The sequence below is a fragment of the Myotis daubentonii genome, chromosome 6 (genome assembly GCF_963259705.1).
Source record: "Myotis daubentonii chromosome 6, mMyoDau2.1, whole genome shotgun sequence".
NCBI lineage: Eukaryota > Metazoa > Chordata > Mammalia > Chiroptera > Vespertilionidae > Myotis > Myotis daubentonii.
The window spans coordinates 87679204-87960261 of NC_081845.1; the positions used below are offsets into that span (position 1 = coordinate 87679204).

A 281058-nucleotide genomic window follows, 5' to 3' on the forward strand; every position below is an offset into this window, starting at 1 on the left:
CACGGCCTCCCCACTATCAGCATCCTAGTCCACGCACACAGTCACCCATGGATGCACTTCACCGTTTGTCTGGTTTTATGGAATTTATTTTTTTCCACCTCCATCCCTCAGCTGCACTTCCTACCCGATGCCCCATAGGTATCCTCTTAATATAGTTAATGCATATGTCCTTTCACTCTACTTTCCATACATGTATTTACATTTGTGTGGGTCCTAGAAAACACATAGAAGTGAGTCATGTGCTTTATTTTATACACATTTCCCTCTGAGCTTCTGGGAATGACTCTCAAAGCCACACTTTTCCATAAAAATGTGCACTCTCAGGGAAAACTGTATCGTTTCTAACACATTCTTCCTGGTTCTTTGATTCTGATTCAATGAGAACTATTTTATAACCAGAGGCTCAGTGCATGAAATTCATGCACAGGAGGCGAGGGGTCCCTCAGCCTGAACTGCTCCTCTCTCAATCCGGGACCCCATGGGGGATGTCAGGCCTAAACTGGCAGTTAGACATCCCTCTTGCAATCTGGGACGCTGCATCCACCAGTGACCATACTTTTCATACAGGTGAAAGGCATCTTGCTGTTGTATGGGCAGCTACATTTTTTTTGCCATGATTATAAAAAGCAGTACATAACATGATCCTTCTGAGGCAGTAGTGCCATTTTCCCCATCTTATGGGTGGAAAACTGGAGCAGAGAGAAGTTAAGTAATTGGCTTTGTCACACAGTTATAAGTGTCGGAATCAGGGCTGACCACAAAATGTGCAAGCCAGAGTCCATGCATGTCATCACTGCATCAACCTGTTTGTTCAGTGTTAGAGTAGCCTTGCCAGGTTTGAATTTTTAAATCTAAGAGACAGTTCCCAATATACAGGGTAAGGTCCCTAGGCCTGGTCAGCAATCAGGGCCATCTGTGGGGCGACAAATGTGTGGGGTGATAGGGAGGCCCCCCCACTGGCACCCACCTAGACTGGTGGCCTGGGCTGCCCACTGGCCAGCACAGCCCCCTGATTGCTGCTGCAGGTCACCTCCCTCACAGCGGGCATGCGCATCATAGCAACCAGTCATTCTTCTGGTCGTTCCACTGTTCGGTTGATTTGCATATTAGGGTTTTATTATATAGGATTCTGCAAATCATAGGTAATTGATAGACATACAAATTCTGTGTTTCTTCCTCTATTGTTGGAGGGATGAAAACCCCACTCCTGAGGAGAGAACCAAGATGGCCTCATAGGTTAACGCCGGAGATTGCTGCTTCGAACAACCAATTCAAATTACGCCTGAAACACTGAACGGACATCATCCAGAACCACAGGAGGGCTGGCTAAGAGGAAATTCTACAACTAGGAGGAAAGAGAATATCATACCCAGACTCAGAGGAGGTGCAGTGCTGAAGTGAAATTCTCAGGTGCGGAGTGCACGTGGAGCAGGCTGGCGGCAGAGGGCGTGGTTGTTTTTTACAATCGGGAGGGAGCTTCAGACTCTGAGCTCCAGATCCGGGCGAGTCTCTAAGGACACAGACTCAAACGGGAGAAGCGGGACTGTCTGGCTTGGGTCGGAACTCGAGGGCAGCTTTCTCTCCGAGGTTTGCAGCGGTTGCTGGGACTCTGTGAGGCAGAGTCCCTAGGGACGGAACTGAGAGCAGCCATAACTGCTCGCTCCGTCCCTCCCCTGTAGATCCCCAGGGACCCGCCCCGCCCAAGCCCTGCACAGAGCCATTTGCCGGATAGCCTCAGGCAAATGCTAGATTAGCACCGCCCTAGAGATCCAGCACAGAAGTTCTCCCACTGCAGACACAGCTGATTCTCAGTGCCAATTGGCCGGGAGGTCAATTCCTCCCAGTGATCCTACAGCAACCAAGGCATAGCTACAACAAGACTGTGCACAAAGCCCACAAGGGGGTGCACCAAGAGTGTCCACCTCAGGTAACTGGGGAGGTTGAGCCACTGGGCCCTACAGGACACCTAGCACACAAAGCCTCTCTATCAACACAGGGAAGCAGCCAAAATGCGGAGACAAAGAAACAGGTCACAAATGGCAGAAATGGAGGGAAGCAAACGACTGGATATAGAGTTCAAGGCCACGTTTATAAGGTTTTTCAAGAATTTTATCGAAACTGCAGATAAATTTAATGAGTCCCTCAATAAGTATAGTGAGACCATGGAGGACATGAAAAAGGACCAACTAGAAATTAAGCATACACTGACTGAAATAAAGAATAATTTACAGAGATCCAACAGCAGACAAGAGGATCCCAAGAATCAAGTCAAAGATTTGAAATACAAAGAAACAAAAAATATCCAACCGAAAAAGAAAAAAGAAAAGAGATTCCAAAAATATGAATATAGTATAGTGTAAGGAGCCTCTGGGACAACTTCAAGTGTACCAACTTCAGAATTATAGGGGTACCAGAAGAAGAGAGAGGGCAAGATATTGAAAACCTATTTGAAGAAATAATGACAGAAAACTTCCCCTACCTGGTGAAAGAAATAGACTTACAAGTCCAGGAAGCGCAGAGAACCCCAAACAAAAGGAATCCAAAGAGGACCACACCAAGACACATCATAATTAAAATGCCAAAGAGCAAAAGACAAAGAGAAAATCTTAAAAGCAGCAAGAGAAAGACAGTCAGTTACCTACAAGGGAGTACCCATACTACTGTCAGCTGATTTCTCAACAGAAACCATGCAGGCCAGAAGAGAGTGGCAAGAAATATTCAAAGTGATGAATAGCAAGAACCTGCAACCAAGATTACTTTATCCAGCAAAGCTATCATTCAGAATAGAAGGTCAGATAAAGAGCTTCACGGATAAGAAAAAGCTAAAGGAGTTCATCACCACCAAACCAGCATTATATGAAATGCTGAAAGGTATTCTTTAAGAAGAGGAAGAAGAAAAAGGAACTCTTACCATTTGCCACAGCATGGATGGAACTGGAGAGTGGATAAATACCACATGATCTCACTCATTTGTGGAATATAATGAACAACATAAACTGATGAACAAGGACTGATCCAGAGACGGAGAGGCATTGATTGGACTGTCAGGCCTTGGAGGGAAGGTAGGGGAGGGTGGGGATAAGGGGGAAAGATCAACCAAAGGACTTACATGCAGGCATATAGGCCTAACCAATGGACACGGACAACGGGGCGTGGGGGGGAGGGTGAGGGCATGAGGGGGGGGGGTGGAGGGTGATGTGGGGACAGGGACACATATGTAATATCTTAATCAATAAAAAATATATTTAAAAAATGGGCAAAGGACCTTTCAAAAGAGGACATTCAGAAAGCCAAGAGACATATGAAAACATGCTCAGTCACTAATCATCCGAGAGATGCAAATCAAAACAACAATGAGGTACCATCTCACACCTGTCAGACTGGCTATCATCAACAAATCAACAAACGACAAGTGCTGGAGAGGATGTGGAGGAAAAGGAACACTTGTGCACTGCTGGTGGGAATGCAGACTGGTGCAGCCACTATGGAAGACAGTATGGAGTTTCCTCAAAAAACTGAAAATGGAACTCCCATTTGACCCTGTGATCCCACTTCTAGGAATATATCCCAAGAAACCAGAAACACCAATCAGAAAGGATATATGCACCCCTATGTTCATAGCAGCACAATTCACCATAGCTAAGATCTGGAAACAGCCTAAGTGCCCATCAGTAGATGAATGGATCAGAAAACTGCGGTACATCTACACGATGGAATACTATGCTGCTGTAAAAAGGAAGGAACTCTTACCATTTGCAACGGCATGGATGGAACTGGAGAGCATTATGCTAAGTGAAATAAGCCAGTCAATATAGGAAAAATACCACATGATCTCACTCATTCATGGATAATAGAGACCATTAAAAACTTTTGGACAATAATAGATACAGAGGCAGAGCTGCCTCAAACAGATTGTCAAACTGCAGCGGGAAGGCCGGGGAGGGTTGGGGGGCAGGAGGGAGGGGGGTAAGAGATCAACCAAAGGACTTGTATGCATGCATATAAGCATAACCAATGGACATAAGACACTGGGGGATAGGGGAGGCTAGGGGACTGTGAAGGGAGGGGGGGAAATGGACACATATGTAATACCCTTTGTAATACTTTAAGCAATAAAAATAAATAAATAAATAAAAGAAAACCCCACACTGGTGAGTCTCCCCATGCAAATCATGTCAACATTTCTTTGCTGCATATGAGAAGTTTTCATGTCTGTTCTTAAGAGGGCTAAATGCTCAGCCGTCCAGCTGAGGGGAGCGGGACGTCCAGCTGCCCTCTGTCCACCAGGACCCTGTGTCCTTAGCTTCCCTCTGCTCCCCCCCCCAGCTTCCCCATGAACGTGGGGAAGTCCCAGAAGCAATGGGGTCGCAGCGGCCGCAATGGAGGAGGGGGAGAAAGTGACTAAGAGCTGGGGGTCCCAGAGGCATCGGCAGCAGGGGCCCCAGAGCTGTCCAGCCCGCCCTGCGGCCATGTACCCTCTAACCGACCTCCCATGTGCCCTGGCCATGCTGCTGGTCCCTCATGTCCTGGGAGCCAGAGGAGCCGACCCTCTCACTGCTGCCACCTGCTGGCCAGCCTCTCCTGGGACAGGTGTGAGGGGCAGCTGAGAGCCCCCCTCAGCAGAAGGACCAGCCTGACCCCAGACTGGGGTGCAGAGGCTGAACTCAGGACTGTCTCCCCCATCCTACCTGGGCTCCAGATCTGAGCCTTTAGTGCAGTGGTTCTCAACCTTCTGGCCCTTTAAATGCGGTTCCTCATGTTGTGACCCAACCATTAAATTATTTTCGTTGCTACTTCATAACTGTAATGTTGCTACTGTTATGAATCGTCATGCAAATATCTGATCTGCAGGATGGTCTTAGCCGACCCCTGTGAAAGGGTCGTTCAACGCCAAAGTGGTCGCGACCCACAGGTTGAGAACCACTGCCTTGGAGGGAACTGAAGGCTCTTATGAGTCCCCTGAATTGGGGGGGGGGGGGCCCGGGGGGGAGGACAGCTCAGTGAGGGGGGATTACCATCCCCCATAGCCACCCTCCCTGAGTGTCCTCCCCTGGGGAGAGAGGAGCCACTGTGACACAGGGAGACAGATCAGGGCTCCCACAGCCCAGGACTGTCTGGTGGGAGTGGGTGGGGCCAATGGGGCGGATGCAGCCCAGGAGTTGGCCTGTGTGGCCTGGCCCCTCCTGCAGGGAAGGCTGGACAATCAGGGCTGCATTTGTCCCCTGAAGAGGGGTCTACAGCCTGGACGGGCTGGAGAACACGTGGGCCTAGATGCGGCACCTCTACTCGGCCCTGGGACAGGGACCTCCCAGGCGGGAGAGCAAAGGTCATGGTCAGGAGACCAACACAGCCAGGGCCTTGGTGGGGCCACTCCAAGATGGATATGGGGAGAGAAGGGGGCTGGGGTAATCCTATGGGACCATAGGGAGGAGGCACCTCTTCACTGTGTCCAGGAGAGGGCGCCAGAGGGGAGACTCAACTTGAACTGGCTGGCCTGGTGCTCACACACACACACACACACACACACACACACACACACTGACATCTGTCCTCCCCACCAAGAAGGTGTGGCTGCCACCTGCTATGCAACTTGGAGGGAGTTGAACTCGCCTGGGGAAAACGGGTCCCCAGCAGCTCCCCTCCATGGACCCTGACAGCAGCCAGACTGCCCTGTCTCCTTGGAGGGCAGGCTGTCCCGTGGAGAGCGCTGCACAGGACTCAGGCCCGTGACCAGGGACCAGGGCTGCCACCTGTCCCGTGTGACCCTGTGCAGGTCACTAGCCCTCCTGGGCCTCAGGTTTCCTCTCCTGTGAAGGGGACACTCATTCCTACCTCAAGACTTTTCAGAATAAAAGGAAACAACATGAACTTTATGCAACTGAGCACGTGCATTGTGGTTGCTGGCCCTCAAGTTCTTTTCAAGTTATAATATTGTGTGTCATATTCTGTGCTTTCAAAGACTGCTGGGCCCCACTTCTCTGTTTTGTCCTCGATTGTAAAGGGAAAGGGAGGGCGGAGAGGGACATGGTCACCAGGTGGCGGGTGCAGGACCCAGGCAGAGGCCAGGGAGTACCCTAGTGTCAGGCAGGGTGGCCACTGTCCCTGCTTGCCCAGGTGTTGGGGTCCAGCCCCAGCAGGTCCAGGGGTTCCCAAAGGTGTGGACGGAGTCGGTGAAGAAGGAATGACACGGAGGCAGCGTTCAGTTGATCAGCATAGCCAGGTTCTGCAACCAGGTTCTCTAGCCAGGTTGTCCCCTCAGGTTCTCCTGCCAGGTTCTCTCTTTTATTACATCTGTATTTATACCATTTGATTTTAATCCTATCCATTCTATTCCAAAGGTTAGGGCGTTTGTTATCTCCATTCCAAGGTCCCTACTCTACTGTTCTGTTAAGCTACAAGAAGTAACTGAAGGAGATTATCCTAAATAAAGATTATGTAACGGAAGCGTGATTGTTTGTAGTTAAGGTGATTAACTACACGCTTGGCACTTAGTTAAGGGGTTTTACTGATTCATTCCCTTCCTTAGTCCTGTTAATCCCTAACTTCAGGGAAAAATCCCCACCTGGGGAAACAAGCTTTCTCAGAGAGGTGACCCTGGTTAGAACACATAGTGCTAAGAAGGGGAGCAAACATATTAAGAACAGTATGCCATATACGCCAGGTCCCTTGAAACATATGCCGTGCAGATGTTCCTTCCCTGCAGCGACTGTGTCAAGCAGCAAGGATGGACCGGCTTCCGGCACCCAGGATCAGGGCTCCTGGACCAGGCTGCCCGTGCACGCTGCCCATCCGTAGAGCCTGCTCCCACAGGACCCCGTGGCAAGGAAGGACAGAGCTCCTATACTCGGAGGCTCAAACTGGCCCTGGGTCCTTGGCTGCCAGGGGCCTGGTGGCCTCTTTGGAGCTCCAGGCCCCTGGGACATCCTCCCCCAGGTCCCAGCATCTCCTTCCCATCTGCTGCTCCCACCCTGTCCCCGAGCTCCAGGGGACCAGGTCCCAGCATCTCATCCCCATCTGCCACTCCCACCCTGTCCCCGAGCTCCAGGGAACCAGGTCCCAGCATCTCATTCCCATCTGCTGCTCCCAACCTGTCCCCGAGCTCCAGGGAACCAGGTCCCAGCATCTCCTTCCCATCTGCTGCTCCCACCCTGTCCCCGAGCTCCAGGGGACCAGGTCCCAGCATCTCATCCCCATCTGCCGCTCCCACCCTGTCCCCAAGCTCCAGGGGACCAGGTCCCAGCATCTCATTCCCATCTGCCAAATCCCACCCTGTCCCTGAGCTCCAGTGGACCAGGTCCCAGCATCTCATCCCCATCTGCCGTTCCCACCCTGTCCCCGAGCTCCAGGGAACCAGGTCCCAGCATCTCCTTCCCATCTGCTGCTCCCACCCTGTCCCCGAGCTCCAGGGAACCAGGTCCCAGCATCTCCTTCCCATCTGCCGCTCCCACCCTGTCCCCGAGCTCCAGGGGACCAGGTCCCAGCATCTCCTTCCCATCTGCCGCTCCCACCCTGTCCCCGAGCTCCAGGGCACAGGGTCCCTGCATCTCATTCCCATCTGCTGCTCCCACCCTGTCCCCGAGCTCCAGGGGACCAGGTCCCAGCATCTCTTTCCCATCTGCCGCTCCCACCCTGTCCCCGAGCTCCAGGGAACCAGGTCCCAGCATCTCATTCCCATCTGCCGCTCCCACCCTGTCCCCGAGCTCCAGGGGACCAGGTCCCAGCATCTCTTTCCCATCTGCCGCTCCCACCCTGTCCCCGAGCTCCAGGGAACCAGGTCCCAGCATCTCATTCCCATCTGCCGCTCCCACCCTGTCCCCGAGCTCCAGGGGACCAGGTCCCAGCATCTCCTTCCCATCTGCTGCTCCTACCCTGTCCCCGAGCTCCAGGGGACCAGGTCCCAGCATCTCATTCCCATCTGCCACTTCCACCCTGTCCCCGAGCTCCAGGGAACCAGGTCCCAGCAGATCCAGGGCAGGGGTGCAGTCAGGGGCGGGTGTCAGGCAGCCCCAGGCCTCAGCAGCCTCAGGCGGTGAGAACCGAGCTTCCTGAGCAGGGGCTGAGACCGGGTGCCCTGCGGGGGTGACCTGTGGTGGCCAGGGGAAGGATGGACACGGAGTCCCGGGCACCCCAGGCACGTTCGGATGTTTGAACCGAGGAGCCGGCGGGCGGGCCTGCCACCTTCCACTCTGAGGCAGGCTGGCAAGCCCCAGGCTCCCAGCTCTTGCAAATACTGCACACCCTGGGTCAGGCAGTGGGTGGGGGTTCAGCCACCCCACCCCTCCTGCAGGGCTGATGGACTCGCCCCAGTGCTGGGAGCAGGGAGGGTGGGAGGCCCTCCCCAGGGGACCCCTCCCAGGGCAGCCCACCCCCCGGAGTGGGAAGCAGGGAACCAAGGTCCTGATGGGCAGCCTGACCTCAGAGGGTGGTCCGAGGTTCCTGGTGGCCAAGGGCTGCTCCCGCCCTTGCCTGGTCCCCGAACTGTGCCCCCCCCCTCCGCCCCCGTGCCAGTCTCCGCCTCAGGAGTCTGCCCCTGCCAGCCCCACAGGCCGCACTGGTCATGTGCAGGGCTCTCTGACTTGGTTGTCTGTCTAATGACTGTAAGCAGCTGTGACAATTGTGTTTCTGCAGATCCTCTAATGACAGACTCTTTTCTTTAATATTTTAATTTTTATTTTTCAGTTCCAGTTTGCATTCCGCGTGATTTTGTGCTGCTTTCAGGTGTACAGCATAGAGGGGGACAGTCACATACGTTACAAAGTGGTCCCCGAGCACATCAGTGCCCCCTGGGACCACACCCAGTGACTGCAATCTTGTTGGAGATATTGGTGCCCTGTTCGTCACCGGGATGTAAAGTACAAATTATTTTCTAAAAGCGCTTGGTCAGTATGGTCTTTCAGCAAAGGCTCAAGGAGTGGTGACAGTGGCGGCTGGGAGCTGGGGACACGGAGGGCGGAGACCCCCTCCTCCCCTCCTCCCGCATGCATCCGACCCCCAGGTCTGCTTTGCTCTCCCACTCTTGCCAGGACCTTCCCTGCACCTCCTCCCTGGAATGACTCCCCACCTCCTCCTGCCCTCCAGTCCCCACAGGACACCCCAATTCCCAGCAGCCTGGGCAGGAGGCCTCTGAGCACTGGGGCCTCCAGAAGGTCCCTGCCTCCATCACTCACCCTCAGCCCTGCTTCTCTGGGTGGCCAGGAGAAAGGTGAGGCGAGGACAGAGAGAAAGAGGGAGGAGGAATGGCTTCTTATTTCACCACCATTTCCTCTGGGGCTTTCACCCATTTCCCCACGCCGCAGGGGAGGGAGCAGCAGGCAGGCTTGGCCCAGAGAGCCCCCAGCCAGGCCCAGAGGCAGCAGGACAGGGGCGGGTCCTGCATAGGCCCAGGCCACCCCTCCTCCCTGCCCCCTCCCCACCTGCAGTCTTTGCCTTCCTCAGCTCTTCTTCCCAGACAGGCTGGGCGGCTGCTGACCCCGGCAGCTCTGGCACCCTCTCCTCAGGGCAGCAGCTGCCACCCCAGCTCAGACAGAGGGCCATGGCCTGGGAGGCCCCATACCTGCTGCCCCTTGTCCTGCTGGTGCTCCTGGCCTCAGGTGAGGGCGGAGGCGAGAGGAAGAGGAGGAGGGATGGATGCTAGTGAGGTGGCCTGAGGGGTGTGCAAAGGAGGGGCGAGGCAGTGGTAGGCAGGTGAGCAGGGGGCAGGGGTGGGGGGGGGGAGGGGGGGGGCGGAGGTGGGAGGGCTGAGCTCTGAGTGTAGCAGAGAGGATTTCCTGAGGGCGGGGCCCCTCTTAGCTCAGTGGCAGCCAGTGGGGCTCCCTGACCTGAGGGTTTATTCTCAGGCTCCTGGGAACAGCAGCCACTGCTGCTGCAGAAACTGGAAGGGGAAGAAGTCTTCGTAAGGTGCGATTATCCACCCCAGAATAGTTCAAAGATGAAAACCTGGTGCAGAGTAACATCAGCAGCAACTTGTACCTTATTAGTCAACCAACCCAGGCTTGACGAGGAGCCTGAAAACCCACGATACTTCATCAGGGATTACCCCGGACAGGGGTACTTCACCGTCAACATGACTGCGCTGGCAGAGCAGGACTCGGGTTTGTATTGGTGTGGACTCCATGAATCTTCCCGGATCAACATTCTCAGAACTGTCAGTCTGGCGGTCTCTCAGGGTGAGTCCTTCCCTCTGTGGGTGCTTCTCAGGGTCCCTGAGCCACAGGAAGCTGATGCTGGAAAGGACCTAATGAGGTCCCCCAGCCCCCATGGCTGAACCCCAGGCCCCTTCCTGAGGTCGCCTCTGGTTACAGGCAGAACCAGCGCCAGAACTCAGACTGCAGGCTCCGGTGGCTTCTCCCTTCCCCAGCGCACACAGTTCTCCGAACACTTGTTGTTGCTCACAGGGCTCCCCACTGACTCGTACCCATCACCGAGCTGCCTCCGGCTTGGGCAAGCCTGGCTTATGGGTCCATTCCGGGCACCCCTCCCCTGACCCTAATCCCACCTTCTCTCCAAGGGCTGGGCTTGAGGCGGGTCACAGGTCACTGTGAGGGCTCAGGGACTGCGGACAGGCAGGGGGCACACACAGTGAGCAGACATGGGATTCGGGGTGAGGCTGGGAGCTGTGGGGACAAAGAGCACCCGCCCCTGATACATGAGCGATCTTCAGCCTCAGCATGGGAAGCTTGAGGCTCCTCCTAACCCTGGGCCCCTCCCCCATATGCCTGTGAAAGCTTCAGAGGTGCAAAGCCCCCCTGCATTTCCCGGTGATGGTCAAGGGTTAAACAGAACCTTCGAAGACCCCCGCCCGGCTGCCGAGCCTGCCCAGCTGTTCGGTCATCCGGGTACCAGGCGCACACACATCAGCTGCTCAGTCATTCTCGGAACCGGCCTGGGCTCATTGCCCACTGCATGTCGGGCACGGGGCGAGGCCCTGGAAGGGGAATGGAACCCTGAGACATAAATAAAAGGCTATGATGCAGGGTGTGGGTGGCATAATGGAGGCATGTTGGATGGAGGCCCAGAGGAGGGAGGGGGCCAGGTTGCTGGTGAGGCCAGGAGTATGGACTTGCCTGCAGGACTCCCCACAGGAGGTGACACCACGGCCCGGCGGTTGGGGTGGGGGCGGCAGTTGGGGGCGAGCAGGTCGGCAGGGTGGGCAGTTGGGGGCGAGCAGGTCGGCAGGGTGGGCAGTTGGGGGCGAGCAGGTCGGCAGGGTGGGCAGTTGCTGGGGCGAGCATGCCCGCGGGGGGAAGTTCAGGTCTATTTCTCTTCTGAAGCCCTCACAAAGCCTTGAATGTGACTGCCTCAAAGCAGCACAATTCCCATCAACCAGCCACAGAGGAAAGGAGCTGTGGGCAGGATCTAAGCAGAAGGGAGATATCAGGGGCTGGAGACCAGGTAGATCCCTTTGCAGTGGTTCTCAACCTTCTGGCCCTTTAAACACAGTTCCTCATGTTGTGCTGACCCCCAACCATAACATTATTTTTGTTGCTACTTCATAACTGCCATTATTGTTTGTTATGAATTATAACATAAATATCTGATATGCAGGATGGTCTTAGGCGACCCCTGTGAAAGGGTCGTTGGACCTCCAAAGGGGTGGCGACCCACAGGTTGAGAACCTCTGCTTTAGGGTGAGAGCCAGCACAGAGGATTATGGGAAAGTAAGGCCCAGCCTCAAAGTCCCTGCTTGGCTGCTGTGGTGGCCAGGAGGCAGGGAGCAGGCTGAGCTTCGGAGCAGGTCATCCGGGGACACCCACCCTCTCGGGCTCAGGAGGGTCAAACCTAGGACTCCAACGCTGTGCTTGACCTTCCAGGCCTGCCGCCTGCCCTGGCCTTTTCCGAGCTGCAGGTGATGGTTATTGTTCTGACTTGCGGATTCATCCTGAACAAGGGCCTGGTGTTCTCAGTCCTGTTTGTCCTTCTCCGGAAAGACAGGGCCTCAGGTGAGTGGGGGCCGAGGCCTGGCTTGGGGTGGAAATGAATGAGGGGACCCAGATGGTAGCTGCAGACAAGAGCTCAGAGGGGCCATGTCTCAGGGGTTCCCCAGAGTTTGCCCCCTGACTTTGCCCACTTCTTTGCCCAGGAGGCAGGCCCAGCCCCGGGAACCCTGTGAATGGCGCTGGGCTGGGCTCACCAGGACAGGGAGACCTGGGGGTGGGAGCGGCCAGCATGGTTTTGGCTGCTCTGCAATCCAGTCTTTTCTTCAGAGGAGGGAGGGAGGCTGAAGCCGGGACTGGCATGGATGGATCACCTGCAAATGCTGTCTATTCCTCTCACTCCTCAGGCGAGCCAAACCCAGGGGAGCAGCAAAGTCACCCTTCCAGGAGCTGACTGGCATGCCTTCCTCCCCTAGCAAACATCACATCCTCTCTCTGTTCCCCAAACGAACAAACAAATAAACTGATCTCTCAGGGGAGTAAAAGGCTTCCTAAAATTCTTTAGTGAGGTCTCTGCCCTGCCCCTTTCTTATTGAGAGAAACGTACTGAGCGGAAAGTGTGGGGAGCTTTGAGGAAGGAGACCCACTGAACTAATCAGAGGCCCAAGAAAATGGCAAACTATCTTTTATAAAAAATAAAAGCATAAGATGCTAATTAGACTGGACAGCCAAACAACCTTCTGGACGTCATTCCGGACATCTTCCTGGACGAAACCATGGAGTCAGGGACAGAGGCAGAGGCAGTTAGGGGTGATCAGACAGGCAGACAGGCAGGAAAGTGGTTAGGAGCTAGCGGTCCCAAATTGTGAGAGAGATGTCCCGGATTGTGAGAGGGTGCTGGCCAGGCTGAACGACTCCCCCCAGACCCCCACCCTAAACCCCGTGCACTAATTTCCTGCACCGGGTCTCTAGGCTTTTATAAAAATTAAATACAACAACTGGGACTCAAAGAATCATCCAAATGAACCTGTGCTTGTTCCCTTGATGCTGTTCAGACCCGCTCTGCTGGGGCGTGTCTGGCCCTCCGGTGAAACCTATGGTAGACCCATCACTCTCCTGGTCATTTTAAATGCATTTTATTTTTAAATTAAATTTATTGGGGTGACTTTGGTTAATAAAATTATAAAGGTTTCATCTTCTGGTCATTTAAAAAAATAGACTATTTTTAGAGCAGTTTTAGGTTCCCAGCAAAATTAAAGACACAGTACAGTGCCCATATGGCCCTGTCCCACACATGCACAGCCTCCCTGCTATCAGCATCAGAATCGATGCACACAGTCACCCATGGACACACTTCCCCGTTCGTCTGGTTTTATGGAATTTATTTTTTTCCACCTCCATCCCCCAGCTGCACTTCCTACCCGTTGCCCACAGGTATCCTGTTAATATAGTTAATGCATATGTCCTTTCACTCTACTTTCCATACATGTATTTACATTTGTGCGGGTCCTAGAAAACACATAGAAGTGAGTCATGTGCTTTATTTTATTCGCATTTCCCTCTGAGCTTCTGGGAATGACTCTCAAAGCCACACTTTTCCATTAGAAAATGTGCACTCCCATGGAAAACTGCCTTGTCTCTAGCACATTCGTCCTAGTGCTCTGATTCTGAGTCAATGAGAAGTATTTATAACTAGAGGCCCAGTGCGTGAAATTCGTGCACAGGAGGCAAGGGGTCCCTCAGCCCAGCCTATGTCCTCTCTCAATCCGGGACCCCTTGGGGGATGTTGGGCCTAAACTGGCAGTCGGACATCCCTCTTACAATCTGGGACTCTGCATACACCAGTGACCATACTTTTCATACAGGTGAAAGGTGTCTTGCTGTTGTATGGGCAGCTACATTTTTTTGTGCTGAGTATAAAAAGCAGTACATAAGATGATGCTTCTGAAGCAATAATACCATTTTCCCCATCTTATGGGTGGAAAAACTTAGGCAGAGATAAGTTAAGTAATTGGCTTTGTCACATAGTTATAAGTGTCAGAATCAGGGCTGACCACAGAATGTGCAAGCCAGAGTCCATGCATCTCATAACTGTATCATCCTGTTTCTTCAGTGTTAGAGTAGCCTTGCCAGGTTTGAATTTCTAAATCTAAGAGATAGTTCCCAATATAGAGGGTCCCTAGGCCTGGCCGACGATCAGGGCCATCTGTGTGGTGACTGATGAGTGGGGTGATAGGGAGGCCCCCCGCTGGCACCCGCCTTGTCTGGTGGTCTGGCGCCACCCACTGGCCAGCCCAGCCCTCTGATTGCTGCTGCAGGTCACCTCCCTCTCAGGGGGCAGTGAGCATCATAGCAACCAGTCATTCTGCCGGTGGTTCCACAGTTCGGTTGATTTGCATATTAGGGTTTTATTATAAAGGATTCTGCAAATCATAGGTAATTGATAGACATACAAATTCTGTGCTTCTTCCTCTATTGTGGGAGGGATGAAAACCCCACACTGGTGAGTCTCCCCACACAATTCATGGCAACAATTCTTTACTCCATATAAGAAGTTTTCATGTGTGTTCTTAAGACGGCTAAATGCTCAGCCGTCCAGCTGAGGGGGGCGGGGCGGGGTGGACAGCTGCCCTCTCCCCACCAGGACCCTCTGCTCCCCTCCAGCTTCCCATGAACGTGGGGAAGAAAGGCCCAGAGGCAGCAGGTCCCATGGGCCTCCCAATAGGAGGTGGAGGAAGTGACTAAGAGCTGGGGGTCCCAGAGGCATCGGCAGCAGGGGCCCCAGAGCTGTCCAGCCTGGCCCTGCAGCTATGTACCCTCCGAGTGACCTCCCATGTGCCCTGGCCAGGCTGCTGGTCCCTCATGTCCTGGGAGCCAGCAGAGCCCACCCTCTCACTGCTGCCACCTGCTGGCCAGCCCCTCCTGGGACTGGTGTGAGGGGCAGCTGAGAGCCCCCCTCAGCAGCAGGACCAGCCTGACCCCAGACTGGGGTGCAGAGGTTTAACTCAAGACTGTCTCCCCCATCCTACCTGGGCTCCAGATCTGAGCCCTTAGAGCAGTGGTTCTCAATCTTCTGGCCCTTTAAATACAGTTCCTCATGTTGTGACCCAACCATTAAATTATTTTCGTTGCTACTTCATAACTGTAATGTTGCTACTGTTATGGATCGTAATGTAAATATCTGAAATGCAGGATGGTGTTAGGGGACCCCTGTGAAAGGGTCGTTCGACCGTCAAAGGGATTGCGACCCACAGGTTGAGAACCACTGCCTTGGAGGGAACTGAAGGCCCTTCAGAGTTCCCTGAATGTGTGTGTGTGTGTGGGACAGCTCAGTGAGGGGGCATTACCACCCACTACTGCCCCCCTCCCTGAGTGTCCTGCCCTGGGGAGAGAGGAGCCACTGTGACACAGGGAGCCAGATCAGGGCTCCCACAGCCCAGGACTGTCTGGTGGGGGTGGGCGGGGCCAATGGGGCGGATGCAGCCCAGGAATTGGCCTGGGTGGTCTGGCCCCTCCTGCAGGGAAGGCTGGACAATCAGGGCTGCATTTGTCCCCTGAAGAGGGGTCTGCAGCCTGGACGGGCTGGAGAACACGTGGGTCTAGATGCGGTATCTCTACTTGGCCCTGGGACAGGGACCTCCCAGGCGGGAGAGCAAAGGTCATGGTCAGGAGACTGACACAGCGAGGGACTCAGTGGGGCCACTCCAAGATGGATATGGGGAGAGAAGGGGGACTGGGGGAATCCTATGGGACCATAGGGAGGAGGCACCTCTTCCCTGTGTCCAGGAGAGGGCGCCAGAGGGGAGACTCAACTTGAACTGGCTGGCCTGGTGCTCTCTCTCTCTCTCACACACACACACACACACACACACACACACACACACACACACACACTGACATCTGTCCAGGAAGGTGTGGCTGCCACCTGCTATGCAACTTGGAGGGAGTTGAACTCCTCTGGGGAAAATGGGTCCCCCGCAGCTCCCCTCCATGGACCCTGACAGCAGCAGGACTGCCCTGTATCCTTGGAGGGCAGGCTGTCCCGGGAAGAGCGCTGCACAGGGCTCAGGACCAGGACCAGGGACCAGGGCTGCCACCTGTCCCGTGTGACCCTGTGCAGGTCACTAGCCCTCCCAGCCTCAGGTTTCCTCTCCTGGGAAAGGGGACACTCATTCCTACCTCAAGACTTTTCAGAATAAAATGAAATAACACGAACTTTATGCAACTGAGCACGTGCATTGTGGTTGCTGGTCCTCAAGTTCTTTTCAAGTTATAATATTGTGTGTCATATTCTATGTTTTCAAAGACTGCTGGGCCCCACTTCTCTGTTTTGTCCTCGATTGTAAAGGGAAAGGGAGGGCAGAGTTGGACATGGTCCCCAGGTGGCGGGTGCAGGACCGAGGCAGAGGCCAGGGTGTGCCCTAGTGTCAGGCAGGGTGGCCACCGTCCCTGCTTGCCCACGATCAAGGCTCCTGGGCCAGGCAGACCCGTGCACGCTGCCCATCCATAGAGTCTGTTCCCACATGACCCCGTGGCAAGGAAGGACCCAGCACCTAGAGGAGGTCACACCTCCTGGCCCGGCTCCCTGGCTGCAAGGAGCCTGGTGGCCTCGTTGGAGCTCCAGGCTCTGGGACATCCACCCCCAGGTTCCAGCATCTCACTTCCATCTCCCTCTCCCACCCTTGTTCCCGAGCTCCAGGGGACCAGGTCCCAGCAGACTCAGGGCAGGGGTGCAGGGAGGGCCGGGTGTCAGGCAGCCCAAAGCCATGGCTGCCTCAGGCGGTGAGAACCGAGCTTCCTGAGCAGGGGCTGAGACGGGATGCCCTGCGGGGGTGACCTGTGGTGGCCAGGGGAAGGATGGACACGGAGTCCCCGGCACCCCAGGACGTTCCGATGATTGAACTGAGGAGAAGGCAGGTGGGTTTGCTACTTTCCACTGTGAGGTCAGCAGGCCGGCGAGGCTCCCAGCTCTTGCAAATGCGGCACACCCTGGGTCAGGCAGTCGGTGGGGGTTCAGCCACCCACCCTCCTCCTGCAGGGCTGATGGACTTGCCCCAGTGCTGGGAGCAGGGAGGGTGGGAGGCCCTCCCCAGGGGACCCCTCCCAGGGCAGCCCACCCCCCCGAGTGGGAAGCAGGGAACCAAGGTCCTGAGGGGCAGCCTGTCCTCAGAGGGTGGTCCGAGCTTCCTGGTGGCCGAGGGCTGCTCCCGCCCTTGCCTGGTCCCGGCACTGTGCCCCCTCCCTTACCCCATGCCAGTCTCTGCCTCAGGAGTCTGCCCCTGCCAGCCCCACCGGCCACACTGGCCATGTGCAGGGCTCTCTGAACTGGTTGTCTGACTAAGCAGCTGTGACAATGTTTCCCTGTAGCTCCTCTAATGACAGATTCTTTTCTTTAATATTTTAATTTTTATTTTTCAGTTCCAGTTTGCATTCCGTGTGATTTTGTGATGCTTTCAGGTGTACAGCATAGAGGGGGACAGTCACATACTTTACAAAGTGGTCCCCCAGCACGTCAGTGCCCCCTGGCACCACACCCAGTGACTGCAATATTATTGGCGAGGTGCCCTGTTCGTCACAGGGATGTAAAGTACAAATTATTTTCTAAAAGCGCTTGGTTAGTATGGTCTTTAAGCAAAGGCTTAAGGAGTGGTGATAGTGGCGGCTGGGAGCTGGGGATACAGAGGGTAGAGACGCCCTTTCTGCCCCCTCATCCCCTCCTCCTGCACCCATCTCCTGCCCCCTCCCCCTCAAGGTCTGCTTTGCTCTCCCACCCTTGCCAGGGACCTGCCCTGCACCTCCTCCCCTGGAAATGACTCCCCACCTCCTCCTGCCCTCCAGTCCCCACAGGATGACCTAATTCCCAGCAGCCTGGGCAGGAGGCCTATGAGCACTGGGGCCTCCAGAGGGTCCCCTGCATCTGTCACTCACCCTCAGCCCTTCTTTTCTTTTCTTTTCTTTTCTTTTCTTTTCTTTTCTTTTCTTTTCTTTTCTTTTCTTTTCTTTTCTTTTCTTTTCTTTTCTTTTCTTTTCTTTTCTCTTCTCTTCTCTTCTCTTCTCTTCTCTTCTCTTCTCTTCTTTCTTTTTTTTTGGCGGGGGGGGGCACAGGCTCAGTGTAGTTTAATTAGGAAACTAAACAAGCTGGGTGGAGTGGGATGATCAGACAGCTGGCATGGAACCCTTGGGGGACTGGCAGTCTTGGTGGTATGGGCCCGGGCAGGGGGCAAGGCACGGCTATTTGGCAAGGAGAGGTGAGCGGTGGAATCCCACTGCCCAAGGACGTGCTCTGGGAGGCCAGCTGACATGCATGCAGCGTGGGTTCATTCAGGCAGCTTGAACCATGAGGCTAGGCATCGGCGAAGGTTGAGGGCTCAGGCAGTTCGCAAAGGCTTGTGGTTCACCTGGGAGATGCTGACGCCCGTGAGTCTCTCCACGCTCTCCGGCAGGCGGCCCAGGATGTCCAGTACTTTCCCCGTCACTTTGGCCGCTCCCACGGCCCCACTTCCACTCGACACCAGTGTGATCTCTTTTGGTCGAGGTCAAGGGTCCACTGATCTCCTCTGCCACCTGGGGCAGCTTCTCCAGCAGCATGTCCAGCTGAGCAGCCTCCTGGTACAGCTGGAACGCTTCTGCCTTCTTGGCCATCTGTTCGGCCACAGCCCGGGCTCGGGCCCCAATGGCGAAGGCGTCGGTCCTCCCCCTTCCCCCCGCATCCTCTCAGACTCTGCTTCGGCCTCCGCCTGCATGATCTGCTGGGACTTCTCAGCCTCCGCTAGGCGCTCCAGCTGGTAGCGCTGGGCTTCCGGCTTCCGCACTCGGATCTCCAGCTCCTTCTCACGGCTGACAATCTCCTGCTCCTGCACTGCCACCTGCTGGGCCCGCTCCACCACCTGCACCCGCTGCTCCTTGATCTGCTGCTTCGTTTTGGCCACCGGGAGCTGGCAGGCCATGTCGGCCTGCGCGACGCATGTTGACGTCAGTGTCATAGGTGGCCTCCTTCAGCTCATAGTCCCTCAGGGCCTCGGCCATCTCGATCTCACCCAGGCCCTGAGCAGACACTTTCTCCTGCTTGGCTTTGGCCTCCCGGATCCCAGCATCTCGCTTGGCCTCCGCTTCTCCAATCCGAGCATCTTTTTGGACTTGAGCGGTCTGAGCCTTCCCCAAGGAGTGCAAGTAGTCCTGGTCATCATGAATGTCCTTCAGGGTGTAGCTGACCACACTGCTGCCCATGTTCACCAGGTCTGAGGAGGCCACTTTGGAAACCTGCTCTGAGAACTTCTGCCGGTCCTTATAGATTTCCTCCAGTCCTGTGGGCCATGATGGCCCTCTGGTGGCCCTCCAGCGTCTCCAGGGCGATGTGGGCGATCTCAGCCTCCATCTTCCCCAGGAACATCTGGCAGGCGGCCGCCAGCATCTCTTTGTTCCGCCCCTGGATTTTCACCCGGGTGATGCCGGTGACGGAGATGGGGACCCCATGGCTCGTGTAAACCTTCTCACTCTTGACATTTAGGGTCAATGTGTTGAGAGAGATCCTCTGGATCTGCTGGATGCAGGGCAGGACAAAGACACGGCCGCCGGCCACCATGACTGGGGGGGGGGGGTGCTCCAGCAGAAACCGGAGACCACCATGGCCTCCTTGGGGCCGCAGGTGAAGAACATGGCTCCGAGGGAGCTGGGAGCCGAGCCACGGCCGCTGCGCACCACCTTCCTGCAAGCCCACCCCATGGCCTTCACCTGCTTGCACCCTCAGCCCTGCTTTTCTCGGTGGCGACGAGAAAGGTGAGGTGGGGAAGGAAGTGGTGGGACAGAGAGTACTAGGGAGGAGGAATGGCTTCTTATTTCACCATAGTTTCCTCTGGGGCTTTCACCCATTTCCCCACGCCCGCCCCGGGGAGGGAGCAGCGGGCAGCCTTGGCTCAGAGAGCCCCCAGCCAGGCCCAGAGGCAGCGGGACAGGGGTGGGTCCTGCATAGGCCCAGGCCTCACCTCCGCCCTGACCCCTCCCCACCTGCAGTCTTTGCCTTCCTCAGCTCTTCTTCCCAGACATGCTGGGCTGCTGCTGACCCCGCCAGCTCTGGCACCCTCTCCTCAGGGTGGCCGCTGCCACCCCAGCTCAGACAGAGGGCCATGGCCTGGGAGGCCCCATACCTGCTGCCCCTTGTCCTGCTGCTGCTCCTGGCCTCAGGTGAGGGCGGAGGCAAGCGGAAGAGGAGGAGGGATGGATGCTAGTGAGGTGGCCTGAGGGGCGTGCAAAGGAGGGGCGAGGTGGGGGGAGGTGGGTGAGCTGGGGACGGGGTGGGGTGGGTGGGCACTGAGTGTAGCAGAGAGGACTTCCTAAGGTGGGGGCCCCTCTCAGCTCTGAGACAGGCAGTGGGGCTCCCTGACCTGAGGGTTTATTCTCAGGCTCCTGGGAACAGCAGCCACTGCTGCTGCAGAAACTGGAAGGGGAAGAAGTCTTCGTAAGGTGCGATTATCCACCCCAGAATAGTTCAAAGACGAAAACCTGGTGCAGAGTAACATCAGCAGCAACTTGTACCTTATTAGTCAACCAACCCAGGCTTGGCAAGGAGCCTGAAAACCCACGATACGTCACCAGTGATTACCCCGGACAGGGGTACTTCACCGTCAACATGACTGCTCTGGCAGAGAAGGACTCGGGCTTGTATTCGTGTGGACTCCATGAATCTTCCCGGATCAACATTCTCAGAACCGTCAGTCTGGCGGTCTCTCGGGGTGAGTCCTTCCCTCTGTGGGTGCTTCTCAGGGTCCCTGAGCCACAGGAAGCTGATGCTGGAAAGGACCTAATGAGGTCCCCCAGCCCCCATGGCTGAACCCCAGGCCCCTTCCAGAGGTTGCCGCTGGTTACAGGCAGAACCAGCGCCAGAACTCAGACTGCAGGCTCCGGTGGCTTCTCCCTTCCCCAGCGCACACACTTCTCCAAACACTTGTTGCTCACAGGGCTCCCTGCTGACACGTACCCATCACCAAGCTGCCTCCGGCTTGGGCAAGCCTGGCTATGGGTCCATTCCGGGCACCCCTCCCCGTGACCCTAATCCCACCTTCTCTCCAAGGGCTGTGCTTGAGGCGGGTCACAGGTCACTGTGAGGGCTCAGGGACTGCGGACAGGCAGGGGGCACACACAGTGAGCAGACGTGGGATTTGGCGTGAGGCTGGGAGCAGCAGGGGCCAAGGCTCAGAAGGCCTGGGTCCCACCCTGCACCGCCCCTGATACATGAGCGATCTTCAGCCTCAGCGTGGGAAGCTTGAGGCTCCTCTTAACCCTGGGCCCCTCCCCCATATGCCTGTGAAAGCTTCAGAGGTGCACAGCCCCCCTACATTTCCCCGTGATGGTCAAGGGTTAAACAGTACCTTCGAAGACCCCCGCCTGGCTGCCGAGCCTGCCCAGCTGTTCGGTCAGCTGGGGGCCTGGCACACACAGATCAGCTACTGGGTCATTCTCTGCCCAAGCCTGCGCTCATTGCCCACTGCATGTCGGGCACGGGGCGAAGCCCTGGAAGGGGAATGGAACCCTGAGACATAAATAAAAGGCTATGATGCAGGGTGTGGGTGGCATAATGGAGGCCTGTTGGATGGAGGCCCAGAGGAGGGAGGGGGCCAGGTTGCTGGTGAGGCCGGGAGTATGGACTTGCCTGCAGGACTCCCCACAGGAGGTGACACCACAGCCCAGCCGTTGGGGAGGGGGTGGCAGTAGGGGGCGGGCAGGTCGGCAGGGTGGGCAGGTGGGCGGTCAGCAGGTCGGCAGGGAGGGGCAGTTGCTGGGGCGAGCAGGCCCCCCGGGGGGAAGTTCGGGTCTATTTCTCTTCTGAAGCCCTCACAAAGCCTTGAATGTGACTGCCTCAAGGCAGCACAAGGCCCATCAACCAGCCACAGAGGAAAGGAGCTGGGGGTGGGGAGCTATGATAACAAAGGTGTTTCTACCCCTGATGACAGAGCATCACCTAGAAAACGTGGCCCAGGGGCCAATGGGTTTGAGCAAACTTCCTTGGACTTAGAGGAAGGGGATGGACAGAAATCCTCTGCACAGAGCTGCTGGGCCATGGGCCCGGGGGGTGTAGAGAGCACCACCTGGAGGAGGAGAAGCTGTGGAGGTAGCAGAGGAGTAACACCTGCAGAAGGGGGGTGGCCGCCACCAGGAGCAGGTGGGGACATGCACTCACCGAGTGTCAGCGACACATGGAGACAGTGGGGCTGAGTGGAGAGGAGATGGTGAGGCTAAAGCAGGGCCGGCGGTGGATTCAGACTGCGAGAGCCTTGGGTGCCTGCAGCCTGTGCACTTTGTTCTGTAGGCAATGGGAGCACAAAGGGCTTTCCCTGGCGCTTTGAGTGGAGAGGGAGGCTCAGTGCAGAGTGATTGATGCAGGAGCTGTGGGCAGGAGCTATGCAGAAGGGAGATATCAGGGGCTGGAGACCAGGTAGATCCCTTTGCAGTGGTTCTCAAACCTCTGGCCCTTTAAATACAGCTCCTCATGTTATGGTGACCCCCAACCATAAAATTATTTTTATTGCTACTTCATAACTGCCATTATTATTTGTTATGAATTATAACATAAATATCTGATATGCAGGATGGTCTTAGGTGACCCCTCTGAAAGGGTCGTTGGACCTCCAAAGGGGCGGCGACCCACAGGGTGAGAACCGCTGCTTTAGGGTGAGAGCCAGCACAGAGGATTATGGGAAAGTAAGGCCCAGCCTCAAAGTCCCTGCTTGGCTGCTGTGGTGGCCAGGAGGCAGGGAGCAGGCTGAGCTTCGGGGCAGATCATCCGGGGGCACCACCCTCTTGGGCTCAGGAGGGTCAAACCTAGGACTCCAACGCTGTGCTTGACCTTCCAGGCCTGCCGCCTGCCCTGGCCCTTTCCGAGCTGCAGGTGATGGTTATTGTTCTGACTTGCGGATTCGTCCTGAACAAAAGCCTGTTGATATCAGTCCTGTTTGTCCTTCTCCGGAAAGCCAGGGCCTCAGGTGAGTGGGGGCCGAGGCCTGGCTTGGGGTGGAAATGAGTGAGGGGACCCAGATGGTAGCTGCAGACAAGAGCTCAGAGGTTCCCCAGAGCTTGCCCCCTGAGTTTGCCCACTTCTTTGCCCAGGAGGCAGGCCCAGCCCCGGGAACCCTGTGAATGGCACTGGGCTGGGCTCACCAGGACAGGGAGACCTGGGGGTGGGAGCGGCCAGCATGGTTTTGGCTGCTCTGCAATCCAGTCTTTTCTTCAGAGGAGGGAGGGAGGCTGAAGCCGGGACTGGCATGGATGGATCACGTGCAAATGCTGTCTATTTCTCTCACTCCTCAGGCGAGCCAAACCCAGGGGAGCAGCAAAGTCACCCTTCCAGGAGCTGACGGGCATGCCTTCCTCCCCTAGCAAACATCACATCCTCTCTCTGTTCCCCAAACGAACAAATAAACTGATCTCTCAGGGAAGAAAAAGGCTTCAGTAACTTCTTTTGTGAGGTCTCTGCCCAGCCCCTTTCTTACTGAGAGAAACGTACTGAGCGGAAAGTGTGGGGAGCTGGGAGGAAGGAGACCCACTGAACTAATCAGAGGCCAAGAAAATGGCAAACTATCTTTTATAAAAATGAAATACAACACCTGGGGCTCAGAGGATCATCCAAATGAACCTGTGCTTGTTCCCGTGCTGCTGTTCAGACCCTCTCTGCTGGGGCGTGTCTGGCCCTCCGGTGAAGCCTCTGGCAAGACCCATCACTCTTCTGGTCATTTTTTAAAAACATTTTATTTTTAAATTAAATTTACTGGGGTGACATTGGTTAATAAAATTATAAAGGTTTCATCTTCTTGTCATTTAAAAAATAGACTTTTTTTTAGAGCAGTTTTAGGTTCCCAGCAAAATTAAGGACACTGTACAGTTCCCATATGGCCCTGTCCCCACAGGTGCACGGCCTCCCCACTATCAGCATCCTAGTCCACGCACACAGTCACCCATGGATGCACTTCACCGTTTGTCTGGTTTTATGGAATTTATTTTTTTCCACCTCCATCCTTCAGCTGCACTTCCTACCCGATGCCCCATAGGTATCCTCTTAATATAGTTAATGCATATGTCCTTTCACTCTACTTTCCATACATGTATTTACATTTGTGTGGGTCCTAGAAAACACATAGAAGTGAGTCATGTGCTTTATTTTATACACATTTCCCTCTGAGCTTCTGGGAATGACTCTCAAAGCCACACTTTTCCATAAAAATGTGCACTCTCAGGGAAAACTGTATCGTTTCTAACACATTCTTCCTGGTTCTTTGATTCTGATTCAATGAGAACTATTTTATAACCAGAGGCTCAGTGCATGAAATTCATGCACAGGAGGCGAGGGGTCCCTCAGCCTGAACTGCTCCTCTCTCAATCCGGGACCCCATGGGGGATGTCAGGCCTAAACTGGCAGTCGGACATCCCTCTTGCAATCTGGGACGCTGCATCCACCAGTGACCATACTTTTCATACAGGTGAAAGGCGTCTTGCTGTTGTATGGGCAGCTACATTTTTTTTGCCATGATTATAAAAAGCAGTACATAACATGATCCTTCTGAGGCAGTAGTGCCATTTTCCCCATCTTATGGGTGGAAAACTGGAGCAGAGAGAAGTTAAGTAATTAGCTTTGTCACACAGTTATAAGTGTCGGAATCAGGGCTGACCACAAAATGTGCAAGCCAGAGTCCATGCATGTCATCACTGCATCAACCTGTTTGTTCAGTGTTAGAGTAGCCTTGCCAGGTTTGAATTTTTAAATCTAAGAGACAGTTCCCAATATACAGGGTAAGGTCCCTAGGCCTGGTCAGCAATCAGGGCCATCTGTGGGGCGACAAATGTGTGGGGTGATAGGGAGGCCCCCCCACTGGCACCCACCTAGACTGGTGGCCTGGGCTGCCCACTGGCCAGCACAGCCCCCTGATTGCTGCTGCAGGTCACCTCCCTCACAGCGGGCATGCGCATCATAGCAACCAGTCATTCTTCTGGTCGTTCCACTGTTCGGTTGATTTGCATATTAGGGTTTTATTATATAGGATTCTGCAAATCATAGGTAATTGATAGACATACAAATTCTGTGTTTCTTCCTCTATTGTTGGAGGGATGAAAACCCCACACCTGAGGAGAGAACCAAGATGGCCTCATAGGTTAACGCCGGAGATTGCTGCTTCGAACAACCAATTCAAATTACGCCTGAAACACCGAACGGACATCATCCAGAACCACAGGAGGGCTGGCTAAGAGGAAATTCTACAACTAGGAGGAAAGAGAATATCATACCCAGACTCAGAGGAGGCGCAGTGCTGAAGTGAAATTCTCAGGTGCGGAGTGCACGTGGAGCAGGCTGGCGGCAGAGGGCGTGGTTGTTTTTTACAATCGGGAGGGAGCTTCAGACTCTGAGCTCCAGATCCGGGCGAGTCTCTAGGGACACAGACTCAAACGGGAGAAGCGGGACTGTCTGGCTTGGGTCGGAACTCGAGGGCAGCTTTCTCTCCGAGGTTTGCAGCGGTTGCTGGGACTCTGTGAGGCAGAGTCCCTAGGGACGGAACTGAGAGCAGCCATAACTGCTGGCTCCGTCCCTCCCCTGTAGATCCCCAGGGACCCGCCCCGCCCAAGCCCTGCACAGAGCCATTTGCCGGATAGCCTCAGGCAAATGCTAGATTAGCACCGCCCTAGAGATCCAGCACAGAAGTTCTCCCACTGCAGACACAGCTGATTCTCAGTGCCAATTGGCCGGGAGGTCAATTCCTCCCAGTGATCCTACAGCAACCAAGGCATAGCTACAACAAGACTGTGCACAAAGCCCACAAGGGGGTGCACCAAGAGTGTCCACCTCAGGTAACTGGGGAGGTTGAGCCACTGGGCCCTACAGGACACCTAGCACACAAAGCCTCTCTATCAACACAGGGAAGCAGCCAAAATGCGGAGACAAAGAAACAGGTCACAAATGGCAGAAATGGAGGGAAGCAAACGACTGGATATAGAGTTCAAAGCCACGTTTATAAGGTTTTTCAAGAATTTTATCGAAACTGCAGATAAATTTAATGAGTCCCTCAATAAGTATAGTGAGACCATGGAGGACATGAAAAAGGACCAACTAGAAATTAAGCATACACTGACTGAAATAAAGAATAATTTACAGAGATCCAACAGCAGACAAGAGGATCCCAAGAATCAAGTCAAAGATTTGAAATACAAAGAAACAAAAAATATCCAACCGAAAAAGAAAAAAGAAAAGAGATTCCAAAAATATGAATATAGTGTAAGGAGCCTCTGGGACAACTTCAAGTGTACCAACATCAGAATTATAGGGGTACCAGAAGAAGAGAGAGGGCAAGATATTGAAAACCTATTTGAAGAAATAATGACAGAAAACTTCCCCTACCTGGTGAAAGAAATAGACTTACAAGTCCAGGAAGCGCAGAGAACCCCAAACAAAAGGAATCCAAAGAGGACCACACCAAGACACATCATAATTAAAATGCCAAAGAGCAAAAGACAAAGAGAAAATCTTAAAAGCAGCAAGAGAAAGACAGTCAGTTACCTACAAGGGAGTACCCATACTACTGTCAGCTGATTTCTCAACAGAAACCATGCAGGCCAGAAGAGAGTGGCAAGAAATATTCAAAGTGATGAATAGCAAGAACCTGCAACCAAGATTACTTTATCCAGCAAAGCTATCATTCAGAATAGAAGGTCAGATAAAGAGCTTCACGGATAAGAAAAAGCTAAAGGAGTTCATCACCACCAAACCAGCATTATATGAAATGCTGAAAGGTATTCTTTAAGAAGAGGAAGAAGAAAAAGGAACTCTTACCATTTGCCACAGCATGGATGGAACTGGAGAGTGGATAAATACCACATGATCTCACTCATTTGTGGAATATAATGAACAACATAAACTGATGAACAAGGACTGATCCAGAGACGGAGAGGCATTGATTGGACTGTCAGGCCTTGGAGGGAAGGTAGGGGAGGGTGGGGATAAGGGGGAAAGATCAACCAAAGGACTTACATGCAGGCATATAGGCCTAACCAATGGACACGGACAACGGGGGGTGGGGGGGAGGGTGAGGGCATGAGGGGGGGGGGTGGAGGGTGACGTGGGGACAGGGACACATATGTAATATCTTAATCAATAAAAAATATATTTAAAAAATGGGCAAAGGACCTAAATAGACACCTTTCAAAAGAGGACATTCAGAAAGCCAAGAGACATATGAAAACATGCTCAAAGTCACTAATCATCCGAGAGATGCAAATCAAAACAACAATGAGGTACCATCTCACACCTGTCAGACTGGCTATCATCAACAAATCAACAAACGACAAGTGCTGGAGAGGATGTGGAGGAAAAGGAACACTTGTGCACTGCTGGTGGGAATGCAGACTGGTGCAGCCACTATGGAAGACAGTATGGAGTTTCCTCAAAAAACTGAAAATGGAACTCCCATTTGACCCTGTGATCCCACTTCTAGGAATATATCCCAAGAAACCAGAAACACCAATCAGAAAGGATATATGCACCCCTATGTTCATAGCAGCACAATTCACCATAGCTAAGATCTGGAAACAGCCTAAGTGCCCATCAGTAGATGAATGGATCAGAAAACTGCGGTACATGTACATGATGGAATACTATGCTGCTCTAAAAAGGAAGGAACTCTTACCATTTGCAATGGCATGGATGGAACTGGAGAGCATTATGCTAAGTGAAATAAGCCAGTCAATATAGGAAAAATACCACATGATCTCACTCATTCATGGATAATAGAGACCATTAAAAACTTTTGGACAATAATAGATACAGAGGCAGAGCTGCCTCAAACAGATTGTCAAACTGCAGCGGGAAGGCCGGGGAGGGTTGGGGGGCAGGAGGGAGGGGGGTAAGAGATCAACCAAAGGACTTGTATGCATGCATATAAGCATAACCAATGGACATAAGACACTGGGGGATAGGGGAGGCTAGGGGACTGTGAAGGGAGGGGGGGAAATGGACACATATGTAATACCCTTTGTAATACTTTAAGCAATAAAAATAAATAAATAAATAAAAGAAAACCCCACACTGGTGAGTCTCCCCATGCAAATCATGTCAACATTTCTTTGCTGCATATGAGAAGTTTTCATGTCTGTTCTTAAGAGGGCTAAATGCTCAGCCGTCCAGCTGAGGGGAGCGGGACGTCCAGCTGCCCTCTGTCCACCAGGACCCTGTGTCCTTAGCTTCCCTCTGCTCCCCCCCCCCCCAGCTTCCCCATGAACGTGGGGAAGTCCCAGAAGCAATGGGGTCACAGCGGCCGCAATGGAGGAGGGGGAGAAAGTGACTAAGAGCTGGGCGTCCCAGAGGCATCGGCAGCAGGGGCCCCAGAGCTGTCCACTCCGGCCCTGCGGCCATGTCCCCTCTAACCGACCTCCCATGTGCCCTGGCCATGCTGCTGGTCCCTCATGTCCTGGGAGCCAGAGGAGCCGACCCTCTCACTGCTGCCACCTGCTGGCCAGCCTCTCCTGGGACAGGTGTGAGGGGCAGCTGAGAGCCCCCCTCAGCAGAAGGACCAGCCTGACCCCAGACTGGGGTGCAGAGGCTGAACTCAGGACTGTCTCCCCCATCCTACCTGGGCTCCAGATCTGAGCCTTTAGTGCAGTGGTTCTCAACCTTCTGGCCCTTTAAATGCGGTTCCTCATGTTGTGACCCAACCATTAAATTATTTTCGTTGCTACTTCATAACTGTAATGTTGCTACTGTTATGAATCGTCATGCAAATATCTGATATGCAGGATGGTCTTAGCCGACCCCTGTGAAAGGGTCGTTCAACGCCAAAGTGGTCGCGACCCACAGGTTGAGAACCACTGCCTTGGAGGGAACTGAAGGCTCTTATGAGTCCCCTGAATCGGGAGTGGGGGGGGCGGGGGGGGAGGACAGCTCAGTGAGGGGGAATTACCATCCCCCATAGCCACCCTCCCTGAGTGTCCTCCCCTGGGGAGAGAGGAGCCACTGTGACACAGGGAGACAGATCAGGGCTCCCACAGCCCAGGACTGTCTGGTGGGAGTGGGTGGGGCCAATGGGGCGGATGCAGCCCAGGAGTTGGCCTGTGTGGCCTGGCCCCTCCTGCAGGGAAGGCTGGACAATCAGGGCTGCATTTGTCCCCTGAAGAGGGGTCTGCAGCCTGGACGGGCTGGAGAACACGTGGGCCTAGATGCGGCACCTCTACTCGGCCCTGGGACAGGGACCTCCCAGGCGGGAGAGCAAAGGTCATGGTCAGGAGACCGACACAGCGAGGGACTCAGTGGGGCCACTCCAAGATGGATATGGGGAGAGAAGGGGGCTGGGGTAATCCTATGGGACAATAGGGAGGAGGCACCTCTTCACTGTGTCCAGGAGAGGGCGCCGGAGGAGAGACTCAACTTGACTAGCTGGCCTGGTGCTCACACACACACACACACACACACACACACTGGCATCTGTCCTCCCCACCAAGAAGGTGTGGCTGCCACCTGCTATGCAACTTGGAGGGAGTTGAACTCCCCTGGGGAAAACGGGTCCCCAGCAGCTCCCCTCCATGGACCCTGACAGCAGCCAGACTGCCCTGTCTCCTTGGAGCGCAGGCTGTCCCGTGGAGAGCGCTGCACAGGGCTCAGGACCGGGACCAGGGACCAGGGCTGCCACCTGTCCCGTGTGACCCTGTGCAGGTCACTAACCCTCCCGGCCTCAGGTTTCCTCTCCTGTGAAGGGGACACTCATTCCTACCTCAAGACTTTTCAGAATAAAAGGAAACAACACGAACTTTATGTAACTGAGCACGTGCATTGTGGTTGCTGGCCCTCAAGTTCTTTTCAAGTTATAATATTGTGTGTCATATTCTGTGCTTTCAAAGACTGCTGGGCCCCACTTCTCTGTTTTGTCCTCGATTGTAAAGGGAAAGGGAGGGCGGAGAGGGACATGGTCACCAGGTGGCGGGTGCAGGACCCAGGCAGAGGCCAGGGAGTACCCTAGTGTCAGGCAGGGTGGCCACCGTCCCTGCTTGCCCAGGTGTTGGGGTCCAGCCCCAGCAGGTCCAGGGGTTCCCAAAGGTGTGGACGGAGTCGGTGAAGAAGGAATGACACGGAGGCAGCGTTCAGTTGATCAGCATAGCCAGGTTCTGCAACCAGGTTCTCTAGCCAGGTTGTCCCCTCAGGTTCTCCTGCCAGGTTCTCTCTTTTATTACATCTGTATTTATACCATTTGATTTTAATCCTATCCATTCTATTCCAAAGGTTAGGGCGTTTGTTATCTCCATTCCAAGGTCCCTACTCTACTGTTCTGTTAAGCTACAAGAAGTAACTGAAGGAGATTATCCTAAATAAAGATTATGTAACGGAAGCGTGATTGTTTGTAGTTAAGGTGATTAACTACACGCTTGGCACTTAGTTAAGGGGTTTTACTGATTCATTCCCTTCCTTAGTCCTGTTAATCCCTAACTTCAGGGAAAAATCCCCACCTGGGGAAACAAGCTTTCTCAGAGAGGTGACCCTGGTTAGAACACATAGTGCTAAGAAGGGGAGCAAACATATTAAGAACAGTATGCCATATACGCCAGGTCCCTTGAAACATATGCCGTGCAGATGTTCCTTCCCTGCAGCGACTGTGTCAAGCAGCAAGGATGGACCGGCTTCCGGCACCCAGGATCAGGGCTCCTGGACCAGGCTGCCCGTGCACGCTGCCCATCTGTAGAGCCTGCTCCCACACGACCCCGTGGCAAGGAAGGACACAGCTCCTATACTCGGAGGCTCACACCGGCCCTGGGTCCTTGGCTGCCAGGGGCCTGGTGGCCTCTTTGGAGCTCCAGGCCCCTGGGACATCCTCCCCCAGGTCCCAGCATCTCCTTCCCATCTGCCGCTCCCACCCTGTCCCCGAGCTCCAGGGGACCAGGTCCCAGCATCTCCTTCCCATCTGCCGCTCCCACCCTGTCCCCGAGCTCCAGGGCACCAGGTCCCAGCATCTCCTTCCCATCTGCCGCTCCCAACCTGTCCCCGAGCTCCAGGGGACCAGGTCCCAGCATCTCATCCCCATCTGCTGCTCCCACCCTGTCCCCGAGCTCCAGGGGACCAGGTCCCAGCATCTCATCCCCATCTGCCGCTCCCACCCTGTCCCCGAGCTCCAGGGGACCAGGTCCCAGCATCTCATTCCCATCTGCCGCTCCCACCCTGTCCCCGAGCTCCAGGGGACCAGGTCCCAGCATCTCATCCCCATCTGCCGTTCCCACCCTGTCCCCGAGCTCCAGGGAACCAGGTCCCAGCATCTCATCCCCATCTGCCACTCCCACCCTGTCCCCGAGCTCCAGGGAACCAGGTCCCAGCAGATCCAGGGCAGGGGTGCAGTCAGGGGCGGGTGTCAGGCAGCCCCAGGCCTCAGCAGCCTCAGGCGGTGAGAACTGAGCTTCCTGAGCAGGGGCTGAGACCGGGTGCCCTGCGGGGGTGACCTGTGGTGGCCAGGGGAAGGATGGACACGAGTCCCGGGCACCCCAGGCACGTTCGGATGTTTGAACTTTGGAGCCGGCAGACGGGCCTGCCACCTTCCACTCTGAGGCAGGCTGGCAAGCCCGAGGCTCCCAGCTCTTGCAAATACTGCACACCCTGGGTCAGGCAGTTGGTGGGGGTTCAGCCACCCCACCCCTCCTGCAGGGCTGATGGACTCGCCCCAGTGCTGGGAGCAGGGAGGGTGGGAGGCCCTCCCCAGGTGACCCCTCCCAGGGCAGCCCACCCCCCGGAGTGGGAAGCAGGGAACCAAGCTCCTGAGGGGCAGCCTGACCTCAGAGGGTGGTCCGAGGTTCCTGGTGGCCGAGGGCTGCTCCCGCCCTTGCCTGGTCCCCGAACTGTGCCCCCCCCTCCGCCCCCGTGCCAGTCTCCGCCTCAGGAGTCTGCCCCTGCCAGCCCCACAGGCCGCACTGGTCATGTGCAGGGCTCTCTGACTTGGTTGTCTGTCTAATGACTGTAAGCAGCTGTGACAATTGTGTTTCTGCAGATCCTCTAATGACAGACTCTTTTCTTTAATATTTTAATTTTTATTTTTCAGTTCCAGTTTGCATTCCGCGTGATTTTGTGCTGCTTTCAGGTGTACAGCATAGAGGGGGACAGTCACATACGTTACAAAGTGGTCCCGGAGCACATCAGTGCCCCCTGGCACCACACCCAGTGACTGCAATATTGTTGGAGATATTGGTGCCCTGTTCGTCACCAAGCGTTTCTAAAAGCGCTTGGTCAGTATGGTCTTTCAGCAAAGGCTCAAGGAGTGGTGACAGTGGCGGCTGGGAGCTGGGGACACGGAGGGCGGAGACCCCCTCCTCCCCTCCTCCCGCATGCATCCGACCCCCAGGTCTGCTTTGCTCTCCCACCCTTGCCAGGACCTTCCCTGCACCTCCTCCCTGGAATGACTCCCCACCTCCTCCTGCCCCTCCAGTCCCCACAGGACACCCCAATTCCCAGCAGCCTGGGCAGGAGGCCTCTGAGCACTGGGGCCTCCAGAGGGTCCCCTGCCTCCATCACTCACCCTCAGCCCTGCTTCTCTGGGTGGCCAGGAGAAAGGTGAGGCGAGGACAGAGAGAAAGAGGGAGGAGGAATGGCTTCTTATTTCACCACCATTTCCTCTGGGGCTTTCACCCATTTCCCCACGCCCCAGGGGAGGGAGCAGTGGGCCTGCTTGGCCCAGAGAGCCCCCAGCCAGGCCCAGAGGCAGCGGGACAGGGGCGGGTCCTGCATAGGCCCAGGCCTCCCTCCTCCCTGCCCCCTCCCCCCCTGCAGTCTTTGCCTTCCTCAGCTCTTCTTCCCAGACAGGCTGGGCGGCTGCTGACCCCGGCAGCTCTGGCACCCTCTCCTCAGGGCGGCAGCTGCCACCCAGCTCAGACAGAGGGCCATGGCCTGGGAGGCCCCATACCTGCCGCCCCTTGTCCTGCTGGTGCTCCTGGCCTCAGGTGAGGGCGGAGGCGAGAGGAAGAGGAGGAGGGATGGATGCTAGTGAGGTGGCCTGAGGGGTGTGCAAAGTAGGGGCGAGGCAGTGGTAGGCAGGTGAGCAGGGGGCAGGGGTGGTGGGGGGAGGGGGGGTGGCGGAGGTGGGAGGGCTGAGCTCTGAGTGTAGCAGAGAGGATTTCCTGAGGACGGGGCCCCTCTTAGCTCAGTGGCAGCCAGTGGGGCTCCCTGACCTGAGGGTTTATTCTCAGGCTCCTGGGAACAGCAGCCACTGCTGCTGCAGAAACTGGAAGGGGAAGAAGTCTTCGTAAGGTGCGATTATCCACCCCAGAATAGTTCAAAGATGAAAACCTGGTGCAGAGTAACATCAGCAGCAACTTCTACCTTATTAGTCAACCAACCCAGGCTTGACGAGGAGCCTGAAAACCCACGATACGTCATCAGTGATTACCCCGGACAGGGGTACTTCACCGTCAACATGACTGCGCTGGCAGAGCAGGACTCGGGTTTGTATTGGTGTGGACTCCACGAATCTTCCCGGATCAACATTCTCAGAACTGTCAGTCTGGCGGTCTCTCAGGGTGAGTCCTTCCCTCTGTGGGTGCTTCTCAGGGTCCCTGAGCCACAGGAAGCTGATGCTGGAAAGGACCTAATGAGGTCCCCCAGCCCCCATGGCTGAACCCCAGGCCCCTTCCAGAGGTTGCCGCTGGTTACAGGCAGAACCAGCGCCAGAACTCAGACTGCAGGCTCCGGTGGCTTCTCCCTTCCCCAGCGCACACACTTCTCCGAACACTTGTTGTTGCTCACAGGGCTCCCCGCTGACTCGTACCCATCACCGAGCTGCCTCCGGCTTGGGCAAGCCTGGCTTATGGGTCCATTCCGGGCACCCCTCCCCTGACCCTAATCCCACCTTCTCTCCAAGGGCTGTGCTTGAGGCGGGTCACAGGTCACTGTGAGGGCTCAGGGACTGCGGACAGGCAGGGGGCACACACAGTGAGCAGACATGGGATTCGGGGTGAGGCTGGGAGCTGTGGGGACAAAGAGCACCCGCCCCTGATACATGAGCGATCTTCAGCCTCAGCATGGGAAGCTTGAGGCTCCTCCTAACCCTGGGCCCCTCCCCCATATGCCTGTGAAAGCTTCAGAGGTGCAAAGCCCCCCTGCATTTCCCGGTGATGGTCAAGCGTTAAACAGTACCTTCAAAGACCCCCGCCCGGCTGCCGAGCCTGCCCAGCTGTTCGGTCATCCGGGTACCAGGCGCACACACATCAGCTGCTCAGTCATTCTCTGAACCGGCCTGGGCTCATTGCCCACTGCATGTCGGGCACGGGGCTAGGCCCTGGAAGGGGAATGGAACCCTGAGACATAAATAAAAGGCTATGATGCAGGGTGTGGGTGGCATAATGGAGGCCTGTTGGATGGAGGCCCAGAGGAGGGAGGGGGCCAGGTTGCTGGTGAGGCCAGGAGTATGGACTTGCCTGCAGGACTCCCCACAGGAGGTGACACCACGGCCCGGCGGTTGGGGTGGGGGCGGCAGTTGGGGGCGAGCAGGTCGGCAGGGTGGGCAGGTGGGCGGTGAGCAGGTCGGCAGGGTGGGCAGTTGGCGGCGAGCAGGTCGGCAGGGAGGGGCAGTTGCTGGGGCGAGCATGCCCGCGGGGGGAAGTTCGGCTCTATTTCTCTTCTGAAGCCCTCACACAAGCCTTGAATGTGACTGCCTCAAGGCAGCACAAGGCCCATCAACCAGCCACAGAGGAAAGGAGCTGGGGGCAGGATCTAAGCAGAAGGGAGATATCAGGGGCTGGAGACCAGGTAGATCCCTTTGCAGTGGTTCTCAACCTTCTGGCCCTTTAAACACAGTTCCTCATGTTGTGCTGACCCCCAACCATAAAATTATTTTTGTTGCTACTTCATAACTGCCATTATTGTTTGTTATGAATTATAACATAAATATCTGATATGCAGGATGGTCTTAGGCGACCCCTCTGAAAGGGTCATTGGACCTCCAAAGGGGTTGCGACCCACAGGTTGAGAACCTCTGCTTTAGGGTGAGAGCCAGCACAGAGGATTATGGGAAAGTAAGGCCCAGCCTCAAAGTCCCTGCTTGGCTGCTGTGGTGGCCAGGAGGCAGGGAGCAGGCTGAGCTTCGGAGCAGGTCATCCGGGGACACCCACCCTCTCGGGCTCAGGAGGGTCAAACCTAGGACTCCAACGCTGTGCTTGACCTTCCAGGACTGCCGCCTGCCCTGGCCCTTTCCGAGCTGCAGGTGATGGCTATTGTTCTGACTTGCGGATTCGTCCTGAACAAGGGCCTGGTGTTCTCAGTCCTGTTTGTCCTTCTCCGGAAAGACAGGGCCTCAGGTGAGTGGGGGCCGAGGCCGGGCTTGGGGTGGAAATGAATGAGGGGACCCAGATGGTAGCTGCAGACAAGAGCTCAGAGGGGCCATGTCCCAGGGGTTCCCCAGAGTTTGCCCCCTGACTTTGCCCACTTCTTTGCCCAGGAGGCAGGCCCAGCCCCCGGAACCCTGTGAATGGCACTGGGCTGGGCTCACCAGGACAGGGAGACCTGGGGGTGGGAGCGGCCAGCATGGTTTTGGCTGCTCTGCAATCCAGTCTTTTCTTCAGAGGAGGGAGGGAGGCTGAAGCCGGGACTGGCATGGATGGATCACCTGCAAATGCTGTCTATTTCTCTCACTCCTCAGGCGAGCCAAACCCAGGGGAGCAGCAAAGTCACCCTTCCAGGAGCTGACGGACATGCCTTCCTCCCCTAGCAAACATCACATCCTCTGTCTGTTCCCCAAACGAACAAACAAATAAACTGATCTCTCAGGGAAGAAAAAGGCTTCAGTAACTTCTTTTGTGAGGTCTCTGCCCAGCCCAGGGATGGGCAAACTTTTTGACTCGAGGGTCATAATGGGTTCTTAAACTGGACAGGAGGGCCAGAACAAAAGCATGGATGGAGTGTTTGTGTGAACTAATATAAATTCAAAGTAAACATCATCACATAAAAGGGTACGGTCTTTTTTTTTCAATAGTTTTATTCATTTCAAACGGGCTGGATCTGGCTCGCGGGCTGTAGTTTGCTCACGGCTGGCCCTGCCCCTTTCTTATTGAGAGAAACGTACTGAGCTGAAAGTGTGGGGAGCTTTGAGGAAGGAGACCCACTGAACTAATCAGAGGCCCAAGAAAATGGCAAACTATCTTTTATAAAAAAATAAAAGCATAATATGCTAATTAGACCGGACAGCCTTACAACCTTCTGGACGTCATTCCGGACATCCTTCTGGACCAAGCCATGGCAGCAGGGTCCGAGGCAGAGGCAGTTAGGGGTGATCAGACAGGCAGGCAGAGTGGTTAGGGGGATCAGGCAGGCAAGTGGTTAGAAGCCAGCGGTCCTGATTGTGAGAGAGGGTACAGGCCAGGCTGAATGACTCCCCCCCAAACCCCGCTCCTCCACCACAACCCCGTGCACGAATTTCATGCACCGGGTCTCTAGGCTTTTATAAAAATTAAATAAAACAACTGGGACACAACGAGTCATCCAAATGAACCTGTGCTTGTTCCCTTGCTGCTGTTCAGACCCGCTCTGCTGGGGCGTGTCTGGCCCTCCAGTGAAGCCTCTGGCAGACCCATCACTCTCATGGTCATTTTAAATACATTTTATTTTTAAATTAAATTTATTGTGGTGACTTTGGTTAATAAAATTATATAGGTTTCATTTTCTGGGTCATTTAAAAATATTGACTATTTTTTAGAGCAGTTTTATGTTCCCAGCAAAATTAAAGACACAGTACAGTGCCCATATGTCCCTGTCCCCACAGGTGCACGGCCTCCCCACTATCAACATCCTAGTCCACGCACACAGTCACCCATGGACGCACTTCACCGTTCGTCTGGTTTTATGGAATTTATTTTTGACCACCTCCATCCCCTCGCTGCACTTCCTACCCAATGCCCCATAGGTATCCTCTTAATATAGTTAATGCATATGTCCTTTCACTCTACTTTCCATACATGTATTTACATTTGTGCGGGTCCTAGAAAACACATAGAAGTGATTCATGTGCTGTATTTTATAGGTATTTCCCTCTGAGCTTCTGGGAATGACTCTCAAAGCTACACTTTTCCATAAAAATGTGCACTAACATAGAAAACTGTATCATCTCTAGCACATTTTTCCTGGTTCTTTGATTTTGATTCAATGACAAGTATTTTATAACCAGAGGCCCAGTGCATGAAATTCATGCACAGGAGGCAAGGGGTCCCTCAGCCCAACCTGCTCCTCTATCAATCTGGGACCCCATGGGGGATGTTGGGCCTAAACCGGCAGTCGGACATCCCTCTTGCAATCTGGGACGTTGCATGCACCAGTGACCATACTTTTCATACAGTTGAAAGGCATCTTGCTGTTGCATGGGCAGCAAAATTTTTTGCCCTGATTATAAAAAGCAGTACATAACATGATCCTTCTGAGGCAGTAGTGTCATTTTCCCCATCTTATGGGTGGAAAAACTGAAGCAGAGATAAGTTAAGTAATTGGCTTTGTCACACAGTTATAAGTGTCAGAATCAGGGCTGACCACAGAATGTGCAAGCCAGAGTCCATGCATGTCATCACTGCATCATCCTGTTTGTTCAGTGTTAGCCTTGCCAGGTTTGAATTTTTAAATCTAAGAGACTGTTCCCAATATATAGGGTAGGGTCCCTAGGTCTGGCCAGCAATCAGGGCCATCTGTGGGGCGACCAGTGGGAAGGGTAATCAGGGGGCCCCACTGGCACCACCTTGGCTTGGGGCCTGGCACCGCCCACTGGCTGTCCCCACCCCCTGATTGCTGCTGTAGGTCACCTTCCTCTGGGGGGGGGGGGGGGCGGTCAGTATGCATCATAGCAACCAGTCCTCCTGGCTGTCATTCCACCATTCAGTTGACTTGCATATGAGGGTTTTATTATATAGGATTCTGTGAATGATAGGTTATTGATAGACATGCAAATTCTGTGTTTCTTCCTCTATTGTGGGAGGGATGAAAACCCCACACTGGTGAGTCTCCCCATGCAATTCATGTCAACATTTCTTTACTCCATATAAGAAGTTTTCATCGGTATTCTAAGAAGCTAAATTTATAACAAGGAACTGAAAGCTGTGCTAGCCCACCAGCTGTGTTGAAACAACAAGCTAGAAAGCAGGGCCCTCAGACAGAACTTCCTGGGATGACAGAAATGTCCTGCGTCGTCCCGTCCAACACAGCAGCCACCCGCCACGAGAGGCCGTGAGTATCTGGCACGTGGCCAGTGCGACCGAGGACCTGAATCTTTCTCAGGGAATTTAATAGACTCTAATGTAAATAGGCACGTCCTTAATGGCTAACCTATCAGATGACGCAGGTCTGGATGACTGAGGTGAACTTTCACAAAACCCCGCCCTCTCAGAGGGCAAAGATTTCTGTGTTGTGGTTGTGAATGTCAAAACTGTATCTTTGTCCATTGTCTAAAGTACAATATTCAAAACATGATTGTGCTTCAGATTGGGAAGGACACTTTATTTTATTATTTTTTTTATTATTGCTTAAAGTATTACAAAGGGTATTACATATGTATCCATTTTATCCCCCCGCCCTAGACAGTCCCCTAGCCTCCCCTATCACCCAGTGTCTTATGTCCATTGGTTATGCTTATATGCATGCATACAAGTCCTTTAGTTGATCTCTTACCCCCCTACCTCCTGCCCCCCAACCCTCCCCGGCCTTCCCGCTGCAGTTTGACAATCTGTTTGAGGCAGCTCTGCCTCTGTATCTATTATTGTTCAAAAGTTTATAATGGTCTCTATTGTCCATGAATGAGTGAGATCAGGGAAGGACACTTTAAAAACATCCCAGAACATAAGTCGTAAAGGGAACATGGATGGGCTTACCTACATTGTCTAACGCTGGCTTCCCAACTATCAGAAACAGAGCTTTCTCCTAGCAACAGGTTGTGTTGGGAAGCCAGCGTTCGACAGTCCTATTTTGAATATTGTCCTTTAGCCAATGTACAGAGATATATATTCTCATGCATTATCTGGTCAGCTGGCAAAGCTTTCAGTTCCTGGTTATAAACTTAGATTCTCAACGCCGATGAAAACTTTTTAGAGCACATGGTACTTTTACACCTGGGTAGTTTGTCTTATAGTTCCCATTTAATTTAAGCAGGTTTTCCTCTTAAAGAGAGAATCACACTTCTGATTTTTAAATACAGTGGGGCCTTGACTTACGAGTGTCCCGACTAACGAGTTTTTTGAGATACCAGCTGTCTCTCCTCCGATTTTTTTAAAAAAATATATTTTATTGATTTTTTACAGAGAAGAAGGGAGAGGGATAGAGAGTTAGAAACATCGATGAGAGAGAAACATCGATTAGCTGCCTCCTGCACGCCCCCCACTGGGGATGTGCCCGCAACCAAGGTACATGCCCTTAACCGGAATCGAACCTGGGACCCTTGAGTCCGCAGGCCGACGCTCTATTCACTGAGCCAAACCGGTTCGGCTCTCCTCCGATTTTTTGCATTGAGTTGATAGAGTAATTCGAGTTAACGAGCTCCTTAACGCGCTCCTTAACGAGCTCAGTCTCGGAACGAATTAAACTCTTAAGTCAAGGCCCCACTGTATTCCTTTCTCAAAGAAAGGGCCCATGCCTGGCCGGTGTGGCTCAGTGGTCAACCTGTGAACCTGGATGTCACCGTTTGATTCCTGGTCAGGGTACATGCACGGTTTGTGGGCTTGATTCCCAGTATGAGGTGTGCATGAGGCAGCCGATCAATGATTCTCTCTCATCATTGATGTTTCTCTCTCTCTCCCTTTCCCTTCCTCTCTGAAATCAATAAAAATATATTTTAAAAAAAGAAGAAAAGAAAGAGAGAGAGAAAGAAAGAAAGAAAGAAAGGAAGAAAGGGCTCAGTTATTTTGGTGCCTCAGTCCTTTTGCCTTTTTTCTGGAATCTCCTCTGCTGCCGCCTTGTCCTTGGGCCTCGGCAAGGGCAAGTTCGGCCCATAGGGATGGATGATGGGGACACGGAGGGAGCTGGGGTGGCTGGGAGCTGCTCCGCGGTGGGCAAAGCCTGGAGGTGTGTTGAAGGCAGAATTCAAATGCTCACCTCAGCTATGACATCTCTGTGAGACCCCGGACCAGGCCCCGGTCTTCAATGCAGCTCAGCCTCCACAAGGAGAAACGCTAGAGCTGGAGATGCGCTCTGGGCCCCCGCCCCATCAGACCAAGGAGCATGTGCAGACAGCGCCCCGGGTGGAGGGTAGACAAGGCAGGGCTCAAACACTGTCTATCCGGAGAGGAACAGCGTGTCCACAATAGGGCAGTGACAAAACAGCGCCAGATCAGGGCCTTAGAGTGCAGCCAGGCGCTGCGCACCCATGACGGGGCGGTGGTGGTGGTTGTGCGGGGAAGGTGGGGGGGCGGGGGGGCTACACACTCCAGTCCTCTGCACCAGCTTCTAGAGGAGCCCCCTTGTGGCTCCACACCCTGAGACTCGCTGGGGAGCGGGCCCTGGAGGCATTTCAGGGGCTGGGGAAGGGACACGCTCCAGCACAGTCTGAGGCGGAACCACAGTGGCAGTCAGGGGTGGAGCCATGTGGGGACTCACTGGGTGGGTACAGATGGAGGGGTCTGGACTCAGGCCGGGGCCTCTGACGGAGCCAAGACATCCGGGTAGGTCAGGGTAGCGGAGCACTGGCCTGAGCTCCATGGCCAGGACACAGGGTCACCGACAGGCAGCAGCTGCAGACCCCTCCCCATACCCCTCTAACCCGGCAGCGTCCTGGTGCCTAGTGACAGCTTGGGCTCCAGACCTTCTGGTCATTGGCCTCAGAAACTCCAGCTCTCTCCCTCCTCCCTCCTCCCTGGGGCTCCCAGGGCCCAGGTGCAGGGCAGGACCAGGGCAGGGAGGTTCAGGGACAGACGGGGTCCTGAGCAGAGGGGAGTGTCCGTTCATTTAGAAGGTGAAGCAATCCCTCCCGAACAGGACGCTCTGAAGACTGATCCCGAGGAAGGAGAGCGAGGTTCCAACCAGCTGGGAAGCCAGCGGCTGAATCCCACCCCCGCAGGGCTACCCCTGTCGTCTGTGCGCAGCGCAGCCAGCCGGCCTTCGCTAACCAGGCACTTACACGGCGGCAGTCACGTTCTTGTTTTTGTTTTGTTGTTAATCTTCACCCGAGGATATTTTTTTTTCATTGATTTCTAGAGGGAATGGAAGAGAGGGAGGAGGGTAGGAGATAGAGAGAAGGAAACACCATTGCCTCCTGCATGCGCAGACCAGGGCTGGGGAGCCTGTAACCGAGGTTTGGGCCTTTGACGGGGAATCGAACCTGTGACCCTTAGGTAGGCAGGCTGATGCTCCAACCAGTGAGCCAAACTGGCCAGGGCTGCGATCAGTATTCTTTATGCCCAACCAAACTACGTTCTTAAACATTACTTTCCTTTTTGTTGTTAGTTATTGAGTATTTACAAACAGGTTTTGTACAAATAGTCTGTCTACATTTTTTAAAATTTTAGAATAGGTTTAGATTTCAGAAAAGTAACGACGTTATTAAAGGGAGTTTCCAGATACCCAGTTTCCACTCTTAGTAATATCTGACATGAACATGGCATATTGTCACAATCAATCAATCAATCAATTATGACATATACCTCGTTCAGATTTCCTTAACTTTTACCTAATGTCCTTTTTTTGTCCCAGGATCCCATCCAGGATACCTGGTGACATTTTGTCATCATCTCTCTTTAGGGGGCCCTTGGCTATACCAGTTTCTCAGAATTTCCTTTTTATTTATTTATTTATTTTAATTTCAGAGAGAGGAAGGGAGAGGGATAGAAACATCAATGATGACAAAGAATCATGGATCAGCTGCCTCCTGCACGCCCCCTACTGGGGGTTGAGCCCACAACCCATGCATGTGCCCTGACCTGGAATCGAACTTTGACCCCCTGGTTCCTGGTTTGATGCTCAGCCACGGAGCCACACCAGCTAGGCGAATTTCCTTATTTTTGATGACTTTGATAGTTCTGAGGAGTACCGGTCAGGTATTTTGTAATGCACCTCATTTGAGAGTTGTTTGATTTTTTTTTCTCTTAGGCTGAGGGGTTTGGGAGAGGAAGATCAGAGTAAAGTGCCATTCTCATCACATCCTAGCAAGGGTACATGCTATCAACACAATAATCACTGTTGGTCTTACCCTTGATCACCAGGCTGAACTGGTGCCAGGTTTTTCCACTGTAAGCTACTCTTACCCCACTTCCATTCCGTGTTCTTTGGAGGGAAGTCACTAAGGACAGCCCATACTTAAGGGAGGGGGAGTTACGCTGCCCCTCTTTAAGGACCGAGTGTCAACATAAATTATTGGGATTCTTTTGCATGGGAGATTTGTCTATTCTCCCCACTTATTTATTCAATCATTTACTTATATTAGTACAAACTCATGGGTATTTATTTTATATTTTAGGTTATAATTCAGAGCCACTTTATTTTGTTGTTCAGGCTGTTCCAACTTTGGCCATTTTTTCCCCTCCATACATTTTTACACACACATTATTATTATCTTTTAAGTAATGGCTGTGTATTTTTTATTTTTTTAAAATATATTTTATTGATTTTTTACAGAGAGGAAGGGAGAGGGATAGAGAGTTAGAAACATCGATGAGAGCGAAACATCGATCAGCTGCCTCTTGCACACCCCCTACTGGGGATGTGCCCGTAACAAAGGTACATGCCCTTGACTGGAATCAAACCTGGAACCCTTCAGTCCGCAGGCCGATGCTCTATCCACTGAGCCAAACCAGTTAGGGTTACACACACATTATTAAAACGAAGAGATGTTTCCTCTTTTCCCACACTCACAAATGCCTTTAATCAACACCAATTGATTGAGCACCATTAGGGAGTGAGAGCTGAAGGTATGGACATGACGTGGAGCCCCCTTCCCTGCCTTCTCCTCCCACAACCCAACTGACCCACTGCCTCCTGCCCTCCCCTCTGAGAATCCCCCCATTCAGGGTTCCCTTTCCTCCCTCCCACCTCCCCTGGACCCCACCTTTCCCAGGGACCATCCTTACAGTCCCTGGAATTGAAACTCTGCCCTCCCCAACCTCCTAGAGTAAAAGCACATTACTGACCTACCTTGCCTGGGAGTGGGGGCCCTGTCTTACCCTGGGTACCAGAGGAATTCATGACTGCGGTCAGGCACCAAGGGCCCCCAACCTTTCATAGGCTGCACAGAGAGACAAAAAAGAGGAACCGTTTCTTTGCACCATGGTTTCTTCTTGGACATTCGCAGAGGTTCCACCAGCAACAACAAAGGAGTGTGCTAGGTGGACGGCGTGGAGCGATAAAGATGGGGAGAAGTTAGGCAAAAAGAAGCAACTGAGTCAGAGCTGAGGGCTCCAGGCCAGCGACAGACCCTCAGCTAGTGGCCCCCCACCCAGGCCTGGCTGCTCCTCCCTCCCCTCGCCCACAGAGCCTGCCTCTTGGGCCAACCACTTCCCCAGTCAAGGTGTTGGGCTTTCTCAATTCTCCCATTTCAGAGACGCTGGGACGCTGGGGCAGAATTAGGTCCAGCGTCCGGTTCCCTCGCCCCCGAGGCCTCCCCTTTCCTTCTGTCCGCCGCCGTCAGAAACAGGTTGGGGGTGGCATGGCCTGGGGAGCCCCATGCCTCCTTCTGCCACCTGTCCTGCTGGTGTTCCTGGCCTCAGGTGAGATGCAGGAAGTAAGGGAGAGAGCGGGGACTGGGAGCAGGGTGGCTCTGTGACCAGGGGGCTGGCTTTGGGGACCATTTTCTGGGTGTGGGCATCAGACGTTGGTCCTTCTCTCCTTCCACACCCTGTGACGGGGGTGGCTGGGTCCAGCCAGGGCCCTGACGTGAGGCCTTGTTCTCCAGGTTCCCAGGGACAGCAAGTTGTGCCTGAGGAGCTCCGTGACGTGGCGGGGCAGACACTCTCGGTGCGATGCCAGTACTCTCCCGCGGGAGGACCCTACAGGCAGAAAACCTGGTGTCGGCAGATATCTCCAAATCGCTGTACCATGTTAGTCACCAGCTCTGAGCCCCGAACAGCAGTAACTCAGGATTCTCGCTACACGATCTGGGACGTGCCAGATGCTGGTTTCTTCAACATCAGCATGGCTCAGCTGACTGAGAGGGACTCCGGGTTCTACTGGTGTGGACCCTACAACTCTTCTGAAAACATCGTCACTGTTCTCAGAAACATCAGCCTGCTGGTGTCTCCAGGTAAGCTCCTTTCTAGGAAATGGCCCCTCCCTCCCAGGGCCTGGGCCAAACACCGCTCCAGATGTCCAAGGGGGTTGAGCCCCCTGTCTCCGGAGAAGGGCTGTCGCCTTTGTTCCTCTCTGCCCATTCCGGCTCCCGCTGGTGGGAAGAGAGGCTTAGGACTCACTGGCCAGGAGTCTCTCTATGACTCTCTTTTTCTTACACACACACACACACCAACACCTCTGGTGTACAGACCTTAGTCACAAGTCACCCCTGGCCCAAGGGACCCCAAGGGACTATCTCTGGGTCGTCTACTTCCTCTCACAGCTTTGGGACCAGACCCCATTCTGTCTTCTGGCCCCAGAAAGTCATTGCCTACTTTCTTTTCTCTCTAGCCCCGACCCCTTCTCCGATGGGGACCACCACCTGGCCCTTGGAAAGGACAGGTAGGTCAAAGTCTCAGTGCAAGGAGAGGACAAGGGTGGCCAGTAGCCTGGGAAGCTCAGACTCAGGGAAGGGGGCACCATGGAAGCCTGCTGCTGGGGCCTGAGCCCCTGGGCCGGGGCTGGTGGAAGCTGGATTCAGGGCTTAAGACCCAGGGAGGAAAATGTGCCCCATGTGATCTGACCAGGAAGACAGCCGTGGATGGGCGGGGTGTCCCAAGAGGCAAGTCTATCCTAAAAGACCCTGTACCTGCATGTCCCAGCTCCGCCCCTTGCTTACCACCAGCTCGGGGAGAAACTCCTCTCTTTGGGCCAGTGCCAGCCTGGCTTCAGTTGGTTGTAATGATCCCGAGCCCCAGTTACCCCTGGCCTACCGGGCCCTGAGGTGCTGTCTCCTCTATACATCCTTCCAAGGGTTTGGAGGTTAATCCCATGCTGGATTCTGGTCTCCTGAGCAGCCATTGTTTTTTTTATGTCTTTCTCAGTTCTGATCACTTCTCCAGAGGGGACCTCTGGTCCCCCTTCCCTCAATGGATCTGAGCTCAGGTAGGTCAGGAGTCTCACCAGGAGGGAGGGTCCTGAAGGGATGGCCAGGTAGCTCGTGCAGCCTCAGAATCATGAAGAGGAAACACAAGATTCTTCCAAGATGATTGAGGCCAAGGGTGCTGCAGAGAAGCCCCAGGGGCTCAGATGCCAAGTTGGGGAGAGAGAAATGGGGAGGACGATACAGGTCATGAAGTCTGGAGGAACTATAGAAAGGGTAGACATGGATTTCTGGAATGAGACCAAATGGAACCAAAACACTGTGGGAGCTGGAGGCTGTGTCGGTGTGTGTCGAATGGTGGGCATGTCTGGGGCAAACAGTGGCTGGAGCCATAGCCAGAAACAGGTGAGAGGACACTTTTGATTTCTGCTCTTGACTCTTGCAGTCATGCACCTTGAGACTGTCATGGCCTCTCCTTCGCCACAGAAATAGGCTGCAGCAGCCCAGGTCACAGGTCCGCCAGGGGGCCAGGAGGCGCAGCAAAAGCAGTGGAGCACTGATGGAAATAGATGGCCAACTGCCCATGGATATTTGCTCCATAATTCCTTTCTTCTCTAAACTCCAAGCCAGGTGGATTATAATAAGTACTGATAAGAGGCACACCTCAATAAGAAAATAGATCCATCATAAATATATGTACCTACATGTATGGCCATAAAATATACCAAGCCGCACTCTCAGAACTGCAAGGAAAAGTAAATAATTGTAGTTGCAGAGTCACATCCCTCTCAAAAGAGTATATAGATCAATGACGCAAAAAAGTAAACAGGAACTGAAGTTCTAAACCAGAAGATTAATAAATTTCAGGTATCATACATATTTATATAACACAAATGTTATATTTATTATAACATATATTTATAATCTATACTAATAAAAGGGTAATATGCTAATTAGACCAGACATCTTCCGGACATCCATCCGGATGTCCTTCCAGACAAAGCCACAGTGCTGGAGGCAGAGGCAGAGGCAGTTAGGGGCAATCAGGCTGGCAGGGGAGGGCAGTTAGGGGGATCAGGCAGGCAGGCAAAGAGGTTTGGGGAGATCAGGCAGCCAGATAGGTGAGCGGTTAGGAGCCAGCTGTCCCGGATTGCGAGAGGTCCCAGATTGGAGAGGGTGCGGGCCAGGCTAAGGGACACCCCCCCCAGCATAGATTTCGTGCACTGGGCCTCTACTATATAACAAACTATATCTTAAAATAAATGCTATTTTGAAATATAGAAAATATCTATTTAAAATTTTAAAATGTTTTCAACTTATAAATGTATTATGAGTATTTAATAAAATACATTATTTATAAATATACATGTGCACACGCATATATAAAACACTCTGTAAATAAAAACAAATAATATACATTTTTTTAATACACAGAGACCACTTACAAAAGTAGACCTTGTATGAGGAAATAAAGAAGCTTGAATAAATTCCAAAGAATCAATATGATATGGAATAAATTCTCTAAACATAATGCAATAAAATTGCGAATTCATAGAACTGAAGCTAAAATAGCATGTTTTGAAACAAAATAATAGTTATTGATATATTATATATAAATAATTAAGTATATAATAATATATCATGAAAGTATAAACATTACATATAAAAAATTATGAGACAGAGCTAAATATATAAATAAAACATCAAATTGAAGAAAAAGAAGAAAATAGCCACACATTCTACAAAGATTTTTAAATAAATCTATCCTGAATGAATACTCTTTGAAATCCCAGGAGTGGACAAATTCTAAAACAATAGAAAATGCTGGTCGACTGGGCACTTAGCATATTAGGCTTTTATTATATAGGACTAGAGGCCCGGTGCACAAAAATTTGTGCACTCGGGGGGGAGGGGGGGTCCCTCAGCCTGGCCTGTGCCCTCTCGCAGTCTGGGACCCCTCGGGAGATAACGACCTGCTGGCTTAGGCCTGCTCCTGGGTGGCAGAGGGCAGGCCCAATCCCTAGGTGCAGCCCCTGGTCAGGCTCAGAGCAGGGCCAATTGGGGAGTTGGGGCGCCGCCCCCTGTCATGCACAGAGCAGGGCAGATTGGGAGGTTGTGATTCCACCCTCAGTCACGCTCAGGGTAGGGCCGATTGGGGGGTTGGGGCACCGCCCCCTGTCACACTCAAGGCAGGGTCAATGGGGAGGTTGCAGCGCCACCCCGTCACGCACAGAGCAGGGCCAATCAGGGGGTTGGGGCGCTGCCCCCTGTCACGCACACAGTAGGGCCCATCAGGGGGTTTGGGGCTCCATACCCTGTCACACACAGAGCAGGGCCCACTAGGGGGTTGGGGAGCTCCCCCCTGTCATGCACAGAGTAGGGCCGATAGGGGAGTTGGGGCACCATCCCCTGTCACACACAGAGCAGGGCGGATCAGCGGGTTGGGGCGCCACCCTCTATCACCCACAGAGCAGGGCCAATCAGGGAGTTGGGGCGCCACCCTCTATCACCCACAGAGCAGGGCCGATGGGGAGGTTATGGCTCTACCCCATCACACACAGAGCAGGGCCCGTGGGGGGTTGGGGTGCCACACCCTGTCACACAGAGAGTAGGGCCGATCAGGGGGTTTGGGTGCTGCCCCCTGTCACGCTGATCCCAGTGCCGGGAGGCCTCGCAGCTCTGCTGATCCCGGTGCTGGGAGGCATATTACCCTTTTACTATATAGGGTAGAGGCCTGGTGCACAGGTGGGGGCCAGCTTGTTTGCCCTGAAGGGTGTCCTGGATTAGGGTGGGGGTCCCCACTGGGGTGCCTGGCCAGCCTGGGTGAGGGGATGATGGCTGTTTGCAGCTGGTCACACACCCTTCAGGGTGGGGGTCCCCACTGGGGTGCCTGGCCAGTCTGGGTGTGGGGCTGAGGGCTGTTTTCAGACTGGGGGTGACTGAAGCTCCCAACCGCTCCTTTTTTCCTTTTTTTTTTTTAATTCTGGGCCAGCTTTAGCTTGAGGCTTGGCTCCAGCTCTTAGGCCTCCGCTGCTGAAAGTAGGTTTCTGGCCTTTGCTTACAACGTTGCGACCCTACTGGCTGAAGTCCAGGGGGATTTGTTACAATGTTTGAAACTGCAGGCTCAGAGGCCTGCAGCTGCAGGCGGGGAATGTTGGTTTCCTCCGTCACTGAGGCAAGCAAGCCTCATGTTAGTTTCAAGCTGCCTGGCTGCCGGCCGCCATCTTGGCTGACAGTTCATTTGCATATCTCACTGATTAGCCAATGAAAAGGGTAGTGGTCGTACGCCAATTACCATGTTTCTCTTTTATTAGTGTAGATTACAAGCCAATAAGTCATGTACATATGGCATGAAGTTTCATTTTACACAGTATCTCTTAAGGAAAATAGTGAGATCATCAACATGCAATTAAATAATAAGTGTGGCATCCAAGTCATATGTTCTGGGTACGTAACAAACATTTCTTCAGAATATGTCCCAATATCACAAGAAAAAATTTCCGCAGGACCAGAGGTGCAGTTAAGGGACGCGGCCTGATTGGGCATCACTGCGTCTGACGCACTGACTCACCCTGCTGCCTTCAGACTCTGGGGATGGAGCTTTCTCAGATTTGGGTTCACATTTTCTGGAATTTAACTGATTATTGACATCCAGCAATCACTTTTCCAACTCCTGTTTTTTCCTGGGAATGAAGTTCTTGGACATCATTATTTCCTTATCACAAGGTTTCGTGGTCTTTTTCTCAGACACACAGCAACCTACTCTCCAGTTTTCTCAGCGTCGTGTTCAGGGTCTCAGAGCCTGTCTCTACCTCATCCGGGTTGGAAGGTCTCAGTGAAGGCTCTCTTGATGGTATTATATGAACGACTTTCCCAAGCTTATCTCCAGGGCGTTTGTTTATATCCAGACTTAACTGCCTTTCCTCACCATAGCTCATAGCTCAGTATCATCTTCATCAGATTTCGGCGCCAACACTGGCTGTTTTCTCTTTGGCTCATTGCTTTTCCTTAAATTTCATTTGCTTACACTTTTTCCCTTGGATTTTCATCTCTGCCTATTAGCCTTTTCCCTTCCAGGCGTCTCATTCCATTTCTTCAGCGTCTGGAAAGGAACTTGGGGCAGAACCTGTACTTGTTGATGAACAGCGCTAAGCTGCTCCTGGAGCTTCGCCAGGCGCTGACCTCAGGCATCTTCAGACGTTACACCGCCTTCCCACCAGGGGGTTTTGTGGTGTCTGTTTTGATGTTTCATACAGGCATGCTCTCCACAGGTTCATCTGGGGTCTTCGCAAAATTCCTTTCAGAAGCCCTCTGCAGCACTCTTGCCATTGTCACTGCTTCCGCGATTCATAAACAATAACCTGGCATCTGCAGCAAATTCACATGCATCTTACATACTTGTTGTCCATTTTTCTCTTGATACTTCCAAGAGCCGTTGGATTTTGCACAATATCATGGTAGTTCTGGAGTCCCAATGCATGAACACCAAGGGCCAGGCATGTGAAAAGTGCTTCTTTGCAGGCACTTCTGTAAGATCTCACCGCAGTGCCTTAATTGTTCGGTTACTTTAACACTCTTTACAACTTAATTTGTTGCTGAGAATCTGGTAACACATTCCTCAGCAGTTTCTTTTATAGGAGGTTGTTCTGGGCTCCTCCCCCCCCCCCCCCCAATAAGTGCTGGGGAAGATTCACCACTTGCTTTAACTACTGAAGCTGTAGGAGTTGTACCTGATTTCCTCTGCACGCCGCCTGTAGCCCCAGCCACCGTGTGAGGAAGCATTGGGCAGGGCACCTTGTGCCATAGTTAAAGGAGAAACAGATGTTTCAGGAAATCCAGAGGGACTCACTTGCTGCTTAAATGCCTTTTCTAACGCTTTGGGAGACGTTTTCTTTAACAGAAGAAACTGCTGCCTTGTGCTGAGTGCCTTTCTTTATTCTTTCCTTACAACCCATAACTTGCTCTTCTCGTGGCATCTGTGATATTTCTGTGTGAACAACCCCTCTAGGGCTTGTGTCATAAGAACACTGTCATCTCCTGGCTTGTTGTATAGATAACAATTTGAGAACGACGTATTGAAGTGTTCTTGCTATACTTTCTGAAGCGCCTCTTAATTGCACTTAAATCCACTGGGCTTCTCACGATGGTATAATACCCAGGCAGCTGTAGGTCCACGGCATCCGCAGGCTGCTGAAAGGCCAGGAAAAACGATGCTTCCACTAAGACTTCGAGACAGCCTGTGGTAGACACTGAGTTGATTGGCCAATGCCTGTTTCTCTTAGTATTTATATGCTCTGTTGGCGGAGGGTTAGCAGTAGGAGCTCTTTGTCTACTTGGCAGAAACAGTCTTAACCGCCTCAAATCCCGATTTCCAATGTCTGCAAGATCACGTCCTTGTCCTATATAATACTAAAAGTTGTTTCATTATGTGTGCCCTAGTTTACTTCAGTCTCTCACAGTATTTCTGCTTTTTAAAACCCAGATTGAGGTCTTAGCAGGGAAAGTCTGTAAGTTCGTTTCAAGGTTTATTGTAAAGGATGCACTGAGGATAGGCCTAGGGAAGCCAGGCACAGGGAGACATGGGCAGCGGGAGGGCTCAGCGTCCACGCCCTCTCCTGGCGACACCACCTCGGCACCTCCGTGTTCACCAGCCAGCACGCTCCCATGTGGTTCATGCGTTATACGAGATGTTGCAGAAAATAACAAAGAAGAAAAAGCTGCCCGGCTCATTTTAATTGGCTAATGTCCTCTTAGCCTCAAAACCACTGAAGGAGAAGAAAAGAAAATTAAATTATGGGTTAATTTATCTGATTAGCATGGCGTAAAAGATGAAAATAAGTATCAGCTACTGAAATCAAGAGTGTGTTTAAAAAGGACGTATTATGATCCTGGGGGTTTGTCCCAGGGCCAAAAGGATTCTTCCACTTCAGAAAATCTACCTATGAAAGAACCAAATTAATCAACTACAAGAAAAAAGTCAATGGATGCCGAAGTAGCATTTGGAAAAGTTTAACACACTTATCATCATAAGAAAAAACCCTTAATAAACTAAAAATAATAAGAAATAACTTGGTAAAGATTGTATAGCCATGACTACTGTAAATATTACGTAGTGGAAAAAGTATAAATTCAAATAATGGATTTTCACAGTCACCATTAGTGCTTAAGATAGTATTAGAGCTGCAGGCTATTGCTATAGGAAAAGGAAACGGATAAGGGGAAAGAAGATTAAACAGGAAAAGTGTCATCTACCTAAAAAAAATAAACAGGATCCATAAACCATCGATCTCACGAGAGAGTTCAGCAAGGCTTCTAAATACAAGATCAAATGACATAAATCAAAAGTAATGTATCTACACTAGAAATAATCACTTAGAAAATCTAATCAAAATCAGGTATGATTGCCTGGCTGGTGTTGCTCAGTGGTTACAGAGTGAGCTTGCACACTAAAGGCCGGGGGTTCAATTCCTGGGCAAGGGCATGTACCTGTGGCAGGTTTGATCCCCGGCCTCGATTGGGGGCACATGTGGGAGGCAACCAATTGATGTGTCTCTATCACATCAATGTTTCTCTCTCTCTTTCTCCCCTTCCCTCCATTCCTCCCTTCCACTCTCTCTAAAAATCAATGGAAAACATATACTTGAGTGAGGATTAAAAAAAATGTTTTTAAAGTACGATTCAGGAGAACCAAGATGGCGGCATAGGTTAACGCCGGAGTTTGCTGCTTTGAACAACTACTTCAAAAGTGAAACCAAAAAACGGAAGGGACATCACCCAGAACCACAGGAACGCTGGCTGAGTGGAAGTCCTACAACTAGGAGGAAAGAGAAACGCATACAGACACTCAGAGGAGGCGCAGTGCTGAAGTCAAATTCTGAGGTGCGGAGTGCGCGGAGCGGGCTGGCGGTGGAGGGCGCGGTTGTTGTTTTCAATCGGGAGGGAGTCGCAGACTCTGAGCACCAGATCCGGGCGAGTCTTTAGGGACCCAGACTCAAACGGGAGAAGCAGGACTGTCTGGCTTCGGTCAGAACGAGTGCAGCTTTCTCTCTGAGCTTTGCAGGGGGTGCTGGGACTCAGGCAGAGCCCCTGGGGACAGGACTGAGAGCCGCCATAACTGCTCTCTCCGGCCCACCCTGTTGATCCTGTGCGACCCGCCCCGCCCAAGCCCAGCGCAGAACCATTTGCCGGATAGCCTCAGGCAAAGGCTAGATTAGCACCTCCCTAGAGGACAGAAGTTCTCTCACTGCTGACACAGCTGATTCTCATAGCCACTTGGCCTGGAGGTCAAACCCTCCCTGGAATTAGCTACAACAATCAAGATTTATCTATAAGACTTCGAACAAAGGCCACTAGGGGGTGCACCAAGGAAGCATAACAAAATGCGGAGACAAAGAAACAGGACAAAATTGTCAATGGAAGAAATAGAGTTCAGAACCACACTTTTAAGGTCTCTCAAGAACTGTTTAGAAGCTGCCGATAAACTTAATGAGATCTACACGAAAACTAATAAGACCCTCGATCTTATATTGGGGAACCAACTAGAAATTAAGCACACACAGACTGAAATAACGAATATTATACAGACGCCCGACAGCAGACCAGAGGAGTGCAAGAATCAAGTCAATGATTTGAAATGCGAGGAAGCAAAAAACATCCAACCGGAAAAGCAAAATGAAAAAAGAATCCAAAAATGCGAGGATAGTGTAAGGAGCCTCTGGGACAGCTTCAAGCGTACCAACATCAGAATTATAGGGGTGCCAGAAGATGAGAGAGAGCAAGATATTGAAAACCTATTTGAAGAAATAATGACAGAAAACTTCCCCCACCTGGTGAAAGAAATGGACTTACAGGTCCAAGAAGCGCGGAGAACCCCAAACAAAAGGAATCCAAAGAGGACCACACCAAGACACATCATCATTAAAATGCCAAGAGCAAAAGATAAAGAGAGAATCTTAAAAACAGCAAGAGAAAGTAACTCAGTTACCTACAAGGGAATACCCATACGACTGTCAGCTGATTTCTCAACAGAAACTTTGCAGGCCAGAAGGGAGTGGCAAGAAATATTCAAAGTGATGAATACCAAGAACCTACAACCAAGATTACTTTATCCAGCAAAGCTATCATTCAGAATTAAAGGTCAGATAAAGAGCTTCACAGATAAGGAAAAGCTAAAGGAGTTCATCACCACCAAACCAGGATTATATGAAATGCTGAAAGGTATCCTTTAAGAAGAGGAAGAGGAAGAAAAAGGTAAAGATACAAATTATGAACAACAAATATGCATCTATCAACAAGTGAATCTAAGAATCAAGTGAATAAATAATCTGATGAACAGAATGAACTGTTGATTATAATAGAATCAGGGACATAGAAAGGGAATGGACTGACTATTCTTGGGGGGGAAAGGGGTGTGGGAGATGCGGGAAGAGACTGGACAAAAATCGTGCACCTATGGATGAGGACAGTGGGTGGGGAGTGAGGGCGGAGGGTAGGGCGGGAACTGGGAGGAGGGGAGTTATGGGGGGGAAAAAAAAAGGAACAAATGTAATAATCTGAACAATAAAGATTTAATTAAAAAAAAAATAAAGTACGATTCATATTAACAATAAAATCTATGTCGTATCTAGAAAGAATTAATTTAACCAAGAGCTCTATAGAGAAAAATTTGAATGCCACTTAAGGACATAGGTAAGTAATCTCAATAAATAGAAATAATTTATGATATTGGATGAGACAATAATATTCTAAAGATGTCAGTTTCCCCAAAATGAAAAGTCTCTAAATGGAATCCCAAACACAATTTCAGTTTAATTATCATTTGAATAACTTGATAAACTTACTAAACAATTATATGGAAAAATAAAGATGCATGAATAGCTATGTCAACCATGAAAATATAAAAATAAGAAGAGAGGACTTGTCCTACCAAATATTAAGATGTACCAATAAGTAATACGAATGCTGAGTGGTGCTGCTGCAAGAACTGACGACTGAACAAGGGGACAGATAAAGAGTTCCCGACAGACGCCCAGTCATACAGGAACATACTTCATGAGGAGGAAGCACCACGAACCAGCGGGCAAAGTGCCCAGTTTGGTAGACGCCCTCGAGAAAACTGACAGAGCATATTAAAAATTATAACAATTTGCCCTAACCGGTTTGGCTCAGTGGATAGAGCTTTGGCCTGTGGATTGAAAGGTCCCAGGTTCAATCCCGGTCAAGGGCATGTACCTTGGTTGCGGGCACATCCCCAGTAGGAGGTGTGCAAGAGGCAGCTGATCGATGTTTCTCTCATCGATGTTTCTAACTCTCTCTCCCTCTCCCTTCCTCTCTGTAAAAAATCAATAAAATATATTAGAAAGAAAATTAAAACAATCGCCCTGGCCAGTGTTGCTCAGTGGCTGGAGCATCATCCTATGTTCCTAAGGGTTTAGGGCCATGATGGCAAACCTATGACACGCGTGTCAGAGGTGACATGCGAACTCATTTTTTTGGTTGATTTTTCTTTGTTAAATTACATTTAAATATATAAAATAAATGTGAAAAATATAAACCTTTTTTATATATATTTTTTATTGATTAAGATATTGCATATGTGTCCTTATCCCCACGTTACCCCCTACTCCGCCCCCCCCGCCCCCGCCCCCCCCCCTGCTCATGCCCTCACCCCCCTGTTGTCCGTGTCCATTGGTTAGGCCTATATGCTTGCATATAAGTCCTTTGGTTGATCTTTCCCCCTTACCCCCACCCTCCCCTACCTTCCCTCCAAGGCCTGACAGTCCAATCAATGCCTCTCCGTCTCTGGATCAGTCCTTGTTCATCAGTTTATGTTGTTCATTATATTCCACAAATGGGTAAGATCATGTGGTGTTTATCTTTCTCTGACTGGCTAATTTCACTTAGCATAATGCTCTCCAGTTCCATCCATGCTGTGGTAAATGGTAAGAGTTCCTTTTTCTTCTTCCTCTTCTTAAAGAATACCTTTCAGCATTTCATATAATGCTGGTTTGGTGGTGATGAACTCCTTTAGCTTTTTCTTATCTGTGAAGCTCTTTATCTGACCTTCAATTCTGAATGATAGCTTTGCTGGATAAAGTAATCTTGGTTGTAGGTTCTTGCTGTTCATCACTTTGAATATTTCTTGCCACTCTCTTCTGGCCTGCATGGTTTCTGTTGAGAAATCAGCTGACAGTCATATGGGTACTCCCTTGTAGGTAACTGACTGTCTTTCTCTTGCTGCTTTTAAGATTCTCTCTTTGTCTTTTGCTCTTGGCATTTTAATTATGATGTGTCTTGGTGTGGTCCTCTTTAGATTCCTTTTGTTTGGGGTTCTCTGCGCTTCCTGGACTTGTAAGTCTATTTCTTTCACCAGGTGGGGGAAGTTTTCTGTCAATATTTCTTCAAATAGGTTTTCAATATCTTGCCCTCTCTCTTCTTCTGGTACCCCTATAATTCTGATGTTGATACGCTTGAAGTTGTCCCAGAGGCTCCTTACACTATCTTCATATTTTTGGATTCTTTTTTTCTTTTTCAGTTGGGTATTTTTTGTTTCTTTGTATTTCAAATCTTTGACTTGATTCTTGGGATCCTCTTGTCTGCTGTTGGATCTCTGTATATTTTTCTTTATTTCAGTCAGTGTATGCTTAATTTCTAGTTGGTCTTTTTTCATATCCTCCAGGGTCTCACTAAATTTATCGGCGGTTTCCATAAAATTCTTGAAAAACCTTATAAACGTGGCCTTGAACTCTATATCCAGTCATTTGCTTTCCTCCATTTCTGTCATTTGTGACCTGTTTCTTTGTCTCCACATTTTTTATGCTTCCCTGTGTTGGTAGAGTGGCTTTGTGTGCTAGGTGTCCTATAGGGCCCAGTGGCTCAGCCTCCCCAGTTACCTGAGGTGGACACTCTTAGTGCACCCCCTTGTGGGCTTTGTGCACAGTCTTGTTGTAGCTATGCCTTGATTGTTGTAGGATCACTGGGAGGAATTGACCTCCAGGCAATTGGCAGTGAGAATCTGCTGTGTCTGCAGTGGGAGAACTTCTGTACTGGAGACACCCTTCTGGGGCAAGACTTGCTTCAGTGGGGCTTTGGTGCTCACTGAGTCTGCCCCGTGAGTGTGTCCCTTATGGATCTGAGGAATTGTAATCTGGGTGGTCCCACTCTGAACACTGGGTACACTGGCTCTTGGATCTAAGGAGGTGCTAATTTAGCCTCTGCCTGAGGTTACCCAGCAGGAGCTAAGAAGAGAACTGCAGATTCCCCTTCCTTTTTTGGAGTTTGGAGGTGCCTAGATGAGGCCCAGCTGTGGGCGGGCCACAGTCCTTCCTCCCTCCCGGGCAGCCCCACAGAGTGAGGAGGGGGCACTTAGCATTCCCAAAGCATCTCAGGGACCATCTAAGACATCACAGGGCGGGTGAGGCCCAGAGGTTGCAGGAGCCGGTTGGTCCCAAACTGTCCCCCAGCGGCTCAGGAACCAGACCCAGGCTCCCAACTGCTGGAACCCGAGAGTCCTCCCTGGAGCCCTCTGTGTGGCTCCCACACCTGGTCTGCCTCACTCTGATTCTGGAATCTTCTCCCACACCCCATACCCCCCAAATCTGCCTTTCTTTTCTGGCCTCAGTAGCCTCCTGCTGATGGTTCAGCCTCACAGCCCAGTTCCTTCCTTCCTTCCTTCCTTCCTTCCTTCCTTCCTTCCTTCCTTCCTTCCTTCCTTCCTTCCTTCTTCCTTCCTTTCTCTCTCTCTCTCTCTCTCTCTCTCTCTCTCTCTCTCTCTCTCTCTTTCTTTCTAAATATATTTTTATTGGTTTCAGAGAGAGGAATGGAGAGGGAGAGATAGAAACATGAATCATGAGAGAGAATCATGGATTGGCTGCCTCCTGCATGCCCCCCACTGGGAATTGAGCCCACAACCCAGGCATGTGATCTGATGGGGAATTGAACCTTGACTTCCTGGTTCATAGGTCGACGCTCATTCACTGAGCCATGCTGGCCAGGCCAGCCCTGTCCTTTCTGAGCTGGTAGGTTTCTTCCTACTCCCCTGGTTCTATCCTTCTCACCCCACTGAGCTCAGATCCCTATCTCTGCCTGGAGCCAGGCTTTTCCTCCATTCAAGACTCCCAGGTTCCCTATGACCAGTCTCCCCACAGGCCCAGAGACACCCCTGGAACCCTGTCCCCATCTCCTGGGTGCATTGCCCCTGCACAGTCCGTTCAGGGTGTCCTTATACAAGCCACTCCAGACACAAGGACCTGGCTCAGGGACGCTGTAGGAGCAGCTGACCTCCCAGCCCAGGCCCATCCTCCCTTTCCCCTCCCACCAGGAAATCAAGTTCCCCCCTGGCCCCTGGTTGGGCTGCCTGCAGCGTGCTGGGGGCTGTGCTGTGTGGACTCTTCGTGGCCAAGGGCCTGGTGCTGTCCGTCCTGTTTGTCCTCCTGAGCTACAGGCGCTGGGCGCAGGGTGAGTGGGCGGGGTTTGACTGGGGTGCGGGGCAAGGAGCTGGGACAGCTTCTGTCTCAGGAAAGATGGCCAGGAACCAGAGGACACGAAGGTGGGAAAATCTATAACTGTGGCTAATCTAAACATTCATCATTTCTCACAATTTTGGCCTCACTGCTCCCATTCAAAAGGAATGGACCTTGGAGACAGATGCATTCCCTGAGCCCCCATCGCAGGCTCTGCCTCATTCTCCATCCTGAGGCGAAGGAGGGCAGGAGGAGAAAGCAGAGAGAAGGGGAGAAGGGTTAGGGGACGAAGGGGCGTGGCTGGAAGTCGGTGCAAGGGCCGGCAAGATGGTGGGGAAAGGATTCACTTCCATTTGTTAACTTCCTCCTTTTCCTCCCTCCTCAGGGTCACGAGGACACGGTGGGGGCAGCAGTGACGGAGGGTTCTGACTGCGCCGCCCAGCCCGGGCCCAGGTCCCTTGGGTGCATTTGGCCTCACCCATGGATCCAGAAGGCACCCTCTTTCTCCTCCCCCTGCCCAGTGACCAAGAGATGCCCTAACCATGGAGCCCGCAGCCTTGTGCAGCCCAAGGCTGTTGGAGACGACTGCAGCTCCTAGGTCACCGTGGTGACCCTTCATCCAGGGACTGAGTACCTGAGATCTGCTCCCCCGGCCCTGACCTTCCCACAAACCCACACCCACGGCAGGGTTACCTGCATCTGCTCAACACCTTCACGCTGTGGGCCAAAGCCCTGCTCAGCACCTTCCCGCTCCTCTGCCCCAGCTCCTCTAAGGTTTCCCGGGCTCTCTCACCCCATCTCAGCTGCACACCTCGATTTCTCCTGGTTTCCGCTTCTCGCCTCTGCACTGCCTATGACTTCCTATGCATTTCCTCTTGTGCCCAAATCCAAGCCCTTGAACTGAAATGTGTTAGGGAAACTGAGCAGGATGGCCTATGAGTCCCGGCCTGCCTCCTCCCACCCTGGACATCTTAAAGTGAGATCAAAATGACTTAAAATAAACCCTAAAATAGAAAATAAGAAAGGCTATAACCAGCAGACCAGACACTGAGGAATTCCTAGAAGTTGGGGAAAAATCAGATGCAATTAAAATGGCAAGAACAGATGACTCAGCAGCTCAAAACATGAGCAGAAGACAATTACCCCCAAATTTTTTGTCCACAAAGAAGATGGGACCTGGATGGACCTGGAGAGCACCAGGCTAAGGGAAATAAGCCAGTCAGAGAAAGACAAGCACCACATGATTTCACTCATGTGTGGAATCTAATGAACAAAATAAACTAGAAAACAAAATAGAAGCAGACCCACAGATGCAGAGAACAGATGGACAGCTGTCAGAGAGGAGGTGAGCTTCAGGGCTGGGTGAAAAGGGGAAAGAATTAAGCAAAATCAAAAAACAAAAAACCTCATAGACACAAACAACAGCAAGGTGATTACCAGAGGGAATTACAGAGGGAAAGGGGGGTGGGGGAGGTAGAAGAAGGGGGATCAATGGTGACTTAACTTGGGGCGATGAACACACAATAAAATATGCAAATGAGGTATTATAGAGTTGTACACCTGAAACCTATGAAATTTTATTAACCTATCTCGCCCCAATAAACTCAATTTAAAAAAGACGGAACAACGAGCATCCATTCTGCTTGCTGCTCTACATGTGAGGAAATTCATAGCCTAAAAGAGAAGAGCGAGTTGGACAAACAGAATAATTGACTGCGAGTGAAAGATAAATGCTTTAGGGAACAGAAGAGGAACTCACAGCCATGAAATAAGGAAAGGCCAGTGTCATATTCTGGACATTTAACATCCAGCAAGGCCTGGCATTGCCCACTCAGAATCGGCGCCCCCCATGGACCTCTGACGTGGTGGTCCCAGGGCAGACCGCTGAGCACCAGCCGGGAGGAAAGCCACCGCGCAGAGAGCACGGAGCTGTGGTCATCCCGTGTTCCGTGCCTTTCAGCTCAGCCACGTGGCCATCACCTGTCCGTGTGAGGCACCACTTTTGCTTCATTTCTTCGCTTTATTTTTATTGCCTGTTCCTCTCCCCACTTGCCCATGGCTCTGAGGCAACCGCTCTAATGCATTTGACATTTAACCTTGAATTTGAATGTAACCTTGTAAAACCTCTGGCATTGTATCTGCGATTGTGTTTTTCATTTTCGTAAAAGAAATTGTGATATGCTTTTCTCCTGCGCTGGCTTCACGCGTTGCTGGGTGCACACACCCAGCCACTGCTTCCCAGTGCGGCAGCGTGTTCCAGTACGCGCGCCCCCTGCCGCGCCCTTTGCTTTGGAGGTTAGTGAACCTCTATAAATTCTACTGTTTAAGGCAGCCTCAGAAGTGACTAGAGATAACGGGTTACCAGAAACAATCCAAGTGTGTAGATACCACATTTCGTATCTCACAAAGAGCCACCCACATCAGTGCGTTTATTGCTTTGGCTTTGTTAATCCTCACCTGCGGATATTTTCCCATTGATTTTTAGGGAGCTTGTAAGAGAGAACGAAACATTTGTGTGAGAGAAACACATCAATTGGTTGCCTCCTGCACGAGCCCCAACTAGGGGCCAGGTCGGGGAGGAGCCTGCAACCAAGGTATGTGCTCTTGACCGGAATCAAACCCGGGACCCTTTGGACTGCAGGCCAATGCTCTATCACTGAGCCAAACCAGCTAAGGCCACATTAGTGTGTTCATTTAACAAATGGAATTGGAGCATATTTAAGTATTTGGAAAAAATATATTTTACCTTCTCTTCACACTGTAATCTAAAATGAATTCTAAATGGATTACAGAGATAAATATTAAACAAGAACATATGAAAGAACGAAAAGAACTGTGTAAAATAAATATGAGGCTATCCAGATTTTAAATTTCTTTTGTGTTAGTTTTGGTAAGTTGTATGTTTCAATTAATTGGTCCATTTCATTTAAGTTGTTAAATTAATTGGCACAAAGAACTTCATACCATTACATTCTTTTAATAGCTGTAGGGATCTGTAGAAATGTCCCTTTATCATTTTTGTTTCTTTCTTTTTTCTTAGTCTAGCTAAAGTTTAATTAAAGTATTACTTTTTCAAAGACCTTTAGCTTGTTAGTTTTCTCTATTACTTATATTCTATTTCATTGATTTCCACTCATTTTTTACTTCCTTTTTTATATACTTTTATTTAAAATTTGTTATGCTTTTCAAGAGTCTTAATGTGAAAGCTTTGAGCATTGATTTTAATCCTTTCTATTCTCCTTTCCCCCGGCTTTATTGAGATATACTTAGCATATAACATGGTGTAGGTTTAAGGTGTACAACGTGCTGATTTCATACACTTAAACATTGCAATATGATTACCATCACAGCATTAACTAGCCCTTCATCCCACCATGTACAACCATTTCTTTTTTGCAGGGAGAACATTTAAGATGTATGCTCTTAGCAACGTTCATTTACGACACAGTATTACCAGTATTAGCTATAGTAAGCATGCTGTATATTATATCCTCAGAACTTGTTAATCTTATAACTGAAAGTTTGTACCTTTTGGCCAGTATCTCCCCATTCCCCTCCACCCCCTGGTAACCGCCACTCTCTGCTTCTCTGAGTTTGGCTTTTAAAAAATTTCATATATAAGTGATAGCATACTGTATTTGTCTTTCTCTTTCTGACTTATTTCACTTAGCATACTACCCAAAAGAATACCTTTCTGTTTTTCTAATATAAGCATTTAAACCTCATGTTTCTGTAGGACAGCTTTATCTAGATCCTGACAATTTTTATATAGTGTTTTTTTAAGTTCAAAATACATCCTAGTTGCTCCCATGATTTCTTCTTTAACCCTTGAGTTTATTTGGAAATAAATGTGTTGATTAATTCCCAGTGATTTAAGTATTTAGATATTGTATCGCTTTTTATTTGTAATTTAATTCCAGTATGATCATGGAACACACTCCATATAACTTCAATATTTTTCAATTCATTGAATTGTATAGTGTGGTCCAGCATATGTTATAAAATATGTACTTGAAAAGAATGTGTATTTTTCAGTTATTAACTGTATAAATGTCAATGAAGTCAAGTTGATTGATGGTTTTGCTCAAATTTTGTATATCTCTACTGATTTTTTTTGGTTTATATGTTTTGCCCATTATCAATAAAGGAGTGTTAAATAATTCCAGTTATGCTTGGGAATTTGTTATTCCAGCAGGAAGAGACTGTAAACTAAGGATTATATGGCTAAAAATTGTTCGTGAAATTAAAAGAGAGCTGAGGGAATTCTGTTCCAGCAGACTTGCCCTTAAGAAATACTAAAGGGAATCAACTGGGCTGAAATGAAAGGACAGTAACTCAAATCCATATGAAGAAATAAGGGACACTAGAAAGGTAACCACACAGGCAGATATAATAGACACTCTAAATATACTATTTGTTTATAACTCCTCTCCCATTTGATTAAAAGCAATAACTATAAAACTGTGTGGGCTTATAATGTTTAACGATGCAACTTACATGTCAATAATAGCAAAAATAAGCAGGGGAAGGAAATGAAGCTATAGTGGAACATAGACGAAATCCTCAAGACAACCATTAAAAATTGGTTTTTTGTTTTGTTTTTATTTGTTTTGTTAATCTTCACTTGAGGATATTTTTCAATTGATTTTTAAAGAGAGTGAAAGGGAGAGGGAGAGACAGAAACATCAATGTGAGAGAGACACATTGATTGGTTGCCTCCTCAACAGGCCCCAACTGAGGTACGTGCCCTAGGTCGGAATCGAACTTAGGACTCTGCAGTCCATGGGCCAATGCTCTATCTAATGAGTCAAACCAGCTAGGGCTAAAAAATGGTTTTTAATACCCTAGCCAGTTTTTCTCAATGGATAGAGCTTCCACCTGCGGACTGAGGGTCCCAGATTCTATTTGGGTCAAGGTTTCATACCTCAATCCCTGGCCCTGGTTGGGACAGGAGGCAACCAGTTGATGTGTCTCTCTCACATCAACATTTCTCTCTCTCTCTCTCTGTTTCTTCCCCTCCCTTCCACTGTCTCTAAAAATCAATGGAAAAATATCATTGGGTGAGGAGTAACAAAAATATAAAAATAAAAAATACTTGTTTTTAATAATGGGATAAAAACAATAAGGGCATCAACATAGTACACAATAAGTGGCTATTTAACACAGGAGAAGACCGTAATGGAAGAACACAGGAACAAACATTACATAAGACAGGGAGAAAAGAAATGGCAAAATGGAAGACATAGAGCCTAATTTATCAGTAATTACATTAAATGTAAGTGTATTGAGCAGTCCAAAAAGTAGAGATTGGACGAATGGAAAAAAGGACATGAACCAACTCTATCCTGTTTACAAGAGACACATTTTAGATTCAAAGATGTGTACAGTGCTCCAAAAATACATGAAGTAAAAACTAACAAAAATGAAAGGGGACATAGACAAACAATATTGATTGGAGAATTAATACCTCACTTTTAATAACTGATAGAACACCTCCTAGACAGAAGATCAACAATGAGATAGAAGACTTTAACAACACGATAAGCCAACTAGACCACTTACAGTTTACATTCAATATGATTCTATATTAGTTTCAGATGTGGAGCAAAGTGGTTAGAAAATCACGCACTGTACAGAGTGGTCCCCGCTATGCTTCAAGTACCTTACCTGGCCCCAACCAAAGTTATCACCATATTATTGACTATATTCCCTATGCTGTAATTATATCTCTCTGACTCTGTAACTACCAATTTGTACTGCTTAATCCCTTCACCTTTTCCACCCAAGCTCCTCAACTCCCCCTCCCCCAAAACTGTCAGTCTATTCTCTGTATCTATGCACCTGTTTCTATTTTGTTTATTTTGTTCTTTAGATTCCACTCTAGTGAAATAAACAATGGGTCTTTGTAGCCCGGCTGGTGTTGAGTGGTAGAGCACTGGCCAGGAGGTCACATGCCCAGGTTGCAGGCTGGATCCCTATAGGGGGCATGCAGGAGGCAGCCAATCAATGATTCTTTCTCATCATTGATGTTTCTATCTCTCTCTCTCCCTTTCCCTTCCTCTCTGAAATCAATAAAAAAAAATTTAAAAAATTCATTTTGTAGTAAAATCAATAAAACATATTTTTTAAAAAAGGGTCTTTGCAGATGAGACTAAGTTAAGGATTTTGAGATGGGGAGATTAACTTGGTTTGTGAGCCTGGGCACGAATGCAATCACATGTGCCCTTATAAGACAAAGGCTGAGGGGATTGAATGCACAGAGGAGACGGTGATCTGAAGATGGAGCAGAGAGAGTTTGGAGATGTTGCCTTGAAGGTTGGAGTGACAAAGCCACAAGCCAAGGAATGCTGCCCCCTCTGTGAGCTAGAAGAGGCAAAGGGTGGGTTCTTCCCTAGAGCCTCCAGAGGAACCACAGCCCCGATAACGCTTTGATGCTGGCCCAGTGATACTATTTCAAACATCTGGCCTCAAAATTGTGAAAAAATGAATGCATGTTGTTTTAAGCCCCCAAGTGTGCAGTAATGGGAAACTAATATAGGGTGCAACTGCTACTGGATATGGAGTTTCATTTTGGTGGTGAAAATGTTGTAAATTTGTTTTTTTAAAAATATAGTTTTATTTATTTCAGAAAGGAAGGGAGAGGGAGAAAGAGATAGAAACATCAACGATGAGATAGAATCATTGATTGGCTGCACTGGGATTGAGCCTGCAATCTGGGCATGTGTCCTGACCAGGAATTGAACCATGACCTCCTGGTTCATAGGTCAATGCTCAACCACTGAGCCACGCCAGCTGGGCAAAATGTTCTAAATTTGGATTATGGTGGTAGTTGTGCAACTCAGTGACTATACTAAAAACGACTGAATTGTACACTTTAAATGAATCAATTTTATGTTATGCTATTTACATCTTAGTAAGGCTGTTAAATAAATATTTATGACCTTGGGTTAAGCAAAGATTTATTAGATACTAGAGGCTCGGTGCACAAATTCGTGCAGAGTGGAGGAAGGAACCTTGGGAGGTTGGCCGCCCATCCCAAAGAGGGAGCCAGCCCTTGGCCCCCTGGGAAAGGGGCTGAGTCCACTGCCACCCACCCCCAGTTCCCTGTCCCAGCCCAGGCCCGAAGGCCCTGGTGGGGTGGGGAGAGGAAGCAAGGGTCGCCAGGCTAGAAGCGGCAGGAACCACCTCCACCTTTCCTCCTTCCCTCGCTGCAGTGTCACCACTGCAGCGGGCGGGCGGCCCCTGGGGAAGGGAGAGGAAAGGAGTGAGACAAACCCTTGTGTCACAGGCTGACTTTCAATAGATCACAGTGAGGGAGCTGCTCCACTATGTATGAAACCCCGACCCAGAAGCAGGTCTCTACAAATGGTTAACTCCAGGGGCCAATGGGTGCTGCTGGCTGGGGGAGGGGCCATGGGAGGTTGGCTGTGGGAGTGCACTGACCACCAGGGGAAAGCTCCTGCCTTGAGCGTCTGCCCCCTGGTGGTCAGTGTGCATCATAGCGACTGGTCGACCGGTCACTCAGTCATTCTGGTAGTTCTGGTTGTAATGGTCTCTTAGGCTTTTATATATATATATATATATATATATATATATATATACACACACACATTAGAGGCCTATTGCATGAAAAGATTAGTGCAATAGAAGCCTTCCCTTCCCCTGGCTGCCAGCACTGGTTTTCCTCTGGCACCCGGGACCCAGGCCTTTGCTCTGGCCAGAGCCGCCTTCAGTCTTCACTGCTCCGGCTGGAGCCACCTTCAAGACTTCACTCTGCAGCTTCGCGCCTACATATGCAAATTAACCGCCATCTTTGTTGGCGGTTAATTTGCATATCTTGCTGATTAGCCAATGGGAGGCGTAGCGAATGCACGATCAATTAGCACGTTTGTCTATTATTAGATAGGAGATATATATATGTATATATATATATATATGTATATATATGACATGAAAAGTATGAGTCAAAAAATGATCTATTGAACTTCATTAAAATTAAAAGCCTTTGCTCCTGAAGTATACTAAGTATAATAAAAAAATAAAAAGATAAACAATAAATTTGGAAAAATATTTGCAAAAAACATATTCAATTAAAGAATACATCAGAATATACAAAGAGCACTCAAACTTTAATAATAAGAACGTAATCTTGCCATACAACCCAATAATTCCACTCTAGCTATTTACCCAAGTGAAATGTAAATCTATGTAGACCTGTCTACAAATATTTATAGTGGTTTAACCTGGAATAACCCAGAGCTAGACATCAACCTGAATGTCCCTCAACTGGGGTATGGATAAACATATTGTGGCACATCCATCCAATGGGATCCTATTTCATAATATAAGGAACCAACTACTAAAACACCCAACGCACATCTCAAATGCATTATACTAAGTGAAAGAAGCCATATGGTATCATTCCTTTTTTTAAAAAAAAATTAATCCTCACTCGAAGAGTTAGGATATTTTTTCCATTGATATTAGAGAGAGTGGAAGGGAGGGGAGAGGGAGAGGAAGGTGGGGGGAGAGAGATGATAGATAGATGATAGATAGATAGATAGATAGATAGATAGATAGATAGATAGTCACCGATGTGACAGAGGCACATTGACTGGTTGCTTCCCACTCACACCCCTGCTGGGGGCAGGGATTGGACCTGCAACCCAGGCACTTGCCTTTGCCCATGCCCTTGATGGAGATTCGAATCCCCCACCCTCCAGTATGCAGGGCAATGATCTAACCATGAGCATTGCCGTCCAGAGCATTCCTTCTTTTAAAGTCCTCACCTGAAGATGTGCTTTTATTGATTTTAGAGAGGAGAGGGAGAGGGAGGGAGGGAGGGAGGGAGGGAGGGAAGGAGGGAGAGAGAGAGAGAGAGAGAGAGAGAGAGAGAAACATTGGTGTGAGAGAGATACATCATTGCTTGCCTCTTGTACATGCCCCAACCTAAGGGGATGGAACCTGCACACTAGGTATGTGTCCTGACTGGGAACAGAACCTACAAACTTTTAGGGCCTGGGATGACACTCCCACCAACTGGGCAGGGCTGGTATCACCCATTCTTATAACATTCTGAAAAGGGAAAACTATAGAGGGGACGAAAAGCAAAGCAGGCCAATGTTTGCTAGGAACCGAGGGTGGGGTGAGGGGAGGACTACCAAGGGACCGGAAGCTTTAGGGGTGAAGAATGTTTCTATATCTTGATTATGGTGGTGGTTACACATCCCTGCAGATATGCCAACCTCCCAGCACTTCCAACTGAAAGAGTGAATTTTACTCTATGTAAATGAGACCTTTTTTAAAATGGAAATACAGGGTGGGGCAAAAGTAGGTTTACAGCTGTTAGTATGGAAAACAATACAATAATTAATACATCTATAATAATAAAAGTATAATATGCTAATTAGACCGGGGGTCCTTCCAGATGAAGCCGAGGCTGCAAGGGAAGCCTGGGTCCCGGGTGCTGGATAGAAGCCGGTGCTGGCAGCCAGGGAAGGAAGGGAAGGAAAATTCTTGCATGAATTTTGTGCATCAGGCCTCTAGCAATAATATAAGAATAAACACTGTGTATTATGTACTCACAACTGTAAACCTACTTTTGCCCCACCTTGTAGAAAGAAACAGGAAAATATCATGCTGTACTAAATTATTTTGTATGACCAGCTGGTGTGGCTCAGTGGTTGAGCATCAACTATGAACCAGGAGGTCACGGTTGGAGTCCAGGTCAGGGCACATGCCCTGGTTGCAGGATTGATCCCCAGTTGGAGGCAGCCAATCAATGCTTCTCTCTCTCTGTTGTTTCTATCTCTCTCTCCCTCTCCCTTCCTCTCTGAAATTAATTAAAAAAAATTTAAAAATTTTATTTTGTAGTAAAAGCCTGAATGAAGTATACACATTTTTAGAGATTTTGATAAATTCTTCCGAATTTCCCTCAAAGAACATATAATCCAGTTTACACCAGCTCTGTCAGAGGAATGAGAGGGTCTGGGTTCTTACACCCTCCTCAACCCTGCTATGTTGGCACTTCTCACAGTGCCTCACTGTGGGCGGGCACACGGCAGGGGTCTAGTAGCAATGCCACCTGCAGGCCGAGGTTCCCAGCAGGGATAAATGAGATCCCACCACTGAGGTGTTCACTGTGCTGATGGGAGGAAGGAAGGAAGGAAGGAAGAAAGGAAGGAAGGAAGGGAGGGAGGGAGGGAGGGAGGGAGGGAGGGAGGGAGGAAGGAAGGAAGGAAGGAAGCGGGGAAGGGAGGGAGACAGCATGTGTGTTGGAGGCTTCCCAGTGGGGATCCGGGGATCCGAGGCTTGGGGTAGAATGTTGAAAGGAAGGGCGGCTCAGGGAAGCATGACAGGTCTTCTGGGAGCGGAGAGGTCTGAAGTGGCAACGGGGTCTCCTTCCTCTACCCCACGCCTGGCACCACCATTGCACGTAAGGCTGTAAGAACAGACAAATGAAGGGATGAACCCACGAGTAAGTTAAGAGACTGAAAGTTTGGGGTCAGCAAAGATAAGAAATTCCTTGGTTTGGGACTTGGAGGCTCAAACTCAGTTCCAGACTGTGGCTGGCCATGCAACCCGGAGGCTTCTTGCTCTGATCCCTTCAAGGGGGAAGGAAGCCGGCACAGGTGAGTGGGGGAGCACGCATCGTCTTGGGCTCACACCCGAAGGAGCAGATGACACAGCGCCTGGCTGTCGTAGTGTGGCCTTTGATTCTCAGCCCTGGGGACTAGGTGAAGGGCGGGGTCTTGGCCAAATGCTGGGTCATTATAGCTGGAGCTGGTGGCTGTACCGGTGAGATAGGGTTGAGCGGAGGAAGTGGATCGGGCTTGCCTGTGTGCTGGCTGGGGCCAGAGCTGGGGGAGAAGGGGCTGGGGGTGTGGCTTCTGGGGAGGCGGTGGGGGAGGGTAGCTTTAGGAGGCCTGCAGGAGGGAGCAGGGGTCTCCTGAGAGCTGGTGGGTGAGTAGGCGGGTGGGGGGGGGGAGCAGGACAGGTAGAGAGAAGGGCAGGGCTAGGGAGACATGTAGCGAAAAGGAAAGGCAGCTTGATTGTGTGCTCGTGTTGTGTGTGTGAGACTGTGTATATGTGAGTGTGTGTATGGTTGTGAGTGTGTGTATGTGTGAATGTGTGTATGTGTGTGTGTGCACGCACATGTGCCCCCACGTGTGAGAGCACAGAGGCCCCTCCCTGAAACTAAAGCTTTGTCTCTGAGTTTTAGAATTTTTTTCCTGTCACTCTGTGACAAAAATAAGACTGCATTTGAGCATGAAGGTTATTTGTAAGTGTAAGCGGGAGTGACAGTTCTGATCTGACCAGTCAGGGGGAGAGAGAGAGAGAGAGAGAGAGAGAGAGAGAGAGAGAGAGAGAGAGAGATCCGGAATGAATGCATCCAGCAGGGATGAATGAATGAATGAATGTCAGTTTAGAAGAACCTCCTTTGAATGTGTGTTTGTGAAAAAAGCAATGTCCAAGATGCCTGGCCCTGGCCACATGACCCCTACCCCCGGTGTTAGCCCAGAGCATTCCAGAGAAGTCTGTACCTGAGGTTCTAGAACTTCACACCAGCCTCTAGTCTCAGAACAGGAAGCACGACTATTGGACCCGTTTCCAGGAGGGAATGCAGAGAGCATGAGCCCTCCCTGGGCTGGGGGCCCAGACTGGGTGGTGCAGCCACAGCTGCCTGAAGTTTCGAGGAAGAGGGCGGAAACAGCCGCGGCACCGCCCTCCCAGGCGCTGCGGGCTCCTGGGGCTCCTGCGGTCGGCTGGTCACAGCGGTCCCGTGACTTCCTCACTTCCCTAAATGGGCAACTTCACTTTGAGAAGCCCAGGTTCTCCCCTGGCTGACCCCAGGGGTCCATCCTGCACCGGCCGGGGGCCCTGACCTTGGGCCCCAGGTGTCGGCCCCTCTGGCCTGTGACTGTCCGCAGCTGGATGGAGCCATGGCTCCCACGCTGCTCCTGCTGCTGCTGCTGCTGTGGCTCCAGGGCTGTGTCTCAGGTGAGAAGGTGGGGGCGCCGGGGGTGGGGGGGGGGGGACCGCCTTTTGCTGGACCCTCCCACCTGGCTGTTTCTTGTCCAATGACCTTGTCTCATATTCTGTGGAGTTGGAGGAGGCGAGGGGGAGGTTGGGCTGCTAGCCTAAGTAGCTCCTTACTAGAGACCAAGGAGAAGGTTCCATCCTAATACCTGGCTTCAGGCAAAGCTGCCCCAGGTCTCCTGAGCTCAGACCCGCTCTGCAGGGCTCCCTCGGGGCCTCTGACCGGGGACACTGGGGACACTCAAGTTCCTCACTCAGAAAGCCGCCACCCCGGCCTCGGTCAGGAAAGCCTTGTTGGCTGTTACGGGAATCATTGCATCATGCGTGTGTGCTTTGAACTTGCTTTTTCTCAGAATGCTGATGCCACTGCCCCCTGTCCCGAGGGAAAGCCATCCCTGAGGGCTTCCCCACCCACAGGCACCAATGTTCCTTAAGGTGGGCGCTCACCCAATCCTGCCTCCCTCATTGCCATGGCAACCAAGTTACCACTTCCTGCTCAGGTCTGGGCATGGAGGGGGTTGGCAAAACCCACTCCTCACTGTCTGTGAGAGGGGTGGAAGGTGGACACGAATGAACCCAGTACCCTGGAGACCCTTCCCAAGGTCACCCCATCTGGGCCCCTCCCCCAGGGAGGCCCCCCTTCTGCCAGGGCAGAAGAGTGTCTCCTGTGCTGAGCCATCCTGGGGCCCCCAAACTTCCCACCTACCACATACTTGAGTTGGGTCACTGTGTTAATTTGCATGGGACAAAGTGATGCTCAAAGATGGTGTGTGTTACCTTACGCCAAGCCTTCACTACTGTGGCAGCTGGGTTGGAAACTGAGGCAGATGTCCTCTTGGGTGCCAGGCCCTTGGTTATCATAGCTCTAGAGAAATCTGGAGCAACTCAAGGAAAAGCATTCATTGAGCACCTACTGTATTCAAAGCACTGTCCTTGGGCATAGTTCTCATAACCAACCTGATCTGCTCAGGTGGTAGAATCAGAGTTTTCACCATGTTTATTTAGACTCCCAATGTGTGCTCTGTTCTGTCCTACTGGGAGTAACTTGTGTATTTGTGCTTGTTTGCAGAAGGCTCTGGGGGTGTTAAGGGGCAAGTGCTGAGCTTACGGCAGGCAGCGGGTGGAGGGACCCCACCCCAGCTCCTCTCTTCCTTGTCCCCTGACTAGACACATCTGACTTAGTGCTATTCTCTCCCCACCGACCATGGATCATAAAGTGCTCAGACCATATCTCATCCCTAGGCACAGTGTGTGACATGCTGGAAGTGAACAGTGGATGACTGTAGAATTCTCTGGCTTGCACTCTGGTGGGAGTTTCTATGCATTATTTATTTATTTATTTTTACCTGAGAGAGGGAGAGGAAGGGAGAGGGAGAGAGGGAAAAAAACATCAATGAGAGAGAAACATTGATCAATTGCCTCCTGTACGTCCTCTACTGGGGATCGAGCCCATAATCCTGGTACCTGCCCTGACCGGGAATCGAACCTGCGACCACTTGTTGCATGGACAATGCTCAACCAACTGAGCTACACTGGCCAGGGCTCTATGCACTTTGGGGCATATTTAATCTATGGGTTTTATGTAGCTAGGATATTTTAAAATTAAACACCACCTAGAATGAACCAAGACACCTTGCTACTTAAAAGATGTCTATAGTGAACCTATCTATATATATGTAAAAGGCTAATATGGTAAGTGTCCCTCTGATCATCCGTCTGGTCACTATGATGCACACTGACCACCAGGGGGCAGGCGCTCAACGCAGGAGCTGCTGTGACGTGCACTGGCCACTTACAAAGAAATGGCACCGTGGACCTGGCGCTGACAAAGCAACACTCGGCTTCCCCCAAGTGGACACAGGCCCCGCCACCACCTCAGAGCGACAGCCCAGCAAATCACAGCCAACGCTGCTGAGACCGCATGGCGCAAAATGCTGCCCACAGCCCAGCCCAAAAATGGCTGTGGGTGCCGGGTAATGACATCATGTAGCAACACCCGGCTTCCTCTCCCTAGAGACTAGCCTCCTTGCAGTTTCTTCAGCCCAGGAACCTGACATACTTTATAGCCAGGTGCAAACATTTAACACTTCAACCAAATGTCATCTCATTTGATCCTCACAGAAGTCCTGGAGTAGGTAGATAGGAGACTCAGTAGAATCCTATTATCTTTTCATTAGCCAGAAAATGGAGATTTAGAAAGTTTAGAAACTTGACCCGACTGAAAAGAAGTAAAAAATGATGGAACTTGAAAATGAAGGTTTTCTCACTGTGCAGAATATAGTCAAACACTGCTGCAGTTAAATATTTTACCCTTTGTTCTCCCTGCATGACCTACAATAATAATCTGCTTTGTGTTGATATTTACTGCTGTGTTGCTGATAGTTACCTGGAAGAGAAGTAGGGGGCTTTACTGGGCTGGAAAAAGTTTAGCTAAATCAGAAAGCAGGTCTAATTAAGCAAGTTTATCTCTCTATATAAAACTCTCACTGGTGCCAATTGCATGCGTGTGTTTCTATCTGTCATTGTCAATCATTACTTTGATTGACACTTCTATTATAGAGAAAGGGCGAATAACAATATTAAAATATTTCTTCTAGTTAATTTCCTTTCAATGTGCACGAATTTGTGCACCGGACCTCTAGTTTATAAAATAAATAACTACTCTTAATGTTTTCAAAACTTAAGGTTGGATCTTCTTTCTACTTAAGTTATTGTGCTCTGGAATGTCATAAGCTGATGACTTGCGCTTGCATCTATGTGTCTGTCTTATTGAGGACACGTCCTGGGGCTTGCCTACAAGACTCTGGACATGGGGCTTGTCATGTTTCCCTCAGAATGGAAAATACCACGAAGAAGGGGCTCTGTCTGTTGGGGGCTCCCTGAAGGCACGGCCTACATCTTCCCCCTAAGACTGGGAAGCTCCCTTAGAGAAGGGCTGCAGGGCAATACCCATCTCCTCTCCCTCCAAGTTTCACAATGCCACCCCCCCCTCTCTTGCTGGGCCTTGCTCAACACACCATGTCTCCCCAGGTGTCCCCGCTGAGAGCGTGTACTCCAAAGTGCAGCATTTTGAAGGGGAGACTCTGTCTGTGCAGTGCTCCTACAAGAACCGCAAAAAACACGTGGAAGGCAAGGTTTGGTGCAAAATCAGGAGGAAGAAGTGTGAGCCTGGATTTACCCGGGTCTGGGCACCGGGGCCGCGCTACCTGCTACAGGACGATGCCCAGGCCAAGGTGGTCAACATCACCATGGTGGCCCTCAGGCGCCAGGACTCGGGCCGGTACTGGTGCATGCGCAACAGCTCCGGGATCCTCTACCCTCTGATGGGCTTCCAGCTGGAAGTGTCTCCAGGTGAGCAGGCCTTCTGGGGCACCGGGAGGGTGGGGGTGTCCCTCTTGCTCTGCCCTGCACTAACATCGGACGTACCAAGAGTAATAATCCATCAGTGGGCACGCTGCACAGTAGGGCTCTCACAGTTCTTGACACATCTCCATTTTATAGACAAAGAAAATGAGATCTAAAAACTCCTCTGTGACTCTGACCTTGTCTAAGGCAACAGAGCCAGCTAGTGGCAGAGATTCAAACTCAGGACTCCCTGTGCTTTGTTTTCTTCAGTTTAGTATATATTCATTGAGTCCTAATTATATGCTGGCCACTATTCTAGGCTCTGAGTATCCAATGGTGAGCAAAACCAGACACAATTCACTCAGCAGGCATAGCTCAATGGTTGAGCACTGACCTATGAACTAGATCACTGTGCGATTCCCAGTCAGGGCACATGCCCAGGTTTCGGACTCAGTCCCCAATAGGGAGCATGCAGGGGGCAGGCGATCAATGATTCTCTCATCATTGATGATTCCACCTCTCTCTTCCTTTCCCTTCCTCTCTGAAATCAATAAAAAAATATTTTTTAAAAAATTCTGTCCTGTGGGAGATGACAGGCAATAGTATATCATCAGATGATAATTGCAGATAACAATAAGTGTTCTTAAGAAAATAAAATGTGATAAACCGGAAAGTAACTCAGTGGTGAGGGGAGCTGCTGAAGTCCCAGCCTTGACCTCCTTGAGCAGATGACATCAAGAAGAACCCTAAATGATGAGAGATTTCTAACTCTGTTGAAATGGGGGTGCTCCAAAGGTCATTCCTGGCGGCGGGGGGTGAGGGGTGGGGGTGGGGGGGAGACAGAGAATGCATACGCAAAGGTCCCGGGGTGAGAAGGAGTGAGGGCTGTATAAGGCAGGACTGTCTTATGGACAGGCCCATATTGATGTGGGGCAGAACGATAGGAGATGAGGTTGGAGAGTCAAACAGAAGCCCTGAAATCCATGATGAAGGAGTTTTTTATTCTAAGTATGGTAGCTACTGGAGAGCTTAGTGGCGTATGTTGTGTGTGTCTTTAAGACAATACTGGCTGCTGTGTGGAGGATGGACTGTGGGGGGTAAGAGCATGTGGGTGTCCTGGCTGGAAATGACAGTGTCTTGGAGTAGGGTGTGGTCCCTGGAGACGGACAAAAGAGGAGGGGCTCAAATCGACGATGGTCAGACTCCTGCCCACCCTGTACGGTTTTTGAGGCAAGACAGGATTTGCTCATGTGGGAGGTGAGCAAAAGTGAAAAATCAAGGATGACTCCAAGGTGTTCCATTGCATCAGCAAGGTGGCTGGCGGGACTACGCACTGGGTAGGGGCGCTAGTTTGTAGGAGAAAAGTGAAGAGCTCTATTGTGACACGTTACCATTAAGATACCTCCTGGGACCTCACATGGAGAAATGAAGCAGGCAGTTGATATATGAACCTGAAGCTCAGGTGAGAGGCTGGGAAGTGTCTCTGTAAAGACAGCTTAAAGTCAAGGGGATTAGAGAAATCTATAGAGACAGGAAGTAGGTTGGTGGATGCTTAGGGCTGAGGGATAACGGCTACAGGGTGGGGGGTTTCTTTTTGAGATGATGAAACTTCTAAAATTGACTGTGGTTATACTAAAAATATGACCACATGCATGACTGTGAGCATACTAAAAATCGTTGAAATTGACACCATAAATGGATGTGCTACATGAGATGTAAATTATATCTCAATAAAGTTCTTAGAAACTTAAGGAGATATAAAAGCTCTCCCTTGAGTGTAGAAAACAAAGAGAGGAGAGCCAAGGACCTAGTCCCAAGGTCCTCCCATGTTTGTATGTAGGAGAGGGTGAGGGGCCAGTGAAAGAGTCGGGAAAAACAGGCAAGGATGATGGAATTCATTGCCCACCCTTCCCTGTCCCCTGACCCACCTGCATCCCCATGTTCTGTTGGGTCTGAACTGGGGACCCTACTGTCTCTCAGATGTGGATCCCCATCTCACTCCTCCTCTCTCTAGATCTAACTTAGACTCAGGGAAGTGGCTGAAACCAGTTTACTGAAGTCTCAATTTATAGGGATACAAACACGAAATAGTTTTATTTTTCTCAGCATATCCCTACCTCCCTGACCATTGTACTATGTTAAATCTCAACTTGCATCTCTTAATGACAATTTCGGGAGATTCCAACTATGCATTTCTTTCCAGTCATTAGCAAATAAAAAAACCTCAGCCCAATTAAAACTAGAATCTTCTAGCAATATATGCGCTCTTCTACTCCCCCTTGAAGACAGGTTTCATGGGCCAGGGCACCTGAAATGAGGGAAGGGGAGTAGCTTGCTGCCTAATTCTCTCCTTCCTCTCTGGAGGTGGGGAAGGGGGGTTCCTCTTAGTCACCTTTTCCTGGTCTTCCCCCTGCCAACTCCTTGGGGCAGGAACAAAGGCTGTGACTTCACTGACCCTGTTAGAGTGTTGGATGCCACTCCTTTTCTGCCCAACCGTTGAGAGCCTCTATGAAGTGAGTGTCCACATGCTGGCTCTCCCAGGGCACTTAATGTGAGTCCTTTGAGGGTCTGCCCACTGCTGAGCAGGGAGCAGGATGATGTGGGAGAGCTGGTTCCAGGTCAGCCCTTCCTCTATGCCCACCCTCACCAATGCCACCTGCTCTGGGTTCCCTTGCCCAGGAAAAAGGGCATCTTCTGTGAGGACCACCTGGCCCGCAGGAACGCATCCTTGTCAGGCACAATTGTGGGATGCAGCAGCCCTCTCTGTCCCCTGCTATCTCTCTCCATGTTTCTTGTTCCCTACAGAGGAAGACCCAACACTGCCCCCTAGAATTGCACTCCGGCATTACAAGTCCCTTCTCCCCGACCATCCAAAGGCCAACCTTCCTCTAGAAAACGGGAGGGTAAGGGGCTGGGTTGATGGATGAGGGTAGCGTGACTGGTGTCCCTAGAAAGCCCCCAAGGGAGGTGTCTGACCCGCCGCCTGCATCGTCCTTTGGAATCCAGGCCTCTGATGCTTCCTGTCCTCGCCTCTGGATCCCAGCCACCCATGATGGAGCGCTGGACAGACCCTGTCCAAGGCCATAGCAGAGGAATCTCGTTGACCCGCAGAAATGAGGAGGGTCTAGAAGTGACATGCAGAGGGGCGTGGGGAGAGGCGAGGCCTCTGGGCCCCAGAGGCCTGGCGGGGAGGCTGAAGAAACTGAAAGTCTCTTCCTTCTCTACTGGGCCTACTTCCTCCTCACATCACCCTCCGAGGAAACACACCTGGTCACTCAGCAGAGCAGACCCTAGGCCCCAGGTCAGGAGGGGAGACTGGACAGGCCTCGCCCCGGCACCCAGGCAGCCGTGTGGGCTGCCGGGATCTGCTCCCAGCACCGGGCCCCTAACTCATGTAATGTTCCTCCCTGTCTGGTCCTCAGTCCCCACAGCCGAGAGAAGCACTCCTCTCACCCAGCTGGCCGGCATCCTCAAGAGTGGCGTTGTCGTCACGACGGGCCACGCCCCGACCTCAGGCCCGGGGGCCGCCTTCACCACCAGCGTGACGATGCTCACGCCCGGGGTCCTCACCTTGGCCAGACTCGTGCCCTCCCCGGCCTCGGGGACCATCAGGCTGAGCTCCGTGACAGGCTACAGCTTCACCAGCCCCTCCACCCCGGGGCCCACGAGGAACAAGGCCCAGACGGTGACCGTGTCTCCCAGCAACGCCAGAGCCTCCTCGGCGGCCCCCGCATCCGTCTCCACCGAGGCCGGGCCACTGCGCACCACATCGCCCACCATGAGAACCTGCCGCACCAGCAGGTCGCTCCTCAACAAATTATCGCCCATCAGGTACCCTGGGCCGGGGGCTGAGTGACAGGCTACCAGGCATGGCAACAGTTCTTGGTGCCTGAACACCTCACAGTGCACAGGTCACTGCCGGCCTCCACACCTTCCTGAAGTTCGGGCTGGCTTGTTGGATGGGAGGTGGGAGCCTGGGAGCTGACATGGAGAGTGACACACAGGACATAGAGCAGGGCCGTGGGGAATGAGGGCAGGGGAGGGCTCAGCGCGAGGCTCTGTGGATGCAGAGGGTGGGGACAGGGCAAGGAGGCGGCTCGGGGAGTGGGGGATGGGGATGCTTTCATCTGGGTTCCCCGGAAGCGGACTCTGAGACCAGGACGTGGGGAGAGCACGGGGGAGTGAGATGGAGGGGACGGCGGCTGCAGAGGCTGAGCCAGGGCGGCCTCTGTGGGCAGCAGAGTGGGTCCCACTGGGAACTCTGGGCGCCAGGGGCCAGCAGCCACCTGCTGGCAGGGAGCTGGCGTGTTTATGTTCCCGCTCCTGTTGGTCATCGGTAGAGCGCTGCCGGCCATGTGTGGCATGGAGGGCGCCAGTGGCAAGAGAAAGTCCCCCAGCTAAAGAAAATAAAGTAAATGGAGGTGCTGCAGGTGGTGTACATGGAGATGACATGTCCAGGAACACAGGCCAGGCCCCTCCCGCCTCTGACGCAGAGGACAGGGTGTGACCAGCACCTCTGTCACCATGAGAAGAGTAAGAGCCCCGGTCCCTCTGTCACCAGTGTGGTCTCTTAGAGTCCTGTCCTCACCGTGAGCAGATTTGGGGGGAAGTAGAGGGGGAGTGCTAAAGTGGAGAGATGCTCCCCCGACCTGGGACGTCCTCCCCTGACCCCCAGTGCCTCACTGCCTTCTCCCGCAGCTGGGTCCCCAAGGAAGAGAGGCCACAACTCCCCTCGGCTGTCAGGGTTCCCCTCTCGTGTGTGTGTGTGTGTGTGTGTGTGTGTGTGCATGTGTGTGTGAGTGTGTGTTGTGTGTGTAAAGATGTGGCTGGGGGGGGGGGCTGAGGGAGAGGGTGGGGAGCCTGATGCTCACATCCTGCTCCCTCCCATCCCCTCAGGCCCCGGGATGCTAACCCCACTGTGCTGGCGGGGGTGCTGTCCTTGCTCTCGGTGCCTGTGATGATGATCGCGGTCTATGGCTTCTGGAAGAAGAGACACGTGGGCAGTGAGTAGAGCCCCTCCTCCCAGCCTCCCAGGGCAGTGGGTCCCCAGGCAGTGTGTCCTCGCCTGTGCCCCAGGAGGGCTGCGGGGCACCAGGTGAGGGAGGGGAGTGGGCAGGCGGGGACAGTGCAGCATCCCCTCTGGCTGACCTGGCAGCAGTGGGGGCAGGGCCAGGAGAGGGGGGTCCCGCCCAGGAGCCCGCCCCTCATCCCTCTCCGTCCTCACAGGCTACAGCATCTGCAGGAGCCCTGCCAGGTCCTGGAGGGCCCCCCCTGGAAGGCCGGAGCCTCCGTGGAAGCCTGCGTGGTTTAAGGCCACTTACGGAGTGGGGGAGCTCTTCCCCGAGGGACCCCAGGAGGTCACAGAAGTGAAGATGGGGACCTGTCTGGATTGGAGCCAGGTTGAGGGGTGAGGACTTGTACATGGATGGGCTCAGGCCTCCCTAACCTGAGGCTGCTCCTCACTCACCCAGTCCCTGGCTGCCAGGAGCCAGGGGAAGGGCCCCCAAGAGGGTACCTCGCAGGAGCCAGGAAGCCCCTGATGGAATCTGCTCAGAGCCCGGCCCCAGCTGCCTGGTGCTGTTTACAGACAAAGCCTCAGCTCCCACGGCCTCCAGACCCCTGCTGTCCAGTGGAGGGGAGCCCTCTCCCCACCAGTCCTTGTGTCCTCAGTTGCCCTCTGCTCCCCTTGAGCTTCCCCATGAACTTGGGGAAGAAAGTCCCAGAGGCAATATGTCCCAGCGGCCGCATTGGAGGAGGTGGAGAAAGTGACTAAGAGCTGGGGGTCCCAGAGGCATCGGCAGCAGGGGCCCCAGAGCTGTCCACCCCGGCCCTGCCGCCATGTACCCTCCAGTCGACCTCCCATGTGCCCTGGCCAGGCTGCTGGTCCCTCAAGTCCTTGGACCCAGCAGAGCCCACCCTCTCACCACTGCCACCTGTTGGCCAGCCCCTCCTGGGACAGGTGTGACTGGCAGCTGAGAGCCCCCCTCAGTGGCAGGACCAGCCTGACCCCAGACTGGGGTGCAGAGGCTGAACTCAGGACTGTCTCCCCAGTTCCCACCTGGGCTCTAGGTCTGAGCATTTGGAGGGAACTGAAGGCCCTTCAGAGTTCCCTGAAGGGGGGCACAGCTCAGCGAGTAGGATTGCCACCCCCCTCCCTGGGTGTCCTTCCCTGGGGAGAGAGGAGCCACCGTGACACAGGGAGACAGATCAGGGCTCCCACAGCCCAGGACTGTCTGGTGGGAGTGGGCGGGGCCAATGGGGCGAATGCAGCCCATGAGCCTGGCCCAGTGGCCTGCCATGTCTGCCTGCCTCACAGGCTCCTGGCTCTGACCTGGCCCCTCCTGCAGGGAAGGCTGGACAATCAGGGCTGCATTTGTCCCCTGAAGAGGGGTCTGCAGCCTGGACGGGCTGGAGAACAGGTGGGTCTAGATGCGGCACCTCTACTCGGCCCTGGGACAGGGACCTCCCAGGCGGGAGAGCAAAGGTCATGGTCAGGAGACCAACACAGCCAGGGCCTTAGTGGGGCCACTCCAAGATGGATACAGGAGAGAAGGGGGACTGGGGTAATCCTATGGGACCATTGCGAAAGGTACCTCTTCCCTGTGTCCAGGAGAGGGCGCCAGAGGGGAGACTCAGCTTGAACTGGCTGGCCTGGTGCGGCCCCCCCCACCCCCCACACACACACACACACACATGCTCACACACACTGGCATCTGTCCTCCCCACCAGGAAGGTGTGGCTGCCACCTGCTATGCAACTTGGAGGGAGCTTAACTCACCTGGGGAAAATGGGTCCCCCGCAGCTCCCCTCCATGGACCCTGACAGCAGCCAGAATGCCCTGTCTCCTTGGAGCGCAGGCTGTCCCGTGGAGAGCGCTGCACAGGGCTCAGGACCAGGACCAGGGACCAGGGCTGCCACCTGTCCTGTGTGACCCTGTGCAGGTCACTAACCCTCCCAGCCTCAGGTTTCCTCTCCTGTGAAGGGGACACTCATTCCTACCTCAAGACTTTTCAGAATAAAACGAAACAACAGGAACTTTATGCGACTGAGCACGTGCATTGTGGTTGCTGGTCCTCAAGTTCTTTTCAAGTTATAATATTGTGTGTCATATTCTATGTTTTCAAAGACTGCTGGGCCCCACTTCTCTGTTTTGTCCTCGATTGTAAAGGGAAAGGGAGGGCAGAGGGGGACATGGTCCCCAGGTGGCGGGTGCAGGGCCCAGGAAGAGGCCAGGGTGTGCCCTTGTGTCAGGCAGGGTGGTCACCATCCCTGCTTGCCCAGGATCAGGGCTCCTAGGCCAGGCAGACCCGTGCATGCTGCCCATCCATAGAGCCCGTTCCCACACGACCCCGTGGCAAGGAAGGACCCAGCACCTAGAGGAGGTCACACCCGGCCCTGGGTTCCCAGCTGCTCAGGTCCTGGTGGCCTCGTTGGAGCTCCAGGCTCTGGGACATCCTCCCCCATGTCCCAGCATCTCACTTCCGTCTTCCTCTCCCACCCTTGTCCCCGAGCTCCAGGGCACCAGGTCCCAGCAGACGCAGGGCAGGGGTGCAGGCAGGGGTGGGTGTCAGGTAGCCCAAGGCCGCGGCTGCCTCAGGCAGTGAGAACCAAGCTTCGTGAGTAAGGGGCTGAGACGGGGTGCCCTGCGGGGGTGACCTGTGGTGGCCAGGGGAAGGATGGACACGGAGTCCCCGGCTCCCCTGGCACGTTCAGATGTTTGAACTGAGGAGCCGGCGGGCGGGCCCGAGGCTCCCAGCTTTTGCAAATGCTGCACACCCTGTCTTCGATCTGGGTCAGGCAGTCAGTGGGCATTCAGCCGGGCTCCCCCGCCTTCTGCAGGGCTGATGGACTCGTCCCAGTGCTGGGAACAGGAAGGGTGGAAGGCCCTCCCCAGGTGACCCCCCCCCCCCTAGGGCCGCCCATGCCCCTGCATGGGAAGCAGAGGACTAAGGTCCCGAGGGGCAGCCTGTCCTCAGAGGGTGGCCAGAGCTTCCTGGTGGCCGAGGGCTGCTCCCGCCCTCCCTCCCAGTCTGGTCCCAGCACTGTGGCCCTCCCACCCCCGCCAGTCTCTGCCTCGGGAGTCTGCCCCTGCCAGCCCCGCTGGCCACACTGCGTGTGTGCAGGGCTCTCTGACCTGGTTGTCTGTCTAGTGACTATAAGCAGCCATGACAATTGTTTTCCTGTAGCTCCTCCAATGACAGAGTCTTTTATATTTTAACTAGTGGCCTGGTGCACGAAATTTGTGCATGGAGGGGGGGTTCCCTCAGCTCAGTCTGCAACCTCTCCAATCGGGGACATCCCTCTCGCAATCTGGGACTGCCGGCTCCTAACCACTCACCTGCCTGCCTGCCTGATTGCCCCCAACTGCCCTCCTCTGCCGGCCAATTTGGTTCTGATTGGTCAGTTTCTATCTCTGTCTGCCTGATCGCCCCTAACTGCCCTCCCCTGCAGGTACAATGGGTACCTGGGGAAGGTGTGTGCTATTACTGGCTAGTGGGTCAAGGGTTAAACAGTTGGTGAGGAGATCAGGCTGTCAGGGGAGAGCAGTTGGGGGCTGCCCCTTATCCTGCTAGTGTTCCTGGCCTCTGTTGAGGGCAGAGGGGAGGGGAAGAGCCAGTCAGCGTCAAAAGCTCTGCCTCTAAGGCAGCCATTGGCTCCTCACAGTTCACCCAGATTTGGTTCTAATTGGTCAGTTTCTATGCAGTCAGCATCTCTGGGCCTATCAACGGGGCCTGATCAGAAAGGCAGGGCTGATCAGCAGCCCCAGTGGAGGCCTTGAGAAAAATGGAGGCGCAGCTGCTGGCCCTGCTGGGAGAGAAAGAGAGAGGCAAATGCTGATCAACAGCTGCCACACAGGCTACAGATCAGACCCTGCTTCTCTCTTCAGGCCTCTCTCCAGGCCTGATTCGCAGCCCCCTCAGCAGTCAGTGCTGGGTTGCCATGGCAACCCAGGCTGACTGCAGGACTGACTTCTGGTTGGTCGAGCCTTTGGTTATGATGGACCTAGGGTTTTTATATATTAGGATTTTTATTTTTCAGTTCCAGTTTGCATTCCGTGTGATTTTGTGTTGCTTTCAGGTGTACAGCATAGAGGGGGACAGTCACATACTTTACAAAGTGGTCCCCCAGCACGTCAGTGCCCCCTGGCACCACACCCAGTGACTGCAATATTATTGGCGAGGTGCCCTGTTCGTCACAGGGATGTAAAGTACAAATTATTTTCTAAAAGTGCTTGGTTAGTATGGTCTTTAAGCAAAGGCTTAAGGAGTGGTGATAGTGGTGGCTGGGAGCTGGGGACACGGAGGGTAGAGACGCCCTTTCTGCCCCCTCATCCCCTCCTCCCGCACCCATCTCCCGGCTGCCCCACCCCCACCCACCCACAAGGTCTGCTTTGCTCTCCCACTCTTGCCAGGGACCTGTCCTGCACCTCCTCCCCTGGAAATGACTCCCCACCTCCTCCTGCCCCTCCAGTCCCCACAGGACACCCCAATTCCCAGCAGCCTGGGCAGGAGGCCTCTGAGCACTGGGGCCTCCAGAGGGTCCCTGCCTCCATCACTCACCCTCAGCCCTGCTTTTCTTGGTGGCGAGGAGAAAGTTGAGGTGGAGAAGGAAGTGGTGGGAAAGAGAGTACTAGGGAGGGGGAATGGCTTCTTATTTCACCACCATTTCCTCTGGGGCTTTCACCCATTTCCCCATGCCCCGGGGGAGGGAGCAAGGGCAGGCTTGGCCCTGAGAGCCCCCATCAAGGCCCAGAGGCAGAGGGGCAGGGGAGGGTCCTGCATAGGCCCAGGCCTCCCTCCTCTCTGTCCCCTCCCCACCTGCAGTCTTTGCCTTCCTCAGCTCTTCTTCCCAGACAGGCTGGGCGGCTGCTGACCCTGCCAGCCCTGGCACCCTCTCCTCAGGGCGGCCGCTGCCACCCCAGCACAGACAGAGGGCCATGGCCTGGGAGGCCCCATACCTGCTGCCCCTTGTCCTGCTGGTGCTCCTGGCCTCAGGTGAGGGCAGAGGCAAGGGGAAGAGGAGGAGGGATGGATGCTAGTGAGGTGGCCTGAGGGGCGTGCAAAGGAGGGGCGAGGTGGTGGGAGGCGGGTGAGCTAGGGACGGGGTGGGGTGGGGAAGCACTGAGTGGAGCAGAGAGGACTTCCTGAGGAGGGGGCCCCTCTCAGTTCCGTGGCAGACAGTGGGGCTCCCTAACCTGAGGGTTTGCTCTCAGGCTCCTGGGAACAGCAGACAGATCTGCTGCTACAGAAACTGGAAGGGGAAGAAGTCTTCGTAAGGTGCAATTATCCAGGCCTGCAAGGTTGGAAGACGAAAACCTGGTGCAGAGTAACACCAGCAGGAACTTGTACCTTATTAGTCACAAATCCCAGGCTCGGCCGTGACCCTGGAAACCCACGATACATCATCAGGGATTACCCCCGACAGGGGTACTTCATCGTCACCATGACTGCGCTCAGAGTGAAGGACTCGGGTTTGTATTGGTGTGGACTCTATGACTCTTCCCGGATCAATATTCTCAGAACCGTCAGTCTGGCGGTCTCTCAGGGTGAGTCCTTCCCTCTGTGGGTGCTTCTCAGGGTCCCTGAGCCACAGGAAGCTGATGCTGGAAAGGACCTAATCAGGCCCCCCAGCCCCCGTGCCTGAACCCCGGGCCCCTTCCAGAGGTCGCCTCTGGTTACAGGCAGAACCAGCGCCAGAACTCAGACTGCCGGCTGCGGTGGCTTCTCCCTTCCCCAGCGCACACACTTCTCCGAACACTTGTTGTTGCTCACAGGGCTCCCCGCTGACTCGTACCCATCACCGAGCTGCCTCCGGCTTGGGCAAGCCTGACTATGGGTCCATTCCGGGCACCCCTCCCCTGACCCTAATCCCACCTTCTCTCCAAGGGCTGTGCTTGAGGCGGGTCACAGGTCACTGTGAGGGCTCAGGGACTGCGGACAGGCAGGGGGCACACACAGTGAGCAGACGTGGGATTCGGGGTGAGGCTGGTAGCTGCAGGGGCCGAGGGTTCAGGGGGCCTGGGTCCCACCCTGCACCCGCCCCTGATACATGAGTGATCTTCAGTCTCAGAGTGGGAAGCTTGAGGCTCCTCCTAACCCTGGGCCCCTCCCCCATATGCCTGTGAAAGCTTCAGAGGTGCACAGCCCCCCTGCATTTCCCCGTGATGGTCAAGGGTTAAACAGTACCTTCGAAGACCCCGCCTGGCTGCCGAGCCTGTCCAGCTGTTCGGTTAGCTGGGGGCCTGGCACACACAGCAGCTGCTCGGTCATTCTCTGCCCAAGCCTGGGCTCATTGCCCACTGCATGTCGGGCACGGGGCTAGGCCCTGGAAGGGGAATGGAACCCTGAGACATATAAATAAAAGGTTATAATGCAGGGTGTGGGGGCATAATGGAGGCCTGTAGGATGGAGGCCCAGAGGAGGGAGAGGGCCAGGTTGCTGGTGAGGCCAGGAGTATGGACTTGCCTGAAGGACTCCCCAGAGGAGGTGGCCCTACAGGGGCCTGCTTGGATGAGCAGGAATTTATCCAGGGGAGGGAAAACGGTTTGGAGGGGAGGAGGGCGGTATTATAGGTTGAACATGCACAACACGCTAAAAAACAATGGAAACAGAGGAGACCATAGAATACAGCCAGCATACAAGCGACAGCATGATGTCTCCTCTACAGCCGCTTCCCTGAGGGCACTGCCCACCTCCGTGCCTTTGCAGGACATGCGGTGCTTCTCAGGCCTTGCTTGGTCCAGGCCATGTGTGGGCTCCTCCCGCCCAGGGCTGGGGCTGGAAGGCCGAGCCCTGGAGTGTGGGGCAAACAGAGAGGAGTGCTCCCCTCACTGTCGTCTCTCACAGCTCCAACCCCGTCCACCGCCAGGACCACCAGGACCACCGGGACCACAGCCGGGACCTTAGCCATCAGCCCTGTCATTGACAGGTACTGTGCCCCCTCCCTGTCCTCTTATACCTCCATTCCCTCCCATCCATTGCCAGCTGTGCCAGATACCTCCAACTACACGTTTCCATGGACACCTGGCTCTCAGGGGGATGAAATGGGGCCTTTTTCAGGTCACTTTACCTCTTCGAGCCTCAGTTTTCTCATCTGCAAAATGGAGTCAGTAACTTTCCCGCCGTACGACAGGGTTTGCTGCCTTTGCTACTATTGGCATTTGGGCCAGACAATTCTTTGTTGGGAGGGGCTGTCCTGTGCATCCCTGGCCTCTACCCACTAGCCAGTAATAGCACACACCTCCCCCAGGTACCCATTGTACCAGGCACCCAGGCAACCGAAAATGTCTCCAGACATTGGCAAGTTAGCCTCTGGGGACACAAAGGACCCAGTGCCCAGCCTGCTCCTTTTCCCTTTTCCCTGCTCCAGCCCGTCTCCTCCTTTCAGGGGAGCCACAGGGTCCAGGCAAAGGCTCATCGCAGTGACCACAGCCCATGGCCTGGCCCCTCTACCTCTGCCGCATGGTTCCCAGGCCCCCAGGCCCTGAGACTGGCCTGAGGGCTGGTTTTCTTCCCACCTCTGTCCGCCCACCCTCTCTCCACCCTCTGTCATGCAAATCCTGAGCCCCTGCAAACTCCGGTTCCATCTCCAAGGCATTGCAGCAGACACTAAGGGTGCTGGTCAGTGTGGCTGAGTAGTCGGTGTCCCCAGAGCTGCTGCCTCGCCCCACGACACCTGACACGCCAGGCACCTTCGCTGGGAGCCTGCTGTGTTGTGAGAAAGTCTACCTTTTCTTCCTCTGACTGAAGACAGGGCCTATGAGAATGCGTTTATTGTGTGCAGAGCTCTTTGTCAAAGGACACCCGTATTCTCCGAGAGCGGACTGCATCTCTCAGCCAAGGGCTGAGGGTGAGGGGCTGGGACCAAGAGCAGTTGAGGGAAGGATGCCGGAGCGGTGAGCACAGATCCCAAAACAGGGGCCCCGAAGGCCAGATAGGGGACAGCACGCAGTCAGGGCAAACCTGCTTACAGAGGAGGAAGGAAACAGGCCCAGAGGGGGGATAGGCAGAGACCTTGGCCTGGGGCTGTCTCCTGGCCAGCTCAGCAGGAGCGTCCAGACCACAGGCTTGGGGAGGGATGAGTTCCCTGCAGAAGCCTGGCGCCTTCTCGCCTCACCTGCCTGGTCCTTGTTCCCAAGCCCCCCAGGCCACAGCAATGTCATCCTCAGCGTGATGGTGGTGCTCCTGCTGCTGGTGGTGCTGGCCCTCCTGGTGATCCTGTACTTCTGGCAACGGCGACGAGCCAGGGCAGGTAAACCCGCTGGGGCTGAGCGCACCGCCCAGTGCTCGCCCATGGGAGGTGCCCGCGAGCCCGGAGACAGGCTCATGCCCCGTTACCAACGAGGCAACAGGCTGAGAGGCCAGCGCCATCTTGCCTACCGCTGGGTATTCTAGTGTCCATTTGAGGCCAGATATTTTATCATCATTTTGTAGTTCAGGATTTTAAAACAAATTGATCTGAAGGCCTTTCTGGTTTGTGGCATTGCGTTTTTCATCGTCGCTATCACATTTAAACATCGCCTTCCTAAAAGCACTTGGAGCACTTTTTAGTCTCCAAGTTCTAAGTTTCAGCATTGAGCACGTGTAAAATCTACGGCATTTTGTGCAAGATGATTGTCCTCGTGCCCTTTGGTGATTCCTATCTTGCTTTTTGTTGGTTTGTTCAGCACATTCATGCTGTGTTTAGTAACCACATACCCAGTGATGTGTCTGTGGACCTAGAATTGATCAAGTTTAATGGTTTGATGCAAATTAGATGCAGACAGCCAATCGGACTTGCTTCCTAGTTTAGCACTAATGTCTGCTTTCTGGCATTGATCTGTGCTGGCTGCCCAGGACCTCCCATAGGATGGCACTTCCCAGCCAAGCCCAGGCTCTCCCCCGTCAGGCAGGGTCCCTTCTACCCAGCCAGGTCCTCCAGCGTCACCCGAATTGCCAGGAGAGAGGTAGAGAGAGGTCTCTCCTTTAAACCTGTTTTTTCACAGGTGAGGGCAAAGCCCATCACATCCATGGCATTTCCACCCATGAGGATAAGACTGTGCATCGGACGGATCCCCCCGCACGTCAGAGGGACTCTCAGCTTTCCTGGGTATCTCTATTTTCATTATTGTTCTTTTTTAATTTGTATTGATCTTAGAGTGAGGGAAAGGGAGAAGGATAGAGAGATAGAAACATTGACGAAAAACATCTATCGGCTGCCTCCTGCACGCCCTCTACTGGGGATCGAGCCCACAACCCAGGCATGTGCCCTGACCAGGAATAGAACTGGTGACCTCTTGGTTCATGGGTTGACATTCAACCACTGAGCAACACCGGCTGAGCTGCTGCCACTCCTTCTCTTCCTCTTCCTCCTCCTCCTCCTCCTCCTCCTCCTCCTCCTCCTCCTCCTCCTCCTCCTCCTTTTTTTTTCTTCTTCTTCCAACTTCCTGGCTTCTGTTTACTTACAGTTTCTGGACTCACTTGTGACTGGTCATGCCCCTAATGCCTTGTCTATGCATGTTCTTTCCCCAAATTTCCCAATTCAAACCCCTCAGAGAGGGAGGGAGAAGCTGACTGACCAAGCTTCCCTCTGTGGGAGACAGCTTTTAATGCCAACTTATCTGCTGGGTCATGATGGCCAGTGGCTCAGCCACTCTGGGTCCCACCCCTGGAGACTTTGGGTTAATAGATCTGCGTGGGGACTGAGATGGCACTGCTGGCCCTCTGACCGGACTGCACTCTGTGTAGCCTTCCTTATTCTTTTCTTTTCTTTTCTTTTCTTTTCTTTTCTTTTCTTTTCTTTTCTTTTCTTTTCTTTCCTTTTCTCTTTTCTTCTTTTATATCTGTATTGTTGAGAGCATTACAGATGTCCCCCTTTTTCCACCCATTGCCCCCCTCCACCTGTTCCCACCCTGTCCCAGGCCTTTGCCACCCTATTGTCTGTGTCCATAGTAAATCATATCTGCATGTAAATTTTTTGGTTAATCTCTCCCCACCACCCCCCTTCCCTCTGAGATTTGTCAGACTATTCCATGTTTCATGGCTCTGGTTCTATCTTATTCCTCAGTTTATTTTGTTCATTAGATTACTTGTTTCTTTTGATTTTTAGATTCAGTTGTTGACAGGTATGTAGTTATTACCATTTTTGTTCATATTTCTTCTTCTTCTTCCTCCTCCTCCTCTTCCTCCTCCTCCTCTTCTTAAAGAATACCCATTCACATTTCATGTAATACTGGTTTGTTGGTGATGAATTCCTTTAGCTTTTTCTTGTCTGTGAAGCTCTGTATCTGACCCTCAATTCTAAATGACAGCTTTGCTGGGTAGAGTAATCTTGGTTGTAAGTCCTTACTATTCATCACTTTGAATTTTTCTTGTCTGCAAAGTTTCTGTTGAGAAATAAGCTGACAGTCATATGGGCACTCCCTTGTAGGTAACTAACTGCTTTTAGAATTCTCTCTTTGTCTTTAATCTTTACCTTTTAATTATGATGTATCTTGGTGTGGGCCTCTTTTCGGTTCCTCTTGTTTGGGACTCTCGGCACTTCCTGAACTTGCAAGACTATTTATTTCACCAGATAGAGGAAGTTTTTTGTCATTATTTCTTCAGATAGTTTTTCAATATCTTGCTCTCTCTCTCTCCTTCTGGCATCCACCATAATGAGGATGTTGGTATGCTGAAGTTGTCCCAAAGGCTCCTTACACTGTCTTCATATTTTTGGATTCTTTTTTCTTTTTGCTCTTCTGACTGGGTATTTCTTGCTTCCTGATATTCCAAGTCACTGATTTGATTCTCAGTGTCCTCTACTCTATTGTTGAATCCCTGTGAATTATTATTTATTTCAGTTAGTGCAGGCTTAATTTCTGACTGGTCCTTTTTCATGTGTTTTTTTTTTTTTATGTTCTCACTAAGGTTCTTAAAATTCTCATTTAGATTCTTGAAATTATCAAGTTTCTAGAAGCTCTCATTAAGATCCTTGAGCATCTTTATAACCATTGTTTTGAACTCTGTATCTAGTAGTTTGTTTGATTCCATTTCATTTAGTGTTTGTTTGTTTCTGGAGATTTTTTTATTTTGTTCTTTATTTGTGACATGTTTCTTTGTTTCTGCATTTTGGCAGCTTCTCTGTGTTTGTCCTATGTATTAGGTAGAGCTACTATGTCTCTTGGAATTGGTAGAGTGGCCTTGTGTAGTAGGTGTCCTGTAGGGCCCAGTGGCTCAGCCTCCCCGGTCATCTGAGCCAGGCACTCTAGGTCACCCCTGTGTGGGCTGTGTGCATGGTCTTGTTATAATTGAGCCCTGATTGCTCTTGGCGTTGCTGAGAGGAATTGACTTCCAGGCCAATTGTCTGCAAAGACCCACTGTGACTACAGCAGAAGAGCTGCTGTGCAGGAGATACCCCTATGGAGCAGGACTTGCTTCAGTGGGGCTTTGGTGTTCACTGAGTTTGCCCCTTAGTGTGTCACTCGTGGGTGTGTAGAGTTGTAATCTGTTGTGGTATGAAAATGTCCACTGGGTACACTGGCTCTGGGGCCTCAGGAGGTGCAAAGTCAGCCACTGCTTGCCTTCCCCCCACCCCCACCCCCACTGCCCCCAGGAACTACAGAGTGATCTGCAGATAGCTGCTACTTGTGTTGGGCTTTTAAGTAGCCAGGAGAGGCCAAGCTGTGAAGCAAGACAGGCTGCTGCTAGTGCCTGGTCTTGGACCTCTTATTGATAAATATGAGGCATGCTGACACCAACTGCTGATTGTTTGAGAGATTTTAGGAAAGCCTGAGCCAGGACAGGTCAATCATATGGAAAAGAAGCTGCAAACAGCTTGAGTAGGGTGGCAAATTGGATGAGGCAGGGTCTCAGGGAATCACCAGGGTGGACGAAACAGTGTAAACCAGGTTGATGGAGACTCAGATGTGGTTGCTAGTCAGCTCTGTGACCGTGGAGGTCTCAGCATAGGAACAATGAACCTTGTGAGCACCCCTATCTGGGAGAAAGCTACCCCCGAGTTCTTCCTCCAATGCCAGACAATTCTGTTCCTCTCTGTATGTCCCTGGATCCCCCTAAGCCATTACCCCAGCAAGTCCAAGTAAGTTCATGCACTGGCCCTTTATGAGGGACTCCAGCAGCCTCCGTGTCACTCAGCCACAATCCCCACTGGTTTTTATAGCCCAAAGTTAAGGAGGCTTCTCCTCCCCGCACTGGAAACCTGAGCTGAAGGGTCTGGTGTGAGGCTTCTCACAAGAGGCCTCCACAGCCAAGATATCCCTCCCGATTAAAAACACGCTACACGTGTCTGTTGAACCAGCCTGTTCCACACCTCCGCCCCTCCTACCAGACTCAATGTGCTTTCTTCTTTACTTCTCTAATTGTAGGACTTCCAACACCCAGCTTTCTGGGGTTCTGAATGACGGTCGCTCTGTATTTTAGTTATAATTGTGATGTGGTTGTGGGAGGCTGCGAGTACCATGTTTACCTACACCGGCATCTTGGTTCTTCACCTTCCTTATTCTAATCATGTTCAGTCAAGGTGTCCTTGCTGCCTCTGCCATCGCCAGAGTTCCTGCAGGACCCACACCCTGTCCCATACCTTGTCCCTGTCCCTATCCTCGGCACAGCTCTGGACACCCGGGGGCCCCTGACCACTCCCCGCTGTGATCCATACAGTGGACATCTGTCTGTCTTTGATCCCCAGGGCTCCGACCAGCAGCTAGGCTCTGGCAAGGACACTGGGGACATCCACTACGCCTCATTTACCTGCCTGGACCCCTTCGGCCTCGAGGACCCCATCTACATCAACACCCGCCCCGGCCTGAGGCCCACACCTGACCCACTTCTGGCTGTGGAATATGCCAGCATCGCTAAAAACTGAGCCCTGCACCCCAGCCGGCTGCCCAGGAGGAGCCCAGGATCAGCAGGCAGAAGTCACTTCGCAGTGAGCACCTGTGTGAGGCACAGGGCTGCTCTCCCAGGGACGGGCGACTTCTTGTGGCCGAGACGGTCCCAAACCATCAAGGGCCATCTCTCCTGCAGAGGAGATGAAGGGGGAGCAAAGGAGGAAAAGCATTCTCACCCAGAGAAGAGAAGCTTCGAGTCTGAGGGTGGCGGGGCAGACGGGGACCAAGGGGTTTCTGGATACCTGCCCACTCCCCTCTGACTGGAGAGGGCCTGGGACCCAGAGCCTCTGAGTAACCCAATCTTCACCCCCCTCTCTGGTCTCACTTCCTTCCTGACCAGGCTATGAAATCCTAACGGTTAGGAAAGTTCCTCTGCTGGAGACTGTCCCTGTGAGAGCCCCTCCCATAACTGTCCTCTCAGGGCCTCCAGGCCCGGCTGGAAAGTTCTATCTGCCACCCCAGCTCCCCTCCTCCTTCTTGGCCTCCTGATTCTAATCCATCCTCACGCACGGCCCTGCCAGGACACTTCAGTGCCCACTGCTCAGGGGTCCCGCTCAGCCTTGCCCTTGCGAGGCAGGGTGTGGTAGGGGAGCGTCCCTTCCTATTGTGGCCGACACAGCTTCATCAGAACTGCCCAGGGCTCCTCTGCCTTCCCTGGAAACCGCGACCCCTCCACCCACTGCGTCTCAGGCAGACAGAGGGTTAGTGAGGTGCCTGCTTTCCCAAAGTCCACGCCCACAGGGCCCTCTGGAGACAGGCCCTGAAGGGGAACCCTGAGCCCCAGAACTCCAGGGCCTGTGGGCAGAAAGGCTGTGTCCTGCCGCATTAAGGGGAGGATGACTTGGAATCACAGATTCATCATTTCTCAAGAGTGACATTAAAGGTCATCGAATCCAACAGCCAACGGGGACCCCAGACCCCTCTGTGAGATTCCAGTGTCAGGCGGTTTCTGCTCCCATCTCTCCCAGGACTGGGAGCTCGCTGCCTCCTGCTCAGGTGGCTGGTTTGGAACTTTTCCATCAGTACCTTGCTCACCTTCAGTCATGATGGGACCTCAGCCTTGCCCACAGGATGGAACCTGAGGACCAGAAAGGGAGGGAAGGGAGGGAGAGAGGGGTGGGGGCTTGAGGTCCGCAGGCTGGTGTGGGAGGATGAGGTCTGTTCTTGGCTGACTGTTGCTTGTGACATCACCTTCTCCCAGGTTCCCGGCCTGGAGGACACGGTCTGTCCCCAGTCTGAGGCTCCAGGGGAGTGTGGTCACGCAGACCTGAAGGGCCAGGCACAGGGGTGAGGGAGGCAGGGAGCATGGCAGGCGCAAATAATCTGAGCATCACCTTGGCTCCTCGGTGCTCAGCACTGCCCTTCCCACCGAGTCCTCCTCCTGCAACCAGGTCTGACTGCGCGAGGCAGGGCCATGGCTGTACCCGACCTCCCACCTGACTGGGCTTTGACAAGGTCATTGGCATTAATTACACCTCATTGACCTCTGCTCCTTCATAGTTCCAGGTTCCTGGTAGCGCTCTGTCTGGGTCTGTATTGCAGTCTACAAACCCATGAGGAAGCCCCCCTTCACCACCATCTCCCCGACGTGGGCTTCTTGCTGGCATTGCTCTGGCCGCAGCCTCAGTAGCCATCCAGGGGTCATGTTCCTCACAAATGAACAAAACCCAAAGGATGTGCTCAGACTAGAGCTCCTATAATTATATTCACTGGACAAGTTCTCACGGGTGCCTGCCAACTGCCAGACACTGCTCAGGATCGGGGATACAGAGAATCACTCTGGTAAGCCAGCATTTATGGAGTGCTTCTTCTGGGCTGCATCCCTCCGCACGGGTTAGCGGCTTAAACATCCCTCTTGGATCAGTACCTCCCCCATTTTACAGATGGAGAAGTTGAGACACAGAGAGATTAGGTAACTTCCCAAAGCCACCCAGCTAGTCAATGGTAGATCCTGAGGTTTAAACCACAATGCTTCTAGGTCTCTGGTCCCATAAGAATTCATTGCAGTGTGTGCATGTTCACACACATGTACACAGTAGATAGATGAAAAAAAAAATGACAATACAAAGTAATCATGGCTACAGCTGGAGGGATGTTAAAGGTGCTGGGAGGGTAGGGGGCATCATAGCTTTTTCTGATAGGGGCTTCCAGGAGCCAAGAGGGGATGGAGGGGTGTGGTTGACTCAGCTGGGAGTCTAGAGGAGAGATTCCCAATGAACCAGTGGCCTCAGATAAGAGAGCTTGGGTTTCTCCTGCTCCCCTGCCCCAGGGGGAGGGCGCAACTATCTATCTACATGAGATAGGAAAAGAACATGAGATTCCTACCTATGGCTTACACAAAGACCAATTCTAAACCCAAATGTCATTCACCAAACAATAAAATGCTTAGATAAAAATATAAGAGTTTTTATGACTTCAGGATGCAGGACGACTTCTTCAGCAAGACATCACTGTAAAGGGGTGGGGGTGGGGAATGTAAGATACTTGACTAGGTTCATATGAAAAGCTTGAGTACAAAGGAAGACACCAGGAAGAAAAGGAAGGATGAGGCACAGACAGGGAGATGGCATTGGCAATGCATATAACTGGTACAGGGTTAGTAGCCAGAATTTATTAATCATTAAAAGGCCAAACCATTTTTAATTGGCAAGTTATAGGTAAGAAATTCACAAACAAGAAAATTTAAAAACCAATGGCATATAAGTAATGTTTAACTTCACTAGTGTTCAAAGAAATGCAAATCTCAACTGAATACATTCATACCTGGTATGCTGGAAAGGGGCTTCAGATATGTCTGCAATGTTTTATTTAAACTAGGGGCCCAGTGCACGGATTTGTGCACAGGTGGGGGGCCCTCAGCCTGGCCTGCAGGGATTGGGCTGAAAATAGCTCTCCGACATCCCCCGAGGGGCCCCATATTGTGACAGGGTGACACCCCCCAGAATCGGGCTCTCTCCTCTCTGGTTCCGGGTGTGTCACCCGAGAACCACAGCTGCCAAGTCACTGCAGCTCAGCAGCTCCTGTGTTGAGTGTCTGCCCCTTGGTGGTCAGTGGATGTCATAGCTACTGGTTGGATGGTTGAATGGTTGGATGGTTGGTTAGGCATATATGCCCATGCACCAAAAGGTTGCCAGTTGGATTCTTGGTCAGGGCACGTGCAGAGGTGGCAGACTTGATCTCTGGTAAGGACATGCAGGTGGTAATAATTGATGTTCTACTCTCTCATTGATGTTTCTCTCTTACTCTCCCTCTCCCTTCCTCTCTCTCTAAAACTCAATAAACTATTTTTTTTTTAAAAATCTAACTCTATATATGAATTTAAGCATTTCAAATGCCCCCCCCCCAAAAAAATGCATATAAAAACACTAGGTTTCTATCACTTAGAGATTTATGTAACATAGCGGGACCAACAGAAGAAAACTAACACATGGCATTATATATAAATTTTGCTGTTACATAAGTATGCTTTACTAGTAAACTTCCATCTAACAGAATGTAAGAGATAACAAGCCCCCCCCCCCCCATCTGAACTATTTTTTCCTCTTTTTCTTTTCTTCATTTTCAAATACAGCAAAAAATTTAGATTTGACAAAGCTGATGGATGGGCACATTTTCAAAGTCCCCATGTATCTTGCTGTCAACATCTGGTAGCTATCTCCTCACATCTCCGTGAGCCAATTTTCCTGGCTCATCAATCCTTTGCCCACCCACTGAAGTCTTGTCCCCTCGGGCCAAAAATGTAGAGATCAACATGCTGGGCCTGAGGCTGCAGAAAGTGTGGGTCCTCTGCCTCTCTGTTGCCTGATATCTTAGTCTTGTCTTTCAGGAGTTGTGATGTTTGAGTGTGTGGGGATGGGCTGGCGATGTGGGGCAGGAGACTGGCTACAGGTGGTTCTGCTGCATGACCACGGCCTTGTGACACAAAAGGAGGAACTCTCAAACCGAAGCTTATTACAGCTTTTGAAGTATTTCAATTTGTTTCCCAATGCTCCACAAAACATTAGCATTTTAAGAGATGCTAGTAAGTGTCATGTGAAAATAACCCATGCCAGCCCTGGCCAGTGTGGCTCAGTTGGTTGAGCATTGCCCCCTGCACCAGGAGGTTACCGGTTCGATTCCCTGTCAGGGCACATGCCTGGGTTGCAGGTTCAGTCCCCGATGGAAGTCGTGCAAGAGGTAGCCTATCGATGTCTCACATGGATGTTTCTCTCTCTCCCTCTCCTTTCCTCTTTCTCTAAAAATCAATAAGCCAGTCTTTAAAAAAAGCAAGAAAATAACCAATGCTAGTAATATATTTTCTCCAAATATTTGAATGTAAGGAAATATAAGTTATGCTTATCACAATTTGCAAGAGTCAACTCTCTTAATATCTATTAACTAGAGGCCCAATTCATGCACCGGTGGGGTCCCTTGGCCTGGCCTGTGCCCTCTCACAATCCGGGAACCCTGGGAGATGTCAGAGAGCCAGTTTCAGCCCGATCCCTGCAGGCCAGGCCGAGGGACCCCACCAGTGTATGAATCCATGCACCAGGCCTCTAGTATGCATATAAAATATTTGGTTAATCTCTTCCCACCCTCCCCCCTTCCCCCTTCTCCCTGAGATTCATCAGTCTGTTTTATGTTTCCATGCCTGTGGTTTCCACTCCTGCATTGAGCGTCTGCCTCCTGGTGTCAGTGCGTGTCATAGCTACCAAATAGTCAGTGGGTCGCTTAGGTTTTTATATATAAACTAGAGGCCCATTGCATGGATTTGTGCACCACTGGGGTCCCTTGGTGTGGCCTGTGCGGATCGGGCGGAAACCAGCCGTCCAACGCCGCCTGCCGCTCCTGCCTGCCACTTCCACTCATCCCAGCCCTGCTGCAACTGCCGTGGGCTTGCGCCCAGTCAGTCCCAATCAAGAGAGGCTTGTGCTGCCACAGTGGTGCTCGCCAGCCATGAGCCCTACCTCTGGTGCCTGTTGGTTAGCTGAGTGGCACTCCCACTATGGGAGTGAACTGACCACCAGGGGGCAGACGCTCAACACAGGAGCTGCCCCCTGGTGATCAGTGCGCATCATAGCGACTGGTCGATTGGTCATTTGGTCGTTCAGTCATTTGGTCACTTAGGCTTTTATATAGAGAGATAGAGATAGGAGGCTGATTAAATATATTAGGCAATATCCACACTAAGGAATATTATGTAGACATTACAAAAGTGAAATAAAACCAATTCTGTTGAAATGGAAAGATGACCCAGATATATTACATGAAAAAAATGCAAGTCACAAAATAATATATCTAGTGTGAGCTTGTTTGTGCTTGTGTCTCTGTGTGTGACCATAGAAAAAAGACTAAATGAACATACAGCAAAACAGTACTAGCAATTATCTCTGGGGAAGAAATTTCACTCAGAGAAATTGTTGACAGGACTGGCTCTGAAGCCAGAATACTCAGATCTAAATCTAACTGCCACCTTGCACTAGCTGTTTGGTCCTGGGCAAGGGATTTCATTTCTCTGGATCTTAGTCACAATATTACCTAATACGTATGATGGAACACATTAAAGTGTGTAAGACAAGGTCTAGCACATAGTAAGCACTCAATAAATGCTCATGTGTTTTAAGTGGTTGACTTATGGACAACTTCCACCTTCTAAGAGTAAATTTTTATATATTTTTCACGTAAAAATGAATTCAATGTAGTTTTTAAAAGATTTCTAAAATGCGGAACACATTTAACATAGTTATTCTTACCATAGACATCATCTCCCTCTGGGGGTGCCTCCCCTCAGTGTGGCAGGCGATTGACTGCCTGTGGCTTGAAGGTAGAGTGTCAGCTGCTGAGTGACTACTTGCTGGTAACCCTGATGTCTGCCATCTACTTAATGAAGCGCTGGTAGAGCTTGATATTTACAATGCCAACACTAGGTCTGCAAAAACTCTAATGTTTCTAAATTGTAATTTTAAGTCTCTACTTAAAATTTTTGGGAAAATGATCCAATCTTGAAGCCAATGATTTGTCTCTAGAACTATTCTTGCTTTCTACTCCAATCCGGGCAGAAGTGATGACCCCGCACTCCTGCTGACGTCTCGGAAACTTAATTTTAAAAGGGTTTTGTGGTCAGAGGCTGTCCGGAAGGGCGGAAGGGCGGAAGGGCGGCCCTGACGCACATTGGCCTCAGGATTCACTTCCTGGTGGATGGGGTGCCGGGAAGGGACTGGTGACGGCACCCAGGCACGGGCATTGTGGGGAAACAGTGCCACCATGTGGGGTCCACATGGTGCTGGTGGGGGAACCAGCCTCTCCCCGGAGAAACTTGTTTTCTTTCTCCTCAGAAAGGCTGTGATTCTCTAACGACCCTCTTTCATTTTTAAGACACTGTGCTCCCAGCCATGGCAAGAGCAATCTTCAGGATGCAACCTCTGGGGTCAGAGCCGGGGTCCCCAGTTCCACCCTGGTGGGCATCCTGACTCCTCAGCTCATGCTCAGACGAGATGCCTGAATGTGCCTTTTTGGCCGAGGTGGCCAGGTATGTGCCAGACTCTCTGATGATGCATTTGAGGGCTTCACTCTACTTCCTAAAACCCAGGGTATTGACTTCCGAGGATCCAGCTGCTACAGATTTACAATCACAGCACCGCTGCCAGGGCCAATGACAAGAGGAGGTGCCTCTCCTGTTTGTTGGCCTCTCCAGGACCCTGCGTAGTGCCCGGGCATGGTGAGTGTTTGGCAAAGATGCGTGGAGGAAGTGAATGTGTCCCTGGGAAGAGTGCTCTGGACTGTCCGTTCCTCTAGAAGAGTAGAATAAACACCGAAAAGGAGAGGGTATGGGAGGCCAGGTCCCCTTCCGGGAGCAGGTGCACACACAGAAGGGTCCAAGTGCCCATCAGTTTTGACCGGGTCTTGACAGAGCACGGGCAGGACAGAGAGCAGCAGGGGGTGGTGATGCCTAAAGACAGGGAGCTGCTAACACCCAGACCTGGAAGAACAGGGAGGGAGCAGTGTCGCTGAAGCTGTGGAAAAGGGGCACCTGCAGGAGCTGTGGCTCCAGAGGAGCAGTCCTGTCTGAACTCGCCAATCTCCCCCTCTGCTTAGACCCAGCAGTAAGCCAATGGGCAGGGAGCCTGGGTCATGGGGTCCAGAGGAGAGTCTCCGGGGGGCAGAGCAGGACTGAGCAGGCAGAGCATGGGTCGGGGGTAGGACAGGAGTTGAGGATGATGAACACAGTGTCAAGAATGCCCCAGGCAGCAGGAAAGCCAAGGAAAGGAGGGCTGGAAGGAGGCCATGGGTAACTTCTAGGGGTCAGACTCAAAGAAGCAGGTGAAGAGTGTGAATAGCAAAACATGGTACCTGGCAATGAAAGCGCAGCAATGGAAGGGGACTCTGAGACAGGCGAGGTGTCTTCAGAGCAGGTGAGACTGTGCCCGTGTGAATATGGGGGAAAGGTGCTGGGGGTGTTGTTGGAGAGGATGAGAGAAGCTGTAGGTGAGAAAGTAAGTTCCTAGGGACTGGAGAGAGAGAGAGAGAGAGAGAGAGAGAGAGAGAGAGAGAGAGGGAGAGAATGAGAGAGAGAGAGAGAGAGAGAGAGAGAGAGAGAGAGGCCATCTTGGAAAAGGAAATGAAATTTGGGGATGAAGATAGGTAGGAGGAAGATAGATTTTTGAAAAAATGTCTATTAAGAGGAAAGTAATATCAGCTACTTTTCCCAGCACTTAACAATGTGCCATCAGTTTACACAGCCAGAGACTGAGAGTTAGGAAACTCGCCCAAGGCCACCTAGCTAGTGAACAGCAGAATAACCCAAAGCCTGGGTGCCTCACCCCTACTCTGTACTCCAGGTTCTGTCTCACTCAGCCTTCCAGTCCCCACACGGTGACCCCGGGTTAGACATTTTCTCCAGCCAGAATCTGGACCGGCCCTGACCCAAGCAGGCAGCAGGTGAGAGGCCCTATGCTATGTCCAGCCCTATGATGCCTTGTACCGGGTTCAGTGCCTGGGTCCCTGCCTCTACCACTCACCTCCTCAGAGATTCCCGGCCCTGAAAGTGGACTCACTGGCCTTGGACAAGAGCTGAGGTCCTCAATTAGAATAGGTAATCGCCTCAACTGGAAGTGCCAGGCAGTGACAAATACAGAGGTATAAATACAGAGAGGGGGTGAGAGAAAGCCAAGTCTGCAAGGGGTCCGAGGTAAGAGCGAGGTTGGGGCTTGAAGGCAGGGATTTGGATCTAGGAAGGTGTGATCAAGTAAAATCAAGACAAGACCAAAGAGGGAACTGGGAAAGTCTTAAAGGGCTGCTCATCAGAAAACGACATCTGTGGGCTCTGCTATCTGAGGTTGGTGGCCAAGGCTGGGTGGACACCACCAATGACTCTCTGGAGCCCACTTCTCAGCAGGGCTGGAGGGGTTTTCCCAGGTTGGGCTGATGGCTGCCCTGATAGTCTGAGTGGTCCCAGGCCAGCGGTTCCAGCTGCACCTTTCCTGAGGCCCCTGCAGGCTGGGCGCTGGCCATGGTCCTGACCAGACTGTGGTTCTTCTCTAGCTGCTGAGGTTGGCTAGATTGGGGGTGAGAGGATAATGGAGGACCTGACAGAGGGCGAGGACGCTCATCTATTTGGGACAGCTGTCATTGGGGTTGACCAGGCAATCTCCAAGCATTCTGAAAAGGCAGCTGTGAAGTTTCAGCCAAAGTTAGACATGAGGACCACTTCATGTGTGCAGTTGAGCTCCTGGTTCTGAGGCTTCCGCAATGGTCACCATCATTTCTGGGAATACTGGGAGAGAGAGAGAGAGAGAGAGAGAGAGAGAGAGAGAGAGAGAGAGAGAGAGAGAGATCCTTAGCACCGTGACTGGCACACTCACGGCGGTTAAATGCATGCATTGGTGAATGATAACGTTCAGATATAATGACCGAGGGGAAGAGGTGGCAGGTAACTGGGAACTCAGATTTAGCAAAGAGAAAGGAGGGATTCTTGCTTGGGATGGGGTGGTGCACAAATATTCTTGTGCTTGGATATGAGGAACAGTGTGGGGAAGCACTGGACTTGGTTGGAAGGTCTGTAAGGAGGATTCTCTGAAAGGTCGGGGCCTCTGAGGGGACCTTGCTGAAGCCAGCAGCCCCTGCCTTGACTTTTCCAAACAAGTCCGATCCCCCGGGGTGTTTTGCTGGAATCTCTATGTTTAGTCTTTAAAGACCCGACCTTGTAGAAGCATATACTTTTTCAAGGATACTTGCCCTGCTGATTGTATCTAAAGGTTAATTTTAGTTCAAGCTGTTGTGACAATGGAAGCCTAAGAAGGCAGATGAACAGGACTGCTTTTTACTTCTAAAGTAGAACAGTCCCTTAGCCCTCTCTTTCACAGAAACGCGTGTCAGAGCAATCTGTTCATCCGTCACTCAGGGTCTGCTGGTCAGCCCCGGCAGAACAGGAACTTGAACCACACGTTAGCGCAAGCTAAAAGATGAGGACATTTGATATGCATGTGCTGAGAAGAATTAGTAAAGATTTCTTGGTGCCTGCCCTTTGATATAAGGTTTAAAGAAAGAAAAAAAGAAAAAGAACCATTTCTTCAGGTAGAAAGGAAGTGAGAAGAAGGGGTCAAAATGGAGCATAAATGGGCCAGAAAGTAAAATGAAGATTAATGGGACTTAAAAAAAAAATCCTCATCTGAGAATATATTTTTAAAATTGGTTTAGAGACAGGAGGGAGAGAGAGAGAGAAGGAGAGAGAGAGAGAGAGAGAGAGAGAGAGAGAGAGAGAGATCAAAGCAAGTGAAATATTGAAGCAAGAGAAAGATTGATCAGTTGCTTCTCGTATGTGCTCTGACTGGAGATCAAATCCACAACCTAGGTATGTTCCCTGACCATACCTTTTGGTGTACAGAACAATACTCCAACCAACTGAGCCACACCAGCCTGGGCAAGATTTATGGGAGTTTTGAGTTCTGCTTCTGACTAAGATGTAAGAAGCTAGAAACATTTAAAATAACAGCAAAGTCATGAAATACTTAGGTAGAAATTTAACAAAATATGTGCAAGATTTGTATGCTGAAAACTATAGAACATTGGTGAGAGAAAGCAGAGAAGAAATGAAGACATGAAGAGCTAAGCTGTGTGCATGGATTAGAAGTCTCAGGGGTGTCAAGATGTCTAGTCTCCCCTTCCCATAAAACTGCTCTGCAGACCCAATAATCCCAAGCAAAATTCCAGCAGGCTCTCTTTTTGGTGGTGGTGGGGGGGGAGGGGGGAGGGAGGGGATGAGGAAGAAATTGACAAGCTGGTTCTAAAATTTACATGGCAAGGCAATATATAGGACATTCAAACCCATTTTGAAAAAGAACAATGTACTTGGATTACCCACACCACCTGATTTAAAGATTTGTCATAAAACTACAGTGACTAGTCCAGATGGTGATATATTGGTGAAAAGATGGACACATAGATCAATGGAACAGAACGGATAATCAGGAAATAGACCTACACACCAGTCGATTTGTGACAAAGATACCAAGGCAATTTAAGGGAGAAAGGATAGCCTTCTCAACAAATGATGCTGATAAATTAGACATCTATAGGCAAAAAACCCCCAACAAAACCAAAAACCAAAAAACAAAGCAACAAAACAAAACAACAACCACAAATCATATTTTGTACCACATGCAAAATTAACTTGAAATGGATCACAGACCAAAATATAAAACCTAAAACTATAACTTCTAACAGAAAACAGGAGAAAATGTGACTTTCAGGTAGGCAAAATTCTCTTAGGACACAAAAAGCACAAATTCTAAACAAAAAAAATCAATAAATTGGACTTTCTCAACATTAAATTTTCTACCCTTTGAAAGTGATCCAGCAAGAGGCTGGAAAAATACTGGAAAATCACAAATCTGACAAAGGACTTATATACAGAATATATAAAGGATTCTCACAACTTAATAATATTGATAATTAAAAATGGACATAAGATTTAAACTAATACTTCGCCAAACGAGATATACACAATGAAAGATGTTCAACATCATTAGGAATTAGGAAAATACAGATTAAAACCATGATGAGCTATCACCATAAACCTATTAAAATGACTTAAAAAACAACCTGACAATGTCAGGTCTTGACCAGGATGCAAAAATGGTGCAACCACTTTGCAAAAACAGTGCAATGCTTCCATAAAGTTAAACACACTCACCATGTGACCTAGCCCTCCCACTGCTAGGATTTTATCGGAGAGAAATGAAAACAAATGTCCACATAAAATATCCTATATGATAAAAGGCTTATATGCAAATTGTCCCCTTGGGAGTTCGACCACTTGCTATGACATGTGCTGACTACCAGGGGACAGTGTGGAATGAAGGAAGGTCCCAGCCAGCAGCCTGGGGAAGGAAGGCCCTGGTCAGCAGCCAGAAGGCCCCGATCGGCCCTGATCACCGGCCAGGCCCAGGGACCCTACCTGTGCATGGATTTCATGCACTGGGCCTCTAGTATGTACATAAATGTGTCTGGTGGCTTTATTCACAGTTGCCCCAAACTGGAAACCACTCAAATGCTCATCAGCGGGTGAATGGATAAAGCACCTGTGGGTCAGCCACACAGTGAGATGTTATTCAACAACAAAATGAATGAACTCCCGAGAAGTGCGACTTCATGCATGTTGAATGCATTATGATAAGTGAAAAAAGCCACACTCAAAGGCGACATGCGGTGTCATTTCGTGTGTATGACGTTCTAGAAGGGGCAGGATGCTCTAGGGACAGAAGTCAGATCAGTAGCTGCCAGGCCTGGATTGGAGAGGAAGGAACTGGCTGAAAGGGCACAAGGGAATGTATTTTGGCTGACAGACGCGTTCTACATTTAGATTATGGGGGTTGATATATAGATGTATGAGGTTGTCAGAATTCATAGAACTGGACACCCCGGTGGGGCGAATTTTTGTGTATTTAGTTATATGCCAATAATGCTGAAGGGCCTTATACAGTGATCTTTAAGTGATCACTCAGGCCCTCATCCCCTAGGCCCTTAGGTCAAGGCTGGGCGGTTGGCTGTCTAAGTGAAGGGCTACCTTATTTTCACCATTAACTACCCATCTCCACACACACTCCCTGTCCATATGCTATATGCACAGTAAATATGGGCAAATAAATGAATGAAAGAACAAATGAGTGCTTGCAGGAAACCAAAGTAGACCCTGAGGATGGAGGGCAGCATTGGGCTCCCAGCCTCTCCTGCACCTGTGCCAGCACGACTCAGCTTCCTGCCGCTGGGAGTTGCTTTGCCTCCCCCACCCCGTCCTGACTCACACGGCCATCTCACCTGGCTCACCCTTCATAGGACCCGAACCCCACCCCTCCCAGATCTCCAGAAGATATCATGTCCTGTCTTCTCCCATAGGATGGTGAGCAGTTCAAGGTATATGTGTGCACAAAATACTGGTCATGTGAGCATGTGCCCCCGGGAGGCGCTGGCTGTGCTAAGGAGGCCAAACTTGGGCAGGAGAGTTCAGGTGGCAGAAAAAATGTTCCCTCTTGCAGACAGCCCATTGTTTCTTCCCTGATACCTAGAATAATGGCACTAGTTAATTGTGCTGAGTGCTTGCTGTGTGTCCTGCTAACTAGGATAACGGTATTAGTTAATTGTGTTGAGTGCTTGCTGTGTATCCTGCTAACTAGGATAATGGTACTAGTTAATTGTGCTGAGTGCTTGAAGTGTGTCCTGCCAGCTAGGGTAACAGTACTAGTTAATTGTGCTGAGTGCTTGAAGTGTGTCCTGCCAGCTAGGGTAACAGTACTAGCTAATTGTGCTGTATGTTTGTTGTGTGTCAGGCCCTGTTCTAAAGCACTTTTGCCTGTGGAAGTCCATGTGATGCTCCTAGTAACCCTGTACGCGGTTATTATTCTCATTTCACAGGTACAGGAAGGGAGACAGAGGCTGTGACTGCACACACAGGAGGTAAGAAGTGACCTAAAGCCACAAGTCTGGCTCCAGCCCGAGTTCTGCATGCTCCACACCGCGGGGACACCAGCCAGAGGGAAGGACTAGAGGGGCTGGGGCGGGTCCTGGCTTCTTCCAAGAGGAGACACTTCTCCAGCCCTTGGAAGGCTGGAACCAGAGGACGCAGGCAGTGGCCCTGGAGGAGGGCCTGACCCCGGCTGTGTGGACGGGTCAGTGATCCCCGGCGAGGCTCTCAGCCTCGGACCCTGCCCAGCCCCAGCCATGCGGTGACCCTGGCTGGCATAGACGGAGGGCTGGCCTCTCGGAGGTCTGCAGCAGCGGCTCCTCCTATCCCTCCTCCCCTACCCGCCACCCCTCCCTGAATCACAAAGCCAGACCCCAGTCCTGACTATTGCTCAACCCCCAGGAGCCAGTTCCTGTGGGCAGCGCCTGACTGCCCGACCCTCTCCTTTCTGCAGTTCAAGGGAAAGACGGGATCTTGCACAAGGCACTCTGCGTCTGCCTCCGCCAGGGCAGGCTGCCATGGGACCTCTTGGGCTGCTCCTGCTCGTCCTGCTCTCTGTCACAGGTAGAGTCCCTCCCTGCCCTGCCAAGGGCTTCTTTCCTTCCCCTCCCTTGAGTACCTGGCAGGTGGGTGGGTGGGGGGGAGCACTGGGCCGAAGGAGGTGCAAGTCCCCTCTCTTCCCACTGCCCCACATCCTCCTGCTCCCCCCGCAACCCCCGGGCATCAGAGCCCGCAGACTCTGTGCAGGGGCAGGTGTGAAGGCTGGCGGGTTCTGGCCGCGTAGGAGGGGAAGGAGTTCTGATGGTGGCATCTCCAGCACTAGCTAGTGGCTGGGGGAGTTTGGGGGCACTGGTAAGAGCCCCAAAACTTATGAACCATGTAAGCATAGGACTAGCCCCAGAGGAGTGGCAGGGGGTGGTGGTGGTGGGGGGAGAAGAACCTGGGGCTGAGATTCGTGTCCTTTGGGTGCCCCCTCCCAGGCTCAGAAGGTCCTTCCGTCCTCAGCCCTGGGAGGGAGGTGGGAGGGGGGCAAATATTTCTGTCTGTCTGGGATTGGCACCCCTGGTTCTTGCCCACAACAGTCTTTCCTCCTTGGGGGAGGGGTGCCTCTCACTCCCCAACAATAGGCAAACCTGGGTGGGAGGAGCCTGTCCCGATGGAGACTGGCTCCTGCAGTTTATCAGCTGGGGGGCCTGGAGGAGGGGGCGCCGGCCTAGAGGCAGAGGGGTGAATGGGGAGACGTGTGGAGGGGCCGCTGCTCACCAGGTCTCTCTGGCTCCAAAAGGCAGGCCACCAGCCCCCCAATCCTAGCTTTCAAGTGTCTGTCCCAGATGGTTGAAGATGGGGTGAAGGGAAAAGGACCAAGAAGGGAAGTTGAGGCAGAGGGCTCCGGGTGGCTCCCCTGCAGCCCCTGCCCTGGAAGTGGATGGGTGCTCTGAGCCCATCTCCCCCACCCCAAGGAGGACCCCAAAATAGCAGCCTCGTGTCTCCCCCAAAATAACTCTGAGACGAGTCCATCCTGAAAGGGGAACAGAGCCGCAGAAATAGGGAAGCTGGAAGCTAAAGGTCAGAAAGAGCAGAGCGCAGAGCCTGCCGGCGTGGGCGTGGGCAGTGGCACGGGAACAACATGGCCAGCGTGGGGTGCTGCCCTCCCCCGTGGAACCAGCCCCAGGCCCGAGGGGGTCCCCAGCCATCTCTCTTGGGAGGGAGTGGGGTGAGGCGAAGCCTCGTTTCATGTGATGGGGAGAAGATGTGCAGAAAGAGCTGGAGGGGCCTCTAAGACCCAGAGTTTTTGGAAACAGGCCCCGAGAGGGTCCGTTACTTCAGCAGAACCACCCTCGGGCTTCCAGGGACCTGGGAAAGCCCCACCGAGGGCCCTGTGGGTGGCTGTGCGGTTGGTTGCTCACTGCCCACCCGACTCCTCTGTCCAGATGACAGAGGCAGACCCGGACTCGGGTTTCATGGCTCCCAGTTTCCCACAAACACAGCCTGGGCTGCACCCCCTTCCTCCAGCTTCTCTAAAAACCCAAGCCCCGTGAGGACAGGATTTCTGTCTCTTTCATTCACGGCACATAGTAGGTGTTCAATTAATACTTGATAAATGAGTGAGAGAGTGAAGGAATGTCTCCTCCCCAGAGCTGACCCGAGGCCTCAACACCACGGTGCTCCGGGGCCTGGCAGGCCAGTCCCTGCGCGTGTCCTGCCCCTATGACTCCCGGAAGCACTGGGGGCGCCGCAAGGCCTGGTGCCGCCAGCTGGACGCCGAGGGCCCCTGCGGGCGGGTGGTGAGCACCCACAGCTCCTGGCTGCTGTCCTTCCTGAAGATGCGGAACGGGAGCACGGCCATCGCGGACGATGGGCTGGGCGGCACGCTCACCGTCACACTGCGGAACCTCCAGGCGCAGGACGCCGGCCTCTACCAGTGCCAGAGCCTCCGTGGGGGCGAGGCCGACACCCTCAGGAAGGTGCTGGTGGAGGTGCTGGCCGGTGAGTGGGCAGCGGGCGGCCCCTCAGAGGCGCCCAGGCTGGGCCCGTGTGGTGGATGTCTGTGCACAGGACCCCCCTCTGGGGCCCGGGGCCCTGGGAAAGCCCCACCGAGGCCACCGTGGGGGGCTGTGCAGGCTGCTCACTGCACCAGGAGCCACGGTTCCACCCGGCTCCCCTGTCCAGACCACCCCCTGCATCACCGTAGGAGGGGGACCCATCCCTAATTCGCACAGGGCACCACCTGTGGTCCTGCTCCCATGCCCATCGGTGGGAAGCGAACACTGTAGGGGTCCTGAAGGAGTAGGAGGAGATTCCTGAGTTCCCGCACCCATCCACCCAGGGGACCTACCGGCATAGATTCAGCACCAACCAGGTGCAGAAAAACAAGCAGGTGCAGAAAGGAACGGCCGTGTCCCTGGGCAGCGTGCTCACCTCTGTAATCCCTCATCTTTAAGTGGAGATGATGGTGTCAGTCCTGCTGACCTAGGGCTCCTGTGAAGCACATGGGAGATGCAGCTAAAGGTGCGGGTGTGTGTGTGTGTGTGTGTGTGTGTGTGTGTGTGTGTGTGACAGCCCCGCCCCAGCCTCCGGCTGTGAACTGCCTGGCATCCTCACCCAGGCTTGCCCAGGTCCTCCCGACCCAGAGCTTTGCCTGGGGGATACCCTCCAGGGAAGCCTCTGGCAGGGGTTGGGGGGAGGCAGAACGTGAGTGTGCCCTAAAGGAAAGATCTAAAGGAAAGATCGGGGTCACCATTCCTTTTCTGACTCTCTTCTTCCCGGCTCCTCCCCCAGCATGTGCTTTCTCATGGGAACGAGGTTCCAGGGTAGCATTTGTCTAAGGAGGGAGCTTAGGGGCACTGTCTGCCCAGACCCCAAGCCTCACTTTCACCATCTTTCTAAGTGGGAAGAGGGAGTAGGGGGTGAGGACACAAAAGTTCAACCTTATCTGGGTCTAAGGCCCAGCCGACTCCCTAGATGGTGGCAGAACAATGATAATAATAATAACAATAACTCAAGGCTGGTGGCTTAGCACTTCACGCAGGACTTGCAAATACATCCATTATTCCACCTGATCTTCCCCAAGACCCCGAGACTTACTGAGCGCTGGGAGGTGGTGGGCCCTGCGAAGGCTGTTCCCCTGAGTCCGCAGCACTGTTACTGAGGGGGGCTCCTAACTGCCCCACTTCACAGGCGAGGGAGCGGAGGCTCAGGGGGCTAACAACTTGACCCCCACAGGCCTCACCCCACCCAGGAGGTCCTCCCCAAGGTCACCGGCTCTGTCTCCACAGACCCCCTCGATGGCCAGGACCCCGGTGAGCTCTGGACCCCCGAGCAGTCCCAGAGCTTTGAGGACGTCCAGGTGGAGCACAGCATCTCCAGGTACAGTGACAGGTCTCCCCTAAGATCCCGCAGACCCCGCCTAGCAGAGGGCCAGGGGGTGGGGCCTGCGGGTCCCAGGACTAGGGTCCAAGGCAGTCAGAGCGTAAAGGGCTGGGGATGGGTCTGTCTAAACAGGCTGCCGGCCTGCGTGTGTTGGCCTGACTTCCAGGCGCTAAAACGTTGAAATTCTTTCACAACAGTTTGTAAATAGCGGTGGCTCCAAGAATCCTGAATGGTCAGCCCCCTGCATCCCCACAATCCAGCAACAGTGAAGTTTTAGTGCTTCAGTACAAAACTGGGGTCCCCAGATCCGCTCCTTGGATGGGATCAGGATCCATTCTGATTGGCTCATGTCTGTGTACTGTATTAAACATGTTAATATAACCATGGAGCACATGTGTGCCCCTCCACACGCTCACACACCTCACACCGTCCACCACGCAGGGCAGACACTGTGCAGCGAGGGAGGTGATGTGTTGCGATGCACTCGGCAGGCAGGCCCGGCCTAGAACTCGGGTCTCCTGACTCCAGGCTTCCCGAGCCGCACGGAGCTCCATCCCAGGGGTGGGTAGGTGCGGGTACTCTGAGCCCCAGAAGCTCCTGGTGTCTCCCCATCCTTCTCTGAGGCCACCCCGAGGCCTCCCACATGCTCTCCTTGTTCTCCAAGGAGCCTCCCGGAAGAGATCCCCTTCCCACCCACCTCCATCCTCTTCCTCCTGGCCTGCATCTTTCTCGGCAAGCTGCTCGCGGCCAGCGCCCTCTGGGCTGCAGCCTGGCGTGGGCAGAAACAGGGGACACCCCCGGCCAGTGGGCCTGACTGTAGCCATGACCCAGGTGACCAGCTCCAGACTGTGGCCATGACTGGTGAGCTTGGAGAGCAGTGCGGCTGGGCGGATGGGGCAGAGAGGGCAGACGGGACACAGAGGGCGAGGTAGGGAGAGAGGGCGTGGTGGCTGAGAGGGGTGAGGGAGGACTCCGTGTGTTGCAGGGCTGAGAGACACCTGAGAGGAAAGGACCCCACGTGAACAAGACGCCTGGAGAGGTCTGCGGGAACCACCCTGCCTGTGCACTCGCCCCTCGGCCACCAAGACTCCTGGTTCTGCTTTGGCAAAACACCACTTTGCCTGTCCTCTGCTTCCCCGGGCCCAGGGCTGTGTGTGTGTGTGTGTGTGTGTGTGTGTGTGTGTGTGTGTGTGTGTGAGATGGACAGCAAACATTCTCACAAATAAATCTGAGACTTCATGTTTAACTGGTTGTTTGGGGCATCACGGAGTTCTCTTTTGCTTCAGGGCTAGGAGAATAAATCTCAATGAGGAAAAGCGACTGGCTCATTGGGACCTAAGACCTTAGGGTACCCTGTCCCTCCATTCTCACAGGCTCCAAACCGGCCATCTCTGTTCTCTCTCCCTTTCCTAGAGCTAACTGCCCAGTCCTGCCTCCTCTGGGGTTTCTCTAGCCTGGTCTCCCTCTCCTCTTCTTGCCTCCTGTCCAGAAGTCCCCAGGATCACTGCTGGCCTCCCTGCCCCAGCCTCCCTCCTCCCATCTCACCCCACCCACGCCCATCCAGCTCCCAGCTGACTCATCCCTCTTCTCCCTGGAGCTGCCCTTTCATCACGCTACTTCCCTCCAGGACTTGAGTCACAGAGGGCAGCACCCCAGAACCGGGAACTCCTGACCAGAGCCCCTCATTGCACAGAAGGGAAACTGAGGCTCACAAGGGTGAGGGTTACCCAAAGGTCCCAGTAGAGCCTGGAAATCCAATTGCACTTGGTGTTCAAGGTGCCATTTCCTCCAGCTCAGTCATTTAGTCAACAGATCTTTTCTGTGCCAGGCATTGGATACAGAGCAAACAGAACAGGCAGTGATGTCGGCCCACGAGGAGCCGAGTTCTAATGGAGGGAGAGGAGCCGACAGTAGACAAGTCGGTCAGCGGTCAGGGGTCCGGGGAGTGCAGAAGGGCCGGGCCGGTGCCGTTCTAAAGGTGGTCAGGACACTCTCCAGCAGTTACCGGAGCGTCACCACGGGACACAGCGACGCCCTCCGAGAAACGTAGCAGAAGAAAACACACGTCCACACACACACCTGTACAGAGGGCTCACAACCATGTGGTTCCCAGGTACCAAGAGGAGAAATAACCCAAATGTCCACCACCTAAAGCACGTCCACCCACACCATGGACATTATCTGACAACAGGAACGAAGCGCTGACAGCCACAGCGTGGAGGAACCTTATGATCAGCGCATGGAGCCGGTCACCGCATCGTACAACCCGTTGCTGGGACATGTCCAGAAAAGGCAAATCCACAGGCAGGAAGGAGATCGGCGGTTGTTGGGGGTGGGGAGTGACTGTGCTAAGGGATTGGGTCTCCCTCCTGGGGTGATGACAACGTCCTAAAATTGCGAGTGTTCTAAAAGCCACTGAGTGGCACACATGCAATGTACAATTTAAATGGATGGAAAAAACATAAAGGTGTCAGAGGCAGCGCGGTGGCAGGTGAGGGAGTGAACCTCCGCTCTCTCGGTACCCACACCCGCCAGGCCCCGAGCGAAGGGGAGCCCTGGCCGAGACCACCCGGGAGGGCCGCGGGGGCGAGGAGGAAAGGCCTCCTTCACATCCGGGGCAGGAGCTCCCGCCCGCCGCCACGTGGCTGCTTTGCTGCTAACGGGGGCTGGGCGCCTGGGGCCCTGAGTCCCGGGTGCAGCCTGGGAGCCCCTCCAGCCCCGCCCAGCCCCTCCTCGTCTGCTCCCCGGTGAGGCGGCTCCACTGGTCCCATCTGTTTCCCTGGCCTCTGACTCGGGCAGGGAAACTTCCTCCTCATGTCCCCAGGCAGCACAGGACAGAACAGACTGGTGGAGCCCAAACTGAGCCTGGTTCCACCTCCCGGGCGCCCCTCCCCAGGCACCGCGCTGATGCGATGGCAGGGAGGCTGCTGGGCCGGGGCGGGCCCGGGGTGCAGGCGGACCTCTCCTCGCCATGGGACTCTCTGGGGGCACCCTGGGCAGAAGGGGGTCAGATACTTGGGTTTCAAACCTCAGCTTTGCCTCCTACTAAGAAACTTTAAGCAAGTTCCTAACTCCTGAGGCTCAGGGTCCTCTTCTATTGAAAACAAAATAAGTTACCCACCTGGCTACAAAATAATATGGGATGTAAATTGCCATTGAAAAATAAAATTTAAGCAAAACCAAACCACTCCAGCTTCCCCAGGGAGGAGGAGAGGACGGAAGCAAACCTTGCTGGAGCTGAGACGGTCTCTTGGCGTATTCGCTACTCACCCACCTGGACACCCTGGTCGGGGGAGGCCCCGGCCAGGCAGGAACGGGACATCTTCACAAAGAACTGTCTCCCCAGCAGAGCGGAGAGTGCATTCCTGAGACAAAGTGTGATCGAATGAAGAACTGCTTGGAGAACAGGAAATCTGGTGAATGAAGAACACTAAGAAAGAAAACTTTAAAAGCCAGTAGTTGAAGGGATGGAAGAGAAAGATGAGGCTATCTTCCAGAAATCAGAATGAAATGGACCACAAGAGAAGGAAAATAAGAGAGAAAGGGTATGAAAATGAATGCATTAGGTTTCATATCCAACTAATTAAGGGGTTCCAGAAAAACATTGGAGGGGGGGCGGGGAGAAAGAAAACGGGGGAGTAATTATCAAAGAAATAATGCACTTCCCAGAACTGAAGCCTTGGGGCCACCTCAAAAAGGTCTCCCAGCGGACCCATCAAACAAGACAGGCCCCGCCCACATCAGGTGGGGCTTCCTGTCCTGAGGTGGGACCCCAGGAGAAGGACAGTCGCCTGAGAGCTGGGGACCATGGGCAGGACACTCCCTCCGTCCCTCCCAGCTCTGCATCCTCAGAGTCTTTGTTTGGAAGACCCCAAAGTCATCTTTCCTCCTTCCCTAATGCCCTCCAGCTGCCTTCATCCTCCTCCTTATTCCTTAGCTGGCCAGCCTGCCCTGCCCAGCCCTGCCTTCTGGGTGAGGTCTGTTCCTGAGCCCTGAGCCAGCCAGGGTTAGGAGGCTCCTTATCCCCACCCATGGAGGCCCCACCAGTGTCTGTCTCCCACCCCGTGGTCACCGAGAGCCCCATGTGACAGAGGCAGATGTTTCCTGCCCCAGGGGAGTGCTGTGTCAGTGCCCAGCAAGGCCCTAGCCAACATCTCCCAGCCCAGCGATGGGTCCCAACCTGCTCCTGCTGCTGCTCCTGGGACTAGCAGGTGAGGTTCAGAAGGTGCCGAATTCTGGGCCCCCTCTACCCTGCTCCATGCCTAGAAATCATTGACATGATTGTGGCAACAATACTGCGTGTAGGGCCTGAAGGGGTCCCTGTGCCCTTAGGCCAGTGGGTGGGCTGGGAGGTTCCCCCAACGCCTGTCTAACACCCCTACGTCCTTTCCTTCCCTAGGCCAGGGCTCCGCTGGCAGCCTCCCCGAGGAGCTGCAGGCGCGGGTGGGCAGCTCCATCCAGGTGCACTGTCACTACCGACCCCAGGATGGCAGGGCTCGGAAGGTGTGGTGCCGGTTCTTGCCGGAGGGGTGCCAGCCCTTGGTGTCCTCAGCCGTGGACCGCAGAGCCCCAGGGCACAGCCGCACCTTCCTCACGGACATGGGGAGTGGCCTGCTGCAGGTGGAGATGACCTCCCTGAGGGAGGAGGATGCCGGGGAGTACGGCTGCGTGGTGGAGACGGCCACTGGGTCCCAGACAGTGCACAGAGTGGCTCTGGAGGTCCTCCCGGCAGGTGAGTTACCTATCCCAGGCAGGTGAGTGCCTATCCCAGGCAGGTGAGTTATCTAGCCCAGGCAGATGAGTTGCCTATCCCAGGCAGGTGAGTTATCTAGCCCAGGCAGGTGAGTTACCTATCCCAGGCAGGTGAGTTATCTAGCCCACGTCGCCAACATCAGACCTGCCCTTCCCACTCCCACCTGCAGCCCCTGGGTCCTTGAGGGTGGTGGCCGCTGGGGGAGAGGACTTGGGAGGGGACATCCTTCTGACAGCTCTGCAGGGAGCGGAAACCAAACTGGGTGAGCATCTGAGATAAAACAGCCAGTGCAGCCCCTCCCCCTCCTGCACAGGCAGGTCCCCCAGGAAGGTGTGGCCTCTTCCGCACCCAAGGCCTGGGCCTCCTGGGAGAATGAGGTCATTTTTTTCGTAGAAATGTCTTAAAGTTTGAATTCAGGCATATCAACTTGAATTACTCTTTTATATCATGCAGGTTTTTGTAAATTCCTGTAATAATGGGTTTGATGGCCTGAAATATCTTACTTAATTCTCTCAGTCCTCACGGAGCACCCAGTCCCTGCTCACCCACAGGCGGGTTACGTGCAATGCCTCAACTACCCCAACCACCCAGTCCTAAAGTGTCCGCAGTATGGAAGCGAATATTCTCCACCCTAATTTCAGTAGGGAAAGCACTTTATTTTTATAGGTTTAACTCACAAAGCCTACAGCCATCTAACATCTAAGCATCAATTTAAAGAAAAATTTAAAGTGTTAAAAATTTTTCCCAGTAAGATGGGCTGTTGTGAAAAAAGCTGTTCGGAGGGAAAAACGGTCAGCCAGCAGCTGCTGGGGCAGAGAATGCTGCTGCTGACGTTCTCTTGCGGCTGCCGACAGTATTCGTTCCCAGGGCTGCCTTTTCTCAGTGCTTTGTGCCAATCCCCAAACAACAACATGAAGACAGGCACTTTCCTTCTGCTTTCCCCGCCTGTTAATTAAGAAGGTGATGAAGTTGCCATGAGAATCCCTCCTTGCTGGAGTCCATAATCAGCGTTTTCTGTTATAAATACACCCCTGTTTGTCCTCGTCACCTCTGTCCCCTCCTTCCCTGACATGCTGAGGTCTGGGAAGTCAAGGTGATAACTCCTTGGCTGGGACAAGACAGAGGCACCGGAAGAGGGGCAGGGAGGCGGGACCTGCAGTGGCAGGTGTGGCCGACAGCCAAGGTGGAGCCTGGTATCCAGGGAGGATGTGGGGCAGCTCGGACAAGGAGCTCCAGGGAGGCCCACCCATGGGGGCTTAGAAGGCACATGCGGCCAGAGTGGGCCTCAGCACCTCCATTCCCTGGTTTGGCCTGGGGTGGGGAGTAGACACGGTGAATCTCCTGAGAACGGGCGAGGCTCCCATCCCAGAGGCTCTAGAAGGACTGGCCAGGCCCCCCAGGCAGATCACCGGGCTCAGAGGAGCCAGTGCTGCCTCCCTCAGTTGAGCACATGGTCACCAAACTGAGTCTCAGGGTCCGAGCAGGTCCCCCAGCAAGGTCAGTTGGCATGTATCACCTTAGGGCTGACCCTGGAGTTCCTCAGACCCTGAGGGCAGAGCTCGGGGGTGGCTCAGTGGCCTGCAGGGGCCACGAGGCGGCAGGGGTGTGGAGAGGCCTCGCAGGCTGTGCGGAGGAGCCCGTGTAGAGCCATGCAGGGGAAGCGGGTGGGCGCTGGAGCAGAGGGGTGAAGCATGAGGAATGCCATCCCCTGGCGCCCAGAGTGCATGCCCCTAAGGAACGCCCCAGCCCCTTCTTGTGTTCCTTTCTCCTCAGCTCCGCCCCAGCGCTCACCACTCACCCCCACAGGACCATGAGCCCTGCCTACAGCGGGTATGTGCTCATTAAATATTCCTTCTGCTCAGCTCCTGACCTGGCAGAGGAAGAGGAGGAAGAGGAGGAAGAGGAGGAAGGAGAGTTATACAAGGTTGGCAGTGAGACTGACGCCCCCTCCTCAGACCCCCTCGGCAGTGCCAGCCCTCTGGGGCCCAGCCCGCATGAGAAGAGGTACAGACGGGACCCTGGGTGGCTGGGACAAGGGTGGAGGTGAGGTTACAGCTTGTTCAGAGCCCCAGAGGAAATCCAAGGGAACCCTATGCTTTTTTCCTTTCCTGGGGAACTTCTGATCAGGTAGGTAGACAGACAGACCTCTTCGTTCAGTTCAACAGCGGTCCCTTCATCCCTCGGGGTCCACAGCCATCGTCCCTCGATAATGTCTCTAGTCTGCCCCGCCCGAGCCTGTCCTCCTCGCTCCATTCCAAACACCTCCTTCTCCCAGCCATGGCTCCCCAAGAACTGCACCCCGAGCTCCTGCTCAGGAGTCCTGGCCCGCAGCTCCCAGCTAGTCAGGGCCCAGCTCACCTGTCCCTTCGTGTCCCTCAGCATCCTCTTCATCTGGGGCTCTGTGCTCCTGCTGAGCTTGCTGGTGGTGGCGGTGGCGCTGCTCGCTGTGGTGGCCAGAAGGAAAGGTAGGTGGTGGTCCATTCTTCTATCCCAGCATGGCCCCCCTGGGCCTGTCAGCCGGTCTGTAGACCAGCCCGGGAATCTAGACCATCCCCTACAGAGGCATTGGCAAGTCTGCCCAGACTCTGGCATTCCCATGGCTGAGGGGTGGAGGGGAGGAAGGAGTTCAGTGGGAGCAGGCCAGGGGGAAGACAGGAACTGGAAAGGGTGGGAGAGTGGGACTGGGGACAGGGGACTGGAGAGGTGGGGAAAGGGCTGTGGAGTTAGGGTGGGTGTCTAGGCAGGTTTGGCCGGGAGCTGTGGAGACATCAGGTGGGCGGGGAGTCAGGGCAGGCCGCGTGGGGCTGTGGGTCTGGGGGGGAAAGGTTCAGTGGTGGGAGTGGGGAAGGTGAGCCTGAGGTTTCTGAGGGGATGAGGGCTGGGCTTTCAGCCGGCACAGGAGGCGGACTGTGCTGCTGTCCTCTGTGTTACCAGGGAACAGGCGTGGCGTCCCTGGCCAATCCCACAGCAGCCGAGGTCCAGGCATGGTAAGAGGGAGGCCTCTGCCGCTCCCAGCCAATTTGCCCAGGCTCTCCGCCAGCCACGCTCCCTGAGAGGTGCCAGGTTGATGGGGTGGAGGGAGGACTGGGACCCAGTTGGGCTCCAAACCATTTTCTGAATGGTCCTTTGAAAATCCTTTGTCCTGCCAAGGAATAATATTGATGCATGGTCCCACCTTCCCAGACTTGGGGAAAAAATTAGGACTTGGAAATCTTCAAGGAGTCCTCTTGCCCGCTGACATATTCAGGATTCCAGAGAAGAGGCAGCGTGGTCCTGGGCTTTGCCCCAGGGGGCTGGGGCCGAGGAAGGCGTGCTCTGCCTGATTTGCCTGCTTTTTCACAGGCGCTCTCCTCAGTGGTCCACACCGATGACTCTGGACTGGCTGCAGATGTGCCGTCGGACGTACCATACGTCAGGCTCGACTCGCCACCTTCCTTTGACAGCACCACCTATAGCAACCTATCTCTTGAGCCCCCGTCAAGGAAACCCCCAGCCCCAGCCCCATCCTCATCGCCCCCTCTGCCTCCTAAGGTCCTGAGCTGCTCCAAGCCTGTGACGTATGCCACGGTCATCTTCCCTGGAGGGGACAGGGCGGGAGGGCCCTCCCGGGAGCTAGCGCAGGATCCTCCTCAGGGCCAGGTACTGCCGAGCTGAGCTGCTCACCATGCTGTGTGCTCACAGAGACCATCAGGGTTCTTTCTGTGCGCCCACCAGCCAGCCCGTGCCCTGCATCCTCAGTGTGTCAGAGCAACTAGGGACTTTAGGGTCCAATCTAATGTCTAGACTTCTGACCTGCAAAGTGATGACTGGTGTGACCCGGGTGTCTTGGGGGAGCCTCCCACGCTGGCACCTCTGCCGTTACACCACTGGGCTAAATAAACTCTAAATGATGATCTATGCTTTCTTGGTGGTTGAGGGGAAAGGAAGGGCCTGAGTTTGACTATTTACTTGGCCTGTGAACTGAAAAGACTCGAGTTGGTGCTGCGTGATCTCCTGCCTGTCCTGTCAGGGGCGGGGGTTTCATTCCCTGGTCTGGACATGGCAATGCAGTTGAATTCAAGGGGCACAAAGAAGGCTTTTTCAAAAGTATGTCCTGCCTTCCTCATGATATCTGAAAGTAGAGATTCATTTCCTTGCAGCTAGAAATCTTTTCTGTTCCTGCTGTACACCTTGTAAACAAATGACATATTCTGTGTGACAATATATGAGAGGAGGGGGGGTAATGATTCAAGGAGACTCAGGGTGTGAGAGAGGGGGCTGAAAAGAAGCAGGAATAAGGACAGAAGTGGAAATATGCATCAGTATTATTCCTGAATTTTCAAATGCCAGGAGAGAAGGCTCTTTGCAGACCTTGAGCAGAGCTGCCTCTCTCTCTGGGTGACTATCCAGCACTATTCCCTTTGGCCAGAACTTGGGAGCTTGGGCAGAGCCCAGTGGAGAAAAGGCATGGGGGAGAGGGGCATGGACGGTAAGGCTGTGGTCATGGTTAAGTATAAATGAAAGCTAATCTAGGCTGGGGGTGGAGGGCCTTTAAGATTCTGTTTAGGATTTCTCCTGAAACAGTTCAATTTGAAAGCATTTGCCCATATTGAGATGACTTAAGTGGAGAGGAGGAGGTGCTCAGGAATCCAGTTTTCTTATCAACATAGAGAGCTAGGCGTAAAGAGTTGCCACCATCTGGAGGGACCCTAGCTTGGTTTAGGCACCTCAGGAGAAGGGGCAGAGCAGGGCTGTGCCATGGGCTCCAGCTATGTAAGCCTAGTGGTGCTATTTTTAGAGAGCTCTGGCAGGATGTTCTGAGTGTCCCTGATAGAGTCTCAGTCGGTGACAGAAGCTAAATTTACTTCTAACCCTTGTGGAGGCAACAGTCCACCAATCACTAAGCCTTCATTTTCCCTGGCTAAGATGACTGAGGACTTGCCTGGTGGGGAAGTGAGGGGGTAAAAGGTGGGGGGAGAATGAGGGGGAAGGGCAGAAAGAAGTCTAAAAAGATCTCTTCTGGGTAAAACTTACCCTGACCTAAATGTATTTTGAACTTTTCAGAACCCGACAGAGGCAAAAGCATATTTAGCAGTACAAAGGAAAATACAAAGGAAGAGGATCAACTGGCTGGGGGAGAGAATGAGGGGGAGAAGAGGGAAGGGAAATACATTAATTCCATCATTGCTCATGATAAAGGAATTAAAAATTAAATTAAATTAAATTAAATTAAATTAAATTAAATTAAATTAAAAGTACCCATTTAATATAACAAAAGACAGTGGTGAAATAGAGGGAAAAAACATAAGACAAATAGAAAACGTAAGATGGCAGGCATAAATCCTACCTTATGAGTAATTACATTGAATGTAAACAGATTAAACATTCCAATTAAAAGATAGAGATTGGAAGATGAATTAAAAACTACATGATCCAACTATATGCTGACTATAGGAGACAAATTTTAGATTAAAAAAACACACGTTGGTTGGAAGTTAAAGGATGGAAACATATCATGCAAACTAGTTAAAGAGACTTGAAATGACTATATTAATAGCAGATCAAATAGATTTTAAGACAAAAATTTTTACCAGTGACCAAAGAAGTATAGTTTCTAATGATGATGGAGTCAATCCATAAAGAAGATATCTATAACAATAAAAGCATAATATGCTAATTAGACCAGACAGCCAAACAACCTGCCGGAAGTCATACGGAAGTCCTTTCAGATGAAGCCACAGCAGTGGGGCTGAGGCAGAAGTGGTTAGGGGTGGTCAGGCAGACAGGCAAGCAGTTAGGGGCGATCAGGCAGGCAGGCGAGTGGTTAGGGGCAATCAGGCAGACAGGCGAGCAGTTAGGGGCCATCAGGCAGGCAGGCAGGCCAGTGGTTAGGAGCCAGCGGTCCTGGATTGTGAGAGGGATGTCCAACTGCCAGTTTAGGCCTAAACTGGCAGTCAGACATCCCCCAAGGGGTTCTGGATTGTGAGAGGGTGCAGGCCAGGCCGAGGGACCCCACCCTATGCATGAATTTCATGTACTGGGCCTCTAGTAATAATATAAATATATGTGTTTCTAACAAAACTTCAAAATACTTGAAGCAAAAACTGACAGAACTAAAGGGAAAAATAGACAAACAGTAATAATAGTAGACTTCAAGGTCCCATTTTCAATAATGGATAGAACAAGTTAAGTGGAATATCAACAAGGAAATAGTAGACATGAACGACATCATAAATCAACTAGACCTAACAGACACCTGTAGAACACTCTAACAGCAGCATGTACATGCAGCATTCTCCAGGACAGACCATATGTTTGACCATAAACAAGTCTCAATAAGTTTAAAAGATTGAAATCATACAAAGTATGTCTTCTGATCACAATAGAATGAAGTTATAACTTTGAAAACTAACAAATATGTAAAAAATTAAAACATTTCTAAATGCCCTGGACAGGTAGCTCAGTTGGTTGGAGCATCGTCCTGTACACTAAAATGTTGTGGGTTCAATTCCCAGTCAGTCAGGGCACATACCTAGGTTATTGGGTTCTGTCCCTGGTTGGGGCACATATGGGAGGCAACTGAGCAATGTTTCTCTCTCACACCTATGTCTCTCTTTCTCTGTTTTTAAGACCCATTGAAAAAAGATTAAAAAAATTAACAAACTTAGCTAACTGGCCAAGAAAAAAAGAGAAGACTCAAATTACAAAATTAGGAATGAAAGTGGAGGAAGAACTACTGACCTTATGAGATAAAAAAAGGACTATAAGGAATACTATGAACAACTGTGTACCAACAAATTAGATAACCTAGATGAAAAAGACAAATTCCTAGAAAGACACAAGTTACTAAAACTCACTCAAGAGGAAATAGAACATCTGAATAGGCTAGTAACAAGTTAAGGTTTAATTAATTTTAAAAATTTCCACAAAGAGAAACCCAGGCTCAGATGGCTTCACTGGTGAATTCTACCAAATACTGAAAGACTTTTAAAACCAGTCCTTTACAAACTCTTCCAAAAAATAGAAAAGAAAGGAAGGAATACTTCCCAACTCATTCTACGAAGCCAGTTTTACCTTGATGCACAAACTAGACAAAGAGATCATAAGAAAACATCCCTTATGAATGTAGTAGACCCAAAAATCCTCAACAACATACCAGTAAAAGAAGACCGAGAAACAAATAGAAAGGATTATACGCCATGAAAAGGACCAAAAACCACATGGTCATTTCAATAGATGAAGAAAAAGCATTTGACAGAATTCAACACCCTGTTATGATAAAAACATTCAACAAACTAGCAGGAATTTTTCTTAACCTGATAAAAGGCATCTACAAAAACTCACAGCTAACACCATACTTAAAGCTTTCCCCCTAAGACCGAGAACAATAAGAATGTTAACTCTTGCCACTTGTATTCAACATTGTACTAGAGGTCTAGCAAGTGTAGTCAGGCAAGAAAAGGAAATAAAAGACATCCAGATTGGAAAGGAAGAAGTAAAATTATCTTTATTTACAGAACATAATCTTGTACACGGAAAATTCTAAGGAATACACACACAAAACCTTAGAGTTAGTAAATGAGTTCAGAAACGTTTTAGGGTACAAAATTAATATATAAAAATCAGTTTTATTTCTATACACTAGCAATGAATAATCCAAACCTAGGAGTTTGGGTAAGGGGGCCTGCGGAGTGACTACTAATGGGCACTGAGTTCCTTTCTTGGGGTGCTAAAAATGTTCTGGACTTAGTGGTGATGGTTGCACAGCTTTGTGATGTACTAAATTGCACACCTTGAAGGGCTGAATTTTATCTCAATAAAATTCTTTTTTCCCCTCTTTAAAAATAGTTTGCTGTTAGAAAACATTACCATGATATAGCACATCAAATGAATAAGGAAAAGAAACGTAACTACATCTGCATAGATGATAAAAAGGCTTGATAAAACTCGACAAAAACTCATCAAGAAAGTTTACTTCATTCACATGTTAGTAATTATCTTTTAAACTAATACTTTTATTAGAGTGGTTCAATATCGTATGTAAGATTATATTGCTAGTTACAAACTAGGAGGTAGAATTAAACCTTTGTTGGTTTCTAATCAATGTTATTACAATATCAAACAAATTATTCTGTGTATGTGGAGAATAAATTTCAGAAAAAGGTGGTAAAGAGTGGTATAAAATGTGTTAGTTTTTAATTAATTAATTAATTAATGTATTTTTTTTATTGATTTTAGAGAGAAGAAGGGAGAGGGGGGAGAGAGAGAGAGAGAGAGAGAGAGAGAGAGAGAGAGAGATCGGTTGCCTCCCGCATGCACCCTGACCAGGGATAGAACCCAAAATCTAGGTATGTGCCCTGACCTGGAATTGAAGCCGTCACCTTTTGGGTACAGGATGACTCTCCAACCAACTGAGCCATGCTGGCTAGGGCTAAAATTTGTTACTTTTTTAGAATAAAAATTACAGATTTTCTTTGTTCTTCATTGTTTTTCTGTTGTTTTGAGTTACTGATCAAGAATATGCTATGATGGAATTTGCAATAAAGGATGATGAAGGGGTTTAGAATTTTTTAACTTTATTTATTTTTTTTAAATATATTTTATTGAGTTTTTACAGAGAAGAATGGAGAGAGATAGAGAGTTAGAAACATCAATGAGAGAGAAACATCGATCAGCTGCCTCCTGCACACCCCCCACTGGGGATGTGCCCGCAACCCAGGTACATGCCCTTGACCGGAATCGAACCTGGGACCCTTCAGTCCGCAGGCCGACGCTCTATCCACTGAGCCAAACCGGTTTCGGCATTTATTTTTGTTTTTTACACTATTACAGATGTTCCCATTTTCAATAAAATTCTTAAAAAAAAAAATTCCAAAAGGGCCCTAACCGGTTTGGCTCAGTGAATAGAGAGTCAGCCTTCGGACTCAAGGGTCCCAGGTTCGATTCTGGTCAAGGGCATGTACCTTGGTTGCGGGCACATACCCAGTAGGGACTGTGCAGGAGGCAGCTGATTAATGTTTCTCTCTCATCAATGTTTCTAACTCTCTATTCCTCTCCCTTCCTCTCTGTAAAAAATCAATAAAATATATATTAAAAAAATTAAAAAATTCCAAAAGGGGAATAAATGCAAAAAAGACCAATGTCTTATCAGTACTGCTGTGGGAAAGAAGGGCGCAGCGAATATATACCGTAGCTTGCACGTGCATAGCATACTGCTGCAAGGACACACAGGAAGGGTAGCGCACCTCAGCTCTGGGGAGGGAGACTGGTGGCTGGACAGTCATGGGAAACTTTCACTGTCACATACTTTTGTTCTTTGAATTTTGTACCACATAAATGTATGATCTATTTTTAAATAGAAAAATTAAATCGATAACAGCTAACATCTCTTGAGTGCCTACTATGTGCCAGGCACTGTTCTAGCACTTTAGATGCATTTAATTTTCACAATGACAATCTTTTTAATCCTTATTTACAGAAAAGGAAAGTGAAGCATAAAGAAAATAAATTATATGACGAAAGTAACACAGCTAATATGTAGGAGTTAAAATCTGACCCAGGCTGCCTGGCTCAGAGTCCTTGCACCTGACCACTACTCTATACTGCCTCTCAGAAATTTAAAGGAGTAAAAGAGGAGAAAGGAAGCGGGGCAGGCGCGGGGGCGGGGGGGGGGCAGGGGGAGTAAGAGGTGGAAAAGTGGAAGGGAAACAAGAGGGGAGTGGAGGGGGAGGAAGAAGGGTGACGAGAGGAGGGAGGAGGGTATGTGCGGACTAGACAGGACAACCTAAAACAAGTCCAGGCCTCCCTTTCCCAAACATCCTTGGAGTTCTGACTGTGGCCACTTGAACAGAATACTGGAGCCTGGGCGCAGGGTAGCTGACTGTAGGCTCGGTCCCAGGAAAGCCAGTGAGCCTAGTGGTGAAGAGCGTAAACTCTGGAATTAAATTGGATTTGGAATCCCAGCTCCATTTTGTGGCTGTTTCTTAGAGCAAAACCTTTCTAAGCTTCAGCTTCTTCATCTATAAAATGGGAATTAATAAAAATACTTGCTTCACAGAATTGATAAGAGGATTTAAAGAATGTACTTCAACAGTGGTAGTTATCATATAATTAGTTAACTGACTATGAACACTAATGATTGAGTTATAAGCATAAAAATCAGTGGGAAGGTTGTACTCTGTGGAAGAAAGACCATCGAACAGATAAAGGCCAGACAGCAGCTCCAAAGGGGAGAATAAAGAAAAGAGCTAGAGTCATATACCCTCTGGCAATTTCAGTTTCTCATGGAAATGCCCAAATCATATACCACAAAGGAGAAATGAATTCCCACCGTGTACCTCTCAAGATTCTTTGGTTTCTTTTATATATATAATTTATTTTTATTTATTTCAGAGAGGAAGGGAGAGGGAGAGATAGAAATATCAATGATAAAAGAGAACCATTGATTGGCCGCCTTCAACGCACCCTCCACTGGGGTCTGAGCCCACAACCTAGGCAAGTGCCCTTGACCAGAATCGAACCCGGGACCCTCCTGTCCGCAGGCCGATGCTCTAACCACTGAGAAAAACCAGCCAGGGAATTCCTTGGTTTCTTAGCAGCCCATTTCCACACCTGTGCCAAAAGTGGTCAGCACCAAAGCACCCACACTGCCAGCCTTCCTTTGTAATGACAACCTCTTCATTAGGGCTCCCAGACCACTGGTCTATCCCAGTTTTAATTTCTCTACAGTTGTGCAATTGACAGTCCTGAGTTAAGAAAGATCTAAATTTCATGCTTCAGAAACACACGCTTTTATATATATATATATATACCTCAGAGAGGAAGGGAGAGGAAGAGAGGTAGAAACTTCAATGATGAGAGAGAATCAATGATTGGCTGCCTCCTGCACCGCCCCCCCCGCACCCCTACTGGGGATCGAGTGGGCAACCCAGGCACATGCCCTTGACCAGAATCGAACCCAGGATCCTTCAATCCACAGGCCGACGCTCTATCCACTGAGCCAAACCAGCTAGGGCCAGAAACACAGGCTTTTATTAAAATATACAGTAGCTTAAAAAGGAGAACTTGAGGCATTTCTTTGTGTTATATACAATAAGAGAATCATGATCCCTTCAGATGATTTTTTTTTGTTTTAATATTACATTCTTGAATTTCTTCTTCATCCCTGTTCTCCTTGACATCAGTCACTCTGTCAAACCCTAGAACCAGGAACATAAAGAAGATCACAAACACAAAGAATATTCTCAGCAATTACAGACTTAACTCATGACCCTGCAAAAGGAGCCCTGAGGCAAGATACTATATTCCTTCCCCTCTTTTTCTTGTCCATATCTTACCATTTACCTTCACAGACATTAAGACATTACACTGTGATTTCTAAGGCCTTCGTTCTCCCTTAGTGACCTTTGAGGGAACGATCTTGTGTAAGCTGGGACCAAGGAGGAACTTCCTACACTTAAGGATTCCAGATGCTGAACAAAGGCCTGGGAGAGGCTCTTACATTACTTAGCAATGGGTCTAGGCTGGGCCCAGCACTCGTGAGAAGACAGTAACCACCTCTGGAGCAAGGACTAACTCCTTACACCTGTGTGTCCCTGCTTACTTTGGAGGTGAAGCCTTTGGTGGCTCGTGAGTAGGAACCGGAGACTGTTCTGTGTGTCTCTCAGACAAGGGTTCCAGGAAGGAATGCTTACTCTGAATTGCTAAATTTCCATCAAAGGACTTGTTTTCCTCCAGGAATTCTCCCTCTATCCAAATCCTGGCCAAGCAGGTGTCCAAAGGCCTGATGATGTTAGTCAAGGACATGACTTCTCTCTTTCCATATCTCATTACAGAGGCTTTCAGCTCTGAGACCCACCGGTGATAGACAGGACAGGTCACACATCGAGAGAAGAACTCCTTAAAGTACTGAAAGGAAAGGAGGGTCCATTAGCTCAGGGATTAGCACTTTCCCTCCCTCCACCCCGCTCTGTCAGCACTTACAACAGCCCCCACTCAGCACACTCACTCAGGCTGGGGGAACAAGGACGAGTTATTGGTGGCAAAGTAGGCACAGAAAGTTGGTTTGAACAGAGGAACTAGAAAGCAGGGCTGTAGGGAGATGTGCCAAATTAAAGACTGGCCAGAACGGGTCCACTGAGAAGGGCTGATAGTTAACGTTTCAATGGTGTTGGGCAGTAGCTGTGCAAAGGTTTCTCCTGCCTTTGGGATCCAGTCCTGACCTACGTGCAGGAATACCTGGGAGGGTACGTGAGGTAGGCAGGAAGACTTTCTAGGTGGAGGGACAAAAGAGTTCAAGGGGACAAAAGAGACAGGCAGCAAAGAGAAGAGTAAGGGGCAGATGCAGGTGGCAGAAAGAGTATCACAGGGTTAAACGCTACCTTAACTGTTAGTTGAAGGACAGTAGAGAAACAGGTACCTTTAAGACTTGACTCGGAGTCTCTGGGGGAATGTGCATGAACACACCCTCTGGCACTTTCTGTAACATCAGCACATGGCACTCTAGGAACCGGACAAAGCCATGTGAACCAAACAGTGAGGCATTGGTTCTTTTCACCAGCTGGCGAGCCTTGGAGAAGTGGTACTCAAACAGGTTCCACCGTGAGTCCTGGGCAAACCTAGAGGGAAAAACATCGCAGCTCTGGGCTCTGTCCCCTGCTTACCAACCATGGCTATTTCATAGAAGCCTCATTTTCTAAAACTCTGAGACCTCCTTGATAGTGAGAATTGTGATGCTGGAAAGTGGCCAAGGTTACTAATTCGCATACAAGTTACTTTCTTGCATGTTAAGTCGCAAGCAAGACTTAAAAGGAGACTATTGATATTCAGCCTTGCCATGGGTTATCTAGCACTTACATGTATCCCCAAACTTAACCCTCAACCTATAGGCCTAGACCTGTTGAAGAAAAAGAAGAAGATCTCTTCTAATAAGATGGGGATGGGAGGTGACAGTATTTAGAAGTGGGTCAGAGATGTGAAATAATGACTTCATTGTGTCCTTAAATTTCTACCCCTTCCCATAGACCCAGAGTAAGACTGGCACCACACATTACCACATGGCCAGAGAGGAGTGTACCCCCAGCATGACATTGCTCTGAGAGGTTAGAACGCAGCTATGCTCATAGTATTGAATGAAATGTAGACACTCTCCAAAGGGCCGGCACCGCAATCCTGTGGACAGAGAAGGTAGCCAGGCTATTAGAAGCTGTCCAGGTAGGAACGGGTTTCGAAGGTGTGTGGTACAGGGAGGAGGTATATGTAAGGCAGACACCCCTGAATCACAATGTGGTTCCTAGACTTTGCAGAGCCAGGAGCTGGTAGCAGAGGCCATGCCAGGGGCCAGCTCATGACTGGCTGTGTTCCCAAGCTCGGGCCCCATCTAAGGTCTGAATCCCTCAGGAGTACAAAAGAGCCATGCACAAGATTTACCTTTTCCGTAGAGCAGCAGATCTAAGCAAGCAGAATAGAAGCAGGCCAGGCCAAGGATATCATGACCCTGGGAAATGAGCGCCCACTGACTGTCCAGCACATGGACACACAGATCAAATCTGCCGAGAGACAGAGCCACTGGGACCAGCTAGGGAGTGGGGAGCACAGTGCAGGACGGGAGGGGATCTTGCGCCTTCCAAGCAGCCTAACATCCCGTGCACCTCCTCTCCACAGCTCTATTTATACAGAGAGCATCTGTACCTGGGACCAGAGCTCTCTCTAAGCAAAACAAGTGGGGAAATGCCTCTAAGACAGTTTCCAGGGTCTTGAACTACTGCAATTCTCTACCTCCTTAAAGGAAAAGAGAGAGAGAGAGAGAGAACGAACTCATGGACACAGACAACAGTGTGGTGATTGCGGGGTTGGGGAGTGGGGGTAGGTGGAGGTAGAACAGGGTATAGGGGGATAAATGAACATGGAAAAAAATAAAATGAAAAAAAATTATTAAAGAAAAGGAGCTCAGACTGCGCTTCCCACTGCTAACCCCCACACCTAAGACAGTGCTTCCTGTAGTAACAGGTGAAGAGACAGCTGTGGGAATGAACAGCTGTCTCTTCTCATCTCATCTCCTATGGGAGATCATACCCTCCCCGCTTAAGCAATGAATAGAGATGAAAAAAAATGATCTTAATACTTCTTCTTGAGAAATGCAGATCTAAAGAGAACTGAGAGAACCAGATTCTGCAGAGCTGGTTTCTGGAGGTGCCCGCATATCTCATGAGCTTGAAAACCTAAGGAGGTAAGAGCACTGTGAGGTCTGGCTGTGAGCCTGGCCTCTCTGAAGGCCTCAGGCTCACCAGCCCCAAGCCCTGTTACCCAGCTTGATGGAGACGTCAAGGTGGCCGAGACAGAGCTTGGTGTAGGCCAAGGTCTGCATGAGCTGTGCGGTGGCCAACAACCCCTCTCTGGAGAACCAACACAGGCTGCTTTTCTGAATGGCCATTTGTTCGCAGTGCAGCCACTTCTCCGTGTCACCCACGTTCTGGGAGAACTGGGAGAGGGCCACATAGGTAGAGACAACCTGCGGGGCAGAGCATAGGGAAAAACATTCTGACTGTGCATTTACACTACATTCCATCCCATCCCTCTTCTGCAGAACTGCCCATGCTGGTGCCATGCTGCTCATTCGGTCAGGACTCCTGGTGTCCCTACACTCACCTCCACTCCAGCTATGAAGACATATCCTCTTCACCCTTACACTTCTAATTTGGTTATTCTCACTGCCTGTTCTTTAGACAAACCATTTTCTCAACCTGCCCTCGTCTTTTTCTCCAATCCCAGACTCTCCCTTTTAGAACACTGGCCAAACTTCATCAGTGCTGTCTCTAACTAAGGTCTCCGATTTTTGCTCTTTGAGCTCTTCAGCATTGCTGCTAGGTTCCTGGTGTAACTGTGTGTGCATCTGACATGGCTGATGACTCTCTTCTCAAAGTACTTTTCAGTAGGTCTTCAGGACACCATGCTTTCTCACTTTCCCTCCCGTTTCTCTGGCAACTTCTCAGGTTCTTGTGCTGGTTTCTCCTTATGACTCTGACCGCTTCACACTGGAGCTATTAACTCAGTCCTCGGACCTTTTCTCATTCTCTTGGTGATCTCACCGAATTTCCTGGCTTTAAATACCATTTATACACTGATGATTCCATATTTCTATTTCCAGCCCCGACCTCCCTCATGAACCCACAGTTTATATTCTGCTGCCCACACATCTCCACCTGGATGTCTAAATGGACATCTCAAATTAAATCTGTCCAAAACCTTGCAGCCAATCTTCCCCCAAATCTCTTCCTTCTACAGACTTCCCCATCCCAATTAAGAGCATTTCTATCCCTCTGGAAGTCCACACTGCAAATCCTGGGATTATCCTTGACAATTCTGTCGCATCGCGGAATTAATCTGTGAGCAAATCCTGTTCTCTCTTGAGAGAAGACCACTCCTCCCCACTTCCTCTGCTACCACAAGCCAAGCCAACCATCTCTTGCCCGTGTTATTGTAATAGCCTCCTAACTGGTCTCCCAGCTTCCTCTCTTGCCCCTTTCAGTTTATTTTCAATATGGCAGCTGGAATAATCTTATTAAAATATAAGTAGGTCCTGTCATTCCTCTTCTAAGAACCCACCAAAGGCTTCCCAGCTTCTCTACAATAAAGGCTGAAACCACTACAGTGGCCTATAGGGCCTGCAGGATCTGCCACCCACCCCTCCCTCTGACTCATCTCCTTCCCCTCTCTCCTCCCCTCCTTCCCCTCTAGTCACACTGGCTGTTCCTCAAACACAGAGGGCCTGCCCAATGCATTCACAGTGCCCTCTGCCTTACACTCTTCTCCCAGATAGCCACGCAGCTTACTTTCTCGCCTTCTTCAGATATTCGCCCAAATGTTAGCTACTCAGTGAGGCTTTCCCTGACTGCCTTATTTAAAACAGCACCCACCACTCCTAGATCCCCATGTCCCCCTGCTCCCACTTACTTTTTCTCAATGACATTTATTATCACCTAACATACCATATATTTCACTTTTCTATTATCTATTTCCCTGGAACCAAGATCAGTGCCAGGACCTAATAGGTGTTCATTAAATATTTGTTGAACAAATGGGGGGGGGGGGGAGAGAGAGAGAGAGAGAGAGAGAGAGAGAGAGAGAGAGAGAGAGAGAGAGAGAGAGAAGAGAGAGAGGCTAAAATTAGGAAGACACACTTCTCTTCCTTCTTTTCCCTAAGTTAGCAATTCAAATCCTTTTTTTAGATCATGAACTTCTTTGAGAATCTGATGAAAGCTATGACCCCTTCCCGACCTTCCACCACTCCCCAAATGCTCTTTTGAACACACACACACAGTTCTACATTCAGTTCAGTGAGTTCCAGGCAGCTTCATGCCTGGAAAACCCATCTATAAACTGCAAGTTGAGAAACCCTGCCCAAACCCATGGTCAGCGGCGTCCTATTAAATGTGGGTTATTGTGGGACCATGTGAAACCCAGGAACTTGGCAGCGTCTGTCTCCCTAGCATTTCAGGTTTCTGAGTAGGTCTGGGGGTAATGCAAGGACTGGTTTACCTGGGCTTCATTGGCAAACTCCTCGGCTGAATTCTTCTGCATCAGCGTGGCCAGGCAGGCAAACCTGCGGCTGCTGGCTGTGGCCTCCAGGTTATAGAGCTGCCAGAGCAGGGAGAGGCACTGCACCTGCTGCTGCAGGACTGCCAACTTCTTCTTACTGTTGTGAAGCACAGGGTGGTTAGCATGCCTTATTCTTCCCCAGTGCCCAACTATCCCTCCCCACAAGTAACCCAAGTCTACTCCTCCATGGGCCAGCTACAGACTTCCAAACTCAGAAATGTTTCTGGGATCCAACTACTTCTAACCGCTTAGACCTTTTTAACTCATCCCTCTTGACCAGGAAAAGTTCAGAGAAGTTTTTAAATAAAGGTTTACTCTTTGAATTGCCATTTTGATTGAATATATTTCTTTTAAATGACTATAGCTCAATAACTAGGTAGCAATTTTTATATCAGACAAATATTAAATTGCTACCTAGTTACATATCTGTATATCCATGTATGTACACACACACCTATCTTTATTTGGAAGAGACAGGGTAACACCACACTCCCAAAACAAAAGTCCTCATTCTGTTACATCTAATTGGCTAGGGAAGTAAGGCAGAACTAGACCTGTCTGTGATATGCTTAAAAACGGGAGTCTGAGGTCAATATGGCAAAACTCTAGGCTGGGTCCTACTTTAGTTTTTCTGTGGCCCTAAAGGGGACCAGCGCAACTTGGCCAGCTTCTCACTTCTCACTAGGGCTGTCTGCAGGTTGGCTCAGGGAACGGGGATGCCAGTATTTTTCCAGGAATGTTTGGAAAAGGACACCAAACCAGGTCCAAGGGAAATTCTTTTTCAGCAGTCGGAGAGCTTGCCTAGCCAGTTTTTTGGCCAAGGTGATCTGTCCCATGTTGAAACAGACCTAGACATGGGAAAATAAGAAACAGTAATGCAAACGTGGGAAGAGCAACCTGGACCAGGTCCTTGATATAACACACTGGCTCTTCTATTTTGGGATGTGCACTTAGGGCTAATGAGGTGCGAGTGAGTGCGTTGAGTTGGAGCAGAGCCTGGCTACTCTATCAAGCACTAGTAGGGCCATGAGCAAATAAAGGAGAAAATAGGGTTAAGGAGAAAGTACCCCCCACATTGTCAGTGAGCAGTAGACAAAAGTTCTGGTTTACAAAGTGATGCTGGTAGACTGAGGTGGGATTGTCATTTAGGTAAGGATTCAGATGCTGCGGAAAGCACCTGAAATATCACCTTACATATAAAGATACATAACACTGGGGGAGGGACACTGGGGAAGGGACACAGTGGCTAACTAACAGCATTGGGGAGATTTTCAACTATATGTTTTTTCTTCTAGCTTTATTAATTATACTAATGTGGGCAATGTGATTTTTTCTTATTGAGATCTAATCAACGTATAACATTGCATTAGTTTCAGTTATACATGATTCATTATATGTATATATTACAAAATAATTGCCACAATAAGTTAATGTCCATCACCACACATAAAAATCTTTTTCTTGTGATGAGAACTTTTGAGATCTACTTTCTTAGCAACTTTCAATTATACATCAGTTTTATTAACTATAATCATCACACTGTACATTACACCCCATTACTAGGCAATTCACAGGAAAATCAATGACTAGTAAACATGTAAAAATAATGTACCATATTACATAGTTAAGATAACTTTCATTTATGTATTAGCAAGTTTTTAAAAGACTAATAGTATCTGATGTTGGTAAGGCTGTAAAGAAGTGTAAGAAACTCTAATTGATATATTTTTGGTGAACAATTTGGCAATATATTTACTAAATGTAAAATCATGTCTTCTGTCTTACTATTTCCACCTCTGGAAATTTCTTTTACAGAAACATTCTCACAAAAGGAGAAAGAGCTATTTCCAAGAATATTCACCATAGTGCACCTGAAGAATAGAATGGATAAGTAAACTTTGATATATGCATACAGTGAAATACTTGGCAGCTACAACTGTGATTGATGTATACCAATACACAAATATGTTCAATCTTCACTATTAAGAATAAAAGTCAGCTACAGAAGAGAATGAGGAATATGATTCTATTTTTAAAATAACAAAATAATAACGATATGACTGTGCATATAGCCAGATTATTAACTAGGCTGGGGGTGGCATAGGATTATGAAGGTTGTTTCACTTTTTACATATTATATATTTTCATGTTTTGTATTTGTGCACCTTTTATCATATGATCACATTTATAACTGCACATACACAAACACACACCCAAAAAATCAAAGGGATTTTAAAAGAAATAATAGGGTAACCGTCAAGGAGAAATAACCCAAACTTCAAGATCACCTCCACTCTCACCTCTGACCGAAGACGGCAGAAAGTGGCCTCCTCAAACTGACAGATCTTCACCTTGTGCCTTTTCAAAAACGAGAATGCAGAGGGCTGGCCCCGAAGACTGCTTGCCTTCCTCAGATAAAAGAAGGCCTTCAAACCAGATAAGGGATGGAGGAACTGGGTTAGGATTCAGATGATGCCAGAGGTGAAGAGTGGGGTAAGGATATGATGAGGGTCAAGATATGCACGTCAATCAGGTTGGATTTCGAGTTAGAAACGGGGAGCTGGACTGCACATGGCCGGGGAGGGGCAGGGCCGGCAGCTTGGTGTTCTCTCATTACCACATTCCCACTCATGTTTTCTCCTAAACCCTTTCCAGGTCTTTCCTCGCTCCCACTCTCTCTCCAGGTCACTTGATAGTTAAGAAACCCAATCAAATCCCCAAGTAAAAGGGCTCATCTCAGAGAGCAGAGCTTGCTCACCATGTAGTTATCTGACAGGTCCAAGGAGGCGGAGGCAGCCTCCAGCAGGTAATAAAATGCACAGGTGTTTTCTCCGATGACCAGGCAGTGCTGGATGAGGGGCGAGAGCACTAACTTCAGGATTTCCTCACAGCGACAGGGCTTCGTGGTCAGCAGGTCATTTTCGGGGCTGGCCTGAGCCAGCTTTCTGCTCACTCGATCCAGGAACTCTTCCTCTGACCTTTGTGGAGAGAAGACGAAGAAATGAGAGTGGCCAGGCGCAGCCACTTTTGTCAGGCATTACCGGGTCTCCAAGCCACTTTCCCAGGACGCTTTCCTTTAGAACTCATTAATTCTATGTCTATCCTTCCCCTCCATCACTCTTAAAAGTCAGAAGCCTAATCTATAATGGCAAAGTCCTATTACAGATTTTTTAAAAACCTAAAGTCAATCTAATACCTCACAAACTAAATGGAGAAATGACCACACCTGAAGAATAAACTAACAATGTGTTAAATAAAATCACCAAAGTGATACAAAGCAATAAGTAATAATACATTTATCTCTTAGTGTATTTGAACATTGTCACAGTACATTTGAACATTATCTTATATACCACCACCATCTTATCCTGCAATAACCCTGTCATTCCAGCAGGCAAAAGTTACTACTGTTTTGCAGATGAAGAGACTGAGATTGAGGGAGCTTAAGTGATTTATATAGGGCCTCAAAACTCCTGAGTAAACCCAAACTAGAGCTCACCTCTCTGACTACTAGTCCAGTGCACTTTCCACAGGTACCATGAGTTCAAAAGAGATCAGGTCTTTCTGAGACGAATGATCGAAAAAAGTAGGTACTGAGAAGGGCTTTGAAGGCTGGTGAACCTTCTGATAAGTGGAAGGAGATGGAGGCCACTTAGTATTTTAAAAAAGGAGAATTGTGTGAGCCAGACACACAGGTGTGTGTGGAGGTGATTCATGTCAAATATGGATAGATTTATGTTTGAAAAGTAGAATATCAAGTTGGATAAGAGAGAGAAGACTACAGCGTGGCTGGTGAACTTAAGGTAGGGACATTTAATATCAGTGGGACAGGCATTTGAAAACCAGAAGTATATGGCTGGGAAGTGTAAGTTCATTTTAATATCAGCTGGGGTAAGAAATAATTGAGAAGGCAAATTTATAGCTGAACATAAAATCCCCTGCTCTGTGTACAATGCATTTGAGAGCTATTGGAAGTTTTTCTTAACCACTAAGAAATAATTTCTCTACAAAGAATCAAAAATTGCATTTAGAAATCTCTATTAACTTGAATAGAGATTTTGGGTGTCAGATGCCTTCCTGGTCTGCAGGTGAGGTGAGCCCAGTTTAGTGGTCAGCTGCCTCTCACTTTCTGCCCTTCCAGCCCATTCTCAGCATCTCTATTTACCTGCAGGGTGCACTTGTGAAGGCCTCCCGACTTCTGGACAGTTCTGTCTGGAACTGAAAACTATCTAGAGGGAGAAAAAGATAGATGATTATCTTTAGTACCTATGTTTGGATTAACTGAGGACATTTTAAATTTCTATCTTTCCTCTGCAGCTTAGTTCATGACATAATTTCCACGCCCTCCCCATTATGATAATAAGTTTAGGTTTAATATTTGCCTGCACACAAAATTAGGATAATAGATTGCAAATTCCTTAAAAGCAATGATTTGTCATTCAAATAGTAACTCCTTTAGTTCTCAAACCTTCCAAGCCAGTTCTTAAATCCCAGGAGGTACTCACTATCAGTTAATAAAGAAATATATAATGTATCCACTTGGTTTGATGGCTACTTCTAATAGTAGGAATCCCTGAAAATGTCATGATTGGGTTTATGGACACAGAAGAGTGAACCACAAAACCTAAGACTAGTGAGAAAATCATGAGAACACATGATGCCACAGTCCACTAGAGTCTCAGTGGCCAGTAGAAGTTTTCAACTATACTTAGTTGGCATTCAACAGCCTTTATCCTCCAGATTTGACTCTTCCTCTACAGCCACCTTCTCCAAGATAAAAAAAACAAAGACTGGGAATACAGTGGTAATGATGTTGACATCCTATATAATAAAAGCCTAATATGCTAAGTGTCCGGTCGACCGGTCAGCCGTTCAACCAATCAAAGCATAATATGCTAATGATATGCTAAGGCTGCTCAACGGCTCACTATGATGTGATCTGCCACCAGGGGGCAGACGCTCCAACCAGTAGGTTAGCTTGCTGCTGGGGACCGGCCAATCGGGACTGAGTAAGACAGGCTGGACACACCCTGGAGCCCTCCTGTGATCCCTCCCTGGCTGGCCAACTTTCCGCTTCCCTCCCTGGCCCTGATCATGCACTGGTGGGGTCCCTCAGACTGGCCTGTGCCCTCTCGTAATCCGGCACCCCTTGGGGGATGTTGGAGAGCTGGTTTTGACCTGATCCCGCAGGCCAGGCTGAGAGACCCTACTGGTGCAAATTCATGCACCGGGCCTCTAGTGTTACATATTAGGGTTAGGACTCGGAAGCATGAGTGGTGGGATTGAAAAGGGAGTCTAAGAGAACTGCTGTAAAGAGGACTTGTGTTACGTAAAAGTGCCAGCTCTCTGATGTCAAATAATGTCAGGTAAGGATAAGGTAACTAAGAAACTGGAGTTTGGCAGCACTACTGCAATACACAATTCCCAGGGAGCCTTCACCTCACAGCCTGTGTGAGCAGCACCCTCTCGATCTGTGCAGAACCTGTGCTGTATGGCCATGCACAGAGGCCTCTTCTGGGTTCGGCTGTGCTGGGAAGGTCTGGAGCCTTTCTCATATAGATTGATCAGGCTGTCTAATCTAAAGCTGAAACTGACCTCTCAAAACAAAGGCCACATCGGAAATGTGAATGATAGTATAAACTCAACACAATAGCGGACTAGGACACTCACTGTTCCTGTCCTCTTCCCCTCAGAAAGTGCAAAAGTACAAATGCTCATAGAGTTCACCAGTCAATGACCAATTTCTCCAAGTTACTGGTCTACCTTCACAGAGTCACCAGATGTTACAGAAGAGGTATTAGGATCATAGATCAAATCCTTCATTTTAGTCCTTTACCTCCAATACGTCACCATCTCTTTCATATCCCTCTCCCCTGCCAACACCAACACCAACTTCTCTTCTATCAAAGTAGAAAAAGAGAAGAATGGTTGGGTCTTGATAGCTGTCTTCAACTACAGAAGAAGACACAACTCTGACAAATGGGTGAAGTTGCAAGAAGGTAGATTTCACCCTGATGAAAGAAGAGATGTTCTAATAGCTGCTGGCAATGAAACAGGATGTCCTGTAAGGTAAACGAACTGAAAATGTTAAAACAAAGATGCATGAACTCTTATCTGAGATGTGGTAGAAGGGTTATAGGCTTTGGGGAACATCTGTCCACTAATCCAACCTTCCTGAAGTAGCTAACTCCTACTTATGCTCCAAGTCTAACTTCTGGCAGTATCTCCTTGAAGGAAGAGTCTTCTACTCATTCCTTGGGCCAGCTAACAGCCCCTTCTCTAGGTACCCAACCCCTATGCATGCCATTTTCATCTCCCTTTCCATGTCGGAATTCTCTATATGTCTGTATCACCCCCAAAACTGATCATTTTAGGGACCAAGGCTCACTCATTTTGTATTCTTAACCACATCTGATACACACTGACTCCATATATGTGTGCTGAGTGGAATAATTATAACAATAAAAAACAATAATTAAGATGTATGTGTACTAACCATGTGCCTGGCACAACAACCCTATAAAATAATATTGCTATTTTTCTCAATTAACTGAGGTTAAGGAACTTACCAAAGATTACCCCAGATTGCCAACCCAAACAAGTATGACCTCTAAAGTTCCTTTTAATTCAGAGATTACACTTTTCTTATCTCTGGTACTTCAGGGATAAATGGCTCTTTCTACCTATTTTTCTAGCTTAATGTGATTTTACCTTTGGGATGAAGAGATCTGAGCTTATGAATAAAGAGGGGTGCTGTCCATATACCCTCTTTCTGCCCCTGGGTTTACCTTGGGGAGAAGGCAGCTGCAATCTGTCTGTGATCACTTGTGTTAACACCGAGCCAGTATCCCTGTAACTGCAGAATCGGGGTGACCCTCTGGAGCTCTTGATGGAACAGATGGCAAAACGGTGGAAGGGGACAAAGTCCCCGCCCCTGCAACTGCCACAGCGGCAGGCCAAGTGTCGGAGAAAGCAGGCACATTCAAGATGCAGGGCTCTCTGTTGTGCCCTGGGCCACAGCTCCCAAGCAGCTTCCCGTAATAGAGGCACATCAAATTCTAGCACCTCCGGAGGAGGTAGGAATAGTTCCTCTTTTTGCCTGAGAGGAGAGCCAGCATCTGAAATACAGAAAAATCTAAGTGACAGCCTCCTTTAAAGTCCTTGCATGCTACCACGTAGCAAACTCCTAAGCACATGCTGCTAGTTTTAAAGAAATTTCATTTACAATTCCCATTCACCTGCTTTGTATAAAGGATTTTACACCAACCTGAGAGTGATAGTGACCATATCTAGTACAAAGTACCATGGCGAAGAAATGATCAGGGGTACTGAAGTACACTTGGATAGATTTCTTAGTTGTTCCTCCTAAAAATGAGCTTTTGTATTACAAATTATTATAAACATCGCTCTAACCGGTTTGGCTCAGTGGATTAGAGCATCGGCCTGCGGACTGAAGGGTCCCAGGTTCGATTCCAGTCAAGGGCATGTACCTTGGTTGTGGGCACATCCCCAGTAGGGGGTGTGCAGGAGGCAGCTGATCAATGTTTCTAACTCTTTATCCCTCTCCCTTCCTCTCTGTACAAATTATTATAAACATCAAATTATCTGAAATGCTCTGTTCAAATACAAGTCCCAAACATATTTCAAAGTCAAAAGAAAATTATTTTTGGATTATATGTAATTTGGGTCTTCTATGTCACAATTTTATTCTTTCATGTGGAGAATTTGAGAATACCTGTTTCAGTACTACATATCTTTGTGAATTTCTAAAATTAGAAATAGTTTATCCTTTTTTCTTATTATTTCGACCTAGAAGTCAATAAAGGATAATGGCAATATTTTCTGAACCAAAAATTAAAACACAAATACTTGACATATGGTGCTAACAAGAAGTTAGAATTCTTGAAATTAAGACAATTCTGAAAAAATACAAGCTATTCATTCACTATAACCATGGTTCCTTCATGATTAAAATAATTATTTTCCCCATTTCTTAGTTATAAGCTTTAAGAGACTGAGGCCCTTGATATATGATATTGATGCTCTTTCTCAACACAGTTTCCAACCCCATCCCAACCACCCCCTCCCGATTCCCACCAAGGCTCTCTGTTTAGGCTTGAGAACAAGGGACCAGCTTTTCCTCACCTGAATTTTTCTTTCCCTCTTTGTTTTTTTCAATAATCTCAACAGAAACAGGCACTGATCTTGGCTCAGCAGGAAGCTCCTGGCTCTGTCTGCACCAGCGGAGCACGTGCATATCCACAAGAGCCCTGAGCACCTGCAGTAGCTTCTGTTCACCCCAGCCAGGCAGCAGGTGCTGCAGCAGATCGATGTGGAAGGAGTGACCAATGACTGCAGCACACTTAACCAGCAACTGTTGTTCTGGGCTCAGTTGATCCAGTTGGTTTACAGCTATTTCTAGAGGGGAAAAATCAGCAACGAACAAGCTTTCTACAACATATAAATGCATTTTGTTGATAATCTGTTCATTTAACAAAATCTAAAGGCTCACTTTTTGTCTACCCCTTCTTCCTCAGCCAAACCTCTTCAGAGAACCTTATTTCCATGTCCTCATTCGTTCTCAGGCTTCATTCATTGTTCAACCAACTATAATCAGATTTTCACCACATCACTTAAACCAGTCATGGCGAACCTTTTGAGCTCGGCGTGTCAGCATTTTGAAAAACCCTAACTTAACTCTGGTGCCGTGTCACATATAGAATTTTTTTGATATTTGCAACCATAGTAAAACAAAGACTTATATTTTTGATATTTAATTTATATATTTAAATGCCATTTAACAAAGAAAAATCAACCAAAAAATGAGTTCACGTGTCATCTCTGACATGCATGTCATAGGTTCGCCATCAGTGACTTAAACTCTTCAACCATGGTCACCAAAACCCTTTGTTGGTAAACCCAAAGGTATGCCCTGAATCATTCAGCTAAACTAACAATTCTTCCCATTTTCATGTTTAATAAGTACTTAGACTTTTTCTTCTTACTTTGGAACTAAACATGGAGGCCAGGTTTCCTGGTCCCAGAACTCCAATAATTATAAAGATGCTAATTAACTCTAAGCATTAGAGTAAATCTCTCCGTATTATGACCCATATATTAAAGCAGTTGCATTGAACCAGTAAGTTACCAAGCCAAACATCTTGGAATAATTCTAAACCTTTTTCTTTCCTTCACAACCAACTGGTCACCCACTTACCCTCCTTCTAAATGTTTTTGCATGTTTCCTCCTAAACAATTTTAGTATAAAAAGTCATTTTCGCCTGGACCACTATAGTACCCTGTTTTGAACATTTCCAACTTCTCCTCTTCTTATCCCAATAACATATTAGCTATTGGCAGAGTTATACACTTAAAGTACAAATATAATCATGTCAATCTCCTTTTTAAACACTTTTTAAAAAAATATATTTTTTATGGATTTCAGAGAAAAGGGAGAGGGAGAGAGAGATAGAAATATCAATGACAAGAGAATCATTGATCAGCTGCCTCTTGCACAGCCCCTATTGGGGATCGAATCTGCAAATCAGGTATGTGCCCTTGACTGGAATCAAACCTGGGACCCTTCAATCTGCAGGCCTACACTCTATCCACTGAGCAAAACTGGCTAGAGCTTCTTTTTAAATACTTTTATAATTTATGTGGCCTTTCACAATGTAGCTTTAGCCTTTCATTTAGATCAGGGAAATGTCTGGCCGAGGGCTGTATAAGGCCTGCAAAATCATTTGGTCTGGCCCTGCATTAGGGGTGAGTTAATTAAATGTTTGACCAAATATAGCAGGCTAGTTTTTAAGTTGGAAATTTTGTATGACCTACAAATGATGTTATCAATATACAAATGGCCCACGGCAGAAAAAAGGTTCCCTACTCCTGATTTAGACCAAGGCTTTGCAGACTGAGCTATTAATTTTAGCTTATGAGCTAACAAATCCTTTTTTCTTCTCTGTGGACAGTGCTGACCTTGGATCAGCACTTTCCCAGGATCCTGACAAACGGCACCTGAATTACCAGGTAACATTGCTTACACTAAAAATGACCCCAGATTGGAAGCTGAATACGGATTAAGAAAACTGAAGAAGCTATAAACAGCAGGGGTAAACCACAGCTTTGGGCTTCCTTGGGGGGCGGGGGGGTAGTAAATCATTTAATAGGTTATGTCCCTTGCAGGGCCTGGAAGTTATGCATATGGGGCTGTTATAAGAGATACCAGTTTTTAGCTGGGGCATGGGGCTTACATGCACCCATCCATCATGATCTCATTCCATCACACCTAAGCTATTCCTTGGGGCTCTGGAGAGTAGCGGTGGAAACTGCTGTGAGGACTCCCACTGAAGAAAACCACTCGCTGCTGTTCTGCTAGCATGCTGTACTTCCTGACTTGGTCCTTCTATGTTAGTAAAGCCATTGCCAAGTGTGGCCTATCATGGCTATAGGAGTATGAACTGTCTACATGGACTTAAAACCTCCAGAATAGCTTATAAAAGTGGACATACAATGAATATTTATAATGTACCATGATTTATTTCATTTGATCCTTAACTAACCCCATGAGGTAGATAGGAGCTATCATTACCCTCATTTGAGTGATGAGAAGACTAAGACTTACGTAAGTCAATTAATTTATCTAAGGTTCCACAGCCAGTCAGTGGAGGAGCCAACAGTACCCAGATTTTTTTGACTCCAGAGTCCTGGCTCTTAACTACCATGTTATTTCATATGTATGTCTCATATTCTCAGCAAGACCATCCTTGACTTGAAAGTATGTTTATTCATTATGATATCCCTCCAGAGGGCTTCATATAGTACAATGGCCATCAAACACTTGAATATTAAAAGAAAAACTCATCTCTAAAAAGAAAAACATCCCTGTCTAATCATGCCTACCTAATTCCTTATCTTGTAAGTCATTATAAACTTACTTGGCACTCTTTTTATTAAACTCCTGCTATGTGCGTAACACTGTCTCTTCACTAGCACCAGAGTTTCTTAAGTTTCAGCAACATTTTCTCCCTTGCTTATTGTTTCCTCCAGCACAGGAATACGCACAAAGAGAAACTCAAGACATGCTTTTATTAAACAACTAAAAAACGTTTCCCGGTCATCAGTCAGCCCCAAAGAAAACAATGGGCTCACTTAGTAAACCATTACTCAAGTAGCATTACAATTATTTAAGGGGCTCTTCGGGTAATGTCAGAGCTTCTTTCTGGAAGGCAGTTCTCTTTTTTTTTTTTTTTTTTTTTTTTAGAAGAAAATAAAACTAGTGCCTGGCTGGTGTTGCTCAGTGGTTGAGCTTCAACCTACGAACCAGGAGGTCATGGGCTCGATCCCCAGTGCGGGGCATGCAGGAGGCAGCCAATCAATGATTCTCTCTCATCATTGATGTTTCTATCTCTCTCTCTCCCTTCCTTTATGAAATCAATAAAAATATATTTTTTTAAAAAATGAAACTAGCATGATAATAAGAGACCTATACTCAGTCATCCACAAAGTTACTAATTGCAATGACATCTGTTATTGGTTCACTTGAGTTCTTCGAGGAACATGCCTTTTAACAATGGTGGGAGAAGCACTGCGTCCAAGTTCACCTCATCCTTGACTGCGCAGACATAGAATTTCTGGTCTTCTTCAGAGCTGGCAGGAGAAATACTATACATGGCGGATTTCATGGCGTTGGCTGCAGGGAAAGAACACTATGACTGCGGAAAGCACCATGCTCAGTGACTGCAGTTTTAAAGGCACAAAAAGGCAAGAATTTCGTCAAGAAACTGAAAGGATGAAGATGAATGGGGCCTATCACGTTTCAAGTGGTTTACCCCACCCATCCTGCCTGTTCTCTAATTTTCTCTTAGAAACTAACATTTTCTGCACCATGTGGTATGACATTCTCACTCTTCCTGTTTACCTGCCAATCGCCCTTCCTTCTATTATACCACAGTTCTAGGATGTCTTTCTCGATTTACACATTCTTCTTTTCCTCCTCTCCTACCATCCTCCCTTCTCCCATTTCCCCCATCCAACTCCTCAAGTCATACCTCTCTACGTAATGTGCAATTCTCTACTGAACTCTCGTGTTTAGAAATCCTCTCTACTGGACTGCCATGCTGATAGGCCCCATTTTTCCATTCCTACCTCCTGCGCTGCTAAAAAAGGAATTATAATAGATTGATTGACTCAAGTTATGTGAGGCAGGTATTTAGTATTTTCACCATAGTTTCATATTATTTGCATAATTCACTTAGCTAGGGAGGCCTAATCTTACCTATAATGTCAGCAGAGAATAGGCATGTACCTTATAAGGGCTGGGAGATGCAGTTGGACCAGGTTAGAACCCTGGCAAGCTCAGCTTACCTGAGAGGGTCTCCCACTTGCTGTTCTCCTCCTCTCCCTTCTGTAGGTCATGAAAGAGTAATATGTCCTTAGAGAGAAGGTCCTGACATAGAACCTTACAGTAGAGGGGGTTTCCCAAGCACCTGCGAAGAAGGTAGCTGTAGAGAGGGAAGTACGGGATTGCTAACTAAAGATGCCCACTTGAAGAGAGCCACACATAAGGGTATTTCACAATAGGAATATTTCTTCTTTTGTTGAAGTCAGCTCTCGATATACAGTAACAGAGGGAAGCAACAACCCAGAAAAGTAAACAAAATTCTGATTGGCTTTGAAAGTTATATTGGCAGTAACTTTTCTTTTTTAACTATTTTGCTTCTATTGATGTTAAAAGGAACTAATGTTCCCTTGCTAAATGGCCTGGCAGAAACTGGCCTGACCACATATAACGGACGCATTAAGTAAGCCATCCAAGTCCTATCTGTCCTGTGAAAACCTGGTGGATAGCCCAGGGAAGTAGCCCTTACTGGTTTATAGGACTGTCTACCCTTACATCTAGTCTTGGGTCTCATCATGGTTACTAATGCCATTCCTCCCTTCATGAAATGCCCAGCTAGTCCCAGCCACTCACATCTGCAGCTCTTGGGGGATGCTCACCGCCCCCAGTTCCCAACATGCCATTTTCAACAGTGAGTTTGCTGCTAACTTCGAAATGGGCTTCCGCATAGCCTGAGGGCTCTGCAGGACGTGCTGGGCTCCACCACACAGGGTGGAGGTAGGCATCAATGTCATCACCATGATGATGGGAACACTGGAGAGTAATGTTCCCAAAAACTCCCAGGAAGCTGCATCCATACGCTGGGCCTCATCAATGAGGAAAATCAGTGGTGTTTCCCTCACTGCCTGGAAATAACAGCAAAGAGACAATGACAACATCTGATTAGAAATGAAGTCACCTGACTTGCAAATCTACCATGACTTTTTCATCAATAATTTAAATAAAATGTCAATAGAGCCTGGGGTTTTCAGAGTAAAATGTAACCTAAGTCCAGGTAGTATTTTACTTTATAAATACAAAATGTAGCCTGTATATCTAACTTCTAAAGAAATGTACTGAGTTTCTTTGGACAAGAAAATACTCTAACAAAAAAATAAACAAAAATATTCTCCAAATGAAACTTAAAGCTTTCAAATATTTCCTTGTGCAAAGGGAATTCATAATTCTTTAAACTAGTCATTTCCAAACCAGGCTGCAAATCAGAATTTCCTGGGAGTACTTGCTAAAACTACCAATTTCCAAGCCCCACTCATGTAGACTTAAAAAATGTATTTGTTTTTATCCACATTCCCCACTGCCACATGGAACTATTTTAATGTGTTAATCATTTAACCTTTCATTTGTATGTTGTCCTTGTAAATGTGCATAGTTGTTTTGTCAAGAATATTGTTTTTATATAAATGGCACTATAGTACAGATTCACTGTTTCTCTTTGTTTCTAAGATCACTCTGTGTCGCTATGTTTTCATCTCTTCCCTTCCTTCTAACTTCCGCAATATAGTCCACGGTGTTCATCTCTGAGTTCATGCCAATGTCTCCTTAGCCCCTACAAACAAACACTGCAATAAACAGACTCCCTGGGATATGAATCCAGGAGTGGAATTGCTGGGTCTAGAGAATGCATGTTCTTAAAATTTGACTTGTTACTTCTAGATTGCTTTCCAGAATGGCTATATCACAGTTTTTGCGCTTATAGATTCTGTAATTTTGGGTACGAGGTCTAAGTATCTGTATTTTTAATAGCTATGCACCTGCATTTACAACCCACTGTTTTAAATCAAGTTGTTAAAATTTCATTAAGAAACAGGAACAGAAAGAAGCGAAGATCTGTATTGTATGCTGTGCTATATGATGGATTCAAGGTTAAAAATAGATACAATGAAGATATTTTTCAAGAAGGCTAAGAAATGGCTAAGTCAAGGTGTGAGGTGGCTAGATTAAAATGAACATAAGCCACCCTAACTGGTTTGGCTCAGTGGATAGAGCATCAGCCTGCGGACTGAAGGGTCCCAGATTCAATTCCGGTCAAGGGCATGTACCTTGGTTGCAGGCACATCCCTGGTGGGGGGTGTGCAGGAGGCAGCTGATCGATGTTTCTCTCTATCCCTCTCCCTTCCTCTCTGTGAAAAAAATCAATAAAAATATTTTTAAAATTCATTAAAAAAAATAAAATCAGCATAAGCCATCTCCACATATTAAGAGTTAATGGTATGTAGCAAAAGTACCCACCTCCTGTAGCACTTGAAAAAAACACTCTTTAATCTTCTTTTGTCTGGCCAGGTCATCCATGTGTGAAACTTCGAAGGATAAGGGAAACTGAGCAGAAAAATTACTCATATATTAGCATTCAAAGTGACAATCTAATAAAAATATACAGATTCTCAAAAGGGAATCGAAAATGATTCTATTTTGAGTGAGAATGGGTTTATAAGGTATTGAGCATAGTATTACAAACATCAATATATAGAGGGTACATTGGTAGCTTAGAGAGATAGATCCTTTCCATACTAGACTCTGGAAAACTCTTAAAGGGTCATGACTAAGGAATAAAATGATAGGTCGGACTAGCAATGTCACTTTGGACAGCTCCAGTACCCGTTATTCCAAGCATACCAGGTTAATGTGTGCATGAGACTTGTCAGAAACAACTGCAACAGACATCACCTAACATTGTTTCCTGTGCGAGGCCAAGGCACATTAGTCACCATGGACCTGAGAACCAAAGTGGGGCTACTCCCTAACCGCTTTGGCAGGGCCAGAGCCAGAGCCCTAGGCAAGGCCTGTCTTAAGACAGGGCTATGCTGAGGGACTGAACAGATTTTAGTTTTCTCTGTTTTCCATTAAATATATGCCTTGCAAGCTGGGTAGATTAGAAAAAGTGATGGAGGATGAAAAAATAGAATGTGGACCAGGGAATTCTTAGCCTACACTCTATTGGGTACCACATGCACCCGGGACCACTGGAAGCCTTTGAGATTCAGATGCTGGTTCAAGTGACATCCTCCATGGCCAATGAAAGGAAAGGTAGGTTTAAAGAGCAACACTTGCAAACTGACTAGAGAAGACATGGATACAACTGCAAGGGATGCTCAACTGGTCAGGATCATCTTGATGGATTTAGCACTTTCACACTTACAACGCAACCTCTTATATACCATCTCCTTTAAAATCTATGCAAAAACCCTGTAAGTACAGAACTTATTTTCACAGGTGAAAAAACTGAAGTTCAGCAAGGCTAAGTGATTTGTGCCAGGACATACAACTAGCACGTGTCAGAGTCAATCCTAGAATTCACTCTCCTCAAAAAGGAGAAAGCTGGGGTTCTGCTGTCAAAAATGTTTCAAACCTCACTTCCACCATTGCTAATTATGTGTTCTTAGCCCATATCCAATATAATAAAAACCTAATATGCTAAGTGCCCAGTTGTCCATTCAACTAATCAGAGTAATATGCTAATGATATGCTAAGGCTGCTCAAGCACTGACCACCAGAGGGCAGACGCTCCGATTGGTAGGTTAGTTTGCTGCTGGGGTCCAGCTGATCAGGACTGAGCCAGATGGGCCAGACACACCCTGGAACCCTCCTGCGGTCCCTCCCTGGCTGGCCAACCTCCCGCACCCCTCCCTGGACTCAATCCTGCACCAGTGTGGTCCCTCAGCCTGGCCTGCGCCCTCTCGCAATCTGGGGCCCCTTGGAGAGCCAGTTTCGGCCCAATCCTGCAGGCCAGGCCAAGGGACCCCAATGGTATATGAATTCGTGCACTGAGCCTCGTAGTATATATATAACATCAGTAATCCAATTCAGAAAGCCACTGCCTTCCTTACCTTTACAAAGAAGAGGTCATTAAAAAGGCAGTGAAGTGGTTCCTCCACTTTCCCACAAAGCTGTTTCTGTAGGCACTCTTGCCGGTAAAAGGCTGGGCATGTATCAATTTCAAAGAAGATGGCCATGAGAGTCTGGATGGCATAGAAGTGTTGCTTGGAATCTGCTTCCTTCAGCTTCAATGACAACACCCTGGGGAATGTTACTATGGTCACGGGAAGGCCGTTGACCCATGGAGAGGTTACTCACTCTACCAGCCCAAGGATGCGGAATCTAATGATACAAGAGTCTCACCAACAAAGGAAAGGAGCCCCAAGAGAAGCACATGTCCAGTCAGAAAGCAGGTGTCTTTACCTGTGCTCTTCTTTCTGGGCCAGCAAGTTTATTTCAGCCAACAGCTGACTTTTTCCACAGCCCTTTCCACCTTCATACAGAACTGCTTGTCCCTTCTTCTGGTGCAAACATCCCTGCTGTGCCTTTTGGAAGGCTTCTAGTTCTTTCTCCCGGTCTGTAGAGAGACAGGGAGCACCTAACACTCCTGTGCTTTTTAGTAGTCTCCATTTATTTGAATTAATTTGTAAAATTAAGTCTCAGAATGCCATTTCTCCCCCAGAATACTTGGCAGAATCTCATTCTTTGGCGAAGCTTCACATATCTTCCCAGAAAGTTAACTTTGGCCTCTACCAATGTGTGCTGGGCGTGGTGGTTTGCTCCAGAGCCTAAGCAATGACAATCTGGACAATTAGATACCACATGGATATGTCTTAGCTTTTTGTAAAAATTTCTTTAATAATAATTTTTAATCAGTCTGTCATTGCTATATAAAGATAATGAACTATCTAATATATACAGATAAAAGAAATATAAAGAGAGAGAATTTACAGTGTAAGTGGCAATAGTCTTGGGGCTATCTTCACTGTCTAAGGATGAAGAATTTCCCTCTAAAGGTGAGCCACAACAAGCTGGTCAGATCTCAATAGCTGAACTCTGACTTACACAGATTCTCACTAAATGTTGGTACTTCTCAGGCCAAGTGATAGGACTCCCCCTGAAATTTAAACATTCAATATGGAAAAGAAATGGCAAGTCCTCTTCAAAATGAACATAAATGCACTAAGAAGGCTGTTTTCTATTTTTGATACAACTTAGAAGCATTTAATCTTGAAATTTTTAAAATCATAATCACCATCATCTATAGCTGAAAAATATACAATTTAAGATAGAAAAGAAAACTCACCTAACAAAGGGTGACTTTTATTTCTCACTCTGATCAAATGTCTCTTCCCAAACATGCTAGGAAAACAGACAAAGGGAAATGTGTCTATTAAAAATAGATTGGAATAGATAGATAATATACCTCCAATTAATAGAGGAAAAGTTGTCCCCCTAAGTATTTTCAGATAACTCAAGAGACACAGAGTTCTGTAAAAAAGACTTTTTTTAAAATTAAAAAAATTTGGCAGAAGGGAGAAAGAAGTATTATTGATTGTTCTAGGTTCAGGGAAGTATGAAGTACAGAAAGAAATAATAACATCTAGATTAATGACCTATTGCTATTCTCTTCCTGTTGGATAACAAGTTCACTGAGGCACTAGCGAAGAGCTAAACATAAAAACTGAGGCTCTCAGGAACAAAGCCCTTCTCTTATGTCACTTATTTCAGCAGGCCGGTCCTAGAAACATCTTTCTTTCTAATGCCATATAATCAAACACTGATTACTCCTATGCCCTGATTCTGTAAAAGAGATGGGAATGAACTATTACACAATGACACTCACATACATCTTCTATGGCCAAGATATTCATACGTCTTCCCAGGGTTGGAGATGTTTTTCATCATTTTCTCTGGGAGTTTCTTGAAGTTGTAAGCAGGAAGCATGGATCTTAGATATGTTACCTCATCACAAGACACCAGACCTGGATAAGCAGTTATCATTCTGGCCACAAGGCTCACTTTCGGGCCAATAACTGTGTCAAGGAGGCAGAAAAAAAAAAAAGGATGCAGAATTTTTGGATCGTTTCCTCCATCTTTACCCCCTAGGTCAGAGAACTAACAGCCCAGTGTCCTATTCTACCTGTATATTCATGTCTTGCTACTGCCCCAACCACGCCACAGAATACCGGTCCATTGGTGATACCGATAGAAACAAGCCTGGGGATCAGAAAAGCAACAACACAGTCAGAAGCCTCCAGGTCAGGCACTAGATTGGCCATTACTCAGATCCAGAAGGCTAGTGCTAGAGCTCAGGATGAAAAAGGCCAGACTGCTGTCAGTCTACATCACATGATGGGAACAAAATAATGATTTTAGGGAAATAACCAAGAGGAACAGAATGGCCCCCCTACTCCAGGAGTTTTACTTGGGGAGTAATTATTAGTAAAATGGCTAAAATACTTTGTATCTGTCAGATACTTTATATATGCTTTTTGAAGTTCTTTCAAATTGACTACTTCATCTGATCCTTTAAGGGATAATGAACAACAAACATGTGAAGTATACAGGACAAATATTTGGACCCCATTTGACCACCACCACCACCAACTAAAGTGAATTCCCTTTCCCAGAGTTACACAGCAATAGTCAACAGCAGAGTTAGAATGAGAACCCAGGCCTTCTGACTCCTAGACCAGTGTTATTTCCACTGTATCACACTGCCTCAGATAAAACCTGAAAGTTAAATAGATCAACCGATGTCAGAACTGGGTGAATGGATCAAATAATGCTAGAATGTCAGGGTAAAGGAATAACCAAAACATCAGGCCGCTGACGGAAGGCTTCCTGAAGCAAATTAGACTTTGGGATATACATTTTAAAAATAAGTAATATTTTTTTCATTCATTCATACATGTATACATTCATCCATTTAATAGGCATTGAGGAGTATGTACAGTACCAAGAATTGGGCTGGGTTTTTATACAATGCGGACCTGTACAAGAATACCCTTCCCTGGAAAAGTTCCATCTGAGGAGTAGAGTGATAGGGATCGAGGAAGGAGAAAAGACATAATTATAGGTTAACAAGACAAATACTACATATTAGAGATCAATACAGCAAATTAACAGAGCCAACAGAAGGGAAGCATTCACTGGAGAGTAAAAAAAGTATTTCATAAAGAAGAAGACATATGATTGGATCTTGAAAGTTGAAGTACTGCCAAAATGGGGCATCAGCATTCTGTCTAGTGGGAAAGCATAGTCTTTGAAGAATCTGGTGTGCTTCTGCAAAACTAAATAGTTCAAGAAGGCTAGAGTGTAATAGTTCAAGAGTAGGGAAAGGTGAAGGGAGAAGTGGTCCTGCCTAGTCCATGGATGGAAAAGTACTGGAAATATGAATTATTTTAAGAGAGGTCATATACTGTTCTAGTGAGCAAAGGTTCAAAGGTGGCAATGAACAGAGAATAAGTAGATTTACTTAACTGACGTAAAAATTTCCTGTGAGAAATAACAAGATATGTGGATGGAGAAAGAGGGTGCAGTGAGCATAGTTTTAAGTTAAATCTACAAATAAACAATTTTCAGTTGTTCATAGAACATGAATTGTAACAACAATCCTAACATTATTGTCTCCTGAGACATTAAAATTCTCTTGCAGAATTACCAGAATGACAGGAGTGAAGACTCTTACCATTCATTCACTGGGCCAACTGCCCAGGGAGAATAAAAGGGACACCCAGGAAGAACTAGGCAGTTGGTTCTGCTGCCATAACAAGAATAAGACTAAAAATCTTATAATGTTTCATCATGCTTCTTTTGTTTACAATGCCTTTCCCCACTTTCTCCACATACTAAACTCCTTTTAGTCTCAATCTGGCTCAAATTTATTTCTATAGTTATGACTTCTCTGGAATCTCTGGTGAGAATTAACTATTTCTTTCCATAGCACTTTGTTGCAGCTCCTACAACATTTTATTCCTGCAGTTAAATTTCATTGCATTAAAGAGAGTGGTTTACTTAGCTGAGGAGGTTGTGCCCCATTTCTCTTTATGTCCATCAAACCTAGCACAATGAATGACTCATGGTCATGTTCAACCAATGCTTGTTGAATAAATATAGTTATGCATGCAAGAAACTCAGCTTGTCATTAACAAGACAATAATAATTAAACAAATAACACTTTTCTCCCTTGGTTACTTCTTATTTCTTTCTATTATACTTTATGAGCCCCTTTGTTCTTCCTGGAAGTCCATGTTCCTTCTTTCTTTTAAAAATGCTTTTGCCCTGCAGGTGTGGCTCAATGGCTGAGCATCAATCTATGAAATAGGAGGTCATGGTTCAATTCCTGGTCAGGGCACATGCTCAGGTTGCAGGCTGGATTCCCAGTAGGGGGTGTGCAGGAGGCAGCAGATCAATGATTCTCTCTCATCATTGATGTTTCTATAGCTCTCTCCCTCTTCCTTTCTCTCTGAAATCAATAAAAGTATGTTAAAAAAATAAAAATGTTCTTCATTGATGAAGAATATGTTCTTTCTTCAATATATAAATATATAGGTCAATGCAAAATTCAAGAGCAGAACAGACCAGCACTGGATGAGAAGGCCCAGCACACCCATAGTGGAGATAAGATTTGAAAGCAGGCTGTAGAAGCATCTGTAGACCCCCCCCATGCCTAAAAGAAGTGCCAGCACATATCTATCCTGGGCTAAGAGTTGGAGTATATAAGAAGCAACTGTAGCATCCTTTACCTGTAAAATAAGGAGTTGGATTAGATAATGTAAATTTCAGTACTAACATTCTATGAGTATGCCTCTACAATTATATCATATTTGTAATATATGCTTACTTTTTTGGAGAGTATTTATATTTTATAAGAGGCAGTTGTGGGGTAATGAAAATGACAGAATTTGAGGACAGAAGATCTGGGTTTCATTACCAGATCTGCTATATGCTAATAATTTATCGTCTTTGGTCTTACTTTCCTCATGTATAAAGACAGAGAAAATTTTCACACTGGTATCGTATATTACAGTATTCTATAAAATTTAAAGCATTGTATAAATACGTGACATAATTTTACTCATCTTGATTAAGTATGGCAAGGAAATCATCTTTGAATCAATGCTAACATTAGATATAACTATTTTTCAAATTGATTCATGTATACACTTTCCCCATAGTTTTCTAGTGGGGAAAAAGATGTCATTTGAAAAATTCCAACCAACATTGTCATAGTGCAACTAGCGGGAAAATGGAATTTTCTATTAATTAGGACTAGGAGTTTATAGAAGGTGGGAAGGCGAGGTGAATGTAGAGGAGGGTGATCATACCAGTGTGAATTCCAGAATACTTAATGGGTCTGGGAAAGACCAAGAGTGAAAACCAGAAGGAGAGCATTAACCAGCATGGTTACTTCCCCTCCCTAATAGGTAGATAGACAACCTTTGTTCTGCATTCCCTCCACATACATATATACTATTTGTATTATATATTATATTAATGTACACATTTGCAGTGTTCTTCAGTCTTGCTATGTGCATTCTGTTCCTCCCCCTCTCCCACCCCATTGGATAGAAATTTATCTTCATTTGCTCTGGGTATCTAGGACACTGTTTTATAACTAGTGATTTCTTAATAGATTTTGTTTTCTGACTTCCCTTAGCATGTTCCCTCCCCATTAGGAAGATTCTGGATGTCCTCAAACCCTGCTACTGGTCACAGCCTCCTACCATGCCCGAAGAGCCCCCGGGGCCTGAGGAGCTCCTCTCTGCCCCACCTTCCTCCTCACTTGGTCTCAGTAAGATTCTCCCAGCAGAAGTTGAAGATGCTGACAGAGCTTTCCAGGGCATGTGCACACTCATCTGGCTTCTTATCCCCAGGAAGGCCAAACACACAGAGGAACATGCAGCCCTGGGACAGAACAAGAAAGAAGAGAGCTTGTCTGGGGGAGGAGTATGGCTTGCTGCACATGAACCAACTCCCCTGAATGAAGCCAGGTCCTTTCTGGTCTTCTGTTAGGAATATAGGATTCTATAAGATTCATGAAATGAATGCTCTAGGCCACACCAACATAGAGATTTAAGAAGAAATAAAATCTTAATTTAACTATCCAAAGAATTAAAATTTAAAACTTAAGGAAATTTAATGGCAAGCACTTCAAAAATTCAATCTCTAGTGCATACTTTGAGCTAAATCTATGTGCTCCCATTTTCTTCACCTTTAATGTCAAGTATTGAAACTACTCTTTTTCAAGCTCCTTAATTATCTAAGGAAGATCTGATTACATTTACTCTACTAGTAGAGTCAGAAGAACATTCTTTATGCTTTCACAAGGATTTTTCAACAAGAATTAAACCAAAAAGGATATGGAGAGTAACCCTTGATTTCTCTGACAATTAACTAGAACATTCTATTCCTTGACTAATACTAGTTGAAGTTTTAATGTAAAATAGCATGTTGCAAAATAAGTAGCAGGATATATGACTTATGCCTGTGTTATGTGAGAGGCAAACTGGCCATACAAGACTATTATTTTTCACTCACCTTTAATGCTTATGGCTAAGGTCCCCTTGTACTTACTTTCTCAAACATAAAGATTTGGCTCAGCTGGCCACCCCCTTTCTCTATGACTGTGGAGATGTACAATGCAGCCTCCTGGATAAGATGACACAAATGCAACATCCATCCTGTCTTGTGAAATTCTAGGCTGACCAAAACCATAGTCACGGTACGAAATTCAGATATATACTCCATAGGTTGGCCTTCGTCAATCTACAAAGACAGTGAGTTACCCTGACTGTATTGGCAACTGCCAGTATCATGTTTAGGAATTTTAATTCTACTTTCTGTGGTGAGTAGGACAAAATAAGTTAAGGGTTTCAGACCAAATCTTAAAAGAAAATTCAGGTTTGAGAGATATATAAGATATACAAACCAGTACACTTGGAATGAAAACGGTTTGACTTTAAATCTAATTCACTGCTGAAACTTGTTAAGCCTTTATATTTTCTAAGAGTTAGTTGGTATTTCCAATTCCATTAGTCATTACATATGTTTATATATACACACTTAGTCAACACATATTAATTAACTAAGTATATACTTACTCTATACCCTGCTATACAGTATGTTAGTTTCTTGAGGGACAAACTGAAAAACAAATACGGCTTTTACTTTCTAGGATTGAGAAATCTAATTAAAATTTTAGGACAGGTCATCACAATAATTGGTGCAGGAGACAAACAAACTGGGTCAGTGCAAATAGGACATCACATATAAATGTGCACTTGTTCACACAAACACATGCACAGTCTACACGATGACTCAAGAACTAGAAAATAACCTTCTTCAAGAGGTTTTTCATTATGTGCTTCCGCAGAGTTTGTTCAAGTGCAGAGTCTGGATCCAACTCCAGGGCAGTTCTTAGAGTATCTGAGAAAAGGAAAACAAATGAAATGTCTCCAGCCTTGTTGAAAATTAATCTTTAACATTCTGGGCTTGGGTAGAAAGAACAAAGTAACTTACTAGCACTTGTCCGGTAATGTGGCAGATAATTGAGGCACTTGTCAAAATGCTCATCAAAATCAAATGGGTCAGTGATCCGCATATCTCTTAACTATAGAAAGAAAACTGCTCAATTCTGTGCCCACCCATCAACTGAATTACCGTTGGTTCCTTAACATAGGGGCCGAGGATGCCATCTCCATTGTTTATTATTTATCCTTTTAGCCTTACTGTTCCGCCTCATCTATCTTTCTGGGGAAATACCCCTACCTCCCTCCAAAACAGAGTTCCAACGGTTGTTGTTTTGGTTAGGCAGTATGTACCACCAGAGCACTGCCTGCCATGTGCAGGAGAAAGGCCTTTGCAGAATGGGAATGGATGTGCCAGCCTCCTACCTTCACAGCTTCATCCTCCTTCATGATTTCCACTTCAAACATGTACTGCTCACAGAGTGTCCAGCAGTTCCAGGACAAGACAATCTCATTTGCCTGAGCCAAACGCTGAGCTAACTGGACATCATCTACATCCCGCCCAATCACCAAGAGGTACTGTCGTTGTTCATCTCCAACAATAACCTGGGAAATCCGACCTGCAGACAGACCTATCCAGAAAAAGGGAGACAAGTGTTGAATAGCCAAACTCAACTGAATATACGAAGGGAGGGGTCTGGAATCCTCACACTGCTCTCTGCATCATGCCAATCTTGTTGTTGCCCATAGTTGCAGAAATATTAGATGAGCTCAACTTGAAAAATAACACCTTGCCTCAGATTTCTGTCTGTCTCAAACACAGCTAGAGACAGACACTCAAACAAGTCAGAGGTGTATGGGGGAAGAAACAAAAGATCCTAAGCTTCTAAGAGTCTTGTCTCTAAATTGCTCTTCTAACGGACAACTAGAGCCTGCTGGCAGAGACCTAATGGTTACGCTCAGACACTGCTGTCACAGTGACCACACCATCCCTCCTCGCATGTAACCTGGGCTGATGAATAGATAATATTTTAACAGACATGGGCTAAGTCACCTAGTCCAACTAAAAACAAGGGAAAAATGGCAGAGACATATGCTTTTGGCCAGTATGGACAACATGTAGTGAATTTACCATAATGTTCAGAACTAATAAATTGGAAAAAATACACAACATAATTTTCAAGATACTGGGATATCAGGTAAAGGAAAACAATGATGCCTGAGAAATGGGAAAACAAGGTGAACCCTCTGATACCCCAACTACTGTCAAGTTTCCAGGACACATCTCGGGGGGTGGAAACCCAGGTGCAGCCCAGAAGACTCCCTGAGTTGGAGACAAAGCTAGGAGTCTGAGTAGGGCAAGGTGGCTAGAGGCAATAGGGCACTGTGCCTACTGATGAAAAACTCCAGCAATCTGTACAGGGTCCCTCAAGTTTTTAGCTGAGTACTAGTAAGTGCATCAATATGAAGAAAGCACCTGAGGCCTGGGAAAGAATCACCTGAAAAGATTAGAAGGAACAATCCCCGATATCACACAGGGCTGGGAATAGTTCCTGTCCCCGCTGGCCAGAGTGTCAAACTTAGTAATTCTCAGGACATTGAAGGGGCTTGCCTCAGGATTGGGGCAAAACTAGCCCTAGACTAAACACAACTCTGGTCCCATCCAACAAAGTTTAAAAGTGAAACCCTGAAGGATCAAGCTACCCACATCTCAGAATGAAGTTCAAGAATATTATGGTAAGATTTTATAAATCTAGCACTCAGCAAGGTAAAATTCACAATGCCTGGCACACACTAAAAGTTACCAGACATGCAACTTTTTGGATAATACGATCCACAGTGAGGAGAAAAAAATCAATCAATCAAACATAACCCAGAATAACACAAAAGATAAAATTAGTAGACAAGAATATGAAAAGAGTTATAACTACATTCCATATATTCAAGAACCTAGAGAACAGGCTGAATAAATAGAGACATGAAAGATAAATAAGGACCTAAATCAAACTTCCAAGGATAAAAGCTACAAGGCTTGAGATAAAAAATATGTAAGGCAGGAATAAAGGTAATTGCAAAAAAAAAAATTGCAATAAATAGCAATAGAAACTATCCAAAATGAAAGACATGGAAAAACAAAACAAAACAGTGAACACAGCACCAGTGAGTCATGGAACAATTTCAAGCAGTGTATAGCATGTTGTAACTGGACAGAAGAAGAGGGAAACAGAAAAAAAATTGAAGAAATAAAGGCAGAACATTTTCTAAATTTGATAACTAAAATCCTAGAGATCAAAGAACCTCAATGAACCATAAGCACAAGAAAAAAGAAAAGAAAAATAAAACACTAAAAAAATACCAAGGCACATCATAAGATGACCTAAAACCAGTAATAAAGAAAAAATCTTTAAAAGCAGCCAGAAGAGCCCAACCAGGCGTGGCTCATGGTTGAGCATCGACCTAGGAGCCAGGAGGTCATGGTTAGATTCCCGGTCAGGGCACATGCCCAGGGTTGTGGGCTCGATGCCTGGTAGGGAGCGTGCAGGAGGCAGTCGATCCATCATTCTCTCTCATCATTGGTGTTTCTCTCTCTCTCTCTCCCCCTTTCCCTTCCTCTATGAAATTAATTTAAAGAAAAAACAGCCAGAAGAAAAAATAAAAAGACACATTATATACAAAGAAATAATGATGAAGGCAGATTTCTTGTTGGAAACATCACGAGCTAGAAGATAGAGCAACAGCTTTAATGTAAGAGAGAAAAAAAATCTGTCAACCTAGAAATTAATACCATTGAAAATATCTTTCAAAAAAAAAGAGATTTAGCCCTGACCAGTGTGGCTCAGTGGATAGAGTGTGGGCCTGTGGACTGAAGGGTCCTGGGTTCGATTCTGATCAAGGACATGTACCTTGGTTGTGGGCACATCCCCAGTAGGGAGCATGCAGGAGGCAGCTGATTGATGTTTCTCTCTCATCGATGTTTCTGACTCTCTATCCTTCTCCCTTCCTCTCTGTAAAAAAAATCAATAAAATATATATTTTTAAAAAGATTTAAATAAAGATTTTTCCAGACATACACACACTGGAAACACATCTCCAGCAAATTTATACTATGATAAATGTTAAAGTTCTTCAAACAGACAATGACAAGGGCATGAAGAAATTGGAACCTGCATTCATTGCTAGAGGGAAAATAAAATGGTACAATCACTTTGGAAAAAAGATTAGCAATTTCCCTTTTATTTATTGATTGATTTTTAGAGAGAGAGAGAGAAAGAAAGAGATCAATTTGTTATTTCAGCTTATTCATTCATTGTTTGATTCTTGTTGTGCCCTGACCTGAGATTGAACCTGCAACCTTGGCATGTCTGGAAGACGCTCTAACCAACTGAGCTACCCAATCAGGACAAGATTAGCAATTTCTTAAAAAGGTAAACATACATCTACCATATGACCCAGGCCCTCTACTCCTAGGTATTTATCCAAGAGAAATGATTATGTATGTCCACACAAAGACTTGTACACAGATGTTCATAACAGCTTTATTTGTAATAGCCAAAAGTGAGCACTCAATTATCCAGCAAAAGTGAGTAGACAGCGGCTCTGTGAAGCACACCCGTACCTTTCCCCACACCCTTCTGCCCCCAGGGCTCTCTATTCCCTGCTGTATGTAGCATGCCCGAACCTCTCCGTCTTTCATCTTTCAAGAAGCATCTCTCTCTCCCCACTAATCTCTAAGGGCCCTTTTGCTATAACTTGATTCCTGAGCCCATTTCTTCTACAGCTCACTTCTTCTACCTCTGTGACTTTCTAAATAAAACTTTCTCTGATAATTTGAGTCTTGGCTCTGAATTCTTCTCTTAGCCATAACTTGAAAAAAACTGAGTGGAGAAACAAATTGTAGTAAATCCATACAATAAAATACTACTTGTTCTCATATATATTTTGGAGATATTGCTATATCAGAACATATTTTTTAAGTTGCAGAGAATCTCATTGAGTAGACATATTTAGTGCTTAATCAGTCTCCTACAGATGGATTGTTTTCAACATTTTATTATAAACCATATTGCAATCAATAATCTTGTACATATGACATTTCATGTATCCTCAGGTATTCCTATAGAATAAATGTTCAGAAGTAGGATTGCTGGGATAAAGAATAAATACATTTGCCCAGCTGGTATGGCTCAGTTGGTTGAGCATTGTCCCACGCACCAATAGGTTGCTGGTTCCATTCCCAGTCAGGGAACATGCCAGGGTTGTGTGCTCAATCCCCAGTAGGAGGCATGCAGGAGGCAGCTGATCAATGTTTCTCTCTCATTGATGTTTCTCTCTCTTCCTCTCCCTTCCTCTTTCTCTAAAATCAATAAAAATATATATTTTAAAAAGAATAAATGCATTTATAATCTTGATTACTGAATCATCTTCCATATGTTATATCATTGTTGATTCCTACCAGTACCACATAAGAAGGCTTACTCTTCACAGCCTCAATAGTATGTTTAGCATCTGAATTTTTTAGAAGAGATATGATCTCAATTGGCATTTTTCTTATTATGAAGTTGACCATCTTATGTATTTCTTTGTTTATGTACTATTTATTCATGTCCATTTTTCTCTTAGAATGTTAGTTTTTTTTATTTCTATGTGTTTTTTATTTCTCTGTGTTCTTTCTATGTTAAAAAAAAATCATCCTTTGTCTACATGATATAAGTTGCAAATACTTTTACCCAATTTATCTTTTGACATTTTTATAGTGTTTTTTTTTTTTTCCTGTGGTTGTTGGTTTCCAATTGGATATCTTTTAGTAGCTACTACCTATCTTTAGCTGCAGGTCCTGGCCTTCTCTGGTATGGTAGACCCCAAATTTCTCCTGTATCTCCAGACTGCATTTTGCCACGAGGGTAATGATGTCACTCAGTTGATTCTGTTCCACTGTCCAGAGTGCCAGGAGGACATTCCCTGCAGAGACAGAAGATAGGCTGACAGAGGTCAAGTATCTGGACTCACTTGACCAGGACAAAGACCCCAATAACGCAGAAGGTATCATGCAAGGTGTCAGGCAAGGTTTCTTGGCTCTATATATAATGCTTGCCTAAAACTTTGCTTTAGATCCTCAAAATGACTTGAGCATATAAATAAAGATGACTAGGTAGAAGCTGAAATGTTACTAAGGTTTAAAGATAGTTTAATAATAGTTTTGCTAATCTTCCTTCCACCAGTATACTAAAAGATGATGAGGGGTACTTCATAAAATGTAGGTTCATATTCAAATATAATTTTATGGTTGGTTTAAGTTTAAATAAAAAGATGGTTTAACAGTGTGGCATAAAGCTGTTAATGACCCTAAGAGTTCTCCAGATAGGAGACTTTTTACTCCTCCCTGTCTTACATTTAGTTTCTGCTACTAATGACTAAGTTTCTCATTAGTTTACTCACGAATATTCTACAGGCACTTGTTTTTCTGTCATTCAATCTAAGCAAAATGTAAAGCAATGTGAGCTTAATATGGGCAAGGCTTTCCCATTAGACTGGGAGACCCCAGAGATTGTGTCTTTCTCATCTTCGTTTCTCCAGGCCCAGCACATATTAAATAACCAAACAATGTTGAATAAACAAATATGCCATACTCCACCTAAATATAGTCTTCCTCCCTTAGTCCATAAAATATTCAGGAAAACTGAAAGATACCTGTGATATTTAGGATATCTCCTCCAAAACAGAGGACATCTGAAATTGAGTAAGGGAGAGAGGAAAATAAGTCAAAATCAGAGCTATACCAGATCATAGAAGAATCATATGTGATCAAAGAATGACCTACTGAGTTTTTCCTTATATCTTTTCAGGTCTTTTGTGTATTTCAAGGCTCAGGTTCCTTCTCCCTCCCTTCTAGCTTCTCCTCAAATCCACCTTTACTTATATCACTTTCTCTAAAATGGCAGAAATACTTCTGTTCCTTCAAAGCTACCCCTTTATTTGTCCTCTGGATCCTCGCCTGGCTTACCCTCTCAAGAACTTCACTCCCTCCCTTATCTTCTATTGGGTCATTCCTAGAAATATTTTAAAAAACAAAATAAAACACAACAAAATTAACCTACCTATTTTTGACTTTACCTTCTTCTCTAGCTATTAGGGCCATTTTTGTGCTACATTCCCAGTAAAAATATTCTCAAGAGTTGACTATATACAATTTTCTCCTCATAACCTATTCATTCAATATTTTTCTCTACCATTCTCTTCTCAGCTTACCCCAATCCGACTTCCATCTCTGTCACTTCACTAAAATTATCAAGATCATCAACAGCATTCATCTTGCTAAATTCAGTATTTTCTGACCTCACTGTAGTAGACACCTTTCATTTTCAACCCAGCTAGCCACCACCTCTTTTTTTAGAGACACTACTTCCCCTTTGGTTATGTAAATACCACAATATTCTACACCTCACTGTCTGTCTTATAGACTCTTTTGTAGGTTATTTCTCTTTCTCCCTAATCATAATCCTCGCCTGGAGTTCTTCAAGCCTCAGTCTTAGGCTCTTTCTCTTTATTTTTATTCTCCCCATCAACTCACTTTGATTTCTCTATTTGAATGATTTATTGACATTTCAAGCTCAATATATTAAAAAAGAATCCTGATTTTCTTTCTCAAAGCTCAGGCTTTCCCATTTTGGTAGGTGATGCCACCATCAATTCAGTTATGAAAGCTGAAAACTTGAGTCCCTTTCCTCACTACTTCCCACTGAAAAAATAATCAGCCCGGCTGGTGTGGCTCAGTGGTTGAGCACTGGCCTATGAACCAGGTCACAGTTCAATTCCCAATCAGGGCACATGCCCAGGTTGTGGGCTCAGTCCTCAGTGTGAGGCACGCAGGAGGCAGCCAAATAATGATTCTCTCTCATCATTGATGTTTCTATATCTCTATCTCTCTCCTTTCCTCTCTGAAATCAATAAAAATATATTTTAAAAAAGAAAAATACATCAGCTAATCCTGTGTGTTGAACCTGCAAAATATACAGGGTGTCCCCCCAAAAATGTATATACACTTTAACAGCTGGTAGCTTAATTTTGAAAATAAAATGTGTTTTAATAGACACTGTCTTTATATATAATTATTCAAAGTATGTGTATATGTTTTTGGGGGACACCCTATATATAAAATCAATCCATCGCCATACGACTCCACTGCCATATCTTGAGACCAATATTTTCAACCTTGACTGCGCGATGGAATTGCCTGTAAAAGTTTTAAAATTCCAACTCCTGGGCCTACCTCAAGATAGTCTGATTTAACTGATGTAGACATCAGGACTTTGAAAAGCTCCCCCAAGTGGTTATCTAACATGCTGCCAAGGTTGAGAACCACTACCCTAGACCAATTCTCCATCATCTTTAACAGCTGTTCCAATGATCTCGTCCAGCTTCCATTCTTACCACCTACTCTTCTTCAGCTCCCTATAATCCAATCCCCCCAAGGCAGCTAACAAGAGCTTTTAAAAAATGTAAATCAGCCCTAACTGGTTTGGCTCAGTGGATAGAGCATTGACCTGCGGACTGAAGGTTCCCAGGCCAAGGGCACGTACCTTGGTTGCAGGCACATCCCCAGTGGGAGATGTGCAGGAGGCAGCTGATCGATGTTTCTCTCTCATCGATGTTTCTAACTCTCTATCCCTGTCCCTTCCTCTCTATAAAAAATCAATAAAATATATTTTTAAAAAAATGTAAATCAGATCATACTCCCTTGTACTGACATGTATGATCCAAACTACTTACGATGGCTTATCCAGTGGTCGGCAAACTGCGACTCGCAAGCCACATGCAGCTCTTTGGCCCCTTGAGTGTGACTCTTCCACAAAATACCGACTTCTGCGCATGGACCACGAAGTTTCAATCACACTGTACATGCGCGCCCGCACGTGATATTTTGTGGAAGAGCCACACTCAAGGGGCCAAAGAGCCGCATGTGGCTCGCAAGCTGCAGTTTGCCGACCACGGGCCTATACAGCTCGATGATCTCCAACCTCACCTCAAGCCACTTTTCTTCCACTAGCTATGCTCTAGCCCAGGGAGGGGAACCTTTTTTTCTACCAAGGGCCATTTGGATATTTTTAACATCATTTGTGGGCCATACAAAATTATCAACTTAAAAATCAGCCTGCTTTAATTAATTCACCCCTAATGCGCTGGCTGGGCCAGATCAAATGATTTCGTGGGCCTTATGTGGCCCCACAGGCCAGATGTTCCCCACCCTGGCTCTAGCCACACTGGCCTCCTCACTGCCCAGAATATGCCAAGTTTTCTCCCGTCTCAGAAACTTTGTACTTGGCTTTCTTCCGTCTGAAATGCTGTACACTTGGCTCTCCACAAGGTGTTCCTCTCGTCATTTACCTCTCAGCCTAAACACCCCCTTTGATTACCCTAATATAGAAACGCTCGCCCTATAATTCTTCTTTCTTAACCATCACACCCTATTTATTTCCTTTGTAGAATGTATAATCTATAATTGTTCATTATTTGCCTATCCCACAAGGATAGGTACTGTGTCTTATGTACCTGTATTTCTAGTACCCAGAAGTTCCTGATGTTACAATTCCTAATTCATAACTTCTATCTCCCCCTTTCATCTACACTTGGTGAGAAGAATTGAAAGACCTTTAACACTTGCTCCTCACGGGTTAGGGGTCGGTCAAAGAATCGTTTCTAAAGGAGACGGCCCAAAGTTAGTATTCTGGTGACTCTCAGAATGATGGACATAACTGCATGGGGCGCCGTCCGCCAAGAACCGGAATGTTACATAGGTACTAAAGGGTATAGGGCCAGCGTAATTTCTGTTGGGTAGGCCTAACCAGACTGAGAGGTGAACAACAGGGTTTTGCACCCTCTGCACCTATTATAGTGCATGTCACTGAGTGGGAACTCAAAAACACGTTTACTGAACAAAGAAGGAGTTTCTTTTCCAAATTAGGCAAATATGCGCGAGCTTAACACATGGCAGAAAATAAACACTCATTCCTACCTCACAGGACCAAAATGCAACGCTGGCACGGGAAGGTGTTTTCTAAATTATATTTGATATACACACATGAGGCACGTTACATTATTGTTAGAAGAGACAGCCTGAGGAATGCTTTATTTTGAAATAAAACACAAACATGCAAAGTTAAAACTAGCTGTTGTTCTGTTTCTGAACATTGAGTCAACAGGATGTGAGACTGGACAGAATGGCAGATACAAAGAGCTAGCTTGCCGGAACAAATGTGAGTAAGACTGAAAGAACGGTCCTTCAGTGTCCCTTCTAAGGTACCCCAGGACCCCTTCCATCGCCAACCCGCGGGAGCCCAGGCCACGCCTCCTTGCCCCCTGCAATGGCCACTCACGCTCGATGATGTCACTAATGTAATAACTGAAAATGCGGGCCAGTTTGTCCAGGTCATCTTCCGACTTGCAGGTCAGGCTGAACCTGTCCATCAGTGCTGTGAACCCTAGCCAACAAAGCAGAGGTGATTACGTTAGCTGACAATCCTCAACGTTTATTGCCTCCACCTATCAGACCCGGGTAAAGGGAGCAGATGTCTTTTTATTTTTTTAAATATGTTTTATTGAGTTTTTACAGAGAAGGAGAGGACAGTTAGAAACATCGATGAGACAGAAACATCGATCGGCTGCCTCCTGCACACACACCCCCTACTGGGGATGTGCCCGCAACCCAGGTACATGCCCTTGACCGGAATCGAACCTGGGACCCTTCCGTCTGCAGGCCGACGCTCTATCCATTGAGCCAAACCGGTTAGGGTGGGAGCAGATGTCTGGGCTTTAGCAGCCCCATCGTCCTGTCAGGGGGTGGGGAAATCGGGGTGCACTGCTCCAGGAGCTGCAGACCGTGAAGCCAGCGCCCCCTCGCCCACCCTTCCCTGCGGCGCCCTGGCCGAGGGACCCTCAGAATTTCTCCCCAGGTGAGAGGCAGGCAGCACACGGGAACAGGGTCATGCTTTGTGGAGGGCTCGTAGTTTGAGCTCCTTGAATCTCTCATCTTCATGACACACACGCTCCCCAGACACCCGTTAAATGAACAGACTCTCAGTGTTATGAGTCGCAATTTCATGCTTTCTGAAGAGAACCCAAGGGCTAAGCCAGAGCATCCTTAGCGGCGTCCTCCTGCTCGGAAACGGCGCTGGTCCCCGCGGGCGACCGGCAGAGAAAGGCGCCTGAGCTCCCGCGGCTCTGGGAGCGGAGGCCCAACGGCCGCCGCCGGGGCGGGCCGGGGAGCGACGCGCCTGCCCTCGCCCTCACCCGTCACGTGGACGCCAAGGAGGACGCCCTGGGCCGTGGCCAGCTCGGCTTCTGGTGCCCGGGGCTTCCGGAAGACCAGCAGGTCGGGAAGTAGCGCCGCCAACCGGGCCTCCACCGGCCACAGAAGCGGCGCCCTCTCCCGGTCGCCGGTCGCCATGACGGCGGCGGGGTTGCCCGCCGACCTACCGGAAACAGGGTCCCCCGAGTAGCAGCCAATTAGCGTGGCGGTCCTGGCGGGGCCCTCCCACCAACCAATCAGTGTGGGCTTTCTTGCGGCACCGCCCCACCTGCCTCCGGCCGCCGCTGCCCTTGCTCTGGCTTCCGGGGCGGAAGGCGGGGCAGCTAAGAGCAGGGCTTTCAGAGCCGCAATGCCCTCGTGTTTTCATGAAACAGGGTAGTGAAGATGCTTCTACCAAAGAATATCTGGGGTGAATACAGTAGTGGTCTTTGCGTCCTATCACGGCATCTGGCTAAAGCAAACTCAGGATGGCTTTTAAACTGAACAGTTACACTAAGGTTATTTTACTCTTGGCCCGTTTCAATCGTTAGGGGAGAGATTCTTCTATTTCTGCGGTCTGCCAGGATTGGTCTATCGGGTCTCATGGGAGGGGTCCCAATGGCTGTTTTTCTCACTTCTGTATGATAATGACATACTTAAGTTCCCAATCGGTTGCTCAGATTCAGAGAGAACACAAAGCAGTACAACTATGAGTACACTGTGGATTTTTAACAATCAGAAAAGTATTTTTGTCTTTCCTGCAGAAATAAAACATTTTTATTTTCACTATAGTTCTACAACACCTAATAAATCAATGCCATTTTGGTGGGCTAATTTTACTCAAGGTATTCTTCTTTGCATTTTTATAACACTTCCAGTAACACCAAATATATGATCAGACCACAGATGACAGGAAATAATTGTCAGCAGAGTGGGAAGGCCAAAAGGAAGGAAAAGAGATTAAAGGAAGGAGCTAGGTAAGTGGCCTGGACACTACATATATGTCTTGTGTCTACAGAGATCAATTTCAACATTATAAACCACCTCGAACCCAGGGGATGTAGACTTCTCAAAATTCAATCACTTTCTCATAAATTTATTTTTAAAAATAACAATTGCAATGACATCAATGATCAGATCACTTGTACTCCCCCTACTGCTGAGGGGAAAATATATATAACTGAGTCCCAAAGGAAAATCAAGACATTATTATCAGGCACTCAATAGCCAAAAATGTTGTTGGTCCAGTGATATAGACACTGACATGTTCAATGTACCAATACAATTAAAATATATACAATTATCCTGCAAAAAAAAAGCATTCATGAAGTAAAGTAACTATTAAACCAATTATTCACTCATCCATTCACTCTATATCTAAAAGTCATCACTACAGTCAAAATGAAAAATGAATAAAAGAACTTCTAGCAACAAATAAAGAAAAAAATCCAAACCTTAATCCACCTCAACCCCACTTTGTGGGTTATTATGATATGCTAAAAATGACCACAATAAAAGGGCCATGAATTAGCTGAAATGCAATGACAATAATGACAACTGAAGCATTTAATTTCAAGCAAAACTCAAATGCATGAAAAAATAATTCCGCAACAATGAGGCTGGAATTACTATGTACAAACTTACAGACACAAATAAATAGCATTTTAGAACTACTGGCTTAAGTACTAGAAATTAGGTCTGAGGAATCTCTTCCTGAACTCTGCATCTTAAAGATTCCTAAACAAACCAAGGGATATAAATTTCTCATTGTTTTTAGTAACCTGTCATTTGACAAATTTGGGGATTACTGGATAAATTAACATCTAAAACTCATGTAATGAGCCAGAAGTTTCTAGTGAGTCTACCAAAGAATAAGTCCTCCATTTCTGACATCTGGAAGCCAGGAGATGATTCGATTTCAGGAATTAGAAATATATTTCACTTCCTGCTTTCTTTGCATAGCTCTGTACCTCTATTTAGACCATTACAATGCTTATGATGTTTTCTTTAGAGAGTGAAATACTTTTTATCTCTTAATACAATTAGAGTAAAATATAAAAAGAGCCAATCTTTACTCTTGGTTATTAAGTCAAAAAGAATTGTTTTCCTTCTTTGTTTCCAGAGTAGGCAGAAACTCTTCTGAAGTATCACTTTCTACCAGGGTTCAACATCTAGAAAAGAAATGAGACACAACCCATTCTGGGAACTGTGGCCCAATTCCTTACACTACAGCCATCTCTAGTTCCAGTCTGTAATTTGTCCCCAAAATGTAGATGCAAAGTGAAAACCTTCCTGCAAAGGCATATGGAGAAAGGGGGAAGCAAATGGAAGCTGGCACCAATGAGTCAGCTGCCATGGGAAACATGAGAATGTCCGTTTTCTGGGGCCAGCACAAAGCACTTGCAGGAGTGAAGCCAACATCCACGTTGAGTTCTAGGAGGTAACCTGGAGAATGTCCAGGACAGCTTGATTGAACAGTGCTTTCCAGAAAAGTGTCAAAGACCAAATCTCAGACTTCTCTCTTTCGGTTGTTAAAAGATTATAGTGTAAATGTAAATTAGTCTCTTCATCTTAATGATCCATCCCAGGCATCCATCAACTGAAGAATCATGCTATATGACAACACATGGGTATATTACCTCTCTCTCTTCTAGACTGAAACACACACAAACCCTTCTATTTTCCAAATGCTGTCACTAAGCCTATGATTGAAAATCTCTAGTTTGCCTCTCCGTTTAGGAGTTACTACAAGTGTCCTCAGCACTTCAGCATAGTTGTATTATTTTGTTCTCTACTTAGGAAAGGAAGTTTCAAGGTCCAATACCTTCTAAATTGTCTTACAAGTAGCCATAGTAAGAACTATGGTCCAGATGACCTGTCAACAGATGGACAAGCAGACCACAACTGGCCAAAATGAAAAAAGATTCAGCAATTATTTTTAGTGCTTGATTCTTTTATCATTCTATCCCCAGAATTAGCTTTTTCTTGGCTTGGAGTCCAAAAATACCAACCTATCATCTGCGCAGACATTCTTATTATTACCACAGATTAGATGAATGTATCTCAGAGAATTTATTATTTCCATGAGATTGAACTTCCATGCCTGGAAGTCATCTCTGAATACAGTGTTCATTCACTTAGCCTGAGATGGTGTTTAGATTCCATGGGAAGGAGTGGGCTTCAGCTTCCCGGATTGTAGTTTAGCTTGAGAAGGTTGTTCTCCCCTGCTCAGACGGCTGGCTGGCTTCACCAGTCAACATCTAAGTGCTGTGTGTGGTACTGTTGGGCTGGCATGAGTCCTTCGCATCATCCTAGTCCATGAAACGTCAATGTCATCAACAGTCTAAAATAGTCCTGACTGAAGGGGTGAGACAAAGCCTTGCAACTTCAATTTGCCAGACAACGCTGCAATTATAATACCAAGCCACTTTGAAAAACTAAGTGGGTTTCTGTCCTGCAGAAAAGGGCAGAATGTTATCATCAGTGTCCCATCGGAAGAAGTGATCAATTTCCTGGAACAGTGGTGAGGAACATGACCTTGATCATCTCCATCACATGGCCTGGGGTTAGGATACTCGGATGATCTGTGTCATTGCTTCTTCATCTGCTTGGTTTGGATCCTAGAGACAAAGAAAGCATAATAATGATTAAAGTACTTTGCAAAAGCAACAGGAACTGTGGCTCTCACTACTTTATCACCAAGGACATAGATACAACTTTGCCAAGAAAACCAAAGGTCTGCTTGCAAGTCTGCATAAGTGGATTAAAATGCAGCTCCATTTGGAAATGAGACAATAAACCTTATTCTTAAAAGGATTAAAAATCTGATCTGGCCTGCCACTCCATTACTGAACACTCCAGAGTTGATAGCACACCTATGTTGTGCTCTACCTTTACTGTTTAAGGGTCCTCAGAGGTGGCTAAGAGAAAGACCAAGAAAAGCCATGTCATACTATATCTATATTAAAATATATTTTTACTAGAGGCCCGGTGCACGAATTTGTGCATGGGTGGGGTCCTTCTGGGTGACCTGCAGGGATCGGGCCGAAACCCACAGTCCAACACCGCCTGAAACTCCTACCTGCCACTCCTGCTCATCCTGGCCCCACTGTGCCTGCTGTGTGCTTGTGCCCAATCAGTCCCGATTGGGAGAGGCTTGCGCTGCCACAGCAGCGCTCACCAGCCATGAGCCCTGTGTCTGGAGCCCTCCCAAGGGGAGTAGCCTGTGGGATCGGGCTGAAACCTGCTCTCTGACATCCCTCAAGGGGTGTGGGATTGTGAGAGGGCATAGGCCAGACTGAGGGAACCCACCGGTGCACGATCTGACAGGGGAGGGACCGCGGGAGGGCTCCAGGGTGTGTCTGGCCCATCTTGCTCAGTGCTGATCAACAGCAAGCTCACCTACCAGTTGGAGCATCTGCCCCCTGGTGGTCAGTGTATGTCATAGCGACTGGTCGACCAGTTGACTGTTTGCCCCCTGGTGGTCAGTGCGCATCATAGCGAGCAGTTGGGGATCCTTAGCATATCATTAGCATATTACTTTTTTTATAAAAAAATATATTTTATTGATTTCTTTTTACAGAGAGGAAGGGAGAGGGATAGAGAGTTAGAAACATCTATGAGAGAGAAACATCCATCAGCTGCCTCCTGCACAGCCCCTACTGGGGATGTGCCCTCAACCAAGGTACATGCCCTTGACCGGAATCGAACCTGGGACCCTTCAGTCCGCAGGCCGATACTCAACTCACTGAGCCAAACTGGTTAGGGCGCATATTACGTTTTGATTGGTTGTTCAGTTGTTCTGCTGTTCGGTCTATTTGCATATTACCATTTTATTATATAGGACTGATTTCAGAGAGAGAAGGAGAGAGATAGAAACATCAATGATGAAGTAGATTGCCTGCCTCCTGCATGCCCCACAATGGGGATCGAACCCACAGCCTGGGCATGTGCCCTGACTGGGAATCAAACCGTGACCTCCTGGTTCATAGGTCGAGGCTCAACCACTGAGCCATGCCAGTCAGACATGCTGTGTGTGTTGTGTGTGTGTGTGTATAAAATATACAAATATATATAAAATATAATATAATATAATATATAATTTTTGGTCATTATTTTCTGATCATTATATTTAAATGCTGAGCACTTAGCAGAGCTAAGTGACACTGGGATTTATTTACTTTGACGCACTTTGTTAAAAGGTTACAGTGTACCTAGAAGTTACAGATAAACCTGATGCCCAGATGGGTATAAGTGATTTGCTGGGACTAGAATCAGTAAGTTACTCAGGAGCCCAGCAAGAACTAACTCCCAGGTCTCTGGTACCCATTTAATATTCTTTCCACTAAACTCTGCCTGCTGCCTCTCACTTACAACATGCAGTGTTAAGACAAGGATTTGTCTGTGGAAGCTTTCTACAATACTCATAGTAACCACCTTCAGTTCTTTCACACCAAGGCAGTGAAGTCTCAATTAACATGATCCAAGGATACGGTGAATGATTTCTGAAGGTGGTAGGCCGGGAGCTTGGTCTTGATCAATGAGTGAGAATACTAATAGCATTTACTGAGCTCTCACCATGCACTAGGCTAAGTAGGTGCCTAATGTGACTTACTGCATGACATTCTCACAACATTCTTGTGAAGTATCAATAGCACCCCATTTTACAGGTGAAGAAAACGGAGGCTAAAAGAGGCTAAGTAAACTGACTGAGGTCATATTGTTAGCACACAGAATTAGGAGAGTTCCTTGAGTGAAAAGCTTTACAAATTGGCTATATTGAGGACAAAGGTCCTAATGGCAGAAGACAGAACAATGCTATAGCAAGAGCATAAAAACCAAGGAGTAGGAGGAAATGAAGTCAGAGGTAGGCAGGAGGAGCTAGATCATTCAGGACCTTTTTGGCCAAGGTAAGTACTTTAGATTTTAGTCTTAAGTGTAAATGAGAAAGGGCAGGGTAGAAGGAATTTAAGCAAGATGGTGATGTGATGTGATACACATTTAAAAATATCACACTAAAATGCGGCTAATGGACCAGAGCAGCACAAGAATGGAACAAGGAAGACCAGTTGGCAGCTGTTATATTAACTGAACCAAAAGAGAGGGGATTAGACTAGGCTGGCATTTGGGAGGGAAAAAAGTAAACTGGCTCAGATTATATTTTAGATGTAAAATCAAGAGTTGGATAATTCTAGTAACTGGATGGATGGACATGTTGAGATGAGTGGTTGAGGCATTAAAAAAAAAAAATCAAGAGTTCTACTTTAGATATATTGACTCAGAAATGTCAATACAATAAAATCAGTAGAATTAGATTTAAGAACCAGTACAATATAGTAGTTACAGAGTATGTTATGGAATTGTACTGCTTGGGTTTGAAATTCAGTTGTACCATTTTATTAAGTATTAGTGTCACGGTGCATGGATTTGTGCACATTGAAAGGAAATTAATTAGAAGAAATATTTTAATATCGTTATTTGTGTCTTGCTAATGAAAAGAAAAAGGATTCTATCAAGTCTCCTATCTACCTACTCCAGGACTTCTGAGGATCAAATGAGATGAAGCATGGGAAAACAATTCACAAACATTTGGTTGAACTGTAAAATGTTTGCACCTGGCTATAAATCAAGTTGTGTTCCTAGGGTGAAGAAACTCTAAGGAGGCTAGTCACTTGGGAGAGGAAGCTGGGCATTGCTATGTGATGTCATTACCCGGCACCCACAACGACCGTTTCCAGTCTGGGCTGTGGGCCGCATTTTGCACCATGGGATCTTGGCAGTGTTGGCTGCGATTTGGTGGGCTGTTGCTCCGGGGTGGTGCTAGGGCCTGTGTTACACTTGGGGGAAGCTGAGTGTTGGTTTGTAGGTACCAGATCCATGGTGCTGTTTATTTTTAAACTAGGGGCCCGGTGCACGAAATTCATGCACTGGGTGTTGGGGGCAGGGGGGGGGTGTCCCTTAGCCCAGCCTGCCCCCTCTCACATACTGGGAGCCCTCAGGCGTTGACCCCCATCACCCTTCAATCGCAGGATCGGCCCCTTGCCCAGGCCTGACGCCTCTGACAGAGGTGTCAGGCCTGGGCAGGGGACCCTCATTTCCCCCCATCACAGGCTCTGGCCCCCACCCAGGCCTGAGGCCTCTGGCCCAGGAATCATGCCTGGGCAGGGGACCCCCATCTCCCTCTGATCGCTTGCTCCACCCCCCGCCCAAGCCTGACGCCTCTGACCCAGGCTTCAGGCCTGGGCAAGGGGACCATCATATCCCCCCAATCCCCGGCTCAGGCCCCCGCCCAGGCCTGATGCCTCGGCCAGAGGAGTTGACCCTCATCACCCTCCGATCACCAATCACCGGATCGGCCCCTTGACCAGGCCTGAGGCCTCCGGCAGAGGTGTCAGGCCTGGGCAGGGGACCCCCAGCTCCCCGCGGTTGCAGGCTCCGCCCCTGCCCAGGCCTAATGCCTCTGGCTGAGGCGTCCGGCCCGGGCAGCGGGGACCCGCAGCTGCAGCGGCCCCGCAATCGTGGGCTTCGCTTTAGGCCCAGGCAAGGGACCCCTAGCTCCCGGGACTGCCAGCTTCGACCGTGCCCAGCTCCCATCGCTGGCTCCACCCCTACTTCCTGCTATCACTGGCCAGGGCGGCAAAGGCGCCTGATTCTCCGATCATGGCTGGGGGGCAGGGCAAAGGCGGCCCTGGGGCTGCCTTTGCCCTGCCCCCCAGCTCTTAGCTCCCCCCTGGGTTTCTGATCACTGTCAGTGGCAGGCGGCTTCTTCCTGCTTTCCCTTTCACCTCCCTGCATTGTGCCTACATATGCAAATTAACCGCCATCTTGTTGGCAGTTAACTGCCAATCTTAGTTGGCAGTTAACTGTCAATCTTAGTTGGCAGTTAACTGCCAACTTTAGTTGGCAGTTAATTTGCATATAGCCCTGATTAGCCAATGAAAAGGGTAGCTCGTACGCCAATTACCATTTTTCTCTTTTATTAGTGTTGATAGCCAGTGTGTGCCATGGCAGCTCCTGTGCTGGGCATCTGCCCCCTAGTGGTCAGTGTGCGTCATACCTACTGGTCAGACAGACACTTAACTATATATATATTACACCTTAGGCAAACTATTTAACCTGTCTAAACCTTTGATTCAACTGTAAAATGCTTACCTCCTAGAGCTTTAGGTTGCTGTAAATATTCAGTTGGGGGAAAAAACTTAGAAAATGCAGAAGATTCCACCTGAGAAAATACAAAGTAAGAAGTCTTCTTACCTGCATATGAGGGCTATCCTTTTCTTTTGGAGAGAAAAATCGCCCACCTTCACCACGCTTCCGTGCCATGGCATGACGGTGCCGAGACTCATGCAGATATTTCTAAAACCAGAAATCAAAGCCACCAGAGGCACTTATGACTTTGAATTATGGAGAAAGCACTAGATAGCTAGCCATATATAACTACCATAAGAAGTAAATGCTAAATGAATATAATAAAAAAGATTCCCTTCCCAAAGGTATCCCATAGATAACTACCTATCTCTTAATATATATATATATATATATATATATATATATATATATATATATCCTCTCTTTTGCTTTAATAACAGACCAAATTTTTGTTGGGCAAATGGCTGCTTAGTAAAAACATTGCATTTCCTTGCTTTATTTGCAGGTAACTGGCCATGTAATTAAATTTTTGCTAAGGGGCCTGGCTGGTGTAGCTCAGTGTCGACCTGTATGAACCAGGAGGTCACAGTTCAATTCCTGGTCAGGGCACATGTCCATTTTGCGGGCTCAATCCCCAGTGTGGGGTGTGCAGGAGGCAGCTGATCAATGATTCTCTCTCATCATTGATGTTTCTCTCTCTCTCCACCTCCCTTCCTCTATGAAGTCAATAAAAAAAAAATTAAAAAAAAATAAATTTTTGCTAATGAAATATAAAACTTCCTAAAAGTTTCCTTAAAAGAGAGCTGCCTCTTTTGTTCCATTTGCTTCTAGGCTGGAGCCCAAGCAGCCATCTTGGACTACAAATAGCAAACTAAGAAATTAGAATAAGACAGGAGGAGAATGAGTCTTGAGAACTGTGGAAATGTGCTACCAGCCCAGGACAATTTATCTCTGGGCTTCTTTTATGTAAGAAAAATTTTAAAAAAATAATTTTAAATTTAAGCCAGTATTATTTTTTTGTTTCTGTAGCTGCACCTACATATAACAAATGATAACTTTTATAAAAAAATACCAGCTATCAGCCCAGTCAGTGTCGGTGGTTGAGCATCGACCTACAAACCAGGTCATGGTTCCATTCCTGGTCAGGGCACATGCCTGAATTGCAGTCTTGATCCCCAGTGTGGGGCATGCAGGAGGCAGCCGATCAATGATTCTCTCTCATCACTGATGTTTCTCTCTCTCCTTCCCTCTTCTTTCCTCTCTGAAATAAAAAAAAAAATATATTAAAAAACAAAAACAAACCAGCTATCTACCTACCTTCAGTTGTTTGGAAGGTACTCAAAACAAACCATATAAAAGGTTTTACTTATTCCTAAAGTAGAACCCTGGTATTCTCTTCCTACATCCTTCCCTATGTTATACATACCCTTCTTTCCTTTGGAATTTTCCCTTCTGCCTCTAGTTTGGCTCGGGCTTGCCTCCTCTTAAGTATGCGGTGATACTGTTTGGCATTCACATAGAGAGGCTCTTCTTCGAGCATCTCTGCTCCAGGTAGAGGGATTCTTTGGATAGCAGGCACAGACCCAGCACCAGGCACCATCTGTGTTGAGAGAAAACCAGTTTATTAAATAGTGACATAAAGTATAGACATAGGCAAGTTTCTTAATCTGTGTTAATCTATTTTCTTCTGAATGCTACACAAGAGTAGCTTTTACAGGGCATTCAGTTAAATGCATTTTCTGGAGAACACTTACACTAAATGCATTTTAAACCAACATTACAAATCTATCAATTGGGGGCCCAGGAGCCACACTTAGAAATAACATAACCTGGTCCAAATTCTTGTCCACACATGGCTCCATTCTCTAGGAATGTCTGCTGCCATCCAGACAGTAATCATATATATATATATACTAGAGGCCCAGCGCACAAAAATTTGTGCACTCGGGGGGGAGGGGGGTCCCTCAGCCCGGCCTGTGACCTCTCGCAGTCTGGGACCCCTCGGGAGATAACGACCTGCTGGCTTAGGCCTGCTCCCCGGTGGCAGAGGGCAGGCCCAATCCCTAGGTGCAGCCCCTGGTCAGGCTCAGAGCAGGGCCGATTGGGGAGTTGGGGCACCGCCGCTGCCTGTCATACACAGAGCAGGGCATTTGGGAGGTTGTGATTCCACCCTCAGTCACGCTCAGGGTGGGCCGATTGGGGGGTTGGGGCACCGTCCCCTGTCACACTCAAGGCAGGGTCGATGGGGAGGTGGCAGCGCCACCCCGTCACACACAGAGCAGGGCAAATCCGGGGGTTGGGGCGCTGCCCCCTGTCACGCTGATCCCGGTGCCGGGAGGCATATTACCCTTTTACTATATAGGGTAGAGGCCTGGTGCATGGGTGGGGCTGGCTGGTTTGCCCTGAAGGGTGTCCTGGATCAGGGTGGGGGCCCCCACTGGGGTGCCTGGCCAGTCTGGGTGAGGGGCTGAGGGCTGTTTTCAGGCTGGGAGTGACTGAAGTTCCCAACCGCTCCTTTATTTCTTTTTTTTTTTTTTTTTTATTCTGGGCCAGCTTTACCTTGAGGCTTGGCTCCAGCTCTTAGGCCTCCGGCTGAAAGTAGGTTTCTGGCCTTTACTTACAATGTTGCGATTGGCGGTATTTGTTACAATGTTTCTTAAACTGCTCGCTCAGAGGCCTGCAGCAGCAGGCGGGGAACGTTGGTTTCCTCCAACGATCCTCAGTCACTGAGGCAAGCAAGCCTCATGTTAGCTTCCAGCTGCCTGGCTGCCGGCCGCCATCTTGGCTGACAGTTAATTTGCATATCTCGCTGATTAGCCAATGAAAAGGGTAGCGGTTGTACGCCAATTACCATGTTTCTCTTTTATTAGTGTAGATGAAAGGCTAATATGCGAAGTGTCTTCAAAGGAGTTTGACTGGGAGTTCTATTGCTCGCTATGAACTGCACTGACCACCAGGCGGCGGCATGGAACGAAGGGAGGCCCCAGGTGGCAGCCAGCAGCCAGGGAAGGGAGCCCTGACTGGCAGCCGCAAAGCCCCAATCAGCCCTGATCACTGGGCCTAGGGACCCTACCTGTGCAGTAATTTTGTGCACTGGGCCTCTAGTATGACAATACTGTAAAACAGTTCAATGGAAAATAGGTATAAATTTACCAAGTGCTACTTAATGCCTATAGTTATACAACTAATTTAGTTAACTTATTATATAATTTAATCCTAATTTTTCTAAACAAACAAAATGAAACACTATACTAAATGTATAATGAAACAAGTCCCCTTTGCTACACTCCTTTCCCAACGTTAACTTTGAATGTCTGTATTGTTTCTTCTGGTAGCTTTCTTCCTCTCTGTGCAGGCTTCTGCTCCTCAATTCTTCATTTATCCATTTTAGGTACTATGTACTGACATCATATTTTGACATATGAGGATTTAGCTTTCAGATACCATCCAACTTTCCTTCCCTATCTTCTCACTGTATTTATATCACACATTTTTTTGGTTTCTCTAATTATAACCTAATTTTTAGCTTATTTTTTGTTTCATCCACTAGACACAATGTATTTTCCAATTGCCAAAGATCAGCAGCCTAACTCTCCCTTCATTATTTGAATTCTGAATAAGATCACATAAAATCATACATTTAATCTGTTTAATCACTACTATATCTCCAGCACCAAGAATAGTACCTGGCACTAATAGGTCCTCACAATGAATTATGGTTCACTGTAATCTATACTAATAAAAGGGTAATATGCTAATGAGACCAAACATCTTCAGGACGTCCTTCTGGACAAAGCCACAGTGGCGGGGGTTAAGGCAGAGGCGGTTAGGGACTATCATATCAGGCCAGCAGGGGAGGGCAGTTAGGGGAAGATCAGGACAGCAAGGGAGCAATTAGGGGGTGATCAGGCCGGCAGGCAGGTGAGCGGTTAGGAGTCAGCAGTCCCAGATTGTGAGAGGAATGTCTGACTGGTCACAGATTGGAGAGGGTGCAGGCCGGGCTGAGGGACCCTCCACCCCCGTGCACCGGGCCTCTAGTGTTTATTATAAAAGTAGATCTCTGTAAGTGCCTTAAGGATCAATCTCAATGCCAAGAGGTCAACATTATTAACAAGCTTTATGAGAGACATCAAATTGCAAGTTCAAGAATTTTGCAAAGACAGAGAGATATGTAGAAAAAGAAATTACAGATGAGAACAGTGAGTTGAAGAATCAATATTCTTACCATGACCATCCCTCCTGAATTGACCACATTGCCTGCCACTGGTAGTGTCACAGTGACAGTCCCTTGTCCACTGCTGGTTGTATTGGTGTTGGCTCCTGTCTGAACAATCTGTGCTCCTGCCAAACTGGCTGCTGGGATGGTGATCATGCCTGAAACAGGGACTGTAACTTTAAGAAAATAAAACATAAAACAACAAACAGGTACACAGAAAGAAGGGAACACAGTTAGCTCCTCTTCTATCTGGCACACACTCATTCACCCTGGAAAAGCATTATAAACTGAATAAGGGGGGAAAAAGCACTCACACACTCTCTGCCTGATTTACTACATAAAACCCATGTAATCACAATCTTTGAAACTCTATTAACTTTCTGTTATAGCTCTGAATAAATCTATCCTTGAAATGGATACTTTCCTGGGCATTACAATAATAGTTTTCAATAGGTGGCGAGACAGTTTGCAGTCTTCCACTTCTATGGGTCAGTCTGAGTATAGCTATACCCAATTTTTGTACTTATCAACAATCTGCTTCAGGATGGAAATTTTATAAACTTATAAATTGGTCATCCTAAACTGACAAGGAATCAGCCAGTTGCAGGTCTTAAGCTTAAACCAAGCATTCCGAGTCCCCAAACTATCAACATCAGCACCGAGGAGAATGTGTTTGCCATTTCCTGAGTTCCTGCCAGTGCTCATTCCAGTTCAGGCCCTCTCCTGAGTCATAACAAAAGCACACTGTTACTGCATCCACTGGCTCTTACATACTGCTAAGTCTTAATCACAAGTCAAACCTTTAGTCAGGGAATCTAACTGAGATGTCCCTTTTGGATTTAACTATCAGACAAATGCTTCCAAAAGCTCTTAAGTTCAGATTGAGCCATCTCCTCTCTCTGAAATACATTCTCCTCTCGAGCCCTATTTCTTCTCTACCTTCTGTATGCATTATTTACTCCTAGAACATACCTCCATAGGATTCTGCACTATGTTTATTTGTTCACATGTATGTCTCTCTTGTTAGACTAGAGTTTCTTTGAAAAGCTCTTCTTTGTTAGCAAAAGTTCTACATATGTAACCGGCACATAATAAGTGGTTTTGGAATAAATTAACAAAGAAGTGGCCCTGATAAAAATATACCTAAGCAACAACTCCTATTTCCAATCTTCTATTTAGAAAGTGTTAATATAAGATTAAAGCTTATATAATCCTTATGAGCAGTCCTTTTTTAAAAATTATTTTTCAACTACAGTTGACATACATTATTATATTAGTTTCAGGTGTACACCAGATTAATTAGACATCCCCATAAACCTCGATCCCATCTGACACCGTACAGTTATTAGGATATCACTGACGATATTCCCTATGCTGTACTTTACATCCTCATTAGGCTCAATCTTTTAACAACCACTTAGGGATTCCTACAAATGGAATTGATGTTGGTCATGTATTGGTGACAAGGACCTAATAATAATAATCAATGAAGACTTACAGAAAATCTTATTTTTCGTTCAAAAATATGTCATGTAGAGATCACCACAAAATTTCTGAAGCATCATTTGCTCAAGGGATGAAGATGAGTCCCCCAAAAGTAGACGGAAATGAATGGGCATACTTACCTTGCTGGAGAATGGTACCGTCTGCATTAACTGGCTGATAAACGATGGTTTGCCCTTCAGCAGTCTGTGCCACTTGCTGCCCCTGGACAGCAATTTGCTGCTGCGTCTGTAGGAAAGAAATTATAACACAATATAAGAGATTCTAAAATACCATAAAGGGCCATGTAGTCTTTTTCTCTTTTTAAAAATCCTCATCCCAGGATGTGTCTTGATTGATTTTAGAGAAGAAGGGAGAGAGAAACACTGATGTGAAAGAAACATTAATTGGTTGGTTGCCCCCTGTATGCATCCTGGCTGGGGATCGAACCTGAAACCCAGGCATGTGCTCTGATCAGAAATCAAACCTGCAACCTTTTGGTGTACAGGACAGTGCTCTAACCAATGGAATTACCTGGCCAGGGCTAGTCTTTTTCTTAAAAAAATAAAAAAAAATGATAGTTTTCTAACTCATTTCTACCACATGTGAAATATATGGCTCAGCTGTCTGACCCTTCTAAATCAGCTGTGCTATGTTCAGAGCTAGTGGAATTACCTGGGTCTGGCCAGCAGTAACAGCTGTCTGGGGCTGCTGGATGATGATCTGCTGGGTTTGGCCCTGCTGGCCCTGCACCTGCACAGCCTGCCCACCCTGGATCTGGATCTGTCCAGGTGGGACCAACTGTATCTGTGGAAGACAATACAAAGAAAGGTTAGTACCCTGCGGACATTGGTATCTTTTGGTCCTGGAGTATTAGTTATCCACATTCCTCTAGAAAGTGGAAAATGCTGTGAAGAGGAAAAAAACAATAAAACAGAAGTCCTCATCTGCTTTTTTTGTTTGTCTGTTAATCCTCACCCAAAGGATATTTTTCCACTGACTTTTAGAGAGTGGAAGGAAGGGGAAGAGACAGAGAAACATCATCGATTGGTTGCCTCCCACATGCCCCAACCAAGGCCAAGGGATCAAGCCTGCAACCGAGGTATATGCCCTTGACCAGAATTGAATCCGGGACCCTTCAGTCCTTGAGCCAACGCTCTATCCACTGAGTCAAACCAGTTAGGGACTGTTTGGCTATTATTTGTGAGAGATCATTTGTTTTCCACTTATGAAACAATGGGGAATTCTGACTACTGTCTTGATACTGGGTATTATAGTAACAATGTCAGTTTTTTAAAGATAGTGCTGGCACGGTCACATTATTTTTAAAGCATTTTTTACAGATGAAATGACATTTTATATATTCAAAATAATTTTTGAGAGAGTAGGTAAATGCAGATACCTTTGAGGTCCATCCACGTTATATATCTATTTCATTCTTAAACAATTTATTCACTGCTATTTTGTACTATTTTTGTTATATACCAACTTCCACTATTCTTGACTCTCTACTCCAGTTCCACTGTCTATATTAAGCCAGGGATCCTAACCTAAAATTGTGTGCAAAATGTTCCATTTATCTAGACATCTACACCTTTTCTAAGAAGAGGGCATAGGATCTCACTGGAATTCTAAAATAGAGGATCCAAGATAATAAAGAGTAAGAAGTATTCTTCTAAAAAAGAATTGAAATTTTATGCATCCTAAGAAAGGCTATGGGATTTTACTTAGAGCTTTATATATGTTAACAGAAAAGAATTTTTCTAGGAAGGTTTGATTCAGGGGTCCTCAAACTATGGCCCGTGGGCCACATGCAAATACAAATATTGTATTTGTTCCCGTTTTGTTTTTTTACTTCAAAATAAGATATGTGCAGTGTGCATAGGAATTTGTTCATAGTTTTTTTTAAACTATAGTCTGGCCCTCCAACGGTCTGAGGGACAGTGAACTGGCCCCCTGTTTAAAAAGTTTGAGAACCCCTGGTTTCATTAGTTACATACAGTCCTGCTTGGAGGGAGGAGAATGAAATAACCCTGTCAGAGACTCTTAAAGGTAGGTAAATAAATAAATATCATAAAAGCATAGAATTTAGAACTGGAATGAACCCTAGAAATCACCTGATATAAACTGCACTTTCTGATGAGAAGACTGACATACGAAAGCTTGCTTAATGGCAGACCTGGGAATGGAAAGTCAGATCACTGCATGCCCAGCACACTGCTCCTAACACTGTATCACACGGTCTCCATTCAGGAGTGGAAAAGAAGTTGTGGCAAGGGGATGAAGAGGAGGCAATAGAAGGACAGAAATGAAATAGTGTGAAAAAGAGTTAAAGTACACATACTGAAAATATATTTAAAGCCTCATACATTTATTCATGAAGAAATGTGGAAACTATTTTTAATCCTAACTACAACTCTATTGTGGCAAAAATATGCCAATAGTTTTAAAAATGTTACTATCCTTTGCCAAGCAATTTCCCTGCTCCAAAGAAACTACCCTAAGAATTCAACTGAAAATAAAACTATCATGCTCAAATAAATTTATAGTAATCTTACCTATAAAAGCAAAAATAAAATAAAATAAAGTAGGCAGGGCAGAGGTTGGCTGATTGATGTCTCTCTCTCTCTCTCTCTCTCTCTCTCTCTCTCTCTCTCTCTCTTTCTCTCTCTCTCTGTCTTTCTCTGTCCCTCTCTCTCATATTCCCTTCCTCCCTACCTTCCACTCTCTCTAAAAATCAATGGAAAAATAACCTCAGGTGAAGATTTGAAAAAACAAAACAAAAAAACAAAGTAATGTGAAGAAATTAGAAGTCTGATTTATCAAGCAGTGTGATCAGGGCTTTTTTCAACTTGTATTAAATTCCTGCAGAGAAACTAAGACACCAATGAGATGACTTTAACCATTAAAACAAAATCTATATAGTAAAAAATTAATCATTCTTCCTCATTCCCATTTCCATGCTAACAAACACATATATTACATAGGGGTTTGGCTACTAATTACAAAGATAATATCACATAGTATGTTTCCCTCCAAATTATTTTTCACCAGAAGTACGTCAGTATTAACCACCATCCTATGTCAACAGTTTATCCTTTTTAACAACATAATATTCCACATATGAATATCGTATGACTTATTCAACCACTTTCTTATTCTTATAAATAGGCATTCAGGTTACACTACAGCTCTTTTGGTAGCACAATGCTGCAATAAATGTATTTGTACATTTCTCCCTATATATCAATGCTTTTCATCCTATAGGATTCTCAAAAGTGGGATAGGTTTATGTATTTAAGAGTAAGATGCCTTCCAAAATGACTTCAGAATTTTAAATTACCTAAGTAATGAGTGTATCCTTTCCTCCACACCCATTGTAGAACTGGATATAATAATTCTTTTTAATTTTTGCCAAATTGATAAAAATCCCTCTACTTTTAATATTTGCATGTAATATCCAGAGTTGCATGTAACAACATCCTACCTACTTCTGTTAATCTCTTCTACATTTTTTGTCTTTTTTACCTTTTTTTCTGTTTTGGAATCAGTCTTTCCAGTGGATTTATCTATTTTATTGATCTCTTTAAGAATCAGCTTTTATTTACCCTTTCTACATTTTTGTTAGTTTTATTCTTCACTAATTTTAACCTACTTTTTGCTCATTTTGTTCTTTTCCTAAGTTCCTATGAGAAATATTATTAATTTATTTTCAATTAAAAAAAAAAGGCTATTAAGTTTTGCTCCAAATACAGTGTAAGGTGTTTGTGATGTGTATGGACCGAAATATCTTTTTTTCATTACTTGCGAGATGATTCAAATTATTAATTACATGGAAAGAAATGAAAAGGAAAGCATTTCTGAGCAAAAACAAGACCCCCCAAAGCAGATTATAAATTTCCTCCCTTACTGACATAAAATGCCAACAAAGCTCACTCAATGAATTACTTTTATAAAACTAGATTCCCATCTCTTCATGTTCTTTACATTGATCCAAAAATCATGCCTAATTAGTCCTTACCAGAGATGTACAATTTCTGTCTAGTTCTGCTTTATCACTGGTACTACAAAGGTGGACTACCGACTAAATGCAAATAGAGGGTAGGAAGCAATTAAATGCAACAATATCAACTGTCAAATAGCTTGTAATAACTATTCTATAAAAACCTCTACTCTGACATTATGTCTAAACACTTTTTCATATCACTCACCTGCTGCAAACCCTGGGACCCAGATACAGGTACTTGCATGATGGTTTGACCTTGACCACCAGGGACAGCCTGGACCATGATGGGTTGGCCAGTTGATGTGATTAACTGGCCTCCACTGACCTGCACCATTAATGGCTGCCCCTGGACCTAGAATGAAATAAAGTAAGTACAATGAAATAATGTAAGACACAAAATGGTTTTTACTAAAAGACAATTACTGGAACTATTTTTGCTGCCTTGCTAGAGGGTGAAAGGCAGGAGAGACCCCACCATAATAAGTCTCAAGTCCTATCTTCTTCAAGTATCTTTGTGGTATTTTTGAATACTTTAAAGTCAGATATAATGGAGTATATCCAGGCTTTGGGAAGTCTCAGTAGATATAAGGCATTTATCACCAAATATAGGCTAACTCCATAAGAAGAATTTAAACAAAATGTCAAGACTATTTGCCTTTTTAGACTAATATCCGGGAATGATCTCTAGTGAGGGCTGAAGAGGAGGCAATGAGAAGGGTAGCTAATGGCGGTGATGATGTTTAAATGCAAATTCTAAATAACCTGGAGGGAGTAAATCAAACTACCCAGCAATACAGGAGGCTGGGTAGCAAGCCACTCTGTAATTTTATGTAGAACACCCTTTCTCAAGCATAAATAAAATGTACATATTTTATCCTCTTCACCTTATATTTCTGGGAATTCTAGTCTGGTTGTCATTGAAAACATCCCACGACTAAAAGCTGCCTAGAAATATTTTCTGATCAGTTTGTAGTATCCGCGATGGAATTCCTCGCTCTGGGCCCTGCAATACCTGCAGTTATTTTAATTTTAACAGAAGCAATGACAAATATGGAAATTATACAAAGCACTCAAGCATATAAAACAAATTCCAACTTTGAAGCTCCCATGAATAAAAAGAAAACTCTAGAAGGCAGGCCATTATAAATGCTCTGTTGTACCATTTTGAGTCCCAATAAAAAATACCTAGCTAATAGAATACTTTCTAGAAGCCAAAAAATAAGCCACTTAAAAAGTGAAATGGAGTGAATGTTCAACAGAATAGCTAAAAGTCAAAAACTCATTTTTAGATTCTATCTTTGAGGAATTACTTATAATATTACAAAAGAATATTTGTATGACTAAAATAGTCATTCTTAATGCCAGTGAAAAAATGTTCAAATGAAATTATCAATCAGACCTAGAGTAAATTCGATATTAAACACCCCATCCCAAAAGTTCCAGAATCTTTAGAAATATTCGAAATCCTAGTTTTGTGAAACTGCTCATTGAGAAATTCCAGTTTAATATTAAGAAGTTTACAATCTGATTCCCCTGCTTTCTCCTTCCCTTACTTCCCCACCCCGAATCAAATCCCCCGTTTCACCAATGTCTGCATATGTTCTAGCAGGAAAAGATTTTTTTCAGAATATTTATTGCATGAATAACTAAAGAACTATTTAAAGTTTTCCAAAATAATGAGACCTTTAAGGAATAGTTTCTATTATTTCCATAAACTGTCTCCACTTCTTTTAAATAAAATCTACATATGTAGGGAATACAAGTTGTAAGGCGTAACTATTAATTTTCTAGATCTGTCATCTTAACTTCTCCCCTTGTTGACATGCTGTGAGTGCACATAATAAACCATTTGAGACTCCAAGAAGCCCACTTGTATTTACAACATACGAATGATTCCAAGGATACATGCATCAGACAAAAAGCCATACAGTTAAGAGCATGTTACATTCCCATTCCACAAGTGGTTAATGACAATATTATTTCATACATCAGTAAGATGAAGTAAGCATGAAAACATAAATACAAGCTGCTGAACTCTGAGATTTATAGTTTGCGAGAACCTATAAGTTCTTGTTCTTTCAGGCTAATTTATGTTCAGAATTGGCATCATCAAACACTGTGGGTGACAGATGTGGGGGTGGGGCTGAATCGGTAAGTAAAATGATTACAATAAGGGGTAGTTAACTGCAGGATGTTTAGCGGTTCTACATTCTAGGTCCTATTTTGAACTATTTCCATTTAGTGGACGAAAAAAGATAGGGCACCAAAGTCTTACCAGTTTCTCAAAAATACAGTCATTTTAGTCAAAGTAACCTACAGACACAGAAAAGACTAATGCTCCTGCTCCTGATCTTATATTGGAGCTGGCCAAAATATGACGCCAAGTTTGGATATTTAACTTAGCCAACATGTTAGGGAACTGCATTGGTTAAGTAAGAATTCTTATCGTGGCTATAACACCTAAAACCTATAGAAAGTATATCTATCCCAGGTATGTCCAATCTAGAGGTATGGGATAATCTTTGCAGATCTGATAAAAAAAAAAACCACAGGTCATTATTTTCCCAGAAAATAGTAGAGGCAGCAGTTAAGAGATTAACAAGATTTAGTGATTAGATAAAACTTGCCAAGTACAATGATTATTTTGCACCTGATTTACCCTTTTAATAAAAACAATCTATCCTAGCTAATGTGCACATATTTTCTCCTTTACTATTATAGTAAAGTTCATGAAATTTTATCTTGCAATCTGACAGAGTTTGAACTCTAAATAGGTTTTGATGTCCCACTTGTAAGAATTTCTTCCTATCCCTTATGACAATTCTTTCCAAGGCATTCCCAAAGAAACGTACTAGCCAAATACTGTTTTCAGAAAATTCACACTGGAGTCACTACATGACTTGGCATGAAACATTAGAAAACCGGGCATGGTATAAGTCTCAAAGACAAGTTAGCATCAAAAACATGCAACTGACTTTGCCATTCCTCCTTGAGGTCCTACCACAAACAGCACCAGACATGAGGGAAGGAGAAGTTCATGCAGTGCTTACAGAGAGTCAGAGAGGGCACCACTACCTGGAGGGTCTGGACTTGCTGGCCTGAGGCGGATGCCACCTGGGCCTCAGTCTGCAACTGGACAGCAGTGACACCACCCTGCTGCTGAGAACAGGAACAGGAAGAGCTTGAAACGTGTCAGGAATAAAATGTATGGTTCAAGGCATGAGATCACCTTACCTCTTATAGGGGAGGGAGAGATGTCTTTCATCAGCCCCACCCTACACAGAGCTTTCAAACTGTACAGACTCCCTATCCTGAAGCTGTTTGGTTGAAGGTAGCAGGACTGAAGATATTAGCCCTTTGTCCCCAGAGTGGAACTCAAAACACACTCCCATGACTCAAAAATGTCAGAACAGTTGTTATCGTTAAAACAAAATTTATTAATGTAGTCCTTCCCTCCAGAAATAGGTATTTGATTCTTTTGCCTACAATGTTATTTTAATGTGGTTTTTTTTTTATTATTTTTATTTCCTCAAACGAGTTCACAAGAACAAAGGTCTTAACAACCTTGAAGCTACAATGAAAAATTTCTGGGGCTTAAAGGCAGTCATCAGAAAGGAAGAAAAAAGCAATCACTGTGAATCAAAATCATTTTCATGAGGTTACTGTTCCCATGTCCCCAAACGAGGATTACTTCTACTCAATTGGACTTAGAAGCAATTTCAACCTAATTATTATGTTCTGCGATGGCAAGTTCTGACAGAACAAAAATTCACCCACCAGGGCATGGGTGTGAACGAAGGGCCCTTCATGGAATCCCCTTTACAAAAAAGGCAGGTGAAGGAAACTGCCAGAGCCACAGCAGCTATATGGAAGGAAAGACGAGTAAAGGAGTTTAAATAACTTCTCTATTAACGAAGAGTAGCTCTTTCTCTTGATTATTAGATAGAACTCAGCATCAGATTTTCCTTTGCCCTCCCTACAAACTACTTTTCTATATTATCTAAGATCCATTTTAGAAACAAAATACACCTAATCTTGGCCTAAGGTTAAATTGATACATGGTAATTTCTCCTATGGAGAAAAACAAGAGAAGTTTCACTAAAATAAAGCCACCTATAAAGCATCAGAAAATGTAAGCTGTGTATAAATTCACGAAAGTAACCCATTTAATTAGGGGATTGCTTTCTAATATGTGTTTATCCAGAAGAATGGCTGTCTATTATCCTCATGGTAAACTAGAACTTTTCAGAATAAGCACTGTAGTGGATCAAGTCAAAGAGCAGTAGACTTCTTAGACGCTGACTATCTTGATTTGTGTATTGTGGCCAATACCTTAGTAGATCACACACTAGCTTAATCAAGTAGAAAAACAACCAAATTGAATCCAGAGAAAACAAAAACTCCAAATTTCCATCTGAAAACAGACTAGGTGTTTTGACTTTTAATAAGATAAAAAGGGGCAATTTAAGCCAGGCCAGGCCAGTGTGACTCTGTTTGAGCTTCAACCCATGAACCAGGAAGTAACCAGTTTGATGCCCGGACTCTGTCCTCGGTGGGGGACCTGTGGGAGGCAACCAATGGATGTGTCTCTCTCATTGATGTTTCTATGTCTCTAACCCTCTCCATTCCTCTCTCTAAAATCAATAAAAACATTAAACCAGGCTCCCATGAAGAGCAAATTCTCAGTGGTCACAGGCTGGATACAGAGTTCTGAACACGGAAAACAGCAGAGAAATCACAAGTTTAATCTTCAAAAGCACTTCTTTAGCACAAGTCATTAGACCCATTCTTTATAAGATCTGGGATCTCTGAAATAATTCCCCAATTGAGTAGTGCTGTTATCAGCTCCATTGCTGTGACATTTAAAGCAGTTTTACTTCCATACCTGCTGCTGAATTGGTCCAGCCTGTACAACAATCTGCTCTGTTGAACTATTGCTGTTCGCTGTATACTGCTCCATGGTCCCTCCAAGTTAGAATCCTGTACACAGGGAACTTCACTCCGGAGGCTATAGAAGACTGTGAGGTGTACTCCTATTAAAAATATTGGGGGAAAAACAAGAGTAGAGATTGTCATTACACTATGCCAGATGATTAACTTTGAGACCTATCACTGTATTTGTAAGAAAGCAGCATGAGAAAATAGAAAATGTTTATGCAGTGTCACTTTTAACTAGGGTTACATAGTACAATCATGACAACAATATCATAATTCTATTTCATGTTTTAAAAATGCTTTTTGTCATTTCACTGGCAATCTAACCTTTCAATAATAAAAAAGCAATACCTGTGCCTTAGAAATACTCATGAGTTATAATATCACATTGTCAAAGGCTTATTTAATACTGATTTTTAAGTCTGCACATGTACTTTACAGAAGAAACAGTTCTTTAATTTATAACATGTGCTGCGAGCCAAACATGTTACTCTAGTTCCCTACATATTTAAAACTTCAGGGTTTATTATTTAGTAAGTAAATTACTCAGACCTGAAGCCAAACATTTATTTTTCTTATCAAAATCTCCATTAAGTTGCGCCAAGTAAGAAAGCCCTAGCAAAGATTTAGGAGTTTTCATTTTAATCCAGAGCAAGAAATAAAAATGAATTATACTAATGCCAAAAATAATTCTTTACAGATTAAATATAAGGAAAAATTTTAAATGGCTATGGTTTTCTCTAAAAAGACCTTAAGTTTTTTCTAGTCTTGAATTTGAATGCCTAATAACATGCCATCCTTTATTGTATCACTTTAACTTATTATGGAAATTTTCAAATATATGCAAAAGTAGTGAGAACATTATAATAAACCCCCATAGCCATAATCTGACTTCAACAATTTTCAACTCATAGTCAATCTTGTTTCACATATATCTCAACCACTTCCCACCATCCCCTGGATTATTTTGAAGCAAATCCCAGACACCGTATTATTCCCCAAATCCATAAACACTTTAGCATCTATCTCTAAAGAGACTCTTTTCTCTTTATCATTTTATAACAATGATATTGTCTCTACTATGTCATTCAAACATTAAAAAATAAATAAGTCTGTAATATCATCAAATAGCTAGTCCATGTCCAAATTTACCATTCTCATATACTTGAACAGTTGAAATAAGGACACAATTAGGTAACTTGAAGTGATATTTGAGAACCATGAATAAAGACTTGATTAAAAAATTTAAGGGAAATTTTCCTTGGAAATATGGGGGAGGCACAGGTATATAAACAGAATGCAGATAAATCTTTTTTCTCTACTTTTCTCTAGGCCTTCATAAATCCTAAAAAGTGAATAAGATTATATGTGAGAGAACTAAACTGCACATTTTAACAGCAAAGCAAGACACCACTATTAATCCACACATAATGGATGAGATCATTTGCAAGGTGTTGCAATATTTTGTGAAAGAAATAGAAATATATTCAAGTGCATATCTAAGTATTTAGGAAGAAGTGTATTGATGGCAAAAATTTACTTTGAAATGCATAAAAAAATAAGACTGATGGATGAATGGGTAGAAAGATAAGACAAGTATGGTACAATGTTAATGGTAGACTCTAGGTCAGCCGTGGGCAAACTACAGCCCGAGGGCCGGATCCGGCCCATTTGAAATGAATAAAACTAAAAAAAAAAAAAAAAAAAAAAAAAAGACCGTACCCTTTTCTGTAATGATGTTTATTTTGAATTTATATTAGTTCACACAAACACTCCATCCATGCTTTTGTTCCGGCCCTCCGGTCCAGTTTAAGAACCCATTGTGGCCCTCGAGTCAAAAAGTTTGCCCACCCCTTCTCTAGGTAGTGAGTACACACGTGTTTATTGTAAAGTTCTTTTAACTTTACTGTGAGTTTGAACATTTTTATACTAAAATGTTGAAAGAAAAATATCTTAACAAAAATTAAGCTTATCACTCATAACCAAAATGGTATATAGTATAGAAGAGCCATAAAGGATAGGATGACTGTCAATCACAGCATCATGTACCAGGTCATACAGTTCTCCAACTCACTACCATTGCTCTAATGAAATACTCACCAAGCAAATATGTAGTTTTAATTTGGATTTACATATATATAGACTAGCCAATAAGGAGTATATATAATCAGCAACACAAGTGAACTTGATAGCTATTTTCTCATTACCCACTGACAAAATGGCACTCTGATCTCTACATCAGTCTCTTCTGAATTGGTTGACTGAGTCAGCTCCAAAGAGACACTGGAAACAGTATAGAAAAATCAGGTTTTCAACCAGGCTAAGTGGCTCTGCCCGGGAAGTAAACAATCTCCCTAAACTCTATCTTGTTTCTAACTGCAGTGCACACAATAGGACTAAAGAATTAAGTCATGATACAAAAGCGTAGATGTGATTTCATTTATTTAAACCCTGAAAGGACAACAGTAATCGAGAGATAGAAAGTAGATCAGTGGTTCCCTGGGCTGGAGAAGGAGGTGGTGAGAGTAAGAGAGGAAGGGGAAAGTGGGAGGTTGATTGGGATAGAGTGCTTGGACCTTTTTGGAGTGATGAAAATGCGTTGTTCAATTGGTTACCTGCTGCATGCACCATGACCACCACCTAGGGATTGAAACTGCAACCCAGATATGTGCCCTTGACCAGGAACCGAACCCACGACCCTTTGGTCCAAGGGCTGACACTCTTAACCACTGAGCATATCAGCCAGGGTATGATGAAAATGTTTTATATCCTCACTGTGGTGGTAGTTACATAGGTGTATAAATTTGTCAAAATTCATCCAAACATAAATTGAAAATAATTACTCTTTGTATCTAAACTGTTTATCTCAAAGTTAATTAATAAAGTTGATTTAATGTCAGAAACACTTGCCCTAACCGGTTTGGCTCAGTGAATAGAGCGTTGGCCTGCAGACTGTGGGGTCCTGGGTTAGATTCTGGTCAGGGGCATGTACCTTGGTTGCGGGCATATCCCCAGTGGGGGATGTGCAAGAGGCAGCTGATTGATGTTTCTGACTCTCTATTCCTCTCCCTTCCTCTCTGTAAAAAAATTAATAAAATATATTTTTTTTTAAAAAAAAAGAAAAGAAACACTCAAACCTGTGAGGAATTTTTGTGAGTTTGAGCCCAAACTGTCAACAATTGCCAGGAAGCAGAATCTCAAGGGACTGAGATAATGATCCGGAGAATGGTGGTTTTGCACCTTATTTTACATTATAATCAAAAGAGGAGACTTATGTGGGTTACATGAAATCCACTGGTGCTAGATTAGGGAGGCGGGAGAAAGCCAAGGGGGGAAACCTCTGGGACAGGGGAAAAGAGTAAAATGACAGACACACGCGTCTTTTACATAGGTGGGTGCGGGATAGTTAACAGTCAACAATGAACTCAGTGACACTGAGGGGACGTGTGGTCTCTGCAGAGGGTGCCTGTGCTTTGAGGGGTCCGGAAAAGGAAGAATTACTCTGACATCCAAAGCTATGTTATCGTAGATGCAGTAAGACAATAGACAGGCTCGGTTAAGGTAAAGATTGGCCTTTTTCAGGGAAGATACTGGCCTAGGACATGACTACCCACCATAAACTGCTTTAGTTAAAAAGTTTTCATTTCAGACCATTCTTTGTGGTTACTTTAGTTCTCTGGGTTTGCAAGGCCGCCATGCAGACTTTCACTGAGCTGGTCAGGTTAGCATGTGACTCCTTTTCGTCCACAGTATCAAGAACTGTCCTCTACATCTCCACACCTCCCCTAACCCAAATCCCCTTATTGTATGAGATTCTTTTCTTGACCACTAATTTCCAGAAATTTGCACCTTACTCAAATAGCATATGAATTACTAATAAATAGGTCATGCAGATTTTCTTAACTAATTTATTTCATAACACAACTGCTCCAAATTAAAAACATTTAAATCTACTCTACTCTGAAGGGTAAAAAAAAAGAGCAGTTTCAAATCTAATAGCAATCCTTTCTCATATTAATGTGAAAGTGGTTCATTCTGGAACATGATATTGAGATTGCTAATGGTGAATTCAGTAACACCACTAGCTTCCGTGAAGCCGTATGTCCTACTGCTGTGAGCTTCAGTTAGCAGAACTGTTGAGGCAGTTAGACAGACATGGCAGAGCAAGGACAAAGGGCTGGCACAGAAACTCCTGAGGGCAGAAAGCCCTGGATGCCCAGCAAGGGGTAAAACTGGGAAACAGACTCTCACTCCCAGGGTAACCTTTCCTTCCCTTCCCTGGCTTTTCGTACCTCTAGTTATGCGGTTTAGACTCCTGACTTTTTCTCTCTAAAGATAGCATCTAGGCTTCTGGTGTATTTCCGCTCCAGGCCCAGAAAAGCAGCAAAACCAGACAAGCATGCCACCGCAGCCTCAGGACCAGCTGCACTGACTAATGACCTCTTGCCCTGGCGCTGATCAATCAGTGGAGACCAGGACCATGAAAGAGCACACCTGGAGAACGGTGAGGCCCTCCCGAGATTCCCACCTGCTAGAGAGAGAGAAATACCCTCAACACCAAGGATCCAGCGCCTGCTCGCCCCAGGGCAGCACACCCCCACCATCCCCTGACCCTCTTCTTCCTTGTAAGAGACCCAGTGAGACATGCAACCAGGGGAGCAATGAGCAGCAGCAGCTTGTCCCAGGCTGAGCCCCAAGCCTGTCTCCGAGGCCCCCTTGTCTCTGACTTCTCAGTGAGCCAAGCAGCACAGCCTAGGCTCCTGTTACTTCTATGCCCTTCCTTGACTCACGTCCTAAGTGTGTTTTTGCTGGCTTTGTTGTGCTGTGTCTCTTGATCGAAATCTTTCCTTCAAGAAGACAAGAACCACGACCTAGTCCTCTCACCAGTAACAGGACTGTAATAAACCTGACATTGTCTTTCCTCAAGTGCTACTTTGCCCGAGATTCTGACAAAATTAAGTCAGCCAGATTTAGTCTGTCTAGCTCTTGTTTCTAACTCAAAGTTTTGAATGTTTTTCCTCAGAGAGTGTTTATTCTGGCTAGCATGAAAATTCTCTTCTTTCCACTTCAAGGCACAGAACCTGAAATGTAGCTAATTACTAGGAATACATTTTATGTGAACCCACACATATTTTTAAAGCTTAAACTTCTAGAGTCAACTGTAAGCATGTAAAAGCCCTTAAAATTATCATATTTGACAATCACTAGCAGGAAAAGTCTAGAATAGAAGCTTTCAAACTTCTTTGACCACAATTCACAGTAAGAAACACATTTCCTACCAAACATTAAAAAAGTAACTGAAACAAAAGTTTCATGAATACTTATCTTTTACATATATATTCTCAGCCCCCCCCTCCCCCACCCTCCGCCCCAGAGGAAGAGAAAGAGAAACATCAATGATAAGAGATAATCAATGATGGCTGCCTCCTGCACGCCCCCCACTGGGAATCTGAGCCAGCAATCTAGGCGAGTGCCCTGACCAGGAATTGAATCGTGACCTCCTGGTTCATAGGTCAGTGCTCAACCACTGAGCCATGCTGGTCAGGTGATGAATACTTATCTTTTATAACATAAAATATACACTTTGATATTTTCTATTTTATTATAAAAATCACCAGCATTAGCCCACTAAATTGATTTTACAACTCAACAACTGGGTCCCGGTTCTTTGCTAAAAGACTATAACTAACAGCTGTCCTGCTTCCTTAATGTTCTCTTCAAGGTTTCTGGATTAGAGCTTCGAATTTGCTCCTTTTCTCCTCTAATGATGTATCATGTCCCAGACACTGTCTTAAAGGTTTTAGAAAAAGAAACTCTAAGAAAGATTCTAACTTCAAAGAGTCTTTAAGTTTAGTAAAGGAGTAAAAATCTGTACTGGAATCTAAGAGAAACAAAGTAATAAGGTAATCTGGAGGAGAGATTTCTTCTACTGGGGATAGACAAATCAAGGAATACTTTAGGAAAACGTGGCATCTGACCTGGTGGTAAGTGCAAGCAAGATTTATATGTGATGATGTGGGAAGGGGTGGGGTACTCCAAATGAACAACCAACATAGTAACAAGGACACAAATTTCAGCATATGAACAGCAGACTGAAAGGCCCGTGCCCCAAGTGAAAGATACTGTCTCTCAAAATTCCAAGTGCTTCTGTAGACAGGTGGGAGCTCCAGGTGTTCAGCAAAAAATAACCAGATTATACAACGATCTGTGAGGTCCAAAAGGTTGGCAACCCCTGTTTTAAAAAGTCTAGCCAAGAGTTTGGTGGCTTTAAAGTGATCAGATAGCCCGGCGGTGAGGGCACATGCCTGGGTTTCCGGCTCCATCCCCAGTAGGGGGTGTGCAGGAGGCAGGCAATGGATGATTCTCCTCATTGATGATTCTCTCTCCCTGAAGTCAATAAAAACATATTTTTAAAAAGTGATATGTTTTAAAAAATATCTAAGACACACTGCACATCTACTAATGTGGATAAGAATGAAACAACACTGGATTAGTTGTTTCTGAAACCTACCGGTTGTATGACCTTAGTAAATGTGATTAGAAAAACGGGCATCATATACTGAAGGCCTACTGTGTGCTAGGGACTGCACTGGGTGCTTCACATAAGTAAAAACTTTTATCAAGTCCTAGGGAAATCTCCCTTTCTCCCTGCAAAGAAGCCGCTGTTTTGGGACAGAACCCCGCAAGTCAGAACCTTATTTTCCTAACCTTAGATTCTCACCACTCCTGCCTACTCTGTCCCCCGCCCCTCTGACAGCACCTCGGTGCCCCTGCCCCTCTCCGCGGTCAGAAGGAGCCCCATCATCCCGAGGCCCAGAAAGGGGCGGCTACAGAAAGCTTCCAGGAGGCCGAGGGCAGCTCCCACATCAGTGCTGCCTGCACAAAACGGAACCTGGCCCCGTTACATCACTGCCCTTAGGTATTGGTCAGCTGTTCACCTGCCAATCTCCGATAGGCAGGGCAGATTCTTATTCACATCTGCCCACTCCTTCCCCATCAAACATGCCGGTGCCCGGTACACACTGCTAACTGTCCCATACTTGGTTGTCAACAGAGAGGTCTTCTTACCCTAAAACTCAACAATACCTCCTGAAAAAAAACACGTTAATATGGAATTGGAAAGTATATTAGAAAAAAATAAACCAAGAGTAGCTGTGGATTGAACTAAGACACGTTCAAAGTGGCACGGAAAGGTGAAAGGAAAAGGAATGCACACTGTCAGGGGAGGACGAGTTCACGAGGCAGAACTAAGTGTGAAAAGCGAGTTGTGCGGCCTCCGGGGAAAGAAATGCGAAGGGCGAGCCGTCTCCCGGGAGTGAGGCTCCCGGCACCAGCGGGCCGGCCAGGAAAGGGGAGCCCGCTTGGTCGGGCTCCAGGACTGAGGTGTGCGGTGCGGCCCCGGCGAGCGCGGCGGGGAGAGGAAATGACGAGCCCAAAGGGGGTGGTAACGGCGCCGGCCCGGGCCCCCGAGCCGAGCCCGGTGGAAGGAAGGAGGGGCCCGGCAGAGCTGGGAGGGTGGGCGCACTCGCCGACTCCCCGGCCCCGGGAAACGGCGGGGGCGGCCCCGCCGGCGCCGAGGCGGGACGGCCCGGCCCCCTCTTCCCGCCGCACGTCGGGGCCCCGTGGCCGCGACGCCGAGTCTTCCCAGGCCCCCCTGCCGAGCCCGGAGGACGGCGGACAGACACGGCTCCCGGAGGCCCGGGGGACGCGAGCCCCGCGGGGGCAGGTTCCCGTCCCGAGGGCCGGAGCGCGGGCAGTGCAAGGACGGGCTTCAGTGTGAGGCCGGAACGACCCGGAGGAAACCGCGGAGCCGTGCGCACCTGAGTGTAGGAACATTCATGACAGGCCAGCCCGCCACTCCCGAGCCCGAGCCCCGAGAACCTCAGTCTCAGGGTCGGGGGCGCCCGGACGCATCCCCAGCTGGCACTGGCACCCTGCAAGCCACAGGACCCAGAGGTGCCTGCCCCCCGGGGCCCCATCCCCGCGCGGGGCTGCCCTCTGAAGGCCTCGGCCGGGAGTGCCCCGGGGCGCTCGCAGGGTCTGGGCCGGGGCCGCCTGCCGCCCCGCTCGGCTAGGCTCAGCTCGACTCCCCGGGCTCGACGGGAGCCTGGGCCTTTCCTGAGTGGTCAGCGAGACCCGCCAATCCGGGCGCTGGGGCCGGCTCTGGGCCGCTGGATATTGGCTCCTGATACTCACCGTGCCTCGCTCCCCCGGTTCGCTGCCCGCGCTGATTGGCTCCACTACCGGACTCCGAAACCCAATCAGAGGCTCCAGCCACCGCTGCCGCCGCCACTGCCGCTGCCTCGCAAAATGGCGAATCTGAACAAAGGGGAATCGGGCCTCCCTCCAACCGCCTCCGCGCAGGCGCTTCTGAAACCACGCCCCCTCACACCCTGCTCGGGGCACGCCCCACCCCTCGCTGAAGGAGCACTGCGCAGGCGTCCCCGAAGCCACGCCCACTTTCCGGAACAGCTACCCCCGCCCGACGGAAAAGATACGCCGGCGTCTTCTAGACGCGCCAGGCCTTTCGACTAGGACACTGCCCTGAACATATTACTACGCAGGCGCTAACTAGCTCGTGGGCCAACTTCCCACCCCTTTCTTTGCGGCCAGGGGAGGCACACCCCGGGCTAATGCGCAAGCGCCGTTCCTTCCCGCTCGCGGTGGCGGTCTCGTTACGCATGCCCGGGTGGCGGCGGGAGACTGCACGGTATGCACCGCCGGAAGTTCGGCGGCCATCACCAAAGAGTGCTGGTCGGGCTAGCTAGCTAGAGGGGCCCGTTCCCGCGTCGCTCCCGGGTGGTGGGCGGCCATCTTAGGTGCGTACTCTCAAGGGCCGTGGCGGGATTGGTTCCGCGTCTGGTGTCGTCGGCCGTTTCCCACCTACCAGGGCCGGGTCTGGAGCCCTTCCCCGCGGGGCGGGACCTCCTAACGGCCGACTTCAGGGGCAGGGTAACCCCGGTACGTTGAGGCTGAGAGCGAGCCTCCTCGCTCCTCCCCACGGGACCCCGGGACAGGCTGTGCACCCTCGCTGACCGGCCGTGGGGTAGGAGACGAGGGTGGGAAGCTCCTCTAGGCTCCGCCCTCCTCCCCCAGCCGAGGGGAGTGAGCCTGGGAAGCCACCTTCCCTCTCCCTCCTGCGCGGGCAGTACCCCCCCCCTGCGCGTACGCTCCCGAGTTGGGGCGCGAAGTCCCTCCTTTCTTCGAGGCCAAACCCACCGCGTTTCGGGGCTGCCCTAGGCCCGCCGGGCCCGCGGAGGCGTGTCCTGGGGCCGCCTTTTCTTGGAGGGCGGAGCGGGCGCCCCGGGAAGGCGCGAAATGCGAGCGGGCCCGGCTAGGCGTTGCCCCCTCCTGGCCCCAGGCGCCTTGTGTGATTTCCTAGGGGCCGGCCGAGGTCACGTGCAGGGATGTCACATGCAGGGGTAGAAGTTGGGGCGGGAGAAGGGGAAGACGTGGGTGGTCAGGGCGATCCGAATGTAATATACTCAGGCTGCCTGAGCCTTTTTCTTGACTTTTCCCTCCTCATAGCTGGAGAAGCATTTAAATTCTGGAGATAGCAACTCGGCGTCATGGCCAGCAGCCCCAATGAGGATGCAGAAGGAAGCAGAGTGCGTAATAACCATTCACTTACGGTGAACGGAAATTCAGAATAATTGAGGTCACAAACATAAACACTTTTTCATGAAACCAATAATTGAATTGTCTCCCCCCCCACCGCGCCCACCCCCAGCTGATTTATGTTAGAAAGGCTAATGCAACCCAGACAGAGACCAGCCGTCACTTTCCTTTGACATAGGCTTTAATTCGCGTGGTTCACTGCTTACATTCTAAGGAGTTGGCTTTTGATCAAGAAGGTGGGGAAGGGTGGTGGGTACTGTAAAGGAAAACTAGTATTTTTCTGTAGCTAATAAAACATTGTCCCCCTTTGCACATTTTAGATCACCCATGTGAAAGGAGACCTTTTTGCATGCCCCAAAACAGACTCTCTAGCCCACTGTATCAGTGAGGATTGTCGGATGGGCGCTGGGATAGCTGTCCTCTTCAAGAAGAAATTTGGAGGGGTGCAGGAACTGTTAAATCAACGTGAGTTTTGAAAAACAGTTGAACTCTTATTCCCTGGCGGGAGCATCTTTTGACCTCCTGTTATACTCATTAAACAAGATATACATGTAAACAGGAGGTTCCTGGCCACTGAGTACTTTCATTTTACTCATCAGATTAAGTTTTTCCTCCACAAAAATAGCCTCTAGTTTGGGTCCTTATTACACCCAAAGTTCTTGTAAAAGTTTCTATTCTTCCTCTATCATAAAGCTCTATTGATAATACTCCACTTCTCTGGAAACCTTAATTATTCTGAAGTGCTTAGCAAAACCCACAGTTACTAGTGTGGCATTCAAGAGCCTCTGTTTACCCGTACTGCCTTTAGGAGTTTACAATCCTCTTGCTTACATACCTCTCCTGTCACTTCCCGCCAGTGATTTAAAACCAGAGGTGTATAGTAGAGTCATGTGGAGCTTCTGAAGCAGTCGCTCAGACCACAGTCCAGGCTTATTCAATCACCTTCTCCACCAGTGGTTCTGATCCCGGCCTTTAAAAAAGCAATTTCTTGCTGCTTTGTATTGTATTATATGGACATGACACTTTTTCTTGATGGAAAGCTTATAATTAGGAACTTTTTTGTACACTTACGTTCCCCATAATGCTTAAACATTAGCTCTTTGTTTTTTTTTTTTTTTGTTTTTTTAATCTATTTTTATTGATTTCAGAGAGGAAGGGAGAGGGAGACAGAGATAGAAACATCAATGATGAGAGAGAATCACCGATCAGCTGCCTCCTGCATGCTCCCCACTGGGGATCGAACCCGCAACCCGGGCATATGCCCTGACCAGGAATCAAACCGGTGACCTCTCGGTTCCTGGGTCGACGCTCAACCGCTGAGCTACACCCGGCTGGGCTAAACATTAGCTCTTTGTATGTAAAAATGAACATGCATTTGGCAAAGGAAGAATGCTGTATATTCTAAAACATTTCTAGGCAGGAGACAAAGTTTTTAAGTGAACAGTAAGGGTGTACTTGAAAATAGGAGCTGGACAGGAGATGGGGTATGAGGAAAATCGGGTTGAGAAAACATGATTAAGAAAGCTGGATGCTAAGGAATACAGCATTTAGGACAGCTGCTGAGCCAAGTGTTCATAGGCGACAATAGGTTTAGGTAAACCACTCTAAAGATTTTTTTTTAAATCTAAGAATGGAGATCAGTGTTTTGATTTTCATTTTTCTTTCTATTAAATGATTTTTTCTTAGAAAAGAAATCTGGAGAAGTGGCTGTTCTGAAGAGAGATGGGCGATACATATATTACTTGGTAAGATGGGGCCTATTCTCAATGTGTTCTAAGGATTGGTGAACAGTAGGCTGCACTGAATTCGTATTGATCATGATAGTCCATTCTAGACAACCAAAGATGTCAAAAAGCATCTGATCTCATGCCAGCTCAGGTCCAGTGGGGAGGCTGTGTGGAGCGCTGGGGTAGAAGAGAAGCATCCAGCTCCATGGGAAGGAGTCCTGTGACGTCTTCCCAAGGCCTGTGCTCTAAGACCTGGAAAAGTTAGGGATGCCTCTCGTACTTGAATCCCTTCCTCCTCATAGTGAGATAGAGAAACGGTCATGTCTTGAGACAGATTGCCCAAGCGGTTTTTCATCCTTCTCCATCAAATGCACTCAGCCGCTTGCCTGCCTGCTGCCTCAGTGGGGAGTCTTCCCCTGTGCACATGGTCCTCAGCCCCAGAAAGAGTGGCTTCTTGGTGATGGTGCTGGGTGACTTCCAGCCAGCCCACTAAGAGCTTGGTGTGGACAGCGCACTAAGGGTGTCATGTCTTTGAAAGCTGTCTGTAAGGCTGCTGGGACTTCAGTTTTATTGGGAGTACTTCCAGCTTGTCTCTGTTCTTTTATGGAGAAACACAAGGCAAGCAAGCATAGTTTCTAAGTAAATAAACTTAGGACGCTTTTGAGTGGTATGGGTTCTTGTTACAGATACGCAGCTCATCTCTTGGAAGTGGCACAAAGACTTTCACCTACTTGGCTTAGAAACAGTACACAATAGGCATAGCCTGTTAACCTCCTGGGCTTGAGAGAAGGAAAGATTATTACCTGGCGTGTCTGGGTTTCTCAGGCCCTATTTAGTTGATTTTCCTGAAGGCTTCCCATAACTGGAAGGGACAGTATGACATTTGTCATCCCTGCTTTAGACTGTTCTATAAAAATACACTTTGTTTTAATTATCAGGATGTTGGGAGATGTGATGGCTTTTCTTTGGCTATCATTTTGGACTAATAGAAGTTTGAATTCTTTCTTTACTCAGATTACAAAGAAAAGGGCTTCACACAAGCCAACTTATGAAAACTTACAGAAGAGTTTAGAGGCCATGAAGTCCCATTGTCTCAAGAATGGAGTCACAGACCTCTCCATGCCCAGGCAAGGAAATCCAGGGCCCTAAGTGAAGACCTGATTGGTGGGGTTTAGACAAATGACTTACAAGCTTAATCCAAAATACAGACTTAAAGGTGGGCAAATTTCAAAACTTTAAAAATATCACCAGTGAACCAGTTGTCAGACCTTAGACCAAAGCATACCCGTTTCTTAGCTTGGGTTGAGTGACTCAGGATAATTAAAACCCACACCTGCCTCAACCTATGTAGTAGGGAGGAACCATTGTTCAATCACATTTGTTAAATTTCTGTGTCCTCTGCCTGAATCTTAGCTTTGATTCCTGAAGCAATGTTAAACTTAAGAACCAAGACAGAGCAATTGTGATTTCCCTCTGGGTCACTGCAGGTGTCCCAAACATGTTAATCCTGCGCAAAAAAAGCTGTAAAGGATCTCTGCCTTTTAAACTGCCTGCTTGTTGATGGTCACCTTGGGCAGTAGCCAGAGGATACATCCCTGAGGTAATGTCTTAGACCAGTGATGGCGAACCTATGACACGCGTGTCAGAGGTGACACGTGAACTCATTGTTTTGGTTGATTTTTCTTTGTTAAATGGCATTTAAATATATAAAATAAATATCAAAAATATAAGTCTTCATTTTACTATGGTTGCAAATATCAAAACATTTCTATATGTGACATGGCACCAGAGTTAAGTGAGGGTTTTTCAAAAGGCTGACACGCCGAGCTCAAAAGGTTCGCCTTCACTGTCTTAGACCCTTCCTATTGGGAACTTAAGGAATGACATTGGGGCTTTTCAGTGGGCCCTTTGTGTCCTCTTCAGGAAATAGGCTTGGGCTCACCTCTCTTTCCGTCAGCCTAGTTTGAGTCGGTGCTGACCATGCATGTGGGTTTATTTCAAGCTCTAAGTTACTTAAGTGACCACAGGGTCCCTCGTCTTACACTGGTCTTTAATATACTTAAGGATTATGTATCATAAACTTTTTAAAATCACAATATTTTTTCAGGGACTTAATCATCACATTACATGAGATTAGCATTTTAAAGCCTTTCTTTCCCCCCCCCCAGAGATGTTGAGGATCAATAAAGCAACATCTTAGAAGAAAGGTGCTAGGTAATAGAGTTTGTGGGTCAATAAAGGTTTTTCACCAGGGTGTTGCAAAGAACTGAATTGCAGTCAGCTTGACATTTCTCAGCATTCCATCTTCTTTCTTTGCAGAGATCCTGTCTTTTGTCCTCTTTTTCTTTTATCTTGCTTAACTTTCCATGATAAAATGCCAGCCTTCCCCCATCCTCCCACAGCTAGTTTTCATCAGCAGACATAGGAGGATAGTGTGTGTCCCGTGTCACAGCAGTTACACATTGCTCAATGTTGCTTGGACAGTGGGGAAGTGGTAACAAGTAGGTAAAAGAGAAGTGACAGCTGTGGGATGTTGGTGCTGTCAGAAACAGCCTTGGGTGACTCACAACAGGAATGCCCAGCTTCCACCATGGCTGCCTATAGTGTGAGCTCAGATCATTGGTTCTCGTGCTCTGGGGGAATGCAGCCTAAGGGAAGAGAGCAGGATTGATTTCCTAGACACCTTCATGGCAACCAATGGCGATGTTTTATCTTTTTCAGGATTGGGTGTGGTCTTGATCGTCTGCAATGGGAAAACGTATCCACAATAATTGAGGAGGTGTTTGAGGCAACAGACATCAGAATTACTGTGTACACACTCTGAACAGATGAGCATTTTGGATGTGACCATGTTTTCCTGTGTCATTCCTACTGGGCCATAGGACTGGGCAAACTGACTTCAGAAATGATCAGAGGAAAGTTTCATGTGAAATTGTCTGTGTCACAGGCCATGCTTGGGTTTCTGTATTCCCATGATTGGACTGGGACTCTGAAGGAGGGATTGCTTGGGAAATGTTGCTGTGATTTTTTTTTCTTTTCTTTTCAGGAAGGTAGGTAATAGCCTGATATTAGGCAGGGACCAGGTGTTGGGCCCTATGATCCGTTTTGCCCAAGGATGCTACCTAATTTGTTTGGCTTGCCACTAGGTGGCAGCATTGATTCTACTTCTCTGCTGTTTAAGAGAAATTTCAGGAAGAATAACTTTCAGTTAATTTTGCATTTTTTGTCATTTGTGCATTGACTTTGTATTATCCATATGCCCTCACATTCATCCTAGGAAAGAATTTTGAGGTGTGTTTCTTTTGTTTAAATTACAAAAATGGATTTTTACATTGTTAACAAGGAATTTTGGGGGGGAAAAGTGGGAAAATAAATATCTTCTTGGGCTACAGTGAGGTTCTGTTCACATGTTTGTGTGGTTCTGGACTTGGATAACGGAGGATTCACCTATAATTTAATTTGGAAAAATCAGGGGTCTAGTGGGAAGGCAGCAAGGTGAAAAATAGGAATGGATGGCATCTATGGGTCAGCTCACTGGTAGGGCGGGATTTTAGAAACCACTCATGGTGAACTCTTCTCTTCACTACATAGCTTGTGAACCTTTCTGAATTCAGTCACGAAACATGAAATAATGTATGGTAAATGCTTGGCAAAGTGCTTACTGAGGAGTAATGACTTCTCAACACAATCCATATGAATCTTCTTCTTCAAAAAAGACTCACTTCCAAAAAAACTTCTGTTTTGGTAGTAGGGGGGTTAGGGATGATGGCCAGGTTTGTTTGTTTTTAAACTCCAGAGGACACTAAGGTATAACCAGCTGGGAGGGAGAGCAGTAAATATTAATCCTTTTCTTAAGCTAAGAAAGCAGCACTTTGTCTACTCTTGTTTTTGTGGTGGGAGAAGAAAGTTCATGAGTTTAGCCAGTGGTTCCGTATCAGGGGTATTGGGAAAACAAGTGGAGTTTTCATCGCCCCCCCCCCCCCCCCGCCGTCCCCGTCCCCTGTCCCCGTTCCCTGTACTATGGTGTTATGAGTTAAAACAGCTAGACCTACTATTGATTTTCTCCCTTGAGTGAATTCTGGGCCTTCATGGGACTTGCTTTCTCAAGTGGACAAGAAGTGGATTTTAGAATGTGCTTGTTGAAACAGCAGGAGAGCACTGGTTAAATATAACCTTTGTACTTTAGACTTGTGTTCTTATCACACTGCAGCCTGATATGAGGCAGCAGTTTAAAAAAGTATTCCACATCTTTTGTGCCTCTGTGTGGAACACACAGCTCTCCATGTAGTTGGGGTGGGGTAGGGCAGGAGCAAGTTCATGACCAAACTTTTAGACTAAGCTTTTCTTGAAGAAGCTTTGCTTCTGTTCATTATTAGTAGTAAAACTGAGGGGGAAAGAAGGGAAGGAATGTCTCAATACACAAAACTGAAAATGAGAATGGGTGATAAGAGAAAACTTAGAATTAAATTATTTTGCAAACTATGCACATAAATCTTAACACTTGGGTGAAAACATTGCTGCTTCTGCATAGGGCAGTTTTTTTCTCACGGAGTAAGAACCTTCACGATTCTTTTAACAAAGCTTAGTTTTGTGGAGAACTGGCAGTAAGTGGAATTCCTGGACTCAGCAGGGATGTGATAAAATGTTTTGTTATTTGTAGATAGTCTTGGGGTCAAATTCCGATGACTTATCACACTCAAAGCCTGGAGAAAGGCATTGCCTGATAATCAGAATAAGCACATTATTCCTGGAAACCTAGTCAGAGTTTGGCAGCTACGCAGCAATTCACATGTGAAATTTTACTTCTACATAGGACTCAGATCTTTTAAGAAATGAGACTTTGACATCATCCTGCCATCACCATCAAGTACCACATGTTGACTCTTCATATTATGTATCTGAACATTAAAATCCTACTCACCTCTAATTAAGAGGCTAATTGCTTATTAGTTGGCTGTTGGGACATGGATATTTTAGAAGTATTTCCCATGCCTTTTGTTTCACCCTCTACTAAGGAATCTTGGAAGGAAATATTTTATGAAGGTCAAGACCAGGATGAGAAGTCTACATGGGAGAGTTAGTATCCTGTGTTGCCTAGCCAGGTTCTGATTTAAGCTTCCCTCCCACTTAAAATGTAGCCTGGGAAATCCCTATTCCTGGGACTTCATTGCTGTCCATAGTTAACATCTAAATGTCCAAGTTTCTTTAAAAACCTGGTCACAGAAAAACCACGCCACTTTTATTATTGCTGCTTATTTTTCTTTAAAAAAAAGACCAACTTAACATAAATGCATTTCTGGACATATTTAAAAAATCTGCACAGATCTTGGGTCCGAGGCTCTTTGCCTTAAGCAGCCCATTTGGGGGAATAATTAGGACCCTCAGACCCTTGATACTTGATGCCCATATATGTTTGCTATTTCTCCTTGCAACTCTCTTCTTTCCCAAGAGCAGCCTTAGAGAGAGAGGCACCGCTAAAATGATTTACAGCATGAGAAGTATATTTTGAGTCCTTAGAGGGTCTTATGCAGTGGGATTGGTTGGTGTTAAATGTTGTCCAGCTCCACGTGGTGTTAGGAAGTCAGGCGTGTCCCAGATGCCCATACATGTCACCGCCATCTCTTGGCAGCAGGCAGACCTTGAGAAAACAGAAAACATGTTACTGAGAGCCGTGCTGGCCCCAAACAATGAAGAATTTTCTGTTTTAATTACTGTCTCTGTGTGCCTTCCCCAAGTCCCAGAATTTCTCCATTGTGTCCTGTGACTTCTGGTTTACCCAGGGTTGAATCTGTTCCATTCATGTTTGGTATGGTGCACACAGAAAAGCCCAGAAGAGATCTGCTTTAACTCTGTTCTTTTGAGTTGAATACATGGCTAAATCCTAGTCTGTCATTTTTTAAAAAGATGGAATAAGAAATATGAGGAAATTTTTCTTTAGCAAATGCCTATTTCTTGGGATTATTTTAATTAAGCAGAGTTGTTTGGTCTTGTAGGTAACAACTCTATTTTTTTTTAAACTTAGTACATTTTAACCTTTTCCTTCAGGAACATGAGCAACTCAAATAGAGTACTGGGAAGCATGTTAATAATGGGTCCAGATAATATAGGTATGTCCACTAGTGGAAAGAGGCTTATAATGTGGAAAATGTCCAATAATATTTTAAGAAGAATTTGACTTAGAAATGCACTTTTCCATCAAGCTGATTTATTATCTATTTACTTCTGTTTAGATTAGCATAAGGTACAACCCTCAATTATCTAAAATTAAAAGCTCTACTTAATCTTCCCTGAAATGCTTAATTTTTATAGCAGACTTAGCCATCTCATTTGGCTTAATGAGGGAAAAACAACAACAACATACACAAATCCCTGAGGACCTGCTAGTTAGGCAGCTGGAAGAAGTGGCCCATGACTCTGAAAGATGTTTACGAAGTATACTAGGGTTAAAAATTAAGCTACTAGTCTTTCTGTAGAATCTATGTAGGGTTTATAATTACCCTAATAAAATCTTCAAGGAATTTAAAAGCTAATTTTGTATCTTCAAAGGTCACCCTTACAAATCTGATGTATTACTACGTAAAGTGGTGTCTTATTTTATATGCATAGAGTACCACGTGACATTACCTGACCATAGTCTCACTGAATTCAATGAATGGATCCTGTTTTTTTTGTAAGAAATGGCTGAAAATTGTGTCTTTATGGATTGGTGAGTGCTCATCTGGAGCAGCGGTTGCCAACCTTTGGGACCTCACGGACCACCGGTTGGCGACCACTGATCTGGAGGATGACCAGGCACCCTGAGCGCATGTCTAATAGCACACTACTGCCAACACCAACCTCCAGAAATTGATATTTTCAAAACGTGTTTCTGAAGTGAATCTTAAGACACCAAAAATGAATAACTTCATGGAAGCATGCTTCTTTTGTGCTTTAGTAATATGTTATTCCAAAATTAAGGTTTCTTAAAGAGGGTGGTGAAGACCCATTCCCTGTTACCAGAGGACTTTGATCAGGCCTAGTAAAGGGACTTAGTCATACATAGCATTGCTGTGGGAGCAAAGTAGAATAGACCAAATTCAAAAAAAGATAGCAAAGAATTCTTTACCCTCTTTCCTGAGGGTAATTGGCCTGTTTCTGTAAGAGTCTAATTTACCCTCAGCAAGAGGCCAAATCGGCCTTAATTGTGTCCTAATTATTTACTTAAATAGCTAATTTTTACCTCCAGTTCTCCTATTACATCTTGATATCTGTAGGAGGCTACTTCTGAGCGGCTGCCTAATTTACAAACATCTTTTTAACCCTTTAAACATTCCTGCATGGAAAAGCGTGTTGCTATATTATCCCCATCCCTGCATTCAGCATTTTTTTCTGAGTTCTGCTGTCTTTTCAACATTGGGAAAATGTTCTTGCATTATACATTCACACAGCAAGTATTGGTCTCCCTCAAAGCAGAATCATTTGTTTGAAAACAACATTTTTGCTCTGGCCAAAAATTGGGGAATTTCAAAAGTATCAAAAATGAAAAAAAAAATTACCCCCAATAGAATGAAACACCTGCTTTAGAGGAAAAAATGGAATGGTAGGATTGCAAATGGAGGTGGGAGCAAGGCATCTACATTACTAATTCTGGATACACGCCCATGGGGGCATAGTTAGGAGATTGAAATATATTCTAGGCTGTTTTCCAGTAATAGGCTCTTGTGCCATCTAACCCTTAATACAGACTTTCTCATGAAAGCTTTCAGATTCCTGTCAACCCTACGATTCCATGTTATAGGGAAAGTTAGTCTGATATAAAAGAGTAGGAGGGAAAAGGATTTAGGGAGAGGAATTTAGAGGAAATAAAAGGAGAGAGGATCTTCTAAAACAGTGGTTCTCAACCTTCCTAATGCCGCGACCCTTTAATACAGTTCCTCATGTTGTGGTGACCCCCAACCATAAAATTATTTTCATTGCTACTTCATAACTGTAATTTTGCTGCTGTTGTGAACTGTAATGTAAATGTCTGATATGCAGGATGTATTTTCGTTGTGACAAATTGAACATAATTAAAGCATAGTGATTAATCACAAAAACAATATGTAATTATATGTGTTTTCCAATGGTCTTAGGCGACCCCTGTGAAAGGGTTGTTTGACCCCCAAAGGGGTCGCGACCCACAGGTTGAGAACCGCTGTTCCAAAGCAGAAAAATAAAGTCTTTCCCAAGGAAAATCTAGGCCCACTGGTTCCACCTGACCTCCAGCCTTCAGCCCTGTGACTGGAGTACCGGCGCCGTGACTTACGTGAGGCCGAGCGCAGTGGCCTACTTCAGGATGTCGGCCAACTTTTCCTCGTAGTACAGGAAGTTCTCCTGAATGTCCTCCCAGGGCTCAAAGGCCTTGGATTCGCCCTCTTCCTGCTCCACGAAATTCTGCCAGATGTACTCGAAGTCCTGGGGCTTCATGATGCGCAGCCTGCAGCCCGCCTCCTTCAGCTTCTTCAGCGCAGCCTGCATCTCGGGCTCCTCCCACATGAAGAGGCGCCCCACCAGGATGAGCAGGCGCAGGTTCTTGGTCTTGCCGAGGGTTTTGATGATGCGGTCGGCGCAAGCTACGCAGGGGCTGGAGGACACGTACCAGGTGACGTTGTAGCGCAGGGCCGGGTCGAAGGTGGGCACGACGGTGTTGAAGAACGCTTCCTCCGCGTGGGCAGTTGCATGCTCGTCCTCCAGGTATCCCCGGGACGCCTGCACTTGGCCCCCCTTGTCCTGCACCTCAATCACGTAGCAGAGGAAGGTCTTGTTCCGCCCCGAGCTGTACTCCACATTCCGGAACTGGAACTTGAAGTAGTTAACAGGCAGCCGCTCCCTGTGGGGTGGAGAAGACAAAAGGACAGGAAAGAAGAGAAGGATGAGTCCTTCGTAGGGCCAGACCTCCTCGGCATGAGGGACAAAAAGGCATGAAGGCATCCCACAGGGTTTCTCTGGAGGAAAGAGAATTTGGGGTGAGGGGTGCATTCTGGTCACCCCATCAGGAAGGGTCTCCAAACAAGCAACATTACTTGCTGTGCACAACGCACGCCTACATTTCTAAGTCAATGTCTCTTTAAGCTGGCTCTACATTAGAAGCACCTAGAAGGCTCTGCCAGTAATGCCTGGGCCCCACACAAAACCAGTTAAATCAGAAACATCTGGGGGTAGGAGGGGCCAGGCATCAGCAGATTAAAAAGCTCTCCAGATGATCCTAATTTGTGGCCAGGTTTGAAAAGCAGTGTTCAAATAGTAATTTTACAAAGTAGCAAGCATACACAATTTCTCATGACAGCAGGACAAAGACTTCGCGGAACATTTCATACTTCGTTCCTCCTCCTTGTCATTCATGTATGTTGCATCTTCCCCACAGAATGGCCTACAGTTTGCAGTGCCACCACGCTCTCCTACTGACTGTTTCTCAAGCCTGTCTTTTCCCTCAGGCGAAAGAAAGGTTGTCCTAGAATTTTTATCTTGGAGGCCACACTAAGGGTATCTTGATATGATTTAGCTTCTAAGATTTGGCCCCTACCCTCCAGATGCTTATAACCTAGCAGCTAGATTCCAGCTGGCCAGGAGAGATATAAATAAGACAGCTGCAAACAATAGAAAACTGCTAAAACGCAGTAGGCAGAGTGAAGGACATATGAAGGCTCTTGAAAGTTTAGCCTTGATTCAGGAGGCAATAGAGAATCGTTACAGGTTCTTGAGTAACAAAAGACACAATAAATCACTTTTCTTTGGCTAAGATCGAGTATAGTATCTGTTCTTACCAGTTTAATATCCGATACGGCCTCTACCCAAGGATGATATATTAAATGAATTTTTGGAGCAGGGAGGTGGAGTAGGAGCTTGCTCCGTCTGCTTATCTCTTGCAGTACTTTCGGAATGGTGCACAAAAAAGAAAAGAGAGAAAGACAGTAAAAGTCATGCCCACAGAAGAGGACTGTGGTGACTTTAAGCAGACAGAGTGAGGCTGGAGAAAGCCTGAAATAGAGACAGCCCACTGGAGTCTGAGGAAACCAGACTTGGTGGTGAATATGTCCAGTGGCTTCAAGGGGAGATGGATGACGAGGAAAGGAAAGAAGCAGAAAAAGGCCGGTTTTAAAAAATACATATTTTTATTGATTTCAGAGAGGAAGGGAGAGGGAGAGAGAGATAGAAATATCAGTGATGAGAGAGAATTATTGATTTGGCTTCCTCCTGCATGCCCCCTTTTGGGGATGGAGCCCACAGCTTAGGCATGTGACCTCCTGGTTCATAGGTCGACACTCAAACACTGAGCCACTGCGGCCAGACTTTGAAAAGTTTAGTAGTAAGAAGAAGGGGAGAAAAGTGCAGACAGACTATGAGACAGGACATCAGAGTTGAAGGTTGTTTCTATCTTCATATGTAGGGGGCTGTTTTTCTAAAATAGGAAGATTTGTGCAGGTTTGAAGGCCAAGGAGGCTAGAATAGGAGAGCGTGACAATGCCAGAGGGAGAGCAGGGGATGACTAGCACCAGCTGGACAGGTTGAATGTTTTCTTTTTAAAACATGTCATCTCTGGGGAGCATTTGAGATCTTGCCCCCCAGCAGATGTCATCAGTTTGGCTCAAATAAACTCATAACAATTCTCCAAATAAAAATAAAAACAAAAGTGCAATGTCTCCGGCTGCCCCAGAAGATAGCCTGAGGCAACCATTAACTTCTCTGCTGCTTCTTTCCCCGCCTGCTGTTTCCCCAAAGAGGTCAGCTAACTCCCTGGGCTGCCGGGGAATCCCTGGCATCCAGGGTCTTGGCTTGTTAGGGGTAAGCAGCAGGTGCCAAAGAGCTGAGTAAACTTGAGCCGTTGCCCTGCAGTGTGCCCTTCCTGCCATCACCAACTTTATTCTCCCCAAGTTTCCGTGTCCCTTGCTGGCAAGTTAAGTTTCCACTTCGGAGATGGATGTGTTTGAGGACCCAGCCCCAGGGATTCCTTTGGGTGCTATACTTAGCTCTCTAAGCCCCTCTGTCCCCGGTTGGATGTGTTCGTTATTGACTCAGTATTCTGGGAGAATGGATGACCGATGCTGCCCCTCTCCCCTTTCAGCCCCTCTGGGATTAGCTCTCCCTAATAAACTCACCCGCCAGACCACTCCTGAACTTTGCGGTTGCTAAATGACCCCTTCTCTTCCGGAGTGGCTGTTCCCTTCCAAGAAGCACAGAGCTTACCTTTCTCACCCAAGTCCTTTTTTGCTCTTCAAGGCCTTTTGCCAGACCATCCCACCCCACCCCACCCCACCCCGAGTCTAATCCAGAGCCACCTGTATGATAGATTCTCAGAAGTCCTCACTTCATGTTGTCAATAAATTCTGCAACTTTAACCAAAACAACATATAAGAACCCAATTTTACCATAGGCTAAACAATATAAACAAGATTTAAGTTCCGATGGCATCTCACCAATGTTATAATGAAACGTTGAAAAAGGCGTGGTTATTGGAGGACCTGCTGTTTTCATGACTTCGTGATTGGCTTGAGGGCTTCAGCAACGGCTGTCAGTGGTCCCTCGGGTTTCCTTCTGGAACCCCCAGAAGTATTGCACCAACGTGGCCAAGTATAGTCCAGCCTAGAGTATGAAATTGGCCAGCGTGCAATTGCCAGTTGGCCTGATGGTCTGAGACTGCTGCTTTCTCAGCCCCTCTTAAGCTCTGGTGTTTTTCCCTCGTCCTTCCCTGGGCAAGGGGAGAGGACCGAGAGAAACGTGAAACCCAAGGGAGAGGAGGAAAGTTCACTTCTATAAATATCATTTTCCAACCCCTCTGGCCAGCAGCCTCATGGTCTACCCTGCCCCTCCCCAGAGACAATAGAAAGACAAAATAGATGCCTCAGGGAGGGAAGTGCTTTCAAGGGGCAAAGGATAGTCAGGGAAGGCCTTGGTCCTAGCCTTTCCTTTGGGCTTCCTCAGAGACTGGGTTTGCGTGGCTTCTCCAGTTTGGTCTTCTGGAAGGAGCATAAAGATCAAGTGATGTTCTTTCGGAATTCCCACAGACTGAAAGAGCTGGGCCCCTGAGGGAAACCAGGGCAACAGAGTTGGTAGAGCTCTGAAACGTCCCCAGGGAGCTAAGACAACATGGTCATCTTGGGTGGTATTACAGAATCACAAACTAAGCCAACACTATTATGCCCACTGGTAGAAGGGGAAACAGTGACACTTCTTAAATTATCACAAACATTTTTTTCTAAGTAGTATGATATGCCGGTGGACCACATTTACTTATACTCTGAACCCCAGCAGATAAGTTACTGCTAAAGTGGTGTGTGTGTGTGTGTGTGTGTGTGTGTGTGTGTTGGAGTGGTGGTCAGGAGAGAGATGCAGATGGTAGAATTTTTTACCTGGGCTCAGTTGCTTCTTCAGGCACAGAAACCAACAGCATTATTCCTACCCCCAGCCTCTTTAAGTACCACTTTCTCATACTTTCTGCAGTCAAGGCCATTCACACTTCATCTGCTTAGACCCAGGGTACTGGACTGGGCATTGCAATTCTCTAGGCAGGAAACTGAGAATCCAGATATCTAGAAAAAAATTGGGATGATAGTCTGCTTGGTGGAGAGGAAGGGATGTGAGTAAATGTGTGTATATATACGTATGTGTGTATACATATATACACATGCATGTATGTATGTATATACACATATATGTGTGTGTATATATATGCACACATGTCTACAATAATAAAAGCATAATATGCTAATTAGACTGGACATCCTTCTGGATGAAGCCACAGTGGCGGGGGCTGAGCCCCTTGCATGAATTTTATGCATTGGGCCTCTGATATATACAGTGGGGCCTTGACTTACGAGTGTCCCAACTAACGAGTTTTTCGAGATACGAGCCGTCTCTCAGCCGATTTTTTGCTTTGAGTTGCGAGCTAAAATTCGGGTTACGAGCCAGCTTCAGATACCCCACCACTAGTTGGCGCAGCGAACGTCACAGTGAACGCCACTACATCAGCCCAGCATCACGCGTCTCACTCATTCACTTTCAGATTTGACATACGAGTAATTTGAGTTACGAGCTCCATCACGGAACGAATTAAACTTGTAAGTCAAGGCCCTACTGTGTATATATATATATATGTATATATATATATCCATGTTCACATTTAAAAACATTTGCGTTTTCTAAACAAAAATCTATACAGTGAAAAGAAGCAACCTGGAGGGCAGTAGATGCTGGTCTGAGATTAAATATTTGCTCCAAGATAATCTAGGGAGTGGAAAATCCATTCACTGGTAACTGAGTGTTGACTCATTTCAGCTTTCTTTCACTAGACCTGCTCAAAAGAGGCTGAATTGCCAGTTTCAGGTTCCTTTTCCATTTTCAGACAACTTTCAAAGTGAATTCTAAAGTGGGCCTCAACTGAAGGAGGAGTGGAGATAAGCTGAGAGTTAGAACAGACTGACTTCCTTGCGCTGAGAAGGGGTGTGGTGGGCTGCCTGCTCCTGATTGGCAGTTCTGGATAGGATTCCGACCTAGGCAGGCCCTGAGTCCACGCCTTTTCCCTGAGCAGCACCATCTTTACACTGAGCTCTGACCTTCCACTGGCCCTCACTGGGGAGGAGACCAGGGTGGTTAGTCAGTGCTGTCTTCTATTCTTTTAAATATATATATAGATTTCAGAGAGGACGGGAGAGGGAGAGAGAGATAGGAATATCAGTGATGAAAGAGAATCATTGATCGGCTGCCTCCTGGGGATCGAGCCTGCAACCCAGGCATGTGCCCTGACCAGGAATCAAATGGTGACCTCCTGGTTCATAGGTCTACACTCAGCCACTGAGCCATGCCATCCTGTCTCAATTCTTTATGGACCAAACCTTCCCAGCATGCTCCAGTGTCCAGGGTAAGGGGTGAGGGGCTTGTGGCATTAACAATGGTGTGAAGGCCCCTCACTCCTTGCCTGTCCCTTTCCTTTGAACCCTGCCTTGTCCCTCAGCCAGAGTAAACTACTGGAAGCTAAAGCAGTGTCCGGAAGGAAAATCACTGCATGTGCCATTCATCTCCGTTCCATAATAACCCCTTGATAGCAGGTTCAGCTTCATGCAAAATCATAAACAAATAACTAGAGGCAAAGACAAACACACAGGTGCTGCCAGGCTAAGCCACAGTCAGTCACCCATCACTGGGTGGAGAGATGGGACACAACCAATCCTGGTGGCCTGGTGCTTCCCTAGAGCATGCTGTGTCCAGAGGCAGCCAGGGACCAGTGAAATCCTCTCTGGGCCTACTGCTGCTGGATCTTCATACACCCTGAATTTCCCTCCTTGAGAAGTTCCCCTGCAAATAATTCCCTATCCCAGTGCCTTGCAGAGAGCCCGGCACACAATAGGTGCTCCTCATTAGTTCACCCCTTTATTCAACAACAAATACTTATTACCAACAAATACTTATGGAAGGAAGGATCTCCTTCCATAGCGAGCTCCTGGAACCAAGGACTCTGCTGGCCCGAGGCTCTCGGCGGCCCCTATGTCTATATTCATCTGTGCCCATTGCTTTTTTAATCCTGGGTGGAGGGTGGCTTTGGTTGGGCATGAGCTGGGTATTATTCTTGGTGCTAGGGATAAAGCAGTTAAAAGGCAACATCCCTATCCTTATGGAAGTTAAATAGTAGTGGAGGAAAGGGGCAGCAAATAAATGATTCCTACTCAATAAATATTAGTTGACTATAATTGACTCCTCTTTATGGCTTTTTTAGACACAGCGTGATGATTTGGAGTCGGACAGTCCTGGGGTGCACGCCCCGCTCCATCCACTAGCTTTGGGCAAATTACTCATCCCTCCAAGGCTTGGTTTCCTCATCTGAAAGATAGGTTGAGTAACTGAACCCCTCAGGTTTTGAACAACTGCTGATGCCCAAAAATTAGACCTAGCATTGATGGATGGGGCCTTTTTTTGGCCTCAAATCTTAACCCTCAGAGCCCATCGTAAGTACTACCAACCTCAGCCCTTCTCTACTCTTCCTCTCACTTTCAGAGGTTCCTGTCTTTCAGTGGTGTGCTAGCTTAGCACCCAGGAAGCTGAGAGAAAGCGAAAAGACCCTCATTTCTAACTTTGCTGACTTCTGTAGTAAACACTCGCATCACTGCGATTTCAAGAACTCGGAGCTGGGAAGAGAGATGCACAGTCGACTCAGCCAATGTGAGCTGGCGGGGGCCCACCACTGCAGCTTTAGATCCCCTTCTAACACTTTCCTCCAAGTTATTGATAACTAGAGGCCCGGTGCACGAATTCATGCACCAGTGGTGTCCCTTGGCCTGGCCTGTGGGATCGGGCCAAAGCCGGCTCTCTGACATCCCCCGAGGGGTCCCAGATTGTGAGAGGGCACAGGCCAGGCCGAGGGACCCCACTGGTGCACAATCAGGGCTGGGGAGGGACATGAGAGGTTTGCCAGCTGGGGGACTGTGAGAGGGCTCCAGGGCATGTCCGGCCCATCTTGCTCAGTCCTGATTGGCCAGACCCCAGCAGCAAGCTAACCTACCAGTCGAAGCGTCTGCCCCCTGGTGGTCAGTGCGCGTCATACCGACTGGTTGACCAGTTGACTGTCTGCCCCCTGGTGGTCAGTGCACGTCATAGTGAGCGGTTGAGAGACCTTAGCATATCATTAACATATTATGCTTTGATTGGTTGAATGGCCTACTGGTTGACCAGACACTTAGCATATTAGGCTTTTATTATATAGGATGGTCTTAGGTCTGCTTCTATCCTGAGTGCCCTCTTCAAACCAGAATCATGACAAGCAGGGTCTCTCTCTCTATTCCTACCCAGTACTCCTTTCTCACCTCAGACTCTTTGCTAAAAAGCCACCTGCTCTCTGCTAGTTTGTGACACTTCTAAGGAGTAGTATGGACAGACTCACCCCTGTGGGACAGGCTAGGAGAGGACCTGCTTGGGACCCCTTTGACTCTAGGGCATCTGGAGAAGAAGGAGAGGAAAGTCACTCCCTCATCCTGTCCCTGCATAGACATAGCCGCACCTCTGGGCTATTTTAAGCTGCCTGTTTACCCCTGGGGCCCAGGAGACAGCTCTCCACAGCTGTCACTTGTGGCCAGGAAACACTCAGGGCTCCACCTCCCCCCTGAGCTGCCCAGAAAGCTGCCCGACCTGTGACCCTTTTTCTGAGCCACGGGTCAGGGAAAGCCTCTGAACCACGCTGCCCTGCAGATGGAGACAGGTGGAGCTCTGCTTGGTAAACCTGGGAACCAGAATGAGTAAGAAAACAGTGGGAAGGTCACTTGGCTGGAGTCAAATGACCTGCCACTTACTGGTCCTGAGGTCCCGGACAAGTCACTCAATCTCCCTTGCTCAGTTTCCCCGTCTGAGAGTGGCAATGCTATAGCTCCCTCTCCTAGCACTGTGCTGAGGGTTGAATGAGCTCATGCATGTGAACGTTTGCCATGCTTATAAAGACTTGGACAGATGTAAGTTACACGAGAGGACTTAACCCTTTAGGACCCATCACCCTGGGACTCCAAAGCCTATTTAACTCAACAAACACCGTCTAATTCTGTTCAGAGCCTACCCTGTCCCTGTGTGGGGAGATCACAGCCTGCACCGAGTGGGCGCGTGTGTGCTCGTCTGCGTGGCCAGGACAGCGTGCACCAGCGTGCTTAGGGGACAGAAAAAGGGTCTCCTTCCATAGCCAGCTCCTGGAACCGAGGACTCTGCTGGCCTGCAGCTCTCGGCGGCCCCTATGTCTATATTCATCTGTGCCCATTGCTTTTTTAATCCTAGGTTGAGGGCAACTTTGGTTGGGCATGGGCGAACGCTCTACCCTGAATTCTTGCCTCTGGAATTAGGATGCATTTCCCTCGGGTTCGCTTAGAAATTGGAAAATTCCTGAGCTGGAAGGGAGCTTGGAAATCAGCTAGCATAACTTGCCTAAAAAAACGGAGGCAGGACTGGAAAGCGACTTGCCAAGCTTAAAGTGGCAGGTCACATTGCCACCCAGGGATCCTTCTGCCCCTTGAAGGCACCACGCCCCTTAGTGCGACTCCTCTGCCTGGGCGCCTTGCTGGACCCCCGGGGGGAACCTTGGCTCAGGAGGAAATGTGGCCCCACGTATCCCCCTCTTATTCTTTGCTTAGAAACTTAGCGGGGTCCTCTCTTAAAGGGACACAGAGGGAAGAGGAGGAAGACCACTTGGAGCTATTCCTAGAGACGCACGATGCGGATAAGACAGAAGGACCCTGTAAGCAGCCCCTGCGTGGGGCCTCCCCACCCTTTGCTCTGGGTCCTGGTTCCTCCGGCTGGGCTGTGGCTACAGGGGTGGGGTCCCTCTTCTGTCCAGAAGCTCCTGGCCTAGCCTCTGTTATCTGGACTGTGACCTGTTTCCTGGGGGTGGAGGTGGACAGCCCCTGGGGAAGCTCAGAAAAGACTGAACAAGGACAAAGCTGCTTCTCACTCAGGCCTGGGGAAGGATGATCCTGTTTTAGGATCTTCTCCTCCTTCTAAAGCAGCGGTTCTCAACCTGTGGGTCGCGACCCTTTTGGGGGTTGAATGACCCTTTCACAGGGGTCGCCTAAGACCATCGGAAAACATATATAATTACATATTGTTTTTGTGATTAATCACTATGCTTTAATTATGTTCAATTTGTAACAATGAAATTGGGGGTCACCACAACATGAGGAACTGTATTAAAGGGTCGCGGCATGAGGAAGGTTGAGAACCAAAGAGGGAGACATGCAGATAGAGGAGAGGCCCACTCGGAAGCAGAGAGAAGGGAGGGAGGAGGCCCTGTGACTGGGGCCACATTTAAATGTGCCAGTGTCCTTACAGGTTCCTTGGGACTGAACAGAGAGGCGGGTGATGTCCCAAGACCAGGAGGCCTCAGCGGTGGTTGCACTGCCTCCAAGGAACTCCTCCTACCTCCCCTGACTAGAGGGTCCAGGGTGTCACCCCAAGAAGCCAAGCCAGATTGCTGCTGTGTCTCCAGCAGCCCGAGCCTTGCACGCCTGCGCACTCTCACAGTTTGGCCCTGACTCCTGCTATTACTGTCCTAAATCCCCCGGCCTGTCCCCAGCCCCTGCTCCTCTAGGGAGGAGGACCCAGGCCACACCAGCTCTCACCCCGTGACGATCTCAAAGGGGGGCAGCTGGATCAGCTCCTTCAGCTTCTCGGGGTCGTCCAGGTTCTCCAGATCCTCGCCATTCTGGGAGGCAGGCGCAGACGCCTCGGCGGCGGGGGCGGCAGCCTCTTCTTTCTGGGCCATGGCGGGGCTGTGGCTGGGGAGTCACTGAGAGGAGAGGAGAGGAGGCGGTCTGGGCCAGGGCCTGGCAGCAAAGTCCCAAGCAGCTGTCAGCAGCTAAATCTGCTGGGGATGACAGGCAGAGGACTGGGCAGGCCGGCTGAGTGCGCTCACCCTGCTACCACGACAGGCTTTATAAGCAGTGGCTGTCTGCCCCTCCCCCAGGCCCTCTCCTATCTTTTTTTAATTGAGTGACAGAGGGCGCCAGGATGGGGAGGAATGGAAAATCTGGCCATGAGTATCCCTATTTATCAGTAGGCAAAGACAGGAAGCTGGCAGGTGGGGATGGCTTCACCTACTCTCTCTCCCCTCCCCTGCTGGCTGACGTATGTATTCATATACAACCCCTCTGGTAAACACCACACTGTTGTCTGTGTCTATAAGGTTTTTTTGTTCTTGTTTTTTGTTTTTTTTTTGCTTGTTTGTTTTTTTTCTTTTGTTGCTTTGTTTTATATTCCACATGAGTGAAATCATATGGTTCGTGTCCTTTTCCATCTGACTTATTTCACTTAGCACGATACTCTCAAGATCCATCCATATTATTGCAATTGTCAGTATTTCATCTTTTCTTATGGCTGAGTACTATTCCATGGTATGTATGTACCACATCCTCTTCATCCAGTCACCCACTGTAGGACATTTAGGTTGTTCCCATATCTTGACCCCTGACAATAATGATGTAATGAACATAGGGGTACATATATCTTTATGGATAAACTAGAGGCCTGATGCATGAAATTCATGCAAGAGTAGGCCCTCGCAGCCCCGGCTTCGTCCAGAAGGTAGTCCAGATGGTCATTCCGCCGTTTGGCCATTCAGTCGATTTGATTATTATAGATGTTTTCAAATTTTTCTGGTAGGTACTCAGGAGAGGCATTGCTAGTGATATGGTAGCTCTACTTTTAATTTTTTGAGGAAGCTCCATACTATTTTCAATAGTTGCTATATCAATTTACATTCCCACCAGCAGTGTATGTGGGTTCCCTTTTCTCCACATTTTCTCCAACACTTCTTGTTTCTTGTCTTATTGATAATAGCCATTCTGAAAGGTGTAAGGTGGTATTTCATTGTGGTTTTGATTTGCATTTCCCTTATAGCCAGTGGAGTTTCATATGTCTGTTGCCCATTTGTATGTAGTCTCGGGAAAAGTGTCTAATCACGTTCTCTGCCTATTTTTACTTGAATTGGTTGGGTTTGTTGTTATTGAGTTGTATGAATTCTTTGTATAATTTGGATATTAGCCCCTTATCAGAAGTATTGTTTGCAAATATCTTTTTCCATTCAGTTGGATGCCTTTTTGTTTGTTGATGGTGTCTTTTGCTTTGCAGAAGTTTTTAGTTTGATATAGTTCCATTCATTTGTTTTTGCTATTACTTCCCTTGCCTTTGGGGGTCAAATTCATAAACCCTCCCTGAGACCAAGGTCTATAAATGTAGTACCTATGTCTTCTTCTATGTATTTTATTAAAACCCAGGATTTTTACTCCAGAGGCCAAACGTTAACCACAATGCTATGTTTCCTCTCAGTCAGTTCTTTATTCACTTAACAAATATTTATTGAGCATATACGATGTGCCAGGTGCTGTTTCAGATACCAGGGATATAGTAAAGAACAAAACAAACAAAAACCAAGCTCTCACAGAGATTGAGGGGGTTGGACAATAAACATGATAAGTAATACATATGATCTATTTGTCGAGCTAAATGTTAAGGAAGAAAGTAGGGAAGGGGGGCAGAGTGACAAGGGAGGGTGTTACATTCTCATAGGATGGCCAGGGAAGGACTTTGTTAAGGAGAGAATTGGGAAAAGATCTGAAGGAGGTGAGGGAAATAATAATATGGATATCTAAGGGGCAAGTGTTTCAAGGAGGGGAAGAGCAGGCACAAGGGCCCTCAGGTGGGCACAAGCCAGAACACCTGTGTGTTTGGAGAGTCCTAGGAGATGAGGCCAGAGAGATAATTAAGGGCTAAATAGGCTGGGGCCTTATGGGCTGCTCTTCTCTGAGTGAGATGGGGAGCCACTGTCTTTGAACAGATGAAATGCATAATCTGACTTATGTTTTTACAGAATCGCTCAGGCTGCTTGGTTGAGAATAGACCAAAAGCGGGAAAGAGCCGAAGCAGAGGGACCAGTCATAAGCCCATGGAAAGTAATGAGAGATGGGGCCCCTCGGGAAATCCCTGAGCTGGCACAGTGTCGGGAGATGGATGGATATCTTTGCAGTGCTCACCACAGGCCCTTAGCAGGTGCCACAGGTTTTCACATCTGGAACAGTACAAACATTCTAGAACACTCTCAGGGCAATGGAAGGGTGGGGACCTGGGCTGAACACAGTTCCCAATAGGTTTGGCTGGTGGAGATAAGAAGGTGGGGGACCCTGTCCACGGTCTGACTGGAGAATAGGAGTCAGGATGGTTCGGAGGATTTGGGGCGCTCTTCTCCTGAGAGCGCTGAGCGGCATGGTGCCCAAAGGTGCCCAGGTAGTTTCGTTTGCCTGGGATAGTCATGGTTTATACCTGTTGTCCAGGCACAATTCCTACCAGTGCCCCTTTCACTCCCAAATTGGCCCCATATAGACAAAAACCTATATGGTCACCCTACCCATTGGGTTTATTACTAAAGGCATTCTTATCCAGAGATTATCTTTTCCAGGCATTTTCCGGGGTAAAAGCACAGGATGGTGACAGGAGTGCCTGTGTCCACGAGGAAAGGAAGCGCTAGCTGATAAACAGCAAGCACACATTATTATCATTATCATCATCATACAAACACACAGCACTGAAATGCAAAGATTGATTCATTCTTCCATCGATCCACGTTTATTGAGGGCTCCTATATGCCAGGCACTGCAGTAAACACCAGGAACACAGAGACGAGGAAGGCACGGCTCACCAGGTGCTCCCAGTCTCTGGAACCTTCGGGCACCATCAGGCAGCCCGTGGTGCATGATCTCACTTAGTCCCCTCACCCTTCTCACACGGGGCGTCAACTATGGGCCTTGTTTTGGGAGTTAGGGACCTGCGGCTCAGAAAGGTGAAGGGATTTGTGCAAGATTACACGAGGCAAGTCCAGTCTTCTGAGCCCAGGTCCTATTTCCAGGGCGGCACCCAGCTAGCTCTGACGAGTATATCTCCACACCATTATCAACAGCTACAGCGATGTGCTCGGGCAAGGGAGGAAGAGTCCTTTCGGTTCCCCGACCCCCTGGCTTCTTCCCTGAGGACAGGTTCGGATGTTTTGGCTGTCATGTGTAACCCTCGATTGGGAGGGAAAAACCCCTCCCCATGGTTAATCCCCATCTCAGCCCTTGATTCACTGTGTGGTTTTGGCCAAATCACTTAGCACCTCTGGGCCTCTGTGTCCGCACCTTCCTTTTCCAGGACGGTCAAAGGGAGGGAAAGGAGGAGCGGGCTGGCTCCCAAGCATCGCAGGGCAGAGGCGAACAGTGTGGCGCACATGTTCTGACCCAGTGACGCTGGGAGGTGCAGAGGTGGTCCCGGCTCGTCCTCTCTGAAGAGGTGACCCCTCGCTTCCGCCACGCCCACACGCAGTTTTTCCTTTGATACTTGAGGGAGCTCCCCAGACCTTCCCCTGGACTGATGATTGACGGCTTCCTTTTTCCACAGCTCCCTTCCAGCACAGCAACCCCCCCCCCCCCCCCCCCGCCATCTCTGGAGGCCCTGGACAGCTCTGGCTATTTATGGCACCTCCTGGGGACCCGAATTCCTGGCTGGTCCTTAGCTCTTCTTTCCAAGCCAGACCAGCTCCCCTGTCAGCCCCAGAATGCGGCAGCTAATCTGGGGGATCAGATGCCAGGAGCCTGCCTCCTCCTCCTGCAGCTGCTACTACACTGTTTTTAGGGCAGGCATTCCCACCCCCATGTTAGCACCACTGAGTAAGTTTCTATCAATATGACCCTCCTGCATGGAGGACACTGGGAAGTACAGCTTCTACTTTAAGATCATACCAGGAGTCAGTGGGACGCTGGGATTTGAACCCAGGTCTGTCAGCCTCCAAGTCCCATGCTTTCCCCGCTGTGTTATCCTGCCTGGAATTCAGTTACAGTGAGAGCGGACATGAGCACAGCCCGACTGGGGCCTGAGACTGGTTACCCAGGCCCTGTAAATGAACTCCTCACAAGGATGTCGGGTAGGTAGTAGTATTATCCTCATTTTTTTGGTGAGAAAATTGAGAGCAGAGAGGTTAAGTGACTTGCCCAAGGTCACGTAGCTGAGAGCTCTGTGCTTCCATACACACGCTCTTAACCCCTTTATTCATTCCTACTGCTGCCAGGACTTGGGGGGTCAGGCTCTGAGGGAGGAGGGCACAAAGGAGACTGGGCTCTGGAAGCACTTGGTATATGTGTGTAGGGGGATAGGCATAGAGACAGGCAGCTGATAAGTGGGGATGGAACTAAAAGGGGACTCTCCCCATCTGCCCCTGTGGGCCCCGGCCCCTCTCCAGGCGGCAGAGGCTAGAAGGAGCTGGGTTAGGCCCAGAGGAAGCCACAGCCTGCCTCTCCAGGTCCCATTTCCCATGGTCGGTTCAGGAAACATTCGGAGGAGCAAGGAGGTGGCTGAGGAGGAGGGAACAGGGCCAGGCTCGGCCACTCCTTGGGTCTCGGCTGGATGCCGAGCTGCCCTCATGAGGAAGGGAGTAGAGAGGCCAGGAGGCGGCGGGTGGAAAATAGCAGCCTCACCAGGGGAAGGTTTAAATTCTCACTCGGTGCAACTAGACACCGGAGCAGGTTGATGGAGTGGGTGCTTTATGTGCTGGAACAGCTGGGACCCCAACAGCGCGTTGCCCCAGAGACCCAGCTCGAGAGTGCCAGCCCCTCGGTCACTACTGAGACGAGGTACACAAACAACGGGCTGGACACCCCCTGCCGGACGGGAGCCTGCCCCTCTAGCAACCGCTCTGTTGACATAAACATGGGGGTGTCCAGAGCTTTGGCTGGGTAGGCGGCGGGGGCCAAGGGTCTACCCCGAGTCTGCGGTTGGGATCACAGGGGAGGCCAGGATGTTCATTGTCCTGCAATGCAGGACACAATGCTTGGCTTGCCATGCAGGACACATTGCTCTGAGCCAAATGGTGACACCCAGGATTTTAGTCCTGGTCACCTCGGCCCTCCATTCCAGGGGCCGCTCCCTTCCCGGTGTCTTTGAAGAAAGGAATCTGATAAGAATCATACACATTATGGTGACTAATGCTCTTTCCTCTTTGAAGGGGTGTTCGCAGGGTCAAAGAACCTGCTGGGAGAAAGTGAGAAACATAACAGCCTTTGAGAGGAGAATGTCTGCCCTTAGCCATGTGTTGGAGTTGGTGCGGGTGGAGGGGAGAGGGCTTTTCTGTGCTCCCCTGAGCAGATCAGTTCTGTGGGTGCTGGGGACCTCGGACATAAAGACGCTGGAGGGACAAATGAAGCCGAGTAGACGCCACTGGTGCTCCTGGTGCGACAGAGGGCTTCTCCGGCCTGCAGGCTGGAAGAGGGGCCCACGTGTGTGAAGGGTCCCTGAGAGCAGGAAGGGGAAGGGGCCTCTGGGGACTCCTGAAGACGAAGGAGGGAGCCCAGATGCGAGGGGTCCCGTCCAAAGCCAGGCTGTGTTTGGAAGGGTACCTTGTGAGCCACTATGGAGGGTCAGCAAAATATCCTCAGAACCAAAGTGTCCTGTGCTTGCTGTCTGGAGCTACAAGAAAGGGGAACTCTGGGAAGACTGATCCGGGGCTTGGGGTGCAGGGGAACCCTAGGAGATAGAATGGCTGGTCACCACCACAAAGGAAGACAGACTTGGGAGCCCTGGCCTGGGCCTGACAGCACAGACTGGGGCCTCACCTTCTACCACGGCATCCCCTCTACCTGCCCGCTGGCAGAAGGGGCCAGGGATGCACAGAGAAAACACTTCCTGCCCCCTGCCTACCCTCAGCTCCCCAACCTTTGTCCGTGCACATAACCCTACAGGCTGCCCTCCTCACCTCGCCGCTGGGCATCTCCATTCTGCAGACACTGGCAAAGGGAGGAAGAATGAAGGGCTCCGGGGAGGAAAGGAGGAACTAGAATATAGTAGAAGGGGACAGACTGCCCCTATTTTACCTGGTGCCACTCCCCTACCTTCCAGACATTGGGTGGGACAGTGGCATGTGGGAGAAGAGCTCTCCCCGACCCTCTTCAGATGCCATGTGCCCACTTAGAGGCAAGTGGAAAAACACTGCCCAAGGACAGACGCACCCACATGATTTGGGTGGTGGAATCCTGGGACACATCTGGCAAGGACAGAAGGCAGCGCTGACCCCGTTTAGGCACAGCTCTAGGTAACAAGAGAGGAGGGCTGAGGGCACTGTGTTCCAGGCCAGGTTCAGGATGGGAGGTGGGTAGACAAGAGGCCCAGGCGGGCTGGGAGACTGGGGAATAGAGGCTCCCACCCAGGAACCCAGGAGCTGGTGCAGACAGCATTTTAAGGATGACTTTGGGGTCAGAGGATGAGAGTTTGGGGTGGGATCCTGCCTTTCCAGCTTTTTCTGCACATAGCCAGGAAGCCCTTTAGTTTGGCTCATGCCATGTCAGATAGTCAGGCCACTCCAGGGCTTGGGACATTGCCCAAATCAAGCTTCCTTCTAGGGCCAAGTTCCTGAAACTAGAGGCCTCCAGCATGAGCTCACCCTGGAGAGGTCAAAGTCACTCGATAGGCATGGTGCATCTTCCTGAGGGTCCGTTTAACTTCTAGACGTGGTTGGTACCATGAATAAACTGGGTGGCACATATTTGTAATGCTTATATGAGATGATGATGATAATAATAATGATAAATACTTGTCTAAGCCAGCCGTGGGCAAACTATAGCCCGTTTGAAATGAATAAAACTATTGAAAAAAAAGACCGTACCCTTTTATGTAATGATGTTTACTTTGAATTTATATTAGTTCACACAAACACTCCATCCATGCTTTTGTTCTGGCCCTCCGGTCCAGTTTAAGAACCCATTGTGGCCCTCGAGTCAAAAAGTTTGCCAACCCCTGGTCTAAGCTCACACAGTGATAGTGGAGGCAGGATAAGAGCCCACTCAGTGTAGCTCCCAAACCATCCTCGGTCAATCTTTATAGATTACCCTTATAAATTTAAAACAGTCACATGTATAAAGGGAGTTATAATTTCAACTACAACAGCTTTAAAAATGTGATTGAGGTGAAGACACAGTCCACACGAACGTGTAAGGTGAGGGGCCAGGGATTTTGTGTGTCTGGCACTGGTCAGGCCAGTTCACAGACCTGAGGGGCAGGCATTTTCTCTCCTGGCTCGGGGGAAGTTTGGGAATTCTGTTGGGTCTTGAAGCAGGGTGGGTCTCCAATGGTCTCGTGACTCAGAACTGTGTGCTTTTTGATGGGTGGCCTCTGAGGTTCCCCTCCTAGAACAGCTAACCTTTATTAAGCACTTCCTCTGTGCCAGACATCTTTCTACTCATTATCTCATTTATTTTCCCCAACAATTTAGGAGGTTTCCACTTTACTGGTACAGACGAGGAGAATAAAGCACAGGCAGTGAAGGTGCACCGGTGACCAGTTAATAAATGACAGAGTCAGTATCCAAGCCCTGGTCTGTTGGTCTCCGGGGTCAGAACTACAAACCATCCGTTGGCCCTCATCCCCCCAGATGATCTGAGTCTGTGGGTCTGGAGTCCAGGCCTTGAACAAGTGCCCCAGGAGGTCCCTGGCCACTTTGAGAAGCAAGGCCCTGTGGCAGCTGTTCTGAACCCGGCTGCACATTAGGACCACCTGAGAAGTTTTAGAAACTATTAGTGCCCAGCCCTTCCCCAAAGAGAGGCTATTTGGTCCAGAGTGGGGTGCAGGTTGATGGGGTGCGGGTCAGCATTTTCTTTTAATGGGACAATGTCTTCATTTAATCAATCAATCAATCAATCAATCAATCAAATAGTCAATCAACAAAGATGTTTGACCACCGGCTCTGTTGTGCCCTGTGTGGCCCTGGGGCTGAAGATACAAAGATGGGGTGGGGGTGGGAACACTGTGTGTGCCCCCCAGGAGTGCAGGTGCCCAACCTGCCCGCTGGGCAGAGCATGTCCAAAGTGTGGAGGTGGGAGGGTGCAGACTCTTTCTCTCCTGTTCTCCCTTGGTGAGCTCCAGAAAGAGCCAGACTCCCCAGATGATGATGTCCTCTGGCTTCTCCCGCTGGGGAGCCTTGGCCCCCACCTGAGAAGATGTAGTTACCCAGGTGACAGAGCACAGGTTGTCAAAGAGAACAGAGCTCCGAGAGACCCTCCATGTCTGGAGCTCTCAAATTGTAGCAAGCGGCTGACCAAAGTGCTGGGCGCTCGTTCAATGTGAAGACACTCGAAGCCCAGCCCAAAAGTTCTGATTCCTAGGTCTCGGGTGGGGTCTAAGAAATACGTGTTTTTAATAAGCTCCCAGATGGCCCTGATGCACACTCTCAGGGTCTTGCACTCCCCAGGAAGGTTCAACAACACTGGTGCCCAGGCCCATCCCTAGAGAGCCCGGGCAATGTTCCTAAAAGCTCCTGGGCAAGGTGTCTGCCCCCCCCCGCCCCCCGGGCCTTGTTTAGGATTCAGGCAGGTAGCCACAGCGGCAGTCGTGTCCTGCTACCATTAGGGCTTTGAAACAAGAGGAGATGAAACAAGAGGCAGGAAAGAGGAAAATAAAAATGCCAATGAGAAGGTGTAGAAAGAGAGAAGCAAGAGAGAAGGCTGGACAAGAAGCTCCTATTGAATTCACTCGTCACCCCGGAGCCTTACATCACTCTCTTTTTGTTTTGTTTTTTAACATTTATTTCTTATTATAATAGTTATTAACTGATGTAAAAAACTAACAATATGAGTATATGAAAACAAAAAATGATCTATAATATTACTTATATTAATCACAAAAGGCCTTAGTATGGCATATATAATCTATACTAATAAAAGGGTAATATGCTAATTAGACCAGACATCTTCCAGACAGAGCCATGGTGGTGGTGGTGGAGGCTGAGGCAGAGGCAGTTAAGGGCAATCAGGCTGGCATGGGAGAGCAGTTAGGGGTGATCAGGCTAGCAAGCAGAGGCCATTAGGGGTGATCAGGCAGGCAGGCAGGTGAGCGGTTAGGAGCCAGCAGTCCCAGATTGTGAGAGGGATGTCCTGGATTGGAGAGGGTGCAGTCTGGGCTGAGGAACACCCCCCCCCATGCACAAATTTCATGCACTGGGCCTCTAGTATATAATATAATATATCTTATAACTCTATTATATATTAAACAAAAGGCCCGGTGCACGGATTCATGCACTGGTGGGGTCCCTCAGCCTGGCCTGCAGGGATCGGGCCAAAACCGAAACTGGCTCTCCGACATCCCCCAAGGGGTCCTGGATTGCAAGAGGGTGCAGGCCAGGCCGAGGGATCCCACTGGTGCATGATTGGGGCTGGAGAGAAACCCCAGGAGGGCACCAGGGCGTGTCTGGCCCATCTTGCCCAGTCCCGATTGGCCGGACCCCAGCAGCAAGCTAACCTACTAATTGGAGTGTCTGCCCCCTGGTGGTCAGTGCATGTCATAATGACTGGTCGAACGGTCCAACGAATGGTTGGACACTTAGCATATTAGACTTTTATTATATAGGATATGGTCATTAATATAATGAACATAATTAATATAATATCCTAATTAAAATAAGTTATTAAGCAAAATTATCATTATGATATATAATATAACATGTGATTAATATAATATTTAATAAAATATATAAACTTGACATGTAAAATTATTATACTTTTTTACTTTTCTGTTTTGCTTTTATTCGACTTTTCAGAAAGATTTTGTTTTTCAGGTAATTAAAAGCCAAAGTCTACATTTTGGGGTCAGATTTGGGAGGGCATGGGAGTGGAGTAGAGATGGCATGTCACCCTCCTCATACATACGTTCATACATTCCTTCACATGTGCACTCTTACATACAGGCACACACTTCTATTCCACTCTGTGGCCCTGGACATCATCCACTCAAACATGCCCTTCATATCACATCCCCAAAGTTAGTCTCAGGGTTTTATTAATTGATATTACTAAATTAATACTTATTAATATAGGATTTATTATCTTTTATTAAGTGTAAAATACGTTTCTTTCCTCTTTCCCATTTCTCTGAATTCTAATGAAAACCGGCACCAGGGGAGTGAGGACAGTGGCCGCATTGGGGTGAATCACCTTTAGGGACTCGTCAATGCCTGGCCACCTCCCACTCCCCCAGACCCCCCAGCCTGCCTGCAGTCTCTTCCACCCCTCCCTGGCCTTCCCCCCCTTCCCTTCCCTGTGCCCCGGTGCCTCAGTCGCTCTTCTCCCCCTCGGGCTGAGGCTGGTGCTCTGGACAAAGACTGTCCCTCCACAGGCGGTAGGTGATGGAAGCGGAGACAGTGAGCCAGGCCAGGTAGGGCAGCAGGAGCAGGGCGGCCAGCTTGTTGATGGGGTGCCAGATCAGCGCCGTGGTCACCACCAGCCCGTAGAGCAGCAGCAGGTGCAGCAGGGCCTGGCAGGGGGCAGGGTGGTCAGGCAGGCTGGCCTGAGACCCGGGGCCCCGGCCTTTCTGCAGCACCCTGGACCCCCTGAGCCGAGTTCCCGGGCTTTGTGCACTCCACTGGAGCTCACAGTCTGCCCACCTGACCTGCCTGCCCCTGACTGACCTGCTCCTGCCTTACTCCCACTGCTGAGCTCTGTGCACCTTACCAGACCAGGGGTGTGGGCTGCGAAAAAGAGAGTCAGGACGGTCCAGCTGATGGCGAGCTGCACAGCATAGAGGCCGAGAGGCAGGGCCAGGTGCCGCCCGAAGCCCCCTCCCAGGTCCTTCCACACCAGGTAGGAGGCATAGCTGTGAAGAGATGGCGGCAGGAACGCTCACAGGGAGGATGTTCCATGGCAAATGGAGGAAGCCCTCTGCCGTAAGGGCTCCTGGTTACAAAGAGAGACCCCTTGTGGGCTGAAATGAGGGTGGGTATGTCTAGGCATCCTTTGATGGCTGGGAGGAGACGGTGCGGGCAGTGGGCATGGTGAGGTGGCTGAGGCTGGGGAGGCTTGGAGAGGACTGGCTGGAATCCTAGGCAGGCATAGAGGGACCACATAGAGGCAGGCTGGGCGCCATCCCTTTGGAGGCCAGTGTGCAGCAGCAGTTCAGGGGCAGGGGCTTGCTCCCACCCCAGTGGGTACCAAGCCCGGGGCAAGAGAAACGGGTGCTCACCCGATGACAGAGTAGATGGCGGTCCACACAAGCAGCAAGATTTTGTGGGGTGGGCACCAGGGCAGCTTCCTCGGGTTGTCACACCAACCAGACATCCTATGAGGGGCGAGGAGCCAGACCAGGATGGGCCCCAGGAGGGGCAGGGCCACAAAGATGGCCCCCTGAGGCCACATTCTCCTCCAGGAGGCAAAATCTAGGGGGCAGGAGCGGGTGCAGAGAACATGCTAACGGTGAGCCTTCCCCTTAGTCCTTTCCCTGTGTCCCTCGTCTGCTTCCTCCTCCGTCTGACACCGTCCCCTGGCCTGAGCACCACCCCCGCCCCCATAGGAGGTGTAGGCCTGGAGACTATGGCCCCTGCTTGGACACCTCCCATCCTTCTCCTGTGGGCCCTCACTGCCCAGCCCCTCTTCTGGTTTCCATGGACTTGCTTTTCCCACCCCTCTCCTCTGGCACTCGGAGGATACTGTCCGGTATTGATCACGGCTTCTGAGTTAAAGGCTCCTCTCCTGCAACACGGATCTGAATCCTGGAGCTCAGGCCCACGCGTGACTATCTTTTGTACCTCCCACGGCTGGCAGCACCTGGCCAGGCCCTCGACGGGGACAGTGTCTTAGACTGAACTCAACAAGCTGACAGAACCGACCCGAAAGGACCACGTTTGGGAGGCGGGAGCCTGAGATCCCTGAGGGTCTTTCTTAGTCAACAATGGGCCAGCCCATCTGCCGGGCTTATCTTCCTGGGCCAGACAGGCACATGCAGGGCCCGCCCAGCCTGAGCTCCCGCCTGAATGCAACTCAGCGGAGTGACGCTGGGGGATCTTCTCTCTGAAGCCTCAGGTCTCCCCTCCCGCTCAGGGGCTGGGGGAGGGTCTCCCTACATCTATCCTCTTCCAGAGGTTCGGTGCCACAAACACACACGCCCCGATTTCTGTGGCCTGACCTCGCAAGGAAACAGCCCCCTGATCGCTTATTTGCTGCATGCTCATTTGCATGTTGCTGTGAGGCCATTCCCACATGGGACGGTGAACAGACCCTCCCCCAACCAAGGCCCCACCCTATCATTCTTCTCATTTGCACCTGATATGTCAGCCACCCCCTCCCCCCCCATGATCGACAGGATTGAAAGGGAAAAAACAGTGGTTATTCTCAGTGTTCTGGGGTGACTGACTGCCTACTCCACACTCTCCTGTCAAGGGCCCTGACCACGTCCTGGGGGTTCCGGGGACAGGACTGACCAGCCTGCCTGCCTGTACATCCTTTGATTTATCTGTTTTTGCTCCCCACTGTCTATTTGTTCATCTTCTGTCTTCCTGTCTTTCTATCTCTGTGTTTTCTATTGTTCTATCCAGCGTTGGAGGCCCCCCCTCCCACCCCCACCCTCTTTTCTCCTGCTCTCCACCATTCCCAGTGCATCCCCATTCTCAAGCCTGTGTTCCCCTTACCTCAGGCAACACCTCCCAGGCTGGGTACCCGACGATGTGTGAAAGGCGGAGGCGGGTGGGGGAGGGAAAAGGGCAGAACAGGGCTCCCAGTGGCCCGCCTTTCTCCAATGATAAGGGTGGTGGTTTTGGCTGGGGAGCCCAGGTTGTTGCCTGCATGGCCCTGAAGGGCTCTCTCTGACCGGGGTCCCCTGGTCTGCTGGTTGTGGCCTCTGGAGGGGCCCCTTGATGGGTGATTGAAGCTTTGGCTCTGTGAGAGCCCCATCTCCTGAGACAGATCAGTCCCAGCTGCATCCCGTGAAGCAGCTCTGTGTCCACAGGGGTGGAAGGGACCCTCAGATGTCTCTAGAACAGCTGTGGGCAAACTACGGCCCGCGGGCTGGATCTGGCCCATTTGAAATGAATAAAACTATTGAAATAAAAGACCGTACCCTTTTATGTAATGATGTTTACTTTGAATTTATATTAGTTCACACAAACACTCCATCTATGCTCCGGCCCTCCGGTCCAGTTTAAGAACCCATTGTGGCCCTCGAGTCAAAAAGTTTGCCCACCCCTGCTCTAGAACCTTCCTGTAACTGAGATGGATCCCAAGTGCCATTTTGGAAATGAATTCATGATACATGGACACAGCCCCTGGTTGTAGCCTGCTGGTCGGCAGGGCCTTTCCTGGCTTGGGCGTCAAGCTTAGCAGGTCTTTCACAAGCCCCTAGAGCAGCAATTCTCAACCTTCCTCATGCCGAGACCCTTTAATACAGCTCCTCATGTTGTGGTGACCCCCAATTTCATCGTTACAAATTGAACAAAATTAAAGCATAGTGATGAATCACAAAAACAATATGTAATTATCTATGTGTTTTCCTATGGTCTTAGGTGACCCCTGTGAAAGGGTCGTTCGACCCCCAAAGGGGTCATGACCCACAGGTTGAGAACCGCTGCCCTAGAGCTTTATGACTCCGAGGAGACAGCCTTCCATGCGACTCAGACAGAACTTTTCCCAGGAAAGACTGACATCTCCCCTTTCATCCCCATCAGCGTTCTGATCACTCACTATCCCTTGCTTGAGCTTTAGGTGTGAGGTCCCCTTCCAGGTTGGCTGCTTTCCACCTTCCTTTGCCCACCTCTCAACTTTGGGGACCCTGGGAGCTGTTTATCCCACACTCTCACCTCCGACCGCCGCCCCCGCCTGCCTGCCCCCCCTCCACTCCCCCGCCCGCCGCCTGCCCCAGAAGGCAGCAGCGGGGTGGGGTTGCAGTCAGAAGCTAGAGAATCATTAACTGAGATGAAAGTGGCAGTTACGTATTTTTTAGGGGAGACAATACCTGGGGGGCTGGGGGTTCGCAGTGGTCCCTCAATTGCGGGAGGCCAGGCCATGGCGATAACAGTTACCACGCACTGAGCACCCATTTTGTGTCGAGCTCTTTAGACTTATTAGCTCAACAATGACAATGATCATCCCTCACAAGATAGGCATGGTCTGCATTTGACAGACAAGGGGCTCGGCTCAGAGAGGTTGAGATCCTGGCCTACGATGACCTAGCTGGCAGGTGGGTCACCGGGCTCCAGTGTTGGCGGTCTGGATCCAAAATGCATCTTTTCTCTTAGCCGGTCCACTCTTTCACTCAGCAAGTCTCTGTGGAACACTTGCTCTGGGTCAGGCTGTGCCAGGAGCTGAGGACACAGCAGCAAACAGCTTTAAAAATCCCTTTTCACAGGGAGCTTTCATTCCAGCGGCACCACCTCTCCTAGACGGACTTTCTCAGGAAGGACTCGGGTGGCAAACGGCCTGAAGTTCCGCTCTCCCTGTGTCCCTGCCAGCCGGAGTGTGGGCGGGGTATGGGTCCACCCCAATGCCACCAGCAAATTGCGATTCATTAACCCTCTCTGTGCCTCTCTCTCTCCCTGTCATCCCACTGGCAGCACCTGGGAGCTCCTTAGAGATGCAGAATCTCACACCCCCATCCCCAACCTATGGGACCAGAACCTGAATTTTAACAAGATCCCTAGGTGGGCCTGGCTGGTGTGACTCAGTGGTTGAGCATCGACCCTTGAACCAAGATGTTGTCGGCTCGATTCCTGGTCAGGGCCCATGGCCGGGTTGCAGGCTTGATCCCCACCTCACTAAGGGGCGTGCAGGAGGCAGCCCGCTGATGTTTCTCTCTCATCAATGTTTCTATCTCTCTATCCCTCTCCCTTTCTCTCTCTCTCTCAAAAAAAAAAAATCAATAAACATATTTTTTTAAAAAGGTCCCTAAGTGGTTCATGTGCACATTATAGTTTGAGGGGCTCTGGTTAAGGTTCCCTCCTCTAACTTTCTGCCATTTTAGTAGCCTCTGGCTGGGGCAGGGCACTCACCAGCAGAGGGCACTGTAGGGAGGGCGTTCTCCTGCACCAGGGGTTGTGCCTGTACCCAGGTTATCTCCTCTCTGTCCCCTCCCATCCAGACCTAACTGGCAAGTCCCCTGACTTCTCGGATCCTCGGCTACTCCCTGACCTTGGCTGGACTTTGCCAACAGACAGGGACGGGCTCCCCCCCCCCCCCCCCAAAGGAGGGGGCTGGGAGGCGGGTCTCTGCCGGGAAGCATGGGCCACTCCTGCCTGGTTCCCCGCCCACCACACTGTCTGCTGGCGTGGTGACAGGGCCTGGCTGACCGCTCTTTTTCTCAGAGAAGAAACTACTGTTCCCAGGTACGCTGGCAGCCTCTGGGAGCACCTGCCTGCTAAGGTGAGCACCCCCCTGGGGCAGCTGGGGTTGGGTGGGCATTTGGTGGGGCCCCTGAGGGCTCACGGAAAGAGTCAGGCCGATTCAGCCAAGCCTGCAGATTTGAGACCTTCTGCTGGAGGAGGCGAGGATGGAGGGGCGTGGGAGACGGCCACTGCCCAGTGGGTGTGAGGACCACGGGGCTGACGCTATGCACGGTGGACAGGTGTGCTCCGCTGATGAATGCTGCCCAGGACTGAGGTTTGGACCCATCCATGTTGGAACTTTTTATGTCCTTCAGTTGCCGAGATCTATCAGGGTTGAGTGGGTGTGGTAAGAACCAGTGCCTGCGGGAGGGGCTGAGAGTTTCCTCAGCTTTGCAGCAGGGGCCTGGATCTTTGCGCGGGAGGAGTGACTCCCTAGGGACAGGCCATGGTAGCATTCCAGGACCTTCGTCGTGGGGAGCTGGGTCTGGGGCGAGATACCGGAGGCGAGGGTAGTAAGGAGTCAGGCGTGGGACTGGGAAGCTCTGGTCTCCATTGAGCGGATTGCTATGCTGTCCGTTCAGGACCCTCCTGGGGAAGGGAGAGGGCCGAGGCCTGGAGACAGCTGTCAGCCTGGGAGACGGGGGCTGAGCTGGGAGGAGTTCACCGGCTCCAGGCCGGGCAGTGAATGGGATCCAGGTGGGCAGCCCAGGAGGCTTCCGGCTGCTCCAGGTGGGGAGGCCGGGCAAGGGGCTCTGCTGGGCCACAGTGGGGTGGAGAGGACTTGGACTCTGGTCTTTGGAGGCCCCAGGAAGGCGGTTGCTATAAAACAGCAGAGCCTCGCCCTTCTTCCACTCTGGCTGGCCCAGCCCCGGCCACTGGTACCTCGATGGGCAGGGCTGGGGGTGCGGAACCGAGGGTGTGCCTTTAGCTCCTTCTGCCAGTTGTACTTTATTTTCATTTCTTTCTCTTCCAACGTCATCTCTGCTAGAAATGGAAAAGAGGCCTGGGAACCACAAGAGGCAGGAAGAGAAAGGGAGTGTTTCTAGAAGTCTTGTCATCCCTGCTCATCCTCCCTCTGCCTCCAGTTGTGGCTCAATAATCCCCCCTCATCCTCGCTGTGGGGAGAGAAGTTGGCTTCCTTATCTGTGAAATGGAAATAAAAATAACAGTAACTCAAAAGGCTGCAGACGAGAGAGGCCACGTAGAGCGCTTTAACGCCGTGTGCAGAGCAAAGCCCTTATAATTGCAGTTATAAGTCCAGTTACCTCTAATGTGGAGGATCCCAAAGGCATGGGTGGGACGTCACGGGAAGCTTGCTGCCCAGCCCCATTCCCACAGGCCTGGGTATTGCCAGCTCACCCGCTCCACCTGTGTGCCCTGCGAGAGGCCTGCAGCACTGTCCGCACAGCTGGGGCCTCAGAGGGAACAGTGCCCCACCCTCCCTCCCTGTCTACAGTCCCAAGGAGGACACAGGGAGACAGACCCATCCAGTCCTCAGTCCTCAGGATAGAGGAGCTTCCGCCCCAGACTGGGAGGGGCTAGGAAGGGGGCTTAGGCTCTATGGGCGCCGTGGAAGGAAGGAAGCAGGTGGGCAGTGAAGGAGCAGAGGCTGGGGCGAGGCCTCAGCTCCCCGTGGCTGGTTTGAGTGGAGGGAGTGGGGAGAAATGGAGGCCAGACCCTAGGGAATCCACTGTGGAGTGAATGAGTCCTATTCCCCCAGAAGGTACCTGAGAGCCAAATACGAAGCCATCTTTGGCAAGACAACTTCTCTCAGTGCCTGGTACACAGCTGGTCCTCAGAAACGTTCATCTGAGTGGGGAAAACAGTGGAGGGAGATTTTGGAGGCACAAGACTATGTAGGGCCGATGAGCTGGAGGAGGAGAGGGGTCCAGGTGGGAAGAAGAGGCAGGTGGGGAGCACAGGTGAGGAGCGAGAGACAACAGCATGAGCAAAAGCCAGAGGCGAGAATGAACGAGGTGTGAGGAGCTCAGTCTGGCTGGAATGGAGAGTGTTGGAAATCTAGGAGGAAGAGGGAAAGGAGGATGGGGAGGCACTGTTTCTGGGGAGCCTTGAAACGGCGGGCGTCTGTGCAGGAGGTGCTGGAAGGCAGTCCCAGTCCAAGGCCCTGCTGCTGGTGTAGCCGGGCAGCCGGGTGAGCCGGGGGTCAGTACAAGCTTCAGCCCCGCCTCATTCCAGTCTCCCTGGAGGCCCCACCTGTGTTTTTCTTTCTCTTTTTGTTTTCACTTTTAATTTTTGTTACTCCTGCGAGCTCCCTTCCGACCTTTCAGGTAGAAGGAGGGGCATAAATAAACAAGCGTGTTTGGATAGCGCTTTATCACCTACAACTGATTTCCACGTGAGCTCAGGCCAGCCTCTAGATCACTCTGAGAGATGATTTTCCCCCACTTGTAACGGCCTTTAAAAAGAACTGCAAAGTTAATAGGAAATCCATGCCTGGTGTGAAAAACTCAGAGGAGATTGGAAAAAGAGTTTTAAAAAATGGAAAGTCCTGGTTCATACCTTCCACCCCTCAATTTCTCCTCTTTCAGTGACGGCAAGGGAAAGGCTGGGGTGTACCCTCCCAGACCTGCACGTCCAAGACAAGAGTCACCAGCACATGCAGCTGGCGACTGAGCACTGGACCCAGAGCAAGTCCCGATATGATGTGCAGTGGGTGTAAGAAACGCAGACCGACTGGGAAGGAAGGATGTGAACTGTCGCCCTAATAATTTTACATCGATTACCTGTCAGCATGATACTATTTTGAATATAGTGAGTAAGATGGAATCTATTATTAAAATTAATTTCTCCTGTTTCTTTGCACTCTCTTACTGTGGCCACTAGAAAGTGTGAAATGATATATGTGGCTCACATTACATTTTTATTGCACAGCTCTGCTCCAGACCTTTCGCTACAATTCATACCCGGGCTTGGCAAAAGGCGGTGTGCAGCTGTGAGTACGCAAAAGAGTTCGTTCTTGTATTATTTATTTATTCGTTACTTGCATTATACAAACCTACTTTTGCCCACTCCTGTATACACACCCATAAATATGTATCTATACTTCTATATAGTTTTGTTATTTACATGAATGAAATCAGAGGATGTCTACTCCTGGTGAATTGCTTTTCTACATACAGATTTTTTTTTTTCTATATCAGCACGTATAGATCAAGGTAGGTACTCTGACAGGTGAGGAAACTGAGGCACGCTAAGCAATATGACAAGCGCACTCAGCCAGTGACCAGGGTGCATTTGAACTCACATGCTCTGAAGACCAGCTCTCTCTGCCTCAGGGGGGTTTAGTTTGAGGTTTAGGTCACAAGGAGCTGCTGTGGGCTCTTGAGTAAGAGAGATGGTGACGTTCTGTTACAGCAGCGGTTCTCAACCTTCCTCATGCCGCGACCCTTTAATACAGTTCCTCAGGTTGTGGTGATCCCCAACCATAAAATTTTTTTCGTTGCTACTTATAACTGTAATTTTGCTACTGTTATGAATCGTCATGTAAATATCTGATATGCAGGATGTATTTTCATTGTTACAAATTGAACATAATTAGAGCATAGTGATTAATCACAAAACAATATGTAATTATATATGTGTTTTCCGATGGTCTTAGGCGACCCCTGTGAAAGGGTCGTTTGACCACCAAAGGGGTTGCGACCCACAGGTTGAGAACCGCTGTGTTACAGGAACTGCCATGACAGGTGTGCGGGGTGTGTCGGAATATAGACAGTTTGCTCTATCATCGTAGGTGTTTGGACGCCAAGTCTTGGCCTCTACGACATTGAAAAGGGTTAGCTTGGCGCTGACTTCTTTAACCCCCTGCCCTTGGCCTTGGTTGTTACAGGGGTGCAGGGGAGCTGGCAGCATCCAGTGACCAGGCAGATGAGCTCCCATGAGAATTCCTTCCAACCTGCCCAGTTCCTGCTGCTGGTGGGCATTCCGGTGGCAAGTGCCCTCCTTCTGGTCCAGTGCCTGAGATGGCACTGTCCTCGCTGGCTGCGGGCCAGCTGGAAGCTGGACAGGCCAGAGGAGCTAGTGCCTGATCCCACTCCCCTACCCAAAGATGAGTCCCCACACCAGTACCCACCGGCCGTCCTGTCGGAGATGGCCGCCTTCTACCGGGAACTGCACACACCCACCCAGGGCCAGACCGTCACCCGTCAGCTGATGCACAAGCTGCTGGTGTTTTCGGCTCGAGAGGTGGATCACCGCGGCGGCTGCCTGATACTGCGGGACACGGGCATCTCGCTGCTCATCCCGCCAGGTAACAGCGCGAGCTCACTGTTCAGCGTGGAGCTGTTCAGACTGCGTGCGGCACAGGGTACTGCATCGAAGGGAGCAGTCAGACACCTTCCTACTTTTGAAAATTGTTTACATTTTAAAAAATACATTTTTATCAATATCAGAGAGGAAGAGAGGAGAGAGATAGAAACGTCAATGATGAGAGAGGATCATTGATTGGCTGCCTCCCGCACACCCCGCAACGGGGATCGAGCCCACAACCTGGACATGTGTCCTGACCAGGAACTGAACTATGCATAGGTTGATGCTCAACCACTGAGCCACGCTGAAAATTGTTCACATTTTGAGTATGACTTTATTGACCTCAAAGACAACTTCCCAGCAGGTGGGGTTAAGGTGCTTGCTCTAATGAACAGTCCTCCAATAAAGAGAAGGGAAAGTGGAGGAAGACCACTTCTTGCACATTCACTCAGGCCCTGTATGGGCCAGCGGCGGCCCTGCATGGAAGGCGGGTGACTGGCCCAGGATTACACCACACGTCAGCTCACAGTTGTCTTGTCTCCATCTGTATTGCCTTCCATGTGGGCACCTGGACTCCCATCCCACCTCCCCTCCCAGGCTGGCCTGGCCTCCCCTGGGGCAGGGTGTGCCTGCTTGTCCATTTGTCCAGCCCATCCCAGCTCTCCGTCTCCCCAGGTGCTGTGGCTGTGGGCCGCCAGGAGCGGGTGTCACTGATCCTGGTGTGGGACCTGTCGGATGGCCCATCATTGTCCCAAGCCCAGGCGCTGGTGAGCCCCGTGGTGGCGTGTGGACCCCATGGGGCCTCCTTCCTGAAGCCATGCACCCTCACCTTCAAGCACTGCGCGCAGATGCCCAGCCACGCCCGCACCTACAGCAGCAACACCAACCTGCTCGATGATAAAGACTGGAAGCCCCTGGGGAAGTCGGGGGTCCACACCTCCCTGGACGAGTGTCGCATCCAGCTCTCCCACTTCAGGTGGGCACCAGCCCCTCGGCCTCTCTTTTCTGCCCACCCATCTTCATCTCTGCCCCTTTATCTGTCCCAGGTGGCCTGCAAATCCCTTATTTCCCCCTGTCCCTTCTCAGTCCCTCTGTCATGTGTAGGACAGCTCGTGTCACTCCAACGCTGTCCAGGACTGCACCCCCCCCCCCCCCCATGGTCTCTCTGCCTGTTTAGGAGGCCTGACTTCAACCCAGCCCTCTTTCTGGAGGGGCCCTGTCCCATCGCTACCTTTGTCTCTCTAAGATTGTCTATACCCTGTGCCCCTGTTCAGGGCTGTCCCCCAACTGCCTAGGGCACGTTTGTCCCTTCTGATGCCCTAAGACACCATCCCATCTCTTGTCTGTCCTTAGTTCTGTCTTTCTTTCCTTCTTTTGGTTAATCCTCACCCGAGGTTTTCTATTGATTTTTTTGAGAGAGTGGAAGGGAGGGGGAGAGACACAGAGAGAGAGAGACATCTATGTGAGAGAGATACCTCTATTGGTTGCCTCCTGAATGTGCTCTGACCAGGGCCAGGGATCTAGGCTGCAACTGAGGCACATGCCTTTGATGGGAATCGAACCCAGGATCCTTCAGTCAGCAGGCTAATGCTCTAACCACTGAGCAACCGGCTAGGGCAGCTCTGTCTTTCTAGGATCTTAGGCCCTTCTTCCTCTCCTTCTCCTTGCGACCCATTAACCAGAGTGGGACCAGCCATCTGTGGGCCCTTCTAAAGCCTGGTGGCCCTGAGCCCGCCGTCCCACTGTCCCATGCCGAGATGTTTGCGGGCTCTTCTCTACACTCTGATGGTCACTGCACGTGACTCACTTTTCGTCCCCCTACCAACTCCGCCTGCCCACGTCCTCCCTATGCACACCCTGGCCTGCTCTCTCGGCTCCATGGAGGCCCCCGTGGAGGCCTCTGGCACAGCAGGAGCTGGGTGGCCAGTGTGCTGGCATCCCAGTGTCCCCTACACCAGTCCCTGCCACCGTCTCCCTCTATTCCGCAGCCTCTACACATGTGTGCTGGAGGCACCCTCGGGCCAGGAAGCTCGCAAGTGGCTGCAGCTGGCTGTGTTCTGCTCGCCGCTGGCACCGGGGCAGAGCCACCTGCAGCTGCGCGTCTACTTCCTCAACAACACGCCCTGCGCCCTGCAGTGGGCCCTGACCAATGAGCAGCCCCATGGCGGGCGCCTGCGCGGGCCCTGCCAGCTCTTCGACTTCACCGGGGCCCGAGGGGACCAGTGCCTAAAGCTCAAGTACATCTCTGAGGGTGAGCGAGGTCTGCACAGGGCAGGAGGGAGCCCCACTCGAGCCAGGGGTCTGGGCCTCCCCTGGGGTAGAAATGTGGGAGCCTCAGGTTCCTTTCAGAGACTCGTGGGCAGGCTCCAGGGGGGCCCTCGGGCTTCTGCTGCTGCCTCAAGGAGTCCCCAGGCTCTGCCCACTTCCTTTATCTGTGACTCACTCAGCCCTGGTCCCTCCGTGGGAGGACAGGGTGAGGCAAGGTGGGAGGAGGGGAGGAGAGGCGAGGCTTTTATTGTTCCACCTGGATGGAGCTGGTGTGGAGGGAGATCCCAGTCTTCTCTGCTTGGGCCTCTTTCCCGTGTGGCCTGGGCTCTGGGAATTGCCCCTGGGACCTAGGGCATGTGCACGGGCACACATGCGTGGCTGCTTCGGGGGGTAGTGGATGAAAGGGTGGGGGTTACAAGAGTGGAGGGATCTGTGAGCTGTGTGTGGTGGTAGAAGGAAGACCACTCACAGGGTCCCCTGCCCAGGCTCTGGGACTCCCATTCACTTGACTTTGCTGCTCCTGGTCCCTCACCACTGCACCCCGCACAGCGCCTGCCACCCCGTGGAAGGCTCTGCTCTCTGAGCCCTCCGCTCTCGGTCCCCTCCCCAGGTTGGGAGAACGTGGATGACAGCACTTCCCAGGTGGTTCCCCATCTCCACATCTGGCACGGGAAGTGCCCCTTCCGCTCCTTCTGCTTCCGGAGGAAAGCAGGTAGTCAGGCACCGGGTCCACTTCCTGTCCTCCCCTCCCCTCCCCTCTCCTCCCCTCCCCTCCCCTCCCCTCCCCTCCCCCTCCCCACTGGTCACCCTGGAGCTCAGCCGCCATGCTCCAGGCCTGCTCAAGGTGAGGAGCCACGCTGATCTTTGCAGAGAGAAAGATGGATGGTCTTGCCCTGCTTCTTCAGATTTCCAAAGTCCCTTCAAATCTCCTGCTCTCTCATGCCGGGCCTTTTCCTCTCTCACCTGCCCTGTCCTCTCCCTTTTGTAGCCAATGAGAACGAGGACTGCTCGGCACTAACCAATGAGATCATCGTCACCATGCACACCTTCCAGGATGTGAGTGGGAGCTGAGGGCAGCGGGAGGGCAGGGCCTGGGAGGAGTGCTGGGCAAAGTGGGAGAGGGGTCTGGTGCCCAGTACGTATGGCCCTGATCAAGCAGGTAAGATGGCACTGGGCCTCCAAGTTGCCCTTCGTCCCTGACTCTCTCTTATCTGTTCATGGATGAATCCAGTAGGAGAGTAAAAGAACCCAACCTTCTCTCAACCCAGGGGCACTTGGGCATCAAAGAGAAGTGGTTTCTTTCTAGGCTGATGGTCTCCATCTGAGAGATGCTGCTGAGCATCTCCAGTGTGGAGAGTGGCCAGGAGGGGGTCGTCAGTGGGTTGGATGGGAGCGACATATCCCACTCTCTCAAGGGAAGACGGGAAGAAATCAGGGTTGAGAGTCTTGGGGGAACCATGGTGGCTTCTTGGCGGAGAGCAGGCAGATACCCCTCAGGGGTATGAGTGGGGAAGGAACCCAGGAAAGGAGAGGTGGAGGGAAGGGGACATGTATGGCTGAGTTCAGCGTCTCTATTTCTGGATGAACCTGCCCGGGACTTCTGGTGTCTAAGGATGCACCCTGCTTGGTCTTCAAGTCCCAGGTCCCAAAGAGCTCAGCAGGCAAACTTAAGGCTGAAGGTTCTGGGGTCAGGGAAGCAACGGATGGGGGCCCTGGGTGCGGGGGAGCGGCATCTCCTGGTAACATGGCTCCGAGTGTCAGGCTGGAGGACGACATGAGAAATGGAGGAGGGTTCCCCAGCTTCTTGGTCCCTAAGTGTATTTCTGGCCCCTCTGCTGGCACAGGGCTTGGAGACCAAGTACATGGAAATCCTCAGGTTTCAGGCATCGGAGGAGGAGTCCTGGGCAGCGCCACCCCCTGTCTCCCAGCCGCCCCCATGCAATAGGTGAGGTGGGGCTGCTTGGGTTGTTGCCTGGGGGATGTTCGGGATTCACCCCAGCGCCTCTAGGCGAGTACGGCATGTGGGGTGTGTAGAACCAGACTGGGTCTCTGGTCCTCCCCTCTGAGAATACCCTTTCCCCCCGCCCGGCCTCAGGCTGCCCCCTGAGCTCTTTGAGCAGCTGCAGATGTTGTTGGAGCCGAACAGCATCACAGGCAACGACTGGCGGAGACTGGCCTCCCACCTGGGGCTCTGTGGCATGAAGATCCGGTAAGAGGGGCAAGATCTGCCCATGGGAGAGGGGCGTTTCAGACCACAGAGAAGGGAGAGAATGGCTACTCCCACCCTATCGCCATAAAAGGGGCAGCTCTTTCTACTTGTCACGGTATTGTCAGTAACCAGAATGATGCTTAGCTCCAAGTAGGTCCCCAATAAATACTAAAAAATGAATCAACTAGCATGTAAGTTACATATCGAGTGCTTGACATACTGTGCCCCGAGGGATAGAAGGGCAGACTACAAGAGAACGCGTGTAAAGCATGTACTGAGCGCCTGGCACGTGTTAATGGGTGTTGGCAATGATGGAGGCAATGCTGGCATGGTCCCTGTCCAGAGACCAGTGGGAGAACAAGTCTGAGCTAAGCCCCAGGACCCAGACTCTGAGAGCAGTGCTCAGGGAAGACTTCATTCACCCAGGAGATGGGACTGGAGCTGGGCCCAGCTGAAGACAGGGTGGATTTTTAAATCACCCAGTTATTAAACATCTATCCAGGACCTACTGTGTCCTGGAAAACTACGCTTAGCTTTGAGACACAAGATGGTCCCAGCCCCCAGGAGCTCGCAGTCAAATAAGGGATACAAAGAGCTTAACAAAATAAAGGCAAGTATTCCTTGTGCCTTACTGCATGGATCCTACATCGCAGAGCAGGTTGAAACAGAGAGAGGCACCGAATAGCTAAAGCAAGAATCATAACGACTTGCAAAAGTTATGATCAGGAGTCTGAACTGTGGGGTGCAGAATGGTCTCCTTGCCCACAGCTTCAGGGAGGTGGGAAGGGGGGCCCGCCATTCTGTTTGGGGGGAGCAGCAAGGGGTGGGGGTGGGCTGTGTGCACAGTGGTAAATGGATAGCCTGAAGAAGGAAGGCTCAGGATGGGAGCAGGAAGGAAAGTTCCAGAAAAAACAACAACCCCAAACAAACCACAAAATAAAACAGGGTGAGGCCAAGTGGTGGATGAGCCAGAAAGTCAGGGGTGTGGGCTCGGTTAATAGGCAGAAGAGACTCTGGAAGGTTTCTGAGCAGGAACCACTGTTTCCCAAGTGGTGGGCAGGATGCTGTGGCCTGGAGAGAGGAAGGAAGAGGGGAGAAGTGGGGAAGGGGAGGGGGTGCAGAGAGGACAATAGTCCCCTTCGAGGTCCTCTCATCCAAGCCTGGGTGTCAGAAGAGGAAACAGGCTTCAAGAGGAGTGACTTTTGAGCCCGGCAAGCTCAGATTTCAAAGTCTTGGGCCCTCCCTCCCCCACCTTGAGTCTCCTGGAAGGTAGGCAGGAGCCTGATGAGCAGCAGAGCTGGGGGAGGGTGTGGCTCTCACCGAGAGCCCCTCCCTCCTCTGCCCTCCCCCCACGTCTGTGGCCAGGTTCCTGTCCTGCCAGCGCAGCCCTGCTGCGGCCATCCTGGAGCTGTTTGAGGAGCAGAACGGCAGCCTGCAGGAGCTGCACTACCTCATGACCCTCATGGAGCGGCTGGACTGCGCCTCCGTCATCCAGAACTACCTGGGCAGCCCAGCCCAGGCCCGCGTGGGCACCTGGGAGAACCAGGACCTGGAGATGGAGCTGGACGTGAAGCTCTGAGTGCCTCCTGGGGCAGGGCAGGGTGGACACGGCCCGCAGTGCGGTTTGCCTGGACACCCTGGGAGAACATACGTTCCTGGCTGTGCCCACCGACCTCATCAGAACCCTCAGACCATGTCTCAGGCCACTGTGAGGCCGGACTGCCCTTGCCAGCCTCCCAGGGCCTGGACCACCTTGAGACTGGCTTTGTTCTGCCTGCAGATCCCCTCCTGGGCGGCAGGGGGCACAGGAGCCCAGGAGATGGACCCGCATGGGAGGCCTCTGAGAAGCTATTTCATAGACCAGCAGACTGTTAGGTTGCAGCCTGACACCCCTTGGGGACTGGTCAGTCCACAGTATTCACTGAGCACTTGGTGGTACCCAGCATTGGACTGGGCATCTTGCGGAATCCTGGAATATATGGGGGAATTTGGAGTCTTGACAAGCACACAGCTCTCGTGTGGAAGTCAAGATGTACTCATATGAGCTGAGGGCAAACTCTAAAACAACGGGTAAGGGTAGGCAAATGTAGGTCTATAGTTGTGAGTACGGGAAACAGAGTTTATTCATGTATTATTATTTATTAATTATAGTATTATTTTCCATATGAACAACTGTAAACCGACTTTTACCCACCCTGCATCTCCTACAGTTGTGGATGTGAGTGTGGTGTGAACTGTATGCTTCAGGAGTTGAGGAAAGAGGGAGCTGAGTATGGCCTGGTGCAGGGAGGATGTTGGAGAGAGACTTGAATATGCAGAGTGGTTCAGAGAGGCTTAGGTAGGGGTAGGGGTCGAGGGTGACTGGAGAGGAGGAGCCAGGAGTGAGTGTGGCGTGCTGAGGCATTAAGCAGCCTGGCCTCACATATGGGAGGTGAGGGTCCATAGAGGTTCAAGGCCAGATCTACAGGTGGGCAGTGCTACCTGGCTGTCTACCTGTCTTCTTCGCCTTCCTTTGTCTCCTTATACATACCTTATCTCTCTCCCTCTGCCATTATGTCTGTTATAAAACATCAAAGCTGAAAAAAAACTTCAAGATTATCATTCTTGCCCAACCTTTTTATCTCTTTATTTCAAACTGTGTGAGCATTAAATGACTTCATTTTGCGGTCACTATCCATCCCTGAATCTGGCTCTCTGTTACTCTGTGTATTAACATCTTTTTGTCGCTACTTCACTGCTGTGCCTGCCTTTGTACGTTTCTTTCTCTGAAACCCTCAGTCATTCCCCTCAGGCAAGTGTCTCTAAACCAGTGTTATATATCAAAGGCTATTGAAAGACACTGGGCTATGCTAGGAATGGATGGGTGGGGATTTTACCTCATGAATCAAGATCCGGTTTAGGGTCAGGAAATAGAGGACAAGGATTAAAGAACACCCCACCAGTCAAACAAATGTTTATTCAGAACCTACTATGTGTTAAGCCCTATATAAGAAGAGATTAAGAGCTGGGTTCCAAAAAGAGAACAAAGGGTTTGACTCTGGCAATTCTTTTGTTTGCAAACAGGTGTTAATTTTTTTAAGGGCAGGCGAACAATCTCTCTGGCAACACTGAACAATTTGCTTCTGTATTTAATTAAAAAACATTAAGCCTTTTTCTATGACGAACACTGTTGTATAATAAAATATGAAAATTGCCTTTCTTTGTTACTAACTGTATTTTGCTCAGATTGATCCATTTGGTTGTGGGAATGCATGGTTTTATTTGGTAAAATTATACCAACGGGGGCCGGTTGGAGGAAGCATTTTGTAGTCGGTGCTTGTAGTATGAAAGTTGTCTGGGTCCAGCATGGTAGGTCAGGCTCTTTTCTTTTTTGTTAGAAGCAAGTGGGGCCCTTCCACCATCTCCCTCTTCCCTTACCCCACCCATCCTCTCCCACCCTCCTCATTAGGCCTCCCACCCCTCCGGAGCCACTACTCCAGGTCGGTGCCTCGGCCTCCTTCCCTGGTACCTGGCTCAGGATCCCTCTGATAAGAACATCTTTCTCCTCTGAAATCCCCACACAGTTCCCCCCTTTCCCCCCATCATCTCTTCCTTTATTTTGTGTTCCTCCCTACCCTGGAACAAATCATTTTAAGAGTTTCAAGCCTTCTGGAAATGTGAAGAGGCCAGGAGGGTTTCTGATGGAGTTAGTGCCTTCTGGCTCCTTCCTGCCTCATAGTCAGAAGGGACTCAGGGGAGGCGTGGACATCTTGGGGTAGGCGGCAGGCTGCCTGATCCCTGTAGCGTGGGTCCTGCCTTTCCCCAGTCAAACCCAATTGGCATGTATTTGCTGGTGCCTAAAGCTGAGACGTCCTGGGAGTGTATGGAGACAGTGCTCAGCCCTGGCTGGAGCCCTAGTTAGAAAAGCTCTCATCTCTCTGGCCTCAGTCTACTTACCCTTAGAATGGAGCAACTACGTCCCAGGCTCTCCAAGTGTCTTCTTTTGATTCCATAGATGATGACCCAGGGGACATACCCTTGGGGATTTTCTTTGTGTATTGCCTTTATTATTTATTTATTTATTTTTTAATCCTCACCCGAAGATATTTTTCCATTGATTTTTAGAGAGAGTGGAAGAGAGAGGGAAAGACAAAGAGAAATATCGATGTGAGAGAAACACAACGATTGGTTGCCTCCTGCACACGCCCTGACCAGAGCCCAGGCTGAGAGGAGTCTGCAACTGAGGTACATGCCCTTGACAGGAATTGAACCTGGGTCCCTTAGGTCTGCAGGCCGATGCTCTATCCACTGAGCCAAACCGGTGAGGGCTGTGTATTGGCTTTAAATAGAACATTGGTCACTGCCTGTGACCTTACCGCCAGCCCTTTCCTGTTAAGTCATCTGCCTGGTCCCTAAAAACACTAAATTTGTGACTTCTGCTTTTATGCATGATGTGGAAGCCCGTGCCTAAACGCCTTCCAGTTAGGTTTAGAGCTGGGAGGGGAGTGAGCACGAGAGCTCAGGCCTCGATCCGCAGGGATAGACTCAGGGGTGGGGAAAATTCGTCCCACCCAAGGCCCATGAAATCATTTGGCCTGACCCTGCCCAGGCATTAGGGGCGAGTTAATTAAATGTTTGACCAAATATAGCAGGCTAACTTGTAAGTTGATAATTTTGTATGGCCCGTGAGTGATGCTATAAATATCCAAATGGCCCTGGGCAGAAAAAAGGTTCCCCACCCCAGGAGGCTCCTGTGCTCAGCAGAAACGTGTCCTCAGCACCCTGTCTGCCTGCTGAGTGACATGCATCCAGTGTCCAGAAATAGGATAAAAGCCACATATTTAATTCTATATTTTCTAGTGTCACATCAAAAAGTGTAAAGAGAAACAGGTAAAGTCAGTTTTGTTTTTTACAAATCATTCATGTTTATTTTTTGTGAAGTCAGTTTTAATAATATATTTTATTTAATCTAACATATCCAGAGTATTATAATTCCTACATGTAATCAATATAAAACTATTAGTGGCATATTTTACATTATTTTTTTCATAAAGTATTTGGAATTTGTGAGTATTTTACAATTACAGCACATCTCCATTTGTAATGAAAATGTGCTAAATTTATATTGGAAATATTTGATCTGTATGTAGCTTTCATAAAACTTATAGCAGAAAAAGTACATTTACATACAAAAGTTAAGCTAAAAGTGTTTCAAAAATACAATTAGGTATACATTTAAAGATTTCAACCAGTTGAAATAAAATAAAAGTGCTGTTCTTCAATTGTCCTAGCTACATTTCAAGTGCTCAGCAGCTCTATGGCTAGTGGGTACTGTAATGGACAGCGCAGGTGTAGATCATGGATCCCGCTGGGCATAACTTATAGTGTGCTTGACCATTCATCCATCCATCCATCCATCCAATATTTGCTGACTACCCACCCTGCACAAAGTGTTGGTGATAAGAGTTCAATGAAGAAAAGCACCCCTGTTCTGTAGCAGCTCCTGGGATGGTGGCAATCAGAGAGAAGGGCACTTTTCCTCCGTCCCTCTCTACACCTGACTCAAGGAGGACATGGATGAGGTCCAGGCAGACCCTCTCTGCTGCAGGAATGGCTCACACTGCAGTGGGATGGAGAGGCTAAGGACTGGGTCAGGTGTTCCTGGTTCACTCAGCACGTCAGGTGGGTTCTTGGTGGCTGACAACACAATTCACTCTTACTGGCTGAGGCAGTCAGGAGACTTTACTCTGAAGCATGAATATTAATTTGGAAGGCTGAGAAATAAAATTGAGGTAAAGTTTCCAGCAACGATGCCCTAAACTGTGCTGGACAAGTAGCCCAAGGGGAAGAAACTGGTGTTACTATGGCTGCCACTTCCAAGTTGGGAACCAGACCTCACTGCCACCTCTGAAAGCTAAGGTCTCTGCTGCCATCCATGTCAGCAAACATGGGAACTCCAAGCACTGTACTGCCTGCTTCTTCACCCTGTCCATTTCTGAATCGATCTCAAGCATGGACTTCAGATTGTCAGCGCCCTGATTGCATGCCAAATTCTAGCTGCAAAGGAGTCTGGAAATTTGAATTCTGATTTTAATATTGGGGAGGTAGGATTCATTACATGCAAATATTCCCAAATATGGAAAAATATTCAAAAGTTGATGGACAGCCATGACTATGACAGATTTCCACTACAGCCAGGGTGTAGTTAATGCTGCGGCCCCAGGCAGCAGTCTCTTAACAAAAACAGCCATGACATCAGCAGGTGTTAGTGTTATTCCATGACCTTCAGAATCATCTCAATAAAGCATGACAGCACACATCCCTCAGAACATCCCTCTGATCCCTGTACAATCCAGCAGGATCAGTGCAGCAAAAGCTCACCAACAGCGGTGAACTGATTTGCTCTGTGCCTTCTCCAGCCCCGCATGCCTTCCTGTACTGCAGAGGCTGAAAACCCACATTCCCAGGCTCCTGGGGATCTAGATTTGTCTAGGTTCTGCAGAGCCAGACTCATGTAGGACCTTGATTTGACATTACATAGTGTGGGGAGTTGAACAGGGCGTGAGACTGGCGCTTGCTTTGAGGAGCTGAAGTCCAGGAGCCAGCAGCTGTGGCAGCACCTTCCATAGCTGGCAGCTTCCTCGGTGCTCTGGTTCTGTGGTGTGGTTTGGGGAAGTTTTGCTTAGAGTCTGTTCCTTCAGCCCCTCCAATTATTCATGAACTATCTAGATTCTGTAATATAGTGTTTTGTGCTTGGACTGGCTAGAGGGGGGTTCTATAATGTACAATGAAGATCCCTATCCAATGCGCTCAGGATTCTTGGATTCTTTCTTTGGAAAGACTGCCCCTTATTCTGTGATTATATTCTTCCTTCTTTGTTGGTGTCAAAGGGTCTATTATCTTATAAACATATAATGATAGATATGACAGTTTTATTAAAATGTTTTTATGGGATAAAATAAAAAGTTAATAATCCTGTGTTGACTTTCTCCTTCCCAAATTAAAAACCAAAACCAATGATTGGTCTTTGAAATATAAAAACCTGGGAATACTCTTTTATGAGACCTGCTTTCCTTACTCATCCTTTATAAAGCCTTACAAAGTGTGTTTATTCATCTACTCACCATCTATTTGAATACCTATTATGTGCTTAGAATCATGGTGTCCCCTAATTTATTTTCTTATCTTTAAATCATCTTTCTCATGCTGTCTTAATTCTAGCCTATGTTAGTTTCTTGTTGGTGGGGATGTTATGGCTCCTGGCCAACAAAAAGCTAGCATCAATACTAGCTGGTTAGTGTCAGAAAGACATTAGCCCAAGGACAGGAATATGTTTATATTAGCTAGCAGCCTTCAGGTAGGAATAGATTTGTTTTTCAAACAAACTCGGAAAGATGCAGTGAGAAAATTAAGAATGATATTTAGGAAATGGTGAAGTGGGTAAAGATGGGATTTTAGAAAACTTTTTTAGAGGGGTAGAGTAGGGATGGGATGGGGAAGGACCTAACATCTGATCCGAGGAGGAGCTGGCTGCCCAGTCCCTGGGAATCCCAGAAAAACATAAGAAGCATGTGTGACAGAGAAGGGGACCCAGTGGCAGCAGTCATCTCGGAGATCCATCAGGAAAACCTTCCCATCTTTTTTATCCCATTGTATACCTACCCACGGCTTCCCCAAAGCTGCGTTTCTTGAGTTGGGGCTGCAGAGTCCACCCATGGCCAGGTGGCAGGAGGGGGCAACTTTCAGTGCACATGGTCTGAGCCCTTGGGAAGCCCCCATTTCTGGAAACTCTCCTTCTTTGCGTGTCTGTGCTGTTCTGTTTGAATGGGCTTCTGTATTCCCATGGGAGCAGAGCAGGTGACTCTCTAACTTCAGCCTTTGTCTCTTTCTCTCAATTAACTCTTTTGAGTTTATTTGATTTCATCAAAGCAGAATGTTACTCCATTCCCTTGAGGTCCAGTCTTGGAAGCCTGGTAATATGGGACAAAATAAGGACTCTGAAGTTCCACAGACTTGAACTTCACTTTTCATGAAGACCTGGGCAAGTGACTTAATGTGTGTGAGGTTCCATCTCCCTGTCTGGGTGATGGGGACAATAACATCCTTCTTGGCAGACTGTTGTGAGGGTAAATGAGACCATGAATGTAAGACACTCAGCCTGCTGCGTGCAGTTAGTCTGGTTCAATAGTATTTGAAGTCTTACTCTTTCTAACATCATGTAGTGATCCCTGGCTTGGACATGTATTGATTTTGGCTGTAGAACATCCCATCCCTCTCTTCAATATCACCCCGATTTCCTTTCAGGAATCATCAGGGGGCTGGGACATGATCCACGTCATTGTCACTCCAGACACTGAATCCTGGGACAGTAGATTGAAGACTTGCTATGGTATTTATAATTCATAATTTAAAATATGACCCCGCAATATGATGGGATTAGGAAATGGGGCCATTGAGGAATTAGGCCATGAGGGTGGAACGCTCATAAATGGGAGTAGGGCCATTCTGAGAAGAGACATCATGGGTCTTAGCTTCCCTGATGGAAGCTAATTCCAGCAGGGCATAATAACACGCAAAAAGTTCATCAAAAGGTTGATGGGCTTCTATATTCAGCAGGGCTGAATCATATTGTTGCCTGCTGGAAGAGCTGAAAGCATTTCCCCAAACCTAAAGATGAGCATATATTATTGCCTGCTACTGGAACATCTGAAGGCAGTTCCCCCAAACTGACAATGCCTACTGTATACCAAATCTGACCTTTGATATGTATATCTGCTTTGCTTTAGGGAAATTTGTGCTAATACAGAGCTAGGGCTCCAGAGATTCAAGAACTTGGTTACTATAGCTAAGTCTCCTCTGGCTCCCCCATGTACTCCAAATTTATATTTCTAGTCTCTTTATGAATTTACATGCAGCCGCTTCTCCAGATTCTTGAGCCCTTCTAGACACTGAGAATGACCTGGCCCTTCCCCCTCCCTGCTCTGCTCTCTGCATGTGAGGGTGTAAGAAGGTGCTCATGTGAAACCCGGAAGAGAGCTCCTACCTGACACCAGATTGCTTGCACCTTGATCTTGGGCTTCCCAGAGAACTGCAAGAATTCAGTGCTTGTTGCTTAAGCCTCCCAGTCTATGGTTCCTGTTATTGCATCCTGAGCTGACGGACACAGGACGTATGGAATGGTTGTGGCTCTTCAGAGCCATCGAGGTGTGCCTACCTGGGTATTCCTCTCTCTGTTGCCCAGGTTGCCAGGGCCCCTCCCCTCCCAGAAATGTCCCCTTTGGCTTATATTGCTGGAATTGGTTTCTCTTGGAGCCAAGATCCCAGTATAAACACCCCTTAACCTTATACTTAAGCTATGAAATAGCCTAGGCTCTGTATTAGTTCTCTGCCACTGTATAACGAATTGCCCACAAATTTAGTGGCTTAAAACGATAATCATCACTTATTAGCTCTCACAGTTTTTATGGGTCAAGGTAGTTTTGGTTCAGGGTCTCTCTTGAGATTGCCTCACTGGAAGGTTTGGCTGGGGCTGGAGGGTCCACATCCACAGGGACCCATTCCCATGGCTGGGAGATTGGGGCTGGTTGTTGGGGTCTTCGTTCCTCGGCACACGGGGCTCTTGTAAAACTTCTTGAGAACCTTTACAGCATGATGCTATGTTGTTGACTCCAGCTGGTCTGATGAGGTGGTCATGGGTGAAGACGACCGTGACCTCTGGGGCTTGGAACTGTCCTGTGCCAGGCGAGTCAACAACATTCTTCCTCTGAAGGTGTTTCTAAGCAGAGGAGGCTTATTTTAATCTTGGCCAATCGAACTGTTTTGTTCTCCAGCTGCTTACAGCAGGATCCTCTTAGCAAATCTTGGAGCAACTCTGGTTAGCCTTTTTCAGAAGGCTTTGAAAGTTTGCAGCACTCCCGGGCAATCATTTCTCCGTGAATCCTTAGGACAACCATATGGGGCAAGCAGGGCTGGATGTAGGGACCCCACTTCACAAATGAGACAAGCCTATGACTCACAGGTGTTGGTTAGTCGTAGAGGTTAAGGGCATAGTGTCAGAAAAGAGATAGACCTGTGTTTCAAACCTGAGTCTGCCTATGACCTTGAGTGAATTGCTTAATATATCTGTCTGCCTCCATTTCTGTGTCTGTAAAATGGGGCTAACGGCAGTGCCACAATAATGGTGTCAGTCTTCAGGGTTGTCAGGGTTAAATGAGACAGCGTATACAAGACACTTAGCATATTGTCTGGCACTTAATATGCATTCAGCAAACGTGAGGCGTTGTCATGAATATTAGCTCAGACTGGGCCAGGTTATGTATTTTGGTAATTTTCAACAATGGGTTGGTTTGTTCTCATTGGTGAACATACCCTTTGATGCGTAGAAATAAGAAAGACAAGCAACTCCCCTCCTCCTCGTCTCACCCACCTCCTCATCGCCCCTCCTTCCTCTCCTTCCTCCTCAGTTGTCTTTTACAGTCTCCTAATATTTGAAGAATGTGGGGTTGTAAAAATTTATAGGGTTCCTGTGTAGCATCCAATTTACTGCAGGCCTTGAGGAAACTGTGTTCAATAAGTACTTGTTAACTCAATCAAAAATCAAGTCATCCGTGTGGATAAGTGATTAGCTGCCCAGCTGGCGGAGCAGCCCACATGCAGGCTCCTGCCAAGCTCCGCCAGGCAGGTTACCTGTGGAAACCTGCTCATCTGAAGCCCAGAACTTGGACAGCGCCACCCGCGGCCTTTCCAAGGGACAGATTCGTCACAGGCTGTGCAGGTCCCCTCAGACCAAAATAATCCCTTCACATGGGACAACACTTTTCAGTTTAATAGGCCATGCCACAGCCATTATTTTCCTGGATTCTCCTCTACAGAGAACCGAGGGCCGAGAGGGAGGTTTAGTGATTTTTTTTCCTCCCCAAATGAAGGCCCTGGTCCGAAATCCAAGCCTCTCTGTTCTGAACCCTGGACAATGATGCCCCTTGAAAGGTCTGCCCAAATCCTCACCCCCCTTAGAGCTACGTCCTGCATCTCCATTAGATGCCTGTTAATAAGCCATGCAAAACACACACATCTTATCTGATGGGGATCCAGCTCTACATCAATGCTAACATTGTCAGATGAGGTAGCTATTACCTAGGACGATCATCTTCGGGTGTGACCCGGGGGGGTGGGGGAGGCTGACAGTGTCCACCAAAATACCTTTCCCTCTTCTTAGTTGTAAAAGAATTGTATTGGGCACACATTTCCCAGAGTCCCTGCAGTTAGGTGAGGCCATGTGATGAAGTTCTTACCAAGAGAGTGGGGTGATGTAGGAGACTTCCAGGCCCAGTGCCTCAGGGCAATCAGCACGCCTCCTCCGCATTCCTGTTCTGCTTTCCACGGGCTGAAAACAGACAGGGCAGTGACTGAGCATCCGCCATGAGGACGAAGACCACATCTCTGGAGATGGCAGAGAAACCAGCTGGAGAGAGCCTGGTCGCTGACTCTGCCTGAAGCAGAGCTGTCTGCTGACCAGGCAGACTCCCTCAGATGTTACGTGAGGGACAAATGAACTTCTAACTCCTTTAAGCCACTGGGTTATTATTGGGTCTCTTTGTGAAAGCAGCCTACCTGTCAGAATTAGATGAATTTACCCACATGAACTGCTTGGCACGGGGCCTGCCCCATAGTAAATGCTCAGTAAATGTTAGGTCTCACTATGACTCTATTTGTGTATCAGAACTTTGCATTCATCTCAGAGTCTCAGAGTGGAGAATTCAGGAGCAGTTTTCACAAGAGTTGGACATGGGCTGCTCTGCCCTGCTGCTCCTGTGCCCAGGTGACCAAGCATGGCCCGAAGTGGGCATCTGCCCTACTACTGCATGGAACATTGAGAGGCTCCAGGCCAGGGGAGCCCAGTGGACTTGGCTGGACTTGCTGAGACCAGCTTTTTGAATCCACACCCTAGTGACCTCCATGCCTGGTAGAGGCAACACCCTGTAGTGCCCGAGAACAGAGGGCATACACAGATGGGACAGCAGTGAGCAGCAGAGCATAGTGGCTAACAGGTGGGCTTGTGCTAGAAGCCTCCAGATGTCCCCAGTAATAAGGGGGTGAGATTTTGGGTGAGGTAGGAGCTCTCCAATAGTGAATAGGGGCAAACATGGTGGATGCCTGTTATTATGAGCCCCTCTGTAGACAGGTACAGCTGGAAAACTTGGGTTACCCTAAAATAAAGTTACCCTAAAGTAAAAGAGTTTACAAAGTCAGGGGGCAGCTATGAACTCGTATACTTCTTACTAGAGGCCCGATGCATGACATTTGTGCAAGGGACTTGACCCTTGCAGCAGCGGTGGCTTGCCTCAGCCCTTGCAGCTGTGGTGGCTTGCCTCAACCCTCGCAGGCCCAGCTTTGTCCGGAAGGTCATCCGGAAGGTTGTTTGGCTGTCCGGTCTAATTAGCATATTATGCTTTTATTATTATAGATGTTTGGAATGAGGGCTCCTACTGCATGATCAATGTTCTGTGCTGTTATTTACTTGCTAGGAACTATTTAGAACCTCCCCACCCTGTATTTTCAACAGAGCATTTCTATGTTTGTTTTATTTTTTAGTTTTTCACTTTGAAGGAATTGTAGACTCATAAGAAGTTTCACAAAGAGTCCAGAGCAGCATGGCTGGTGTTGCTCAGTGGTTGAGCATCAACCTAAGAACCAGAAAGTCACTCTTCGATTCCCAATCAGGGCACATGCCCGGGTTGCAGGCTCCATCCCTAGTAGGGGGTGTGCAGGAAGCAAATGATCAATGATTCTCTCTCATCATTGATGTTTCTATCTCCCTCCCCCTCTTCTTTCCTTTCTGGAATCAAGAAAAAAAAAAGCCCTAACCAGTTTGGCTCAGTGGATAGAGCGTTGGCCTGTGGACTGAAGAGTCCCAGGTTCGATTCTGGTCAAGGGCATGTGCCTTGGTTGCAGGCACATCCCCAGTAGGGGGTGTACAGGAGGCAGCTGATGGATGTTTCTCTCTCATCAATGTTTCTAACTCTCTATCCTTCTCCCTTCCTCTCTGTAAAAAAATCAATTAAATATATTTTAAAAAAAGGAAAAAACAAACAAACAAAACAAGTCCGGAGCACTCTGATTTCGCCCACCCCCTAATGGAGGCACCTGACTAACTACCGTGCATCACCAAACCAGAGAATGAACCTTCGCAAAGTACACTCAACTAGCCCGCAGACCTCACTGGGGTTTCACTCGTTTTTGTAAGTTCTCATGTTTGCTATGTCTTTGTGCATAATTCTGACATTTTATCACATGCCCGGATCCCTATGCCACCCCCACATCTCCATGCCTTTCGCTTCATAGCAGCAAGTGTGTTAAACACCGACCATGCAGTGAGGAAGAGCACGGGCTTCATCCTCAGCCAGATCTGGGTTTGAATCCTGGTTCCCCTCTGGGTGGCTGTGTGACCTTGGACAGAATGGTAACCGCATCTTTCAGAGCCTGTTTCGCACCTGGAGAATGGGCATGATAAAAGCAGCAGCTGCTCCCTGGGCTGGCGGGAGATTAGGTGAGATGGTTCCCGGCAGAGTACGTGCCCTGTGCTCTGCTTTATCAGGAGCCTGGGGTCAGTGCCTTTTGACTTTCTGACTCAGGGTTGTTGACTAGCATTGGAGATAATAAGGTTCATAAGAAAGACAGAAAAAGTGGGAGAACCTGCATATGATGTACTCTGCACCCTGGGCTATGATTCTCAGCTCCCCTCCCTGAGACACTTGCCTTCCCTCCCTGGTGACCCCGGTCAGTGGTCCTGCCATCAGCCTGGATGACGCATGTCCCACCCTGCTGCTCCTCACAGATGCCATGAAAAGGAAGCGCCTCAGAGGCCCCATGGGCTCCTCCCCACATTTCCTTATTTTTCCAAGGATCTTTGCAAAACCACACCTCTGTTTTGCATGTGCCTCATCACCTTTCCCCACTCCTTACCCCAACGGGAGCAACTCAAGTTGCACATATGAGCCCAGAATACACAGAAATACACATGTGCAAATCAAGATTTTATTTAAGGAGAACTTGGTTGGAGAGAGATTACTGTATTCACATCAATGCCTCTCATTAGACTCAGAGCTCTTCGCAGTCAAAGAGTCTCTATCTGAGTTGTTAAGTCTTTTGGGTACCCATGCATGCTAACCCCCTCAAAAATCCCATTCAAATAATGACAGCTTCCATTGGCCGAGACCCTCCCATGTCCTTGTCTGATTTCGTAAAGCTCTAATTTATATAATATCTTGCAAAGTGGGCATTATAATGATTCCATTTGTGGATGCAGGAACGGAGGGTCTGCATGGCTGCATGGCCAGCCAGGACCTGTTCTGTGTTCTCCCCGGGACCGATGTACCCTGCACTTGGACATGCCGCCTCTCCACTGATGTCTGCTTGATTAACAACATGAAGGCCCAGGGCAGCTCCTGGGGACAGTGTCACCTATACAATGGTGCTATGTGTCTCTGTCCTGTTCATGTCGCAGGATCCCTAGTGAGGATCCCCATGACCTGTGATGCGGGGACCGCCCACTGCAGACCCTGGCACTGTGAACAGCACGCATGCAGAAGGGAACTGCTGTCCTCCACTACTTGCAGGATAGATACTTTGTACATTTTCTTCTCTTTTATTCCATCTACTCTTAGTCCCTAACCTTACCCTGCAATGTTCTCCTAGGCATGCAGAAAAAATATATTCAAATGCACCTTACAAGCAACAGAATGAGGGTTACCAGAGGGGAAGGGGGACATGGAGGGCAATGAGCGTAAAGGGGGTCAAATACAAGGTGACTTCAGGTGAGGAAAACACAATACAGCATACAGAGCTTGTATATAAAGTTGTACACCTGAAATTTATATAATATTAACCAATGTTACCTGAATACATTTAATAAAATTATAACTAAACAAAAGAGCAAAAAAATAAATAAATTCAGATTCATCACATTTATGAAAAGCTGTCTTTGTTGTAGCCACTTCCACATGGGTATTTCCTTTTTTCTGACACATCTCTGAGAATGCTCACAACGACCCTGAGACACAGGTATCATTCTCATCCTTTACACACCGAAAACCAAGGCCAGTGCATAATATTCCATTGTCCGGATGGACCATAATTTCTTGAACAAAATAATGGATATTTAGATTGTTTCCAATCTCCTCCATAACAAATAATACTGCAGTGAATAACCTTGCGCTTACATCATTCTGCACATTTGTAGCATATTTATTTTAAAATTCACAGCAGAGAAAGTTTTGGGTCAAAGGGGAATGTGCATTTGAAAATCTGAGGATTCTCGGCACTTTGCTGTATGTAGCAGTTATATCAACATACATTTCCCCAGGGCCCCTCCTCTGCATCATGCCATCTCAGGACAGGTGCCAAGCTCAAGGACAGTGGGATGTGCTGCGGAGACACGGCCCTTTTGCTCAGCTCCCTGGCTATTTTGCTGCTGGAAGAAGGGGAGATGTTTTCCCCAAAGAGAAGACACAAATGTATCTGTTTATAAATGATTCCCATCCAGAGCATCAGTGAACCCTAAGATGCTTGAAAAGCTCTAAAGGCTGGAGCTGCCGATGGTGGGGGTAGGCCACAGGCCTTAGCGAAATGTTAATTCTATTAAATGTATAGTGCGCGTTCTTTAGTGCTGGGAGCCGTGCGCAGCACCTCACATGGATCACCTGGTTGAAGCCTCCACAGAGCCCTGCAAGACGAGTACTGTCATTATCCCCTTCCAAGGGCACTGACATGGAGATGAGGGGATGGAGTTAAGTTTCTCCAGACCACACAATGCGAGAACGGCCCCGCTGGGATCTGAGCTGGTTGTCTGATTCTATGCTCAACCACACCCCAAACCCAGCTCCTAGGACAGCAGAGTCACCTTTCTGACTCCTTTCTCTTCCTTGCTTGGTTTCCACTTTTTAAAAAACCCTCCACCTTCCTGGCTCCTCAGCTCTCTGGCTGCCTTTTCTCTGGTAAGATTCAGAGTATCCCTCTACCAGCACAAGCGATCTCCCCTTTGTATTAGTTCCCAGCCTTTAAATCCCAGCTTCTCAGTGTTTATATTGATGAGCAATAACAATAACAACTACGTAGGTCTTCACTGGATCTTAACCTGGTGGGATTTCAGTTGCCAAGGTTAGCTAGTGGGGCAGATGTTTTTGAGATGGTGTATGTGCGTGGTGTGTATGTGTGTGCATGTGTGTGCATGTGCATGTGTGTGCATGCATGTGTGTGTGCGTGCGTGTGTCTGTTCGGACTCTTAAATCACACTGTGTAAACAGCTGACATTGTTAGGAGGCTGACTGAGGGGTTAGTGACAGGGTCAGGAGTTAGTTTGGAAGTCTCTGCAGCAGCAATCTCTAATAATAAAAGGGTAATATGCAAATTGACTAAACGGCTGAACAGCAGAATGACTGTCTGGACAACCACGCTATGACACCCGCTGGTGCCAGGCCAGCCAAGGTGGGTGCGATGCAATTGGTCAGGGGCCTGGCCATCACATCATGATTGCCCTGCAGAGGGAGGCCTAGGATACTGGCTGGTGGGGTAATCAATCTGGGGGCTCCACGATCGCCCCAAAGAGAAAGGCCCAGGCCACTGATCAGTGGGCTGTGGTGGCTGGACGGGGCCTCCCTCTGTGGGGGCGATCGATCACAGGGCTCCCGAACTGTGAGAGGGTGCAGGCCAGGCTGAAGGACTCCCCCCTCCCCCAAGTGCACAAATTTTGTGCATGGGCCCCTAGTCTCTGAAAGAGAGCTCTCTAGTTGCTGGCCCCAACCCTCAACCCATTAGCCTGAACATTGGGCAGAGGGGAAAGCCCAGGTCAGCTTGGTGGCAATGGAGCTGCAGACATGGAAGGAAATGGTGATGCCAGGGGTAGCTTTGTCTTTACCCTACAATATTCCTACACCCATTCTCTCCTCCTTTCAATGAAAATATAAAAGCATTGCATGGTGGTTGCGAAAGGCGAGCCTTGGAACTGACTATGTGACCTTTGGCAGAAAGATTACTCATTGTAAAGTGGGGTTTATAATGCCAACCTCACAGGATGACTTGGATGAGTGGAGCTGAGCTGAGCTGAGCTTAGCTAAGACAATGTCAGCACATGCACTGCATTTGGCCCAGTGCCTGGCACAGACCAAAGCTCAATAAATGGTTGTTATTGTTGCTATTATTTTGTTCAATGACTTCGATTTTTTTCTTCCATTTCAGCCAAATCCTTCCCCTACTCCTGAACATTCAGTTCTTCTTTCCTTCCCTTTGGTTAACTAGGGGCCCTGGAATGCCCACATGACCCTCTCATTGTGCGAGGCCCCATAGCCTCACTGGACACATGCGCTGACATTCCCGAGAGAGAAGGGCTCTCAGAGGATGGTGGTCACCATCCCTGGAGCCTCTGGAGCTGCAGCCAGGGCTTGAGGAGCAGAGAAATACTTATCCCTGGCCCTTGCCATAAAAAGGACATTCCCCCAGTTTTACTGAGAAATAATTGGCATGCATCACTGTATAAGTTTAAGGCACCCAGCATGATCATTCGAGTTACATCTATTGTGAAATGATCACCACAATAGGTTCAGCCAACATCCATCATCTCATACAGATAAAATAAAAAGAAAAGAAGAAAAGAAAAAATTCTCCTTGTCATGAGAACCCTCAGGATTTACTCTCTTAACACTTTCCTATATATCAGACCGCAGTGTTAGCGCCAATCACCATGTTGTACAGCACACCCCTGGTTCTCACTTAAATCGTAATTGGAAGTTTGTACCTTTAAACCACCTTCCTCCAGTTCTCCTGCCCTACCCGCTTCCTCTGGTAACCACAAGTCGTGATCTCTTTTTCTATAAGTTTTGCTTTTTTATTTTTCAGATTCCACATCTAAGAGATATACAGTAAATTGTCTCTGTCTGTGTCTGCCTTACTTCACTTAGCATGCCTTCAAGATCTGCGTGTGTGTATCCATCTATGGTCACTCAGGCTGTTTCCGTGGCTTGGCTGTTATAACCAATGCTGCAGTGAATATGAGGGTGCAGATCTCTTTTAGAGTTGGTGTTTTTGTTTCCTTTGGATATAGTCCCAGAAGTGGAATTGCTGGATCATATGGGAGTTATATTTTCAATTTTTTGAGGAACCTCCATACTGTTTTCCACAGTGTCTGTTCCAATTTATGCTCCCGCCAACAGTGCACAAGGGTTCCCTTCCCTCCCCATCCTCTCCAGCATTTGCTACCTCTTGTCTTTTTGATGATGGCCATTCTAACAGGAGTGGCTTTGTGGCTTTAATGAGTATTTCCCTAATGATGACTGATGTTGAGCACCTTTTTATGTACCTGATGGCCTTCCTAGATCCAGAAGGATATTTTAACTGATTTCAATTCAATAGATTTTTGACTGAGAACCAATTACGTGCTGGGGAGACCCAGAGACAAAAGAACCATGAACATGCCATTTGGGGCTTCTCATTGCATTTGGGATACTTCTCAGAGGTAAACAACCATAACACTGGGAGCTGTCTGCACTCATATCCAATCCTCTCTTCCCACTTCCCCTTGGGCCTTGTCCGGCCTGGGACACCCTCTCGCTGGACCTCCTTCCTACTAGAGGCAGCCCCTTCTTAGTCCCTTTGCCTGGTTTCTCCTTGTTTCCTCCCTCAATGATCTCATCTAGTCCCATGGCTCTAAAGGCTCCCTTGACTCTGAGGACTCTCAAGTTCATGTTTCTTTCTGATCCCTGCCCTCCTCTCTTTCTGGGTTGAACTTCAGACTCATCCATGCAGCTGCTTCCCATCTCGGTCACCTTCTGACACTATTTTATGGCTATTATATATTTATTTGCCTGTGTGTTTTTTTTCTCCTCAGACTACAGTATAAGCTTCATGGAGGCAGAACCACAATAGATTCAGCTAACATCCATCATCTCATATGCCTAGAACATAGTAGTGATTCAATAAATACTTACTGAATGGATGAAAGAATGAAACGGGGAGAGCAAGAGATAGGATATGAAGCTATGGGAAGTCAGGAGAGCAGTAAAGATTGCTACCATCTACTGGTACCCACTATTGCTTCAGTCTTGACATAGCACTTGACATAGCTGCCATGGATGACAGGAACTCCATATTGGATTGTCAAAGGTGTTGAAAAACCCACTCTGCTCTTGCTGTATACACTTGTGTACTGATGAGCACCATCCATAGCTACGGGAGTTCTGAGGGCCACCCTCTCTGCCCCGCCCAGTCTTTGTAGATCCTGCCCTGGAAAATACAGCCAGGCACTGGCCACTTGGAGCTCCTTTGTTCAGGTCTGGAAGCCAGCAAAGACTGGAAACTCCAGTGAGAGGTTCTTCTTCCGTATGTGCTGTACCTGGGGAAAGGGAGTGTCTAGTAGAATAGATAGCCTTCTCCCTGGGCATTTTGAAGGCCGTGGAGTGAGCAGAGGGGCCTGGCTGCAAGCAGGGTGTGCAACTGCTACGGACTAAATTGTGTCCCTCCCACCCCCTTGAAACTCAGGTTATGAAGTCTTACCCTCAATGTGACTGTCTGAAGCTGGGGTCTTTAAGAGGTAATTAGGGATTAGGGTTAGGTGAGCTCATGAAAGGATTATTGTCCTTATAAGAAGAGACACCAGAGTGCACCCCTCCCCGCTGATATCCCCACCTTCCCTGCCCGCCACACACCCTGTGTGAAGGCAGCAAGGAAAAGCCATGTGAGCACACAGAAAGAAGGCAGCCACCTGTAAGCCAGGAAGAGTTCTCACCAGAAACCACGTTGGTCAGCATCTTAATCTTGGACTTCCCAGCCTCCAACTGTGAGAAATAAGTTCCTGAATGTTGTTATGGAATCCTAAGCTAAGACATTGATCACCTCCATTTGCCAGAATTGAGGGTTTCCCAGGGTGTAGGACTGTCACTGAAAACCCTAGGTCAACGGGACCAGGGGTTGCCCCAGCTATTCGTACCACTAGCCACTGAGTGCTGAGGTGGGGGAGGAATGTCTCAGACTTTTCTGCCTCTCCTTTCTCAATCCCTCCCACACCTCTTCACTCCCAGGAAGGCCACATTCTCACCCTTCTAATGGCTGAGGTCTGTGTAGAAGACCCTCTCTGGGGCACCCACAGCTCCTGCACACAGTGGGCTCTGACCCTTGCAGAGAGATGTCTGACCACAAACAACACTTGGTGGGGGGCCATGGGGCTTTTCCAGGACAAGTGCAGTACAAGGAAAGGGGATGAGGTCCCAGAGGTCCTGGTTTCACATCCGGGGACTGTCACTTACTGGCAGAGTAATCCTGGGCAATAAGTTGCTCCGGGTCCTGCATTGCACAATTCCAGGGGGTGTCTGGTCCTATAACAGCCTCTGGGTCCGTTCACACTGAGGACAATGCAAACAGTGAGGCCTTTTAGCCTCACAACAAAGAATTGAATCACTTTATCTCACAGCCCATTTGCTGAGCTTCCTCAAAAGAAGATAAGAGCTACTTCATGGGGCTGCAGAAGGAATTCAACAAGATAATGTCTTAGCAGGTGCTTAATAAAGATTAGCTCTTGCTTCCCTCCCCTTTCCTTAAAGCCCCCTGCATAGGCAGTAAGGTACAACACAGTGGTTAAAACAGTGGGCTCTGGTCCCAGATTGCCAGGGTTCAAGCTGTGTGATGCTGGGCAAGTTAATTAATCTTTCTGGGCCTCGTCTTTTGTGGCCTTTTGTGAGGGTGACAGTAGCATCTACCTCATGAGGCTGGGTCCTTGTGTGGATTTCATGTGATCCCATGGGGAGAGCACTACTGCGGGGCCTGCACCTAGAAAGGGCCCAGTGGGAGCGAGGGGACTGCTCCCTGGACAAGTCTCTCTCCGCTCCCACTTTTCTCTCTTTTCTTCTTTGACCTTCTGCCTCTGACTTTTCTGGACAAAGTAACACCCTTCCTTTTAGATCATGTACTCTTTCACCTCTCCCCTGGGTGGGGACAGGGGATGCAGTGTGAGTGAGCCCACCTGGCACATGTTCCTGAAGGTGTTCCAGGCAAGACCCTGGCCGAGGCTGCGTGAGCATAGCAGGAGGAAGACACAGCCTCTGGCTTCAGGTTCAGCAAGGCAGCCCTAGGGGCAGCATGAGGGAGTGAGGAGGGGGCTCCTTGACGAGAGAGGCCTTCCACTAGAGGGAGCCTGAAGGGTCTAAACGTGGTCAGGCTTCCTGGACAAAGTAGAAGCTTCTAGAAGGGCTCTTTCTCCTCCTCTCGTCAGAGGCCACTGGAGATGAGAGGCCCCCATGACCTTTAAGGACCTACTTCTGGAGCCCTGGGAGGCTAAGAACAGATGGTGTGGGTAAAGGATGTCATCATGAATAATGTAGGTTGAGGTTCTCAATGCTAGCTGCAGAGTCAACACTATTAGAGAACTAGAGATTTTAATTTAATGGTTGAGATATGGGCCAGACACCTCTACTTCAACTTTTAATTTAGAAAAAATTCAAATCTATAGATAACTTGAAAGAAGAGTGTGATGAGCACCTAATACCTTTTGTGTATATTTGCCACATATGTCAATCTCTTTCTCTTTCCATATATATTTTAATCGAATTCTTTGAGTTCATTTGTAGATATCATAATACTTCCCCAGAAATACTTCAGCATGCCTCTCCTAAAGATACCCCTCCACATAACCACAACACAGTATTATACCCAAGAAATGGAATATTGACATTATATTATTTAATATACCATCCGTATTCAAATTGGCCCTATAATTATAACCCCTCTCCCAATCCTCCTCCAATCAAGGACCCTATATTGAATGCCTCTTTTTTAATCCTTGAATCTAGAATAGTCCCCTCCAATTTTTTGGCTTCTCTTGACATTGACATTTGGGAGAATCCATGCCATTTCTGTTGTGGGGTGTCCCACAGTCTGGACCACTCTGGTTGCTTCCTCGACTGAGCTCCCGTTAAACTCTGGTCAGAACACTGCACGGGTGGGTGCACTTCCCATGCAGCCCATTGGGAGCCATTCCACCTCATTGGTCCTGCTATTAGTCATGCCAAGCCCATCACTCGGTTAAGTGGTGTCCACTATATTTCTCCACTGTACCCTATTAATGAATAAGTAAACTCAGAGGATTGCATGTTGACTGTATGAATATCTTACCAACTTCTAACTCAGTGGTAAGAGAGTAAGTATGATGATCCTTAGCTGAGTAGATCATTAGATTGTAATAGGTCAATGGTAATTTTCCAAATTCTACCATTTCTTCTTTTTAAAAAAATATATTTTATTGATTTTTTTACAGAGAGGAAGGGAGAAGGATAGAGAGTTAGAAACATCGATGAGAGAGAAACATCGATCAGCTGCCTCCTGCACAGCCCCCTCCTGGGGATGTGTCAGCAACCAAGGTACATGCCCTTGACCAGAATCGAACCTGGGACTCTTCAGTCCGCAGGCCGATGCTCTATCCACTGAGCCAAACCGGTTAGGGCACTACCATTTCTTCTACTTCAGTAACATTTTCTTCTGTAAAAAAAGAGTCTCCATCCTTCTGAATATCACCATGAACTTTAAAAAATTCAATATGTCATAATTCATCACACATATTAAAGCTCAAATTGTCCCAAATTTTTCCAGTGGGAGCCCCTTCAAGTTGGCTCCCATGTTCCTTTGACATGTCTTCATTAGAATCTAAGCATTTTTTTGATTTTTAGTATAAATTGATGTTCTAGGCTCACCTTGTACTTTTGCTGTGGAATTGAATCCGCCATCTCTCCAAGGAGCCCTGCCTGGTTTCTCTGAATGGAGAATGGTTTTAAAAAACCAAGACCTGGGGCCTCAGTGTGCTTGTTATTGTTGGGGTATTGTTGTTTCTAGGCCTTTTCAGTGGACAGCACTAGGAAATGGTTTTTTAAAAAATACAACAAATCTTGAAATCGCTTTGAGACTTCCAAATTAAATCCAACACCACAGGTTCTTCCTCTCCGTATTGATGTTTTTTTCTCTCCCAGTGAGAAGTTGGTTTTCAACGGTGTCAATATATTTACTAATTTTCTCTATCCGACAATCTACACAAAGTGCTTTTAGAATTACTACATCACAAATACTATAGGCGCCAAACCCGTAAGTCAGAGTTGAGGCTTGTTATAGTTCCTTTTCTCTTTAGAGTGTATCCCATTAAGGGTATATAGTCAGAGGGCATGGCATCTAGAATTATTTTAATTATGTTTTTTTCTATATGATTTTATATAGAGTTTGTTGTTGATTTAATTTTATTTCTGAAACATGTAAAACATTTACATGATTGATAAATTAAAAAATATAACAAGGAATATATGTGAAGGAGCCTCATGTTTAGCATTTTCATTACATTTCTATGCACTTCCTACAGATAACCATTTTCATTAGGTTCTCATCACTCTTCCTGGCATTGGTCCAGCTGAAGAGGAAAAGGGGACTTTAGCTAAAGAAACTATGTGAATCTCTCTAATGGTCTAGATTAAAAGAGAATAGTGCAAAACTGAAAGGAAAAATAGTAGCAGGAAAGGTGGGGACATCTAAGGCAGAAGCCAGGGACCCAGGAGGTTGCTCAGGCTGGAGTCTCAAAAAGTCAGATGACCCTACAGAGACAATTGCCTGGGGACGAACCTCGCAGGGAGTGAGTGCTTCCTGAAGGGGGTCAGGTGGCCTCCCCTCAAAGTGATGGAAGGGCCCATTTCATGAGCCCCACCCTCAGGAGTAAAGGTAAAGAGGATTAGAGCATAAGCCAAGGGTTAGGACTAAAAATTGTTAGCCAGGCTCTTAAGAAGGGAGGCGACAAGGGATAAAGAAGGATGGACAACTATTGGCAAGAGAAGCAGCAGGCTGGGTCCCAAAACAGTTAGGCTGGGATTCAGAAGTGGCAATGGAAGTTAGATTTGTGTAAGAGGGCCCTCACGGTCCCCTACATGACACAGGGCGAGGGCTGAATCCAGCTGTGTGTTCCTGTCTGTAAGAACCAAGGCCAGAAGGCTATAATGCCTTGAATGAGTGAAGACTTGTGAATTCTCTGAGGAACCCTGCTTATCCCTGTTGAGCATGCCAAGATGAAGGGCAGGCATTGCTTTGAGAAAATGATTTGATGTTTGAGCCTGAAGACAACGGGCGGGCAGGGCTGTCTAATATTTGGTTTTCCTCCTCATCCTGCAGCGAGGAAGACGTGGTCTCCTGTGTGGAAAGGGCAGGGAGAACACTGGGAAGAGGGGATGGAGGTCAAGGACAGGTGTGGAGGCAGGGAAGCCAGCGGCAGCAGCTGTAGTGAACCCAGGGCTCTGAGCCTGATGAATTAGGTCCCGTGGCCCTGTGGAACGCAACACGTGGCTTCAGGGCCACCATCATTAATCTTTGATAAATTATAGAGGAGAGGGTTTGTGCTCAGAGACAAAAAGTGGGCAGATGTGCTCTTGACATTCAAAAGGGGAAGAGTGAACCCTGGAGGTTGCAGAGCAGGGCTGGGATGTCCTCACCAGTGGGAGTATGGGAAGGTGAGCCTTCGGGAAAGTCGATTTTGAGTCCCAGCGCAGGTCCTGGACTGGGCAGGGCCAGGGCAGAGATCTGGAGGCTCGGTCCCCCCACCCTCAGGCCCAGGGTGGTCTGGAAAGATTGGCATGTTGGGCTTTTCCCATTGCCCCTCTTAGTGATACCTGATTCAGCACCGTGGACCTTGGCAGCCACATTTGTTCCCCAGAAGCAGACCTCGAGACAAGTTTTTGTGTAAAGTGTTAGGGAGGGTTTCTGGAGTTTCTCCATGGGGGTGTGGGCACGTGGGGTGAGGGAGAGAAGGAAGTATAACACAAAGTCCATGGAAACTGGCTGAGTCCCACAGGGGCCTCTATAAACAGTGTAGCTCTCACTTCAGGCAGTTGTCCTGATTGGGGAGGGGACTGCCGTGTGCACACTTCTCATTCTGTCCCTTACTGATTAGTGTCCAAGGGGGATGTGAATTCGCAGCGGGGAGGCAGCCTGAGCACAGTCCTCTGACAAAGACTCAGGTGCTGGCTGACTCAGGTGGACGCACACCAGGCGCTGGTCAAGGGATCTGAGCAGACAAAGAGATGCAGGTGGGGCACTGGCAGAGTTCACCAACTGCCTGACCCCACAGCCCTGGCCAAGCTAGTGAGCCTGAGAGAGGATCGGTCGGCCAATCAGGTTCCCTGTCCTGGGCGCTTGGAGCAGGGCCTGCAATGTGCAAGATGGGGCCTGGGCTCCGTGCCACAGGCCTGCTCCACCTTCAGCTTCATGTGCCATGTCATCTGACTGCCTGGCGCCTTTTGAACACTGTGCTAATAATGCCTGCTGGCCTGTGGAAACTGCGGTCCCAGGGCAGAAGTCAGACTGGGATTTTTAGCATCCTCTTAGCTGGGGTCAGGCATGTGACTCAGGCAGTACCAGGCGGGAGGACCTTCATGACTCCGCTTAGGAGCAGGTACAAAGTTCTGTGTGTGGTAGCCATTGTACTGGTGCTGCTGGTAGCCCAGGCTGCTTGCTTTTGGGGGACAATGTCAAATTCCTAGCACAGAGGTGGCGGCAGCAGGGTTGCAGGAGAGGAGTGCCTGGCATCCAGAGCGAACCCAGTTCCTTTTGGGGGAGGCATCAGGAGTGACAGGTCTGAGGAATGTTGTGGGGAGAGGCTCCTTGGAGTCCAGAGAGGCCTTTGACCAGGTCTCTTGGCGTCCCGTGGACAGACAGTAGAACTGTGATGGGCTAACACTGTTCAACCACATCAAAGGGAAAAGGTGGCTGCTGTGTCGATACCAGCCGGAAAGGAGGCTCTAGTGGCGGGCCACAGGGATCCAGGTCAGCTGTGTCCATTCCACATGGTCACAGTGACCTGGATGAGGACATGGAAGGTGTGCCCCTTGACACATGGCTAGCACCAAGCTGAGACCTGGAAAATGCAGCAGGCCACAGACTCAGTGTTTTTTTTTTAAATATATTTTATTGATTTTTTACAGAGAGGAAGGGAGAGGGATAGAGAGTTAGAAACATCGATGAGAGAGAAACATCCATCAGCTGCCTCCTGCACACCCCCTACTGGGGATGTGCCTGCCACCAAGGTACATGCCCTTGACTGGAATCAAACCTGGGACCCTTCAGTCCACAGGCCGACGCTCTATCCACTGAGCCAAACCGGTTAGGGCCAGACTCAGTTTTTAAGATGATCTTGCTATCCTGGAAAACGAGGATGAAAATGACTCGATGGAATGGGCTGAGTTAAGAAAAAAAAAACTGAATGAGGTAGACTTGATAACTGGGTGGAGAAGTCTTCTGAGGGAGAGGGAAGAGCACTCCTCTTTGTATATTTATACCTCATTTATTTCACAAAGGGTTTTAGGGCCTTATAAAAATACTAGAGGCCTGATGCACAAAATTTGTGCAAGGAGCTTGGCCCTCACAGCCCCAGCTTCGTCCAGAAGGTCATCTGGAAGGATGTCCAGAAGGTCGTTTGGCTGTCCAGTCTAATTAGCATATTACGTTTTTATTATTATAGATGTGCAATGGGAAAGAGGTAACACATAGCAGAGACAACTGCAGCAGAATTAAAAGTGGGAAATACTAAAAACAAGATAAGAAGCCTCAGATATGCACACCACCCAGTTCTGTGGACGTTAAAGGAGGGGCCCGGAGCTCCCCTGTGGCTGAAGCAAGAAGGGAAACTTGACTTAATTTGAGGTTTTCTGGTGGAGCTGAAAGACAGACACACCATTCATCCAGTGGCAGCACTGCTTTCTTCGCAGCGAGGCCTGGAGAACACTGTGAGGCAGGGGACGACACCCTCCCCCTCCCATCAGGGTATCAAAGCAAAGGCCGTGGAAGCAGCTCTACCTGGAGCCAGAAAGATGTTGTCCAAGCACCAGCTCTGGACTGGGATGGGACATTTCTCCCACTCTCTGTTTCTAAACGGTTCCTCATTGTTGCTCCCCTAAGAAATGATTTCACTTCATTTTATTTTTCTCTCTCCTACATAAATTAAATACTAAGTAATATTTTACTGCGTAGGATTGAACTTTTTAGGATCACAAAGCTTTCAAATATCTAAGATTTTTTGCTCTTCCCTTCTAAGAACTAACGTTCTCCCCCCTGGGGGCCCTGTTGTCCCTGAGAAAGCGGACTCCCATGGCAGGGAGGGTCACCTGCCCGGGTCCTGCAGCAATCCTCCTCAGCCATAGTGGCTCAAGGGGCACGAGCTCTGGGGACAAGTTCTCTGTTCAATAAACTTCCCCTCCTGGTGTGGGTTTTCTTTCTATTTAGTTATTTATTTAATTTACCAATTTGACTCAATTAGGAAGTGGCTTTACTTCTCACCAGCTCTTGTTTGCAAGCCCTCTGCTGCACCTCCCCTCCTTCAAGGTTGATATCATCTCAAACAGAGCCTATAGCCTTTGGGCCCCTTCAGTTATCACAACTGGCCTTATTTGGGCTGCGTCAACCCTCTTGCTGGCTTTGAAAGGCCCAGGTGAAATCAAAACGTCAATCTGACACCCAACTCAAGGCTTCTCCCCACCCATCCCTCAGCCCCTGCCTGACCTGGGCCCTTGGGAGGGTACAAAGTTGGCTCTTCTCCACCCCTCCCCCACTTTGCCTGTAGCCTCTGGACTTCCCTCTTGGGTGCAGGTGTTCTCACTCCCCTGGAGGGGGGACACACCCTGCAGAGGCCAGTGGCCCCGTTGTCACACCAAATGATGAGAGGGAAGTCACCCCATGTGCTCTCTGCACCTCTGCCACTGCAGGCCACTCCAGCCAGCTCCCCACATTGCTTTATGGTTCTCTGTGCCAGCAGCAGGTGCAGCCTCCCTGTTCCAGAACCTGGGGGCCAAGGACAGGGTGCTCCCCAAGCTCCTGTCCTGTGGGAACACAAGGCTGCCTACTGGTTTCTGAGGCTCAGCCAGCATCCGCCTGGGCATTAGACTCAGTCTCCCTCTTGAAGGCCTCCCACACTCCGAGCTTTTCCCTTGGACCTGTGTGCCTCGATGGAGGGCTGGTGTAGGCATCACCTTCTCTTCCTTCACGGGGAGAAGAAGGTAGGGGGCCATCCCAGCCTTTCTCACTTGGCTGACAACTCCCTACGCTTAGAATGTCCCTACCTCCAGGACTCTCTGAAATTCTTGTCTTCTCTAGGGGTGCTGCACGTGGGGGTGGATCAGACACCTTGGAATAAACCCGGCAGGTCTGTTCTGATCACTTCCTCTTTGGAATGTGAGGGGCACTTTAGTCTATTGTTCTCCACTTTGGAGCATTAGCAGAAATTCCGAGACTGCAGGCAAAGTCCCTTTTAATATCTCACTAAGTGTTCAAACTTCCTCTTTGACTGGGCCCTCATCCCAGAACTTGCTTGCCAAGGCATGTCCAGCCCCTGAAGTGGTCACAGGAACCAGAGAAACAGCTGCAGCCACAGCTGCATCCAACCTGCTCCCTGGCTCAGTGACTGCCCCTGACCTTGCCTTTCCAGTTTCCCCGTCTCATCACTTCCTACCTGAGCTTCCCCATGTTGCTGGGCATACAAGTTTTTTTAGGAACAAACCGCTGGAAGAATTTAGAGTCTTTTCTTCTCCTGCACCCTCCAGGGGGTTGTATGTTGGCCCAGCTCCCTCGACCTCCCCTGCTAACTGGGATGACGGGAGGAGAAGAGAGAGAAGGTGAACCTCGTAACACATGAAAGAGAATGATGAGGAAGGAGTTGGGAAAATAGGCGGAGAGGGTACCAGACAAGCTGGAGTTTGGGGGAAAGAAAGGGCTTTGGCGGGAAGAGCAGTGCTGAAGAGCGGAATGCTGTGGGCTATGGAGGGTGGAGAGGCTTTGGTGAAAGAATCCAAGTTTCTTCAGTAAAGGCTTGTTACTTCCCATAGCGTGGGAGTCAGACCTCCCCTCCCTGACTCCCTCGGCCTCCTCATTCCTCTTCTCCTTTCCCTTCCCCTCCTCCTCCTTCTTTTAAATTAGCAACCCTCTAAAGTTCTAAAGGTAGGAACAAGAAGACTTGATTTTGTTGTTTTGTTTGGGCTAAATTAGAAATGGTGAGCCAATTCCGATCTGGCATTTTTGAGAGATCAAGTTCACATTCTGCTGGCTCAGCCCCAGACCCTGCCTGGGCTGGTTCTAGGGTACTGAACCCCACTAAGCAGCAGGGCCTCAGAGCCTCCAAACTTGACTTCCCAGAAAAGAGTCAGGCATCACGTTTGATTCTAAGAGGCCGCCCAGAACATAATGACTTTCCCCTAATGGTGAGACTGTGGCCAGGAAGTGAGAAGGTTTGCATAAGGACAACGCTGGCCACATTTTAGTCCCCTGGGAGGTGCATTAGTCAGACAAGCTAGGTTTTGCTGCAACAACAGCACAAACAACCACACATCTCTATGGCTTACAACAGAGCTTCGTTTCTTATCCATGCTACATGTCTACTGCATCTGGCTGCAGCTCTGTTCCACATTCTCTCTTCTGGAGACAATGGCTGTTGGAGAAGGCATTATCAAGAATAGTGGTTCTCAACCTTCTGGCCCTTTAAATACAGTTCCTCATGTTGTGATCCAACCATAAAATTATTTTCGTTGCTACTTCATAACTGTAATGTTCCTACTGTTATGAATCGTAATGTAAATATCTGATATGCAGGATGGTCTTAGGCGACCCCTGTGAAAGGGTTGTTCGACCACCAAAGGGGTCGTGACCCACAGGTTGAGAACTGATGATCTAGAACATTAATGATCATCATGATAGCAGGGAAAAGAAAAGCCAGAAAACCATGTGTTTAGCTCTAAGAACTTGCTCCACCCCAAAGTGACATATGTGACTTCTGTTCATTTCATGGGCCAAAGCAAGGCATAGTGTTACCCCACAGGGGTCCTGGCCTGAGCGGGTCTGCATAAGGCTGCTGGTAGTGTATGAATTCTCGTCTTCGTGCAGGGAAGATTTCACAAACGAGTCCAGGTGTTTGAGAGTATGTTTATTACAGCTTGGGACAGTGAAACAAGGAAGGGCTTAGGATAGAAGAAGCAACAGGGGAGAGACTAGGCAGGGAAATGAACTTGGGCTGGGCTGCTTTGGTTCACTGAGAAGTCAGAGAAAAGGGGGTCTTGGAAACAGGTTCGTAAGTTTAGCCCAGGACGAGCTGCCACTGCCCATGGCTTCCCTGGTGGCAAGTCTCCTGGAGTTCAGGAGATGTGTGCCTGTGAGGGAAGAAGAGGGGACAATGAAAGACTTGGGCATGCTCTTGGGACAAAGAGTGCACACTGGGTTCTTTGTCTTGAGGGCTTTTATTTTGCTTTTGTGGGATGAACCCTGGGGGAGATCTCAGGAGAGGATTTCAATAGAATATTTATCAGCTTTTCCAGGTGTCCTTTCAGTGTCATGGTCTTTACTGATTGGTTAGCACCAGCACCGGGGGTCATTGGTCATTGCAGCAGGTCCTGGCATCATCTACCTGATGCTTTTCTGGCCCCGGAACTGAAATACAACTGAGGCCTAGATGTTATCTCTAGGGAGGTGACCTCCTGTATCTGCTTTAATTGCTCAGTTTGTTCAGTGATCTGCCTCAATTTCCCCATTCCACGTGGCAAGGAATTTTCCTAGTTCCTCTCTATCTTACCTCAGTTGGATCCATCATATTCTGAAGTTCTTCGGCTGTCCCAGCAGTATTGATAAGTGGGAGTTGTTCAGTCACATCCCTCCATAACTCCTGGACATACACCTTCTGCTGGCTTAATCTTCTCCCAATGCCTATCTCCCTGAGCCCCTTTCTCCCCTGCTCCCTTTTCTCTCCCACTTCATTTCTTCTCTGACCTCTAAAACCCAGATGACTGTGACTCTGTGGTCTCCTAAAGTTTTCAGACTCCTCTCTCAAGAGGCTGGTAATTTCCACTCAAGGTTTTCCTACCATTTGTTCCGCTGAGCAGTGGGTCTCAGAAAGTCTTTCAGTGTGAGGAGTTGAATTTCTATCCTGGTGGTGATTCATGGAGAGAGAAAATAGCATGCTCTTTCTCTTCATCATGAAAAAGAATTTTAATATTTTATTAAATTATCTGGCCAGAAAAGAAAAGACTAAAAATGATGGCTATAAAAGCACTTTCACTAAAGAAATACCTGGGGCCTGTTCAGCGCTTTTCTCATTGCTCCTTCCTTCGGCACCCCCAGCTGATTGATGCCCAGATTGGGTCCTGAAGTGTCCGTCCCCCTCCTGTGGGGCCAGCGCACTGTCCTGGCTCTGGGCCTCTCACCAGCGGTGATGAGAAACCTGTCCTGGGGGGAGACTCTTGTTCCGCCCGCTGGGATGTTTCTGGGCCACAGCCGCAGGCAGCCCATTCTCTCCCTGGCGCATGAAAGGGGCAGCTTTATTTCATGTTTTTCTTGTCTCCTTATCATCTGGGACAGTTTGTTTTTCCCTCTGACTCATAGACACAGAAATTCAGGCCTGGAAAGGGGCTCTCCTGCTGTTTCCGTCAAGTGACAAAAACACAAAGAGAGTGGAGCTGGCTAGAGTGCCTCGTTACCTTTCAGCGTGAAGCTTGCTTAGAATTGTCTTTCCAATTATTTTCCTCGCCAGTTTTATTTACCCTATTTTGATTTTGAGAAAGCCCATTTCCTACCTTTTTTTTTTTTTTTTTTTTTTTTTTTTTTTTTTTTTTTTTTTTTTTTTTACTGGTCTTAGGTATGTCTTTTGTGAGCTGGTAATTTGCTCTCTGGTCTCTTAGCAACCAGGGACTTTTCCAGCTTGCCTCTGAATCAGACCTTGGAGTTGCAAAGTTTCTAAGAGAACCCGCTGAAGGACAGTGTCTCTCCCAGAGCCAACAATTTCAAACAATGTTCAAACAAGAACATTAACCAGGCTTTCAGGACCTGCACATTCATAAAGGCAGCAACTAACAAAACACTCGCTCTCTGGAATGGCTCGATTCTCGCCGGGTTGAGTCCCACCTGGCTGAGTTCTCTCTGGCTTTCTTTGTCCCCAGATTATAGCTCAAGACATCGCCCCTCGTGGGCTCTGGGGCTGATGGGAGGCAGATGGAGCCTGCCTGGAGAGGAGGTAACCATAGAGGAGGACTAGGAGATGGCCTGAGCAGGGTAGGGGTGAGCCGCTGATCCTGTGGTGTAGGCCAGTGTCATCCCACACACATTGATTTCATGCCCATTCTGTGCTAGGCACTGGCCTGGGAAATGCTCAGAATGGGCATTGAAGACAGACATGAATAAGTCACTACTACCCAGCGTGAGTCAGACATGCACAATATACACAAAGGACTGTGGGAGGAGAGAGGAGAGCTGGTCCGGGGAGTGGGGGTGAACGTGTGCAAATGACTGCATTGAAGGCAGGGTGGGGGCCTGGGTGTGGGGACAGGGGCTACCTCTCCGACCTGACCTTCGGCACCTGTGCTGTGAGTCACAAACTCGCGGCATCAGTCACGCAGGGGCAGGGAGCCCCGAGCTCAGTTACCAGCCAGTGTGCGAGTTTACTGATTCATTGGGTTCATCTATGGCTACATTAAAAACGACCCCAAGATGTAGTGTTTAAACCAGCCACCTTTGTCTTGTGCTCTCAGATTTCTGTGGGTCAGGAGTTAGGAAAGGGCCCAGGGGACGGCTCTTCTTTGTTCCTTGTGCCGGGGGTGGAGGGGGCGAGTCAGGACTCTGAATGTGGGTCCTGACTGCTGTCTGGCAGTTGGGCTGGGCTGGTTAAGTGCAGGCTGTGCTGAGACTGTCGACCCACTCGTGTACCTGTGGCCTCTCCAGCAGGGAGGTCTCAGGATGGTCTCCTCTCCCGTGGAGGCTCAGGGCTCTCAGAGCAAGCCCCTCCTCTGGGGCAGGCAGCAGCTGCACAGCCTTTTCGCACATAGCATACCTTCCACGTTCAGTTGGCCCTCACTTAACATCATCGATAGGTTCTGCGACTTTAAGCGAAACAACATATAAGGAAACCAATTTTTACCCTGGGCTCATTGATATAAACAACAGCTAAGCTCCTATGGCATCTCATCAACATTATAACAAAACGATGTTGAATGGAATCACCTTATTGGCTAGGCTCCATTAGGACAAGCAGTCAGAGGCCTCCCTGAATAGGGGACATAGGCCCAGCTCTCATTGGGTCAACATTTAGGGTGTCCCCAAAAATGTATACACAGACTTTGAATAATTATAAAGACAGTGTTTATGAAAATACATTTTGTTTTCAAAATTGAGCTATCAGCTGTTAATGTGTGTATACATTTTTGGGGGGACACTCTGTGTTTGCAGTCATGCTTAAGGCACTGCACAAGGAGCCCGGAGTTGTGAGCTCTAGGCTGACTCTGCCCCTCGCTTGCTGTGTGACCTTGGGTTAGCCGCCTCTCCTCTCTGGGCTACGGCCTCTTCAACTGCACCTCGAGGGGTTCGCCAGGTTAATCTAAAGTCCCTTTTAATGAGGAGCAGTGGCATAGCCATTACTCCTCATTACCCACCGATTAGGAGTGAGGTGGATTTTAATTATGGAAATAGATCTACAATTGAATTATGTGGATCATTGGAGAAATATGATTTTTAGAACTTTCACACTGAAAGGGATTTGAAGAACCATGGCCTCGCTTCCTTATTTTGTAGGCGAGAAACTGAGGTCTAGAGAGATTAAAGGCCCAGGACTAAGTTAATGATGGACACTAACTGAAGAATAGAACATGGGTGACTGAGCCAATCATCCTGTGTGCTGGCCACTCACCTTATCACATTTGGAATGACGAATGGAATCTCATCCAAACAGCTGCCTTCGGGAGGACACCTCTTACACAAACCGGAGGATGTCCGTCGTCGTCGTCTGGAAATTTCCCACTGTGTCTAACCTGAGAAGCTAATTGGGCTTGAGGGTTTGTGGGCCAGACCTATGCCCTCTGACTGGCCCTCTGAGGGCACTGGCCCAGGACTGGAGCGGAATGACAATACACGGGGAGGCGGGTTGAGAAGAGGTAAGTGCCATATTCAGAAATGGTTCTGTGCATATGAAATAGGGTGATTGAATTAAATAATAAATGACAAGGGAGGCCATGGGAGGTGGGAAAGCAGAGGCAAGAGAGAAGTGTGATTTCAGCTTAAATTGGAAAAGACACCGAGCAGCTGAGAGAGGGAGACGGAAGGGTAGAAGGCCCCATCCCGTGGTGGCAGGAACAGAAAAAGAACTGACAAAGAGAGCTATTTGGCTCTTTACAGCCCCAGGAAGGCTGAGCCAGAGAGGGCAAATGGACATGGGTCATCGGAGGTTTAAAAAGTGGGGGGTTGGTTTTGAAGTTACATTTAGTGCCAGGGAATAAAGCAAAAGAGAGGGTAGATCACGAAGTATTGGGTCTTCATGAAAAACGGGATTTCCTGAACTGGATTAATCACAAACGTGGCCTTAAATAGAACAACGGGGCGGGTCTTGCCGTTTGGACATTGACGGGAACAAGGCCCATCTGTGCTCGGCCATCAGTCAGGATGCTGAGAGGATGGAGGAAAGGGCACATGGAGGGAGCCAGCTGGGCTTTTCGTCAGTGCCTGACTTCCCAGCCCCATCGGTAGTCCCACCCATTCCCTCTCTAACCCACTGCCTCCTGTTCTGGCCACGTTCACGTGAGAGCTGCCACCAGTCTCTGTCCTTTGAGTCTATCCCATTCTAGCGACAACCTACCACAATCTTTCATTACCATTTTCAACCAGCTCATTCCCATCTCAACCCCTCATTTCACTGGCAAATCCTTTTATTTGGCGTTATCTCTATGACAGTGTAAGCTTTTTAGGATTAAACTCCCAAGACACTAGACCCGTGGTCGGCAAACTGTGGCTCTCGAGCCACATGTGGCTCTTTGGCCCCTTGAGTGTGGCTCTTCCACAAAATACCGACTTCTGCGCATGGATCACGAAGTTTCAATTGCACTGTACGTGCGCACCCGCACGTGGTATTTTGTGGAAGAGCCACACTCAAGGGACCAAAGAGCCGCAGTTTGCTGACCACTGCACTAGACTATAGAGGTCTAGGAATATGACCCCTCCCCCGCAAAAAAAAGCAAGGCATTTCAGTCTTTTTCTTTTCATGAATACACAGAAAGTGATATTTGTACAGACCGCTGGGGTGGGGGGCTCCAGACCAACCCAGGCCCCACCTGGCTACCCCATGGGCTGAACCATCGAGGCGAAGCTGAAATCCATTCTCAGCACCCACTTTTGGAGGCTCTGCAAGGGCCTGTAGGTTTGCACACGCCCAATCACAGCATGTTCCCCATAGAGTTGTATGTTGCCCATTTGCCCCTTGGCTGACTCAACAAATGACATCAGTTCCAGTGACAGAAGGCCTCCTCCCTCTTCTGGTATCTGAGGTGGCGACAAATGGAACAGCTCGGCGCGGATGCAGTTCACAGCAGGACTGCTCGTTTGCCTTAGTCAGGGAAAAGCTGCCCTGATGTTCAAACACATTTAGGGGGGAACCACCCTGCTAGTTCCAGAGCTAGTAACAGAGCTCGGGGCTAAAAGGGAGACGAAAGGGAGTAGTAGCATGTAGTCCCTGCTTCTGTGAGCGTTTATTCTAGTAGTGGGGACGAGACCAGCCTGGGAGGACTGTGACAGAAGCCTGGCAGATGAGAACCGCAGAGAAGTTCACAGCCCCTGAGGGTTGAAAGGAGGCAGAGAGTCTGTTCAGCTGGAAGCAAGGCCTACAGAAGCAGCCAAACCCACCTCATTTCAGATGGGCTTGAGGGAGGGGCAGGATCTTCGAGGGGAAGAGAGGGCTGGAGGAGTCCATCCCAGGCCCAGTGAGAAATAGGAGCAAAAGTCAAAGGGGCAGAAACCGCATAGTTCAGGAAAGAGGAGGAGTGTGTGGACTGTATAGGGATAGCACAAGGCAGCAATTTTCAACCTTTTTCATCTCGTGGCACACATAAACTAATTACTAAAATTCTGTGACTTACCCCAGAAATATTTTTTGCCAGTCTAACCAAAAAGGTATAATTTTGATTGATTAAAAAAAATAGTAATTATGTGCCCTTGTTGCTCCAAAGTGACTTTAAAATAAATCGGGTGCATAGACTTGTATATAAAGATTTCTGGTACCAAGAATTAACCAATCAGATGCAAACTTACTATGCAATGTGACCAATAAGATGCAACTCTATTATATGACCTATATATTTATTGTTCAAGACAGGGCATTAGACAATCTAAGGCAGTGGTCGGCAAACTACGTACAGTGCGATTGAAGCTTCGTGGCCCATGCGCAGAAGTCAGTTTTCGGCCCTGGCGAGTCTATTTTGAAGTGGCGTTAGAAGAAGTGGGGGGTGTCGGTCGGTCGGGCGATGGGAGACGCGGCGCAGGCGGGCCTGGGGATATGCAGCGCAGGGGGAGGCATGCGTGATTCATGCACGAGTTGAGTGAGCCAGTCAGTCAGCAGTGGTTAGTGCTAGTCGCATCCGAAAATCATGCGAGGGTGACAAAAGTACCTACTCGAAGCATAAAGTTACCTGTATTTTTCCAACCAGCTGCAAGTCCTACAGGTATTTAATTTTATCAATAAATAATATTGTTATTAAGTATGATATCAAGTTTCATTCAACGTACCTATAGTTTAACTAAGACTTAAAACTTTAGGTAAAGTTTATTAAGTTAATTTTAGGGAACGTGTGAAGTGAAAGAAGATGTGTCGAGGATTGAGAAAGGTATATTGAGAAAGGTATGTTTGGACATATAGAGAGGATGAATGAAAGGAGATGGATGAAACAAGTATACAAGACGAGTGTGGATGGGAGAGTTGGAAGGGATCGACCTCAGTGAACATACCTCAATCAGACTGAGGATGTTTTTAGCAAAGGCCAGCTTAGGAGTACCCTAATTAAGTTAATAACCATGTACCTACCTATATAGTTTAAGTTTAAAAAATTTGGCTCTCAAAAGAAATTTCAATCGTTGTACTGTTGATATTTGGCTCTGTTGACTGATGAGCTTGCTGACCACTGATCTAAGGGAAAAGAGGTCAGTGCCCCTGACTAAATAGTCAGGTGTTGCATGTTTTAAAAACTCCTGTGGCACACGGGTTGAAAATTGCTGGCATAGAGAAGTGAGTTGGGGGCAGGTTGTGTAGGACCTTAACTCCAGGGTGAGGGGTGGGATGGGATTAGGAGGCAACAGGAAACCACCATCCCAGCTCTCCTCTGCACCTGTGGAAATCCAGGGCGCTGGGTGTGAGAGAACCACGTAGACAAGGACAGGCCTGAAGGATGCAGAGCCCAGGCCTGCAGACCGAAAGGGGAATCAAGACTGAATCCCCCCATTCAACGAGAGGCAGGAGTGAGGCGGGGTCCAGATAGGAGAGGAAAGTCTGGAAAGCTGTGATGCCAGACCAGAATGAGAGAGTTCACACGGAGGTGAGAGAGAAAGCACCTGGTGCGCCTCCTGGAACTTCTGGGAGGGAGTGGGAGACCTCAGCCATAAATGGGGAGGGAGTGGTTAAGGGCCCTGGACCAGCTCCGACACTACGGGTAGCTGAGGAGAGGACTTAGGTGGCCACAGCCATGGACACTGCGTAATGCCGGGGGTCTTTCCCAGCATCTAGAAGGGTTCAGGAATCTGGAGAAGGTGCTGTGTATAAATTAATAAAGAGACTAGAAATATAATATAAATTTGTAACCCATGGGGGAGCCAGAGGAAGCTTAGCTGTAGTAGCTAAGTTCTCTGAATCTCTGGACCCCTTGCTCTTTATTAACACACATTGCCCTAAGGCAAAGCAGATATACATATCAAAGGTAAGGTTTGGTATACAGTAGGCATTGTCAGGTTGGGGGGGAACTGCTGGCTGGCCAGGTGTTTGGCCAGCAGGAGACAATAACATGTAGATTAAAATGCCCTCAGCTGTCTGGCACCAAGCAATCATTTATGTAAATCCAGCTTTGGGGAAATGCTTGCGGCCACTCCAGTAGGCAATACTATGTATCTTCAGCCCTTGCTGAAGGCTCTAGATTCCATCAACCTTCTGATGAAACTTCTTGCATTTATGACCTGCTGGAATTAGCCTCCGGCAACTGGGGAGCGCTAGCTGGAAGCTGCTGTGGGTGTTAGGGAGGCAGGCCACCATGGGCTCTGAGCTGGCCTGCATGTCCTCGTCCAGTGCTCCAGACATGGCAAGGCTTATCTGCCTCCTGATACCGAGCAGTTCCGTAGCTGGGCATACAGGTAACGAAGCAGGTCAAAGCGAGTGCGGTGTGGCTATTGTGTAACTCGGTCCCGTCCCAGGAGGAGAGGAAAGTAACTGGCTTGTTCGTTGCTTGCTGGGTTTTGGTTCCTTGAGTTTGGGTCCTTTTTCTGTAATGCAGTCCACTGTGCATGCAGGTGCCACATGGACCCAAAATGTTGTCCCCGTGGGACTTGAAAGCAAGGGGAACCCATGCAAATACACTGCTTGCAGAACCATGAATAATGCAGTTTTTTTTGCCTCTGGCCCAGGAGGTCGTGTGCCTTTCATCAGTATTTAAGCTATGCTGTTAGCTTGTAAGTGGGGTAAAACATAAGGGTTTTTACCATTTTTGCCAGTCGGATGGATTTGAAGGAGAGAGCCTGGAGCTGTGAGGAATGGTTAGGAGGCTATAGAAGTTAAGATGCTTTTGGCTGCAAGTAAGATAATATGCAACTTTAAAGTGGCTTAAACAAGAATGTCATTCAATGACTTCATAGCAAATATGAGATTAGAAAACTCCAGGATTGGCTTATTTGGCAGCTCACCAACATCAGGTTCTGAATTAGCATCTCTATGATTCTCTTTTTTTTTTTCTCCTCATGGTCCCATGATGGCTGCTATAGCTCCAAGCCTCACAGCTTCACCCAACAACAGAGTCTTTTTCCCACCGAAGGTGTCTATGTCTGGGGAAGAGTGTTCTCCTGTGCGACTCCCTCTTTCTATCAGGCAGGAATTTTTCCCCTCGAAGTTCCCCTGGAAAACTTTCTTCATGTTTCACCGGCCCACTGAAAAGCAATCACTAGCAAAGGGGAATGCGAGGACCATGATTCATTTAGACCAGTGGTTCTCAAATTGGAGTGTGCTTGTTTAACCTCGGATGGCTTATTACAACACAGATCTCTGGGTCCTGATTCAGTAGATCTGGGGTAAAGCACAAGCATTTTTGTTTTTATCAAGTTCCCAGATATGCTGATGCAGCTGGTTCAAGGGCCACACTTTCAGGACCTGTGGTTTCGAGAGATGGTTCTCAATTCTGAACATAGAGCAGAATCAACTTGGGAGAGTTTATATATATAAATCTTAAGGTGATTCATACAGACATGGCCAGAGAGCTAAATAATGTCTGACCAGGAATAAGGGTGAATGGCTTCAGGTAGCCAGCCAATAGTGATTGCCTCAGGGAATATCATCATGGTTTGAGCAGTAAATGAAAGAACTCAAGGAGGAGAAGGGCTGGGGAGTGACAGGGAGGAGAAGCTGTGAGGCCTTTGAGGGGAGCAGCCACCATCCTTGGTGACTGATTGGATGTGGAAAGAGAGGGAGAGAGAGGATTTGATGATGGACTCACAGGGTTGTGGGGTTTCTAGGAGCCAAGAGAATAGAACACATGGAGGAGTAGGCTCAGATGGCTGGAGGACACCTACAGGGAGAGGTCTAGCAGGCCGTTGAATGTGACTGGGGTTGGAGATGCACAATTAAGCAGTGATGGTTGAAGGTGGCCAGAATCATGGCAGTGGCCTCTCTCTGGGGGCCCTCACCCAAGCACCTCGCCAGTCCTTGTGTTCAGCTCCGTGCCCTCAGGCCTTAGCACTCCTAACTTTTACCGAAACCCTGGATTCCCTGCCTCCAGTCCCATTCACCTCCAGTAACCCATCTCTACACAACCTTCAGAATGATCTTCCTAAGATAGAACTGTGGTTATTTGACTTTATTCTTAAAGCTCTCCCACAGATTCTCAGTACTAGGGCAAGGTTCTCAGTCACCCACCACTACCTCCTCCAGCTTTCTGATTGAATTGCTCTGGGCTGGCACCTGGGAACTGGTATTTTTAAATGATCTATCAGATATCTCAATGTGTGGCGAGAGCTGAAACTGCTGACCCACAGGATGAAGTCCAAACTCCGGTGCATGACATGCACTCCTCTGCCTGCTTACCTTGCCCTACTTATCTCCTCCACTTGCTCCCTGAACACAAACCGTCTCACCCCCTGCCAGTCCCTGAAGGCACCAGGCAGTTGCATGCTTCTGCGAATTCATACCTGCTCGTCCTCTGCTGGGAAAGCCCTTTCTGCTGCTCACCACTTGGACCGTCTTCATTCCCGGCTCACTCAGCCTAAGCCTCGTCTCCATCTGGAGGGCTTCCTTCGCCTTCCAGGCGGAGCGGCTGCTTTCTCCTGGCTGCTCCTGGCTATTCCTCCACTACAGCACCCATCACTTAATGACATAGATCAGGGTGGGGAACCTTTTTTCTGCCAAGGGCCATTTAAATATTTATAACATTATTTGTGGGCCATACAAATAAAATTATCAACTTAGAAATTAGCCCTGCTATATTTGGTCAAACATTTAATTAACTCACCCCTAATGACTTGGCAGGGCCAGAGAAGATGACTTCGCTCCCCACCCCTGGCATAGATGCATAGTCATCTCTCCGATGAACTTTGCTCACCCACTTACTGTGCGACTTCGGGCATATGTCACCACCTTAGCTTTACAAGGGTAAGTGATACTCCCTGTGCAAGTTTATTATGAGGTTTTTAAAAAATGGCTTGTGTCCAGTACGCAGAGCACAGGGCATAGGGTGAGCCCTTAATCGATGATACTCTACCTCTAGACCAGCACTGTCCAGTAGATAGATAACTCAAGCCACAAAAGTGAGCTACATATGCAATTTAAAAGTTTCTTATAGCCATATTAAAAAGGTAGAGAATGATTTTCAATAGTACATTTTATTTAACTCAATATACCCCAAATAATATTTTTTTAACATTTAACCGATATAAACATTATTAATGAGCTATTTTTCTTTTTCATATGAATCTTTGAAATCCACTCTTATTTTATAGTAACAGCACATCTCTTTTCAGATTAGCCACATTTCATATACTCAGTAACCATGAGTGGCCCGTAGCTACTATATTGGACAGTGCAGTGCTAGATTCCAGAAATTCTGTGAGCCCAGCTGGTGTGGCTCAGGGGTTGAGTATCAATCCAGGAACCAAAAGATCACCAGTTCAATTCCCGGTCAGGGCACATGCCTGAGTTGTGGGCTCAGTCCCCAGCAGGAGGAAGCTGATGAATGATGTTTTTCATTGATGTTTTTATCTCTCTATCCTTTTCCTTTCCTCTCTCGCTCTCAAAAAAAGAAAAAAAAGAAAGAAGAAATTCTGTGAATTTCTTGAGGATAGCACAGTGATTGTTCTCTGTGTCATTCAATGCTTGACAAATAGTAGTGTTTAATAAGTCAGGAAGTTATAAGTCATATCACTGGGCAGGTTGCCAAGGGGAATAATTTACATATATTTGCAAAATATAATGACAGTCTAGGGGAACCAGGCAGTGACCAAAAGGGAGGCACTGACTTCCCCTGGCAGAGCCAGGGTAGAGGAGATGGGCTGTCTCTGTAGCTAGTCTGAAGTTAAAGCCTAGACTGGGAGAGGTTTAGTTCTTGGTCTTGATGTGGTGGCCACCAATCTGTGGGTTCTTCAAATTAGTCTCATGCTCATTAGAGAAAACCAACCTTCCCTAATGACAGAATGAGTGGTCTTTTTTTTGGGTAGAATCTGGGACCACTATGGGAAAATCACCTGATTACAGATTCTTCCCCAACCATGTGAGACTCTAGTGAATGATTGTAAAAACCGATTTGTGTTTGAGTTCTGGTTCCACCATCAATGAC

General features: G+C 48.4%; 12 protein-coding genes and 3 pseudogenes across 34 annotated transcripts; 9 read left to right on the forward strand and 6 right to left on the reverse strand.

Moving 5' to 3' along the window:
- The first annotated feature begins 9299 nt into the window (after window positions 1–9299).
- Window positions 9300–10282, forward strand: LOC132236551 (trem-like transcript 4 protein). Of its 2 annotated transcripts, none has more exons than XR_009453322.1 (2): window positions 9300–9590; window positions 9837–9971. XR_009453322.1 is itself a non-coding variant. In XM_059699670.1 (2 exons), the coding sequence occupies exons 1-2, from the start codon at window positions 9533–9535 to the stop codon at window positions 10262–10264; spliced, it is 345 nt and encodes a 114-aa protein (XP_059555653.1). In that variant the 5' UTR covers window positions 9300–9532; the 3' UTR covers window positions 10265–10282. The 2 variants fall into 2 exon arrangements, 1 of the variants encoding a protein (XP_059555653.1); XM_059699670.1 differs by lacking the exon at window positions 9837–9971 and adding an exon at window positions 9978–10282.
- Window positions 10283–17969: 7687 nt separating this feature from the next.
- On the reverse strand, window positions 17970–19587 carry LOC132237346 (flotillin-1-like; annotated as a pseudogene).
- A 270-nt stretch (window positions 19588–19857) lies between these two features.
- Window positions 19858–91197, forward strand: LOC132237347 (CMRF35-like molecule 2). 3 transcript variants are annotated; one of them, XM_059701750.1, is made up of 6 exons: window positions 19858–20054; window positions 20273–20602; window positions 84657–84738; window positions 85949–86061; window positions 86795–86898; window positions 90475–91197. In XM_059701750.1, exons 1-6 carry the CDS (start codon window positions 19997–19999, stop codon window positions 90649–90651), a joined length of 864 nt encoding a protein of 287 aa, XP_059557733.1. In that variant the 5' UTR covers window positions 19858–19996; the 3' UTR covers window positions 90652–91197. The 3 variants fall into 3 exon arrangements, with proteins under 3 accessions (XP_059557733.1, XP_059557736.1, XP_059557735.1); XM_059701753.1 differs by having other exon boundaries at window positions 19860–20054; window positions 20482–20602; XM_059701752.1 differs by lacking the exons at window positions 19858–20054; window positions 20273–20602 and adding exons at window positions 82573–82805; window positions 83168–83356.
- Window positions 43379–58024, forward strand: TREML4 (triggering receptor expressed on myeloid cells like 4). Its single transcript, XM_059699717.1, has 6 exons — window positions 43379–43523; window positions 43709–44056; window positions 44434–44484; window positions 44967–45027; window positions 57285–57421; window positions 57948–58024. Exons 1-6 carry the CDS (start codon window positions 43463–43465, stop codon window positions 58022–58024), a joined length of 735 nt encoding a protein of 244 aa, XP_059555700.1. The 5' UTR covers window positions 43379–43462.
- On the reverse strand, window positions 48486–50640 carry LOC132236622 (bromodomain testis-specific protein-like; annotated as a pseudogene).
- TREML2 (triggering receptor expressed on myeloid cells like 2) lies at window positions 68786–78445 on the forward strand. The gene is made up of 5 exons (XM_059699671.1): window positions 68786–69426; window positions 72496–72816; window positions 76233–76641; window positions 77707–77813; window positions 78037–78445. The coding sequence occupies exons 1-5, from the start codon at window positions 69369–69371 to the stop codon at window positions 78219–78221; spliced, it is 1080 nt and encodes a 359-aa protein (XP_059555654.1). The 5' UTR covers window positions 68786–69368; the 3' UTR covers window positions 78222–78445.
- A 12265-nt stretch (window positions 91198–103462) lies between the features above and the next one.
- On the forward strand, window positions 103463–108734 carry TREM2 (triggering receptor expressed on myeloid cells 2). Of its 2 annotated transcripts, XM_059701755.1 has the most exons (6): window positions 103463–103606; window positions 104068–104177; window positions 105750–106100; window positions 107390–107480; window positions 108148–108344; window positions 108469–108734. In XM_059701755.1, the coding sequence occupies exons 2-6, from the start codon at window positions 104132–104134 to the stop codon at window positions 108483–108485; spliced, it is 702 nt and encodes a 233-aa protein (XP_059557738.1). In that variant the 5' UTR covers window positions 103463–103606; window positions 104068–104131; the 3' UTR covers window positions 108486–108734. The 2 variants fall into 2 exon arrangements, with proteins under 2 accessions (XP_059557738.1, XP_059557737.1); XM_059701754.1 differs by having other exon boundaries at window positions 103463–104177.
- Window positions 108735–111581: 2847 nt separating this feature from the next.
- On the forward strand, window positions 111582–116129 carry TREML1 (triggering receptor expressed on myeloid cells like 1). The gene is made up of 6 exons (XM_059699672.1): window positions 111582–111694; window positions 111883–112215; window positions 114099–114240; window positions 114616–114701; window positions 115171–115223; window positions 115579–116129. Exons 1-6 carry the CDS (start codon window positions 111652–111654, stop codon window positions 115888–115890), a joined length of 969 nt encoding a protein of 322 aa, XP_059555655.1. The 5' UTR covers window positions 111582–111651; the 3' UTR covers window positions 115891–116129.
- A 6987-nt stretch (window positions 116130–123116) lies between these two features.
- Window positions 123117–163090, reverse strand: LOC132237349 (adenylate cyclase type 10-like). The gene is made up of 32 exons (XM_059701756.1): window positions 162724–163090; window positions 161811–161915; window positions 158128–158166; window positions 157255–157398; window positions 152866–153071; window positions 152492–152582; window positions 152310–152398; window positions 151547–151738; window positions 150756–150877; window positions 147108–147184; window positions 146811–147000; window positions 146271–146326; window positions 145388–145541; window positions 145036–145225; window positions 143441–143527; window positions 141785–142056; window positions 141178–141314; window positions 140375–140503; window positions 136957–137229; window positions 135600–135929; window positions 132977–133040; window positions 131570–131789; window positions 131112–131237; window positions 129487–129659; window positions 128752–128908; window positions 126520–126724; window positions 126338–126434; window positions 125644–125762; window positions 125268–125385; window positions 124634–124832; window positions 123909–124122; window positions 123117–123413 (listed from the first exon to the last, which is right to left on the reverse strand). The coding sequence occupies exons 1-32, from the start codon at window positions 162878–162880 to the stop codon at window positions 123316–123318; spliced, it is 4830 nt and encodes a 1609-aa protein (XP_059557739.1). The 5' UTR covers window positions 162881–163090; the 3' UTR covers window positions 123117–123315.
- A 711-nt stretch (window positions 163091–163801) lies between these two features.
- On the reverse strand, window positions 163802–193928 carry NFYA (nuclear transcription factor Y subunit alpha). 13 transcript variants are annotated; one of them, XM_059701766.1, is made up of 10 exons: window positions 193705–193919; window positions 185459–185606; window positions 183646–183732; window positions 180779–180925; window positions 177243–177374; window positions 176711–176816; window positions 175095–175243; window positions 172296–172469; window positions 170975–171076; window positions 163802–166341 (listed from the first exon to the last, which is right to left on the reverse strand). In XM_059701766.1, exons 2-10 carry the CDS (start codon window positions 185531–185533, stop codon window positions 166288–166290), a joined length of 1026 nt encoding a protein of 341 aa, XP_059557749.1. In that variant the 5' UTR covers window positions 185534–185606; window positions 193705–193919; the 3' UTR covers window positions 163802–166287. The 13 variants fall into 13 exon arrangements, with proteins under 13 accessions (XP_059557749.1, XP_059557748.1, XP_059557747.1 ...); XM_059701765.1 differs by having other exon boundaries at window positions 175095–175261; window positions 183646–183729; window positions 193705–193913; XM_059701764.1 differs by having other exon boundaries at window positions 175095–175261; window positions 193705–193911.
- A 151-nt stretch (window positions 193929–194079) lies between these two features.
- On the forward strand, window positions 194080–200559 carry OARD1 (O-acyl-ADP-ribose deacylase 1). Of its 4 annotated transcripts, none has more exons than XM_059701775.1 (6): window positions 194080–194218; window positions 195037–195116; window positions 195447–195591; window positions 196813–196871; window positions 197868–197980; window positions 199575–200559. In XM_059701775.1, the coding sequence occupies exons 2-6, from the start codon at window positions 195078–195080 to the stop codon at window positions 199675–199677; spliced, it is 459 nt and encodes a 152-aa protein (XP_059557758.1). In that variant the 5' UTR covers window positions 194080–194218; window positions 195037–195077; the 3' UTR covers window positions 199678–200559. The 4 variants fall into 4 exon arrangements, with proteins under 4 accessions (XP_059557758.1, XP_059557756.1, XP_059557757.1 ...); XM_059701773.1 differs by having other exon boundaries at window positions 194195–194327; XM_059701774.1 differs by lacking the exon at window positions 194080–194218 and adding an exon at window positions 194329–194469.
- A 1511-nt stretch (window positions 200560–202070) lies between these two features.
- APOBEC2 (apolipoprotein B mRNA editing enzyme catalytic subunit 2) lies at window positions 202071–215248 on the reverse strand. Its single transcript, XM_059701772.1, has 3 exons — window positions 214952–215248; window positions 205138–205701; window positions 202071–202491 (listed from the first exon to the last, which is right to left on the reverse strand). The coding sequence occupies exons 1-2, from the start codon at window positions 215092–215094 to the stop codon at window positions 205158–205160; spliced, it is 687 nt and encodes a 228-aa protein (XP_059557755.1). The 5' UTR covers window positions 215095–215248; the 3' UTR covers window positions 202071–202491; window positions 205138–205157.
- On the forward strand, window positions 206592–206764 carry LOC132237860 (U2 spliceosomal RNA; annotated as a pseudogene).
- Window positions 215249–224876: 9628 nt separating the features above from the next.
- On the reverse strand, window positions 224877–229624 carry TSPO2 (translocator protein 2). 2 transcript variants are annotated; one of them, XM_059699673.1, is made up of 4 exons: window positions 229113–229624; window positions 226353–226545; window positions 225845–225986; window positions 224877–225647 (listed from the first exon to the last, which is right to left on the reverse strand). In XM_059699673.1, exons 1-4 carry the CDS (start codon window positions 229195–229197, stop codon window positions 225447–225449), a joined length of 621 nt encoding a protein of 206 aa, XP_059555656.1. In that variant the 5' UTR covers window positions 229198–229624; the 3' UTR covers window positions 224877–225446. The 2 variants fall into 2 exon arrangements, with proteins under 2 accessions (XP_059555656.1, XP_059555657.1); XM_059699674.1 differs by lacking the exon at window positions 229113–229624 and adding an exon at window positions 227794–228136.
- Window positions 229625–230346: 722 nt separating this feature from the next.
- UNC5CL (unc-5 family C-terminal like) lies at window positions 230347–242435 on the forward strand. 3 transcript variants are annotated; one of them, XM_059701777.1, is made up of 11 exons: window positions 230350–230515; window positions 233028–233254; window positions 233371–233431; window positions 234329–234748; window positions 235423–235723; window positions 236736–236998; window positions 237626–237727; window positions 238004–238071; window positions 238860–238960; window positions 239111–239224; window positions 240590–242435. In XM_059701777.1, the coding sequence occupies exons 4-11, from the start codon at window positions 234367–234369 to the stop codon at window positions 240801–240803; spliced, it is 1545 nt and encodes a 514-aa protein (XP_059557760.1). In that variant the 5' UTR covers window positions 230350–230515; window positions 233028–233254; window positions 233371–233431; window positions 234329–234366; the 3' UTR covers window positions 240804–242435. The 3 variants fall into 3 exon arrangements, with proteins under 3 accessions (XP_059557762.1, XP_059557761.1, XP_059557760.1); XM_059701779.1 differs by lacking the exon at window positions 237626–237727 and having other exon boundaries at window positions 230347–230515; XM_059701778.1 differs by lacking the exon at window positions 233371–233431 and having other exon boundaries at window positions 230349–230515.
- Window positions 242436–281058: the final 38623 nt, after the last annotated feature.

What these genes read in the sequence shown, in the direction of transcription:
- LOC132236551 (XM_059699670.1), top strand. Translation starts at nt 9,533, where the DNA reads ATGGCCTGGGAGGCCCCATACCTGCTGCCCCTTGTCCTGCTGGTGCTC. An exon ending in GCTGGTGCTCCTGGCCTCAG is followed by an intron (nt 9,591 to 9,977) that starts GTGAGGGCGGAG and finishes GTACCTTATTAG; the next exon opens with TCAACCAACCCAGGCTTGAC.
- LOC132237347 (XM_059701750.1), top strand. Translation starts at nt 19,997, where the DNA reads ATGGCCTGGGAGGCCCCATACCTGCTGCCCCTTGTCCTGCTGCTGCTC. An exon ending in CAGTCTGGCGGTCTCTCGGG is followed by an intron (nt 20,603 to 84,656) that starts GTGAGTCCTTCC and finishes CGTCTCTCACAG; the next exon opens with CTCCAACCCCGTCCACCGCC. An exon ending in ACGGCGACGAGCCAGGGCAG is followed by an intron (nt 86,062 to 86,794) that starts GTAAACCCGCTG and finishes GTTTTTTCACAG; the next exon opens with GTGAGGGCAAAGCCCATCAC.
- TREML4 (XM_059699717.1), top strand. Translation starts at nt 43,463, where the DNA reads ATGGCCTGGGGAGCCCCATGCCTCCTTCTGCCACCTGTCCTGCTGGTG. An exon ending in CAGCCTGCTGGTGTCTCCAG is followed by an intron (nt 44,057 to 44,433) that starts GTAAGCTCCTTT and finishes TTTTCTCTCTAG; the next exon opens with CCCCGACCCCTTCTCCGATG. An exon ending in CTGGCCCTTGGAAAGGACAG is followed by an intron (nt 44,485 to 44,966) that starts GTAGGTCAAAGT and finishes TGTCTTTCTCAG; the next exon opens with TTCTGATCACTTCTCCAGAG.
- TREML2 (XM_059699671.1), top strand. Translation starts at nt 69,369, where the DNA reads ATGGCTCCCACGCTGCTCCTGCTGCTGCTGCTGCTGTGGCTCCAGGGC. An exon ending in CCAGCTGGAAGTGTCTCCAG is followed by an intron (nt 72,817 to 76,232) that starts GTGAGCAGGCCT and finishes TCTGGTCCTCAG; the next exon opens with TCCCCACAGCCGAGAGAAGC. An exon ending in AACAAATTATCGCCCATCAG is followed by an intron (nt 76,642 to 77,706) that starts GTACCCTGGGCC and finishes CCATCCCCTCAG; the next exon opens with GCCCCGGGATGCTAACCCCA.
- TREM2 (XM_059701754.1), top strand. Translation starts at nt 104,132, where the DNA reads ATGGGACCTCTTGGGCTGCTCCTGCTCGTCCTGCTCTCTGTCACAG. An exon ending in CGTCCTGCTCTCTGTCACAG is followed by an intron (nt 104,178 to 105,749) that starts GTAGAGTCCCTC and finishes TCTCCTCCCCAG; the next exon opens with AGCTGACCCGAGGCCTCAAC. An exon ending in GTGGAGCACAGCATCTCCAG is followed by an intron (nt 107,481 to 108,147) that starts GTACAGTGACAG and finishes TTGTTCTCCAAG; the next exon opens with GAGCCTCCCGGAAGAGATCC.
- TREML1 (XM_059699672.1), top strand. Translation starts at nt 111,652, where the DNA reads ATGGGTCCCAACCTGCTCCTGCTGCTGCTCCTGGGACTAGCAG. An exon ending in GCTGCTCCTGGGACTAGCAG is followed by an intron (nt 111,695 to 111,882) that starts GTGAGGTTCAGA and finishes TTCCTTCCCTAG; the next exon opens with GCCAGGGCTCCGCTGGCAGC. An exon ending in CCCAGCCCGCATGAGAAGAG is followed by an intron (nt 114,241 to 114,615) that starts GTACAGACGGGA and finishes CGTGTCCCTCAG; the next exon opens with CATCCTCTTCATCTGGGGCT.
- LOC132237349 (XM_059701756.1), bottom strand. Translation starts at nt 162,880, where the DNA reads ATGGCGACCGGCGACCGGGAGAGGGCGCCGCTTCTGTGGCCGGTGGAG. An exon ending in CAAGTGGGAGACCCTCTCAG is followed by an intron (nt 140,504 to 141,177) that starts GTAAGCTGAGCT and finishes CTTTCCCTGCAG; the next exon opens with CCAACGCCATGAAATCCGCC. An exon ending in CTCCGAGTCAAGTCTTAAAG is followed by an intron (nt 124,123 to 124,633) that starts GTACCTGTTTCT and finishes CTTTCCTTTCAG; the next exon opens with TACTTTAAGGAGTTCTTCTC.
- NFYA (XM_059701757.1), bottom strand. An exon ending in CTGGACCAATTCAGCAGCAG is followed by an intron (nt 183,755 to 185,458) that starts GTATGGAAGTAA and finishes ACACGTTTCAAG; the next exon opens with CTCTTCCTGTTCCTGTTCTC. An exon ending in AGGATAGCCCTCATATGCAG is followed by an intron (nt 166,342 to 170,974) that starts GTAAGAAGACTT and finishes CTTTGTCTCTAG; the next exon opens with GATCCAAACCAAGCAGATGA.
- OARD1 (XM_059701775.1), top strand. Translation starts at nt 195,078, where the DNA reads ATGGCCAGCAGCCCCAATGAGGATGCAGAAGGAAGCAGA. An exon ending in AGGATGCAGAAGGAAGCAGA is followed by an intron (nt 195,117 to 195,446) that starts GTGCGTAATAAC and finishes TGCACATTTTAG; the next exon opens with ATCACCCATGTGAAAGGAGA. An exon ending in ACAGACCTCTCCATGCCCAG is followed by an intron (nt 197,981 to 199,574) that starts GCAAGGAAATCC and finishes TATCTTTTTCAG; the next exon opens with GATTGGGTGTGGTCTTGATC.
- APOBEC2 (XM_059701772.1), bottom strand. Translation starts at nt 215,094, where the DNA reads ATGGCCCAGAAAGAAGAGGCTGCCGCCCCCGCCGCCGAGGCGTCTGCG. An exon ending in CCCTTTGAGATCGTCACGGG is followed by an intron (nt 205,702 to 214,951) that starts GTGAGAGCTGGT and finishes TCCACCCCACAG; the next exon opens with GGAGCGGCTGCCTGTTAACT.
- TSPO2 (XM_059699673.1), bottom strand. Translation starts at nt 229,197, where the DNA reads ATGGGTGCTCAGTGCGTGGTAACTGTTATCGCCATGGCCTGGCCTCCC. An exon ending in GCGAACCCCCAGCCCCCCAG is followed by an intron (nt 226,546 to 229,112) that starts GTATTGTCTCCC and finishes CCTGCCCCCTAG; the next exon opens with ATTTTGCCTCCTGGAGGAGA. An exon ending in CAGCCCACACCCCTGGTCTG is followed by an intron (nt 225,648 to 225,844) that starts GTAAGGTGCACA and finishes GCCCCCTGCCAG; the next exon opens with GCCCTGCTGCACCTGCTGCT.
- UNC5CL (XM_059701778.1), top strand. Translation starts at nt 234,367, where the DNA reads ATGAGCTCCCATGAGAATTCCTTCCAACCTGCCCAGTTCCTGCTGCTG. An exon ending in ATCCAGCTCTCCCACTTCAG is followed by an intron (nt 235,724 to 236,735) that starts GTGGGCACCAGC and finishes TCTATTCCGCAG; the next exon opens with CCTCTACACATGTGTGCTGG. An exon ending in GCTCAAGTACATCTCTGAGG is followed by an intron (nt 236,999 to 237,625) that starts GTGAGCGAGGTC and finishes TCCCCTCCCCAG; the next exon opens with GTTGGGAGAACGTGGATGAC.